The 246,844-nt window shown below is 53.0% G+C and overlaps 7 protein-coding genes and 1 long non-coding RNA gene across 10 annotated transcripts; 4 read left to right on the top strand and 4 right to left on the bottom strand.

The window, feature by feature from the left end:
• Nucleotides 1-17,832: 17,832 nt before the first annotated feature.
• LOC116892078 lies at nt 17,833-18,488 on the bottom strand. The gene is made up of 2 exons (XR_004386911.1): nt 18,204-18,488; nt 17,833-18,103 (listed from the first exon to the last, which is right to left on the bottom strand). It is a non-coding gene; the product is annotated as an uncharacterized LOC116892078 (long non-coding RNA).
• Nucleotides 18,489-20,947: 2,459 nt separating this feature from the next.
• Nucleotides 20,948-28,256, bottom strand: Tnfrsf14 (TNF receptor superfamily member 14). The gene is made up of 9 exons (XM_032893543.1): nt 27,951-28,256; nt 27,374-27,516; nt 26,481-26,589; nt 25,898-26,023; nt 24,603-24,758; nt 23,742-23,832; nt 22,077-22,246; nt 21,308-21,339; nt 20,948-21,145 (listed from the first exon to the last, which is right to left on the bottom strand). The coding sequence occupies exons 2-9, from the start codon at nt 27,470-27,472 to the stop codon at nt 21,047-21,049; spliced, it is 882 nt and encodes a 293-aa protein (XP_032749434.1). The 5' UTR covers nt 27,473-27,516; nt 27,951-28,256; the 3' UTR covers nt 20,948-21,046.
• A 27,941-nt stretch (nt 28,257-56,197) lies between these two features.
• Nucleotides 56,198-57,625, top strand: Hes5 (hes family bHLH transcription factor 5). The gene is made up of 3 exons (XM_032887373.1): nt 56,198-56,297; nt 56,384-56,549; nt 56,640-57,625. Exons 1-3 carry the CDS (start codon nt 56,244-56,246, stop codon nt 56,918-56,920), a joined length of 501 nt encoding a protein of 166 aa, XP_032743264.1. The 5' UTR covers nt 56,198-56,243; the 3' UTR covers nt 56,921-57,625.
• A 1,802-nt stretch (nt 57,626-59,427) lies between these two features.
• On the top strand, nt 59,428-76,101 carry Pank4 (pantothenate kinase 4 (inactive)). The gene is made up of 19 exons (XM_032893532.1): nt 59,428-59,572; nt 64,254-64,336; nt 64,715-64,929; nt 65,146-65,329; nt 65,540-65,632; nt 65,920-66,073; nt 66,418-66,599; nt 67,145-67,226; nt 67,493-67,593; nt 69,796-69,951; nt 71,498-71,610; nt 71,818-71,905; nt 72,445-72,596; nt 73,362-73,417; nt 73,593-73,642; nt 74,143-74,247; nt 74,716-74,816; nt 74,950-75,018; nt 75,640-76,101. Exons 1-19 carry the CDS (start codon nt 59,449-59,451, stop codon nt 75,851-75,853), a joined length of 2,322 nt encoding a protein of 773 aa, XP_032749423.1. The 5' UTR covers nt 59,428-59,448; the 3' UTR covers nt 75,854-76,101.
• A 1,910-nt stretch (nt 76,102-78,011) lies between these two features.
• Nucleotides 78,012-159,255, bottom strand: Plch2 (phospholipase C eta 2). Its single transcript, XM_032893524.1, is given in 24 exon segments — nt 78,012-79,786; nt 79,789-79,818; nt 81,578-81,875; nt 84,092-84,171; nt 84,397-84,543; nt 84,711-84,795; nt 84,874-84,998; nt 85,635-85,742; nt 85,965-86,147; nt 86,235-86,332; nt 87,466-87,548; nt 87,864-87,962; nt 91,869-92,027; nt 94,090-94,197; nt 94,553-94,724; nt 96,139-96,259; nt 96,457-96,660; nt 96,812-96,905; nt 98,992-99,162; nt 103,389-103,518; nt 103,705-103,948; nt 105,788-105,934; nt 148,517-148,781; nt 159,137-159,255. Coding segments are annotated over 23 exon segments (4,266 nt in total). The 5' UTR covers nt 148,626-148,781; nt 159,137-159,255; the 3' UTR covers nt 78,012-78,515.
• A 3,113-nt stretch (nt 159,256-162,368) lies between these two features.
• Nucleotides 162,369-168,568, top strand: Pex10 (peroxisomal biogenesis factor 10). Its single transcript, XM_032893512.1, is given in 6 exon segments — nt 162,369-162,532; nt 163,084-163,164; nt 163,943-164,353; nt 165,120-165,351; nt 165,447-165,582; nt 166,488-168,568. Coding segments are annotated over 6 exon segments (1,035 nt in total). The 5' UTR covers nt 162,369-162,426; the 3' UTR covers nt 166,557-168,568.
• On the bottom strand, nt 168,528-180,972 carry Rer1 (retention in endoplasmic reticulum sorting receptor 1). Its single transcript, XM_032893501.1, has 7 exons — nt 180,810-180,972; nt 177,368-177,455; nt 175,228-175,332; nt 173,056-173,155; nt 171,496-171,574; nt 170,063-170,198; nt 168,528-169,488 (listed from the first exon to the last, which is right to left on the bottom strand). The coding sequence occupies exons 2-7, from the start codon at nt 177,446-177,448 to the stop codon at nt 169,399-169,401; spliced, it is 591 nt and encodes a 196-aa protein (XP_032749392.1). The 5' UTR covers nt 177,449-177,455; nt 180,810-180,972; the 3' UTR covers nt 168,528-169,398.
• A 228-nt stretch (nt 180,973-181,200) lies between these two features.
• Morn1 (MORN repeat containing 1) lies at nt 181,201-240,127 on the top strand. 3 transcript variants are annotated; one of them, XM_032893489.1, is made up of 14 exons: nt 181,201-181,289; nt 182,055-182,126; nt 183,947-184,045; nt 185,294-185,404; nt 186,494-186,584; nt 187,284-187,371; nt 196,258-196,354; nt 197,029-197,139; nt 205,183-205,306; nt 205,773-205,945; nt 223,374-223,507; nt 223,616-223,695; nt 237,166-237,209; nt 239,829-240,127. In XM_032893489.1, exons 1-14 carry the CDS (start codon nt 181,214-181,216, stop codon nt 239,975-239,977), a joined length of 1,449 nt encoding a protein of 482 aa, XP_032749380.1. In that variant the 5' UTR covers nt 181,201-181,213; the 3' UTR covers nt 239,978-240,127. The 3 variants fall into 3 exon arrangements, with proteins under 3 accessions (XP_032749380.1, XP_032749376.1, XP_032749386.1); XM_032893485.1 differs by having other exon boundaries at nt 223,613-223,695; XM_032893495.1 differs by lacking the exon at nt 183,947-184,045 and having other exon boundaries at nt 223,613-223,695.
• Nucleotides 240,128-246,844: the final 6,717 nt, after the last annotated feature.

Raw genomic sequence — 246,844 nt, 5'->3', positions numbered from 1 at the left:
CCGAAATTCTATTAACTTCCTGCTTAAAGTACCATTTCCTGCCGAGTCGATGTCAGCTTTTAAACCACGGGCTCCAGTATAAAACAATCCAAAGGAGAGAAACAGAAGGTCACAGTGCTGTGTCTATAGGGAGAGGAGAGGGCTCAGGAATCCGCTTATCCAGTCCTCTGACAGATGCAGAGGCTGGGAAAGGAAGAGAGTCACCACAGAATACCCAGCTGAGGGTGAACAGCCAGGTAAGAAGCTAGGAACCATATCTCTAGGTCAAAAGGAGAAGTGAGCAGCTAGAGAGATGGCTAAGTGGTTAAGAGCACTGTCTTCCAAAAGATTTGGTTCCCAGCCACTCTACAGTGCCTCGCAACCCTCTGCAAATCCAGCTCCAGGGCATCTGATGCTCCCTTATGGCTTCTTCAGGCACCAGGCATGCACATTGTACCCAAACATATATGCAGGCAAGAATAGGGCTGGGGAGCTGACTCACTGAAGTTCCCAGAGCTAGGGAAGCAAATACATGAGATTCCTTGGGGCTCACTGGTCGGTCAGTGTAACTGACTCAGTGAGCTCCATGTTCAGCAATAGACCGTGTCTCAAGAAATAAGATGGAGAGGCACTGAGTAAAACACTCAACCACTGGAGTCCGAGGGCTGGCACAGGTGCACACAAACATACAAAAAACAAACAAACAAACAAACAAACAAACAAACAAAACAAAGAAAGAAAGAAAGAAAGAAAGAAAGAAAGAAAGAAAGAAGAAAGAAAGAAAAGAAAAGAAAAGAAAAGAAAAGAAAATCGCAGGGCCAAGAGGAGCTGGTTCTGTAGAGCCACTGGTTCCAACGGCACCGCCAGAAGAAATCCAGAGATGTGACTTCTTGCCTCCTGTTAAGTATTCAGGGTACAATGCAGAGGGTCCCAGGAGCATCGGAAGATGTCTGCAGAAAGTGCTGCATGCTGAGCAAGAGCCAATAGGCCCTTCCCTGAGGCAACTCACTCACATATACAGAACCCACCTCATCTTCATGGAGACCGAGACAGAGTTAATATGAGGTAAGACAGGTCATCAGAAGGAGAGCATCGTAGAGTCTTTGCGTTTTATAGGGTAGAGGTACCTAGCCCAAGGATATGGAACCCCGAAAACACTTGTGGCCATTTCTGTATTTCCAGAGTTCTTTCAGGAATGCAGATTTCCCATGCTTGGGGATAGGGTGGTTGCGTGTTTTTCCTCCGGTGCCTCTTTTGCCTGATATTTTAGCTTCTGCTTTTATTGGTTCTTATGCTAAAGACTGGCATAATCTTGACTCTCTCATATCAATGGCATGTGTGTAGTGGTTGGAATAGGTTTAGCCATCATATACTCCATGTGTTTGAATGTTTGGCCCACTGTAGCACTATTAGGAGGTGTGGCCTTGTTGGAGTAGGTGTGGCCTTGTTGGGGGAGGTGTGGCCTTGTTGGAGAGGTGTGGCCTTGTGGAGTAGGTGTGGCCTTGTTGGGGTAGGTGTGGCCTTGTTGGAGTAAGTGTGGCCTTGTTGAGGGAGGTGTGGCCTTGTTGAGGTGGGTGTGGCCTTTTGGGGTGGGTGTGGCCTTGTTGGGTGGGTGAGGCCTTGTTGGGTAGGTATGGCCTTGTTGAAGTAAGTGTATCTTTGTTCAGAGAGGTGTGGTCTTGTTGGAGGAAGTGTGATACTGTGGGTGTGGGCTTTGAGGTCGATTATGTTCAAGCTCTGCCCAGTGTGGAACACAGTCACCTTCACTGACTGCTGATCAAGATACACAACTCTCAGCTCCTTCTCCAGCACCATGTCTGCCAGGAGGCTGCCTTGCTTCCTGCCATGATGATATGGACTAAACCTCTGAAACTGTAAACCGGGGCCCCAACTAAATGTTTTCTTTAAAGAGTTGCCATGGTCATGTTGTCCCTTCATAACATTGTAACCCAATCTAAAACGCACCTGGAACTAAACATTGAAGCAGAGAAGTGCCAACCTCGGAGGACAGCTGGGTAATCCATCAACTTATGTGGGCTTTCTTTGGATTGTGCTACACAGTGACAACCTCAAACCTCAGCTGATCACTGCAACTAAGTTTTACCTCCCTTTCCTGTGTGTGTCCAAAGGGCAGGGATCTCTACTCCTGGTACTTGCTTATTCTGAGATTCAGGCTAAGGGGGAGCCATGGCTCTCTGGAATGTGCTTTCTCCTGGCAGAGCAGAACTGGGATACATTGTTATCTCACACATAATTGGCCAGAGCTTAGCAATGGCCAGGTGGATTTTGGGGACAGGGAAGTACATGTCTTCCACAAAGCATTTTCTAGCCTGGAACTGAGCAAACTAGCTATCACCCATCCCTGTTGTCCCAAAAAATGAGACTCTGGGTATAAATGCTAGACTGATTTCCTGGGGTGTAACTATGTGGGGACACAGCAGACTGGGGACCTGCATGTGTTGCCCATACACAGGATAATGTAGAGGGAAAACACAACTCTGAGCAATGTCTTTGAACAGTAGCTGGGTAGAAGGGAATTCCATCTATTTTAGTCACTGCTCTAAGGACGCCATGACTATCTTAGTTGGGGTCTCTATTGCTGTGAACAGACACCGTGACCAAGGTAACTCTTATAAAGACAACATTTAATAGGGGCCGGCTTACAGGTTCGGAGGTTCAGTCCATTATCATCATGGCAGGGAGCACGGCAGCATCCAGGCAGACATGGTCCTGAAAAGGAGCTGAGAGCTCTACATCTTGATACAAAGGCAGCTGGAAAGAGAATGTCCTTCACAGCCAGCTGGGAGGACGTACTGGGTGGAACTTGAGGATAGAGACCTCAAAGCCCACCCTCACGGTGACACACTTTCTCTAACAAGGCCACACCTCCTCAAATAATGCCACACCTCCTAATAGTGCCACTTCCTGTGGGCCAGGCATGTTCAAACCACAACGACCAAGACAGCTATTATGACAGAAAGCATTGGACGGAGGGCTTGTTTACAGCTTTAAAGGTTTAGTCCATTCTCATGATGGGGTAAGCATGGCAATGTGCAGGCAGGTACTGGAGCAGAATCTGAGAGCTGCTTCCTGGGTGTTAAGCAGGGAGAGAGGGAAAGAGATGGAGAGAGCCCATGCCTGGGATTGGCATGAGCTTTTGAAACCTCAAATCCCACCCCCAGTGATACACTTCCTCTAACAAGGCCACACATCCTAATCCTTCTAATCCGTTCAAATAGCACCACTCTCTGGTGACTAAGCATTCATATATTTGGTCCTATGGGGTCATTCTTACTGAAACCAACACACCATCCTTGGCACATGGTGCAGAGGGAGGGACCAATAGGAGTCTGGTTATCCTATCTGGAGGCCCTGAAGATGTAAGAGACCAAACAGGCTTCACAGGTGATCCCCCTAGGTCACTGTTCCAGAGTACCATTTCTGACTACATCCTGGTAGTATGGCTGATCTTTAGGAGTCCCGGCAGGCATCACAATCAGTAGCAAAACGATCTGCAAAGAGGTGAGTCAAACTTCGGAGCCTGTTCATTTCAAAAATATTTGAACAGTTTGGGAAAGTTTCCTGGTGTAATATAGTCCCCAGTGCCCAAGAAAATATCATTACAACAAAACAGATAGCATGAACACCAATTCCTCTGCATGGGAACCGCTCGAGACCAACTGGAACATGAGTGTCTCTACAGGGTCCTCAGGTCTTATCATGCCATCCATTCAAATGACATAGGTGAAATTTATATTACAGTCTGGTTATAACTCAAAGTACTTGTCATTTCTTCCAAGAAGATATGTTCTGGAGATGGGCTTTCTGTGTTAGTTTAAGACCCCAGGGAAGGATCTGGCATGGTCTTGGTCATACAAATAACACAGAGGTCATGTAGGCTAGAGTCCCCTCCAGCTCTGGCTGTGGGAGCTACGGGGAGGCCCTGGCTATTACGGACTATGTAAGGGTCATGTACACTGCTGGTTCTGGTTGTAGGAGCTTGATGTGGCCTGGCCCTGCAGATCACTAGGCTGTTAATCAAATCTCATCCCCACCCTTCTGGATGAAAAATCAAGTTATGTGAAAATATTTGACTTGTTGATGCTTTTTAGTTTAAAAGTAGATTCAGTAAACTACATTTTTATACTATTATTCCTATATTCCTTCCTTTCTTTTCATCCCTTCTCCACTCTTTTCCCCTAACATAAGAGAAAGATTTTAGAGGAAAGAAAAAGAAAAAGATAAACCTACGAATCTAACCTACTATACTTTGTTTCTCCCCTGATCAAGACCATTAACACATTGTAACCAATCCCCTTAAACGATGACAAACATCTGTCACTCACCAAATGACCAAAATCCACCCACCGTATCTCTTGGGAATGAGGTATCATTGTCTTAAAATTGCTTCCTGTTGTGTTGGAGTAACGTTCCGGGGCCCTAAGGAAATTGGAATATTGTTCAAGTCCTAGGAAAGCTCGCTGCAACATTTGCTGTCCGCCTCTGTGTGATGTGAACATGCGGACGTAACTGAAGAGTCCTGACTGAACAGTCTGCGAGGCTGGATCATCCTAGCTAGGTATTTTGTATGCAGATTTTTGAGGAAACAGCGTTTGAGGCAGTGAGGCTAGATCACCTGTGTAGAGGTGGGTCTGATGCTAAGGTCCTGTCTCCCAATTGGTTCTTTGTCTGTCATTAAAGAGGCCATGGGCCAATTGCTGGGCAGAAGAAATGGGCGGGACTTCCGAGTCCTAGAAGGCAAGGGAGAGATCCAAGGAGAAGAGAGACAGACTTTGCCAAGCCTCAGAGAGAAAATAAAAACCAAGCAGCCATGTGAGATCTCGGGAGGAGTGGAGTCCTGTGGCCGCTCCTATAGGCAGGAAGTTGAAAATGTTTAGCAGGGACTAGATGTAACTGAGCAACTAAAGTTTAGGGCAAGCAGAGAGGTGCGGAGATAAGAATATTGATAAGGGCACGGTTTTCCTGCAGAGATAGTAGTGCTAACTACTACAATTGTGTCAGAAGGCAAGTTGAAAATGAGCAACGTGTGTGTGTGTGTGTGTGTGTGTGTGTGTGTGTGTGTGTGTGTGTGTGTGTGTGTGTGTGTGTCTTTTATCCGTAGATTCATGGGAAGCTGGGCGGGGGCTGGTAGTACCTCCCATTCCCGGAGCTTAGGCTGGGTAGCAAAGCTACAGGCAACACACCTGGGCTCATCTGTTTTGGTGTCTGGTCCTCTTGCTCTGTAGATGTGTAAACTTTCAAAGATGATATACATTTGTGCATCAACATATATATAGAATATGCAGTGTTCACCATTCAGCTTCGTGATTCTCTGCTCTCTGTTTGAGCAGGTAAGGCATCTGTCCTTTTTGATAAGTCAGTTTGGATTGTATAACCAGAGCGTGAAAGATCCCCGAAGGGAGACCCTCACTCATCTCGGGAAGTTGAGGACCCCAGACACACAAGAGGTGAATCTTGATGCAATAAGCAGAGGTGAGGTTTATTATGGAGCTCCGGGTTGACACGTATCCCACGCAGGAGACAGAGGCATCGACCCTGAGTGGCTAGGAGAAGGGCTATTTAAAGGAAGAAGTCACAAGCCCCCAGGAGATGAGGGGATGTCAAAAGGAAATATCAAAAAATGTCACAAGGAGAAACTCTCAAAGTCACAGGATTGTTCTTAAGACTCTAGGGTTTAAATCAGGGGAAAGGTCAAGCCCTCATTCTCCTGAGAACAGATCTTGATTCCTGTCTTTTAGGGTAAATGTTTGTTAGAGTTGATGAAGCATCTGCATCTGATACACATCTGGTTAGGCTTCGGCCCCGGTTTCCTGGAATACTATCTGCAGGGCACAATGGCTGGAACATTATCTGTAGGGCACAATGGGGGCTTGAACAAACATCACAGGGGCAGAACAGAACCCGTTACTCATTTATTCACATCCGGTGACATCCGGAGGGTCAGTGAGTCTGCACCAGTCTTCCTGCATTTTTAACCATCTGTCTTCCTGAGTCAGATCTTGTTGCTGAGTTTTGAGCTAGTTTAAAACTCTATCTCTCAAGTGTAATATAAATTTCACTTATGCCATTTGAAAGCATGGCATGATAAGACCCGAGGTCTCTGCAGCCAACAGGATTTGTTGACTCTGCATAGCTGAAATCCTGCTGGAAAGCTTTCATGTCCCAGCCGGTCCCAGAGCAGTTCCCATGCGGAGGAATCCGCGTTCATGTTATGTGTTTTGTTGTTGTTCTTGGGTTTTTCCCCTTCATGTCTGCAGCCAAGATTTTCAGGAGGTCTCCCCTGGTCAAATCTAATCTTTATTAATTTTGATGGAATCCATAGCTTTTCTTCTCCCGATGAAACAAAGACAAAACCTCTTCCCCAATGCAACCTATTTCCTTCCGTCCATTCTGCAGTTAACACCTATGTGGACTGATTTAAGTCAGCAGTCCTTTCAAAACTCCGGGGCTTTTCAGCAACTGTGCTACCTGTCGTCTCGATATTTAGAAAATTTAAAATCAATAAAGCATTATTTAATCTATCTCTGGAGGAACCATATCCCCTTTTTGTTCTATGAGCATTTTCTTTAAGGTGTAGCTAGAACCTTTTACAATTGCCTGGCCTGTATTATTGCAAGATATATTTGTAACATAGTTTATGCCATAAGATCTAAAACGTTGTTGCATCCCAATGGATACACATGTCAGAGCATCATCTGCTCCAATCTGCAAAGACGTTTTCAAGATGGCCATTACGTCTATAAATGTGCAATCTCAGAATCATCCTCTTCAGAACTTAAGGCAGAAGCCCACTGGAATTCTGAACAGGTATCAATAGTATGATATATCAACATATGTACACATTTTGTTAAATTGGTGTTTAGCTTTCTTTTTTAAGATTTATTTATTTTATTATATACAAGTACACTGCCGCTGTCTTCAGACACACCAGAAGAGGCCATCGGATCTCATTACAGATGGTTGTGAGCCACTATGTGGTTGCTGGGATTTGAACTCAGGACCTTTGGAAGAGCAGTCGATGCTCTTAACTACCGAGCCATCTCTCCAGCCCCATGAGTACATATTTTAAACTTTCAAATTCTACAAAAATGGAACATGAAAGCTATTGTATGACATTGCTCTAAGGTGATTTTGTTAAACAGTCTGTATTTTTAACTTAGTACATTATATCTCTATGCCTTTCCATTCTACTTTCTCAAGCCTTTATGGATTTTTCTTATCAGAAACTACCTTCTTTGCTGCTGTTGTAGGTTCCGGATTGGATTCTTTTGAAGATTCTTTATCCTGACTGAAAAATCCTCTGTTCTCTGTTCTTTGATGTCCGTTCCAGCATCTAAGTTTTCAGTCTTCTCTTCTTTTAAGTCTGCTTTATTTTGATCTCTCTTAAAGAGAATTTATAAAATTGTAATTATTACTGAACGCATAATTATTTTCATGGTGACACTCAAAACAAAATTATATGGAGTCCAAACCATCTTCTACAGTGTTTTTCTGTTTTGTGATATGGAAAGTATTGTCTTCTTTAATCTAACTCCTTTCTTTGGAGACTTTATCTTTTATATTTTAACTCGGTATTCATGACTGTCTGTGTTCAGTTTCTTTAGCGTCTATGTACCTTTTTTTTTTTTTTTCTTTTTTTCGGAGCTGGGGACAGAACCCAGGGCCTTGTGCTTGCTAGGCAAGCGCTCTACCACTGAGCTAAATCCCCAACCCCGTCTATGTACCTTTTAAAACATTTCTATCTATTTCTTTTTCTCTTCCTCAAGGACTTTTATCCTTTATGTGTATTTGTTTATTTCTCTTACTGATTTCTAAACTTAATTATCCTTTTTGTATTTAATTTTTTCTAAACTCTTTCCAGCTTTACGTGGCTTCTTTTTAAATTTAAAAACTTCAACTTATTTATCTCTGCCTATGACGTTTTAATAACCAGTGTCCTATTTTCTTCAGCGTTTAAGCGTAATTCCAAGCATTTTTACCTGATCAGAAGTTCGTCTGTGCTCCCTGTCTCCCTCTGCTGTTCAGTTCACCACCTAGCTGTGGTTAGCCCCACCCAGCCCTTCTGCTCACAGCGAAGAGGCGGTTCCACCCTGGTGCAAGCTATTTGCTGGCTGGGTTCTGTGCATTCCAGGTACAGGCAAAAGCACAGCCTCCCCCATGGCACTGTGGGTCGAGCATGTAGCTGCATGCTCATGGGAGACTGTGGAAGCGCCCGCACCCACCGGCCACCCTCCTCTCTAGCACGTGCTTCATCCCTCCCCCAGAACCATGTAGTGCTTGGGAGAAGCTGCCCCTTCTGATCCCTGTTCATGCCAAGCCTGTTCACGCCAAGCCTCACGTTAGGGTATTGTATATTTCCTTGGCTCTTATGGCCACCACAGAGCCCGCCTTCCACCCGGGAGGTTTCAGACTCTAAGCCTGGTTCTTCGTAAGTTTGCGTTTCTGTCTAAGTTTGGATTCTGCGCCTAGCATGTTGGATATCAATATAAAAGTACGGGGCTTTTCTATGCCCGCCCTATCTCTGAAATAAGGACAGGGACACCTGGTATGTTTATTAAAAAGCTTCTTGCACTATTGCTGGGCAGGGTCCTCCTCGGTTCTAACCCGACCATGCTCGCCTGATTGCTTCCCAGCAACTTCCCAGCCACACAGCCTAGCTTAGCCATCTTAGTCTCTGGCTGCTCTTAGTCCATCTGTGCTCTCCTCGGGGAGACTTCTCTCCTCCTCCTGCCAGGACACCCGCACTGGATCGGAAAACCCTCTTCTTCTTCCGCCCAACTATTGGCTGATCAGATCTTTATTAACCAGCCAGAGATGACAAGAAAGAATTTTTTTTTCTTTTTTTCGGAGCTGGGGACCAAACCCAGGGCCTTGCGCTTGCTAGGCAAGCGCTCTACCACTGAGCTAAATCCCCAACCCCAACAGGAAAGAATTTTATACAACGCTGAGACAGGAGATGCTCGACAATGCCAATGTCTGTACTGCAACCAGATCTCTGGACACAGCAATCAGCATCTGAGTACACAGTGCACAAAACCATCCCCTAAAAGTAGACTTGAGCCTTTGTGGCTACTTAGGAAATATAGCTTCAGGTTTAAAAGGTGGGGTTTTTTGTTTGTTTGTTTTGGTTTGTTTTGTTTTTTGGTTTTTTTGGGGGGTTTTTTGTTTTGTTTTGTTTGGGTTTTTTTTGTTTTTGTTTTTTTGTTTTTTGTCTAGAAAGCCAGATATATAGATTTGACAGAGACGGAGATGTTTTAGCTTGATGAAAGACATCTCTAAGTCTATATTTAGAAGACAACCAAAGAAAATTCAAAAATTCTTGTGACTAAGTAGCAAACACTCAGAGCACCATCAAATCTTGAACCACCAAAAATCTCAGGTTGCTTAGAAGGTGAAAGAAGGGGCTGGAAAGATGGCTCAGCGGTTAAGAGCACTGACTGCTCTTCCAGTGGTCCTGAGTTCAATTCCCAGCAACCACAAGGTGGCTCACAACCATCTGTAATGGGATCCGATGCCAAGTCATAGCAGAGATGGCTGCCCTTAGTCAAGATGGCGATGAAACCACGACTCCATCTACTTCAGCCCAGAGCCAAGATGGTGACCAGCCATGTTTGATTTGTGTCCCAGGACAAAATTATTCCATATGGTTTAAGCTTATCTAAGCACAGACTTTTAATTACCAGCGGTGACTTACGAGTTTAAGTTAACCTTCTGTCATAGATATTATAGGGTTTTTTAACCATATCAAAAAAAAACAATAATCCCTTTCATTTCCAACCCCAGACATACCTGTGTCTGAGAAAGGGTGAACCATAACCCAAATTTCAGAGCCAGCAATAAAGTAACACAGCTTAAAATAACTTCAATGTTAACTGAATGACATTTCAATTTCTATTACATTACATCCAGAAAGCCCAGAGTTCAATTCTAAACCCAGACACCTGGCAGCAGGAGAAAGAACCATCACAGTAAGCTCACATCATCAAGACCAGCCAGAAATAAGCACGCAGTGTGGCCACGTCCATCGACACACGTGCAAAATAGACAGCAAGATTCACAGACGCAGAAGTCACAGGTTCTTCCATTTGTTGGAGCCACAGCTGCATAACAGTACTGTCAGGTCAGAGGTCAACACAGATCCCATGGCTCAGCCTTACCATCAGCTAGACCTGGCCAGGAAGTAAGACGTCACAGGCAACACCTGTCTTATAGGGACCATGTATGTGGCGGTGCAATACAGCCCCAAATCAGAACACATAGATGTAGACCAGATCCACGAGGCATAAAGTCAAAACAAAAACAAGATAACATTTAACAACCGGAGTTCTTTGCTTTAGCGGTCCGTCAATCCTTTTCGCTGGCCGCCAAAGTGCCTGGCATATCAGAGCATGAAACTTTCAAAGTTTTCAAAACTTCTGAAACTTCGTAATTCAGCTCCTGGTCCCATCAGGGGTTCCACATGACTCCAAACTCAATTAGCCAGAAATTAAAATAACCAGAAGTAACTAGAGGCCTGGGCGATACCTCCCTGTGCCCAAACTGGGGCAACGGGTCCTTCCCGTTCATCAGATATGACTGCTTCGAGCTTAACTGTGGACACCCTTCCGTAGCAACCCCTTTGTGTAACATTTTATCTATGAGATAATTTTCTAAAGAACTTTTGTCGAAGAAAATATAATAGAGGCTGAGAAGAGGAATAAGGTGTGTGATATTTGGGGCTCAGCCCCATCCACCAAATGTATATGTCTGACTCTCTATATGTATATACATACATGTGTACATACATACGTAGGTATATGTATGACGTATGCATGAACACTTATGGATTTGTTGAGACAGGTGGTCAGACCTGGCCAAAACGTGTGTCTGTGTGTGAGCATTTGTGTATGTGTATATGTCTGTGTCTATGTGTCTGTTGGTATATGTTTGTGTGTGTGTGTCTCTGTGTGTGTTTGTGTGTGTCTGTATGTGTATGTCTGTGTGTCTATCTGTGTGTGTATGTCTGTATGTCTATCTCTGTGTGTGTTTGTGTGTGTGTGCATGTGTGTTTGCATGTCTGTCTGTGTATGTGCATGCGTGTATGTGTTTGCATGTGTTTGTGTGTCCATCTCTGTTTGTATTTGTGTGTGTGCATATGTGTCTGTGTGTGCATGTGTGTGCATCTGTACGTGTGTGTGTGTGTGTGTGTGTGTGTGTGTCCTTGAATTCTCTTCCTTCTTTTTCTCTGACTCACAAAGATTTTACAAATTCCAAGTTTCTCCTCTAGCCAGCAGGGACCCTTGACCCAGAGAGAAACCACTGGGTCTTTTTTTTTTTCTTAAATCCCCTGCTGCTATCAGCTTGGAGTCAAATTACCAGAAGTCAGAGGCTTTTGACCACAGAATAGCAAAGAATTAAAGACAGAAAACTGCCAAAAAGTAAGCAGCCTTTGGTCATGCAATCACTGAGAGGAGAATCACCAAAGGTAAAGGAGCTTCGGCCCCGACCAACCCATCGCTGACTCCATACCTCTTCGCTGCCTCGGTGAACCCAGTACCAGATAAGCCACCAGGATAAGCCACGGGCAGCCTTGTTAACCCTGCAACCACAGGGCTGTTCTCCAAGAATTTGGACATGATGGAGCAATCCAAGGAAGGTGTGTGTACAGCAGAAAACAGTGTTCATATTTAAGGCAGCTGAGGCCAGGGGGATCTTAAAGTGAGCACTGTTACACCCGTGTCATGAAGCCATGATCTTTGCCCACAAGGATTACTAATGAAAGGAGCACTGGCTTGAGGCTGAACCCCGGGGTCTGGGTGGGCTTTCCACAGCCATGTTTTTTTTTTTTTTTTGTTCTTTTTTTTGGAGCTGGGGACCGAACCCAGGGCCTTGCGCTTCCTAGGCAAGGGCTCTACCACTGAGCTAAATCCCCAACCCCCACAGCCATGTTTTAAACACTGTGTGGTTGTGTGGTTCTAGCTAAGTGCTTGCGGTAGTTGCTCTGGGGCAATGCCCAGGGAGGGGTGAGCCACTCCCCTTTAACCTTCCATGGAGTAAAAGTCTCTGCACAGCTAGATTTTCTCTAGAGCTTTCTCAGGGCCTCCTGCACTGCCCTGTCCCTGAGGGAGAAGGGCTTGGGGAAGCCAGCCCCACTGAGAAGGCCCCTGCCATGGCCCTTGTTCAGGAACAGTGTTGGCAGCACCAGGATGGTTGTGGCTTCTGGCATCACGGAGCAGGACAAGGGACTGAGCACCTGCACCCCTCTCTGCTGATAAGGGTGTTTGTACAGTAGAGATGCAGTTGGGGTGGGGCTGGGTGGGACTAGGCACTGTGGTATCAGTAATGCCAGCCAGGGTAATGTTTCCATCTGCCCAGGCAGGAGCTACCAGCTGCTGGATCTCCTTTCAGGGGCACTTTGCCCCCTCTTCCCATGATGCCTGCTTAGCTGGTTTCTCTTCTTATCCTTAGCAGATGAGCCCTAGCTGTGACCACCCATCCTGGAGCCTCTGAAACGCCCAGAATCTTCCATGAGAGATGATCAGAGTCTGTGTGAAGGTTAGCCCTGGTGACGCCCAGCTCCCTGAAGTACTATAGCACCTCAGGAACACTAGAAGCCTCCTCGGGCTCTACACCCTGCTCCTGAGACTCCCAGCCATCCCAGAACAGGCACGGACAACCCTGGCCCTCCGTCCAACCTAGGTGCTAACACACTTTGGTCTTCTCACCTGCCAGTCAGGTCTGTGCACGCTGCCTCACAGAACCAGGGCTACACCAGACTGGACGTGAGTGTGGTGCTGAAAGACTTGCTTAGCTATTACGTTTGGCCCTTTTTCAGTCTTTTTCCCTATTTAAAAATTTTCCCTTACATTTATTTTGTGCATGAGTGTGTGGTCTGTGTACGTGTGAGCACAGGCCACAGCACACATGCAGAGATCACAGGACAACTTGCAGGAGTATTACATTTATATGAGTATGTGTACATGTGAACATGTGTGTCTGTGCACATGTGAGCATGTGTGTCTCTGTACATGTGAGTATCTATGTGTATACATGTGAGCATGTGTCTGTGTACATGTGTACAGGTAAGCTGTGTATCTGTGTACATGGGAGCATGTGAGTCTGTGTACAGGTGACCATGTGTCTGTGTACATGGGAACATGTATGTCTGTGTACATGTGAGTTTATGTGTCTGTGTATATGGGAGCATGTGTGTCTGTGTACATGGGAGCATGTGTGTCTGTGTATATGGGAGCATGTGTGTCTGTGTACATGGGAGCATGTGTCTGTGTACATAGGAGCATGTATATCTGTGTACACATGTACAGGTGAGCATGTGTGTCTGTGTACATGTGAGCACAGGCCACAGCACACATGCAGAGATCACAGGACAACTTGCAGGGGTTGGTTTTTGCCTTACATCATGTGGGTTCCAGGGATTAAGCTCAGGCCACCCGCTTGACAGCCAGAGTCTTTTCCCCACTGGGCCAGCTGGCCAGCCCTGCCCCTTTCCCTGTATTTTTTTTTTTAAAGATTTATTTGTTTATTGTATATAAGTACACTGTAACTGTCTTCAGATACACCAGAAGAGGGCATCAGATCTCTTTACAGATGGTTGTGAGCCACCATGTGGTTGCTGGGAATTGAACTCATGACCTCTGGAAGAGCAGTCGGGTGCTCTTGACCGCTGAGCCATCTCTCCAGCCCCTTTCCCTGTATTTATGACAAAATGAAGTCGGGAAAAGACACTTCAGGCTACAAACACCTTGCTTCTCACTCACTTATACCCTTCCTGGTCGTCCAAATTCTGATTTCTTTATGCCTGGGGAGGAGTAGCAAAAATTCTGGCCCCCTTTTCTAGCTAAGTTATCCATCCACTGCAGCAAAACCCTCTCTTCCTCCCAGTTCCTATTGCACTGCCTGGGGCACTTCCTGGCTGTCATTTAGCCTATTGTACCCAGTTTGCTTGTGAACCCTGTTTGTGTGTGTGTGTGTGTGTGTGTGTGTGTGTGTGTGTGTGTGTGTGTGTGTGTGTGTGAGCGTGCTTACTAGAAGCCCTGCTTCCTGCGCACAGTCTCTCATGTATAAATGTCCTCACATAGGATGATGAGGCTCCTTACGGGAGAATTACAAGGGAAACTCTGGAACGGAATGGGGAGCTTGAAACCCACAGCACCATCCCGAGTGTTTCCCCTTCAGCCTCGTGTACCCAACCATTTCCCCCTTGCTTTATAGTCCCCTAAATCCTCAGGGCTGGCGCTGAGCTACCACCGCCATGGTAATCACCTTGACTGAGTGGGCTGAGGTACTCTGCTGAGGTGCTGCCTAAACAGCCGAGTTGCTTGGTACAGGGGCTAGGAACAAACCGAGAGTCAGCCTCCTGCACAGGCACAGTCTCTGGAGCTGTTACCCATGGTGCTCTGCAGATGCTGCACGCACTTTGGTTAAGTCCTGCCCTCACCCATTCCCAGACCACTTTCCTTCCCTCCTGCCTCTGTGCTGCCCTTCTACACCGGGTGCCGGCGCCTCAACCCATTCCCACCAGCTTCTGTGGACCACACCACACCCCTAGAATGTTTCCAAGGCAGCCTCTTCAGAGGCCTCGCAACAGGGAGGACCTGAAGGGCACAGGAAGCAGGGGCTGCCTGGAGCGGAAACCTGGTACCAAGGGGCTTCAGCCTGGCCCCAACTGCTTCACACACAGCCCTGAGATCCAGGGTTAGGGATCCTAGCAGCTGAGAGGAGAGACTTCCATCTGCTTCTCTAAGCTAGACCCAGGTAGTATCAGGTTCATTTTGCTTTTTGTTTTATCTTCAGTGCCCTATCTGGGGTAACTAGACGTTTCCTCATGTTTTCTTTTCTTTTCTTTCTTTCTTTCTTTCTTTCTTTCTTTCTTTCTTTCTTTCTTTCTTTCTTTCTTTCTTTCCTTCTTTTTTTTTCCCCCGGAGCTGGGGACGGAACCCAGGGCTTTGCGCGTGCTAGGCAAGCGCTCTACCGCTGAGCCAAATCCCCTGTTTCACCCCTTTTTTTTTTTTTTTTTTTTTTTTTTTTAAGTAAAGCCTTTCACAAATAGAATCTGGCTTCCTTTTCTCCTCCTCTTCCTCCTCCTCCTCTTCCTCCTCTTCCTTCTCCTCTTCCTTCTCCTCTTCTTTTTCCTCCTCCTCTTCCTCCTCCTTCTCTTTTCAGATTTATTTATTTATTATATATGAGTACACAGTCACTGTCTTCTGACACATCAGAAGAGAACATCAGATCTCATTAGAGATGGTTGTGAGCCACCATGTGGTTGCTGGGAATTGAACTCAGGACCTCTGGAAGAGCAGTCAGTGCTCTTAACCACTGAGCCATCTCTCCAGCCCCTCACTCATGTTTTCTAAGCAAAAGCCACACAGTACATGAAGAAGAGCAGCTAGGCTGAAAACCCAGCCCTGTGGCCTAAGGTTGTTCTGTCTCTCTGGCCATCCACTGGACAGCCTTGTCCTGTGCCTGTCTCGCATTGCGGGCATTACCACGGTGCAGGCTGGCAAGGGTGCCGGTCAGGGAAACCACCACAGAGAAGCAGGCTTGTTACAGCTCCCCCCACCCCCGCCCCGCCCATGCCGCACAAGGCCACCCGGGGAAGTCCCAGGGCTGATCAGCGAGCAGAAGAAGCAGAGTCCCTACAGGTGAGAGCCTTCGTGTAGTTTCCATGGGAAAGGCCAGTCAAGGTCATTGAGCGGGCCTAGGCTTGGGCTGCACAGAGGACAGTTTCCCAGACTCTGAGGTACAGGGACCAATCTGGGTTGAGAGGCATGAACTCTGAGGGTCACAAACTGAAGACAGGATGAGGGTTGATTGATGGAGCTGGCTTTACAGACTCTGAGCTGTAAGGGCCAATCTTAGCTCTGGAGCCCTAGGGACCATTGGTCTGGGGTATAAAGGCCTCAGAGGACACCTCTAGGTGGTGTGACTAACCGGCAGGGAAGAAGATATTCTAAAGACTCGTATTGTTCCTCTCACCAACTCTCAGACTATTGAAGCAGTGGACCCCAGGGGACTGAAATCACCTCAGAATTCTCACCCCATGAGAGGAGAAAGCCTAAAGCATAGGCCAGCAAGAAGAGAAGCTGCTCTCCTGAAAAGAGACTTTCCATTCATCAGCCCACTTCACAGGAGAGGCGGTGGGTGATGGGTGGGACCACGCCTTACCCAGGACTGCTGGAATATGCATGCCTCTGCCTCTGTTTTAACCTCAACTTCTGCTCAGAAAGATGGACTTGCCGGGGTCACTAGATATCTGTCCTCTTTCCCAGTGTGGCCATCTGCAGACTCTGTTCTAGTGAGTCCAGCCCTTATCACTTCCTGGGCCTCAGATGAACCTTGGCGCTTTCCTTCAAACCCGCCACCACTTAGCCCATCCCTGCAGCTTCTGGGGCTGCACCTCATTCCCAGGACACTTCTGAAGTCCACACCTCAGAAGCCCCTGGGGTGGGACCTGGAGGGCAAAGGTCTTCAGCACCCAATATGGGGGCGATTAGGCATTCGCTTGCATCTCTGGGGGGTGGGGGAGGGGAATCACACAATACATGAAGCTGGTCTGGAAACCCAGCATGGCAGGCAGCCTAATGTTGCCCGGCTGCTCTAACCAACCCACTGAAGAGACAGTGCAGCCTTGTCCTGTGGCTCGTGATGCAGATTAACTGCCGTGATGCGAGCTGGCAGTTTCGCTTTTCAAAAATTAAAAATTAACCCTGTTATATTGCCTCCTCGGGGCCGGAGTCCAAACTGAGCTTATCGGGCACGGGCTGCGGCTCTAAGTCCAGCAGTGCAATGGTTAACACTGATTATTAACTCGATGAGATTTAGAATCACCCCCCAATGGAACTGGGTTGAGGTGGGTAGACCCAGCCTAAAGTGAGGGCGACCCTCCGAGGGCGAGGGTCTTGAACGAACAAAAGCGCAGAAAGGAAGCTGAGCATCCTCACCTAGCACTGAACTTCCTCGCCGTGGACGCAAGGTGACCCGGCCAACTCACACACCTGTCTTTCCCACCACGACGGACCTGAAACCAGGAACCAAAATAACCCCTTCTTCCTTACATGGTTTCCTGTCAGGTGTTTGAGCCAAGCACTGAGAACAGTAGCTCCCACTGCTGGGCTCCAGATTGGCTCGTCTGAATGTAAATTACAAACTCCCAGGTCACCAGTTCCTGGACCTAGGAGTTGGCTCCTCCCGGAAGGATTAAGAGAAGCTCCAGAGGTCAGACTGTCAGAATGAAACCACGTTCAGGACAGGCATCTATTGTGGGCAGCCGGCTACAAGGAACAGGATGCCCTCCGGGTCCCCCGCTGCACCTCTTGTGTAACTTGAGTCAGTGTGGCTTGAAGGTACTGGTTCTGGTGAGCCTTGGCTCCAGTGCTGATCCAGACTGGGCAGCCCCAGGGTCCTCTATACTCTTAGAGCCCTCTCAAGGAACAGTAGGAACACGGTGTCGTGCAGCTGGCCCCAGGCGTCCATTTATTTGGGTGGATGTGACCTCTGCCTGTACTTGGTTGAACATGTATGCCCTGTGCTGCTATAGGAGACCAGAATAGAGAGAAGAGGGTTCTGCACTGGCAGAGAAGGTGGCAGTGTCTCGGGCCCTGCTGTGTCTCTGCTCCTGAAATGCCCACCCATTCTGTGAGCACCAAGAAGAGCAGCTCTCAGGCCCACTGTGCCCAAATCTTGTTTAACAACCACTCCGCCATCTCCCAGTAATTCTAGCGTCTAATTTTAAATTCACAGCTCCGTTATCGGGCGCTCTTCCAAGGCAACCTGAGCCTTGTGTTTGAAGACTCGGCCCTAGATGTAATCAGAGCAAAGCCAGAGGCTGGCAGATCTAGAACAATACAATGGGCATTTTACTGGGGACTTACAGGCAAAGCATGGGGTTGGGTGGCAGAAAACTGACCCCTGCAATTTAATCAGAATGAAGGGCTTAGAAAGTAACCAGGAAAAAGTGATGTCAGTCAAGACTGGTTTGCCTGAATTGTCTCAAGCTGACACCAGGGGTATCAAGCACGTTCTGGGTGCTGATAGCAAAGAGTCTCCACATAATGTTTCATGCCACTCACTAATGGTTTTGCCTCTTGTAGTTTGCTAGGAGACTCTGTGAAGAAAACAGACCAGATAGGTCAGCAGCCGCTGTGTGGTTAAGACTCAGGAAGGCTGCATCAGGCCAAGCTGCATCCATTCATGTGAACGCATACCCAAAGTTGGTGTGGTTCCTTGGTGGTCAGAGCCCTCTGTGTTACTGGAGACCCTGTTCATGATGACAGCTTCATGTGCTGATGTCCTCTTTGTGAGTCGTGAATGCAGACTTGTTCCACAGTCTAATTATAATCTGCCGGAAACAGCAAACATCAAGCATGAGTACAACCTTCCCACCTCTGCCTCCTAACTCAACTTCCTCAACCACTAGCATTAACATACAAGTTTCTCTCCCTGTTCCATGGGCTAAAGAGTGGGTGAATAGCAAGGTTACATGGAGTAAAGAAGACAGACACGTGGAAGATAAGAAAAGACAGATGGTGAAGAGAGAAGACGGATGGATGATACAAACAGATGAGAAAGATAGAGATTATGGTGGTTTGAGTGAGAATGGCCCCATAAGGTCATCTGTTTGGATGCTTAGTCCCCAGTTAGTGGAACTGTTTGGGAAGGATTAGGAGGTGTGGCCTTACTGGAAGAGGTGTATCGCGGGGGGGTGAGGTTTCAAAAGCCCACATCGGGACCAGTTCTCCCTGCTCTGTGTGTGTGTGTGTGTGTGTGTGTGTGTGTGTGTGTGTGTGTTTGTGTGTGTGTGGTGTGTGGTGTGTGCATGAGAGAGAGAGAGAGAGAGAGAGAGAGAGAGAGAGACCACCACCTATCTGTAGATGAGAATATAAAGTTCTCAACTATTACTCCAGTACCACACCTGTCTGCTTCCTGTCAAGATGACAACCTCTGAAACTGTAAGCCAGCCCCCAATTAAGAGTGTGTGTGTGTGTGTGTGTGTGTGTGTGTGTGTGTGTGTGTGTAGTCTTGTTCATGGTATCTCTTCACAACAACACAACAGTGACTAAGATACACAGAGGTATAACGTGTAGCCTAATGAAGCTTTCCATTGCTGTGGCAAACACCTCAGGAGATCAGGGGAGCAATTCAAGGAGGAAGGCTGTGTTTCAGCTCACTGTTTCAGCAGTGTTTATGGCCACTGGCTTCACTGCTTCTGGGCCTGTGGTACGGCAGAAGCTTGTATAGATCTGTGTGGTAGAGCAGGGTTGCTCCGCTCACAGCAGCCAGGGAGCAGAAAGGGAATGTTGGTGTGCACATAGGAGAGCCTCTTTCCCGCTCTCCTTCCATCTGGGCATATCCCATGCTCAGGACGGGACTTTCCCCTCAGCCAACCATCCCTGGAGATGCTCCACAAGGGCACCTGAGCCTGCTCCCTCACGGGCACTTCTGAACTCAGCCAAGCTGACGATCAAAGTTGTCCGCTGCACGCCTCAGAGCGAGCGCAATTAGCCACCGTCTCGACCTCTGAACATTGTTCTTTATAAATGCAAACAGTTCTCGGGAGATGCCAGGACTCAGGCAGGGGGACAGATGAGCCTGGAACACAGCACCCGGCTTGCCTGGCAGTCACTCCTGTGAACCGATGCTCCGTGTTCAAAGGTTCCTATTGGAGAAGATGCCCATGGAAATGTGGGGGGCCAGAAAATATGGCAGCGATGAGATCGATCGCCAAGCAGGATGAAAAAACCCAGTGGTTGCCGACACATCAGCGAGGGTGACTACACCTTCCACCAGTGGAGAACCCTCGCCAAGTGACTAGGTGGCAAGAGAACATAGTCACCTTGGAGCAGCCACTGTTACTCTTACAGGACAGACAGGTGTTTGATAAGACACACGATAGAGACGGGGTGTGTAACAAAAATATTTATTTCCTATGACAAGTAGAAAATAACTTAGACATTCATTCTGAAGCCAAGGGAATGGTTTGGTCACTAAGAATGGTGTTCCACAGCATGAGGAAAGACCTGCGTTCTTGAAACTGGGCTCATCCCCAGAATCCACTTTAGAAGTTTGGCATAGTGCTCTGTGCCTTAAACCCAGCGCTGAGAAGACAGAGCCAAGGGGATGCCCAAGGCTCAGTGGTAGGCTGATCTAGCTGAATTGATGAGCCTCGGGCTGGCTCAAGATGGCTAGCTACTAAGGAACAAGTACTGAAGACCAGCTTTGACAGGTCAGGTACACTGAGGAGAGGTGTGGAGTCAGTGATTAATCAATCCCTCAGCAGACTTGTGTCTGAGGGAGTAAAACTTAGTTCTCTGGGGCCCGCAGAAAACTCTCTGGGGCTAGGTCCGGTGGGAAAAGGGGGTAACAGGTACGCGTGTGTGCATACACACACACACACACACACACACACACACACACACACACACACACACACAAAGAAAATAGAAGGCATTGACCCGCCCTGTCTGGAGGACCACGCAGGTCATCACAGTGTTACTTGAAGAGCAGAGGTAGAAGCGTCAAGTTTGAGGCTTGCCCAAGATACAGAAGGAGTCCATGGTTGGCCCAGACAATTCCGTGTGACTTTGCCTCAAGATAAAAAACGGAAAGAGTCTTGGGAATGTAGCTCAGGAATAAAACACTTGCCTGGTATGGGCAAGATTCCAGCCCCAGAAACTTCAAAATAAAATCCACCAATGCCGTATTCTTGTCTCATCGCAAGCACCCCGGCCCCAGAAGGCAGTGCTCAGCAGCCCTCTGGATGAGCAGCCTTTAACATTTCCAGGACGGTCAAAGGCCTAGGGTTTAGACAGGCTGTCTGGAAGATTTGGGAAGTAGGGCATGGGGTCTGTGGTAACTGTCATTGATACAGACTTTGGATCGTTTGCATGGGCGCAGATGATCCCATTTAACACTAAGAAGGACAAAGCAACTGCTACACCCTGGGCCATGGCAACATCTCCCCTTCCATGTGATGCTGTAGCAGCCCAGGGCATCTGCCGTGCCCCCCTGGCATATGGAAGCTTCCCGTCAGGGTCTCCAAGGTGTCTCATCACCCCGAATTCATGCAGTTGAAGGCTGCCTCCTCCTCAGTCACAGGAGGACCAACCTCGATGACTGGAAACCTGATGGTGTCCTCTTGTTGCTCCCGCTGCTAAAGAAACACAGGGTGAACTCCTGCCTCTCAGGCACCGAGCTGGGGACTGCATGGTTCTCGGGGACCTGTAAGGCTCAGATGTAGACCCTGGAGTTGGGTCCTTCAACCAGTTGGAACCTCCTCCCCAACCCAAACACCCCCCCCCAGCAATGATACCTGGAAAGCCTCCAGCTCACTAGCCACTGGGCCTGTAACACAAGGACATCAAGTCATGGGAGAGGCTGAAGCAAGAGGGAAGAGGGGCACACAGCAATGGAGAACCCACATTCTGGGCTTCCAGCTGTGGGATCTACCTCCAGAGTCTGACCGTCTCTAAGAGAAGAAGAAACGAGCTTTGGGCATGTGTCAAGACTCACAGGAGGCCCACTGGGTGAAAGAACAGATCCCTACCCACCTTCCTGGAGGCCAAAGTCAATCACTCACCCTCTTTGCAGAGTTGGGGGAACCTACTCACTCCCATGAGCGGGGACTTAACTTGGGCAGAAAGGGGGATAGGCTACCTGATCCACCTGCAATGGTGGCCTGGACTGGGAGCATGCAGGGGTGAGTGCACAATGGTATGCTTCCTCACTGTTGAGAGAGTGGCCTGCCTGACCATTTTTGTTTGTTTGTTTGTTTGTTTTTTGTATGTTTGTTCGTTTGTTTTTTGATTCCCTGAAGCATGACCCAGAGCTTCCCGGGCCTGATTTGGTCTACAAGCTGATCTCTAGAGCCCAGAACTGGACACAGCAGAGACTGGACAGTGGAAGGAAAGAAGAGAGAGCGAGGGAGGGAGGGAGGGGAGAACGGAGGGTCCTGGAGAGGCCACCTGACAGCTGGGCTCTGAGGAAGGGCTCTACCACTAGCCATTGTAGATCCAGATTCCACAAAGACCCTGGGACCACTCCTGGAGTCCTGAGCCCTGGAAGGGTGGGTCGTTGCTCACTGGTATGCCGCCGTCTTTGCTTGCAGAAGAATACAGCTGGCCCCACTATCACAACTCCCACTATCAGAAATCCCAAAAGGGTGAACACAACGATGTAGACGTCCTGGAAGGAGCAGGTGGTGTCTGTGCTGCTGGTCCCATGTTTTACTTCCCGTTGAAAGGTACCGCACCTAGGAGAGAGCAGCCATGGGACATGGTGGGAAACCTATGCTGTAGGGGATAGGTCGGCAGACTGGACAATGTCGGGGAACGAGGCAGGGTCCATGCAGCTCAGAGCCTTTCAGCTGGTACAACAGCTCTGAGATAGCACCCAGGTCTGTTACGGCTTTCAAGCCCTTTATGGGAAAACGGGGGGTGGGGGGAGAAGCAGGGTAGAAATGGAAGCAAAACAGAGGAGGAAGAGGAGGAGGGGGAAGAAGAGGAAGAGGAGGAAGAGGAGGAGGAGGAAGGAGGGGTGCTAGGGACAAAGCTGGGGACTGAACTGACCTCAGTGAAGAGAGATGGGGTAGAGAAGATAAACTGATGCCCTTCCCTAGGGAAGCCTAATGGGAAGATGCTCTTTCCTAGGCATCACCCAAGGAAGCCCAGCTATCGTCAGAGATCCCGAGTTCCCAGTTAGCTCTAGGGTCTGAGATCCACATTGAGAAGAATCCCGGCTCAGGTGGAGAAGGGTCCTCCCCTGAGAACATCATGGTGGCGGTTTGAATGAAAATGGCCCCCATAGGCTCATAGGGAGCCACACTGTTGGGAACGCCACCTCATCAGAGTAGGTGTGGGCTTTTGGAGGAAGTGGGTCCCAGGGCTTTGGGGTTTCAGATGCTCAAGCCAGACCCAGTGCCACTCTCTCCTTCTGCTGCCCGCTAACCCAGATGTAGAACTCCCAGCTGCATCTCTAAAACTATGTCTGCCTACATGCCACCACACTTCCCACCATGACAATAATGGGCTTATACTCTGAACTGTAAGCTAGCCCCCATTAAATGTCTTCCTCTATAAGAATTGCTGTGGTCACAGTGTCTCTTCACAGCCATGGAAACCCTGACTAAGACATCTTACAACCAGCACGCATGTACGTGTGCACACACACACACAGACACACAAACACACACTACACACACAGACATGCACACAAACACACACAGACACACACTACACACACAGACATGCACACAAACACACACAGACACACACTACACACACAGACACACACTACACACACACACAAACACACACACAAACACACACTACACACACACGAACACACAGAAACACGCTACACACACAGACACACACTACACACACAAACACACACACACAAACACACACACATAGACACACACTACACACACACACAAACATACACACATAGACACACACACAAACACACACACAAACATACACACATAGACACACACTATACACACAGACACAGACATACATACAAACACACACAGACACACAGACACACACTACACACGCACAATAGAAGTGCATGGAATTCCCACATTGATCCTACAATCATAGAGTGGGAACTGACCACAGCCTGTGGCGTCCTAGCTGAGGCTCCATATTGCTCTGCCCACCTGGGATGCAGCTCAGCTGGGTTTGGCTACTCATCTCCCAGGGGAAGAGAGTAGTTCCTTCTCCAGAGTGTTAGTCACCTACTTGGTCCAGGGCAGGCATTCCTCCTGAGTCCCGCCAAGTGAGAAGGTTCCTGACAGGCAGTCAGCACATACAGTGTCATGGCTGTAAGTACCTGGGAAGTGTAGAGGAGTACTGGGTTCAGGCTTGCAGAGACCTGGCCTTCCCTGGGGTGGGGCTTGGGAGCTGTCTGTTCTGGAACCTTCCAACACATAATGCCCTGTGGCTGCTAGGGGGAGCTGCAGCAGTAGATGGCACCAGGAGACTGTGACAAGGGGCTGGGTAGTTTTAGGACATCCTGGACATGGAAAGGGCCTGATGTAATAACCCAGGGGTCCTTTATCCCACAAACCCTTAGGGAAGCCCAGCCGGATGCCAGAGAGAAGGCGAAGGCAGCCCTCACAATCACATCTAGGTGAGTAGTGGGGTTGGGCACAGTTTACAAGTGGGGTTCCCTTCAAAGCATCTGAGCTGAGGCAGGATAGCCAAGGTTAGACCTGAGGCTGGATAGCCGAGGTTAGACCAGAAGTAGGAGCCAATGGTGCTGCTCCAGCTCCCCTTCCCTCCTCCGCCCTCTGTCCTCTTCCTGCCTCTCACCAGAAAACCTTTTCTTTCTGAATCTTCCAGATTCTCTGAGTCCTGCTTTTCCTTGTCCCCCTGTGTCCCCCTCTCCCCTCCCCAACCTTCTGCTGTCTCACCCTCCCTCCTGGGAACCTATAGCACTCTCCTCTCATGCCACTAGGACTGGTCTGGGGTGGGTGCCCTAGGGTTGGCCAAGATTTCTGTTCCATTCCTTCTGAAATCCTTAAACTGGAGGTTTTCTAGACCCCAGGTTCACTGGAACAAGGGTGGCCTCAGAAAAGAGCCTTCAGTCGGCCAGCTCACCTCTCTTCTGTACCCTCTGTCCTGGAGGGCAGGCAGCGTGAGGCAAGCATGTGTAACAGGCGCCCCCATCCTGGTTGTCACAGAAGTAACCTGAGATGCATCTGCACACAGTGTCCTTCCAGCTGGAGCACTCCTGCCAGGTCAGCAGGCCCATGTCTGCCGTCAGAGACAAGGCCATGGGAGCACCAGCGAGGGATTTGGGGAAGCACCCATCCTCCAGCCGTCCCAATGTACCTGGGTCCGATTCTGCACAGCTTCACTTGCCAGAAGCTACCCACCACCTGCACATGTGGTACCAGGTTTGTCCTACAGGGGGAGCCAGACATAGCTCAATGGCTCTGAGCAGGGGGCGTGGTCTAGGACCGATGGGATCACAGAGTAGTTCAAGGTTCAGAACCTGGGTTTTGACCAAGTCTGAATCGTCCTTGCCTCTGTTTTCTCCTACTCCGGGAAGTAGGACTCCCAATCCACGTGCCCACAACCCTGGAAGTGTGGAGTTGGTAAGGCTCTGCCACCCAGCAGAGTGCCGTGGTGACTTAAAATCCTCGTCAATGGAAATCGGCAGTCTTCTGCCTCTGGGTCTGAGCCGACTGTTTATGGGAATTGTGCGAATAGGTACAGAGTCACTCTGTAGGAGTGAGGCTGACCAGGTGAGGGTCTGTGTGTTGAGTACAGAGGTTCCTTCTATAAGGGTGAGGGCGTCTCCGTTTGCACACTGTGGTCATCCTCGGTAGGGGTGAGTTCAACCCTCTTCACGCACTACAAGTAAGCACGGGGTCATCCTTGTGGGGAGCGTGATGCCAACCGCATGCGCTATAATAAATCCAGAGTCAACAAAGGCTAGTGTCTGGAGACTGTAGGGCTGTGGTGGGAACAGAAGCACTGGCCTTACAGTTTCAAACATGCTGGGACCTGTGTCCCCATCTGAGTCTACCCCAGGTCCAGGCAGCCATCATTCTACAAGTGAGGCTTTCCTGGGTTTCTTCATATGAAGGGAAATATATATATATAATGACTACATCAATCCCCAGTGATGTCCCACCCCATGTAGGAGCTCTTTCATGGGCAGGGAAACTGAGGCAGGAAAGAGCCTCTCATCACCCACATGAACCAGACAGAAGGGGAGAGAAAGCAGCAGACAGTGGAGTCTCTGTGACAAGAGTGAGGGCAGACACCCTGAGGACCTGCTGACAATAGTAGGGAGGTCAGCCTGCAGCTCAGTAAGTTACCCCCTTCTAGAACCAAGGCCTGAGTTCAAGTCCTCCAGCGCGCCCCACCTCCTCAGGAGCTCCTACCTGGATCACAGACTCCGCAGGGCAGACACTTGCTCAGGCCATTCGCATGGGCGGTATAGGTCTGTGGGGGACAGGGGGCACACACTGTGCCTGTATGCTCACTGCAGACCTGCTTCACATGGTAACCTGCAGCCAGGACCCACAGTTCCTCAGCAGGGTTGGGGGGGGGTAACCTACAGAAGCCGTCCCTGAACCCTCATGTGGGTCCAACAAGTACAGCACCAGCCGCAACTAAGGTCCCACAGGACTTGTTGGCCCGTATGCCTTCTGTGCTCCCTCTATGAATAAGTAATTCAGAAGCTGGTGGTAGGGCCTTTTAAATCACTCGGAACTGGCTCTGACCCCAGCCCACTTTCAGTCTCAGCCTCTGGTTATACTGACACAGAACCTTCCCTATCCCCTAGGCCCACCCCGGGCAGTACAACTTCAAAGATCCCAGATGCTGCCGACTGACTGCAGGCTGCCAGGGACTGACTGTCCCTGAACTGGACCCTGTATAGCCATTGGACCGAGGACCCAGAGGCCCAGAGACTCAGGACAGGAGTTCCTCCCTGGTATAGCACTGCCTCCTGGGAGCTCCTACCTGGATTGCACATGGGGCAGCACTCATCCCCAACAGAAAACTCCTCCTGTCTGCACAAGGGCTGGGCAGAGATACACTGCAGCAAGTTCAAAAGGAAGACACACGGCACCTGGGAGAGCAGATGAGTGCTGCAGGAGAGGACTCCCTCCATCTCTGTGGCTCCCTCCCCCAGGCTGGCCCAGGCCCTCAGTTCACACTCTGCTGCTCTGCTCCTGGCAATGAGGAAGTATCAGCCTACAACTGCAGTGTCTCCGGAGGAGGGGCTGGGGCCCAGGTCTGCCTTCATTGTGTTCCTTCAGCCTGAGAGGCAGCAAGGTTAGCTGGGGCTGGGAACAGGCTCTTCAGAATCCTGAGGCAGGAGTGGGGTTGAGGGCTGGTTGGGGGGTGTGGGGTGGCTCACTGATAGTTAGTGTATCCTACTTGAGCAAACAGGTTAGACGCTCTGGCTAACCTGCTCCTGCTAGCTTACCCTGATCTCTAGCTCCACTGAATGAAGGTGCTTATCCTCAGGAACGGAGCTGCATAAGGTTGGCCTCTGGCTACAGGGCCTGTCCAAGACAGCCTAGGGTCTGCCAAGGGCTGTCCAGGGTCTACCAAGAGCTACTATCCCCATGGCACCACCACCTTCCCTTGAAAGAGAGCCATAGCTGATGTCTGTGAGTGGAGTCCAGTGGGGGGACAGTGGGAGCAGAGGCCCGGTCTGCCTGTAGCCTCCCAACCTCAGATTGCTCTGTTATCTCCAGAGATCTGTTGGAGATTCAGCAACAAACAGCCTCCATGAGCTAGCTACCCAGACAGAGCAGAGGGACAGGAAATGCTGGGGGGGGTGATCTGTGGCTGGAGTCAAGCTGGAAGGACAGAGCTAAGAGGCTGTAAAGGGCTCAAGAACTCACCAGCCTGAAGGTGTTGTCTGCCCAGCTCCAGGGTGACGACTCCCATCCCGGGAGAGGTTCCATTTTCTTAATCAAGACACTGCAGGCCAGGAGCCCCATGGACTTCGGACCTCCTCACACACTCTCATGAGCCCCAGCTAAAACTAAAAGTGAGAGAGAATGCAGTTTCTCTGACTGAGCAGATGGGGCATGTCAAATACACATGGGGTGTGGTGCTGGAAAGCACCAAAGTCCAGAGCCTCAGCTTCAGATAAGGAAACTAGCATGTTCTCCCAGCCGTGTGTGTGTGTGTGTGTGTGTGTGTGTGTGTGTGTGTGTGTGTGTGTGTGTGTGTGTGTGTATATATATATGGTATATATACCCTCTGGAAGTATTTCTGTCTCCCAGGTCACTGCCAACACCTTGGTGCTTACCTCGAGTTTTCTGATAGACAGTCTGAAATAGGAACCCCTCAGGGAACTGGGAACTTGATCTTTTGACCCACCTCCCAACACACCCCTCTCGCAGGACCCTCCCCTAGAAGGTTTAGTCACTTCCCAGACACCACGTCAGGGATAGCCCCACTACCACTGCTCACCGCGGTTCCTCAGCCTTTACGCTCCACACTCTTGAGCACCGAAGGCCCTAGGAACAGGAGCTTTATCTTCTAAGGGTGAAGCTGGGCTTCTTATCAACCTCGAGCAGGCCGTGGGCCTCTCTAACCGTCCCCTGAGAGGGACCAGGCAGAGCAGACTTATTTTCCATCTGCAGATGACGATGGGAGCTGCGAGGAGGACTACAGGGTGGTGTGTCGGGCTTTTAACCACAGCCACCGGCTGAGGTCATGGGCTCAGTATCAATAAGCCTTGGGCTGGGGGCCTACTATAGACCTAGGCTCCAAAGAGGACTAAGGAACTCCAGAGGAACACAGGAAATCAAGCTCCTCGAGATTCTTTGATCTGTGCTACTTCCTCCCCCGATCCCTGCCCACTGACCGTTAAAACTAACCACACATGACTGCTCCCATCCAGCTGAATTGATCGCCACCCTCCTAGGTTGGGCTGGCACCCCAGCCCTGGGCTGGTTTTCCTCATTGCCCTGTCCTGCCCACACCTGGAACACACCCTGTTCCAGTGAACTGTGTGGACCAGGCTAGAGAACACCTGGCCCCGAACACCTACCAACAGCTCTCTCTGGTTCTCGACTTAAGAGTTTGGATTACTGTTGTGGTGAAGAAACACCATGACCAAAAGCAACTCAAGGAAGTGAGGGTTGATTTGGGTTGCACTTCCACATTGTAGTCCATGGCCAGAGGAAGTCGGGACAGGAACTCAAGAAGGGCTGGTGCCTAGAGTCAGGAGCTGATGCAGAGGCTATGCAGGGGTGCTTTTTTTTTTTTTTTTTTTGGTTCTTTTTTTTCAGAGCTGGGGATCGAACCCAGGGCCTTGTGCTTCCTAGGCAAGCGCTCTACCACTGAGCTAAATTCCCAACCCCTCAGCCTGCTTTCTTATAAAAATCTAGGACCACCAGAGCCCAGGATGATACTATCCACAGTGAGCTGGACCCTCCCCCATCAGTCAATAACTAGGAAAATGTCTTACAGTCTGATCTTATGGAAGCATTTTTTTTTTCTCAATTGAGATTCCTCCTTTCAGACGAGTCTAGCTTGTGTCAAGTTACATGAAACTAGCCAGTGCTCTAGTCCACAGTCCTCCAGAATCCCACCCGAAAGGGACCCCTCCCCACACACACACACACTCTGCTCCATGTTACAGAGGCTGTCCCACACATCCATCTGTGTGCCTCTGTAGTAGACAACGTAGAGTGAACAGCCTCTGACAGTCCAACACAGTGATGTGGTGGTCTCCTAGTGAAGAGGCAGATCTTGTACCCCCACCCCACGGGTGAGCACTGGGAAACGGCCAAAGCCCCACAGCTCACAGGTACCTCAGAACACACAGAAGGCTCTGGACTGCAAGTGTATCTCCATGTCTGTGGGTTCTCCGAGACATGCCCCAGGGTGGGAAGCCAGAGGATTCAGATGAGGTAGGTGAGATTCCCTGAACCTGGTACGGCCACACAAAACCTCTACCAAGCTCCCAAACCACCATTCCCGGAGATAAACAATCCAAGATTGTCGTCCTCTTGGGAAACCAGGAGCGAGATACAGGATTTACGGGCACCATGTAGTGTCTGGGTGATCGAGGAGTGCCAGGTTGTTCATGCTCCACCACCGGACACCAGTATAAAAGCCTTGGGTCTGAGAAGGCTGGGCAGTGTCCCCTAGATGTTATCCGTGGTGAATCTGAACCCAAACATTTTGTCTTCATTGAGGTCTTCTCTGAGGCCCATTTCCACTCCTTATAACTCTTCAACCTCTGAAGGATTACTGTGTAGGACTACCTAATCGCCTCTTGAATAAAAACTAGGGGTGACCTGCTACTCCTTCAACCCAGGATGTCCCATGCCCATCACCAGATGGCTCTATTCCGGCCCCCAGTGACAAAACCAGACAGCAGAGACTGGCTCTGGGTCTTATCCACCACCAAAGCGTTCTCTCCTGGATATCACCTGCTACCTTCACCCCCTCATTTCCGCCACCTGACAGATGGAGGGATGCCATCATGTCTCCATTTTCTCTACAACCACCCTGATACCTTTGGCTGTTCCATCCAGACCCTGAGCCCAGAGGCCCTGAGGTCAACCACCTGATCCCAGGGGTTGTGGAGACCCCCCTGAGCACAGCTCTTCTCCCAGCTGCAGATGGGAAGCTACAACAGAGGAGATCTGATCACAGACACAGATGCCTATACAAAGCCTCTGACCTCCGCAGGAGCGGAAGACCCAGGCCACAGCTTCTCCCCAAATCCTACCCCAGTCACCCAGCCATTCTCTGGAGGACTTCTCCTAGTCCCGCTCTGATCTCTGTAGCGGTGCCAAGCCCTGATGTCACTCTGATGTGCTGACGCATCTGGAATTTCCCCCATGGCATTTCTTCTTTCTCTTGTAGTGAGTACGGGTAGTGAATTGGAAGAAAGTGAATTGGGAAAAACAAATTTGATCTCAGTCCTAGAAGGAGAAGGTGAGGTCCTAGTGTTCTCCTTACCTGAGTGTCCCCAGGGAGGAGACCCTCCTAAGAGCCAGATTGCCATAGTTGGGTGCTCAAGACTCCTGTGGGCCGTACATGACAAATGAGTTTCTGAAGGATGAAAAAGACAGAGGGGAGGGAATTCTCTGTTAAGGACACAAGTTGAACCGTCAGGTCCACTGTTGGTCAGCGTGCAGGGAGCCGTTAGTGCCAGCCATGAACACAGACATTCTGCACTGAGAGCTGTGTACTGTGTGGAGAGTGGACAGAGTGGCTCTGAGGAATAGACTCTAAGGTTATCCAGGAGGGAACTGTTGAGAGGTAAGAAGGAAGGAGGCTAACCACAGAGACAGAGCAGTGCTGGGATGGATGAGATCTGGGAGGGAACTGCCACTCCAGTTGTCCTGGTGAAGGTGGACTGGAAAGGGGGGGGGGAGCAGGATCTACAAACAAGACAGATCTACTGTCTGCCAGCTAGTCAGGTAGTTGTTGCAGAGATCAGCAGCCTGGGGCTTTCCAGGATTCAGAGGCTGAAGCAGAAGCGCGTGACAGCTGCCGCTCTGGATCTCTGGATCAGACTCTAGCTCCAAGCTCTAGGCTGCTGCCTCAGACAGACACCTTGCCACAGTCTGGTGAACACTCAGTTTGGTGTTCACAGTAGACCTCTTCTCTACTTTGTCCCTGTTTTCTTTTGGCCACTTTCCTCTGGGACTAGCTAGAGTCAGGAACCGGGACAGAAGCAGCTGTCCACGCTTGACCTTTCTGGCTACTTCCTATGAGCCCTGAGTTCCAGGAACCCACCTCGATAGAAGTGCTTGCATCCACTCTCTCCTGCCATACTGCCCCATCCTGGGCCCATAAATGCACCCTCTATCCACACCTGTGTCCAGGCAGTGCTTAGGGATACATTACAAGCGATAAGAACGCTGCAGCCTCCCACCTCACACAAAGGCACCCTGAGCCAAGACATGACGGCAGAGCTGAGCCTCTGCCCAACCCTAATTCTAGGACAGCTCAAGGAGAAGCCCTAGAAGAGGGACCAGTGGAGAGGATCCTCCTGCTCATGAATCATTGGATCCCCTGGCATTCTGGGGGTGAATTGGACCTAGAAAAGAGCCACTGGTCGTTGATACATGGAAATTTCTGGGAACTGCAAAAGACCCTGGGTTCTGAATTGGGCAGGCATGGGCAGCATCTGCCTTCTGCAGAGAGGGAAAGGCATCTGTGAAGACAGAGAGGAGGGAGGGAAGGGTGCTTGTCTTGGGAAGGAGAGGCAGAGCACTCCCTGGAAGGAGCAACCTGTAGGTCAACAATAAAGGCTAAGAGGACAGTGGATTGTAGCTCGGCAGACAGTCCTATTCTGTTGGAACTGCCCTGCAGGAAAACCTGTCTGGAAAATTATTTGTAAGTAGGTAAGTTGTATGTTCAAATCAGCTCCCGGTTTGATCCAGGAATAGACAGCCAAGCATGAGGAGTGTGAGTGTAGTGATCAGCATGGCTGCCCTGAGAGAGGTGGGGTTGCTAGAAACAACATGGCTACCCTGAGAGAGGTGGGGTTGCTAGAAACAACATGGCTACCCTGAGAGAGGTGGGGTTGCTAGAAACCACGCACCTGCTCATCAAAAGAGAACTGGCAGAGTCTGGTATGTTGGCATATACCCATCCCAGTACTCTGGGTACAGACAGGAAGATTTTTGAGTTCAGGGCCAGTCTGGACTGTATAGAGAAGCCACCAATCCCAACACAAGGGCATCCTGTCTCCAAAAAGAAAAGGAAGTAAGGGGAGGAGGGAAGGAAGGAGGAGGGGAGGAGGGGAGGAGAAGTGGTTTCTTTGAAACTGAAAATACATGAATCAACCGGGGTTTTTTATTGTTTTTTTTTTATTGAACAATATGAAAAAGCATGAACTTCAGAGGAAGTCTCAAGTCAAGAGCCAGGGTTAGTGTTAGTGGGGCCTCTTGTTCTCTCACAGGCTGGGCGCTGGGAAGAGCTAAACAGGTCATGATTCCTTGCTGGGTTGACAGGGCAGGACTCAGCGATGCTTGAATGATGCTCAGAAAGGAGGGAATGATAACACACAGGTAGTCAACTGTGTGCTGAGTGTAGCCCCTGAGCCTGGACAGCAGGCCACTGGGAAACCGCGGTATGCAGGTACACACAGAGCTTCCAAGAGCCAGTGTGGGACCTACTTTGGGAGTCACCTGGGAAGCTGGTGAGTCCTGGGAAGGCCACGGCTCAGTAGAGAGTCTTGGAGAAGCTCCTCCGGAGTACTGCTTTACCACAGAGGGCACAGTAGGGAGAGCAATGTGAACACCAAGCTGCTGACTGGGCTCCCTCACAAGGCACAGCATCCCTCAGAGGAGGCATCTCCTTACCCCACAAAAATCCAAGTCATCAAGTAGTCAACATGGTGTCTAGCATTTGGCTGGAGACTACTAGTCACCCCCCGAGCAGGAAAATGTGACTAGATTCAGAATGGTACACCTCATGCTGCCGGTCACACAAAGGCCCATGTGCAGAGACAGGAAGATAGATTTGATCCAGAGAGCTGGCTATCTGAGAAGGTGGTCTTCTAAGACTGGAAAGACGACTCGGCACTTGGGAGCACTTGCTGGTCCTGCAGCAGACCAGAGTTCAGTTCCCAGCACCCACACTGGACAGCTCGTACCACCTGTGAACTTCAGCTCCAGGGGAACTGATGCTCCCTTCTGGCTTCCATAGGCACTTGCACTTAGGTGCATGTGTGCACATGCACACACACACACACACACACACACACACACACACACACACACACGTACACGTACACGCACACACATAAATGATAAATCCCTTGAAAAATAGCAAACGGTGTTTATTATCGCACCATTTTGGGGAAGAACCTATCAAAGAAGGTTTTAGAGCTCCACAGTGGGACTTCATCTGAGAAATAATAGCAATAAAATAGTATTAAAAGCGTAGACATCTACAGCCTGTCCTGACATCTGCAGCTGCTGCGGTGAAATCCAGTAGGCGAACGGAACAGGGCTCTGCCTTTAAACGCCCAACCTTCAAAAGCCAGAGGCAACCCAGGAAAACATGTTTGTGACCTTGAGCTGGCAACGGTGTCTTTGAGTGGGTAGAAACCACAGAAGGGGGGAAGAAAACAAGAGCCCGCCGTGCTTTGTGAAGACAGAGGATGTCTGCAGTCCGCACTCGAGAGTGTGTTGCTAAGGCAATGAGAGCACAAGCCACACAGCAGGAAAAACTCCCACGGGGTGTAAAAGCTCACAGCCAAAACACCTTTTAACTCATGCCACTCAGTGAGGTGACAAATACGTTGTTCAGTTTTCTACGATGGATACCGGAGATGATCAACTTCTAAACATCAGCGTCGCCCCCTATGAGCCTGAGGGTCAAGGTTGAACCCTGTGATGGAGAAGGCTGCTCACCGGACGCCGATGAGAAGCAAAGAAAGAAGGAGAGGCTAGGGTTGTTCTGTTTTATAAAAAGAAAGAGAAAGCGGGGTTATGTTCGGTGGGGGTGCGGTATGGTGTGGGGGAGGGGGTGCCACTGTGCTTGAGGGACCAGCCACGTGACAGTATAGTATAGAATAGAGTTTATTCAGGGCACGGAGAGGGGGTTGAAAGAAAGGCGGAGGGGTTGGGGATTTAGCTCAGTGGTAGGGCGCTTGCCAGCAAGCGCAAGGCCCTGGGTTGGTCCCCAGCTCCGGGGGAAAGGAAAGAAAGGCAGAGAGAGAGAGAGGAGTAGAGGCCGCCTTGAGCAGAGGGGAGAGGATAATGGAGAGAGGGAAGATGGTAAGAGAGCAAGGGAAGAAGAGCAAGAGGAGCAGGAGAGTGAGGAGGGGACAAGCAGCCCCTTTTTAGCGGGTCAGGCACACCTGGCTGTTGCCAGGTAACTGTGGGGCGGAGCCTAGACGAAATGCCAATAGGGGTCTCATGCAGTGACCTCACTTCCTCCCACTAGGCCCCATCTTCTCCCGGTTCCGCCACTCCCCAGGACTGTCCTAAGCTGTGCCTTTGGGTGGCATTTAGACTCTAAACTGTAACAACAAACAACCTAGTTTTTCTTTCTTCTGCTGATGTTTTTTTTTAGGGTTTTTATTTTGAGATATTTTTATTTTATACGAATGGGTGTTTTGCCTGCATGCATGCATGTGTACCCCAAGAGGAATTGATTGCCCACAGAGGCAAGAAGAGGGCACCAATTCCCCTGGGACAATTACAGATGGTTGTGAGCCGTTACGTGGTTGCTGGGACTTGAACCCCAGTCCTCTGTAAGAGCAGCCAGTACTCTTTTAACAGTTTTAGTGGGGGCTGGAGAGATGGCTCAGCGGTTAAGAGCACCTGACTGTTCTCCCAGAGGTCCTGAGTTCAATTCCCAGCAACCACATGGTGGCTCACAACCATCTGTAAAGAGATCCGATGCCCTCTTCTGGTGTGTCTGAAGACAGCTACAGTGTACTTATATATAATAAATGAATAAATCTTAAAAAAAAAAGTTTTAGCGATATCTTCAGCCCCAATAACATAGTCTCTCTCTCTCTCTCTCTCTCTCTCTCTCTCTCTCTCTCTCTCTCCCTCTCCCTCTCCCTCTCCCTCTCTCACTCTTTCTTTTCTGTCTTGGAAATTGCTAGACCAGGCTAGCCTCACACCCAGAGACCTACTTGCCTCTGCTTCCCAAGCACTAGGATTAAGCTAATTTTTCTTAACGTAAAAAAGGGGGGGTGGGGATTTAGCTCAGTGGTAGAGCGCTTGCCTAGCAAGCGCAAGGCCCTGGGTTCGGTCCCCAGCCCCGAAAAAAAAAAAAAATCTAACTTCACCAAAGAATGCAAGAGACTCTATACATCATTAGTCATTAGGAAAATTCAAGTTAAAACCACAGCTGGGGCCTCCCCACCGTTAGAAGGCTGTCCCAGTCAAGCACTGTAAGGATGTGGAGTAATGAGAACTCTCACGAGACTGTAGATGGTGCAACCACTTTGGGCAATGGTGTGGTCGAATCTTACAGTTAATCACACACCATCCATGTAACCCAGCATTTCACTCCCCAGCTACAGAAACAACTCAAGCACAGGTCTGTACACAAATGTCTACAGAAGTCAGAAGCAGAGCTGGAGAGATGGCTCACTGGGTAAAGCGCTGGCTGGATCTGAGTTCAGATCACTGGTACGCATTTTAAAAACCGGCATGGTGGCATGTGTGTGTAATTCTTGTGCCAAAGGGCCAGAAATGAACAGATCCCGGGGCTCAATGGCCAGACCTTCTAGCTAAAACAGCAACCTCCAGGTTCAGGGAGACACCTTGTCTCAAAAAATAGGATAGAATGTGATCAAGGAAAACATTCAGGGTCAACCTCTGTCCTCCATAGGTAGGCACACGGGCATTTGCACGCACATGCGTGCTTATAACATGTGCAAAGTAAATAAATGTTTTAGAGAAATGTTGGTAGTGACTCAATTCAGACCACTTTAGAATGAGAAATCGTTTCAGAATCTTCCTCCCAGAGGATGGACAACAAACTGAGGAGGTCCTGCTTTGCCAAGAGGGCTGGATAAACTGTGGACACACATCACATGTTCTCTGAGCCCAGGCTTCATGGAGGAGCATGAATAACAAAACTACACGGTTGCCTCTATGTGAAGCAGAGCAACTGGGAGGGACAGAAAGATCCAGGAACTGTGTGACTGGGGTGTGGGCATCTGAGCTGGTCTGGAGGTCATGACCAGACAGCACAGACAGAACTTAACAAGTATTCAGGCTGGGTTGGGGCTATCCCAGCCCTTGTAGGTAGAGACAGAAGAATCAGAATTTCAAGGTCACCCTGGACGTAAAGGTAAGTAAATGTCTTTGAGTTAAGGCCAGCCTGGTCTCCATATGGAGTTCTAGGATAGCCAGGGTTACATAGTGAGACCCTGTCTCAAAAGAAAAAGAAATTGTTCAAAGTCATCTTTACCTACATGGCAAGGTTGAGGCCAGTATGGTCTACATAAGACTTTGATTCGATCAACTACTGCAATAGCAAAAAGAAGAAATAGTCACACCTTCGTGATCCTACAGTGTATGGACTTGACTCAAAGATGTGACGAGGCTAGCCCCTCCAAGACATTCTTCCTAGCCACAGATGGCACCTTCTGTATGTCCACTGGCATCCCCTGTGCCTCTGAGCATGTCTTCAAGGTCACTCTAATGACTTCACTTAACATTAGTCACCTAAAGTCCCATCTCCAGACAGTCTGGACATTGGGCTCAGAGTATGAACTCAGAAGCCCTGTCCCCAGGAGCTAGGGAGATAGCTCAGTCAGTGACAGTGAAGTGCTTGCTGCATAGGAATGAGTGCCTAAGTTTGATCACCCCCTCAAAACACCCACACCCATTCACCATCCATACACCAACACACACCACCACACACATACACACATGCACTCACACAAATACATATACAAACACGCACTCATACACACACAGAGACAGAGACAGTCACACACACAAACACACACATACACACATGCACTCACACAAATACATATACAAACACGCACTCATACACACAGAGACAGTCACACACACATACACACATGCACTTACACAAACACACACTCACACACAGTCTTTCTCACACACACACAAACACACAAACACCCTCCACACACACTCATATATACAATCTCTCTCTCTCTCTCTCTCTCTCACACACACACACACACACACACACACACACACACACACAAAAAACACACGGATGTGACACTCCATGTTTGACATCTGTGAGAGCAAATGTGTGTCTTCTCATCTGTGTTCTGAAAAATGCTAGACACGTCCCTCAGGAGTTGATGGACTGGGTGCTTCACAGATCATTGTTTCTACTTTCGCTTCTGGCTTGGGCTTGAATGTCTCTGCCAGATATTGCCCCTTTTACCAGAAAGGTATTTGCAAGCAATGGATGAATGCACCAGGCAGTACCAAGAGGCCATGCTTTTCCCAGGAAGGGTCCAGTCAGGCATTAGGACCAGTTGTGTAACCCACCTCCACAGACAGACAGACTTCTTCCCCCTCCTCACCCTTTAATCCCCGAACTTGGGGATTCAGGTCTAACCCTTACCCTCAGAGGCCACTTTAGTGCACATCCACGAATATTCATATCCCATGATTCCCAGCAGCTGAGAAGTGGAAGCAACTGAGTATCTGTCCTACTGTTCCTACTGTGAAATGTTACTTGCCCACCAAGAATCCATGGAGCACTGACATATGCTTACAACATGGATGAGCTTCGAGGATACTCTGCTGAGAGAGAGAAGCCAGACACGAACAACTGATACTGTGAGATCTGTGCAAAGGAAGACATGGGGACCCAGAAAAGGGTGTCCAAGAAGACAATGAAAATGTTCTGGGTGTGGACAGTGCTGATGGCTATACAAAAATGGGGGCCTGGAGAGAAGACTCAGAAGTTAAGAGCAGAAGGGGACCTGAGTGTCTCCTAGACCTGTGTGTGTGTGTGTGTATGTGTGTGTGTGTGTGTGTGTGTGTGTGTGTGTGTGTGTGTAGATACCTACATGTGAGTGTTGTGGCCTTAGAGGTCAGAAGAGGGCCTTAGATCTCCTAGAGTAGTCATGGGCTGCCAAGTGTGGTGTTGGTGAGCAGAGCTCAGGTCCCCTGCTGTAACAGTGCCAGTGCATACTCAGACTTCCTTCTCGAGAGTTTCCATACCGTCTCATGATTTACCGGAAAAGATGAAAGGGAGGGACAGGAAAGAGTGCCACAGCAAGAGCAGGAATTTGCACTTTGCCTACGAAGTTACTGAGCATAGCCCAAGGCCTGGGCCTTGGCCTCTAGCCCACAGGCTAGTTTCCACAGGCAGGAAAGGGAAACCAGGAGGTATGGTCGAAACCTCCAATGCCAGCACTTCCTGCTGCCTGCTAAACTAAGGTTTCTTCTTAAAGCAAAACATGAACTTATTTTCCACCAACTCATCACAGCGGAAAACAAGAGGTTCTCAATATGCCCCTCTTTTTTTTTTTTTTTTAACATAAAAGAGGATCGTGGGACGTAAATTTACAGGAAAAAAAATATGTAAAGTATTGATGTGTAGCAATCTAGCCGTGACTCTGTAAGGGGCTTTCCCGGGTCAGAGGAAACTATCCCCTCCTTAATCCACCACAACTCCTTTGGTCGTTCACTAGAACATTTTTCTCATGCGTGAATTCACTTCAACCCGCCCCTACTCATTCATCCTCCGTCCTCTCAAACAATCCATTGGCATTTATGGGGCAGTCGAGAGGTCGCCGGCTGAACCCTCACGGGGACATACCGTCCAGACCTCCCTGGTCTGGGAGCAGCAAAATCTAGGATCAGTGCCCTGATAGAAGAGTTTGGGGGCTAGGGCAATGCAGGGATAGAAGACAATCAGTGTCTCAGAAGAGGAGAATCCTAGGGCACAACAGACTGGGTCAGAGGTGGCCAAGGTCCCTCTGGCATGCACACTGCGGCTGAGCCTTCGGTCCAGCTGCAGGGCAGCCTCGATGTCTCTCAGCACTTGTCTGTCTGCAGAGCGGGCTCCAGTCTTCGAAATTGTCAAGATAAGCCATGCTGAGTCTATCTCCTAGGGACGGAGATAGTAGATCAAGAGAAACCTAGGAGTTCCTGGTGGGAGGCTATAGTTGTTCATCTGGGCCTGCCAGCTCTTTCCCCTGCCCACCTGCGCCCTGAGAAAATAAGTCCCACGCGTGTAGCCTGCACTTTCAGAACAAGGGACAGCAGCCCTTGTCAGGAGCACCTAAGGACTAAGGCCCCAGGAGAGGTGAACTTCACAAGAAAGGTCTGGGTGCCCAGGGGATGTAGCCTTCCTTCCTGGCCATCCCTCAGTGATCAATGATGGATTCCAGGCCTGAATCCTCTGACACCCAAAAGTCCTCAGATTGTGCCCAAACAAGAAATGCTGTCAAGCTTTTCATGCACACGCACGCACGCACGCGCACAGGAGCACCAGACTGACAGCCTCTGGGGACTGTGAACTAGCCATCCAGCCCACTGCCAAGTTATATGGAGACTGCTTTTCTATCTCTTTGCATAGCAAGGAAAGCCCCATCCCCACACAGAAGCCTCAGCTAGACCTGGGCAGGTCCCCTGTCCCCGGCATTACCTCTTATGAGGAAATGGCAGGACCTTGAGCCAGCTGGGCCTCACCTGAGTCCTGAACTCCTCAAGTACCAAGGTCCTCCTCTGTTTAAGAAGCACCTACAGGGGCTGGAGAGATGGCTCAGCGGTTAAGAGCACCCGACTGCTCTTCCAGAGGTCATGAGTTCAATTCCCAGCAACCACATGGTGGCTCACAACCATCTGTAAAGAGATCCGATGCCCTCTTCTAGTGTATCTGAAGACAGCTACAGTGTACTTATATATAATAAATAAATAAATCTTTAAAAAAAAAAAGAAAAAAAAAAGAAGCACCTACAGTATGCTAGGTAAGAGGGCACAGGAGGTCCTCAGGCTGGCCTCTCCCTGAACACAGACACGCTAATAGATGAAATAACTAGAATGTGGAAGTGAAGGGGAGGAACCCAGGGGAGCCGCTCAGACCACAGGAACACAGAAACTCCATTAACAAAACAGCCAGACACTGTTCAAGGTCTCTATGAGAAGTGATAAAGACTTCTTCCCTACTCAGCCTATGAGCCTCTGCCAGGTCATGCTGGGTCCTGCGGAAGTCTCCACAGGGACAGGAAATTCCCCAGAGCGATGACTTCCCATCCGGGAGTCTTTACCAGAACTTGGGAAAGAACCATTCAGGTCTCTTCCCTCCTCAACCTAGTGCTGAAGTGTGACCTCTGGTGGCAGCAGAGAACACCAAGATGTACACTTGGGGGCCTGGAGCCTAGCTCTTCTGTAGGAAACCCTACTTTCTTTCCTTCCTTTGCGCCACTAGAGGGCAGCAAAACCCAGGCCTGGCTGCTCTCTGTGCACCTCAGCCTCACAGCCAGGCATCCCTCCGCAGAAGGTTTAGGGCTGTGTTCATTTACAAACAATGACTTTTTTTCTTTTCTTTTCTTTTTCTCAGAGCTGGGGACCGAACCCAGGGCCTTGCGCTTGCTAGGCAAGCGCTCTACCACTGAGCTAAATCCCCAACCCCGGGGCTGTGTTTATTTAAGAATGCTACATCCGTAAGTGATCGCTGGTAGCACCTGGGAGGCAGACGGTGGCGGACCTCTGAGTTCTAGGCCAGTCTGGTCTACAGAGCAAACTCGAGGACAGTCAGGGGTGCACAAAGAAACCCTTTTTAGAAAAAGGGGAGGGGTTGGGGATTTGGCTCAGTGGTAGAGCCGCTTTGCCTAGGAAGCAAGGCCCTGGGTTCGGTCCCCAGCCTCGAGAAAAAAAAGAAAAAAAAAAGGGAAACACACACACACACACACACACACACACACACACACACACTAGGGGAGAAGGGAAAGTTCAAGGGCTCCCCACTCAAATACCAGTTTCCATGAACCATTGATGCTGGACAGAGTCCGGGAATTGAGAGAAATTTGCATTTACCAAGGAATAAAAAAAGAGAGGGAGGGAGGCAGAGACAGAGAGCCCATCACCAGTTCCACTTGACTTCCTAATGTCACATGGCCCCCACGGATGGATGGCTGTTCCTCTCTGCAACAGCTGTGGTAGGCTTTACCCCTGGGACTGTGCAGAGGGTGACTGCATGAGCAGCTAATACCGTGGCTGCCAGGGTGCTGGGTAAGTCAGCCTCCTCAACCCACGCCAGGGGGAAGAGCCAGCGTGGCTGAAAGCAGCCCTGAGGGTCTTTCCAGTCATTTGGACCCAAAGTGGACTGTGGCTTAACCACAGAAGCAGAGACAAAGCCAGCAGGACAGACAAGGGCCCAGTCCAGGAAGCCCTCGACATAGGGCCAGCCTGGGTGGTACCCAGTACCTCAGGGTTGCAATCAGCCTCAGGGTGGGTGACAGATTCAGACTCTGGAGACTGTTGATCAGGGCCTTCATTCAAAGCCTGTGCTGTTCCCTCTCTGAAGTACACACTGTGTGCTCTCTCACACATGCCTGCCATGCTCCAAGGGATACCCGAGCAGCCCTATACTGCTACATCGCTCTACGCACAGCATGGTGCACAGCATTTGTTCATTCCAGCCTTATTCCAATATAGAACATGGAGCCACCTCCCAGCATGGGAGGAACAGGATCCAGCTCTGGTCTGGCTAGAAAGATCCCTATACATCTACCCCCATGGTGTGTTGGTCCAGAACTCCCTGCCCTGCATAAGCCAAGCAGTGTGCAGCCTTTGCAATACACAAAGCCTGTGCCCCGGTACCCTCTCTCCAAAATGAAGACAGACAGTGGCTCCGGACCACTCTCAGGGCAGGTAACCCCTCACCTGTCCATAGCTCAGGCCCTGCTCTGGAGAAACGGAGAAGGGGGCACGGGAGTCCCATCTGCAGGACGAGCCACGCCAGCAACCCTGGCCTTTCCTCCTGTTTCCAAGAGCCTGGACCCATGGCCACCACGTCTCCATCCTGCCCCCTACAGGCAGGGGCTGCTCCAGCATGCCGCGCTTGCGCAGCAGTGTGGATCTCTTTGTCACCTAGGTTACCACTTGATGCAGAAAGAAGGCTGGAGGGGCTCTGACCTCTTCTTCCCAATTCCCTCTGCTATGTTTCTTTGCTGCAGAGAGTAAGGAGAAGAGGCCGTAGGAGTATGTATGAACCAAGTCAGGGCCATAAGCCAGGCACCATCTCCCACCAGGCCAAGGTTATCCAGGGATGCTGCCTCCTTGTTCCCAGCTTTGGCTGGGCTACTGCCCGCCCCACCCCACAAACCTCCAACAGGAGAGTCCAGGCTGCCACCAGGCCCCTGCTGGACCCACACTGCAAGTGCCAGACTCACTCTTCACTCCTAGAGCTAGGGACTCTGTGAATAGCAGACAGACCGGAGATTACCGTGCCTTTATGGCACCGGGGGTTAGGGGTGGGAATGGAAGGGTTGGAGTGGTCCCTAGCATTTTCCCACGCCCAGGAGCCGATGGAGAGATGGGATTGGACAACAGAGAATAAACCCTCCCACAGAGGGGCTGGGCTACTATCCATCTGGAGTGAGGGGTGGAGATTGATCCGATGCAGCCGCTTTCTGGGACACACCGGACTCTGGCTGGTAGGCTCCTTGTCCTTGGATCTTAACCTTCCAATCCCTGAGAATGCTGTCACTGCCTTGCACACTGCAGCCTGGATCCAGAGATCAGAGCTATTAGCAGCTTCTGCCCTGGCCCCAGCTTCCTACGTGAAAGGCACAGGACCGGTTGCCTTCCATCTAACCAATCGACTTGTCTGAGGGCCCGCGCTCAGCGCTCACACACCTGACTAATCTATCTTCCACCTGCAGGGTTCAGACCAGTTTAAGGACACACTGGAGCCTAGTGGTTTTAGGGAGTGACGAAAACTGGTCAGGGTCAGCAAGACGCCGGATAAAGATTCTTGCTGCCGAGCCTGATGATGACCAGAGTTCAATCCCAGAAATTCACAGTATAGAAAGAGAGAACCTGATCCTACAGGTTGTCCTCTATCCTCCACGTGTGTGCATGTGCCTGTGTGTGTACACGACTGATCAGTTTTTTAAAGATTTATTTATTTAGTATCTATAAGTACACTGTAGCTGTCTTCAGACACACCAGAAGAGGGCATCGGATCTCAATACAGATAGTTGTGAGCCACCATGTGGTTGCTGGGATTTGAACTCCGGACCTCTGGAAGAGCAGTTAGTGCTCTTAACCACTGAGCCATCTCTCCAGCCCAATCAGTATTTTTTTTTTTTAAATAACTTCAGGAGCAGCCCTAAAAATGTCAAGACCATCATTCCCAGAGGTCCCCAGATGCCTTCAACCCAAGACTCAAGGCTCCAATAGTCACCTTCCCTAAGAAGCCCCACATACCTCTCCCAGGCTAGTCCTTACCTCAGTGCTGGTTCGGGTAGCTAACTCCCAGGGGAGGAAGACCCCCCTTTATTCTTCCCCCAACATCTCTAAGACTTGGTAAGCTTGTTCGTTTTCTTTTTTGTTTGGGTTTTGCTTTTGGTTTTGGCCACATAAGCCAAGCTAGCTTTGAACTCGCTGTGTTGCCAAGGATAATGCTAGACTCCTGATGTCCCTGCCTCTGCCTGCCTCCCAAATGCTGGGGTTACAGGTGCACCACTCTGTCCAGCCTGTTATTTCTAAACGGTTAAACTTCAGAGTCTCTTCCAGTTGCCCAGAGATGGGGCACTGCAGCTCCTCACATCAAATAAGTGATGGTGTTCAGGGGAAGCCCCCCCCCCCCGTCCAGATATGTGATAGACACGCCCCTCCTTGTCCCTCAGGTTGAGTGGCAGGCTTGGTTGCTGGGAGGGTGGTGTGGAAGTGAATGCTGGGAGTGAGAGCATCGTGGGCTAGCCAGGGAGCAAGGACGTGTGCCAGCCAGTGTGACTCTGGGCAGGACGTGTGGCGGGAGGAAAGGAGACAGGGCGGCCCAACGGTGGCAGAGGCAGCAGCAGAGGCGCCGTGCCAGGCATAATGGCAAGAGCGTGCAGGGTCTTCCTGGGAGTCCTTTGCCCAGGCCCTGAGGCTAAATGATGGAGCCCAGGAATGGTGCCAGCCTTGGGCAAAAGGGAGGGGTAGCCACCCCTGGGGGAACTTCATAAAACCGCACCTTGATCTCCAGCTCTGTGGGTAACTTGGCCTCTCATTGGTCAACAGGGAGGAACCTCCATGTATTCTTAGTCTGGCTTGAGGGTGGCCAGGTAGGCTGTGGTAGCTGCTCTGCTGGCCCCGCCTGCCTGGAGGCCCTGAATGGCCTGGCGTCTTTTGTGGGAGAGCAGCTGGCGCCCGGCCCTTTATGTGGGGCTGTGGGAAAGTCCCCGGGCCAGCCTCTCACAGTCTCTCAAAAGCCGGGATTATCTCTCTGAGCCTGCAGGACACCCTCTCAAGGACCCCCTCCCCAGCAAAGTTGGGGGCAGGGACACCCCCGGAGAGGGTCTGTCCACCAGGAGCCCTTTGGCCAGGAAATATTCTTAAGTGGAAAGACCCTTGAACACTCTTGCTCCCGCCCTACCAGCCCAGCTGCCCAGCCTTAGAGATGCCCGATACGCAGGCAGGGCTGCCAGGGACAGCAAAAGGCCTTGCACCCATCTGAGTCCTCTCTCTTTTCTCTCCACCCCATGTGTTCTAGGCAGGCCCACAGCTAGAGGCTTGGCAGGGAGATGCACACCTATTTAACACCTACAGCACAGAAGCTGAGTAGACCGTTCCTCTCCTAGCTCAGAGCTGGGGGCATGGGAGGGTCACACCTAGCTGCCTGTCCATCACTTTGGACTCCCATTCATAAATCCGGAACATCCGTATAGGTTCTCCAGGAAACCAAATGAAGAGGCTGACTGCCTGGGATTGTATTCATTGGCAGCTTTGAGTCCAAGGTCACTCTGTTGTCTCCTCTGTCTACTGTGCTCCTCAGCGAACACCTGGACGGGACCACCCTCAGCCCCATTCCATAGATGGGAAAACTGAGACCCGGACAGCCGAGCTTCTATATGGTAGCAGCTCGTGGCTTTGAACCCTGTGCTCACAGTCCCTTTAGAGTCATGGGTAAAGCAGGAGGTAAACCTCCCCTACAGTGCCCACCCTTCTCGCACCTAGTGTAACACCAGAGATGGCAACTCCTGGGTGCGCGCGCGCTCCAGCGCTGGGGCCAGATGTGCTGACATCCAATGAGGTTGCCAGGGAGCTGCTGCCGCTGCCCAGGACCTCAAAGGCCGCCTAGGGGGAAGCCCCCACCCTGCCTGCTCTGAGGACTGCTCCCCAGATGGCCTCTGGGGCCAGGAACTTGGCTCACAAAGCACAGGCGGCCCCGTGGCGAATGAGTTTGTTGCCGCGCACGCGCCTTTTGTGGGGATGAATGTATAAGGCAGGGGGTGGGGTGTGGGAACCCACCCGGAGCAGGCCTCCCGCCCAAATTATTCATTCAACCTCTCTCTCTCTCTCTCTCTCTCTCTCTCTCTCTCTCTCTCTCTCTCTCTCTCTCTCTCTCTCTCTCTCCTCTCCCTCCTCTCTCTCCCCCTCTCTCCCTCACCCTCTCTAGCTTCTACTGCCTGGAAAGAAGGCAGAACCGCCTTGCCACCCTTAAGCCCCACCAAGACAGACATATGGGGCTCCATGCAATACAGAAATGTTTGGCTTCCTCCTCTCAGTCTCATGAAGAGAAGCAGGAGGTGGAAGTGGGGCTGGCAAGGGGGGCGGAATGGCTTTAGGGTGTCCAGGACACAGATAGAAAGAGTAGGGGACTCTGGGACCTACTAGAGCATCTCAAAGTAGAGTCTCAGTCCAGGGAGAGGGGTAGAAAGTTGAAATCCGTGACGATGCAAGTCACTGCCAGATCTGAGGAGCATCTAGGGGCCCCTCTTTTGCTCAATCCTTTTGTCCGCCCACTCCAGAGCCTGGTACACAGTGGGCACTCATCAAAGCATGCAGGTATTGGGAGGTGGGAGGTGGGCAGTTTGACCTGCCTCCTGCTAAGCTGGAAGCCGTAGGATCTGACAGAACCTCCCCGTAGTCTCTCTGTAGTCTCTCCACCTATGAAGAGTCCTAGGAGATAACCATTCACCCACTGCTGTAGGGGGTGCCAGATATGGTTAGGACCATAGTTATGGGTCCTCTCTGATGGTCATTGTGAGCCTCAATGGGAGACTCCACACTGGGCTAGAAGCATCCGTTGATCCTGGCTGGCCAATCGGTAGCAAGCCGATGAGGTGAACATGATATGCTGGCATTGGAGTTGGACACCAAGAAACGGACCAGAAGCCAATGATATCACACACCTTTAATCCCCGCACTCAGGAGGCAGAGGCAGGTGGGTCTTTGAGTTTGCAGCCAGCCTGGTCTACAGAGCAAGTTCCAGAACAGCCAGGGCTACACAAAGAAACCCTGTCTCAGAAGAAAAAAGAAAGACAGAAAGACAGAAAAAGACAGGAAGAAGGGATGGAAGGGGGAAAGACAGGAAGGAAGGAAGGAAGGAAGGAAGGAAGGAAGGAAGGAAGGAAGAAAGAAAGAAAAAGAGAGAGAGAGAAAGAAAGAAAGAAAGGAAGGAAGGAAGGAAGGAAGGAAGGAAGGAAGGAAGGAAGGAAGGAAGGGCGAGCAGGTATTAAGGGGTCACGGTAAAGTTTTCTCTGGGTTATGATCTGAACCCTATCTGTAATCTCTCTAAATGTTAGGGTCCCCTAGAGACGAGACATGGTCTGACTGTGCTGGCAGGCTTTGGTTCCTGCCTGTCTCAAGCACCAGCAGTGTGGGGTGGGGTGATCAATATTCTGCTAGCTGATATGGTAAGAGAAGGGACCTCCTGTCATAGCCCCGGGGTCCCCAATTTTGGGCATCTTGTGGAACTGATCTACTACAGAGTCCGTCCCAGGCATTGCCCAGGGACCTCAGTCCCTGACAGGGCCCTTGGCCTTCTCCCCATGTTCAGGTGCAACCAGCTGCCATCCCCCAAAGTTTCCCTTGCTTCACAGCTGCCGCTCACCCTGGATCTGTTCCTTTCAGGAAGCATGGTGTCCCACACTTTTTTTTTTTTAATATTTATTTATTTATTTCATGTATGAGTACACTGTAGCTGTCCTCAGACACACCAGAAGAGGGCATCAGATCCCATTACAGATGGTTGTGAGCCACCATGTGGTTGCTGGGAATTGAACTGAGGACCTAGGGAAGAGCAGTCAGTGCTCTTAACCACTGAGCCATCTCTCCAGCCGCCCCCCCCCCCATGCTTGTTTAGTGAGTCCCTATGACCCTGAAAATCTGAGTAGCTTCTTAAACACAAGCCAAGCCAACCACTACCCCCCATACTGCAGTGGAGAAGGTCAACAGGCACTTCAAACTCTGGAGACATAAGCAGACCCTGGGAGAAATACATGTGACTCATCAAGGGTTCAAGAACCACCTATGTCCTTTCTGACAGGGCCCAAAGCTTCCCCCTCCCTGCCTCAACCCCGGGCCCTTCCACTCTGACCTGAGCCACCATTTGCAACTTGGCCTTGAACTTTTCTGTGCCTTAGTTTGTTTACCTGTCCAATGGATATGATGAGGCTGCGTGTCTGGACGTAATTCTGCTTCCTGTAAACCAGCTTCTGATGTGACAGGGAAAAAGCGAGACTCACTTGGGATGGGCGTGGGGACAGCTGACTTCATGGTAACTATTCTAGTCTGGGTGGATGTCACTTCCCTGACCACCTCTGATACTGTATCAAGATAGGCATAGGTAAGGGATAGGTGCACACCAACAAGATTTCACCAGCTACCCTGACATTTCAATCTCATGCCCTGTCTCACACCATGGAACATTCTTGCTTGGATGTTGGTTGCTTTAGAATATCATTCTAAATATCATTCTTGGAGGGCAAGGAGGCCCTGGTGCCTCCATACTTGCCAGCTACCTGCCTCTGACCTCCTAAACCAATTGAGGGCCCCTACCATTGTCCCCACTTTGCAGATAAGAAAACTGAGGTAGAAATCGGTTTAAATGTGATGCCATGGGTCACACAGCTGGGGACACATGAGGATGGTGTCTGGGGATGGCTCTGTATCCCCTCTCAAGATTGAGAGCCAAGGATAAGGACAGCCAGCGTCTGCTTCGGGCTGGGACAGCCTCTGCTGTCCATGTCACCGTGATCCTCACTCTGGGCCACGGTTCCCACACTATGGTGGCGGCGGCAGCAGCGCGGGAAGCGTGCCCAGCCCCTCGGCATTAGTGCCGGGGCCTGCTTCTGAATGAATGAGGGCGGCGGTGGGGGGCATGAGGAGGGTAGCTCCCAAAAGACCATCTGGCTCCATGTTATAATAGAGCAATAAAGGGCTCGTCTGCTTTTCAGGGGTTGGGAAGGGGCTGCTCTCTGACACCACAGAGTTTTTAAGCAGCTTGGGACTGCGATCCCAGCACTACCCTGGCCCACTGGGGGCTGGTGGACAGAGCGTGGCCACGTGGGCTGGATCGACCTAATCCCTTCGCTGCCTTGAGAGCATCCCCGCCCCCAGTTTTCCCACCGCCCACCTCTCTGTTGTCCTGCGCCCTCCCCCGCCCTTTCCCCAACTAAGGCGGGCTGAGGAGCCCTGCCTGACCCTGCTGAGTTCCAGGAGCTCAGGAAGATGGTCCCCACCTCACAGCCACCCAAATGCCTCTCAAGCAGCGCGCCCACCCAGTGGAACCGTGGGACGGCGAAATATACCCCGCCAGACCTGAAGTCTCCAGGCCCAGAGGGAACAGAGGGCTAGGGTGTGGTCTTCCCTGTGTCTCCCAGTCCCAGGCCCCACCTCAATCAGATGAGAAAGGAGGTTTGGGAGATGGGACGTTTTTTTTTTTTTTTTTTTTTTCCTCCATCTTTATTAACTTGGGTATTTCTTATTTACATTTCAATTGTTATTCCCTTTCCCGGTTTCAGGCCAACATCCCCTAACCCCTCCCCACCCCTTCTATATGGGTGTTCCCCTCCCCATCCTCTCCCCATTACCGCCCTCCCCCCAACAATCACGTTCACTGGGGGTTCAGTCTTGGCAGGACCAAGGGCTTCCCCTTCCACTGGTGCTCTTACTAGGCTATTCATTGCTACCTATGAGGTTGGAGCCCAGGGTCAGTCCATGTATAGTCTTTGGGTAGTGGCTTAGTCCCTGGAGAGATGGGACATCTTCAGGCCCGCCACCATTACCAGAGCCCGGGGTGAGGGGAGGTGGGTGCAGGGGCGGGGCACTGGGTAAGCGCAAAGTACAGAGGACTTCCTTGAGCAGCCTTTAGTAGAGCCTGAGGTCAGGCTGTCTTGAGAGCAAGAGGGAGGTGCTGTCCCCTGATTTGGTGGCTCCATTTACAGTGCATGGCACCTGTTGTTTGGCACAGGAGGCAGGCAACCCCGGCTGCAGATGCTCCTTCTGGGCTGGGGCCAGTAGAGGTACATCTCAGCAAGGCCTTCCTTGTGTGTGGGGCGCGGCGGGGGGTGTCCTACAACCTGGAGTCAATTCCTCAAGACCCAGGTAAGACTTGGCCTATAAGCTCATCTTACAGACAGGTAAACTGAGTCTCTGGAAGGGTCAAGATGTGTTCACATGTGTGAGAAAGTCAAGGGCAGAGTCTGGCCTCGATGTGTCGGCCCTTGTCAGCCCATCTAGCCTGCTCTTTGGAGCTCCCCTGAAGTAATCCTGCTGTGGAGAAAGCTGACAGAGCATGTCTGTAAAGGCAAGGTTGGTGCAGACCCGGTGAACTATGAACCAGGATCAGACTGTGGGCTCTGACCTGACGGGCAGTGCATGTATCATATCCTCACATCCGCTGGAACAGGGTGGAGTTGCCTGTGCCCTGGAAGGTCAAGGCAGGTGCGGAAAGGAGAAGAAGATGCTCAGGAAATTAATCTCAGGGGCTGTCTGAGACCCATACCTGGAGAACAGCTAGTAGAGAGGCTGCCAGGCCCAAGCAGGGGAGCTGGCCCAGTAGCAGCCCCAGAAGTCACCCAGTCCCCATCCCTTCCTCTGTGCAATAGGTCTGAAGTTAACAAACCTTAGCCCACAGAACCAGTGCTGCAGCTGCAGGAACCTAACCCTTCCCTGTGCCCTACGTTCAGGAGACTCCCAGGCATGAAGAGGGTCTGCCCAGCGTCCACTGGGGATGAGGCTGTTCCCACTCAGAGAGAAGACCACTGCAAGTCAGAGGGACAGAGGACGGTCCGACTGTGCCTAGGATTGTCCATCCTCTCTCATGTCACCCTCTGTGGCTGGGGCAGCAGCATCTCAGGCAGAGTCTAAGGGACTGGCCCACAGGCAAACAGCTTCCTCCTGAGAGCCCCAGCTTCCTCATCTGCAACGAGGCAGGCATACGCTTTCCTGCTTCTGAGGGTTCCTGAGGGTCTGACCCAGCCTTGTGTTACAGGATGGAGGGCCGTGTTGGCCACACGGTTCCCCCCACTATCACAGCACCCAGGTATCTATTCCAAGGAAGGGTAGCAGAGAGAAGTGCTTGGCTGACTGGGGCCTTCTGAGAGGTGAGAGCAACAGACCAGGCTGGGGACAGTGACCCTGACAGCAACTAAATGTGGCACACACATATGACCATACAGGCATGGGCATCTGTGCGTGGACACACAGGCACCAGCACAACATGAATGTGCAGGTGTACATGACAGTGTGCTCCCCGGGCCTGCAGGAGCAGGAATGTGAGGCTGTGTGTGTGTGTGTGTGTGTGTGTGTGTGTGTGTGTGTGTATACTTATGTGCACATCTCTATATGTGTGGCTTGTGTAACAGGATGCTCATGTGTGAATGTGTGTGTACTTATGTGCACATCTCTATATGTGTGGCTTGTGTCACAGGGTGTGCGTGTGCGGGCCTTCACCTACTGAGCCATCTCTCCAGCCCTGTCAACATTTTCTCAGGGGGACATTAACCACTGTGTAATGTATAAGGAGCTTCTGCACACACACACATAAATAAATAAGTATAAAATGAAAGCTTCGATAAGAAAACCCATGCTCCAGTCATGCCAACACTTGGGGTTCTCTGCATGTTGTCCTGCCATGTCCCGTGGGCCTCCCGGCCAATAGTTACCTGTCTTCACTGCTAGACTCCATGCTAGACCCAGCCCACAACCCCTAGGTCACCTCCTACATGTTAGGGTCTCTTACCCCACTTTTGGAACTCCTCTACCCACAGTGCAAGGCCAAGTTTGCCCTCTGCTTAGCTCATATGCACTGGACTCTGCCAACCAAGGGAAGAGAAATGGTGGGCAGGGGGAAAGAACCCTGCCCTCTTGGATACAGCCATTCAGTCTAGTTCTTGGGCAAAGGGAAGATTCAGGACTTTGGCTGGCCAGGGAGCGCTCTAAGGCTTTCCTTCTAGCCCCATAGAGGACCCATAAGCCAAAGTACTTACAAAAGACATTGATTACCTGCCTTACTGGCAGCCTTTTGCAGTATAGCTAGCTACCCTTTGACCCTGCACCAGTTACCTGGTGACCTACCATCCGGAGCGCTGGTTCCAATTGATAGGTTTCTTACTTTCCTCTGACTCAGAGTAAGCACCCATAGGTCAGACTGGGGCACTACAGCCTCTCTTCACCCCACCCCCACACACCCATCCGTTCCTAGAGACGGTCCCACCACAGCCAACAGTCACTTTGGCATCCGACCCTCTCTGCTCTGTACACTTCTCTCCTGGAGCTATCCCCCCTGACCCCCGGTTCGATGACCTGGGAAAGCAAGCAAGTAAAGTTTGAGGGTCTTTGAATCCCAGCCTCAGCTAGGTGTGGTTGCACAAGTCTGTGATCTCCATGGAGGGTGAGGCAGGAGAATCTCCAGTTTGAGGCCAGCCGGGTCTACATGCTAGTCTGGGTCAAGAGAAAACAACCCCAGTCTGGGCATCCGTCTTGCTCTCTGTGTGTGCTGGTAAGTGTCCAAGTAGAAGAGGGTGGCTCGTGAGTGGGTGCCTTGGAGTCCAGTGCTAACTGAGAAGTCAGGACAAACTGAGAGTGTTTGATGCTTTGGACGTACAAGGTTAGCTGACCCGAGGTTCACGGCCTTTGGCAAGTCTCTTGACTTGCTGCTGGCCAGTGAACTGAAGACAGAGGTTCTCTACTCACTGCCTGACTAGGAAGTCACTGTTCTGTGTTCCATGCCCTGTGTTTTGCAAGTGTATCCTTAGTCATGGACCCCCCCACACACACACCCCCACTGCAGATCCTGCCTGCGAGACCTAAGAGAGCCTACCCCTCCTATCGCCCAAGGGCACTCAGTAGCCACTAAGTGTTCCTCTCTGCTGCAGGACAGAGAGACTCCTTCCATGGCCAGCTGTCCTTCCTGGTGGTCTGTCCAGGGAGAAGTAGGCATCTCCTTACTTGGGGATTGAAGGCTGGTTGGAGCCAGGATGGGGCTCGGCATAGGACAACCCTGCTATGGTCACGACTCTGGGAGACTCTGTCCCCACAATACCAAAGAAGGTCACTTCCTTGCCCCAAGTTCCCAGGAGGGGGTTGTTGAAGGCAGCAGCAGGCTGCCTCCTCCATTTCTCAGGTCCATCCTCATTCCAACCCCTCATTCCTCATCCACTGTAAATGTTCTGGAACCAGGGGACAGCGGGCAGGGGGTGCTGGCTGGGGCTTATAGGACCCGACAGCCCCCACAGTCGCACAAGCAGGATCATGTCTATGTCTCTTCTCTAGACAAACTCCAAATTGTGGCCAAATATACATAAAAATTCACCCACTTCTGTTCACACTTGTTAAATATACTCACGATGTGACACAGCTGTCACCACCACCCATGTTCATCTTCTCAAGCCAGAACTGTCCCCGTTAAACACTGCCACTCCATCTTCCTCCTGCCCCAGCTCTTGACAGTCGATGTTCCACTTTCTGCCCACAGATTTGACGACTCTAGGTCGCTCCCGTAACTGGTAACTGGACTCCTGCAGGATCTGTCCTCTCGGGGCTGGTTTGTCTCCTTAGCATAACGCCATGAGTTTCACCCATGCTGTGTGCAAATGAGCGATCTTCCACTCTATGGATGCTTCCTCTGTTCTTTATCTGTTAGTTGATCTGTGAACACTTGGGTGGCCCTGGCTCCTTGGCTACTGTGTACCGTGCAGCTGTGGGCGCCAGTACAGAAAAGCTTGAGTCTGCTTATAACTTCTATGAGCATAGACATGGAGGCAGAATTTCTGAGTTATAAAATAATTCCATTTAATTTTTGTCTGCCTTCCAAACTGTTTATCACAGTGCTGTACTCCCATCCAAAATGAGCCTTTCTTCAGAGACTGGGAGCAGAGTATCCTGCAGCTTCCCCTTTCTCATCCAAGGAACTCCTCAGCCAGCTTACTAAGGGAACGGGTCCAGACTTTCAGCATAACCTGGGCAGACTCAGTTTACAGGATCCCCACCGCTGCCCCAATGTACAAAATAGCGTGAAGCACTCCACTGAGGGGCCTTGCCAACTCCAGATCCTGACCAGCTTCACCTACTGTCCCTTCACCCAGACCTACTGAGCGCTCAGGTGGGATGCTCTGAAAGGTACAGGAAGGGCAAACTAGGGAAGGACCCGATTCCATGCGGCTGCGGTGGCTGAGGATCCCGATGCCCCTCCCCCACCTCGCAGTGCTTCTGCCGGGCAAAGCCCGCCAGCCAGAGGCAGCCTTTACCCATCCCCCTTTGCAGCTACTCAAGTCGGATGGTGTGAGCCAGGAGCCCAGAGAGTTTCCCACACTTTGGCCCCATTCACAGTGTTAAACGGCCCACAAAGGCCAGGCGTGTGCCTCAGAGGCCGCCTGGGCTGCCATCTGGCCCGCACTCGGGGAGGCAACCAGCCTTTCATCCGGCTGGGATTTAACACCATTCATTTCATATTTCCCACAACTGAAAATTGGATCAAAGCTGCTAGGGTTGAGGGGGGGGGGTGGCGGTGAGGAGGAGCGGGGGAGGGGGTGGCCCTCCCCGTGGCCCACCCACCACCCTCACCTCTGGAAGGCCAGCTCTCCTAACCCACCGCGGGTGGGCGGGCGGTTGGGGTGGGATGGAGGTTGGACCATATCTCCTGGCACGCGTCTCATTTGGGTGAGGATCTGGCTCGGGGGAGGGTACTGGAAGAACAGAACACAAGCCTTAGCCAACTGTCCTCACCAAAGTCTTGGGGAGCAAGTCTGTGCCTGGATGACCCTCATATCTGGGTACAGTTTTGGGTCCTTGCTGCCAGCAGCCAGGAGCAATGGTCAGGGCTCACATAGGCTCAGACCCTGGTTCCAGTTGGTGGGTTTCATGCCCTCCCTGGTCTGTTTGCATTCCCTTGGCCCTCTGAACATCTAATCAGGCTCCTGAGCCCTTCCTGCAGGGCATACGGGACAACCACACAGGTTTTCCTGCCCTCCCCACTCCCAGGGATCTGAGATCCACAGCATGGCTAAATTTGACTACCATGCGGTGGTGTAAACTTCTAGTTGGCTGCAAACAAGATTCCAATGGGCACCACCAGGACTCCTCTGCCTTGGAGTCTGAGGGGGCTGCTTGCCCACCACAAAGTTCCAGACACTGCTAGTCCTCAGGACTGTAGAAGCAGAGGCATACAGCCCCAAGCCTCCCTCCTGAACTTACAGAGTACCTCTGCCCTTCAACATTGAACAACCCCTCAGAGAGGAGCTCAGGGGGTGGGGTGGGGTGGGTGCGGGGAGCTCAGCGTCTAGGGGAGGTGAATTCTGTATCTATATCCTGCATCGGACAGACCATCACAGGGTGCCTCAAAGCCAAGGCTTCCCCTCTTGTCTCAGATGCTTCCATCCATGATAACCCAACAACCCCTTGTGCTAAGAGCTTCTGGAGCGAGGCCTGGTGAACAGACCACTTACAGCAGTGGGTCACTACCACAGCAGGAGGGGAGGGCACTATGAAGGCCCTTTGGCTCCTGAGCTCAGACATGGCTGATATCCATCCAGAGGACCTGGTTTCATTCTGCACTGGGTACTGTTCTCTGACACCAGCCTCCTGTTTTGGACCTGGCTAGGTCTGCGGTTGCTCCTAGGAGGAAGCACAGGCCTCATCTCCTCCTTCAGCCCCTGCAGAGTATTGGGGAAATAGTATGGGTTCCAGGTGGAGGGACACTCTCGCACAGCCATCCTCTAGGTAGGGTCAGCTGGCTAGGCATCAGTTACCCATTCTTCCAAAGGGGCCCATCCAGGCCAGCACAGCATTCACATGGGGGCTTCTTCTCAGGTCTGCCACCTTATACCCCCCCACACAAAATGCTGAGTGAAACCGGAAAACACACACACACACACACACACACACACACACGGGGGGGGGGGCAGGGAGGGCGGGAGTTTTGCCATGAGAGGAGTTAAGGGCAGCCAAGATTTCCTAGAAGCCACAGACAGCATGGTCCTCCTGTTTCAGAGATGCATTGTGGCACCTGGTGACTCGAGAGCAGTCTAGCTATCCTGTGGGTGCCGGGGTTCCTGCGGGCTTCATGCTAGCAGGCGCTATCCAGCAGATTCAGCTAGCCTGGAAGTATGCCTGGCAGGCTCCACACTTAAGTTAACATCTAGACATTTCTAGCTGTGGAGAAGTCACTCCTCCCAAGTGACAGTTTGGGGAACTGGCAATAGAGCGCCTGAGTCCTAAATCCTAAACACCGTTGTCCCTCTCTCATCCTGTACCTGTGAATGGCACGAAGGCAGCATCTGTTTGAGAGAGTGTGGCCCGCTTTAACCCACTGTGCCTGTGGGCAACAGGTCCCAGCTGGGGAGGGTGCCCACTCCTCTGGAAGCCGCTGTCTGTTCATTGTAAAACTCCCATTTCTCTGCGCCTGTGGCCTCTGCCAGCCAGCGGTGGGGAGCCTCTGGGGAGTGGGAGGGAAGAAGGGAGAGAAGGGGGGAGCACTCCTTCCTGCCCTCCCCACCTCCCCGCGGCCTGGGAAAAGGCAGCATATTGAGGCGCGGGGCTCTCAGCATCAGGCCCCGGGATGCTAATGAGGGCGAGCGCGTTCCCACAGCCCGGACATTGTGCCGCGCGGCCCACCTGCTCCTCGGGGAGCGACCATTGTGCCCGCGCCAATTCACAGGCAATTTAGCGTGCGCTAATGGGCCGGCGCCTTTGTGCGGCCGGCGCCGCCATTGGCCGCTGAGTGTGGGAACGGCCGCGGCGCCCGGACCCCAGGCGCCGGGCCGCTGCCCGCGCCTATATAAGGCTGGCGTGTGGGGGTTCGGGCCGCGCCAGCCCGGGACGCCTGGCTCTGCTCGCTCCGCTCCGCTCGCCAATCGCCTCCAGAGCTCCAGGCATGGCCCCAAGTACCGTGGCGGTGGAGATGCTCAGTCCCAAGGAGAAAAACCGAGTAAGTGCCACTCGCCCGGCGCACGCCGTCCCGTTCCCCCGGGGCCTCCGGCGTCCGCCGCCCACCTGACGCATCTCCTCCCGCAGCTGCGGAAGCCGGTGGTGGAGAAGATGCGTCGGGACCGCATCAACAGCAGCATTGAGCAGCTGAAACTCCTGCTGGAGCAGGAGTTCGCGCGGCACCAGCCCAACTCCAAACTGGAGAAGGCCGACATCCTGGAGATGGCCGTCAGCTACCTGAAGCACAGCAAAGGTGAGCTAGGCGCCTGCGCCCGTGTCCTGCTCCCCACCGGTGTGGCTCCCACCGCGCGCGCCCCACTCATGCCGCTCCGTCTCCCCACAGCCTTCGCCGCGGCCGCCGGCCCCAAGAGTCTGCACCAGGACTACAGCGAGGGTTACTCGTGGTGCCTGCAGGAGGCGGTGCAGTTCCTGACCCTGCATGCAGCCAGCGACACGCAGATGAAGCTGCTTTACCACTTCCAGCGGCCCCCAGCTCCCGCCGCGCCTGTCAAGGAGACCCCGACGCCCGGCGCTGCGCCCCAGCCGGCGCGCTCCTCCACTAAGGCAGCCGCCTCCGTCTCCACCTCGCGCCAACCTGCCTGCGGCCTCTGGCGGCCCTGGTGACCCAGAGGCCGAAGGGTGCCTGGAGCGGACCAGAGGACCAGCTCGTTCCTCTCCATGTGGGAAGACATTCCCCAGCCGCGTTTCAGCCCCAGGTTGGCCGCAACCTTCTACCGAAGGCTCCCTCCCCAGGCTGGCTGGCCAGCAAGGGGGGTCATTCTTAGAGAATGTGCGTGCAGAGTTGTTATTTGGGGATAATCAGGGTCCACCCTCTGCCGCCTGTCCGACCCCATGGGGTTGTTTTGTGTTTGCATTTCAGCAAGTGACTTCTGCGAAGTTCCCGGTCGGTCTCCACCGGGTGTTCTATGATATTTGTAGAGTTGGGGGTTGGCTCACCCCAGCCTGTAGAGTAGAGGACTTTCTTCAGGGCCCGTGGCTGCTGGGCAAGCGCCCTGCGGGCGGGCTGTGCCCTGGGCACATTTGCCTTTTGTGAAGGCGGAACTGCAGGTGTTTCCTCAGAGGAAAGCACTCAGCCTGCGTGGGTGTAGGACCCCTGGGACCTCACCTTAAGGTCCACATGACCTTGGCTGTCTGGTGCGCGCTCACAGTGGGCTGTCTGGGAGGGTGGGGTCTCCACGACGATCCTTAAAGGATTCATTTGTATGGGAGGGTGCGTGTGGGCACAATTTTGTACTTAGAATTTGAACTCTTGGTTATGTGGGAGAACACAAGCTGTTCTGAAGGCTTCTAATAAAATATCAAGCCCTATGCCATGTCTGTGCCTCTCTGTGCATGTCTGTCCTTGGCAGCCACAGGGGTGGCCTGCCTCCCTCGTAATCGGAGGTGGAACAGTGGGATCTACAATGTTTCCAAACCGGGATCAGGACCGGTGCTTGCTGGTGGTCCTCTGACAGAGAAAAAGAGAGGGCAGGAGGAGCATAAAGAGCTGTTGATGCTCTCACTGTGAACAAGACCTGGGTAGCTGCTGCGGTTCCCACTAGCTCTCAGGAGAGGGTCGGGGACGGGATCCTAACAACTGCAGACCCTCTGCTCTGTGCACTGAGAGGAAGCTGAAGGCCTGGGTGGATCTCTTGCTGCAGCAAGAGGCTTGGCTGTGCCAAACCTGAGAGAGTATCCGGTCCAGCTCCCGCTTCCCTTAGTGTACCTGCTTAGCTAATTCATAAACACCCTCCCTCCCACAAGGTGACTAGGGCCAGGGCTGACCCATTCCATTCAGCCATGAACCTGGTAGGTATGGTTCATTGTCTGAGACAGGGTGTCTGTCTGCTTTAAGGTAGGCTATAGGGCTGGGGATTTAGCTCAGCGGTAGAGCGCTTACCTAGGAAGCGCAAGGCCCTGGGTTCGATCCCCAGCTCCAAAAAAAAAAAAAGGTAGGCTATAGCAGGTCGGTCAAGTTCACAGCTTCCAGGTGTCCCAAAGGCAAAACCCACGGAGCAAAGAGTGGGGAGGATCTGGGTGTGTCTACATGTCTTCTGAGTGACAAAGCCACAGATGTGGCCCCTGCCCTGACTCTAACCTTTCCCACCCCACCCCCTTATTCCTTTCTATCTACTCTGCCAGTGACCACCTGAGGACCCTGCTGAGGCCCACACATAGCAAGCAAGGACAGACAGCCTCATCTGCATTCATTTAGCTTACCACAGGAGCAGCAGAGCATCTATGAACAGGGAAGGAGGCCACTGCCCTTGTGGAGTGTCCTTCTAAACACAGGCCTGAAGCTGCCGGGTCACCTCACTCTCAGGAGCCCTGCCACCCTGGAGCAGGCTCTCCCATCCAGAATATGTCCGCTCTGTTGGCAGGCACATACAAAGCTTCCTCCTCCCTGAATCAATCTAGATATATGGTGACTGAGCCTGTACATCGCCTCAAACCTGTGCTCCAGGAGCCGGGCAAGTCAGTCAGTGTCAGCCTGCAGACAGAACCTGAGAACAAGATATTAAGTTACGAGAAGGGCCTCTTGGAGGACACAGTGCTCTCTCTCAAGGGACCTAAGTCAACAGGCACTGCAGATCACCTCCACTTTGAAACCCTGCCCCCTCTTCCAGGCACCCCACACACACACTTTCTGCAGATTGTCATTGAAGTGCCGATCTTCCCAGTTTCAGACACATGTCTCTATCCCATATCCCTTCCCTATAGCTGGGCACTCCTCGAGAGTAGAGTCCTTAAAACTACTCCAGTTTACATGGGAGTTTTAGCACTGAAGGTCACGCGTCCTTGGGAAACCAGGATGATGGGGTGACCCTAGCAGAAACCACAGCAGCTTGCAGGGTCAACCTCACAGCAGGAGATCTGAAAGCAGGATCGCCAAGCTCAACCCAAGTTAGCATCTAGCCAGCTCAGTGAAATAATATTCCAGAAGCTTGATATTGGTAGTTTGGAGAATAACGGCCCTCTCTTCCGCAGTTCTGGTCCCTAGGACATTTGTATAGGATGGTCCGGTGGCCCGGCCTCTCGCACAGGCGGAGGGGGCGGAGATCATTAGCATAATTTATGCACGCGGTCGTTTAGCAGTCAATTATATGCGCATATATTTCCATGGCTGATGAGGCTGGCCGGGCACTTTCAAAATGGCGGAGCGTGGAGCGAGTGGCGGCGGGAGCGGCGGGGACAGTCTGGACAAGAGCATCACGCTGCCCCCCGACGAGATCTTCCGCAACCTGGAGAACGCCAAGCGCTTCGCCATTGATATAGGTAGACACGGACCCGGTACTCGAGAGGGTGGCCAGAGCAGTGGGCACGGGAGGCCAGCGGGGGCGGCGGGAAGGACGAAGGGCGGGGGTGCGGGCCATGCGCACAGCCTCACGGGTCGCCGCACAGCCTCTTGGGACTGATAGTGTGTGTGCAGCGTCTAGGTGCGGGATCGAGCTGGTGGTCGGACTCCAGCTCCCGGTAGGCGCTGCGCGGTTGGAGCGGGGCACGTCGGGCCTCGTAGTCCGCGCAGTGCGGGTGGATCGTGAGGGCTCGGTGGAGGGACGGGCGGGGCGGGTGGCCTCGAGGGTCTTGGTCTGCTCAGAATCCCCTGGGATGTGGTTGGCCTTGGCCCGGCGGCGCAGTCCGCCGGAGCTCCAGTTTCCCAGACTGCTATGGAGAGGTGGGGCCTGGACACTTGTCGAACGCTGGGTATAAAGCTCCCAGCATGGTCCGTGGCTTTGGGCTCCTGCACTACCTTTCCAAAGGCCGCTGCCTCCTGGGTGTCTGTCTGGGGGTTCACTTCCCTGCCGTTCCTCTACAGGCCCACCTAAGGTCTCCTTCCCGCATTGGGCTGCCCACTAACAAGTCCTCGGGGAGGTTCTGTCAACATGCCGGTGTGCAGATGTGGAGACCAAGGCACTGAAGAAGGCTAGCTTTCTCCGGGGTCTTTCGATTCGTAGATAGCAAATTCAGGATGGGAGCCGGCTAAGCGTCCCCCCTAGTCCCACCCCCAAGCACTCTGCTCTGCTTCCTGTTGTTGGAGAGCTTTGCACCCAACTGCTTGCAGGCATTTACCCGTGTGCCGCTTGATGCCAGCGTGGTCAGCGAGGCCCCACACAGCCAGGCAACATCCGCTGTCTTGGACTTAACTCTATGAATGAATGGGTGTGCTGCTGGCGCTTAGCCTCCTTGAAAAGCCTGAGTTGTTAAGAGACTGTGAAGATTCTCTTTACTTCTGGAATATTGAATATGTTCCCTGCCCTCTTGCTTTTGGGTTGTTTCTCTAACGTGCTCTTTCTTGGGAGGAATGAGGTGTGGATGAGAAAGCAAAGATGGCCTGCTGGCCTGGCCTGTGCTCCAACTTTATCAAGGGCTTAGGAGGGTGATGGGGGAGTAGGCACCAGCCAAGATTCTAATAATACCTGAGATAACTTGGTGACTGGCTGTATATTGGGCTAGAAGTGATGAGCTTGCAGCCCCAGCAGAGGGGACTGTCCACAAACCAGACCTCTCCAAAGGCCCCAAGGCAGCTGTCCCAGGATTCTGAGACCTTCACTCCAGGGCTAGGTTTTGTGCTTTGCCCTGTGGTCTTACACTTCGTTGGGAAGGAGGCAAAATTAAATATGTCTGGAAAGCAGTTGGAAATGAATTTAAAACATCACCAGGCAGTTGAGAAATTAGGGCCCACCTCGGATAATCTAGGTGGCACCCAGAGACCATCTAACCAACAGCCGTAAAGTATGAGCTGTAGTGGAGGCATGCCCTCAAGCTGAAAGCCCTGAGGTCAGACACGGGCTACCTTGACTGAAGGACATTGCAGGAGATGTTCACTGCAGGGAATGTTCAGTGTTGGGTTTTGCTGGGTCCTGGATCTGAGCCTGGAAGGACATGTGTTCCTGAGAGCAGACCTCTTTTCTTTTGTTCATTCTTTCTCCCCCCACACCCACCCCCTTTTCCTGCAACCGGTGGGAGATCCCAGCTCGGGATGGGGTTGACAACTCAGGCACCTACGAAACATGCTCGTCGAAGTGTTGTTTAAAAACAGACTTCTCCTGTTTCCTCTCTCCTCACTGTGTCCCTGGATCCAGGAAGCCTCAGCTGTTCTGTGTTCTTGGCGAGCCCTTTTCCTTTCTTGGATGGGGACACTGATATCAGCTGGGTTGACACTTCTGGAAACCCACGCAGTAGGAAGGGCACACAGGCAGGAAGAGACTCAGGGGTCATAAGCGTGAAGAGGCTAGCCTGCCCTTCCTGGTGCTGGGGGGGTACATGTGAAAGTCGGGGAACAACTTGGTGGGATTTTTCTCCTTCCACCATGTGGGTCCTGGGGAATCAAACTCCAGACAGCAAGCACCATTACACCCTGACCCATCTCAATGGCTTTCCTGTGGTTTCCGATGAACTGCTTAAAATACATCTCCGTCCATTTGCACAGTCTTGTCTTTTAGGAAACAATGCATCCTCAGAGTGGGTTATACGAGCATTTAGAATGAGACAAGCCAGAGGACAGGCTGGGATTGGGGGCAGGAAAGAGAGATCAGGAGGCTTAGGACTATGGCCAGGGATGAGATTAAGCTCATGATACACTCACCAAACCAAAAATGGGCCTCTCTGTGCGCTGCTCCGACAGGACACACTGCCTTGTGTCCGTTTCACTGAGGGGAGATCTCCAGCCTCTAGGCGCCCTGGTTCCCGAATGTCTGTAAATTTGAGTATCTGCTCTCTCCTGTAGTCCCTTAGTATCTCTTCAGAGCCAACACTTGCCGATAACCTAACGGTTTACTTTACCACTGAGAAGCCCTCGCCTGGTCAGGCCCCTGAGAGATGTGGCCGCAGTGGGGTGTGGACATCCCCATTTTCCCCACGTGTCACCTGGGGTCCCGTGAATCTGCAGTTGTTACTACAAACTGGAAGGTGTCTTTTCTGCAGGGCCTTGTCCTTGGCACTTCCCTCCTCTGCAACTCTGGGCAACTCTCCCTGGAGTACACACTCCAAGTGGCTCAAGTGGACAGAGGACTTGTGCTTTTTTTCTGGAGCCCAGAAGCTGGCACCCTGCAGTATTCCATGGGTGACAGGGTTCTGTGAAGATTTCCAGAGCCTACCTGACTCCAGGTGTGGCAATTGGCGCATACCTTGAGTCCCACCACTTGGGATGCAGAAGCAAATGGAGCTCCATAGGTTCGGGGCAGCTTGGTGTACATTAGCAGACCCTGCCTCACAAACTGAAGGAAATGGATGAGCAGTAAAAAACACCGACCATTCTTTACGAGGACTCTCATTCGATTTCCAGCATCTGTGTCGTGGCCAACAAACACCTGTAGCTCCTTTTACAAGGGGAACCAACGCCCTCTTCTGGCCTCCTCAGGCACTGTGTGGACATGGAGGTCAGGCATTTATCTAGGCAAGATATCCATGCACGGAGATAAAAATAAAACCTCAAAAAAAAAATTTAAAAAGATCTAGAAATGAAATCTTTAAAAACAGCAAACAACAGAGACTGGGGCCCGTGAAAGCTGTTGACTTACACTCCCTTGTGGGGTTTGGGCTGCTCCATCAGCTCAGAGTTCTGAAGGCTGCGGCCGCTCCTGACCCTAATCCCCTTAGGTAAGCCCTCCCCGATGACCCTGCACATCTCAAAGATGCTGTGAGTTACCCACCCTGATCTGTTAAGATGAGAGGTCAGATGTGGACGGGTTTGCTTAGCTGAGGCTCACATGTGCAGACACTGGTCCGCCACCGAGCTGCACTCCAGCCCTCTCTTTGCAGTGTTTTTTAACTCCTCATATGCGTATCTCGTATGCCGTCTTCTCCTCGTGTTCCTGCTTGTGCCCCTCCCTCCTCTCATTTTGTCCCCATAGACGTGTTCCTTCTCTCCTGTCACACACACACACGGTTTTACAGGCCAGTATAAAATCCAGGAAGCACAAATAAGAGGGATATGCATTCGCCTCTCTGAGACTGGCCCAGTTCACCGAATCACCTCCACTTGTTTCCCTCTTTCTGCGAATGGCACGAGGCCATTCTTTCTATGACTGGAAGGAAACATTCCATGTCCAGTAGACCACACTTCATCGTGTCCCCTGCCCTCAGCCTACTCTTTATGGTTTATTGTGAGACGGGATCTCACTAAGCTGCCTGGGCTGGCCTTGAACTTATGATGCCTCTGCCTCCTGACTCCCAGTTAGCTGGGATTACAGATCTGACTTTGGAGCTGAGTGTGTAGAGGGGGGTGGTCAGAGGCCCACCTCAGGCTCTTCCTCAGACCTTTTCCCTTTTTATCTCTGGCTGGCCAACGAGCCCTCGGTCTCTGTTGTTTCCTCCCATTTTGTGACTGCTGGGATTTTAAGCGTATAACCACCATCCTGTGGGTTCTGGGCATCTGAACTCAGCTCCTCATGGTGGCAAGGCTAATCAACGGAGCCTCTCCCCAGCTCTTGAAAACTAAATTTTTTTTAAAGCCGTCGACAGCCAAGTGCACTCTGAGGCAGAATGGCTCTGTCTCTGCTTTGGGGCTTTGTGAGCGTGGGAAGGAGAGCCTTGAACTCAGATTAAAGAACCTGAGGGGGCACAGGACCTTTAAAGAGAAAATGTTCCCGCGGTGATTGGTGCCCTCTCCTCTCATCTCTGACCTGGAGTTCACGAAGCACTAAGTACCTTATGCACAAGACTCGAGTGTCGAAGGAAGAGGCCATTGAAACATCAGAGTCCCGTGTGTGTGTGTGTGTGTGTGTGTGTGTGTGTGTGTGTGTGTGTGTGTGTCTCCCAGAGCTTAGAGGAAGGAGGTGGATCTCAGGGTCTTCTTTGCACTGTTCTGAAATTTGCGTGTTTTTTTTTTTTCTTTTCTTTTCTTTTTTTCAGAGCTGGGGACCGAACCCAGGGCCTTGCGCTTGCTAGGCAAGCGCTCTACCACTGAGCCAAATCTCCAACCCTAATTTGCGTGGTTTTTGTCTTCTCCTTGTAGGTGGATCATTGACGAAGTTGGCATACTATTCCACAGTACAGCACAAAGTGGCCAAAGTGAGGTCTTTTGACCACCCAGGAAAGGTAAGCCCCTATGGTGGTTAGGCAAGTGCATCAGTGGAGCTGGACAGGGTGGCTGCTTCCTGCCAGCCTTTGACTTCATATTGTCATTTTTGTTTGTTGTCCTCTGCTGTTTACATATGTTAACACTGTGGTCCAGGAGTTGATTGCTCTTCCCTGACTCCTTGTGAGGTGTCCTGTCCTACCCTTTGTGAGAATGCCTCCCCTTTCCCCGCTCCTTGTCCGAGGGTAAGCAGGCCTCTTTCCTCTCTCTGCTGTCTGTGCCTTGGCCCAAGCTAATGTCAGGTATTTTATGTATCACAGTTGAGTGAATGCCTAATGTGCTGGGGCAGGGTGCTGAGGGCTATCCTTGCCTCCTGAAGACTTCTCAACTCTTTCCAGGATGCAGAACAGGACCATGAGCCGCCCTATGAGATCTCAGTTCAGGAGGAGATCACAGCTCGTCTGCATTTCATCAAGTTTGAGAACACCTACATGGAAGCCTGCCTGGACTTCATCAGAGACCACCTTGTCAACACTGAGACCAAGGTCATCCAGGCCACAGGGGGCGGAGCCTACAAGTTCAAGGACCTCATCGAGGAGAAGCTGCGTCTGAAGTGAGTAGGGACCTTACCCGTGGTGCGTGCAGTGTGGTGAGGGGCCCCCGAACGAATGTCCATCCCGACTGTGGTGCTGTGTGCGGGTGCTGCCTTGGTGGCCTTGCCGGCTGCAAACCATGCCGGGGACTTCGTGGGCACAGCCTGGCTGCTGTGTGCTGCCTCCTGGCAAGGGCACCACGGTCCACTCTTGTGACTTGGCTCCTTCATTTCCAGGGTGGACAAAGAGGATGTGATGACCTGCTTGATTAAGGGGTGCAACTTCGTGCTGAAGAACATCCCACATGAGGCCTTCATGTACCAGAAAGACTCAGACCCAGAGTTTCGGTTTCAGACAAATCACCCGAACATCTTCCCCTACCTCCTAGTCAACATTGGCTCTGGAGTCTCCATCGTGAAGGTGAGAGTCCACTGAATGACAGCTGACTGGCCCAACGCCTGCCGGCTGTGTGTGAGTGCTGGACACAGGTTTGATCCTTCGTAGAGCTGTCATTGGGTGGTGGGAGCACCTGCCGTTTGCGTTGGTGCCACCCAGGCTTCATAGCCCTGACCCCAGCATCCTAGCAGCCTGTGTGGCCTGCAGCCCAGTGCGTGCCCTCCTTTTCCTCAGGTGGAGACAGAGGACCGGTTCGAGTGGATTGGTGGGAGCTCCATTGGAGGAGGCACCTTCTGGGGCCTTGGGGCTCTGCTCACCAAAACAAAGGTATTCCTGCAGAAGGTCCACCCTGTGGCCCTTAGGAGGTCCTTGGCACATGTCTGCAAGAGCCACTCCCAAGCCTCTGTCCTGGCTCTAGTAAGGTCTCGGATCCCCGTGACTAAGTTGTTTCCACTCTGAGGGCTCAGTGGCCGAGCCTCCAGCTTGCCCCATGTGCTGAGAGAGGGCCATTCACATCCGACTGTGCCAGCTCTTTGCTGTCCAGGGTGGTGGGCGTCCCCCAGCTGCTAGGCCCTCACTCCCCTGCTCCACCCTGCTCTGCTCTGCCTCCACAGAAGTTTGATGAGCTGCTGCAGCTGGCTTCCAGAGGCCGGCACGCCAATGTTGACATGCTGGTACAGGACATCTATGGTGGGGCCCACCAGACCCTGGGGCTGAGCGGCAATCTCATCGCAAGCAGTTTTGGGAAATCAGCCACTGCTGACAGAGGTACCTGCCAGGAGCTGCCCTTCACAGCGACCCAGCTGTAGCCTGCTTCAATGCCCGCTGGTGTGGAGACAAATCTCACAGGTCCCCCTGAGACAGTTCTTGTTGGGCCTCCAGGGCTCACCTTCCCAGAATCCTGCTCTAGCTAATTAGAATATGGCCAGATGGCTACCTCATCCTCTGTCTCCAGAAAAAATACAAGCTAGGAAAAGCAGTTAGAATATTTGTTTTCTCTTGAAAATGAAACCTCATTCATCCAGGGTCTGGCCTCATCTCCCGCCCAGGGCTGTCTGTTACCTGGTGACACTGACCTCACGGCCTGGGTTCTGTTTTCATCCCCCTCTCAGAGTTCTCCAAAGAAGACATGGCCAAGAGCCTGCTGCACATGATCAGCAATGACATTGGACAGCTCGCCTGTCTCTACGCCAAGCTTCATGGCCTAGACAGGGTCTACTTTGGGGGCTTCTTCATCCGGGGTCACCCTGTGACCATGCGCACCATCACCTACAGCATTAACTTCTTCTCCAAGGTGACTGCAACCAACGTCCTGTCCCTGTACTGGTGTGGGCTCAGCTCATCCTGGTTGTCCCACCCACTGTCCGTACCCCTGAAAGTCTCCCAAAATGGCAACATGGTGATCAGAACTCATTTCATACATAAGGGCCACGTGCAGTGCTCTGGGCTGTGGCACAGTTACAGTTCCTTGGGAAGATAAGTCCCCACAGACCTCCCGCCCACCCAGACCCGGTCAGCTGCACCTTCTTCCTGGCCAGTTGGGCAGTCTGTGCATTGAGTGTAAGCCTGTTGGGCTACCCTTTAGTGAGGGGGCCTCACGTGGGACTGGGGTATCTGGGCCACAGTGGTGCTCAGGAATAGGCAGTAGCAAGCTCAGGGCGGCCTTGTGGGGGTCTCTTCCCCGTAGGTTCCAGAGCCGGCAGGCTAGCCTGTGGCAAGGTACCATCTGTCTGCAGGGAATCTCTCAGGCAGCCTTGAAGCTGGTGCACTGTGTGGGGGTCCACAGTGGGTCTGACTGGACACTGACCAACCGTTATCTGTGGGCTTGGGCTGGGGCAGGGTGAAGTCCAGGCACTCTTCCTGAGACATGAAGGCTACCTGGGAGCCATCGGGGCATTTTTGAAAGGAGCTGAGCAAGACAGTGAGTAGAGTCACCACAGTGAGCCGTGGCTGGCTGCGGCTGGCTGCGTTGGATGTGGCCTGCGCAGGGCGTGGCCTGTGCTCCTGGCTGGGCATCTGGGTGGGAGAGCGGGGACCAGGGGGTGGGACATGAGGCTCGAGGAAGCCACAGAAAGGGGTAATCCGTAGCGTGTAAATAGACCAGTGATTTTATCCCTTTTCCTCCTCTACTTTCCCCTTTGGATCAAGGGCGAGGCTGACACGGTGACCGGCTTCTCGTTTTTCCAGATCCTAACCAGTACAGCTGGGGTGAGAACTACGCGGCCAGCTCCGGGCTGATGAGCACGGCGCCGGAGCTGTGCCCGACACAGCGGGCAAGGAGCGGCACAGTGAGTAGCAGGCCCTTCCAGACGGAGCAGCCTGCCCAGCCGTCTCCACTGTGGCCTCTCACCACACAGGCTGCTTTTAAGTTAGACTTGAGGGCAGGAGGCACGGGGGCTTCTAGAGCCCTCGGGAGCCTGAGAGGCCTGGTGTCTGTGCAGAGCACAGAGCTGGCAGCTGCTGCGTGCGCGTGCGAGCATGATGTTTGCAGCGAGGCGAAGAGCAGGCCTGCCTGTCTGAGCTCCTGGGACGCCTGCTGTCCCCGGATGCTGTAGACCATTCTCCACGTCTCCACATAGAGTGAAACCCACCCTGACTGCAGACATTGCGCTCACCTGGCCAGAGGCAGGCCGAGTACTGCAGAGCTGGTGGGTTGGGAGACTCCTTAGCACAGGCCTCGTTAGAGCCCTCTTGAGGGCCCCTGCCAGGTTGTGAGGTCAGATGCCACTGTGGTGAGGCAACCATTGTGCCAGCTGTTTGGCCGCCTGACAGTAGGTCACGGAGCTTTCGTAACTCAGACACCATATACGTCTAGGGTAGAGGCAGCTACTAGGAGCAGGAAGTAGGTCACCGCCCTCAGACAAGGTTTCTGGCACTGTGGCGGACCCAGCATCCCTTGGTGGTGAGCCCGGGACCTCTGCAGTGAGAGCACTCCACATACCCCGCCCCCACCCCCACCCCCCTGGGCATTTGTCTGTGGCCAGCCCAGGCTGGAATGGCTGCTCTGAAATGGGCATCTCCCACCTTGTTTTTTAATTCATCAAGAGGCTCTGCTGAGGCCCACCACATGGATCCCGAAATGAAGGGAGACAAGAGCAAGCCCATGATAAGAGGTGGCTCATGCCTCCCTCAGAACGCATGAGGGTGAGTGGCGCCTGCTCAGCCCTGTCCCACACCTTGGGGCCTGCAGAGCCTGTGCTGGAATAATGTGTCAGGAGACATAGCTGGCGTGCAGGTGCTGAGCCGTCATTTGAGGAGAATATTGCCAAGAGAGACAGCTGAGAGGCTGAAAATCTCTGCAGGAAAGCCAGCCGAGACCCTGACGTGGCAAGACCTGCCGAGTGGGAAACTTGGTAGCGCAGTAACTGGTGACATGAAGTACGTAGTCTCATGCACAGAGGGCGCTGAGGCTGGGGTGCTCAGTGGTTAGTGTAGGTAACCCCTGCCCATTTCTGGTCAGCTTGGGAGTTTCTCAGAACTATTCTTGCTAACCTTGCCCACCTGTATGCGTTCCCAGGGTTTGCAAGAATTTGCCCCTGTGGGGTTGGGGATTTAACTCAGTGGTGGGCTTGCCTAGGGCGCAAGGCCCTGGGTTCAGTCCCCAGCTCAAAAAAAAAGAACCAAAAAAAAAAAAAGAATTTGCCCCTGTAGCTCTGTCCAGTCCGTGAGTCTAGACCCAGAGTTCATGTTCAGTTATTGCAGTTGAAATCCCCTGGCTGAAGGGGCTTGAGTCCAGGAGTGTGGTGTGGCTGGTAGACTCTTGAGGTCAAAAAGAGGTGGCCTTGGAGCAGAGGTCATGCTTCTCTGGGCCGAGAGCTGCTGCTGGGCACAGATAGCACGGCTCACCTCACTGCTGTGCACATGCTGTTTCAGCCCCTCTCAACTTAAAATAGAAAGTGCCAGCAGGGCAAGGATGGCTCCAGAACCCTTGTGGGCTCAGCACCAGCGGCTTCTGCGGCACACATGGCCGCCTTAGTATCCGGCCTCCCTGATTGCGTCTCAGGGCCAGTGTATGAGGAGGAGCCCTGTGGTGCTGGACAAGACAGAGGCCAGGGCAGGTCCCAGCCTTGAGTCTGCCAGAACTCACGCAGATGAGGCTGAGAGCCAGAGGGCTGCTGGGCACTTAGCACTGGAGCCCAGCACTGTTAGAACCAGGGATAGAGCTCAAGTTCAGTGCCGGGGTGGGGGTGGGGTGGGAGTGCAGCATTAGCTGATGTCTGGCCGAGCAGCCAGGGCCAGCTTAGGAACTGCAGGCTGCTGTGGGATTAAGGGGACAGTCAAGGGGCAGTGGTGGTTCAGGTGGCACCAATCTGAAGCTTTTAAGAGTAGACCCACTCCTCAGCAAAGCCAGAGGCTGAATTCAGGAAACCTGTCTGGCGGCTGTAAGACAGGTGGAGCTCTTCCATTCATGTTGAAAGCCGAGCTTACATCATCAGCATTGTGACCTTTCTGACAGTGGCCTTTCCGCTGACCTCTTCTTGTCCTCCTAGTTTGACCTGCTGGAAATGGACCGACTGGAGAGGCCCCTGGTCAACCTGCCCCTCCTCCTGGACCCATCCTCCTATGTGCCCGACACGGTAGACCTCACTGACGACGCTCTGGCCCGACAGTACTGGCTCACATGCTTTGAGGAGGCTCTGGATGGGGTGAGGCTCCGACACACAGCAAGTGGAGGCCATGTGGTCTCCCAGCACCCGGGCTGCTCCTGGGCTCAGCCGGCTCCATCCCTATGAGGGTCAACGGGGGAAAGAAGGCAAAGAGGGCAGGGACAGTTTCCAGAAGTCACGTGGTCTTTTTTTTTTTTTTTTTTTTTTTTTTTCGGAGCTGGGGACCCGAACCCAGGGCCTTGCGCTTGCTAGGCAAGCACTCTACCACTGAGCTAAATCCCCAACCCTGTCACATGGTCTTAGTAAGGAGGCGTATATCTGTCTCAGCCTGTGTAGGGTGAGGGGCGTGGCGTAGGAATGGCCTCTTGAGACAGCCAGAACCTTCTCTGTTTACATCTTTCCAGCCATCACAGGGGCCTCCTTGCTTTTGGCCTTTTTTGGAGAAAGGGTTTTACTCTGTAGCCCAGGCTGGATGTAACCCAGGCTTGCCTCAAACTCAAGATCCTCCTGCTTCAGCCTGCTGAGTGCTGGAATTACAGCAGCCTGCACCACCAGGCCAGGCGCCTGTTGTGGGTCTGACGTGAATAGGATTGCATGTTGCTTTGTGGAGCTGTTTCTTTGTTCGTTTTTTTCTGTCTCTGTCAGAGTCTGACAGAAACAGTAGGAAGAGGCAGGACTCACTACAGCGAAGCTGCCCGCTTTGTGCCAACCAGGAGCAGAGAGGGAGAGATTGGAAGGGCCCAAAACAAGGTCACCCTTCAAGGCTGGTGGCGCAGCCCACGCCTTTGCTTCCGGTACTCAGGAGGCAGAGGCAGGCAAATCTCAGTGAGTCTGAGGCCAGTCTTGTCTACATAGGGAGTTCAAAGCCAACCAGGGCTACATATAGGATCCAATCTCAGGACAACGCCCGCCCCCTCCCGTGACTTTTTCCTCAGCCAGGCCTCACCTTCTATATTCTACTTCACAGTAGTCTTAACATTTTGAGTCCATCAGCAGAGAGATCGCTTTCCAAAGACCCAACTCTGAGTCCTGCTTGCACCAGGGACCAAGCATTCAAAAACATGGGCTTTTGTGGGAGCACTTCAAATTCAAACCATACGCCTCCTTGTGCGTTTTCTACCTTTCCTGTGCTGGCACTGTGTACAGTGGTAGTGTCAGCTCCTGGGAGGTGTTGGGACAGCCAGGGCTGCAGCAGCCAAACTTGAGGTCAGGCAGGCTCGGAGGCTGTGGCCACAGCAGGAATTCCCAACTGTCAGACATCTGGGTATGAAGGAGGGAGGGACAGCCCTGGATCCCAAGCAGCTCCCCTTGAGATACATCACAGCCCTGGTCTTTTTAGCTTCCAAGAAAGCCCCACAGTCTCTTTCTGTCTACAAAGCAGCGGCCGGATGCTAGGCGAGGGCGGTGTCTGAGAGCTGAAGCACCAGACAGGCAGCTCTCTCTTCATTACTGTGGCTGTAGCTGTGCAGGTGTGCCCAGTACAGCTGGGCAAGGCCCTGCCAGCCTGTGCCCGCCCTTGGGCCCCACCTGACCTCCTGCTGCTCCTGCCTCAGGCCCAGCTTATTTGACCTCCTGCTGTTGGCAGGTGGTGAAGCGAGCTGTGGCCAGCCAGCCAGAATCCATGGATGCAGCTGAGAGGGCAGAGAAGTTCCGTCAGAAGTACTGGGGCAAACTTCAGACTCTGAGGCACCAGCCCTTGTGAGTCCTGTGACCCCAGGGCAGCCCCTGCCTATGGCCACTGAGAAAGGGTTCCCTTCTTGGCACAGGGACCTTGACTGGCCTGGCGGGAGGGTGAAGCCCAGTGCAGCATGGTCTTTTCTGGCTGTGTGCAGGGTTCACTGGGCTTTCCTGGGCTCTGTGAGACCTGCCTGCTTCAGCCGTACTCCGTCCTGGTTTTGTCCCCAGTGCTTATGGGACGCTGACTGTGCGCAGCCTGTTGGACACAAGAGAGCACTGTTTGAATGAGTTCAACTTCCCAGACCCCTACTCCAAGGTGAGCAGTGTAGGCTTCAGGTAGGGTACAGAGGGCTCGGTCACATTCTGTGCCAACCTCAGGAGGTCTGCGCTCACACTGGCTAGTTTTCGGTGCACAGCTCTACTCCAGGAGCTGGGGTGCAGTCACTGTAGCCCCATGTATTAGCACCCCTCCATCCCTCTGGCTAGGAGCCGTGGGCCCCTTCTTTTCCTGCTGTCAGCCACCTTGTCCCTTCCTCACCTGCCCGTCGTGCACAGTGGCCTCTGGGGCTCCGTTCCTTGTTCCTAAGAGTCCACTTAGTCTTGTGGGCTAATGTGCCTCCCTGCTTCACCCAATACCATGCAGACCTGAGGACTGCCCTGCATCAGTAAGTAGCCTGATACAGCAGCCCTGAGCGGCACCTGTCGGGGACATGGCAGCAAGTGTCCCCTTCTCCCTGGTTAGTTAGTGTTTGCAGTCTTCAGTGAGTCCCCGTCATCTGCTGCCCTGCAGACATCCCTAAAGGGTACCTTCAGAGTGAGTACCAATAAACCAGTGCTTGTGTGGTTTTCCCACAGGTGAAGCAGAAAGAAAACGGCCTTGCGCTAAAGTGCTTTCAGAGCGTGACGCGCTCGCTGGACTCACTAGGCTGGGAGGAGCGGCAGCTGGCCCTGGTGAAGGGGCTGTTAGCTGGGAATGTCTTTGACTGGGGAGCCAAGGCTGTGTCTGAGTAGGTATCTGTCCCTCTCCCTCTGAGGTGGCTTAGAGCGGGTTATTTGTGACAGAAGTATGCCATTCTGCCACCAGGCTGTCTAGACTCAGAGCCAACTTGTTCTGGATCGCTTGGCCCTCCTTTACCGGTGATGGGGGAAGCACAGAGTCATGGTCTGTGCTGCCGGAGATCTGGGCAGCCACATATCATAGGTTGCTTTGTGCTGCCGGACAGGGCTGACATTCTCAGGGTAAAAGTCCAAGTTCATAGTCACTAGATACAGCAGGGATTGGTGATATTTGGTGTCTGGTGTAACCAAGGTGCTGGCACACGCTGAACCCTGGGACGAGTGTGTTTCTTAGGAGCATTGAGGGTCCACTCCTGGAGCAACTGTAGAGTTGCTGTCTCCATGGTGATTCACCCGAAGCCGAGCCTCACGGGTGGCCATGCTGTTTAACTGGTGTCAGAGCCCATAGCAGAGGGTTGTTCACTCTCCCGCCTCACCCTCATCCAGCTGCCCACTGGAGGTGCAGCCCCCAGGATGTGGTGGCAAGTCGTACAGGAGCCAGCTCCCTGCTCTGGGCAGGTGTGACTGTCACACTATACTGAAAGGATTTGCTCCTTGAGCAGCGCGCTCTGCTTTGAGCAGCGCCGGCTACTGAGTGGAGGTATGGCCAGTCCAGCGCAGTGCAGCGGGGAGATAACTCACCATGGTGGGGAGGAATGGTGAGGTTGGGCTTCGCTTGTGGTTTTTGCTTTGTTTCAATTTTCTCGTTTCTACAGCGTCCTGGAATCGGACCCCCAGTTTGGGTTTGAAGAAGCAAAGAGAAAATTGCAAGGTATGGACACCATGGGCTCTTTGGTGCTCTGTCTGGCTCTGCAGAAGTTAAGCAGCAGGACAGGGCAGTTCCTGGTTGCTGCATAACCGTGTGGACTCAGGATGAGAGCCTTGTTGTAACAAGCCCTTGACACTATGCCTCAGCCTCCCTGACTAGAGTTCCTGTCTCCTCACAGAACGGCCCTGGCTGGTGGATTCCTACACCAAGTGGCTCCAGAGGTTAAAGGTATGTAAGGTACCTCTGCTTCTGCCCTTGGGGGTTGGAGCACAGAGTCTGGACCTAGCCAAAGAGGGTGGCCACCAAAGGCATTGGGTGACATGGACGTAACACACACAACACACTCACAGTGGCCTGGGACACAGGTATAGCCTGTAGCCCACCACTTGGAACTTAGAAGCCACCAGCTGAGAATCTAATGTCAGAAATCCCCATCCCCAGGGTCAGGTGTGACTCATAAAAAGAACAGTTGCTTGGTGTATGAGGTTCTGGGTTCCATCCCCAGCACCACAGGCAAAAAGATGTCCCCAGCCCCTGCATGACCTGCAATGACCACTGGCTGGATCATCTGGCCATGGGACCAACTGCCCTGTCCCTGTTGCCTCCCATGCTCTGAGACCCTGTGGCTGGACTCAGCCCCACAGGGAGTTGGGGGTGTAGAGTACAGTGGAGTGTGAAACGCTTGAATGCACCTGTTCCCAACTGAACGTCCTGGTTTTGTCTTACAGGGGCCCCCTCATAAATGTGCCTTAATTTTCGCAGATAACAGTGGAATAGACATCATTTTGGGAGTCTTCCCCTTTGTCAGGGAGCTACTCTGTAGAGGGACAGAGGTGAGTGAAGAGGCTGGGTGGGCGGGACCCTTCCCCTGGGCTTCTTCGCTCTTGGTGGGGTTGGCGTTGCTGTGGGCTTCTGGCGGTGGTCAGAGCTCCTACATTTGTGGCAGGTGAGTGCAGGTGAGGCCAAGGAGCACCTGGGCCTGATGGGTGTGGGCTGTAGCTTAAGGCCTGGGTTCTCCGTTCCTGTTTCCTGGAAAGGCATTTACCAGAAGCTTGGGACTACATGAGAGGTTACCCTAATCCAGGAGGCAGGCTGAGGATGGGATGGATGGGAGGTGATAAAGCATCCTCTGAGCACAGCCCTGCTTCTCCCAGAAGCCACAGAGCCATGAGAGTCTCTGGGGCCCTGCTGCCCAGCAGTTGGCCACTGCTTGGAGCCTGTCAGGGACAACTATGGTGAGTTTGGGCCACATAGTAACAGCCCAGGTTCTAAAGAGCTGCTACTCCCTCCCCCCAACATAGGTCATCTTGGCATGCAACTCAGGCCCTGCCCTGAACGATGTGACCTACAGTGAGTCTCTCATTGTGGCAGAACGCATTGCAGCCATGGACCCCATCATCTGGTAGGTTCTGGCTACCCCTCTTGAGCCAAGAAGGGGGTAGGCCTCACAGGTACTGGGAGATACGCAAAGGGTTCCTGAGGAGGGTCAGTGTCTCAGGACCTTGACTGGGCCCTGACCACATGCTTCTCTACAGCACTGCACTCAGAGAAGACAGGCTACTGCTGGTGCAGACCGGTTCCAGTTCCCCATGCCTAGATCTCAGGTAACCCAGCTTTCCTTCCTCCTGCTCTGCAAGGCACCAAAAGCTGCTGCTTGCCCTAAATATGACATATGTAGGCACTTCTTGTGGCCTGTAGGGCCGAAGGGCAACTGACCCAGGCTCCAGGCCTCAGGACTATCCTGTAGCAGGGAGCTGTTCATTATCCCACAGGCAGTCATTGACTCACTTATCATTTATTCTGTGTGCGTGTGCGTGCGTGTGTGTGCGTGCGCGCACGTGCGCCACAGCTTGTGTAGAGCTCAGACAACAACTTGCAGGGGTCAGTTTTGCCTTTTACCATGTGGGTTCTATGGACCAATCAAGTCATCAGACTTGGTAGAAGAGGCCTAAGGCCATGGAGCCATCTTGCTTCAGTGCTTTCTGCAAAGAGATGCTCTGTGCTAGACAAAGGAAATGTCAGAAATGGAGCGTCAGGAAAACAGGAGGTGCTGGAAGTGGAGGCCCTGACCAGTAGGGGGAGGCCACTGCTGGGAGTCTGGGTGTGGATATGCCTCAGCCCCATGTTCTCGCTGGCTGCCACCTCCAAGGGAACATGTTGGTGTCCACCAAGGTGTGCTTAGTGCGGTCCCCTGCCCAACCTCCATGCTACTTTCTTCCCTGAAGCCGCCTAGACAAGGGACTGGCTGTGCTGGTGCGGGAGCGTGGTGCCGACCTGGTGGTCATCGAGGGAATGGGCCGTGCTGTCCACACCAACTACCATGCTTTGCTGCGGTGTGAGAGTCTCAAGCTGGCGGTGGTGAAGAACGCCTGGCTGGCTGAGCGTCTGGGCGGCCAGCTCTTCAGTGTCATCTTTAAATACGAGGTTCCCACCAAGTGAGACGCCCGCTCTGCCAGACGTGTCTGCCTGTCCCTCGGCAGGAATGTGATTTACTTCAAGGAACCTGTGTTCACACCGGAGTACTGATACAGTGCCTCTGTGACTGACTGTGTACCAGGACCACCCAACCCAGCATTGGTCCTGTGGGACACTAGTGTTGGAATGTATTTAACTGTTAAATAAGCTTTTATATATATATACATATATATATATAAATATATAAATACACATGTATTCATCAGGAGGTCTCCTAGAGGCCAGATCTGCTTTCTCTGCTGCTGAGATGCCCACAGCCCCAGGTGAACCATGGCTGCTCCAGCTAACTTTCCGAGTCACCTCTGGAGCTAGTCAGTGCTAAACTTCCAATCCCGTCGTGTTCCCTCCTTGGGCTCCAGTGTTTTCTCTCACCCCTCCTTCTTGACTCAGAAGGAGCAAACATCAGCACGTCTGTCTGCTGAGCCAGCTCCCCACCCCTGATGTTCCTAGGGACAGCACGAGCTACTAAACAACACTCCTGTTTCAAGAGCTGGAAGAGAGGGAGCTTTGTCATGGAGGACCTTCAAGAGCTCTTGGAGGCTGCTGGGCAGAGCCCAGCAACCTACATGGGTTTTGTTGCTGTGGCTTTGATTCCAGTCCCCAGGGCTTGGCATCTGTGCTATGTGCTGTGAGATGCCTCAGGTATACCCAGGCTTTTAGGTTCCTTCCTCAGCTGATGTGTCTCCCACGGATGGATGTGTATACACGTACAGCCATGCATTGAGAATGTGGTGGAACCACATAGGTAGGCATGGTTCATAGGACTGCACAGAGACCGGGTTCCCACAATAGGGCTTTGTTCTTGGTGCCTGAGTCCCACACCAGCTCAATTGGGTCCCTCTTAATGGTCAGCTTGGAGGCATAGCCAGATGCCTATCGCCCAGTAGTGTACCTTTCATAGCGGACCACCAGTAAGAAGTGCCTACAGACAGGTAGAATTGAAACCTGGTCCTCACACAGATAGGCACCAGGGGGCGGCAGGCACCACACTAAGCAGCAGTCTTTGAGTCCAGGACCCACTTACCCATCTTCCTGCCTAGCCTAGGCGCCCCATGCCAGGGATCTAATACCAGAAGTCCCCATCTGCAGACTGGGGCATACTCCCTGGTCCTCAGCTCAGATGAGGAAGCCCTCCCTGGTTGAGTAGGCATTCTGCCTTTCTGGAATTCCAGACAGGCAGGCATAGCTGGGTTTTGGAACTGTCCAAACTGGGAAGAAGAGCTAGTTCCCACCCTCAGCCTTGGTTTAGGGTGACTACAGGCCCACCCTGGGCAGGGTCACAAGAGCAGGGCCTTCAGTAGGGAAGAGATGAGCAGAAGGTGGTAAGTGCTAGGGCTCTGATCATAAGTTAATGTGTACCTAGCATATCCTTCCTCTGGGGGCCTGCCTTTGTCCCCACCTCAGCTACCTTTGTCACAGGGAGGGGACCAGCCTGCAGCCAAACATCTTTCACATCCACCAACAGTCCTAACCTGCAACTTCCATCCCTTTCTTAGCCAGAGCAGAAAGATTACTCCATTCTCTGAATGAGACCAGGCCCGTGACCCTGCCTTTGCCTGCAGCCCTGTCATACACATGGGATCTACCCCACTGTGAGACACTGGTCACCAAGCTGGCACAGCAATTCTTGAGGCTGAGCCCTCTCACTGGCCCCAGGCAGGAGGTCCATCCTCCATATGCTTCTGCTAAAGTGATGTACAACAGGTTAAAGAAGCAAGAGGTCTTGCTGGACTCCAGACAAGCAGTGCCCCTCCCTGGCCTTGCTGAGCTCAAATGGTTTGATACAAGCCCTGCCCATGCCAAGAGAACAGTAAGGGCAGGGTGGTCCCATTGCCCAGAGGCAATGCCTTTCTGCTGGTCTCTGTGGAGCTGCCTCAGTCCACAGAGGGTTTTAAGGTCCCAGGAGAACCTGACCTCACCCATAACAGAACCACAGCTTTCTGGGAGATGAGCAGGCCTGGAACTGTCCTCTAGCTCCCGGAGCACGGCACCCACAGTGGGGGCCATCAGCTGGGGACTCACACTATGTTCCTTTGAGGAGGAGTTACCTAGGCCTACTCTTGAAGACTGTCCTCTCCACCCTATGAGGACAGGATGACTACAACCACTGCCACAGAGCAGATCAGCCGCACAGAACAGGCCTGATGCATTTATTGGAGTTGTGTTCCCAAGTTTACACAATTGCTGGGCAGTTTGTGCACAGTGGAGTAGGGTGCAGGGACAAACATCCTAGCAGTTGTGGGTGTGTCAGAGGCATCCTGGGATACAAGCACACAGCTGGTGGAAGATAACACTCAGCACACACCAGGCAGACCAGTGGGAAAGGACGCAGAGTCATTTGTAAGTTTTTGGTTCTAAAAAGTTAAATATCTTAAAATGTGGAAACTGCCCAGTAGGACAGGCGGACAGTGCTGTTCCTCACTTCCCAGGATCAGAGACAAGAGGACAGCCAAAGGTTGAAGGGGGAGCTACTGGGTGCTCCAGAGGCGGCGAGTGGGGGCATAACAGCTTCGGGGACCCAGTGGCTTCATTTCCTGAGCAAAGGTCGGGTTGAGGCCAGCCCCACCCCCACCCACCCCCGCCAGCAGTCACAGGGAAGGTAGGGAGTTGGAGTCATCAGGCAGGGTCAGAGCCTGAGCAGCAGTTGGTCATCAGCAGCACCACACGCCTGCTCAGGGGCTCCCTTGGCAGGCATTGGCACATCCACACAGCCCTCGTGGCCTACAGAACAGGCACCCTCAGGGGTGCCCCGCTCCTCCTCTGGGGGACCCCGTGAGTCCAGGCCTCTCAGCCTCTGCTGGCGCTCCTGAGCTTGGCGGGCTCGGCTGGCAATAGCACGCACTCGGCTCTGGCTGCGCGAGGAGGAACGTCTCAGGAAGCTGGAGCCCCCTACAGAGCCATCCCCAGCTGGGCCCAAGCTGGTGGGTGATGTGATGTCCCCCGCCTGCTGGAAGCCGGTGAGCCAGCGTAGCTGCTCCGTGAGAGCATCTCGCCTCCTTCCCGGCTCCAGCACCTGATGCACCACACCCAGGGGGCTCAGGCCGCAGCTCAGGCTGCCCGTGCTGCCCTGAAAGCTGGGACCAAAGTCGTCAGCCGTCAGGTCTCCCAGACTCTTGGACTTAGCAGACACTGGGCAGTCCCTCAGGCCCACCAGGGTGAGGTGATGCCAGGGTGGCCGTGGGTGGAGCCCAGTCAGCCGTGGGGCAAGAGGCCGGGGCTGCAGCTCATCGGGTGCAAGAGGCAACCCACCCGCAACCCGCAGGTTGGGGTTGGATTTGCTCTTGGTCACAGGAGGCAGGTCAGGACGGGCAGCTGAGGCTAAGCAGGGCCGTGGGGTTAGGCGTCCAAGAGAGACCCCTGGAATGCTCTCTCGACTGCGGCAGAGGCCGAGGCTGGGCAATGAGAGGTCTATGACAGTGTCATTGGAGGACATGCTGGAGGATGAGGAGACACTGTCCCTGTGACTCCCAGGCTCCAGCCGCTGCCATAACCTGTCAGAGCCTGTAGCATCCGAGTATACTGCAGGTGTGGGAGAGAGCTCGGAGAGCACCTGGCCCTCACTCTTGGCCCTCCTAACCACTGGCAAGTGGCCTGGGGCCCAGGAGCGGCTCTTGCTGTCTGTCTGTCTTCCAGAGGTCCCCTCACGTGGCCCGTGGGGAATCCCACCGTTGTGTGGCCTGAGAGGTGGCTCTTCCTTTTCCCTATCGCCCCCAGTCCTGAGCTGGAGGGTTCCAGAAGCTCCCAGAGACGTCTGCTGGGGGCCAGTCACTTTGGCTCCCTGTCCTACAGGGCACTGGGGCCCTTCCTGAGATGGACCTGTGGGGACAGCTGCCTGTAACGGGAGGCCAGGGCCCAGGGCTGGTTCCTCAGCAATGGGTTCCAGGCTGCACAGGGGGAGATGGGCCGCTGCAGGGGGAAGAGGCGAGTGTCTGTGGGGAAAGAGGGACCGGAGATAAGAGGTAGAGAGGTAGACATAGGAGGGTCAGGCAGGTTAAAGGCAGAAGTGAGGAGAATCAAGAAGCAGAGAAGGGATGGAGAAAGAGAGGGAGAGAGGGGGTGGGGAGAGAGAGAGAGAGAGAGAGAGAGAGAGAGAGAGAGAGAGAGAGAGGAGAGAGAGAGATGAATCTCACCAATCAGCACTGGTTCCCAACCCCCTGAGCCAAGGGTAGGGACCAGCCCACCCCAGGATATCCCAACAATCAGACTTCTCCGTTTATACACCTGTACCGTGACACTCAAGAGTACCCCACCCCACTAAAGCTGGAGTCACGCCCAGGCCTCACACGGGCAACGGGAAGGCCAAGTCTAATCCTCATTGAACTGGGGCATTATAGGGACACATAGGGCTTGGGCCTGTTACCTGGCACTCGCAGGTCTCAATCCCTAACTATGGAAGCAGCACGGAGCAGGGACAGAAAGGAGAACACGGTCAGTGTGGGGGGGGGGCCGCTGGCAGATGGACAGATGGACAACAAGGCTGGGCAGGAGCGGGAGGAGTACAATGGAAGCAGGCAGACTCCAGGTGCCTCCCTCCCACCCAGACTAGAGCTGAGACCAGCTCAGACCAGTTCCCTCACACTCCTGCAGACCAGGTGTGGGCCAGGAACTGTCAGCTAGGATGGTGGGTGGTCACACAATGGCTAAGTGCCCTTTGGACAATGCAGGTCCCTGGGAGCTGCTCCTCTAAGCACTGGGTGCTCTGAGGCCCAGACCTCAGTTCTAAGCACCTTCTCCCCTGGTCTCTGAGGAACCTCCAAGGGATGTACCCTGTGGTGCCACCACCAATTGACAGCAGGCTCCTGAAGGACTGCAGGGCAGAGTCATTCTTGCATCTGGCCCTGGGGGGGGGGGGTTAGGCGGGGCTAAGAGCTGAGACCTTTCCAGACCTAGGAAGGTCATCAGAGCAGCCAGCCAGGGCAGCTAGCAAGGCACCAGGGAAGTCCTTGCTGAGGGCTGGCTGGATACCCCTGGGTTCCTCAGCAAGCAGCTCTCAGAAATGCCATGATGACTCAAGCTCCCCTCTTCCTCAATCTCCCCTAAAGCACAGGGCCATTAGGGCGGGGGAGGGGTCTGAGGCAGACAGGCTGACGGACAAATGAAGCAGGGCGCAGCAGGCACGGACGGACCGCCTAGGCATGCCAGGTGTAGAGAGAGCATGGGATGCAGCGGAATGGCAGGCCTTACCCGTGGAGAACATGGGGGAATGACTCCTGATCTCCTCCAGCTTTTGAACGAACAAGGCGTTCATCTCTCCCTGCAGCGCCCCCTGCTGCCTGTGAGCACCCTCTGGCTGGCAGGGGGCCACCTTGGGGCTGCCTGGGCTGTCTGGGCTGCTGGAGTCGGAGGACACAGAGCCGCCACCTGGACCCTGCCGCCGAGCCCTAGGACCCTTGGGGGCCTCTCTGCTTCTCCCTGGGGTGGTTCGAGGACTCAGGCTGCAGCAAGGGCCCCCCAGTGAATCTACCCGGGCCCTGGGCTGCTGGCTGATGGCCGTGCGGCTGCCTGCAGGCCCAGGACTGGGTTGCTGCTCCCTTCGAAGGCCCTCAACGTCCATACCGGTGCAGGAGCCCACCACACACTTCATGCATGTGGCGGCCATCCCTGCAGGTCCGGGGCCTTCGGGGGCACGCGGGGACCGCACCTGTGCCGGTGTTCTCTCTTCTGTTGCTTCTCCAGCTGGTGCCTTACCTCGGGGACTGCTGCTGCCTGACCTCTCTTGAGTAGGGGCCTCCAGAGCTGGGTTGGGGCTAGGGGGTGCCACGTCGTCAGCCGCCCCCTCGGAGCCTGCGTCCTGTGTGCCCAGGGCCAGCTCTGGGAAGCCCTTGCGACTTGGCTTCTGGCTCTTGGTTGGGGCACTGGCTGTGCGCCGCAGGAGCCTCTGGCTAACGGAGGGCCGGGGCAGGGGCTGCCCAGCAGCATGACTGTCCAGTGAGCCTGGCTTTGGGCCTCGGAGGAAGAGACCTTTTAGACCCAGAGTCTGCTTGACCTGCAAGAAAAGGAGCCCACATAGCCGGTGCCTGGCCCACCTGGTTCCGGGTGTGGCTTCAGAAGGGAAACTGGCTCTCCAGAGGGTGCTCTGAACCTGTAGTTTACCATGGACTGCCATAGAGCATATTGCAATACAGGGAACAGGGTTTCCTGGCAACTCTACCAAGGGCCACAGGACTTCACGCTTCAGACTAAACTTGAGATGGAAGCTAGAGAACCTTCCCGGTGTTATCTCAAGGGCAGAACTCAATCCCTACACCCTGGCCACCCACTTGTCCCAGCCTTGAGGAACTGAGGACTGTAGCCTTAGATCTGGGGAAAGGAAAAGTTGGGGTCGGCCATCACCATGGTTACACTCACCCTGCTCTGTAGCAGCCTGGAAGGCAGTGCTCTCTCTTGGTCTCTGCCTCCCTACTTCCCGGGAACCTCTCCTCCCTCCTAGAGGGCTGCCTTTCTAGGAAGCCTCGTTCAACTCCCCCAGGTAGACTCCCCCAGGCTAGCTTGTACTCTGGCCCCATGAGTTCCTGAAGCCCTCAACTGGCTCAACATGTGACCAGTGTCAGGCCACAGCCAAGTCCCCTCCTGCATTCCCCTCTGCATAGATCACCGCTGGAGATGGTCTGTGGCCACCTCTTAAGAGGGCAGAGGCCATAGGGGTCCTCACATGCCATACACCCCTGCATCCCACCAACAACACCCACCACTCCCCCATGATGGGCCGTGCTCGTGCGTTGGAGCAGCCCAGGGCCTGGCGGCCAGGGGCCCTTCTGCGGAGGCGATAAGAGTGGCCAGCACTTGAATCAGCTTCCTGATTCAAGATCCCAAATCCAGTGCAATTTGGTCAACGTAGTCGGAAAGCCATTTAGAAGGAGATCCAGGATTCCAGCTGGAGCACCCACTGGGTACCCCCACCCCCACCAACTCAGACCCTAGCGTAGACTGAGGAGAGAGCTAAAGGGGTCAGTAACTGACTGTGTAGGCAGGCGGAGGGAACAGGACAACAGAGGGGCCTGCAAGCCTGTGCAGAGAGACCTACAGCCATGGGGAAGGGCAGAAGGTGGGCAGGATGCGGACAGGTTAGGAGGATAGGATTGGCCTTGGCTAAATCCTGGATCTGCCTCATAAATGCCACTCTCTAGCTGAGGATGGCCCAAGGGACCCCAGAAACGTGTCATGATCCATGTCACATGAGCTGACAGTCTCCAAAATGCTACCAAGAGTCACGGATGCTAATGGGCGCGGCCTGGCATGCAGGTGGGGCGGCGGGCTACACCGTCCCGCGGCGCCGGGTACCTTTGAGACTCCTAACAAGGCTGAGCTTCTAAAAGTAGACTTGGGACATAGAGAAGCCCACTGCAAGACCAAAGAGACAGAGTGAAGGCAGGTGAGGTGGCCGTGGTGGCCAGGGCAGGGCCTACCCAGCCATGGCCCTCAGAGACAGGCAGACACAGGATAGATGGGTGGGTAGTGGCAAGTAACAGGACACCTGCAGCACCTCTGGACCCATGGTGCTACCAGAGAGTTAGTGCTGGGCTCAGCAGGACCCAGGCACTGTGTGGTTACAGGCCCCGAAGGACTGGTTGTATCCCAGGGCCTCCCTTAGAGCCCTGGCAGTTGGACTCCACAGACTGAGAACACTTCCTGTTCTGGCCTGGGGCAGGGGTACGTGGGGTGGGGACCTGAGGTTCCAGGTAGTGGGCAGATGCATGTAGAGATCCCTTTTAGGAAATAGAAATTCAGAGGGATGTGACACTCAGGACAAGGAAAGCCACGGGAGGGATCATGGCGCTCTACCCTTGCCAAGAATCCAAGCAGTCAGTGCTCCCAGATGTACAGGACATCAGGGGCTACTGAGGAAAACTAAGACTGGGATTGGCAACAGACAGAGGGCAGGGAGACAGGTACTGGGGCATCCCATCCCAGGGCAGCAGGGAGGCAGATAACAGGGCATCCCATTCCAGGGCAGCAGGGAGGCAGGTAACAGGGCATCCCATCCCAGGACGCTTGGCATACTTGGATGCCCAAAACCCCTCTGGGACGTGGAGGGACCACTGGAAGCTCAGGGTCAGCATCCCCCAGTAGCCCATACCACAGATTAAGAAAGAGACCCAGAAAAGTGAATGCCAGGCACTAGCCCCAGAAGGGGACAGGGTGGGGCGAGGGGCTGGTCCTATCCTTCCCGTGGCTACATGAGGCCCGGGAGGCAATACTCACCTTACCACTAATGTCACTGACGGCCACATGTACAAAGATGGAGGCCTCCTCCATGCCTTCTAGGTACACGTGCCGGTAGCCTGGGGCAATAGGATCACCAGTCATCAAGGTTCCAACACCTCCTCACCCTGCCAACCCACACTTTCCTCAAAGGTCTCTAGGCCTCAAGTAGGACCAGGGAGCCTCCTACTCATAGGAGGAAGAGGCTGGGCCCCCTTCCTGTGTTCTAAGTTAGTTAGGAGCTCCAGGGGGGGAACACAGGCAGGGAGCACTGGCAGATGCTGAACCGCGTCCAGCCTCCTTACCTGGCATCATGCTGCTGAAGGCCAGTGTCCTCTGGCCGATGAAGTCCCGTCCAATCGGGTCGTGGTCCCAGACCAGGAAGCGCACAAGCGCAATCTCGGGCATGTGTACAGTGAACACCAGTGTCTCCTCCCACATGGGGTTGAACCCTGGAGATAGTGAAGAGAGATAAGATCAGCAGGTCTGGAGCTGGAGCTGGAGCCAACGACCGGCACCTGCAGTGCCCATATCTCACGGGGGGCCTATGGCTGCCTTGGGCACAGGCAGCTGTCTGATGACTTCACCCACTTTGGCGGTGGTGGGAGGGGGGGCTCACCATTGTCATCCACCACTCTGGTCTGCTCCTTGCTGCAGTCCACAGGGAGCCCGATGACCTCCACCTCCACGAAGGGGTCGATGATCTAGAGACAGGGTGAGGTGTGGCGCCAGGGCCCCGAGCCCTCCCGCCACCCACCTTGCCCATGTGGGCATGATCTTACCTCCCCACGGTCACCCAGCACCGAGTCCCGCGGCTTGGGCAGCTGCTGGCCACTAATGATCCTCAGGGCCAGCTGCTTCTTGAGCTGCCCTGGCAAGGGGTCCTCAGAGTTGGGGTTGAAGACACCTGGGAGGATGCGGGTGTGAGCTAAGTGCCGCAGCTCACACCCCACACCCGCCTGTTGGTCTGCGGGGCTCTGGGGAAAGAGAGCCCTAGGGAAGGCTCAGAAAGCTTCGACCTGGGATGGGATAGCTGCACTGGAGGGCATGGGCAGGAGACCCTGATCACAGGGTGGCTGGGCACTTGCTCAGGCTGCCAATGTCAAGGGTGCACCATGCAGGGAAACACAGCTCAGTGCAGCAGAGAGGTGTAATGAAAAGGCCCCGAGGACCCAGAGGCCTGTAAGGCACATTGGGAGAACCCCGTGGGACAGTAGATGGTTCCTGGGTGTGCCCTTCAGGGACTGAGGTCCAGCATCTGGGCCAGCATCTCCTGGAGCACACCAGAACCTCAGGCAAGTGCTTCTTCTGAATCTCATGCACCCTGGAGCCCAGGGCCCAACAGAGGAGCTCCCTAGCTCCCACCCTGGGGTCTTTAGCATAAAGCTCACTGCACCCACCCTCAGTAGGCAGGTACCCCACTCTAACCCTCCAGTGTCCTGGTAGCTCAGTCTCAGACTGGCCCTCCCCTCTGCTCTGTTCCCACCATCCCAGTATCCAGGGTAATCTCACAGGAGCCCACCCCAGCCTGGGTCTTACTTACCCTGGCACATGCATTGGGGTTTGAGCACGTAGCCACAGCCACCGTTGGCACTGAACTTTGCCCTGTTCAGCTGCAGCATCCGCCCCTCCGACTGGTAGTTCAGGGCAACTGAAGGGAAGACAGAAGCCCGTGCAGGTCAGTGACGGTCACACGCACACTCTCCTGTGTGAGTTCTGGGGCCGAAAGCCTAGAACACGTGCTAGCAGTGCAGGGGCAGACGGGGTGTCTCTCACCACAGCCTAGGGTCTGAAAGGCCCCTCCCCGGTTGCTAAAGGCCTTTGGAGACGGCCCTCCTCGCCATCCCACCCTGAACCGCATGACTGCACGCACCCATCTGGCAACCAGCATTCCAGAAGGGTTGTGGATTGTAGTTGCTGGAGTCCACCCGGTAGGAGGAGGGGTATATGCGGGAGAGCTGGTGCTGGTTAAAGCGCAGGTACTGGGCAGGCTTCTGCTGCAGGATCTGGTGGGCCTTGGTCTCGCTGAAGGACGACACTTGCCAGCTAGACACCACTGGGGCACAGACCAGCCAGGCATGAGCACACGCAGCCTGTACCCCACAGCCGACCTGCCTGGCCCCGCCCTCCACGCGGCCCTCACCCTCCATCTCCACGTCATGGGTTCCCACAGACTTGGTATATTTCACTAGGTCCGAGAGGGCTCGTGACAGCTTCATGGTCTTCTTTTGCCGGGCAGTCCTACGAGGGTGCAGCAGAGCTCCTCAGGACCCTGTGGCTACGCCCCTCCCATCCAGTCCCATCCAGCCTTCCTGTTCTTCGATTCAGGCTCCAGAGCCTGTACAGGTCCATCTGCGCCCCAAATCATATGTCCCAGGCCACCTGGGACTTGTAAACAATAGTTAAGGTTCATTGCACCCCCAGCAGACGGGTACCCTACTCTAACCTTCCAGTGTCCTGGGAGCTCAGGCCCAGCCTGACCCTCTGCTCTGTTCAGTGTACCTAACACCCCCATATCCACGGTAGTCTCACGGGAGGCTGGGACAGGTCAACCCTATCAGTGATGAGGTTATAGAGATGTGACTGCTTAGCCAAGGGCTGTTCTGAGGAACAGGAGTTTCTGAAGGACTCTGGGCAGGGGCAACAATAGAAAAACTAAGTCGTGGAGAAGAGGCAGGCCAGTGACAAAGAACGCCTTAGCAGTGTGGCAAGGCTGCAGACACGTAGGTGGGGAGAGACTGCGTGTGACACAGGTGGACAGACGTGAGCAAGGCATGGGGAGGAAGACGGGAGGGGGAGGACAGGAGTCGGGAACGGGGTCAGTGGGAACCTCCTGTGGGGAAGATGAGCTCCAAGCTGCACTAGCAGGTATGAGACCCCAGTGAACCCACAGAGGTGCTGTGGAAAGCAAGCAGACACAGTCAGACTGGTGCCATCCCAGAATAGCAGCCACTCTCGTAGGGTATAGGAGGCAGAGATAGACAGACAGACGCTACCCCTGGAGGAAATGTAAAACGGGGGGCAGAGGGAGGGCTTTGGAAGAGGAGGTGGGAGCTGAGGTCTGGTTAGTCAGCTAGTGCCTACATCCAGGAAACTGAGGGACCCTCAGGAGCCCTGCTGCCTGTAGCTGCTCAGAACCTGAGCACTGCTGGGCTCACCCTGTGCTTTCTGCTGCTGCCTGGACAGCTCCACTTTCCCATTACCAGCTTAAGTGTTCAGGGTAGGAGTGGGACCTGGATTCCCATACCAGTCACCCATGTCTGCTCAGCACTCAGAGACAGCTCCCTGGGACTGGGCAGGGGTCACACACACACACACACACACACACACACACACACACACACACACACACACACACAGGGCAGGGCACTGACCCTCGGCTCTGGCTTCCCGGGGAGTCCAGGCTCTCATCCCCCTCCTCCACGCTGGCCACCTTCTTTATCTTGCTGCCTTTTTTCTGTGTGGGGAAGTGGAATTGTGACCTGAGATCAAACTAGGACATGTAAAAGGCCAGGAGGTGCAGGGTAGGGGCTATCTGCCCAGGTTCCTGAGTTCCTACCCAATTGGCCCACAGAGGTATCGGCGGTGCCCTGGCCCTGGGCGACTCTCGGGACTCCCTGTGTCTGAATCTCAGACACTGGCCAGTGTGGGTCGAGGGAAGGCAGTAGCCAGAGCTCCTGCCTTGGGAACCTGACCCCAACCACAGATGGAGAATGGTACAGGGATGACGGCAGAACTGCATGGGACCCCTGAGCCCAGGACCTCTCCTCACCTTACGCTTGGAGAAGCTGCTCATGAGGAGACGGCTGTTCCGCCTGCTCACCCCGGTGTCCTCCCCGGACTCCACATCTTCCTCGGCCTTGCTCTGAGCCTGAGAGACAGACAGAAGTTGAATTCAACCTCCAACCAGGCAAGGAAGGCGGGACAGCTCCCTGGTGGCCCCAGAAGGCCTTTCTGCAGGAGGCAGATTTGACTAAGCCTGGACACAAGGCACTGATTTGGGGTAGGGGTATAGGGCGAGCACAGTTGCCGGGAAGAGGTCTGAAGAGCTGGACGAGAGACGGAGTGGCATATATTCATTCACATGCCCGCACCAGCCTCCCGTGGTGGGTGGTTTTAAACTCAAGTAATCAGTTCCAAATTTCTTTATCATGGACGGAGGCTGCATAATAAACGCAGCTTGCATCTGGAATATTCTTCAGCCGAGCCTACTTACGTAATCCTTTTTTGAAGCCCTGATGCCCCAGCCTGTTACTGTAGCACAAATAGAGTGAGTAATTCCAGATACAGCCAGCTGAGTCTGAGGAGCGCAGGACAGAACTACCTACGCCCTAGGCACAGGGCAGGCACACCCCAGGTCCTCCCGGGCCCTGGCCAGGATCCCATCCGGGTCTCTTGTCCACATGAAAGTCACTGAGGAACCGTACTGCACTCTGGCTTCTCCCAGACTGTTATGACATCACCACCCACTCCACAGGACTCCAGGACAGCTCTAGTCAGGGGTTCCCCACTTCATTTTGTTACCTAGCCTGGGTAGATGATGGTTTTTATTATACACACTAGATCCATGTACCTGTAGCTGGGTTCCCCCTGCTAGAGACGGGGGTGGGGGCGTCAGCAAGAACTGTCCACACACCATGGCGTGCATCCCCGTGTATGCACAGGCAGGATCTGCACACAGCACTGGTGTGATTGTGCACACCATGGACAGCCCTACACACTAGCCCGAGGGCACTCCTATACATGCATACGGGCACTTCTTCACACACCTGAGACACCTGCACACACCACAAGCACCTGCACCCTGTGAGCTCCCGCACACATTATAGACTCCTGTGTATACTGCACACGTATGTACATACACGATGGACACTTATACACACCCTTGCACATGTGTGTGGGCAATCTAGAGATGCTGTAAAGAGCCTACTTTGTGCTGTAAAGGGCCTACTTTGTGCTATAAAGAGCCTACTTTGGCACCTGACCACAGAGAACTCTCAATTCTCTACCACGGTCTCGGAAAACAGCTGATGTTTTCCCATGATCCCTTCTTGTGTAAGTCACTCTGCCTTGACGTCACCAAGCACCCCATTGCGGATCTTACTGATGTGATGATGGTGGTCAGATGTTCCTGCCAGCTGCCTTCACCCTGACTTCCTCCTCTACCCTCTTTGAGGGTCAGGACCAGATGTGCCTGGATGTTCCTAATTCCCAGTGTAGCCAGCCATGTTAACTAGGCTCTTTCAGTCCACAGACCGAACAGTCCAGAGGCAGATTCCCAGCATCGGAGGTACCAGGTTTCTCTGTGCCCTGCATGTATAAGCCCACGGCAATGGTAGTCTGTGTTCCTCTTTCTTTCTTTTTTTTTTTTTTTTTTTTCTCTTTTTTTCGGAGCTGGGGACCGAACCCAGGGCCTTGCGCTTGCTAGGCAAGTGCTCTACCGCTGAGCTAAATGCCCAACCCCCCGTGTTCCTCTTAATCTGGGGACATGTAGTGGGAGAGGCCCTAGAAGCTTCACCCATGTGTTGGGAATCCCACAAGGCTGACATGTTTCTAAATTATTTAAGTAATGTCCAAGTGTAAATTAAGAGAAGTGCACAGGAGCCATGTGGGGCTGCACTCACCAGGCCTGAGTTCTTATGGCAAGGCTAGAAGCTACCCTTAATCCAGAAGTACCGTGCAAGCGTAGCTTGACCTGGTTCCCTCAGGGGCAGTGAACAGCGGATTGTGAGGTAAGTTGGGGCAAAGTTGCATAGATAGCTTTGGGGTCGGGGAAGGGTTCCTCTCCAGAGACAAGGCCAGCAGTTAAGCCTCTGTCCTCGGCAGTAAAGATTCTGTTCTGGGGCCAACCTGAGGTATAGGGCTCCAAGGCCACTAGTCTGAACCCTCTGGAGCTATGTTTAACTATTAGTAGGGGGGTTTGTCTGTCCCCACCCCCTTGTATTCACATGCTGCTCCCTAGTTCTCCTGCTGTCTCCCAAGACCCCCTGAACTGGGCCTCGTGTCCTCAAGGTTCATACTCAGAGGGAATGACAGCTAGCCGTGTGTGTGTGTGTGTGTGTGTGTGTGTGTGTGTGTGTGTGTGTGTGTGTGTGTGTTGGCGAGGGCAGAGCGAGAGTTATGGTAGGACTTGTTATCTCATTGACAAACCAGCACAGATACTCTCTTCTCCACCTGGACGACGCCCCAGGAAGCTCCCCGGGTGACCAGTGCCCTCCTCCACAGTTCTGCCTCAGCAAACTTTATTACGCATTCCCTTTCTACGTGTCTCTTGCAGATTGTGCAGACAGCCTTGTGATACCATCAGGCTGGGGATACAAGCTTCTTCTCCAACCTAGGTATCTCAATACCGGAGCTCTTCCTCCTCTTCCTCCTCCTCCCTCTCCTCCTCCTCCTCCTCCTTCTCTTCCCCTCTTCCTCCTCCTCTTCCTCTCTTCCTTCAAGAAGCTTTCTCTGAGCACAGTTGTTCACACATTCGAGGACAGCAGGGGCCAAGCTGTGCTCCTAGCCCCAGGTGTCCCTCTTGTTGGCCAAGAAAAGCAGAGATCCTATTAACCTTCACCAGGGTTGGACCAGTGACAGGGCCCCACCTCCACTCAGCCCCCTACTAATGGAGGCTGGGCAAAGCGTCAGGCAGGTTTTACGCTCCTGCCCAAATGTCTGGGAGCTAAAAATAAAGAGGAGGCCGTGTGCACGGGACCCGAGTGAGGCACCTGTGTAGCTAACACATCAGCTGTGCTGAGCCTTCTAGAGTTGTGGGTGGGAACAAACACACCCCTAAAAACACAGCAGGGGCAGACCCTGTCCGTCACTCCGGAAGAAGTCCTCTTCCTGCCCCGCCAAGAGCCCTCCCAAGAGCCAGGGAAACAGCTAGAAGCCAGCCAGTGGTGAGGAAGGGCAGGGGAGTGGAGAGAAGGCTCTCCAGACATCTCACCCTGCAGATGCCTTGCTCAGCTGTGAGGTCAGCTGCCCAACCTGCCACAGCCAGCCGCTGTATGTCCCTTCCCTGGGTGCTGCTTGTCTGATGTGCCTGTCCTTCAAGCCTGGCTTGCTGCTCCCCAACAGAACACACCAACCGCAGAGTCTGGCCCAGCCTGTCTGGCACCTGGCTTCACCCCACCACACCTGCCCGGACAGTCTCTGAAGGCCATTTCCCCACATACCTGAGATGCTTCGGATAGCAGGCAGCTTCCAGGTCTGCCTAGGCCCTGAGATCCTGCTGTCTATTCCTCCATCAACCACGAAACCCTCACCAAGGTAGGACCGAGAGAAGCCTTAGCTCCCTAAGAGACTACTTGCCCACATACAAATCCTGTACTAGTGTACACGGGCGTGTACAGGCATGTGTGCAGGTGTGTGAATGTGTGAATGTGGTGTGGGTATGTGCAGAGGGGTGCGTGTGTGTACAGATACATGTGCAGCTGTGTGCACACGTGTGGGTTGCGTGGTGCGAGCACACAAGCATGCATATGTACATGTATGCCTGCAGGTGTGTGCAGAGGGATTACTTTCGTATGGTTGTGCATGCGGGTGTGTATCTGCATGTATAGGCACCGTGCACATGTGTGTTTAGGTGCGGGGCTGTGCGTGTGTGTGCTGGCATGTGCAAAGGTGTGTGTGTACTCACAGGTGTGTATATGGATGGCTTTATAGACGCACCTCTGCATACCAGTGCCTGTGTATGCATAGACATTATCTAATCCTACGTGTTCTGGGGCCCTTGCCCACCTCACAGACTAGCTGTTGGAAGAATAGATGTCAACAACAGACATCTCACCTTCTTGGCCTCTGCTTTGTGCCCAAGCTTCCCAGATGGGGACAGTGTGGAGACAGTGAAGTCATTGGGGTCTTCACAGTCACGGATCTTTGACTCCTTGATCAGAGAATCCAGCTTCTTCTTAGCGATGTTTTCCACACGCTTCCGATTGGTGGAGGCCTGCCACAGGTTAGCCTGTTAGTGTCTGTCCCCATCCCAGTGAGCAGCCATCACAGTCCCTATACATACCCTGTGATTTGCCCCAGGCAGCTTCAGGCTGAAAACCAGATACATGTAGTCCCTAAAATAGTATGGTTCTGCGTGAGGGGCCCCAGAGGAGGAGGTCAGGACATTCTGAAGATAACAAAGGACCTGAGACCCACACACTGGTCACCATAAATGTTGGGGACAGAAACCTCTAACCCTGGCTGGGTGCACTGAGGCACTGATGTAGTTGGAGCACTTGAGGGAGCACCTCAATCGGGACATCAGGAACCTCCCAACCCCTGGTGCACAGGATGGAGTGGCCCCCACTAAGGACGTCAGTCCTAGGTTCTGCCACCAGCCTGGGCCAGCCAGAGAAACATGCACAGGCATACCGGAAGCAGGAAGAATCTGCTGTCTCAGGGCTTTCTAAAACAATTAGGTAGCTCTGGCCCAGAGGCCTTCTGCACAACAATTATTTTCCCATCTGATGACTCCTCAGGGGAAAATAAAGTCTTCACTGCCTCATAGCGGTTGAGAGCAGTGGATGAGCAGCTCCCTCAGCACCAACCCTGACCAGCAGAGGCTCTTGCAGACTGCTCAGGCCCCCTCCACAGCCTTCAGCCCTGGGCCAGGCCAGTTGCCCTGTGGGATGTGAGTCTCGGCCTTGCAGCTGGCCCTTGGAGTTGGTACTGGTGCTGCGCATGGGGTAGATAAGCCTGACCACCGGCCACTGAGAGCAGTCACACAGCCCCTATCATGCGCCGTGACTCTCAGCACAGAGGTTGTGATTTGCCCAGGGCAGCTATGGACAGCACTAAAACCCATTTGGACACTGGGAAGATAACAGGATCCGAGACCCACACACTGGCTGTCATATATGTTGAGCAGACAACAGGGACAGGGCAGACTTTGGAGGGAGCTGGCCAAGCAGCTGGGGTGCTCTGAGTTGGGGGCAAGCATGGCAGGAACCAGTGTGGGTGCGGGTGGGAATGGTGCGGAGCCCAAGGTGCACCCCCTCGGTGCTGCCTCCACTCACTGATGGGCCAAGGAGTCTGTGTCAGCGTCATAGACAAAATCCAAGAACCCAGCTTAGCCACGGAAACCAGAATAGGATAACAGGAGGTGTGGGCTGTCCTAGAACTCACTTGTAGACCAGGCTGGCCTCAAACTCATAGAGATCCTCCTGCCTCTGCCTCCCTAGTGCCTTAAGCTTTGTACACCACAGAGTTTACCGCATTTCCATCTCTTCCTGCCGCCAGGCTTTCTAACTCATCCTGGCAACCAGGACAAGAGGCTGTTCCCGGGATCCACGGGCATCCCACCCGTGAAGGGACTCTGGCAGGCCTTGCCCTTCTCCCCAGTTCCCTCTGCCTCAATAAAAACTGTTAGATTACTTTCCTAAGGCTAGCACCCAAGGTCTATCCCCTTATTTGGCCATTTCTGCCTCCTGAGTCTGACCACCAAGGTTCAGCTCTCATGGAGTTAAAGTCCAGCAATCAAAAGCCCCCATTGGGGGCTGGAGAGATGGCTCAGTGGTTAAGAGCACTGGCTACTCTTCCAGAGGTCCTGAGTTCAAATCCCAGCAACCACATGGTGGCTCACAACCATCTGTAGTGGGATCTGATGTCCTCTTCCGGTGTGTCTGAAGACATCGACAGTGTACTCACAGACATAAAATAAATAAATCAAAAGCCCCCATTGACTCACATAATTAACACAGCCAATTAAAATCAAACATCTCATCCTAACACAGGGTTTCCCAGGGTGTTTGTTTGTTTGTTTTTGTCTTTTTTTTTTATATTTATAAACCACCATTTGCCTGTGGGCCACGTCTGTCTTCTCTCTATCCAGAGGCAGTCCTTTGTCATCCCCTGCCCCCAGGACAACTACCCTTCCCTCCTCCCTTGTTCCCTTCCCCTTCTCTCTCACCCTCCATCTCCTGTCTTTGTCTCTTATTCCCTGCCCTTAACCCTCTGGAGCAAATAAATCTCCTTTGTGCTGAGAACTTGGTCTTGGGGGTTTGGGGCCAACTCACGTCTCCGTTGAGGAGCTTGCAATCATCCTCAATCTCATCGGCACTGTCCTCATCAGACACTTCACCTTCTTCTGCATCCTCACTGATATTGGCAGGGAGCTTCTTCCCCTGGGGGAAGAGGTAGATAATGGGAGAAGCCCCAAAGGGAGAGCAGGTATCCAGTGACTGGTACCCTCCAGGAGCAGCTGCCACAGGGAGGGGGCCTTTGGTAAAGTTCCTCCTCGGAACTCCAGGCCACAGGTGGGTTGTAACTGTGCAACCAGTTGGTGCCGTGGCAGCAGCACACAAGGGAAGTGGCTCAAGGTGACACGTCCATCCTGAGGGTGAGTGTGCGCACACACACACACACACACACACACACACACACACACACACACACACACACAATCTGTCCATAGACACTGTAATTCTCCAGCTTGGCCCCAGGCCAGAGCTGTCTCGATGCTGGTCCCAGAAACCTCACCTTCACCAGGATCTTGCCCTTGAGCATCTGTGGAGAAGGAAGCATGGTGGCATCTTCGCCGCTCACTGAGGAGAGGTCCAGCTTGTCTCCAAGGATGTCAGTCAGATACTGGGCCATCTTTTTCTGCTGAACGACACTACAGTGGTTCTCAATGGACAGGATCACTGGGTACCTGTGGTCCCAAGACAAGAGGAGTGGGAGAAGGCCAGGACCCTAGAGACTGACTAGGCCCCACACCTGTAGGTATACAGGCCACCTGTACCATTGAATATGGTATAGGCAATTAAGTAATTAGGTAAAAGATCTGTCATCTGCTCTGAGAGGTAACCCACCAGTAACTCCGAAAATTAAATAAATGGGTAGGAAAGAAACTGAGAAATTTTAGGGATAAGTAATGAGAGAGAAAAGAAATCAAAGGCGATTACAAACTCCAGGAAAGTAAAAAGTCATGGTTTGAATATGGCATTATGAAATGCTACTGAATAGTGGATAAGCTGTAAGAAGCATGATCTCTTTGATCTGCACAATGGATGAGCCCAGGGTCCTGACCCAAGCCTTGAATGTACCACCAAGTAGAAGTCGCTACCTGCTCCGTGCAGAATGAAGAGCGCGGGTGGTGCTTGTAAAACACGTGTGCCTTGCTTACTTTTAAACTGTGTGTAATACCCACTTGACTTTGATTCTTTTTTTTTTTTTTTTTTTTTTTTTGTTTTTTTTTTTTAAGCTGGGGACCTAACCCAGGGCCCTTGCGCTTCCTAGGTAAGCGCCTACCGCTGAGCTAAATCCCCAGCCCCTTGACTTTGATTCTTACCAGAAGGAAATCGTGATCTGCTTAGAAAACCTAAGTGTCCGGAACAGGAAATGGGCAGTCATGTGATGTGGGAAGCACAGACAGACACCAGGGCAAAAGTATTTTTCTCCCCATTTTCCCAGACAAAAGACAGGTCCTTACGGGGAACACTATACCTGGAAAGATGATGCTGGCTCACAGAAGCAGCTCCCTGTCAGCTACAGGACATCTGTATATCCCAGCTGCCTCCGAGCTCCAACGTCTCCTCAGATGCAGCCCCAAGAGCCTTATTGCTACACCCCCTGAAACCATGTCTGTTTCCTAAGTCCATCTGTCTCTCCATTCCACTACTTCCTTTCCTCCTTCAGAGTCTTGTTTAGCCAAGGTAATGCCTTCTATTTCCAGAAACCAAATTGGATTTTTTTTTTTCAACAGCGTCCACAGACACAGCTGAGTGACAGCAAATTGAGTCTGGACACAGAGTAGCTTCCTGGGGGTAATTAGCGACAGAGCTGTCACTTCCATGAGTGGCTGAGACCAGAGATTGCCACAGTACACAACCATCCTGCCGTCCGTTCTCACCTGTAACCGTAAACCTCTCCTCCCACCCCTCATGGCTGAATTCCCTCCCTGCCACTCTCCTCGAAGAACAACCTCTAAACAAAACCTGCTGGTTGTATAATATGGTCACTGCCCACTGGGAAACAAGAGGAAGAGAAGAGAGACCCAGACCCTCCCGGATGCCTTTCCCCATCCTGCCTCTGGACCCCGCTCGCCAGGAGACCCGGTCACTCACTCATTCTTGATGAAGGCATATTTGTTGATGGTTTCGATGACATCTTTGAAAAGGATCTTGGAGGTCAGAGTGTAGCCATGGTGGACAATGGGTTCCCCATCAGGCCCATCCCAGCAGTCCACTGTAGACAAGTAGATGCTGGTTAGTGTGAGCCTGAGGAGGCCTAGTCCCTGGGCTCCAAGCATAGGGGTCTGTCCTCAGTGATGAACAAAAGGGACCCTGCCAGATACCCCTGTGGCATTATGTCCATCCCATTTCCTGAAGGAGGGGCCATCTACAGAGGGGAGGAGCCGGAGGGCAGAGTCCAGACGTGCTTACCCTCCACGCAGCGGCAGCCGGCCTGCAGGACCCAGGCATACATGTCCACCCGAGACTGGGACATGAGCTGGTCACCCACGAGGTAGGTGTTGTGGGAGGAGGTGATGAAGTAGTGACTCAGAGGCTGCGTCATGTCTTGGTGCACTCTGTGGTGCTCAGGGTTGAAGATGTCACCGGCGGGGCTCCGCGTGTAGTTGGTAAAGCCTGCGGTGTACGCAGGAGTGAGGCGGTGTATCTGTCACCGTTGCTCATGGCTATCTGCCCCACGGGTAGAGTCCCCTGTCCAAGCATGCAGCTGCCCCGCAGTTTCCCATGACCCCCTGGAACGGCCGAACTGAGGGAAACACCCACTCACCATCAATCCCCAACACCCCTTTGCTCTTATTCTCCAGACAAGGCTCAAATTGCTCGATGATGCTCTGACAGCTCTCGAGCGTCACGCCGTTCATCTAGGCCAAAGCAGAGGCACGAGCCCAGGGTAGTTTATTCACAGCAAGGACTGCCGTCCGGCAGGCCCCGCCCCCTTTCCTCCCACCAGCGTCACCATCTCTTGCCCTTCTCTCTGCTATAGGGTGGCGCCCGGCCATGACATAAGGATGGGAAAACCTGCAAGTGGGGGCCACCTCAAGGACAGTTTGGTAAAATAGTGAGCATTAACGGTTAACTTCACAAAATGCGGGATCATTTGGAAGAGACGTCTCCAGGAGACTTCTTGTCTAGATCGGGCTGGCCTTTGGGGACAAGAGTTGAGTACTGGGGTTGGGGATTTAGCTTAGTGGTAGAGCGCTTGCCTAGTAAGCTCAAGACCCTGGGTGGTAGAGCGCTTGCCTAGTAAGCTCAAGACCCTGGGTTCGGTCCTCAGCTCCGGGGAAAAAAAAGTTAAAAAAAAAAAAAAAGAGTCGAGTACTGACTTGATTATGTTAATTGAAGAGGAAACTCCATCTCGTGGATGGATCTTGTCACGATTTGAATAATCTTGGCCCAGGGAGCTGCAGTATTTGGAGGTGTGGCCTTGTTGGAGAAGGTGGGGCCTTGTTGGAGGAGGTGTGGCCTTGTTGTAGTGGGCGTAGCCTTGTTGGAGGAGGCGTGCCATTGTGGGCGTGTGCTTTAAGACCCTCACTCTAGCTGCCTGGAAGCCAGTCTTCCACTAGCAGCCTTCAGATGAAGATGTAGAACGCTCAGCTCTCCCTGCACCAAGTCTGCCTAGATGCTGCTATGCTCCCACCTTTGATAATGGACTGAACCTCTGAACCTGCAAGCTAATCCCAATTCAATGTTGTCCTTTTATAAGACTTGCCTTGGTCACAGTGTCTGTTCATGGCAGTAAAACCCTAACTAAGGCAGGTCTGTTCCCTCGGGAAGGGGATCCTGGACAGTACGATGGACAATACCATCTGAGCCGTGACACGCGTGTATTCCTTGCTCTCTGTTCACCATGTGAATGTAGAGACTCAGTTCCCTTGGGCTCCTGACTGACTCTCTGGCAACGGTGCACTATAACTTAAATTGTGAGCCAAATAACCCTTTCTCCCCTGGATTGCTTTTGCCGGTCTATTATTGCTATTATCACAGCAACAGAAAAGACACCAAGACACTTGGATTTGGGCCAGCCTTGTGGAGTGAGGAGGGGTCTGGCGATAACCCTGTAGGCCATGATGTTGTGGAAGTAATCCTGGGCAGAGCCAGGACCCAGACCTCAAATCCCAAACCCACAGCTGCTTCAGCTACCTGCTGTGGTGGGGCATGGTCCACCATTACAAGGGGAACTCTGAGCATGTAGCTGGGAAAAACTGTGGGCCTTGAGCAGGTCCCAGCCAGGAACTAATCCCCAAAGCATGCCCTCCTCCTGAGAAAAGATCCAGGAAGGACCTGGCAGATAAGTCCAAGAGGATGTTCCTCAAAGTGCCCCTGGCGGAGTCACATGCTACCCTATTGTCCATGGGACTGCTCTCTCCATAGGGCTGGGCCTCCCATGTCCCTGTCATCAGAGTGGGCAGTACCTTGTCCATGCCCAGACCTGTTTTAAGGTGAAGAAGGAGTGGCCTCTGTGGCTCTAGACATGAGTGGAGAAGGCAGCAGGCCAGTGCCTAGGGAGACGGTTTTGGTGTTGATTCCCTAAGGGTGGACTGGGTTCCTGGGGCCAAGATAAAAAGTCCTAGGGGTTTTTAAGTGATTGCTGAATGACTGGTAATTGCAGAAAGGCCACGTGTGGGGTCAGGCAGGACGCGTTGCTATTCCAGAAGAGTGCAGAAGGATGGTTCTCAAAGATGGGGCAATGCAACCCCAGCCCCTGAAATGCTCAGTATGAAATTTTGCCAAGGGGAGGGGTGACCCTCCGGAGGCTCTGGGTGGGGAGACCCAATGCCAGAATGGAGCTGACCAGAGGCCCCCCTCTGTCTGTGAAGAATCTGTAAGCTTCCTCACTTACCTGGCAGCGACAAGGACCCAATTCTACTCTGCTAGGAAGCTCTGAACACAAGGTGGCGGAAGCTGAGGCCACACCCACCAGCCACACAGCTTCTAGCAGGGCCTCACCTTCTGCTCCACCTCCAGAAAGCGCTGCAGGTCGGAGGCATCCAAGTGGTCCTTATGGTTGCTGTAGGTCAGCATGAGCAGGTAGAGGTCTCGGCGAGTGGACATCATCTTGTAGAAGGCGCAGAATTCCTCAAAGCCTAGTGTCCCCTGATGGTCATCTGTGTCTGCCTCCTGCAACACCCAACCTCAGGTCACCATCCATCCTCCAACCTTACTACTCCCAGTCTCAAGCCCGGATTCCCTTCCTCTGCCACGAACCCTCCACACCCTTCCAAGGGCCCCTCTCTCTTCTCCCACCCAGAAAAGCACTGTGGCCCTTGAAAGCACAGATGGGAGCCACCCCTCCCTTACGCCATGCCTTGCAGGGCCAACTTGTAACCAAACCCCACGGCTACCTACGCTGTAGTCACTAACACCCTGCCTTGTGAGCTGAAGCCTTCCACCAGAGCTCCTTCCACCGTGGGCTCTGTGCCTACACCTGCAGCTACAGTTGGCCACCTGCCCTATGACAAGAGACACTTGGGGCCCCAAAGGACCCAGCAGTGTCCTGGCTCAGATATCGAGAGAAGTGTTCCTGCTCAAAGCCTTCCTTTTGCAGAGAAAAGGACTCATAAGATCCCCTTTCCACAGGATGCCCAAGGATGCCATGACGATTTCCCAACCTTCACAGACACAAGGAACATCTACCAAGGGTGTCGTTACCTAGGATGTGGTGCACACCCCAGGCCCAGGCCAGGGGGAAGACCCCAAAAATAAGGGTACCAGGGCTTCATAGTGGCCCCAAGAGTCCAGGAGTGGCCCAGGAAGGACTCTGTAGGAGGGGTTGCTTCAGTTCTATGAGCTCTAAAGTCTGGGCTTTCGTTCTGTAAAGACCTGCTATGTGAGGTGGGTGAGCCCACATTTGCTTGGAGGTAACAGCCCTGAATTGGTATTCACTGTAAAGGGTTTATCCCAAAGGGACGGATGCTCACTGTTGAGTGCTAGTACTCAGAATTCGGATGCAGGGCTGGGGTGACCCAGATCACCATAGGGACCCAAGGGACCCAGGCCACAGCTTACACAGTGTAGCTGGCCTTTGACTACCTTGTGGGTTCTTTTTCCTTCCACCCTTTCGACCCCGTAACACTAGATAGGAGAGAGAGGAGGAGAGAGAGGAAAGGAAAGAGATCCCTGAATAAAGTCAGGAAAAGGGGGTAATGTTCGCATTAGACTCCTTTCTGATGGTTAGGGGCGTTTGAGTTTAGAGTTCCTTAGAGCAAGTTAGATCCCGGCTGTTGTGATATGTAATTTCTTCCTCTTAGCATACGACTACTTAATAAACCCTGACCAACAGCAGCCAATAACCAACCAACAGCCCACTAACAACCTCCCATCACGCCTCTCTCAGTCCTAGCATTTTCATGCCCTCTGAAAAGTCCCCAGAATTCTAAGCGTCACACAATCGCAGAAACTATCCACAGCAGGCAAAATCACGCCCCTGCTAGAGCACCAGGCAAATCATAGTCAGCTGCTGTGAACCAGTCCCATAACCCCACACCTGGGATTAAAACAAAAACATATTCTTACACGATTTCTGTTTTGTTTGTTTGCTTGTTTGTTTGTTTGTCTGTTTGTTTGTTTTTAAAGAAACCAGAACTCCAGCTTTCTCACACCGGACTCAGAGCTCATTCTCCACTGACCAAGGGCAAAGTCAGGTTCTATCCCGTGTCTTGTCATCCCAGACCTGGGCATGCAGGTGCTAGCTGGCAGCTGCCGCAGACACTGGCTGACTCCTCCTTGGGTCTCTATAGAAGTTCTAGATATGCCCTTTTGTAGTGTGGCACTAAATCTGTCACACCAAACTTGTAGGGCCTCATAGAGGCTCTGCATTTGGGGACTCATATTAGCCCACTGACTTCTCTCTCCCTGGCCAGTCCGTGGGCTGAACAGGGTCCCTAGGGAAGACAGGAGGGAGCCAGAATGACTATCTGACCGTTTAACCCAAGTGGAACCCAGGCAGCAAGGGAAACGCTGCCACCAAGGCCCCTGCTGAGTTGAGCCCCTGATTAGCTCTTGGGTCATTAAACCTGAGGACCAGGATGCCAACCAGCCCCCCACATTCCAATCTTATCTTAGAGTTAATGAAATTATGTTAAAGACACTGCATCTGTTATGTGGGTCTCTGCCTAATTACACAGTTCCAGACTACCCTGATACTGATGGTCAGATGGTCAGAGTGACCTGAGCTTCTCAGACGGCCACATTTTCTTTTTTTTTTTTTTTAAAGATTTATTTATTTATTACATATAAGTACACTGTAGCTGTCTTCAGATACACCAGAAGAGGGCATCAGATCTCTTTACAGATGGTTGTGAGCCACCATGTGGTTGCTGGGAATTGAACTCATGACCTCTGGAAGAGCAGTCGGGTGCTCTTAACCGCTGAGCCATCTCTCCAGCCCATGACAGCCACATTTTCATCCTGGGGCTCCATCCTGGAGGTTTCTGTGAGGCCTTGGCCTAAATTGACTCTGCTTGGGCCAGGCCAGGAGATCAGGCTTTTAGGGTTTGAATACTCTGTAAAGACCACTGGGTCTGAAACGTGTGAGCTCAGGGGCAAGGCCCATGTCTCCAGGACATAACCCCTTAACTTCCTTTCCATACCAACCTCTAAGTCCATCCCACCTACACTCACCGCCTGCTAGCCTCTCAGCTCACGGTCTTTCATATCTCTCTAGGGCTTCCTATAGGCAATCTGAAGGAGCTAGGCCTGGGACCACCCAGAGGGACCCCAGGAACTGTTCAGAAACCACAAATTCTGAGAACTGCCATACAGAGTAGCTCCAAGCCAAGGTCTGGAGGTTAAACCCTCCAATCATGCTGTGAGTGTTTTCCTTCTCTTTCCTCTCAGGCTGCTCTGAGAGCCCTGAGTCCTGTTCTGCCCGCTGCCTGGCCCTTAGTGCATCCTCACCCTGAGCAAAGCATGCTCATCCCAGAGCTGTCCTGGAAGGGTTAAGGGTTAAAGCCCCAGTGTAGGTAATAGGGGATGGATCAGATGCAAGCCATCTGCCAAACCCCGCTGCTCAGCTGCTGACCCAACAGGAGCCTTCAGGAGGGCAGTGAACACTCCCACAGCCTTCAGTGGGCAGTCTGGGGGTGAACTGTTCACTGCTGTCACTCACACAGAGACCCAGCTCGTACCTGTCACTGTTCCACCTGAGCGTGACTGCCTGTCTAGCACGAGTGCACATGCAAGGACCTCTGAGGGCCAGACACAGCAGAGCTGTCAGGCCTTGAGCATTTGTGGATGTGTATACATGTGTATGAGTGGGGGAAGCAGATACAGCTGAGCTATCAGGCCATGAGCGTGTTTGTTTATGTGTGCAAGTGTATGCAGCTGTGTGTATGCATATGGGGGGACAGACACAGCAGAGCTGTCAGGCTATGAGTGTATGTGCATTTGTACATGTGTGCGTGTGTGCCTGTGTGTATGTGTGTGTGTGAGTCAGACACAGGAGAGTTGCCAGGCCATGAGCATGTGTGTGCATATGGGGGGAGGGCGATACAACAGAGCTGTCAGGCCATGAGTATGTGTGCATATGTGTATGTATGTGTATGTGTGCATGCGTGTGTGCGGGAGGACAGAAACAGCAGAGCTGTCAGCCATGAGTATGTATGCACCTGTGGATGTGCATGTGTGTATGTGCGTGCATGTAAGAGCAAACAGAGCAGAGCTGTCAGGCCTTGAGCATATGTGTGCATGTGTGGACACACATGCACGTGTTAGGGGCAAGCCTGGCACCCATGCTCACAGAAACCCCTATCCAGGCTACAGCAAGGAAATGAGGTCAAAGATCTGGGTTTGCTGGCTCAGCCCATCCCTGCCCCAGACCAGGACCTGCTAACGTAAGAATTTCCCTTGCACAGAGGTTCCCCAAAGACAGAACTAATTACAGACAATAAAGGCCATGTTTGGCTGAAGGATGCATTTTCATAACTCCTAACAGCAGGGTGTTTGTCGGGGGGGGTCATTGCAAAGTGGGGTGGCTAAGGAAATTGCTGCATGCCAGCCCAGCTCCTCGGTGGACCGTGTGTGCCTTTAAGGCTGGGGATTATAGGAGACCAGCAAGTGACTGGCTGCATTTGAGTGCCTTCTCTATGTCCCCACTCTACGTAGGTATGGCCTATGCACAGTGCCCAGTGCCCTGCCCCACAATCAACAGAGCAGAACGCAGCACAGTCACCAAGAGGTGACATCCCGAAGTCCCTGGCTACCTACCCTGTGAGGCGGCCATGCCCCTGTGGTGACCTCCCACAGCTCAGGTCTGGATAGCCCCTCCCTGCTACCCATCTGCAGCCCGTAGTAGCCCCCTGAAGGTGTTCCCATGGGGCACACAAGCTGCCACGCTCAGCACTCACCCTGAACATCTGCTTCACCCTCTGCCGGGGCAGGTTCACGTTGAGTTTATGGAGCAGCTGCAGGACCTCGCTGATGCTCAGGCTACCGTCGCCGTTCTTGTCAGCTTCATCAAACGTCTGCTTCAGCCACTTTGGGGCTGAGTTAGGGGCCAACACGGTTCATAGGCCTGACCTGGCCTGCTCCTACCTCCAGCCTAGGAGGTAAGGAGCAAGAGTCCCCAGCCCAAGCACCCCTTCTTATCATCCCTTCATCGGGAAACCCTACCCAGGCGGATAGTGGAGGGGGTCTGTCCCCACCCCTGGAGCCCAAGGATATTGGTCCCTGGTACGCTGGCGACGGGCTAGGCTGTCTTCGTCGCTGATGCCAGCCATGAGGTAGCGAAGGCCGGTGACCCAGGTACGTGCCTCTTCACCGCTTGGTGAGACCAAGTCCAGCGACTCTCGGTGGCTGCCGTAGTAGATGCTGAAGCAACAGTTGGGGTCAAAGCTGCTGTCCGGGTAGCGCTGGAAGATTTCAGACTGCCGGCCCTCACTCACCTCCTGGATGGAGTCGATGGAAACTGCAGGCAAGTCGGAGGATTCCGGGTCACCAGTGACCCAAGTGTCCCCTGACTCCTTAGGCCCAGAGCGGCACCCTGAGTTGAGCAGATTGAAGCCTTGCTCTCGATGGATGGCACCCTAATTTAACACCTTCTCACTGAGCCCGTGCTCAGAGCGGCCCCCGATGCCTCTCTGTCCTTCAATGTACTTGGCTAAACCCCTCACCAGGCTCTGCTGACTATAGGCCTTTTCTTCTTCCCCCACCCCTTAGAAAGAAAACACACATATGTGCACACATGCACGCATTCATATATACCAAAGAAAATAAGAGAGGGGTACTTGTCCCCAACTAGCAGTCCAGGCACCTGGCTACCCCAGGACTGAGATTCTTTTAGAGGTGCACACTGAGGCGTCAAGAGCAACCCACCCTACCTGTCAAACTCTAGCCAGCTCATCTCTCCATTCCGAAAAGCACCTGCACCAGGTATGGCTAGATCCTGCAACTGCTTCACTGACAAGTCCAGCGCTGCAGGCGAGAAGCCGGGTGTACGTAGCCGGCAGCTGCACCTGAACTCTCAGGTGTGCTGGCTGGCAGGTGTACCAGCATGCCCTGCTGAAGTCTCCTCCTCAGCCCCGCTCGGGGGACCCTCTGCTCAGATCAGTCTCTGAGATGAGTCGGTTGCTGCCTTTAGACTCTGTCCCTGTGTCTTGGCAGGAACCCCTCGCAGATATGCAACCCACAGGTGGCCAGTGTCCCCTCCTGCTCTGTCTTTCTCCTTTCTCAAGCTCCCTGACATGAGTGTGGCAGTCAAAGAGATGGGCTCCAGCTTAGTCCAGGGACCAGTATCCACCTACTCCTCTCCGCACTGAGTTCCAAGTACTCAAAGTTCCTGTTCCTCACTTCATTCTTCCAGTTACTTTGGGGACCGTACGGGGGTGGGGTGTCACTCCCTGGCTCTATCAGTGCTCAGCTACCAGGAAACAGACTGCCAGCTCCTTGTCAGGGTTCTCCCTGGATGCTCAAATTCCAGGAACACTTCGGGACCGGAGCTCCTGGCTAGGCACCAGGCTCTGCCTGGGTAACGTAGAGGCAAGTCCACTGCCCTCAGGCCCAAGGCAGAGCCGGTCTACACTGGCTTCTGGAGCCAGCAGAAGCCACCTGGTTCAGGATGACTTCACCTTGGGGCTCTTTTTCACATGGGTCCTCCAGGGTCCTATCAGAGCAACTGTCTCCTGGGACTCCATAGCGGTACCCTTGGTAACTGCTGGGCTGAAGCCTACCCTGGCATACCTGGCGCTGCCTTTGGCAGAGCCAGAGGGACCTTAGGACTTAGTTTCTCACCGTGTACAAGACTCTGGTGTCTCTCCCTGAGAGGGGCCCCCAACTCATCTCCAATTCTGACTCCCTGCTCCGCAAGAGCTGTGCAAACCCAAGTGACCCCCACAAACCACGCCAAGTACTCAGACTCACACTGCCTTGGGCTCCCAGCCTGCCTTCTGTGATCCTGACTATGTAGGCTCCTGTGGTTTAGGGACAGACTCATCTCCTTGGCTGCTCTGATAGCCCTTTGTCCCTCTCTGCCCTCTGCATTTAATATGGGGCAATGCACTAAACCATTCTGTCTCCATGGAGTCCCAGAGGCTCGCCTGGAGACAGCTGGGCAAGGGCCATCTGACCTTGTTCCAGAGCCCACTGCAGAAACCCCAGACCAACAAAGTCTAGGGATGAGCAGCACAGCATCTCAGCAGGGTCTTAACCCGGGTCTTAACCCCATTTCATTGTCTACTGGAGAGGCCTACCTGCCTTGTGCTTCCCAGGCTTGGGCCTAGCCATCCCCTTCCCTGGGCTGCTGACTTACTCTTGGCTTTCTCGTTCTTGCGTGAGGGCCGCCAGCGGAGGCAGGAACGGTGCTCATCCAGGTAGTAGAAGCGGACCAAGCCCTTGGAGCTGCCACGGAGCTTCACCATCTGGGTCCCCTCCTGCATGGCACTCATACATCGTTCCACTAGACACGGGTGGACAGAGGACAGAGACAGAAGCTATGAGAGCCCTGGTGATTTCCCCTCTCTCCAAAGGGCCTGTGTGGTCCTATCCAAGCATGAGACAGACTGGTTACCACCTCTTCTCTGTAGGACCAGAGCCCACTGGAGGTGGATTAAGGCACCAGGGAAGACATTCAGCACTGGCCAGCCCCTGACACCCACCCGGGGCCAGCTGAAGAAACCACTGAGATCCTAAGTGGCCTTCGCTCAGACTGTCAAGCAGTCAGAGATGGAGACCAAAGGCCAGACCAGTCACCAAAGCCACTGCACATGGTGCTCCCAGACTGGGCACAAGGTGGACGAAGGCACCATGCACCAAGCCTGGCAGTTAGCTCCTGCCGTGGGCCACTCCTGACAGCCGACTGCCCCTTCTTGTGGCACCACTGGACCACCACATGTGTCATGGGCAGCCAAGTCAGCGGGAAGCCATGTAGGAAGGCACAGAGCTGAGTTCAAGTCTGTAACCTACTCTCCCCTTGAGCCACCCGCCTCCCCTGTCAACTAAGCCTCCCGTCCCAGGGAAAGATCCACAGGTTCCGAAGAGTCCAGGCCAGACCCAAGCCTATCTATATACACAGGGAACCCAGGAGACAGAGGGTACTAAATCTCTTGAGTGCCAACAGTGAAACGTCGGCAGATGGGAGGTGCAGAAAACCATGGGTCAGATGACTTTCTAGAGGACGTTCTTAGGGGGAACTGTAGGCATGGGGTGGATAGTCAAGGTAGGTAGGGCTCTCTAGGGGACACAGCCCTTACCCTTACGGGGGACGGGTGTGGCTGCTCAGTGCATTTGAGGCAGGGTCTAGGGACGGAGACAGCTCTCGAACCCTGGTGTAGTTCTAGAATAAGGCAACTGAACGTGCACCTTTTGCTGCTGGAGCAAAGAGTAGCAGGGAACCAAGCATTCCCGACCAGGGCCTCCAACGGCTCCTGACACACACTGGATCTTTCCACTGGTCACCTACCAGCCCCTTCCTTCTGCCCAGTGCTTCAAAGTACAGGGCCTCTCTCACACCGTCTAGAGACCGTGGCGTCTATGTTTGCATGCCTCTGTAACTATGCTGAAAGTATCATTGTCCCCACAAAATCCCAAGGACATCCTTCAGAAAGAGCTCTGAAGCCACCTGGGCTCCCCACACCCCCAGCACATACATCCAGGGCTTCTGGCTCCAGCTCTGCCTTGCCTCCTGCCCCCTTGGAGTTCAGCCTCCAAGCTCTGGTAAGGAGGGGGAGAGGGTCTCCGGCTGGGGTCAAGGTAGTGATGTTTCTGGGCCTGGACATCCCAGAGGAAGATGCAAAGGGATAGGGATGTTGGTGTAGAGGAGGGATCCCAGGCCTTTTGCAACCCCTCCCCCAACCCCCACCCCTGCCTCAGAGGCAACCCTAACTTCCCTAGGAAGCCATGCATCCTGTGGCCCCCACAGGGCTTGGCCAGTCCCCAGCAGAGACCTGGTTTTTGCCCTTTCTTACCTAGAAGGCTGAGCTGCCATCGTGGTGACACTACCACGCTCCCTCCAACCCAGAGGAGCACCTCTGCCAGGCAGGCCACAGCTCCTGTGGTCCGGATGGCAGCAGGCAGCTGGGAACCAGGCATATCCAAATGGTAGCTGGAGGCTTGCTCCCCAGAGCCAGAAAGGGCCCTCAATGACAGGCCAAGCTGAGGCGGCAGCTGGCACGGGGGCTCCTCAGGGATCTCCTTCTCTCCTCTATCTCTTTGTCTTCCTCCTTGGAGCCCACGGAAGCCCCACCCCAAGGACTGTTCCCAGGCTCCACTGGCATTGACCCAACTGCTACCTGCAGCCCTGGATGGACCCCAGGCCAGTCCACCCATCCTCTAGAACACCCGGGATCTATTTGAAGATGAATCCCAAAGGTGGGGGGGACTGCCAACATCGCCCTGCCATCCTTGGCCAATCCGCACAGTAATCCTGCTGGATTCAGCCCAGCTAGACAAAGGATTTAGGCCAGGGGAGTGCCCAGCTGCCGGCTCAGAGCAGGCTGCCACCAGACTCATGTTTGAGGCTGAGGCAAGGTAACAGGTCAGACATGGGACCCTCCTAGGACATAAAACAGTGGCTACAAGATGAGGAGTAGTGGCCTCTGTGAGACACCCTCCCCCCACCCCAGGAGGGTCTGTCTGTCCATAGGTCCTACACGGGGCTGTCTTTCTAACCCTGCCCAACCAGAGCTGGTATCTGTGGGTCCCTGTTTCAAGCTCTCACTTCTTCCTGCTTGAAATCCTTGTACATGTAAGGGCCTCCATCTTGATCCCCACAGCGTGGCAGTGGGCTCAGTCACAGGAAGGACAAAACAGCATGATGTCCCAAAGCCTGGGGCCAAGAACCCAGTCTCTTTGGCTAGGGCCACTTGCCTAGACCTTTCTACTTTGACCTCCAGCATGGGAAGGAGCCTCATGCAGATTCTGTTGCAAATCCAGGCCCTTCCCTACCCCCAGCCGTCCTCTCCCCATGCCCACCAGAGAAGCAAAGCTGTGAAGATATCCCATTGCTCAGGGTACATTATCGCTGTATTCTGCACCCAGGAATGGGAACATCTGGGTGCCCAGATGTCTCATGACAGTCTCCCGACAGGGAAGGCGGCCCAGGACCCAGGGAGGACCTGATCATCTGCCAGGACACTGGCCACCACCCCACACCAGCCATAAGCAACCTTATGGGGCCACCAAGCACCTAAGATTCTCCCAGCACTGTATTCAACTTTGCTTGGCTTACTTGGGGCAGCCGGAGGCGGGAGAGATCATAGGAATGGGAGGTGTGGTTTCATATCAACCGCTGCCCCCCAGGACCCACCGACTTCATCCCTAACCAGGCTTCTGTTTCTGGCAAGGGACAGAGCATCTTGGGAGTCCTTGCCAGGGGGTTCCACATCCCACAGCCATATCACCCCACCTCACAAAGTAGCCTGGGTGCTCCTGCCCAGCCTACCCTCTTGACCCTGGCCTGCCTGCTCATGTGTCCTGGACAACAGGAAGCTCAGCCACAAGGAATTAGGACCCACTGGGCCAGATCCAATGTAATCAACTCACAGCCAAACCCAGGACCCAATTAGGAGCCTTGGCCAGAGGCCTTGCCTTGTTTGCTGGCTGGAGGTCGGCAGGCAGCCTGCCCTTTCTGCCACAAATTAGCTTAAGGAACCGTTTACCGCCCAGACAGGAAGGAGCACAGCCCTGGCACTCCCCAGGGAGACAGGCCACAGGAGGTCCTGATGGTCACCTGTGTAGGTGAAGCCCAGGATCCCCAGTGAGTAGTGGGACAAAAGCTGGGGTTTTTTACAAAAAAAAAAAAAAAAAATCCAAGTGGGCTGCTAAGGCAAGATGGGACAGGTGTTCTGAGTGCTTCTGGACCACCCTGGATGATATTTGTGCTGTCCACATTTCAACAGCCCCCTCTATGTCTCCAGGGACCTGGACACACACACACCATTGTATGCCAGGTTCTCTCTAGGTTTCTTACCTTTGACGCATCTTCCCTTGCCTGGGCCTAGCCCAGTCTAGGGACACTCGTGCTCCCCAAATCTCTCCAGAACTGGCTACCTCTGCCCTCCCCCACCCTCTGCTTTTAGCCACCCACCAGTCTCCCACCATCAGCCCAGATGGCTCCAGGAGGGGCACAGACCCAGTGGCACCAGCACTCCCAGTGGAGGACCCAGGCCACTGCACTCCAGACTCCCTGACCCTCCTAGTGGCCCCAACCTATAATCCTCTGCAGACAAGGCTGGCAGAGGTCCAGCTAATCCCCCCTCACACCCGGCTCTGGCATTAAGGCCTCTTCCACTGCCCTGAGGACCAAGGTAACCCTGCCCACATCTGATACTGCAAAAGACAGGTGGACGTGGCACACTTTAGCCACTGAGCAAACCAGGACCCTAGCTGCGGGACACTGCAGAGGACAAGCTACCACAGGGTGGTCAAGCAGAGCAAGATCCCAAGTAACTGGCCACACAGGACTCAAGTCCACTAACGGCTGGACTGAACTTGACCACCTGGCCACCAAGCCGGATGGGAAGCTCAGACGTACACCCCCCCAGCCTCTGGCACAGAAGGAAGGGCAGCCATTCCAAAAGAGCTAACTGCAATGGATAAAGAGTATCCTGCTCTTTCCGATGCCCCCAAGACCCCACATCTATACCGGGTCACCCAATAGCCCCTAGCCACGCTTAGGACCCAGGTCCAGGGCTGGGTAAAACTCCCACCTGCTGTCTGGGGGTTGACTAGGACCACCCTTAGAGGCCAGAGGTAGTCAGCCCCCATATTAAAGTCACAGAGGTTTCACAAAGGAACCCCAGGGTACCTTTCATAGTTAGGCTATGCTTAGCCACACCTACCGTCCTTCACAACCAGGTTCTAGAGCACCCTGACTGACGCCCCCCCCAGAAGTTCTGGGGGACCCTAGGGAGCCAAAGATGTGCAGATTCCAGAAAGTTGAAGCCATCTACCATGGTCCTCACCAGGTGACTCAGGCAGGAGTCGCCTGTCAACTTGACGCCATGTCATGTGGAAAAGGATCGGGTGCTTTTGATTATCTACCAAAAAAAGGCACACCTCCCCCAACTGCCCACCCCCAGGACAGGAGACTCCCAAACTCCTCTGTCCTAACTTCCCCTGCCTCACGTCGACCAACACAGCTCCCCCAGAGTGCTGTCTGCTCCCGAGGGTCTCCTCTCTGCTCTGTCCAACATCACCCAGAACCAGGCAAATAAGAGACAAGGATGGATGGGTCTGACCAAGAAGAGCCATGGCCACTTATTTTGCTCTGGGAGCTGTGGGCAACTATGCACCCAGGCCGTACCAGCGCCAGTGGGTTAGCCTCTCTGGAGTCCAGCCAGCTGCAGCCCAGGCCCAGAAGTTCTGGGTCTCAGATACTCAGAATATAAATACAGGTGGAGAGGGGAGCCCTGAAGATGACCAAGGATCCTTGGCTCTTTGGCCCCACACAGCTAGAAGACATCACGACTCTCCTCAGCTTGGCCTCACAGATGCTGACCCTGGTGGCCTGGCCAGACAGCTGCTGGCACACAGGTGCTCCTCTAGCTTGGGTGTCCTTGTCAGCTCTGTGCTCCAGTTCCCCTGATGATGAAAGGCATGTCCCTGTAGCCCCAACTCCTGCTGCCTGGAGCCCGCTGACACTGGCAGCTGCCGAAGGAGAACGGTCTAGTGCTGTCCAGAGCACTGGTACCATCCACTTCTGTGAGGGAGATCAATCTTGTCCTCACACCGCGGGTAACGCAACTTGATGGCTGCTGTGAGCAAGGCACCAGCAGCCGTTCAATGGACTCGCCTCTCCCTGGGGAGAGCTGGAAAATCAATTTACTCTCCCAGTAAACCTACAGATAATACCCACAGGCCTTGCCAAGCATGTACACAGCGCGGCGGGGAGTGGGGGGGGGACACCTTTGGGTACAAGGGCCCTTATCCCACAGGTAGGATGGGACTTGTGACTGTAAGCAGGGCTCTATAAAGATCAGCAGCATGGGACATTAGAGAACGAAGCTCCCCCACAGCCTTTCCTCTGCAGCCTTGATCCTCTTCCCAGGCTGCTTCCCAACCTGCAGGCCATCCCAGCCAACACTTGGATGGTGCCCGGGGAGGAGTGGAAGAAGGAAGAAGCCGTCCTGCCCCCAGCTCCGCAGTGCCCACCAGAGTCAGCCTGGCCCCTGGTCCCGTGCCACTCGGGAGGGAGGGACAGGCCCACACACATATGGCCAAGTTTATTTAAACGTCTGAGAACAGCAACGCGTCCCCCCCGCACGTCTGGGCACCTCCTCCCCAACTATTTTTACTGTGTCAGGGAGTGTGAGCCGGCTCGTTCCTGCCCCTCCCCCTCCCCAAGTCAGACCCAAGGGGCTGCGCTTGCTCCTGGGGACACTTGAGCCAAGGCAGGGACCAGGGAATCCCTCTACAGCAGTAGAAACAATAACCCTTGCTGAGGCCATCTGACCAGGTCTGGGGATGTCCTGGGGATGGAACCCTGCCTAGCCTGAGGCTGTCTGACCAGGTCTGAGGCTGTCCGGCGGGTGGAACAGCAGGTTTGCTCTGCTGGGTGAATGTGCCCTTTTCCTCCAGCAGTGCCTGCCCCATGATATGAGCTCTGGCTTCTAGCAGGAGGAGGCAAGTTCTGTGGGGGGAGGAGGGGGGTCTGACCTATCACATCGCCCTGACCCTGGCTGAGCAGTGGGATTGTATGGAGAGGGACTGAGGCTGACCACTCAGACCTTGTTCTGCCCCATGTTCAGATGCCTGGGGCAGCCAGTGGTATGGGCAACCTAGAGGGTAGATACGGGCTCTGCCTGGCCATCCACTGTCCACTCGTGACACTGATTTACTGGCCTCTCCATGAGCTGACCTGAGCTGCCACCTTCTCTCAGAAGTCTCCACAGCTCGGGGTCCTGGCCCTGGATGGCAGAGGCTGGGAAGCAGCCTGGCCCATCCTCTGCTGGTGGTACCAGCTTCAAGATCTAACCCCGACCCAATCCAGAGGGTGAACTCACAGGGCCTTATTGCTGATCCATTAGTCAATGGGAGTGATGAACTCAGCTTCAAAGCCATTAATGGGCCCGGGATCAAGATCTCACCTTTACGGCCACAGTAGTAGCAAATGAACGGCATTCTCAAAGGTCAGCAGTATCCACCACCCGGTGCCTCCACTTAGAGGTATTCACACACGTTCAGGTCTAGACGGAGTCCCTCCAATCCTGCCTCCAAAGGTGCCTGAAGTAGCCATGGGGGCCTGGCTCCTTTATCCCACAGAGGTCTCAACATTGACTTTCCCCAGTATTCGGGAGAGCTGGGACCTCCTCTGGGCTCCAAGGCCACAATCAGGGTCCCTCCAGAACAGAGCAGGCACCTTTTGACTCTTTTAGTATCCCTGGGTATCGCTAGCTGGTAACAGCTCAGCTCACAGCAGTGGCTTCAATCACATTCGACAGCCCCGCTAGGAAGAGGACTCTATTAATAACCCATCTCTCAGTCTTCCGCTCTCTCATGTGGTCCTCATTCCTGTGTCCCCGGGGGTTCCTGTCTTTGCTACCAGCCACTCATTTCCCTGAGGCCACAGCTGCCCTCTCTTCCTCCAGCAGGGCCTGATCAACAACCATGCATCCTTGGGCTGGGCTCCTGAAGGCAAGTGACCAACCATCGTCAGGGACAGATCCTGACCCCAAGTCACTGCCCATGACACCTTTGTAGGAGCTGTCACGGGAATCAGACTGTAGCCACCACTGTGAGGCCCCTTCTGAAAAGCCAGACCCAGGCAGAGAAGTCCCTCGAGAGCACAAGCAATAATTAGAGCCACGCCTGCCCTGCTGCTTCCCCTGGAGCCCAGACCAGGCAAGGAGAGATAGCAGTTGTCAGGGTGGGTGGCCTCTGGGTATGGATTCAAGCAGGGGCCAGAGACGAGAAACAAGAGGTCTGAGCTCCTGAGTAAGTACCCAGCACTGAGGGACAAGGGCCCCATGGCGCCAGAGAACCGCCAGTGAGCCCCAGAGGAAAGCACTTTTCTGCATACGGAGCGGATTCTCCTAGTGTGACTTCCTACAGTGTATGTGTCTCCTGAGGGTGAAGACACCTGTCCCGACCCTTGCCGGACTGGACAGTTCTCTACCAACTGCTTCTTCCCCACCTTGTATTTGTTGAGGATGGGTGAGGCTCTTCCCTGATTCTGGCCCTCCTTCGATGTTTCCGGTGGACACCCCTGGTGACCCAAAACAGCATGGGCTGCTTCTGAGAACTGGGCTGCTAAGACCTAAGTCAGCTCAATCAAGGGCCAGAAGCCAGAGTCCTGAAGAGCTTCATCAGGAAAAGGAGCCATGATGACACAGGGCTGTGGCCTGACCAGCCTGGAGTATAGATACCGCCAGCCCTCTGGGAACCTGGGGCTGCTGAGTCTGAGCAAGCTGAGGGCCTCCTCCCAGAACAGACTGTCCAGTTGCTTCCCAGTCAGGATTCCACTCAGACCCAAAGGATTACCTGACTGTCCTCCCGGGAAGAGCTGGAAAGGTTCTCAAGGCTACCCCCCCCCTTGAGCTGTCCCATCAACTTGCCTCATTCACCTGAGGCCATCCCTCACAGCTCAGGGATGCCACCCAGTCAGTAAAGTGCTCCTGTACCCAGGGGGTGGCTTCCCAAAAATCTAAGAAAACATCACCTCCCTCACCTTCCCCTTCCCATCCCCACACGGGAAGTCTGTCCAGCCAGCCGTGAGCCCACATGCTCCGCTGAAAGCACACACCCAGGAATACACACGCTCATTCCTGTCATTACCTGCTCTTCTCCCAGCCCTCCCCCAGCCAACTCTCTTTGAGATGGAGCCACAGACCCTGGCCTAGGACAAGCCCCTGTACCCACACCTGCCCTGAGAGAGAGAGAGAGAGAGAGAGAGAGAGAGAGAGAGAGAGAGAGAGAGAGAGAGAGTTTTTTTGCTGGGCAGGGGCTTTCTGTCTCTCTAGGGAAGGTGCCAGGAGCTGGGCAACCTTCCTCATCAGCTCATTAGCGGTGCAGATGGAGGCCCAGACCCAGGACAGCGACCCATCTGCTCCTTCTTCAGCTGCATCCTGAAACTGCGAGGATTCTGCTGTTGCACACCTCCCCTGGGGCCACCAGAAGACGGAGATGGGCTTGTTCCCCCCCCCCCCCCCCTCCTCCTAAGACCAGGGCTCTTCCTTCAGGCAGCTGAAAACCACATGTGTGTCCAGTCCCCTAGACCCTGGGGCCTCAGGGCTATGAGGCAGCATCTCTCCCCTGGCCCTTTAACAAAGCAGGTATCCTAAGCCCAGAAGCCATCCAGGGTAAAGACTCCATGGGCACCCTGCAGGCCAGCCCGGTTTCCTTCAGGACAACCAACCCCACCACCACACTAGGGTAGGGATTGAGGTCAGGAAGGTGGATATCTGAACGCTATGCCATTGGGTCCCACAGGGGCCCAGCAGAGGGTGCCCCCTTAGCCCTACCACACTGACCATGATGTCCCCAGCTCATAAAGGGCACCTTAGGCTGGGAGGAAAGAAGGGACGGGAGTGAAAGAACAGGCATTCATGTGCGGAGGGCAGCCACACAGGCCAGGTGTGGCACGGCACGGCACGGCACTCTGCAGAGTTTCTCAGTGCTTGCAAGCTGCCCTATTAGGTGGCCCCCACACTGTTTCCTCCCTTCCCAGCTTGGGGTGGAGGTTCTCAATGTGGGGGTCACACAGCCCTTCAAGCTTAACATCCATGTCAATCAAGGGTAGATAAGACCAGTCCCACCTGGATAAGCCAGCTAAACAAATCAAGAAGGTACACCCTACTCTCCTTGGAGCTTGGGGCCTTCATCAGGAACTTTGTTCCTGCTGCCCAGCTCAGATCACTCCTGTTGCCACCATAGCATTGGGTCCCTTTCCCTCTCAGTCTCTCCCACCCCAGCCCAGACCAGGGGCAGACAGAGACTCGGCTCTGGAGAAGCGCTCTCCCACACCTGCTGCTGAAGATACCTGCTCAGAAAACTCAAGAGAATGGCTTCTCCTCACACCCGACCTCCATGCTCTGCTCTTGCGGGCAGCCTGGAGGACTCAGGCACCCCTGCTGGTCCGTGCTGTCTGCCCAGGGCAATGCCAGTTCCCCCACACAAGAAAGTGGGGCAGATCTAAGCAAGGGAGTTTAATTCCAGGGAACCTCAGGGCAACTGGGAGGGGAAAGGAAGGAGGTGATGGTTCTGTCCGTGGTGCTGACCAGACTTCAGAACGTTACCCCTTCTTCCCCACTAGCCCACAGCCCCTCATAGCTCCGGACCTCTCCTGCAGACATACCCCGGGTTCCAGGGAGCAGTAGCTGCAGGATAGGAGCACCTCACCCTGCAGAACAGGACCTCAGAACCTTCTTGCAAGGTAACATCTACTTGCAAGATGCTAGCGGGGGTGCTGCACTGTGCTGGCAGGGAACGGGGTCACCAACTACTCTCCCAGAAACCCTAAGATGAAGAATAGCACAGCGCTTGCCCTGAGGTCTGAGGTGAGCAAGGAGAGTCACAACCCTCTTCCAGATACCCTCCTACATGCCCTTACCTTGGTCCTGGCTAAGCCCACCAGGGGGCCCAGGCTCTTCCATGGCCCACAGGCACCAGACCCACTGTTACCGGCAAGGCCCCAGGGGGCCGGGACCCTGTGCTGGTCCCCAGTGTCCCCAAAGTTGTAGCCTGATCCAAGGCGCCCCGCGCACAGCGCCCATACCGGTTCAAAGCCTGCTGAGGCTAGCTAGCTGTTACTGCTGCTTGCTGGCAAAGAAAGACAGGAGAGGGGAGGGGCAGGATGAGGCCTCGCTGCCACTGGGACCGCCCCTCCCAGGGGAGCCCCGCCTGCCCTTAACTCTTGGCTATCCGGTTCCTGGCCCACCTTGGCTGCTATTCAGAAGCATCGGTTTGAATCGGGGAGGGAGTTTCGGATGGGCACTGAGCCAGCACTGTTCAGAGGCCAGAAGGGGAGGCGGTCCTGACCACTTTAAATTCCCACAGCGGCTTCAAGGAACACTCAGTATACCCACCTTTCTTTCCAAGCTGGTCCCTCCTACCAGAAGGGTAGATATACACCTTCAAGGAACAGAAGCCAGATGTGCCTGGCTGTCAGTTCAAAATGACCACAGGGCCCTTTTGATCACCACGCCCCCAACTCCTCCAAAATGGGATAAGGTGCCCTCCCATCAGCTTTCCTTGGCTTGAGGTGTCTAGCCTAGGGGAGGCTGAGCCCAGGGTTAGTTCTCTAAAAGCTTTGCCCACCCAGGTTTCCTCTTTCTTCCTCCACTGCTACTTGGCTGTGCAGGTTTGCCAGGTCTGGGGGACAATGGTGGCTGTCGGTATGGCAGGGAGAAGCCCCTGTGTCACCTGACCTGGGATACAGAGTGCAGAAGAACTGACATAGTCTGGACCAGCCTGGGTTCATCTCTCCTGGACCTGTTTGATCTGTGTATAGCATCTGGGTAAAGCTCTGTTCTCCAGCCTACTCACTCCAGCTCAGGAGAAGTGGCAAAAGGAGTGACCTCTGCCCCCAGAACGTGTGGTAGGGATTTAAGCCAGCATCCGGCATCGGCATCCCGAGAGGGGGCCTGGGACAGTCAGTGGGAATCCAGGGGAAGGAGCCATTGGCAATCACAGGTCCAAGTGGGAGGATGTGGGGCCACTTCTGGGCTCTCTGAACTACCACCTCCAAGGTGTGACAGCCTCCAGAGGTGCAGGGCCCCAGGTGTGAAGGGGGGAGGAGAGCCTCAGTCAGTGATACCAGCTGGGTCCTGCCTGGAAAGGCCCTTGGCCCTGCTGCCTGGTGCCCTTAAAGGGGCAGCCTCCTCTGCTAACTCATATGCTCTGGCATTTTGACCAAAAGTAGCCCTCTCCTAGACTATAGTAGATGCCCTCTGGGTAGATACTATGTCTCCCATTGCCACACAGCCTAAGCACAACTCCGGGCCTATGTCTATCTCACCGGGAGATCCAAGGCAAGAAAGGTGCCTTTCCTCTGGGTACGCACTGCCTGATGGATGATGTCATATTAAAGCAGAGGTGGGCTGCCCGGACAAGAAGAAGGGGGCACAGCCAATCAGGGGCACCAGAGGCTGGGGCACCTTAAAGGAAAAACCTCAGGGAAGTGCTCACAGCTAGGCTTCATGTGTTTCCTCCAGGAACTGGTGGTCAACCTCTCAGAAAAACAGAAACTGAGGCAGGGAGAGGGAGAAAAAAAGGACAAGGAGGCAGAAGCCAAACACCACAGGGGGGTGGGAGTGGTGTGATACATTATGAGCCAGGCAGGTGACAAGGTCCCTGGAGAGCAGCTACATCCTCCCTGGTGGACACGAGGCCCCTGAGTCTAGAGAGGCCATGAAACCCAAGTTCACGTCGTAATGAATAATCCATCACACAGCCAGCTCTCACCCTCCCCCCCCCGGCCCCCTCCCCTGACGCAGCCTGGAGATGATTTCCAGCTCTGAGACCGCGATTAAAAGCGGTGATTAAAATCCACTAGGCACATGTTAATTTGCTCAGATTCTGATCTCTTTTCTGGGCATTTAAGCAGAATTCCACTCTGAAAGCGTGTGGCCTGGCTGGTCGCAAGCAGGGGGACTTCCTTGCAAAGAAAGAGCCTGCGGGTCCCGAAAGGAGTCAGGGCACTCAAGTTTAGTCTTCTCCTTTGAAGAGGATCAACAAATAGACCGGTAAGAGGTACACACCGGGGCCCCTGCTATGGCTGTTACTCCAGAGGAGCCCCAGGTGCTCCGATAAGGCAGGGCTTCCGCAGCTCACAGGCCACAGGGTTCTGCAGAATCTGAGCTCCTACTGTAAGGGGACTCTGCTCCCTGGGGACCAGTTCTCACCCTCTGGATCTAAGCACCTGCTTCTCTCCTTCCCTTGACTTTTACCTTAGAAGCATTGTTAGAGAGGGGCTGGACGGTGCCACACCCTGAGGCAGGCCTTTGGAAGGACAGAACCTGTTCCTTTCTGTGCCTCAGTCTCCCTCAGCGGTTAAAGAAAAGGCCGCATGTATGTGCACACATGCCCTGGGTCTGTCCCTTGCTGAGGAGCGTGTGTGTGCCAGGAGCTCATCCCAGCCCAGATGTATTACACACCTTTCCCAGGCCACTGCAGGAGCCAAAGGGCCTGCTTCCAGCCTCTCAGCTGGTATGCATTTTTGCCTTACAGGTTTGACAGAGGTCAGAGAGGCCACAGTGGATGGCAGCAGTCTGGGAAAAGCCAGGCCCCGCCCCGGCCCATGCTGCTTTTCTCTTAGGTTCATAGTTTACCTGGAGGGTATGAAGTAGCCCCTCTAAGTCCTGCACAGGGGTACTTCTACCCTCCAGTGCCATAGGAAGCCTGTAGGCGGTTCAAGGCATGACTTAGCCTGGCCAACTTGGTTGTGTGCAGTACAACACTAAGCAGGGAACCACTCTGAAAGTGGGCCAAAGGTAGAGATGTGGCAATCGAGGAGGTAGCATTAGAGAGCAGAGAGGAGAGCTTGAAGGACCAGAGACAGGGCCCCTGAGGACTTTTACTTGGGCATCCCCAGAATACCAGGGGCAGCACCTAGGAGCAGAGGCCAGTACCATGAACCTAGCACTGGGTCCTTGGGCTGAGGGCCATAGGGAGAATGGAGGCTGGGCATATCCTAGGAAGTATCAGAGAGCTGCCAATGCTACCATAGACAGAGTTGAACTCAGCCTGGAAGCAGTTCTTTGGCCCGGAAACATCACAGTTCAAGTCCTAGCTGTAACCTCTGAGCAATCAATTGGAATACACTGCCCCTCAGGTCTGCTTCCCCATGGAGCAGTTACAGAGGATCTGGGAGAGCAGGGTGTGTGTGTGTGTGTGTGTGTGTGTGTGTGTGTGTGTGTGTGTGTGTGTGTGTGTGTGTGTGTGTGTGTGTGTGGTGTTGGGGGTTGGGGTATGGACCCTTGAGCTGAGGTTCCAGGTGGGCACCAGGCCAAAGGCAGAAGGGCCAAGTCCCTCTTAATGACCGCCACTACAAGAAGGGGACCTGAGAGCATTCGCTCCATGGCTCTGGGGTCATAAGCTCTGCCTGTAGATGGGCAGCAGCATCCACTTTCCAACAATCCCCAGGAACCAGTGGCCAGGAGAAAGCCGCATCCCCAAACTCGGCAAAGTGATTCACACCTCAGAAGCCTTTGTGGGGCACCTCAGATCCGGACTTCCAACTTCTGTCCTACATAAATCTCCAAGGAAACGCTTCTTCCAGTGAGCAGCTGCGCTGTGCCCAGCTCAGTGTATCTTGGTGGTCACGGCACAGCAGCCTGGCCACCGCACAGGGGTTGGGGGACAGGCACAGTATAGGGGTCCTAATGTGACCCAATTCCATTCCCGTGGAGCCGTCTCAGAATGCCCAAAACAGGAGGGCTCCGGAAGCCACTGACTTCAATCTGTTTTCTAGAACGGGAAGCCTTCTGGGATGGACTGGTCCACACAGTCACTCTGACCCTGATGAACCCTGAGGTGGGAACGCAAGGGTCCACTGCTGGATGATGATGTGGTAGGCCCCTCGGGTGTTAAGTCCGTTCTGACTGCCTTGCTGCTGGAAGAGAGAGACAAAGGCCCAGCAGCAACCCATGCCTAAGACATTTTATTAACTATTCAGCACCAAATCCAATTTAGTCCTGTGCCTACGCTTGTTTGAGAGTTAGGTCAATGTTACCACCTCTAGTGAGGGACCCAAAGCTACTCCAGAGGATTCTGTAGGAGGCCCCAACCATCTCACAACCCTGACACATCCTAGACACCAGTACCTAGATACACAACCTCCTGACCTGCATGGCCGGTGACAGAATGTAGAATCCAGCGTGGAAAAGCAGGGACACTGTTCTTTCGGTCTTTGGGTCCAACACTGAGTTGAGTCCAGGTCACCGTTCTCAGGATGAACGCTTTAGACAGGCATGTGGCCTCAAGAAGACCAGCCAATAAGGAACTGGCCTTATTGGGTTGGGGATTTAGCTCAGTGGTAGAGCGCTTGCCTAGCAAGCGCAAGGCCCTGGGTTCAGTCCCCAGCTCGAAAAAAAAAAAAAAAAAAAAAAAAGGAACTGGCCTTATTATTCCAATGACCATAGCTGCCCTAAAATGATTACAGTTGCTTTAGAAGGACCACAACCTCACCAATGACCACGGATACCTCAAAGTGACCACAGCTGTCTCATGAACACAACTCCAGGTGTCACCACAGCTATCCCAGTGACCCCGGCTATCTAGGCTGACCATACCTGCCATGGTGACCACCAATGCCTCAGGCAATGACCACAGCTGCTTCAGACTAACCAAGAAGGAGACTACCATTCTAGGTCTGGCATGACCACCTACCCGCCCTACCCCCAAACCTAGCAGAGTCGGGTTCAAAAGAAACATCACTTGGTTCCAACAGAGCAGAAGCAGCCGGAGGAGGGACGCTTGGAGGAGGGAGACAGCAGAAGGGGATGGAATGCTCCAGCCATGTTGTCACCCTCCCCACAGCAACCCTGCATTGCCAGGACAGCAGCTGAGGCCCTCAGGCTGGTACCCAGTCTCAATCCCAGAGCACACGGTCTGGGTCAAAATGGCAGAGGGCAGAGGCCTGGGTAGCTGGAGGTTCACAGAGTTTTACAAAGGCTTTGGCCTAAATTGTCACAGCCACAGGTGCTGACATCCCGGTGCCCAGAGGCCTGGCTGTGTAGACAAAGACCTGGCCCCTGTAGACAAATGGCCGCAGCACACACCTATTGTCTGGCTTCTTGCTCACTCCCCAGGAGGGCCTTCAGGCACCAGAGGGAGGGGTCTGGCCTAGGTCAATGGGTCAGAGTCCTGCCGGGAGCTACAATAGCCTACATAGAGGCAAAGTGAGCAGACACTGCCCTGGCAGCTCACCCTGCCTCCCTGCACCAGCCTGACCTAGATTCCGTCCCCGTGTGCAGCAGCTATGCAGAGCTGCGGCCAGCCTGGCACTGAGACAGGTGAGCAGAAGCCAGAGCCAGTGCAACCACATGGCCACTAGCATGAGGCCCCAAGATACACTTTCTGTGCAGTGCTGTTCCATGTGAGCTGCCCACCCTTCTTAACCCCTCCCCGTGTGGGGCCTGAGAAGCTCTGAGGAGCCCTAAGGCTCCACTCTCTGGTCTGGATCCTACCCCAGGGCCTGCTGGAGGAAGAGAAGACAGGAGGAGGTTGAACCCACTGTGACACCTCCCTCCCGCTCTAGAAGCCCTGTGGTTAGACCGAGGTGTTCAGGATTCTGTGAAGCCACAAGGCCTGCTCCGATCACTCCTCAGCTCACTCCAATAGCACCAGATGCTGTCCAAAGACCTACGCCTCTGTCCACAGTCAGGTCAGCTGAGCTCCACAGGACTGGCAGCCTCCAATCTCCCAGCCTACACTGCAGGACCATATGGCCAATCCAATCTGGTCTTTGCTGCCCAATACCCCCCTGGATTCTTACATGAATGAAAAATCCTTGAAAACCGAGGGGTGTGTACCGAGAATGCAAATGTATGCAAATGTATCCTTCCTCTCCTTCTTAGGCCAGAGGGGCCCTTCAGGCCACACAGTACCCTATCTCCAGAATTGGCCAGCTCAGTGCCTCTTCTTGCTCCTCTCTCCTCTGCCTAATCCCCAGCAGTTAGCATTTATTTAAGAACCTGCTGTTTTCCAGCCATCGCTTGAGGCTAGGAAGTCAGTAACGAGTTCATCAGAAGTAGCACAGGCCCTAGGAAACCCCTGGTCTGGGAGGGCAGGGCTGTGGCAGCGGTCCCAACTCCTTGAGGAAGTTTCGAACAGTTCCTTGGAGGTCAGGGGGTGCTGGAGGACTGGCACACAGGGGATGGAATACAGACCGAGGTATGGGTTGTGTACCTCAGACCAGACGGAAAGCCAGAGGTGAGGAAACAGAGGGTGTGGCGCAGTCACCACCGGTGCAGAAGAACTCTTGGCGGAGGACTTACCCACACTCAGAGCACAAACAGACCAGAGGAAAGTGCACAGCAAGAGGCCATGGATGGATGCTGCTCTTGGCCATCAGCACCTACCCCTCATGGGGTTCACCTACCCTCATGGGGTTCACCTGAAAGTATTCTCTTGTGCTTGCTGCCCAAGCCTCCCATGCTATTCTCAGCTAAAACCTCAACACTTCCTGTGGAAACGGTTCACCAGTATCCAGAGGTAGAGTTTAAGATACTGGGTGGCAGCTCACAGGCTCGAAACGAAAACTATGGTAATACAGAAGCCACAGCAAACCCGTGATCAGTATGAAACTGGCTGCCACATCCTGCGAGGCCACAGATGCTAGAGCTCCAGGTATCTGTACCAGATGGGCTGGCTGACTTCTACGAGTCAGCTACCTACCTGAGTCCCAACCCCAGGGTGACTGCAGAGAGAGGGGATTCGCCTTCAAAGGGTGACTGGGTCCTATGAGCCAGCAGTCCAATGATACCGAGGACATGTAAGGCTGTCAGATTATGCTCGGTGCTACCCAAGAGGCATCCCCAGCCCAAGGACAGCCACATATCCTGGCATACACTGTGCCATCCCCACACCCCCACCTATTTATATAACAATGGCTTTGTGAGGAAGCAGAGACTAAAGGCCCCGAGGGTGCGAGAAGGGAATTAAACTTAGCCATAGACCTGTTTCTAGAGAGGCGTCTTTGAAGAGGCTGTCTGTGTCCATGTGGTATGGGGGTCTGTTTGGATCTTCCCTGGAAGGCAGAGCCAGTTTCCACACTACATGCGACCTTACATGCAACCAGCTCTTTCACATTGTTTGTGGGGTGACCTCCCCAAATTCAGACCCGCACAGCATGTTGGCAGGAGGCAAACCTACAGATCTTTCAAGAGAAGCTAGAAGGAAACTGTCTTACTAGGTGAGCAGAGTTTGTCAATAGACCTGTGGACAGCACCAACACAGTGTGAATGTCCTTGGGAGGTATGAACACACCGCTCGGGCAAGGAGTGTGAACACACAGCTGAGGGCAGGAGTGTGAACACACAGCTGAGGAAAAGAGTGTGAACACACAGCTCACAGAAGGAATTTAAGCAAATAGGTTAGGAGAAATGGGAAAACAGAGGTGACGAAGATCTGTGAATGCACAGTTCAGGGAGGGAGTATGAGCACACAGCTCAGGGAGGGAGTGTGAACACAGATGAAAAAGGGAGTGTGAGCACACAGCTCAGGGAGGGAGTGTGAACTCAGATGAGGAAGGGAGTGTGAACACACAGCTCAGGGAGGGAGTGTGAACTCAGATGAGGAAGGGAGTGTGAACACACAGCTCAGGGAGGGAGTGTGAACTCAGATGAGGAAGGGAGTGTGAACACACAGCTCAGGGAGGGAGTGTGAACTCAGATGAGGAAGGGAGAGTGAACACACAGCTCAGGGAGGGAGTGTGAACTCAGATGAGGAAGGGAGTATGAACACACAGCTCAGGGAGGGAGTGTGAACACAATTCAAGAAGGAGTGCGAGCACACAGCTCAGGGAAGGAGTGTGAACACAACTCAGGGAGGGAATATGAGCACACAGCTGAGGAAAAGAGTGTGAACACACAGCTGAGGACAGGAGTGTGAACACACAGTTGAGGAAAAGAGTGTGAACACACAACTCACAGAAGGAGTTTAAGCAAACAGGTTAGGAGAAATGGGAAAACAGAGCTGAGGAAGGATCTGTGAATGCACAGCTCAGGGAGGGAGTGTGAACTCAGATGAGGAAGGGAATGTGAGCAACAGCTCAGGGAGGGAGTGTGAACTCAGATGAGGAAGGGAGTATGAACACACAGCTCAGGGAGGGAGTGTGAACTCAGATGAGGAAGGGAGTGTGAACACACAGCTCAGGGAGGGAGTGTGAGCACACAGATGAGGAAAAGAGTGTGAACACACAGCTGAGGACAGGAGTGTGAACACAGAGTTGAGGAAAAGAGTGTGAACACACAACTCACAGAAGGAGTTTAAGCAAACAGGTTAGGAGAAATGGGAAAACAGAGCTGAGGAAGGATCTGTGAATGCACAGCTCAGGGAGGGAGTATGAACTCAGATGAGGAAGGAAGTGTGAGCACACAGCTCAGGGAGGGAGTGTGAACTCAGATGAGGAAGAGCGTGTGAACACACAGCTCAGGGAGACGGTGGCTTACATTCCCAGCACCTTCCTAGAAGTCCATGCACCATTGCTGAGGTGCTCACCATTCCTAGCCAACAGGACCTGATCCTTCCCTCATTCCCCAGCAGCCAAAGGCCTGGGTAAAGCTGCTGTTGCCCACAAACACATATGTTCTCAGCCCCACTAGGGCCAGGTATTTAGCAGGAAGTAGCAGGGCTCTATCTGCCTCCTGGGAAGCCCGGTGCCCTGGTCTAAACCTTCAACCACAGCATCGTCTGCCGTTTGCTGTGTGGGTAGTGGGTCTGGGTGAGATATGACTGTCACCACATATCCACAGACACTCACCCACAGCTGATGAGGACTCCCCACTGGGGCACTCTGACCTTGGTCTGCCTGCCCCAGGGCCAGCCCCTCTCCTTGCCCTCTGTGTCCCCAGCTATGAGCCGCCTGCACACGGTGTGGGCTCAGCAGCCACCCAGTGACACACAGGAAGATGTTTATTTTTTTTTCCTTTAGTGAAAAAAAGAAAGAAAGAAAAAAAGAAACCCTGTGAGTCACCGAGAGTGTTCAAGTAGAAGGCTGAAGCCGGCAGCCCCGGCAGCCGCGGGCAGAAGCAGAACGGTTCTCACCCCAACTCCACCCTGAGGCTGCAGATGTCTGGCTGTGGCAGCCACTCAATGTAAACTTGTCATTCCCCCATGGCTAGACATTCTAAGAAAGCTGCCACCTTTGGGGACACTTGTCTGACTGCCACAGGCTCCAAGAGTATTAGGGGATGGCAGGAGAGCCTACATGGATCCAACAGGGCACTGAGAGAAGACACGCTGGGTGGCTAAGGCAGAGGGGCTCATACCCTGTTATCATGGCTTTTGAAGCGTTTGGGCCACTCCCTCTGATCCCACCTCAAGCACAAGAGCAGGAGGCACCACATGATGGGGGGTGTCCATGAGGAGGCACCCCACGGCGTCCACAAGGAGAATAGCTCCTTGTGCCCACAAAAGGAAGTCCTTCCTATTTCTGCTGCTGGTTGTGATGGGGCACAAGGTATCAGCCAGTCCAGCCTGGCTCCCTGGTAGCCCTGGGTACTTCTGATCCCAGATTACCTTAGACCATAGCAGGGCCCTGCAGCCATACCTCAGTGCCTGAGGCTTGGCTATACCGGGCAGATTTTAGGCCCAGCCCTGTCTTTTAAGAAAGGAAGCATCAGGCTGGGACTCCGGCTGGACAGAAAGCCTGACCAAGGGTTATGGGAGAGGTACAGCCATTCCTCATCGCTCTGGAACCAAGACACCGAAGTCTCTTGCAAGTGAGGGTCTCTTATAGCCTCTTTTCTTTCCCTGGGAAGGGCGGGAGGATTGTCGTACTCACAGTGGGGGCTAGCCCTGCACCAAGACTCCTACGGGAGCCCCATTCAGGGAAAGGCCTAGGGGAAATGGAGGTTCAGAGATAGAGGTCTGCTTGAGGTCACTAGCCACAGTAAAAACGTATAGTATCTAGGTGTCCACCCTGATCCATCGCCTTGTCCATATTACCTTTGACCTGAAGGGGTCAAGGGTCATCTAAGGTCCACAGCTCAGCTTGACTTGTGCTGACAGGAGGAACCACCTCTGTGACCTCACGTGTTCCCAGGGCAGAGGCAGCAGTGACGTCTGAATCATGACTGCAGCTTTTTAAGGCTCAGCTGACTGCAGGGGTAATTTAGGTTTTTTTGAGGAGACGCAGGAACTCACGGCAGAGAACATGGTATGGAGACGCCAACCACAGTGCAGTGCTTTTGTGCCCTGCCCCCTGTCCAGAAGCCTGACCTTTGATCTTACAGGGGTCACACAAGAAGCTGGCCCCCCGGGGGGTGGTGTGCTTGCATTCTGGCAGCAGGTGAGGTAACTCAGGCCTTGCTGGGTGGCTGGGAGTGTCCTTGAGAAAGGGCCAGCCTCCAGATATTTCCAAAGAGGGAAATCTGGTAACTCCCCCTCTGCTCCTCTATCATCTGGTGACAGTGAGGGGTGGCTCAAACCAGAGGAAGCCCTGCAAGAGACATCTGAGGTGGGGGGTCAAGTGCAGGCGTAAAACCTAGTTCTGATAACCAGGAGAGACATGGGTGAATTCATTCTGGATTCCACTTCCTGACTCCCATCGAGTCCCCGATCCCCAGCCCGATGATCCCCGAGTTTCATTGTCTCCTTCCTAACGGAATATAATAATTCCCAATAATACCAAGCCCAAAATAACACCCCAGTGTGCAGCCTGCAGAGCTCGAGGGGAGAATAGGACTGACTCAAACACAGCTGCAAGTCGCTTTAAAAATACACCGAAATACACACAAACACGGGCGTGTGCGTGAGAGCTGCCTGCGAGGATGTTTGCCTCCACCCACAGGCCCTGTTCAACAGGTATGCAAGGTGAGGTTAGGGACATGAGGGAGGGAGGGAGAGGGAGGAGGGAGGTGAGGCGGGAAGGAGGGAGGGAAGAAGGGAGGACCATATACCTCACTCCTTGGGGCCTGGACCCACGGAGGCTGTGGGAAGGGACCAAGCGATATGTGACCTCCCTCTCTTACCCTTGGTTTCCCTACTTGAAACCCCACACAACGGTGCACTCCAGCCTGAAGAGCAGGCTCCCGGAGCACTGCTCCTATTGATCACAAGGACAGATAGCTCCCAGGAGCCTAAAGCCACTCTGTCGTGCCAACATTGCCAATAAGCCCGGATCCAAATTAGGCACAGGGACAAGCCAGCGATCTTCAAAGATGGGCCCCTGCCTAGAATTACTGAGCAAGAGTCAGGATGCTGAAGAGGCTGGGCCAGCGTAGTAGCCTGCAAGAGACAAGTCCGCTTCTCCTGAGACCTGGGAGCTGTTGGGGAAGCTCATTAGAGCCATTCCCCAGACTCAGGTACCTGTCTGCAAGGAAGCAAGGCCCAGCAGGGCCCTATCAGGAAAGTTCAGGGTTAATCCTCAGACCATCCTTCCCCAGTAAAGAGGGGTGTCCACTTAGGGTATGCTGCCTCAGCCCTGGGAAAGTGGAGAGTCTGTGGCCTCAATCCTTTACAACCAACTCCAGAGGGCAGGCAGCCACCACAGCACATGAGGCCACCCGGCTACCTTCTGAGTAAGTGCCTGAGGGGGCTGGGGCAGGGGGACAACACAGTTGTCCCCCAGAGGCTTTATATAGACCATAGGGCTCTCCGTTGCAGCCACTGGGGGATCCTGAATGCCAATCTAACAGCAGATGGGAGAGAGGTCTGGGCACCAGAGCCTGAGTCTCCTGCTGGGTTTTGTTAACAGCTCTGAAAGGTAAGAAGGAACAGCCCAGCTCTGCTTCTGGCCTCTGACAGCAGCTAGAGAAGCTCATGCTTGGCTGGGTCTGTAGAGGGGCTCTATAGCCAAGACAGCTCCTTCCACAGCCTCGTCTGTGGTCTGTGGCAATGGCAGTCTATGAACAGGACACCTAGACTGGCGATCAGGTCTACTGCTGCTCACCAAGTCTCCGAAACCCACTGAGGACCTGGCAGACGGCAGCCTTCGTCAGCAGGTATCAGCCAGAAGGACTGCTAGCCCATGAGGACTGTCGAGAAAAAAAAATTAAAGGACACGAGTGTACCACTCGGGCCTGGGGAGCACAGGCCCTTTACCTTTGGAAAGGCTGACCTTCCAGAATTGTTCCCGCCCCAGGTGAGGCCAAAGGGCACTTATGCCAACAGGGCAATTAACACTTGCCCCTCACCTTCCCAGGCCATAGTTACCTCTGCTGCTCTGAAATTCTGCTGTGGCACGAGAAGTGAGCCACGGGCCTGACCTGAAAACTGTTACTCGGAAACGGGCGGATCACGAGATACGCTTCATAGCGGGTGTCTTGTCTGACCTGCAGCTGCAGAGTGTGAGGCTTGGCCTTTGAGCCTCTGATCACGCAGCTGACAGCCCTCCTGCTGAGGGCTCCGGGTACCCCCAGACTCTCTCTTCAAACCTGGAGAATAAAACAAGGGCTTCACAGCGGCCGCTGCCCTGCTGTTGGCCACCATCTTGAAGCATCAGAACTCACAGCCATCCACTCCAACACGGGGTATGCAGGGGACATAGTCCTAGGTCAGGACCCCTTGGCCTTAACTGAACTGTACCAGTTGGGCCCACTGATAGTCTGCTGCAGGGAGACACGGTGACCAAGGGCTACCAAGCACTTCAAGGACCCCGGGAAAAGGACAGCAAGACCGAGAAGCCGTGCGTGGCTCGTCTCTCCTTGAAGAATAGAGCTCTGGGAATAGAGCAGACAGGAGCGGTGGTAGAAGAAGGAAATCCACATTCCTCCACAGGGGCTGGCTTTGACACTGTGGGAGGACACCCTTGACAGAATCATGTGCTTTTCAGCATGCCCAATCCCCTCAGCTCCCCTCGGCACAAAGGGAAGCACATAGAAAGCGCCTTTTCCACACCGATAACCTTGTTCAACCCTCCACACGCTTCTTGGGACCCCAGAGAGTCCTACTCCCTTCGGTTTCAAGTTTCTCATCATCAAGATGGGGACCAGCTGTAAACACATATGTCAGAGGGTCTCTGTCTCCTGTGCCTCTTGAGGAAGGGGTGTGTGCCATCAGGGGAGTGCGGTGACCCCAGATCATGCCCCTGAGGAGAGGGAGCTCTGGTGCTGTGAGGTTTGAGGGGTGCTCCGTCATACTTTGTTTTGACAGATTGTCTCAGCTGTCTTTCTGAATGGAGGCCAGCAGGAGGCTGTGAGATGGGAGTGGACTCCAAGGCAGGACGGAGTGGCCAGCTATGAAGCACTTGCTCAGCTGTGATCTAAGGGAGGGATTGGGAGGGGATGAGAAATACTAACGGGAGGTTCCTCCTGATTATGTTTCTGCCTCTGCCCTTGGGCAGCACAGCTCAGACAGCCCCCCCCAGTGAAGCCCCTCTCAGGGCTAGCCAAGGAACCATTTTTTTTGCTGTGCATTGCTATGAATGAGACTGGGGTCCAAGAAAGACCACCTGAGGAACCCTGGAGTTCTGCTGAGTAAGGGAGCTGCCAAGGATCCTCCCTCCCAGAACAAATATGGACTAGCAGGCGTTGGATGGGTCAAGCACCAGCCAAGAAACTTATGTCTAACCCCCTTTTGGGGAGCTCCAACCAATGGATCTTTTGTCCCTGTGAATTACTAAAGCATCTCCCTCAGTTCGCCTGTGGAGACCTGACCTAGCTGCCTGACGTAGTCTAGCCTTGTGCAGTAGCCCAGACCCCAGTCCCTTAGCCAGCCCTAGCCTCTCTCTCTCTGGCTTTAGTCCTACCTCCAACCTCAGGGTACAGCCCCAGCTCCCTCTCTGCTAACAGTACCATTCCTAAAGATCTTCTGAGAACCGGGGGCAGGCAGGGCGGGCCAGGCAGGAAGAAGCAGGATCAAGGACTCCAAGTCTCCACCACCCAGCCCTTTCCCACGGGCTCACTCCGAGATAACAGCTGCTGCCTTTGAAATGAGATGAGATACTTCCGCAGCGCTGCTCACCCACTGGGCGAGGCACAGTGGAGGGACGGGGCCTCCTCAGCTCCTAGGGAGACTCCAGGTGCTCCCTGAGGGTCCACAGCCCTCAGTCCAGCAGCGCACCTCGGTTGAATGTCTGTGAGGCTCCTTGTGACTTTGAAGGACAGTGGAGCAATATTCCAACTAGTTTGGCAACACAGCCAGAGCTGCCCACCACACCCCCACCTCCGCACAACGAGAGGATCAGGAGGCTAGGGGAAGCACCCCCTTCATTTGCCACCCTGTGAGGGGATTACCATGGAGCAGGTGAGCCACCAGGCTGGGCGCCCAGACAGCAGGCTCTGTTCATCTCCCACCCCATCAGCCTGTGACAGAACACAGCCCCTCACTTAACAGGCATGGCATTTCTAAAAGATGACAAAGATCCCAGGCTCAGAATGTGTGTGTGTGTGTGTGTATGGTTTTTTTTTTTTTTATATGAACAGACACTTCCGCACCAGCATGCGGACGACGGTGCCTCCCCTGCAGTTCGAGGCTGAATCATCAGCCAAGATGAGGCCAAGAGCACATTGTGGTCCGGCCACCGTGGGGCTCTGGGCGATACAGCCCATCCCCTTTGCCCCTCGGAAGGGCTGGCATTAGTATGGCCGGTCACAGGTATCAGGTTCTGGGATGGTCCACACCACATTCAGGCTACATTCCTTGCCCAGGGCTGTGATCTACCGTGATGGGTAAGGATGAGCAGGGACTTCTTGGGGCTGAGAAAGAGAAGGGGCAGGAAGAAGAGCCTCTCTCTGAAATCAGGGGTCTATGGAAGTCACCTCCAGCTTCTGAGAGCTAACCAGGCTTCCCAAGGTCCAGCCTGGATTGGCACAGCCCTGGGATTCATCTTCATTAACCATGCTCTTGGCTGCAATCTTTCACCTGTCTCTGAAAGTCTTACTCCTTGAGGAGGAGGAGGATGCATATCCCTGTATCGGTTAGAGAAGACACAGACAGACAGGATTCCCTCAGCTAGGACCTAGAGCAAAACCCCCAGAATCTTGCCAGCTGGTCAGGATGGAGGCATTGGATGGTCTCTTGGCATCTTGGCATCATTAAGTTGACCAGAGTCTATTCCCAGGACAGGGGACAGGGGGTTGATAGCATATGCTAAATATCCAAGCAGTGGGCCTCAGAGGAAAGGCTCAAGTGAAGGCTGTCTTTTTAGAGCTAATTTCTCCTCCAAGGAATCAGGAAACCCAGACCGTCTAGCAGGTCCCTCACCTTCTCTACGGGCAACTAATCCCCCCTCACAGACAGCACCATTCCTTTTTTTTTTTTTTTTTTTACAGATGAGAGAACTGGGTCTTAGGAACTGGCCCCTGCAGGAAGAACAGAAATTATGTTGTAGACCTGGCCCTTGGACCACCTCACCTACCTCATCTGACCTCCGTGGGGGCAGCCCTATGGAGCTCCCAGAGGCCCACTGGAACACATACTTCCGCTGAAATGGCGAAAGGAGCTGGGATAGACTGCCCTGCACTTTCCTTGCTTCCTGGCAGCTACAGCCTGAAGCAGCGCTGGAGTCCGGCCTCCCAGAGGAACACAGGTCCAGCCTGTGCCTCCTTAGAAACATTGTGGAGCCCCAGGGGCCTGTCAAAGCCACTTGGAACAGCCTAGAGAGGCAATATGTTCCTACACCTACTCTGTCAAAGGGGAAGGCTACTGGAGGCTTTGCTTACGAACCCCCAGCTCAGAGAACGGCAGGCAGTGGCGGCAGACAACTTGAGCCCAGGCTGGCAGCTCTGGACCTTGAACTTGGTCTCAGAAGACCCAGCCAGGCTGAGAGAGCCTGAGAGAGGAACCGTATGTTATATCTGTGGATTCTGAAGCAAGAAGAGACGCCAGAGGGATGGGCGTGGCGGCTGGCCCCTTTCATGTCTGTTCTGCATCTTCCCGGTTGTGCACCAGTGGATCAGAGCTCTTAGAAAAGTGGAGCATCTCATGATCTGTTAATGAGGAGCCCAGAGGACTGACACCCCATAGGGGAGGGCCACCAGCAAGAGAGAGAACCACTTGAAAAAAAAAATCTCAGGAAGAAAGAACTGGAATCTCAGGCCACCACTTCAGACTAAATCCACCCACTCCTCCAGTGTCTGTCACGACCATGGGAAAACACCAGAAGAACCATCTCCGCTTCAGTCAGTCTACCTGGACAAACCTTGGGGACACAGTTCAGCTGGGCAGGTACCCCTGGCTTTCTAGGGCATTTCAGAAAAGCCCAGGGGAGCTGCTGAGACGCTGTGTACGAAGCAACAGCCCTACTCCTCCCAATAAGTGCCAGGACATCAAGGCTGGGTTCAAGGAGACCAAGGTCCAGTGAGCCAGGATCCATTCTGGTTCAATGCCACTCTCCTATCCACATGTTCATGGGTCTCAGTCAACTGCATCGTCTCATCAGCCATCTAACACCACACAGGAAAGATTTGAGTTTGGGGGAGAATCAAGGATCACAGCGGTGGGGCAGGACAGGGTAGGAGGCTCAAGTTCCTCAGCCACTGCCCTCCCCCATGCTCAAGATGTAGGCTTCTCCGTGACAAGAGAAGAGGCTAGGCTAGAGGGACTGGTATGGAGCTCATGTGGAGCTAGCTGGGCCCTCCTTAACCAAGCAGGGAAACATCTCAGAAGTTTGTCCTTCACTATCCCCCAGGGTTCCCTGCGTTCCAGGTTCTCCAAGGTCAGCAAATCAGTCAGGACCACGGGTCATAAACAACTCAGCAACCCTGCCCAGCTCTGTACTCTCACACCCTTTACACACAGCAGAGTCTCAGGAAAGAAAATGGGTCTCAAGGATGTCAGCCAGCTAGAGCCAGCATGTGTGGTGGCACATGCCTGCAACCCCTGTGTTTGGGAGACTGAGGCAGGAAGACTGTCTGGAGTTCAAGGCTAGCCCGAGCTACAGAGCGATACCCCGTCTTGATTTAAAAGACAAAAGAAAACACCAGCCAGTCCACTTCTTCCCCAGGCAGACAGGGTGCCTCTGCCTTGGAAGTGGATCTGTGTAACTGTGTACATTATGCATGTGTGTGTGTAGGTTATATATACATACATACTCATGTCTGTGTGTGTGTTCATGCATGTGCATGCATCCTGGAGGATCTAGCAAAGAGGAAAGATGAGGTAATGCAGGCCATAAGCCCACAGGGTGCAGATGAACTGGGATCTATGAGACCCTCCCCAGCAGTCTCTGATGGCGCAATGCAGCCACTCGACAGTCTAATCTGCCTGTCGGTCTCTCCAAAGTCCCTCTTATTTGTCATAAGACATGACTCCTCCTAGCATGCCCTGCCCGCTGGGATCTGATACCCAGCAGGAGCTTGGAAAACGGGCATGCGGAGCCTGCTCCAATGTGTTGGGGTAGGGACCCCAGAATTTAGTTGGAAAGCTGCAGGGAGAACAGAACAGATGGGTAAGGAAGATAGGAACAAGAGCAAGGGGCAAGAAGCTCTGGGACTCGGTGGGCACTGCTACTCCTTCCTCAGACCCCCACTCCAGCACTGGCCTGGGAAGAGGGGATAACACATACATAAAAGCACACAGATACACACAGACACACACGCATAAACACATACACACACACATGCACATACACACACATACAGACACTCATGAACACAGACACACACACATAAACACACAGACACACACATAAACACAAACATCCACACACAGACATACACAGAGAGGCACATGCACACAGACACGTGCACACACAGACACACATGCACACACACAAACACACACACATACAGACATATGCACATTCACAGACACACAGACAGGCACACAGAGAGAGACACATGTACACAGATACATGCACACACACGGACACACACTTATAGACACAGGCACATGCACAGAAACACATGCACACACAGAGACATACACACAGACAGACACAAACACATACACACATACACACAGACACCCACACACAGACACATGCACACACAGAGACACATAGACAGACACAGACACATACGAATGCGCACAGGCAGACACACACACATGCATATACACAGATACACACACATGCATATACCCAGACACTACAGACATACACACATAGACACACACATGCACATACACAGACACACACACACACACACACACACACACACACATTTGCACATAAGGCTACAGAAGCAGGAGTCTAGAAAATCACTTAGTCAGGTTCATCCTTAACCCAGAGAACCCTGGGAGGCCAAGGGGCACTGAAACCCTGTGCCTCTGAGCCCCTCTCCACTGTCCAGCATGGCCAGCCCTTGGCAGGACTGGGTGGCAGAACCCGCCTCCTTTGTCCTTTTGTGTTGGGCAGGCAGAAAGGACAAAAGCTCACTCCCGGCTGGCTAGCTGCTGCCACTGGAGACGTCTCCAGGAGCCCTTCCTCCGTCTGCCTGCGATGCTGCCTGTTACACAACAGACCTAAGAATAATCTAAAGGGCGGTCGCAGATGAGCGCTTCGCCCTGGGACCCCTCCAGCTGGGGAGGTGGGAGGAACCGCTGGGAGAGGGCCGTTCGTCTATTGAAAACTCAGTCTGTGTGGAGGTCATGTGCCCCCTGCCTAGTGGCTCCCCCATCTCCAGCACCTGGGAGACCTGCTGCAGTCCTGGTTCCCATTCACATCCGAGCGCAGGGTGACTGCGGGGAGTCCAGAGGATGCACAGCCTCCTGTGCCTGCTGATCTTGGGGTCAGAGAGTCCTGACCGAGATGATCTTGGGGTCAGAGAGAGAGAAGGCAGCTGCAGTTTTGGTTGGACATATTGATGCCTGGGCCCTAGAGGACAGACAGGGGCAGACAGAGCCCACGAAGCTGGGAGCTACAGTGGTACGGGAAGAGGGGTAGGCAGCACTGGTCTCCAGCCCACTCTGAGGTATGGGAGGCGGCCCATTCCCTCGGCCGTCCCTCCGCTGCAGCAGGTGGCAGACAGCCTTCAGGTTACTGGCACATGCTATGGGCCAGGCTCATCACCCCCCTCCCAGGAGCAGGAGGCAGGGTGGGTGCCATGCTTGGCAGATAATGAAGTAGTCCTGTTAGGTGCGGAGTAACTGAGTCTATACAAATTGGCCCATCGCTCTTCATCTATTGCAGGCATTAAAAATTAAAATCCAATTACAACTCATATTGTCGAACCTGGCTGCTGCCGATTACAGCAAGCCTTGTGTGGGGTGGGGGATTATGTAACCTGAACTATCGGTGGTAGCGCTGAGAACCTCAGGCACCAGGGTTTCCTATCTCTCAGAGGGCCTGCAGGAAGGCTCTCTCACTCGTGAGTAGCAAGACTTGCAGGGGTCCCAGGACACACAGACCTGGCCTAAGCATCAAGTGTGTGTGGGGGGGGACTCCTACCTAGTTACTCACTGGAGAACCCACCCACTCTGGACACCACACTTGGCTGTTACCTAATGGCAGTGTATTGGTCCTGAGGAGCACTACAGGGGGCAGGCCTGCCTCGGTCTCAAGCTGACTCAGACTCCTAGATGGGCAAGGTTGCAGGGTTCCGAGGCTACCAAATCAACCCCCGGAGCTCCAGACGGGGCACACTGTCCAGCTTCTATCAGCCGACTCCAACCTCTCCTGTTCCAAGAGTGTGTCATCCATTGGACAAGAACCCCGAAAGGCTGGGCCTTAGGGAATCGGGACCTCGGGAGTCCCCCAGGTAAGTTGATGGCACACAGAAACTGCCACGCAAGTCTCTCTCGTTCTACCTAGAATCCAGCCCTTCCAATGGGGACTTGTGGAGAGTGTGGCTGTGGAATGAGTGCAGAGGTAATGTGTTGGAGTAACTGGGGGCCCCTGGGAAGGGAAGGATATACTGGTTCCCGACCCACTAACAGGTCAGAAGGCAGGCTTGACCTCTGACCCTCTCCTACCCATGGAGCCCAGACTCCACTCTACAGCTCTTAAGTTGGGACTTTGTTCAGGAATCCTGGTAGAACATCAGTGGGCACTCCTAGATTGGTGCTTTGGGTACTGCGGGCCAGGCGTGTGAATAGCTAGGCATTGCCCCAGGAATCCAGGGCGTTAGGGAGCAAAGAGGCACACTGATACCTTTTCATGGTGAGGCACAGGAGAAGATCACAGGAGAAAGGCCTGATTTGGTATGGAGTCTAAGATCACTTCATATGCCTCAACTGTCACCAGCCAGCATAGAGAGGGACTGGAAATGAAGGAAGAGGAGGAGAAAGGAGGGCAGGGGAAGACCTCCTATTTCTTTGGCCTCTCCCATTTGATAGTTCCATAAGTACCCCATCCCCTACAGGATGCCCCATAAGGGCTTAGAGGCCCAGGACCCCAGGAATCACCTTACAGGGTGGATAGTTGAACTCTCCCCCCAAAACACCCTACAGTGCCCAGTGGTTCCCACCTGGCCCCACAGTGTCCGAGGCTGGGGACTGGGCAGGTGTATCCCATGCGAGCCCAGGCAGATGTGTTCACTGTGCTGCAGCTGTCCACCCAGCACTTCTGGCCGACTCACATGGCAGTGGTCCTGCTGCACCACCTAAGTAAGGGTGTCCCCACCCCCACCCCAGCAGGGGTTAGTCTCCACACAGAATTACAGCCCCAGGAAGTCATCCTGAAACCTGGGGAGGAAAGTTTGCAGGGGGTGGCTCTTTGATCCCTCATCAAGTACCTGGGGCCACCTAGAGAGCCTAGGACCTCTCTGCCTGTCCTGCTGCGATTCCACATGCGCACCCGTGCCCAAAGGGAGAAGATAAGCAGCTGGGCCCCGCATGCGGCTCTGGAACCGCAAGTGCCCCCTCCCTGGACACAGCCCCGACCCGGGCCAGGAGCAGCGGCGCCCCCGCGCGTCTACCCGCCCCAGCCCTGCGTCTGCAGCAACAGGAGCGGCACCTACTGTGCTTCTGCGGGGCGGCTCCCGCGTCCATTGTCTCCGCGTTGACAGCAGCGAGGTGGCCACGAGGGCGCGGACTCGGGTGGTCAGTGGCCTGGCTCTGACTGAGGCTAAGGCTCCGAGGACATCGCTTTGCCAGGGCTGGCGACCCGCGGCGGACTGTGCGCGCAGCGCGTTCGGCGCTGTGACACTGAGCCCCGTGGAGGCGCCGCGCGAGGAGCGCGCTGTCACTCGTGCCGCCCGCACCACACCCCCTGCCCGCCCCGCGCTGGGAGGGGGCCGGGGGGCCCGGCTGCGCTGCGCGTAGAGCGGGACGCGACGTGGAACCGCGGGCAAGCGCAACGCGCAGAGACTGGGAGCCAGGAGGACAGCGGGGCCAACACCCGCCCCGCGCCCCGCCGCAACCAAAGTACTCTTTCTGCAAAGATGCACCCGCAGCCTCCCCCCTCGCCTCTGCGTGGCCGGAGCCTTGGACCAGGAGGGGGCGGGGCTGAGAGCGCTTCCCACATCTCGAGGCTGCTCCACGCAGCCAAAGCAGAGCTGAGAGGGAGGTCATTGCTCTCCGCCCGCAGGTGCTTGAAGAGGAGGGTCTGGGTCACATCTCCCCAGAACCCAGAGGTCAGGCAGCACATGCAGAGCGCTAAAAGTCCCAAGACCAGTGGAAAAGGGTAATAGCCCAGCCCTAAGAGCTGGATAGGAACATCCCTTAGTTCCCTCCGGGAGAAGTGTTTCTGGGTCAGAGTGGGATGGGGCTTGGTGCTGCTGTCTTGGAAACCGCCATTCGGGCTTGAAGAGAGGACCAGGGTAGGAGCTGCAAGTAGAGTCCTGGCCTCTCCCTGACCAGCGGCCCCTGGCTTCCCACAGAGCCCCTTCCTGCTCTTCCAGGTCCTGACGGGTGCCCCAACTGTAGACATAGACAGACCCTGGATCCTGGGGACTATCTTGGCAACTCCTTGCCAAATTAGGCTTCTTAGCAGCCCCTAGCTCTGTTCCCATCCCCTGTCTGCAGCAGGAAGGGTTGGAGAGGCAGAGGGGGAAAGGCAGGAGAGAATGTCTCACACCATAGAGTCCTCGGCCCCTTCCTGAGTATGCTTTGCCTCGGGGCTGAGAAGCAATTTTCTCTTCAGTCCACCTTAACACCTATGGCCCAGATAGGGTCCCATCGTGCCAGCCAGCCACTCCAACCTCAGACCGCTGAGCAGCCAAACACTTATCTGTACTGTGTGGTTCCACACCAAGCGGGTTTCTAACTGTATTGCTTTGTGGTCTGACCTGGGGAGTTCAGAATGGGATGGGAAATCTTAGCCAGACCGAAGAAGGGGTTATGACCAATGAGGAGACTGGAACCCTGAATGCCACCCAGCAGAAGGAAAGACTGAATCTGAGATGAGGCCCCTCTCAGCATACTGGGAGCAGATGTCTAAGCCAAGACGAGGCAAAACGCCTCAGATACGGAAGGGTGTGTCCTTTGAGACAAATGCTGCCTCCTTTTTTTTTTTTTTTGTCCCAGGGCATACATATCCTCTCCACTCACAAGCCTTGGTCTAATGACTTACAAGTTCATGTCCCACAGACCCATGAGACCTCAGTACCCCCTCTCCAGCCTTAGTATCCCCCGATGTAGACTCACTGGTCTCTACAGATCCTTGACTTTCCTCAAGCCACTCATTGATCTCTTTAGCTCTGCTGTAAATCCTGTGACCAAAGCTGACTCACGAGAGATGACACATCACACCTTTGGGGCAGCTGAACTCCAAGTCACTCTGCTCTCTAGGCAGGCACCACACACCCACACACCCCCACAAACACACCCACAAACACACACACACACACACCACACACACACATACACACATACACACACACAAACACACACACACACACACACACACACACACACATACACACACACACACACACACACACACACACACACACACAAACACACACACAGGGAACTGTTGAAGCTCTATCAAACATACTTTCTGGGATGCCTCATCTGGCTAAGGCTGCCTGTGCTCAGACTGCCCAGGGTAAGTAGCACCAGGCAGTCCTACCACAGCCACAACCCCTCCCCACCCACAGCCACAACCCCCGACGACATCATCATTATCATCGTCACCATTACCACCACCACCATCATCATCACCACCACCACCATCATCACCACCACCACCACCACCATCATCATCACCACCACCATCATCATCATCATCATCTATATCATCGCCGTCATCATGAAACAGCAGATCAGAGCTATGGTCCATGACTTTCTGAGCCATGATCAGAACTCCTTCCCAGGGGCCTGCCACGGCCACACAGGCACACATAATTCCCCCAGACTTCGCCTGGCTTTCTTTTGTGGAATGCTAGCTCTAGGAACTTCTCTGTGTTCCCACTTCCCAGCCCGGAAGCACACCTTCTGCTCCCACCCTGACTGCATGAGCTTTCCCAGGACACCAGGAGAGCATAAGGGAGAAACAAAGCCTGCATGAAGAGCTGGACAGAGGGCTCGGTGGGTAAGCATACGTGTTGCTCCTTTAAAGGATTGAGTTCGATTCCCAGACCCACGTCAGACAGCTCAGAAAGGCCTGTATCAGTGCCTCCAGGGAATCGTACATCTTCTTCTGTCCCCTTTAGGCACTTGCACTCATGTGAGCGCACGCACGACTGAAAATAAAATCCTTAAAGTAAAATAAAGTTTGGGTGAGTGAGAAGAAACCAGGGGCTTTTGGAGCTGTGCGGCTACCTGAGTCCCAGCCTCTTGCCCAAGCAGATCCTTCTGGTATATGCCAGGTGCTGACAGGAGCCAGACAGAGGCCAGGATGAGATTCCTGCAGGGAAACCATGGAGCATTCTGTGGGCACACCTGTGGTGCCAATGTTTCTTGGCTTCTGCAACTTTGCAACAGGGCACTGGCCAAGCAACCACTGGCACTGAGGTTTACCACTTCTCTTTGTGTTTTGTAGAGTGGTCCCCCAGGCACTCCAAGGACTCTTTTCGGTGCCATTGTCCCAGAGCTGGGTGCAGACCAACTCCCTTTATTTTTGGACGTGGAGTGGCAGCACATTTCAGATCATGCCTTTACCGGATAGTGATGACTTTGTCTGAGGTGAGGCAAGGTCTCTCCTAGACTGAGGTGGTTGCTAGAAGCAGGATCCCTGGCACACAGGTGTGTATACACACACATACACACACACATACTCACACACACATGTACACACACACACTCACACACATGTGTACACACACACTCACACACTCACACACTCACACACTCACACACTCACACACACTCACACATACTCACACACCCACACGCTCACACACACACTCACACACTCACACACACATCAGACACACACACACTCACACACACATCACACACTCACACACACTCACACACACTCACACACACTCACACATGTATACACACACGTATACACACACAGTCACACACACTCACACACACACACCACACACACACACACACACACACACGCAGAGGGTGTGCCAGGTGCATGCACCTCCAGTGATGGCAAGGTGCTCTGCATGCAATTCTAGCAGCCAGAGTAGATGAACAGCCTGCCACCTAGACCACCACTGTCTGAAGACCTAGTGTCCCAGTAAGCCTTCTTGCCTGAGGTCTCTAACATGGCCTTCACTCTCATCCCCACCAGGCCTGCTGGCCTCTCTGAGATACCCACTGGGCTGCTGGGACACCGAATCCATCACACACCCTTTCTCTTCAAGCTGTGCCAGGGACTTCCTCCTCCTTCTTCTTGTGCCCCTCCTTTCTGTCTCTTCCCCAAACCTTAGGAAGTCTCTCTGGTTACTTGTCCTTTTGTGGTGACCCAGAACATGGCCTTGCCGTTATTTTGAGTCACCTTTCCTTACACAAGCGTGAGTTCCTCGTAAGTGGCGAGCCATAGGCCCGTTTTCTCCATGCACACAGAGCAGGCCTAGCTTTGGAGGAAAAGAATCCACCTAGACCTGGCCTCACCACCCCTCACCCTGAGTCACTCCCCTGCTGACAGCAGGGCCCAGCGCTAGATGAAGACAGATGGCTCAGGGCAGGAGCACAGCTTAGAGACTTGATTGCAGCCAGGGTTACCACCGTGGACACACGGGGCCCGCAGGGATGCTCACAGAGAGGCAGCGAGAGGCGCAGCCGGGGCACCGCGGAGAGAGCAAGCACGAGCTCGCCAAATCAATACGTCTAATTGGGTAAATGTGCAATTCTCAACTGGCTAAATTTAGAAAGTGTGTGTTTCGTTCTCTACCAGCATCTGGTCTTAAGACGTCCCGTTCTCAATCAGAAATCAAGATAACGTGCGGAGTCGGCTCTCTGCCCCACTGGCGGAGACACAAGTCCTGAGGTCTGGCACCCAGGAAAGGAAGTCCAGGCTTGGCCAGCACCGTGGAGATGGGGAGGAGACCTGGCTTCTAGTTAAGGGCAAGGCCTCCAGACACTTTTCTGGGTTGCCCTGGTGCCAAGGAGGAAGGGTGAGGACACTCTGAGAGGGTCAGAGGTATCTCCATGGATGTGACTGGCCCTTCTGCGTCTCGATGGCTCCTGACACCACCGTTTCCTGTAAGAGGGAAACTGAGGCACCTAGAACCTGGGGACCTGTCCCAAACAGCCCCTTCCTTTGGTAGGCTGCAATACTTATGTCTAGGTCTTCTGGGAGCTTGGGCAGGGCTCTCTGTGTGCCAGAGTCTTACCCCCTTCTGTGACATCCTAGACCCCTGACTGGGACATTCCTCATAACCAGGACTAAGCAAGGAACAGCCCCAGGCTAGACAGGCAGACGGAATACTATGTCGGGTGTCTCCAAGGCAACCCCCCTGAGCTCCTCTAACCCCTGGGATCTACAGAGAGCTGCTCATGTGACTAGCTTTTTCAGCTCAAGTGGGAGATGGGAGGGTCGTGGGTAGATGGCAGAGAGAGATGGACTTCTCCCAATCTGCACGACCCTAGGACAATTGGTGAAAAAAAGATGGTGGGCTGGTATGCTATGGCTGATGGTTCACTATGGTGTTCAGTACAATAGGGACCACCGTGCCAGCGGAGGAGAAGTATGGATCATGCTGGGGCTACCCTAGGCCCAGGGTGAGGGTGGGTCTTCAGTTGCCTAAGAAAGGGTCCCTTTCCTGAACACTCGGTAAGAATACCCTGGGCCCTAGTTGGGACCTAGGGGTGTACATGGAAGAATCGGCCTCCTCCCCCTTCTTGCCTTCCCTCTGTACCCCTCACCCAGAATGCCAGACCTGCACACATCCCTGCTTGCCTAGGTGGAGCTGGGAGCAAGAGGGAGCACAAGAGAAGCTCTCTGGAAAGGCCCTTCTCACAAGGCCCCTCGGTCCCCCAACCTCACAGAGCTGTTCCCAGGAGCCACCAGTGACCACAGTGTTGGTAACCAGAACACGGTCTCTGTTCCTTTCATCTCACCCTGGACCAGGTCCAGGTCTACTGTGTGTACCTCCATCCCTGTAGCCCCCTCTGCTAGGCCAGTCACTCGTTCACAGGATCACTCTTCTGCTCTTCAACTGGCCACAAGAATACTCTGGGCATGCCCAGGGCACCTGGTTGATGCTCACTGGGATCCTGCCTAAAAGAGGCCTCTGCCCAGTGGTTAAGTAAATATGCAACCGAGTTGGCGGTAGTTTCTAGGGGACCTGGAGGCCCAGCGGGAGGCGGGAGGGGGGGTTGAGATAGGCAGGGTATGGTTACTTAGTGCGGGTGCTGGAGCAGAGCAGGGCTAGGAGGAGTCTGGAGAGGCAGAGAGAAGCTAGAGCAGCGAGATCTTTAGTTACCCAGGTGAGGAAGGAGATGTTGGCAGGTGAGCTCCAAGACGGATGGATGGATAGCCATGCACATGTGTGTGTAACATGCTTCATGTGTGTTCATGTGTAATTCTTTGTTTGTTTGTGGGTTGGGGGGGGCAAGCAGGCTATATGATCACAACCCCACCCCCACCCCCACGGCTTGGCTAGGGGGCATGACCTGAGGGTTGTTCAGATGGGGCAGGAACCAAAGAGGCAGGAAATACTGACAGAACCCGGGGTACAGAGAAGCATTCCAGGAGTGGGGTGGGTATCACGGTTGAACAGTTGCTTCGGATTTAGAGCTCAAAACCTCTGATGGAGTAAGTGCCTTCTGCTGACAGAAAAGGCTGAAGTCGAGCTTGGCGTTCGGGCGGATCCATGGCCACACTCGGTTGGCAGCGGGCTGAAATTGAAGCTAGGCAAGTGGGGAAATATTCGGGGAAGGGACGAGCCCCAGTCTCCGAAACAGAATTTCGTGTTTGGGGAAAAAAGGAGGCTGCAACCCAGCAGGGCTCTGAACCAGACGTGGTGGTGGTCCCAGACACTGCCTGACTACTCCTCGGGAGGCTGGAAAGAAGAAAGCAGGGCCCACAGGTTCCTGACCCAGAGGTTAAGCTTTTCTCACTGCCCACATTCCCTGCCTGCTGGGGTCAGCTGTTTTTGTGCTTAAGAGGTCTATCCCGACACCCATTCAGTATCGGCTGAGTACCAGACCCACAGAGCCATCTCGGCAGAAAGACCAAGAGCCCAGCCGAGCGATGTCCCCACTCTTGAGGACAGAGCTGAAGTAGGCTAAGCAGGACTTCACGTCCCTTGCTCCCTCCCTGCCCAAAGAGTTACATTTTCCCCACCAGGGACTCCCCCAATACCTTCTGGTGACCGCCTAGGAAAGCCCTCCTCAGAGATCTCTTGGATCCAGACATTCTAGCTTGACCGCTCTGCCTACACCTCCCTCTCTCCGCAGGTGCCCACCTCCCTCTGAAAGCCAACCCGGTATCCTGAGTAGACATCAGGAGAAACAGTGCTGAGAGGGTGTCTCTTGCGTCCACTCAGCCCAGTGCCCAAAGACGGGGAGACAAGACAGAACCAGCACTTGGCCACAGCTGCCAACGCAGCATGCTGCATATCCTCCTTCTTCTTCCCAAGCACAAGCTCAACCCTGGGATAAGCCCTGAGAGAAAGGAGCACGCTGTGTCCAGCCATAGGGAGAGACTCTGAAAATGCAAATCTCAGGCAGCAAGCTAATAAATACTCAACACCCATCAAGTCCACCCAGGGTTGGAGCCTTGTCAGGATGCCATAGGCTCTCTGGCCTCTGAGCCTCAGCTCCTACGGCTTAGAGTCTCCTCTGCCAGCCAATCCTCCTCATTCAGCAGCTTCCCCTGAACCCCAGCCTCCCCTCCTTAGAAGGATTCCACAGCAGCTCCAGGTTCTCCTGCCGAGAGTTTCCACTTCCACCACCCCGTCTCACACACACCTCCAACCTCAGGGAGCCCTACACGGAGCCGCTATTGGGCCACTTTCCTAGTCACGGGCTTCCCAGAGGAGAGTTCATGCATCCTACTTGCTTCTAGAAAAGGCTCTGGAGCCGGCGAGATGGTTCTGGAGCTAAAGGTGTTTGCTGCCAATCCTGACAGACTGAGTTCAACTCCTAGGATCTACATGGCGGAAGGAGAGAACTGACTCCTGAATGTTGTCCCCTGACACCACACACACACACACACACACACACACACACACACACACACACACACACACACACACACACATCCATGCTACATGCTCTCACACACATAGATTAGACAGACAGACAAAAGTAATTTTTTTTTCAAAGACTGTTTCTGCACCAGGCAGAGCTAACGCAGGGAAGCCAATGGGTGGCCCACAGGCTGCAGGCTGGGCCAGGCTGCCACCTCAATTCATTGGAACTTACACGGGCAGGCCCCTCCCTTGGTTGCACAGAAGCTGAAGATAGAAACTTCAAAGAGCCTGGAGGACATCAAATGCTACCTCACAACCGCAGTCTTCTGGAAATCAGAGTTTCCGGGCTGCACAAGCTACACACACACACACACACACACAACCCCTGCAGCAACACTGGCAGAAGCTTCACTTCCAAATGTGCCAGACACTAGGTGACAACCGCAGTGTCCCACCCGTGGGTGCAGGAGGCAGCCATTAAAACTCAAGGTCCCGGAATTCAGAAGACTGAGGCAGAAGGATCCAGCACTCGAGACCTGCTTAGACTGCAGGCAGCATTTAAGGACAGCCTGGGAAACTCAGTGAGATTCTGTCTCACAACAAAAATAATTAAAAATTAAATTAAATTAAAAAATAAAAATAAAAAGCTTTTCTAGTGACTGATTCTTCAATCTGACGCCAAAGCCAATCCCTGGCCTACACACACACACACACACACACACACACACACACACACACACACACACACACACACATGCACATATGTGCACACATGAACACATACACACAACACAGAAAAACACAGAATCAGGCTCCAGAAGTAAGCTCTAAGATTCAAAAAAATGAAGGGTGTATCCTGAGTCAGAATGAGTCCACACTGAAAACACAGTTGGACTGATGTGGGAGAAATGGGCAGCCTTAAAACTCTACCAGGCCATACTCAGAAACCCGCATGCGAAAACTGAAGGGAGATACGGCTCTCGCTGGCTTCTCTATAGTTTACATTGCACTTTCCAGAGCAGCTCTCTGAGCCAGACTTGCTTTCATAGCCAGGAAAAAAAAAACCTCCGCACACATGCACACTCACACTCCCCACGCACATGCATGTGCACTCACACATGTATACATGTGACCATGTACACACATGCACATGTGACCATGCATACACAGATACACATACATGCACACACTCACACATGTGCACATGTGCGTGTCACACATATTCTTGCACACACATACAAATGTACATAACACACACATACATACAAACTCATGCACACACATGCACACACGAACATACATGTATGCACACACATATGCACAGTGCATGTCTCTCTTAACACACATGCACATGCACACACTCCCACACACATGCACACACACACATGAGAGGCTGGTGTAGCAGTGGAAAAGCCATGCGGGTGTGAAGGAGGCAGGATCTGAGCACCCTTTGAAGTAGGAAATCCCCCTGGGGACATGTGTGTTCTGCTCTTGTCTCTCACTCCTAACCCCCTGGGGTATACATCCTGTGTGCAAACACTTGTGCTTCTCCCTGACCCTAGCCTCACAGCCCAGGCTCAACCAACAACAGGGAGACAGAAGGACACAGGGACACATGCTCCAGCTAGCCTGCATCCCTGATGGCTGGGGTCTCATTCCCCTGGCACCTTCCCGTGACAGGATTGAACTGGCAAACATTCCTGGGACACACACACACACACACACACACACACACACACACACACACACACACACACCATCTATCCCGGAGAGCATCCCAATTTCAACCATCTTGTAAGATAGCTCCCTTTCTGAATCAGATGAGCTTTCTCTCCTCAAAGGAAGTAGAAACCTAGCTGTGTGCACCTGAGTTAGCAGCGGACAGGCTGTCTCTGTGGGCTCCTCTGCTCCATCAGCACCTGAGCCCATGAACACCTGTGGTTGGGCTCTAGGTGAGAACAGGAGCTCCCTCAACATCACTGACTCGGTATTGAGGGTCACTCCGAGTACTCCCTCCCATACCTCAGACCTCAGTGGTCCTGTCTACTGGAGAGCTACAAGGCTGGCCACGGATGGGCAGGTGAATAACAGACACTTGAGACTCCCATCTCAACCCCATCTGCACTGCGAGGCAAAGGAGATTTTGCCTGAAGCCCAAAATAAAGGCGGCTGCCACTACAACCTGATGGTTCAGTCTATAGGACTGTGAGGACTGCATCCGGCTGGCTGCCAAGACAATTTCATAGGCAGGTGATCCAGGAACTCTTTTTCCCTTCTAGGAGTGCCTCTGTGTCCTTCTTACCAAGTTCTGATTTTCACCCTGACCCCAGTGACATAGGAGGAAGAAAGGGTACAGGAAGCAGATGCCCCAGAGCTCCTGGCTGGACCCATGCGTTGGGGCTCCAGACATGAGAGGCTGATGTCACACCCCAACATTGCAGCCTCTGCCCTGACTTACAAGCCAGTAAGTAGTTCTTGGGCACCCCTACCCCTACCCCTCAGCCTGTGGATTAGATTGAATTGCCCTGAATGAAACCCGCTACCACGGATACATCTGAAGTGGGATAGGACAGACTGAATGGGAGAAATACTGACCATGAAGGGCACCCAGTATTGTCCCACTGTTCACAGCCCTGAGCTTGGGTCTTAACACTGTCCCTGGCCCCACCTCCAGCATCTTGGAGGTGTTACTGCTTTGTCAGAAAATGAGGTCTAATCCCTGTGGGCTGCAAAAGCCAAGAGACCAAGATGCAGCAAAGTGTGATAATAGTGACTATGGCTAGGTCTTGTGCAAGCTACCTAAGCCTGGACCCAAAACACAAGGGGCCAGGACCAGCTACAAAGCAGACCCTAAGCACACTTAGCTGCTGCAAAGCTGCAAATGGTTAACACTGACTCACTCTCTCTCTCTCTCTCTCTCTCTCTCTCTCTCTCTCTCTCTCTCTCTCTCTCTCTCTCTCTCTCTCTCTCTCCCCCCCCCCACACACACACACACACACAAAAGCTGAACTGGCATCAGCCAGAACAGGTGCTAGTCCAAATATCAGAGACACACTTTAGTTAAACTAAGAAAAGAACACACATGCTAATATTCTAAGTACCTACCATTCATGCCCTACCCATTCAGCTCGACAACTTCCCATTGCTCTGTGGAGCTGCTTCAGGAAAAGACCTTCAGACCAGACTAGGTTCCCCTGCCTGCAGATTCAGTCTAGACTCAGCTGCAAACCAGGCATGGGGAGGACTGTGGGGCAGTCAGTGACAAGGGGCACAAGCATAGGGCGGGGACAAGAAAGAGATACAGAAATCAGGGTCATGCTTCCTGGAATTGTCACCCATGGATCCACCCGCATCATCTAGGAACCCTGGCCGGTGTCAGGACCCCGGGAGCAGCTCTTGGGCCTGGAACGATTGCATTCATCTCTCTTCCTTCAACGAGCCACCCCCTTTCCTGGTGTCCATTCCAGACAGAGCAGAACTCGGGGCCAAACCCATCAGGGACTTTGCACAGCTGAGCAGACAAATCCCCACCCTCAGGTGGGGAAGACCTGTCCAGGCGTATCTGGAGAATGTGGGATTAACAAGCTAGAGCTGGCTCCATGGGCAAAAGGGTGTGTGTGGTGTGGACACATAAGGCACACATGGGCACATGCACACCCACAGCTGGAGGCAGACCCGGTCTTTGACAGAGCGTCTAGCAAACCAGAAATTCAGGAGCAGAGAGGTCCCTACACTCCTTCAGAACTGGACACTTGACCTGGAAGCCTCCCCATGTCAGATGCCTATGCTGTTCTGACAGCTGCCACCCAGGAGTTAATGCAGTCTCTGTTCCAGGTAGGTCATACAATTCACGGTGTCCAGCCAGCCAGTTTACTTTTATGTAAGGTCAGCATACGTTGACTGCCTTTCAGCTGTGTGCTGAGCTCCTCCAGATAAAAGGAGCACCCTGTTTTGGGGAAGTTGGCAATCTCTTCTCCCCAAGTGACATCATAGGATTCACATCATCCCTTGGGTCTCGAGAACAGTCACTCAGCAGGAAAAGTACCAGGCATGAGTGAGGCTTTACTCACCCACAGGCAAAACGTTGGCACTCAGGAAAAGCCATCTGCTGTCCAGATCCGGCCCTGGGTCCTCAGGCAATGAAGCGGGACCAGTGGAGCTATCCATAGGGGGATTCATCCTTGGGGGATGGGCACTCTGGGATTTGGGCGCAGAATGCCTGGAGTAGTGGAGGGGTCTAGTCACCAGCAAGAGACTGATGTGAGGTCCCACCGCTCCCAGAGGCCCCAGTGTCGCTTGCTGAGATGAAGTCTAAGCCTGTGGTTCATCACACACCTAGAGAAAGCAAAAGGAGTAGAAAATATGAATGTGTGTGTTTCGGGGTGGGGGGGTCAGGGGGGTTCTTTCCAGCTACCTGCACTGTGGGAAGGCACTATGCATCACAGCTCCCCCTGCTGGAAGATGCTGGATTGTCGCCAGCACCACAGTGACTCTAGATAAATAGACCGGGTAAATGAAGAGGTGGAACAAGAAGGGCCCAAGGGTGTCTGCAGAGCCTCACACCTTTGGTGAGGCGCAGGTGGAGGCAGAGTATCATGACCAAGCTGCCAGCTTCCTTGGGAGGGTACAGAGTGCTTGCCTGTTGTGAAGACTTTCTGCAAGGCTCCGTCAGAGTCAAGAGAGCCACTTCACAAAAACCAGCCAGCCCCGTGGGAACAAACTTCGCCAAGACAAAGTACCCGTGACCTCTCAAAACATGTAGCCCTGTGGCTGTGCCAAGATTCTCACCAGCCCTTAGGCACACTGGGGCCTGGGAAGACTTAGTGAGGCTGTATGAGCATCCTTCATCCCTGCTCCTTCATCCCTATTCCTCCATCCCTGCTCCCCCATCCCCGCTCCTCCATCATCCCCGCTCCTCCATCCCCGCTCCTCCATCCCCACTCCTCCATCCCTGCTCCTCCATCCCTGCTCCTCCACCCCTGCTCCTCCCATCCCCTCCCTCCTCCATCCCCTGCTCCCTCCCCATCCCTCCCCCTCCCCCATCCCCCTCCCCTCCCCATCCCCCATCCCCCCCTGCCCTCCCCATCCTCCTCCATCCCCTGCTCCCCCCATCCCCCATCCCCTCCCCTCCCCATCCCCCTCCTCCATCCCCCCTCCTCTCCTTCATCCCTGCTCCCCTCCTCCATCCCTGCTCCCCTCCTCCATCCCTGCTCCCCTCCTCCCTCCCGCCTCCCTTCCCCCATCCCTCCCCCCCTCCTCCATCCCTCCCCATCCCTGCTCCCTCCTCCATCCCCCCCTCCCCCATCCCCCCCTCCATCCCCATCCCCCCTCCCTCCATCCCCTGCTCCCCTCCTCCATCCCCTGCTCCCCCCTCCATCCCTCCTCCTCCCTCCTCCTCCTCCATCCCCTCCCCCCCCATCCCCCGTTCCTCCATCCCTGCTCCATCCCTCCATCCCCATCCCCCATCCCTGCTCCCCCCATCCCCTGCTCCCTCCTCCATCCCTGCTCCCTCCTTCATCCCTCTCCCCTCCTTCATCCCCGCTCCCCTCCTTCATCCCTGCTCCCCTCCTCCATCCCTGCTCCCCTCCTCCATCCCTGCTCCCCTCCTTCATCCCTGCTCCCCTCCTTCATCCCTGCTCCCCTCCTTCATCCCTGCTCCCCTCCTTCATCCCTGCTCTCCTCCTCCATCCCTGCTCCCTCCTCCATCCCTGCTCCCCTCCTCCATCCCTGCTCCCCTCCTCCATCCCTGCTCCCCTCCTCCATCCCTGCTCCCCTCCTCCATCCCTGCTCCCCTCCTCCATCCCTGCTCCCCTCCTCCATCCCTGCTCCCCTCCTCCATCCCTGCTCCCCTCCTCCATCCCTGCTCCCCCCCCCCCTCCTCCCCCCTCCCCTCCTCCATCCCCTGCCCTCCCCATCCCTGCTCCCCCTCCCATCCCCCTCCCCTCCTCCATCCCCCCCTCCTCCATCCCCCCCTCCTCCATCCCCTCCTCCATCCCCCCCTCCATCCCTGCTCCCTCCTCCATCCCTGCTCCTCCCTCCTCCATCCCTGGCTCCCTCCTCCATACCAGTCTAGGTCCAGAGTCTCGAGCTCTTTCATCACCCACTCTGTGATGCACTGGATGAGGGCCCCTGTGGTCTTCCCTGAGCTCCAAGCCCCTGATTTTCCAGGTACCCCAGGATCTGACAAACCTTGTCCTGCCCTGGCAACAAGGCTATGCTCTGTCTGGGTAGGAAGATAGGCAGGGAAAGAAAGGCCCCTGGAGTCCTGGCCGGGAAGGCTCCTGCCTCTACCTTAGCCCTTCCTTGAGTCAGAGCTCTTGGTTCCCTCCAGGCCTCTGCGAATTCTCTCTCACACATGCCCAGACTCCAGGCCCTCCAGCCTGATCCGCCTCCAGATCAGCAAAGATTGGTCGGCCAGGGTTCCTAGGGTCCCAGGCTCAGAGCAGTGTAGGCACTGGGCAGCAGACGGTTCACTAGCCCTGGGATCACCCTCAGCCCCCCTTTTCCTGGGCACACCTCACCTCTGGCCCCTGCTCCAGGTTCGCCCTCCGATATAGGGTCTCCCGGGTCCTCCTAAAGCTGACGGATGGCTGTAGCCCCTCAGTCACCAGCCCATGAAGCTAGCACCAGCTCTAGTTCCTATCCCAGCCGGCGCCCTCTGGGAGTCAGCTTCCTGTTGCAGTGGGAGCTGAGCTGTGCCTCAACATGCCTGCTGGAGCGCGGGCCAGGCGTGGGGCTCCACTAGACTGGCATTGTGGAGCCTAATTAGGCAACAGTACCATGCCGACTGCCTGAGGCCAAGGCGTAGCCACAGAGGACCATGAGGTTGGCTACTGGCAGGGCCCTCCCCCCCCTATATCTGGAGCCAGGACCCCTCCCACACACCCACCCCTGCCCTGCCCATTGTGTCTACCCTCTATGTCACCCCTTCCCCACTCCCCCTTCCCCCCCTCCAGCTATGCAGGCCCTTCATAGCAATTCAGTTCTGGAGGCAACAGGATAGGCAGGGAACCAGGGCTGACAGGTCGGGTAATTTTGTTGCAAGGCTATCCTGACCAGGCTGCTCCACTTCACAAGACCTGGCTAGGCCTCAGGCCAAGGTCCCTAGGCTAAGGGTGGAATACTTCTCACTTCAGGCCCCTGGCTTCTGCTGAGACCCTGGCCTATATACCAACCTCAGTCCCTTGGGAAATGCCTGCTGCTATGGTGACTGCTCATTGGTGGCCTCATGTAGAGCCAGGCTGCACACAAAGAAAGTCTATACAACCTTGTCCCTGCTTAGTCAAAGAGGGCAGGTCCAAGCCCCTAGAGGCTGTCCAGTACCAAGGGTGTGATATCCACTAGGGCTAGCAGATCTTTCTGTGTGAGGTGATCAACCTCTGTTTCCAGAGCCTCCAAGGACCAAGTTGCTCCTACTTAGCAGGCTTTCACAGTACCAGGCTGCTCCCATGGTTCTCTGGGAGCATCCAGAGAACCCGCTCAGGGCTGTTTCTCGTCTTCTGGGATTGCCGGCTGCTTCTATTTCTGATATCTATGGTAACCCTTGAGAATCCTGAACAGTGCTAGCCTGCCTGCAGACTTGAGGGAGGCCCCCCGCAAGCCCCAGCCTGTCCTCTGCATCCTCCACCTTGTGCCTCCCACCTTTGTCAGAGCCCAAGGAATGGAGAGACCACACCCCTGCCTTGTACACGCTGGCTCCGGAAGCCCCTGTAGGGGAGAACAGACGCTCTTCCCCTGAACCGTATCTGAGATGAGAAGCCCTCTGGGATGTCAGAACCCATCTTTCCAGAACGCTAGACATTTTTCCAGCTTTCTAAAGGCGATAGTGAGGCCTGTTCCCTCCCTGTGTGAGAAAAGACCCTGAGAAAGAAAGACCTCTTATCTGCTCCTGCACAACACCCAGTTTACCCTGCTGCCCCAACCCCTCCAAAACTGACCATCTCCAGTTCCTAGACAGTAAAAGGGCTGTCCACCTGCCTCGGCGTCTCTCCTAGCCTCAGCCCTGGTAGCCAATACCTCTGCTACAGCAACTCAAAGGTCTAGAGTCTGCTCATTCCCGTGCTGCTCTGTCCTGCCTGTACCCTGTTGAGACTAGGAGTTGGTCTCAAAGCGAGGAGACAGCGGCCTAAAAATGTTGTTGACAGGAGGCAGGTCAGGGCCTCACAGCACAGCAGGTGAATCTAAAGCTAGGTCCTTTGGGGGGCCGTTCCTGCCCTTTCTGGTCTGAGGCCTTTCAATGAGTTTCTGCTGCCTGCTGCCTACCGTTGGACTCACTGAGTAGAGAGAACGAAACCCGGGGCTTGCCACAGTAAGGCCGCAGGCCCAGGCAAGCTCAGTTCACAACAGAGCCGGTCTAGCCAGCACAGCGATGGCCAGCAAAGAGCTAAGCACCCTGCCCCCGCTCTCGAAGGATTGGGAAGGGGGCAGGTTCAGGGGTTGGCTTCACACAGAAAACAGAGCCTTCCTTCTCAGTAAGGCTCCAGAGACAGAGGGAGTACACTTGTCAAGGGAAGCAAGTCCTGGGAGGTTAGGTCACTGGGCTGAACGTTTTATACAGCTCTGGGAACAGGCCCTCTGCAGGAGAGAAGCTCCAGTCTCCATAGGAATATATTCACTGCAGCCCTGGCAAGGGCATACATAGGGTATTGGAAGCAAGAATGGAGGGGGGCATTTTGAAAAGGAGAAAAGGAGTCCAATCTTGAGGGCACAGTTCTGAGCAAACACAGATTGGGACCAAGCGTGCCGTAGGGTGCCAGCTTCAGAGTGCTGCTTCACAAAAGCCTGGGGTCCCCAGAATCCTTAGGAACCCAAGACCCTGATAAGCCTCTTACGAGTATCCTTTGCCCTGTAATGAGATTGGTACGGAAGTTAGTGGCACTGTGGGCCTTAGCACTGCGCGCTTCACCATCTTGAACTCAGAATGTAAACAAGTAGCCCTTTCCCTTAGGTATCCGATGAAGCAGGATCGAGGGCTTGTGCCGATCTCAACCACCACACACTCAGGACTCCCACTGGGCCAAAGCGGGTGGGGCGTCCCAGAAAAGGACAGGGGCTCTGAGATAAAATACTCCTGCTTCTTGGAACATGGCTGTATCTGAAAGGCAGCTGGCAGGGTGAGTCAAGTGGGGGCATCCGACAGATGTTTTCTCAAAAGAGAAGGAAGGGTTGGAAACAGACCTGAGCCGGGAAATTAAGGCCAGCCTGGGTAAACATAACAGAAGCGCATCTAAAAATAAAGAACAAAGTAAGCTTGCCACTTAAAAAAAAAAAAAAAAAAAGGAATCCGCAGGCTCTCTCACCAATAATAGAATTCAAAATTAAGTGAAAATTAGTGCTTTGTACAACCTGTATCTACCGCTGTGAGCCAGTCAGTGCCCTAAACACCGCCGGGGCGGCAGCGATGACACTATCAAGAGCTTTGTAACATCACGAAATGTGTCAGCAGTGGGGGAGGTGGCCATAATTCAGTGAGCTGGAGTCTTCCAGGGGACCAGACATACATCCCGATACGTGCATGGAAAAAGGCCCAGTCAACGTACACAACACGGGGGCGGGACGGTGTAGTGACACACACACCCACAGCCCCCATGGGCTTCAGCTCCACACTTCGGCCACCTCTAAGAAGCCGTGGGGTGTTCTGAGCACAGCATCTAGGCAGAACACCCGTAGATACGAGGGAGGAAGCATGTCTCTGTGAGGCCAGGCTTCTTCTGCTCCGTCGACCGAAACAACACATTGTGGCAGATGGGATGCAGAATCGGATAGGCAGATCCAACCGTCCTTCGCACGACGGACAGATTTACGGAGCCGCAAAACATGTCACTCTCTGGGTGGTTTTGCTTTTTGCTTGCCTTTTTTTTTTTTTTTTTTTTTTGCCTTGAACAAGTAGAATTTGTCATAAAACGTTCTTCGTACTTGCATATAGTGAGCTTGCCATTGTTATTTTCGACAAGACTTTATAAACAGATATTCTTAAACGATCGTTTTGCCGGTTGTTTTGAGACGCAGGGTTTCACTGGGTAGCCCTGGCTGCCTTGGAACTTTTTATGCAGACCAGATTGGCCTCCAACCCGTAAATTTCCGTCTGTCTTTGCCTCCTCCTAAGTGTTGGGATTAAAGGAGTGTGGCACTGTACTTGTCCACTTTGGGGTGTGTGTGTGCATGTTTGTGTGTGTGTCACAATGTGGGTACATAGGGGCCAATGTATGCATGTAGATGTCAGAGAACAATCTTTGGTAGGTTCTTTCCCTCTTCTGTGGGATCTAGAGCTAAAACTACATCGTGAGGTTTCTGCATCAAGTGTTTTTACCCTCAGAGCCATGTTGCTAACCCCTTTGAGACAGGGTTAGACATATATAGACCAGCTAGCCGTGAAATGGAGATTTTTCCTGCCTCACCTTCCCTACTGCTGGGATTATAGGCATGTGGCACCAGGCCTGAAGCATATATATATTAAAATCATATGTATATAATGTAAAATTATATATATATATATATAAAATATAGTTTGTATCAAAGGCAAAACTAAAATATGCTGGCCAATATTTAGCAACAAATCCCAGGAAGTGTGACATCTGACCATTTCCATAATGGAATTACTTCTACCGGAGTTGCTTCTGGTTACTGATGAGTGCCATCACCGGACATGAGGTCGGGAGAGATGAACACGTTGTAGCGTCGTAGCACCCCCCACTACGTTAGACACCCTCAAACCCCGTCTAGACAAGAGCGGAGATAACGGCGGGGCGTAATTAGGAAGCGATATGCTTTAAGTGTTTATTACCTTTGTTTTTATGTAATTTATACGTCTTACATGTGTAATTAGTTTAATTTGATTTTAATAGTGGTTGTGTTCAACATCTGGCTCACAGAAGTACTGGAGATTTAACAGCTGAATCGTACAAGCTGGTCCTCGCAGGCTCCAACACACCCCTCGACGTAAACCCTTCTAAGCAAATGCCCTCTGGGATCGTCAGCAATTAACGCAAAGGGGTCCAAAGATGAAAACCTTTGTACCCCGATAATATTTATGTAAAACAGTCACAACAGAACAACAACTTGGATTTTTTTTTTTTTTTTGGTTCTTTTTTTTGGAGCTGGGGACCGAACCAACAACTTGGATTTTGAGGGGGAAAAAAAAGCAAAAGATGCCTACTGAAGGCTGGCTCTCCAGACAGGTCCTGGGGGAAGAGGGCAGGGCGCCAATGTGCTAAGCGGCTACAGTACTCAATCTATTGGCCTGAGTCAGGCAGGAGAGGAACCCCAGTAGTGCTTTGCTGGCTCCCGCAGCCCTCCTAGCTGCAGCCTGAAGAACAGACATGGAGAGGTGCAGTCCCTGAGTCAGAGCTCAGCCTGAAGCCTGCCCTGTTGTGGTTAAGAAAATCCCAGGGCCTAGATCTTCCCACCTTTAAAGTAGGGTGCAGAACATGCCTTCCACAGGAGGTCACAGGTGGTGCCCTTCCTCCCTGGGACGCAATGAAGCCAGGCCTGATGACTGACACAGAGCCTTTCCGTGTAGTCACACTCTGGAATCTTATTCAGGTCTTTCCCCGGCCCCCAGGGCACTTCTTTTAGAATGTGTCGGAAACACATACAAGGACGAGGTGTCGAGATCTTGTACATTCCTGAAACAGAAGCCCACACCTCCGGGGTGGCGGTGGGGGCGGCGGCAAATCCAGTCCCTGGGCCTCGGCATGGGATGGAGACATAGAGTCATACACTTCAACCCCGTCTCCGAGTTGCAAGACAGACCTAAATAAACCAGATCAAAGATTCTCAGAGGAAGAGCGGAAAGGGCTACGTTCAGCCCTTGAAGTCCCTGCTGGACTTTGGCTCCTTGCTTCTTGGAAGCCTACATGGAATCCCAAGTGTACAGTCAGAAGGGTAGCAAAGATGGAGTCCAAACCCGTCCAGTGTCCTTAGGACCGGCTAAGCTCTTCTTTCTCAGTATCCAGAGTCTGCCTGCTCCCACCATGGAGCAGGACCTAGGCTTGTAGGGAGATGGCAACAGCTCAGGGGAGAGCGTGAAGGGATCCTGAGGGGACTTGGGACTTCCAGGGCTTGGCCTTCATCCAAGGAGTTCTTGGGAGAAGGCGTGTTCCAAGTACGGGGGTCAGAGCTCAAGCAAGGAAGACCGGAGTCCACAATAACCGGAGCCAGCAGCCGCGTACCCAAGAGTCGTCTGGGGGAACCGCGGCCTATGGAGGCCTACAGAGCCCTTTATCTACCTCTTTCTCTCTTTCCTTTCTCCCTTCTTTCCTCCTTCCCTTTCTTCTTGTCACCAGCACAAAAACTAGCTGTGCCACCTCGGACTCCATGGCTGGGTGGGCTTCTTAGCCATTAATAAATGGGAAGTCCCATGTCCCGAGGGGGCTCTGCTGCAAATATGGACCACAGGCAGCTGGCAGCTGAGCATCTCAGGCCCTGAGGAGCAGCTGTTCCAGGGAGGGAGTGCTCCAGAGCCTGCCCTTGGATGCTAATGGCTGATTGTTGATCTTTCGCTTGTTGGTCAACACAATGTCTGAAAAGCACCCCCACCCCCAGGAAACAGACCAAGCCCCTCGAGACATACACAAGGGTACGCCTTGCAAAGATGTGGCAGGGGAGCTGATGTTTTAACAGTGTCTAAGAACAATCCTAAGGCCACAGAAAGTCCAGCTTTAGGAAAACCCATCATGCAGCTCCTGAGAACTGGAGCAATGTTTATTTTACTGAGAGCCTAGCCCCTGAACAACAACTTCTCAGGTCCCTTGACTGCCCATAGGGGCATCAGCAGAGCTGAGGATCCCCTGAAAGCTCCATCACAGAACAGCAGGGGTTGACAAGCCCAAGTGTCGTACAGAACGGCTCCAAGAACGGGGAACGCCAGCAAGGGATATGGACAGAGACACGGTGTTGAGGCTGTGACCTCAAAAGCCCTCTTACTCCAGCCCACCATGGACATAAAGGCCCTGGAGCCACTTCGAGGCACAGGCTCACATTAATAAGCTTTGCCGGTGATTCTGACCTCTGACAGACCCAAGGAGACAGCTTCTGCCTGCGTTGGGTCCAAGCCACTCTGCTCTCAGAGGAATCCCCGTGGCTAACCTCAACTGCACTCTGTGGACCTAAACCAGAGTCTCTTATCTGTCTGGAAAGAGCTCCGTCAAGGCCATCACATCCCACAGACAGTGACTGCCCACCAGCCTTGGCCATTTTTGACCCTTATATCTAAGACCAGGAAAGCCTTCCACAGCATGTCTCTGGAGGTTCGGGGATCATCAGAGAGCTAAGTTCTCTCCCCCTCATCCAACCACAAGCCTTCACACTGCCATCTTGCATCCCGCATGTGCCAAGCTCTCAGATAGGCCCTGGCTTGGAGCTGAGGTGGACACAGAGGTATCCTGGGTCCCAGTCCTACCTTGTAGGATCCATGCCAATAAAGGCTGGTAGATCCCCGCCTGCTGTTAAGGCTGCTACTGCTCAACCACCATCTCCCAGCAAACCCTGAGTCAGGAGGGGACCTGTGCTCATTCTCCTGAATGGCCCAATGCAGGCGGTAGAACCTCCATCCTCCTGTTTGACAGATGATAGAGGTGAGGCTTAGGAGACGTGGAGACAGAAGCCACACCTGAAGTGCAGGTGCCTGCCCTACCCATTCCCCACAATGCCTCCTGCTCCAGATTCCACTCTCTATGTCAGGGGGCTGATGGGTAAGGCAATGGAACTTCATGATGGTCTCTAGCCCTCCGGCCCCCGACAGCTAGTTACACTGTCCCTAGCCCTGTCCAGGAAAAGCCTAAGAGGCCCTGACCTTCCCGGCTCATTCCACCCCCAGCCTAAATTCCCTCAGGCCTCACTAGCCAGAGATCACTCTTTAGTGTATATCCTATAGTGTCTTAGAGTGACCAGCCCTCCTGGTCTCCATCCTACAGGTGGAACTAGAAAGCCAGCCCATTACATCCCTGCTCAGTTACAACTTGTCCACCAACCTTATGCTACATGTGCCCATGTCCTCCAGGACAGGGAACCCCTCCTCTTCTGGAAAACATTTCCAGATCTCCACTCCCTGGGGACCATTGTGCCTGCCAATTATTATCTGGCCACCATTCAGGACGATGGCTGCAGTGTGAAGACCCCCTCGTTCTGCCAATAAGGTCTTGGGGCCCAATTCGAGACCACCCATTCCATCAGCAGGGGAAGAGCTGTGAGTGAGTGGGACCAGACAGATCTGGATTCAAACACTACACCGAACAACCTCTAACCTGAGCTAATGCCACCAGGACTGAACTCCTTCTTTCCCAGCCCCAGGGCTCTGTTTCAGTCCCAGCTCCAAATTCTGAGAATGGAGAAAGGCCCAGACCTCACAGTGGCTCAGCACTGGGAATCCAATTCTTTTTTCTTTTCTTTTTTCTTTTTTTTTTTCTTTTGTCTCCAGGGTCAACACAGAAACACAACACCTCCTACTCTGGGTCCTGGCTAAGGGCCCACCTACCTGTGCCCCCAGAACAGCTCAGAGTTCCTTCCCAGGGTACACAGCCTCCAAGAAAGGTTTAGCTTCCCTGTCCCAGCCCTACCCTCACTAGCAAACCTACAGGGAAGAGGAGGAGGCTCCCAGAGATCTCTGCTTACCAGACAGAGCCTCCCAGGCTCAGTTCTGGGACCTCATACTCCCTCCCAGTACCCCCACCCTTTCTTGGTGCCCACAGTACCTCCAGGGCTCCAATCTGCAGCAACCAGAGCAGCTGGCTGTGGGGTGCTCTGAGCTTCCAGTCTGCCTGCCCTGGGTGGAGGAACCTGTTTTCCGGGTTTGTGGCTCCTGTAGAGGGGCCTCCTGCCTAGGGCAGGCCCCACCCTAACAGTCACGTCCCTGTAAGTGAGTTACTCCTGGGCGGGTTGTTGCCCAGTCCCTCTATCCCTCTGCAGTTAAAGGGTGCAACAGGAAACATAAGGAAGCCTAGCTCTCAACCCTGCTCCATGCCCCGGGTGGTGGTGCAGGCCTCCCAGAACCCATCAGACTTAGGTTGCAGTCCTAGTCCTCTCCCTGTTCCTGCACAGAAAGCATTGACTTGTCCCTCCTCTGGTTCCCAGGAGACCAGATGACAGGTGAGGGTGGGGGCTCTACAGGATCACCTGGTAACACCCTTGCCTCGAGGCAGGTGTGGCCCCACTGTACAACCCCAGGGCCAGATCCAAGGAAGAGAAATGGAGTTTTCTTGTTTGGCAGCTGCGTAGCAAGCCCCATTATGGGTGTGATGTATACAGCAACCACCAGAATGGTAAATCCCTGCTAGGGGCAGAGGGAAGATTTGCAAGGAATCAAAGACACTCGGGCAAAGGGAAGTCTAAGTGTGCCTTCATTGATCAGTCAGCTAGTTGGTGCTAGAAGGTTTAACCTGGGGTGCAGGGGTGGGGTGGTGGGCACAGAGCAGATGCAGAGGAGCCACCTGCTCGGCATCCCCTCCATGTTCACAGGCCTCTCCCAAGTTCTGGCTTACTCTGTCTCTGGCCTCCATAACAACAGAACTATATTAAAAATTCTCAGATAGGGCTGGCTATAGAGCTCAGTGGAAAAAAAAAATGCTTGTTGCACCAGTATGAAGAGCAGAGTCCAGATCCCTAGAGCCCACATAAATATCTGATGGATGAGGTGGCCCACCTGAAATTTCAACCTTTGCAGGTGGAGGATCCCAAAGTAAGTTAGCTAAGAGGACTAGCCATGTGGGTAAGTTCTGGGTTTGTTTCAAAGACCCTACTCCAATGAAGAAGGTGGAAGAGCAATCCAGGAGGATGCCAGATATCATCCCTGGGCCTACACACACACACACACACACACACACACACACACACACACACTCACATGCATGCACACACATGTGCACAGGTGCACACTCACATATGCACACACAAGCATACAGTCATATGCACATGCACACATGCACACACTCACACACATCCACTCACACAAGCACTCACATGTGCACATACTCACATACACCACACATCTACATATGCCCATACATATACAAACATGCATATACACACATACATATGACACACACAGTAAATATAATTTAATTAATAAAATCAGAAAACAGAGTGGCCATCCCTGGCCAAGGACATCAGGCAGGACAACAAAACTCCCAGTGTGTATGACTTTAGAAGCAGTTGTTGAGAGACAAAACTGTAAACGCTGCCTCAAGGGTGGCTGACCTTTGCTCCAGAAGCTTCTGTGTCAGAGACGCAGAATTCCTTCCTGTCCCAAATCCACTACCAACCTGCATCTCTATGTGTGCCCAGACAATCCCTGTAGTCAGCGCTGGCATAATGGGCTCTCAGTAGACACCAACTGGTTACCGCCATTATTTCTGGTCTATAACCAGAAACCTGAGGCTCACCAAGTGAAGGAATGTACAGACCATACCTTGTCCCTCACAGAGCTCGGGAGGGCCCCAAGGTGGGCAGTCAAAGCCCAGCCCAGAGATGCTCCAGTGAAGTGTCCCCAGGGAACGTCACTGCAATTGACAAGAGGGAATTATGGTTGTCTCACAGATTGGGGTGGCCCTCAAGCAGACCGGGAGGTGCATATGGGAGAGTCAGGGCCAGGACTAGAACTGTCAAGCACTCTGACACACCTCTGGTGCCTTCCCTAAAACCCTCAGGAGCCTGACCTTTCTGTCCTCCATCCTTGAAGCAGAGGGAAGAGTTTACAAGGAGCAAAGTCACAGGTGCAGGCTCAGGCCCTTTGGGCTTCAGGCAAGGGGTGGTCAAAGGGAGGTGGCAAGGGGCACATTTCTCTTCTGCAAACAAGAGCTCTCTTGTTTCTACCACCACCTTAGATATTCTGGAACCCTAAAACACTGAAGCAAAGGGGGACTCGAGGGCATATGGTCATCTGGGAACCCAGAGAGCTGATCTACAATGATGTCACTATTCTCAGGGCACTTGCCCTGCCACTTTCTCTCCTCACTGAAAGGCTTCTTGTTTTCCCAATCTCCGCAGAATCTCTTTGGGTTAATAATCTTTAGCTGCCCAAGCTGGTAGAAAAAAATGGGCTGATGGCTCCACCTGCTGGCCATCCTGGGTTTTGTCGCTTAGGAAGAATCCTTGAGAGGAGTGTTTTATATATACAGCCCACAAAGGAGGAACCTGAGGGTCAAGGCACTGGTAAACAGTTGAGACGAGGTCTGTGCCTAGGATTTGAGCCCCTGGAGAAGCACATTTAAGCCGAATCTCTGGAAACAACAGATACTTGAATGGTTTTTCTGGTCTTGTTCCCCATGACTGAGAGAATCCAAAAATGCAGTCGGGTGTAAGGATCAGTCCAGGAGGGGACACTTAATACAGGCCATATACCATGGTTATGCTAGAAGTGAGCTTCTGAGTTTGAAGAGAAAAGTCTTCCAGGGACACAAAGCAGCCTCGGGCCTTCAAAGAATCTGCATTTCGAACTGTCATATTTGATTTGGCCAGAAGCTTGTGCCTCTGCATGAGCTGTGACTGCCTCCTGGCAGTGGTCAAAGGTACTATCTGGAATTGCCCAACCCAAGCAGAGGAAACCAGGGCATGGGCAGCGGGAGGAACTCCAAACGGGAACTGGGGACTTTCGTAGTCCGTTGGGATCACTGGGCTATCCTAAAAGGTCCACTCCTGCAGTCCCAGAGACACGTACCTCCTGCCAGAAAACGGGACCTGAATCAGGCCAAAAATTCATCTGCGAGGCTGAGCTCTCTAGGGGTTCTACCCACATGTCCCTGTCAGTATACGCCACTTCACTGTGAGGCTCCACCCTCCAAGCACAGGCCACACCCCTCCCTGAGTGTCCCCGCCCCTCCTGCATGGTCCCGCCCCTATCCCCGCCTCCACGGATATCACGCCTAGGCCCCGCCTTCGCCCTCGTGGTCTTTGCGGCCTGCGCCCCACGACAGAGGTACGTCGAGCGTCACAGGCCCCGCCCACGAGGTGCGCCGGCGCGGTGCGAGCTCACCGACCGAGTCGAGCCATGGCGCAGGCGGGTCCTCCAGAAGTGATCCGGGCGGCGCAGAAGGACGAGTACTACCTGGGAGGCCTGCGGAGCGCGGCGGGTGGAGCGCTGCACAGCCTAGCGGGTGAGCGTTCCGGGCACCCAGACCGGCGGCAGCTCCAAAGCTCGTTAGGAAAGCGGGGATCAAAACAGACATACACACTGCTGAACACATTGCAGGTCTCTGCCTGGCAGTGCCAACTTTAAAAGTGTTTCTCAAGCATTTGCCCATTTACTCCCCAAACGCTCCTACAAGTTGGACCTAACATTATTACTCTCATAGGTAGATACGTGGATCTCATAGGCAGGGATTTGGGATTTCAGAGAGACGAGATTTGATACTAAACAGGTCGCCTCTGACTTATGTTCTTAGCGCTATCTAGACTTTCCTGGGGCCCTATGGCTAGAGCCTAACAGTTCCTAACTCGACAGTTACAGTAAGGGGTTCTTAAGAGGTGGTCTTCGTCTCGGAGTCATTCAGGTCAACCGGGGCAGCAGAGGTGGTGAAGGGAAAGAGTTGTTAAGGGTCGACCCAGAAGGGACTTGACATGGACTTTACCTGACCCCTGGGAACTGGGGGAGTGATCTTAAGTGAACCACTTCACCTCCCCAGAGCTAATTTTTTTCTCCTCTCAGGTGCAAAGAAATGGCTGGAATGGAGGAAAGAGATCGAGTTGCTCTCAGACATAGCCTACTTTGGCCTCACCACAATTGCAGGTAGCTGTGCTTGGCGGGTCCTTGGCACGGAGGGGCCCACAATCTACCCAGGTCTGCAGAGGATAGGGAAGGCTGCTAGGCAAACTGAGCAGCTCCTGGAAATCACCTGCATTAGTTTCAGGGAAGGAAGACAGTGGCCAGACGGGGTACTGCCCCAGATTCTTAAAGGCCTCTCAGCAGAATGGGACTTTCCTTTGTATGGGATGTGAGGCATTGCAAGATACAAAGCAAGACACTCACATGGGGGACAGAGGTTGCTATGGCCTATGAGCAGGCTCACGGTGAGACACATAGATAAAGAGCACAAGGTACACCACAGGTCTGGCTTCAGAGACAGGAGGTCAGGCTTCATCTTCTACAGGGTGAACTACAAGAAGCTTCAATCAGGGCAGGCGTAAGGGCTTTTTATCTCATTCCATGTGACAGTATCAGGTAAGCAGCTGTATGTATGTCTGATACTTAGGACTGAGCCAGATGCAGACTGAGCCAATCTGGAAGGTAGAAAAGCCACAAGATTAGATCCCATCACTTGGACAAGGGGATAAGGGTTTGACAGAGGAAGGACTGGGAAACAGTAAAGAAGGGAACTGACAGGGGAAACAAGACCTGTTCCAGAGTGGCAGTCTGTGTGACATCGTGAGTTCACAGCAAGGCCACAGTGGGTTTAACAAGTTGTGCTAGCCTTGGCTAGGTCTCGGGGTGACTGGTGAGGCTGGGGGGACACAAGCTGGCCTAGAAGCTTGTCCCTGGACCTTCACCACCGTACATTAATCCTCAGGCTACCAGACACTTGGAGAGGAGTACGTCGGGATCATCCAAGTGGACCCATCCCGGCAGCGTGTGCCCTCCAGGCTCCGACGTGGAGTGCTGGTTGCCCTGCATGCTGTCTTGCCCTACCTGTTAGACAAGGCACTGCTGCCCCTGGAGCAGGAGCTGCAAGCTGATGGCGACGGCACCCGGGCCTCACAGGGCAGTCTGCTACCCGGAGGACGCAGCCGGTCAGGGGCACGGCGCTGGGTGCGTCACCACGCAGCTACCCTGACTGAACAACAGAGGAGGGCCCTCCAGCGGGCAGTCTTTATCCTGAGACAAGGCTTCGCCTGCCTCCATCGGCTCCATGTGGCTTGGTTTTATATCCATGGTACCTTCTACCACCTAGCCAAGAGACTGGCAGGGATCACTTATGTAAGTAGCAGTGCCAAGGGGACTGGTGTGCAGGCTAGGGTCCTCTGAGCAGCTCATTTGGGACCCATGCTGACACGATCACAGCCAAGCACTCTGCTTCCAAGTTGCAACTGAAACTCTGTGCTTGGGAAATAGTGGGGTTTGTTCAGTTATATTTTCCTAAAAGGCCCAGGGAAGTCTAGTTTCCACAAACTAATAAAGATGGGACAGCAGATTTGGGCACGTGACTGAGTGCACTTAGGTCTGGCCTCAGCAGTTTCTTCACTGTGGACTCGTGGCTATGTCCATTTCACTGTCTGGGGACAAGCACCTATTCCAGAGGGTGTCAAGTTCAGGTTCTTGCCCAGAGTCTGGCCTGCTGGCAGAGGCTCCTGTCCTACCAGTGGGAAGGCGGGAAGTGAAGACCGCATGTTCTGTTGTGATGTGCATGGGAGTTACGCCTAGCTACAGCAGAGGCTTGGACAGCATCCTTGAGGGCCAGAGTGTCAGAGGAACAATACCTGCCTGCCCAGGTTTCCTTGCTCTTCTCCACCCTGCTCTTCCTTGGGCTCCTTCCCTTCCTCTGAAGTAGTCTCCAAACAGCTCTAGAATCTTCACCCATTTTCCTGGTCTAGACTCCTGGTTCAGTTTTTATCTATGCAGCTAGTACCTAAAGATTACCCTATAGCTAGCTAGGGTTCTCTATCACTTAAACCTATCACTCTGTTGGTCCTTGTTCTTGGGACACTGCCAGTGGCCGAGAGGAGGGCTGGCTGAACATACACCTCCAGCAGACAGAGGCCAGGTCCTACGGGATCCTTATGGCCAAGCTCACCTGTCTTAACAGCTCCGCACTCGCCGCCTGCCTGGAGAGGACCTGAGGGCTCGCACTAGCTACCGACTGCTGGGGCTCATCTCCCTGCTGCATCTGGCATTGTCACTGGGGCTGCAGTTGTACAGCTTCAGGCAGAAGCAGCGAGCCAGGAAGGAGTGGAGGCTGCACCGAAATCTGTCCCACCGCAGGTACGCGGGCAGGCGTCGGGGTAGGTGGGGGGAGCTGGGGTGCTGCGGCATGCCGATTTTGTGGAAGGTACTCACCTGTGTACTTACCCCCATAGGAGTTCCCTTGAGGACAGAGCAGTGTGCAGAGCCCCACTCTGCACCCTGTGCTTGGAGGAGCGAAGACACTCCACAGCCACACCTTGTGGCCATCTCTTCTGCTGGGAGTGCATTACCGAGTGGTGCAACACCAAGGTACGCACGCTCCCGGCCTGGGACTGTGGCAGTTCTGCTGCCCCGACCTCCTAAAGCTCCCTGATTGGGGGTAGGGAGGTGGGCATCTTGTTAACAGCTCTGTGGGATATGAGCCATGCTTGGCGTTGGAGTTCCCAGCCTTCCGCACTTGAAGCCTGACTAAGGGCAGGTGAATGGCACGTGTTGGGTGCACATATCTTGCTACACTTACCATCTTGCTTCACACATGTAGTATGCTAGTACATGTGCACACACCAAGTTATTCCTGTGCACCGCTGTTCAGAAGGACAGGTGTAAGCAGCTGGGCCCTGGCTGGCGTGTCTAGCCAGTGAGCTACTTTCACTGCCCTGGCCGGAAGCCTAGGCTGCAAGTGAGAGGGAACTCCGTGTGGCTGTGCCCTGCTGTTAAGAGGCTGGGTGTCCTGGGTGGCAGGACAGAAAAGACAAGCATTTGCACTGCTGAGTCAGCAGTCTGCGTAGTGGGCACTCTGTAACAGCATGTTTAAGTGTGGAATGTGTACCCTGCTTTCTCTTTGATGGTGGAGGAAGTCTTTTTCTCTTAAAGGAAGCACTAGGATTCATCTAGAGTTAGACCTAGTGGAAATTCTACAAGGGAGGGTCTAGGGTAGCATACACAGCCTGCTATCTTTTACTGGTTGTGGGTTGCTGGGAAGATATGGCAGAGGGTGTCAAAGGGTAAAGCCCAGGAGAGGCCCTAGAGAGCCAAGGTTCACAGTACTGAGGGTGGGCACAGCTACGCTGAGTCTGCAGTATCCCATGCCTATCCCCTCTAGCCTCATGTTTTGGGGCTGATTTAGAGCTGTGCATGTATGTAGAACAGGAGGTGATGCACTGGGGCCAGCTACAATACACAGCCTGTGTGACATGCATACCCTATCCCCACAGACAGAGTGTCCCCTATGCCGGGAGAAGTTCCCACCCCAGAAGCTGGTCTACCTGAGGCACTACCGCTGACGGCTCTAAGAAGTGAATGGAAGCCCATGGACAAGTTTCTCAGAACTGTGGCTGCACAGAAACATAAAACCTCCACACTGCTCTTTTGTCACATAAGCTACTACAGTTACCTGGAAAGAAAGGGTGTCAGGCGCAAGTGGGGAAAACTCAATTTGGGGGTAGGAGAGTTTGTTGCACGTAATCTATGGCTTCTTCAGTCTCTGGAGATAGTGGACTCCCCCTCCCTTCCCAAGCCACACAGCTGAGAACTGCTTCAGGTCCGGGTGTTTGACTCAGGTCTGTAAAGAGGCGGCCACCATTGGGCTGTGAGAGGCATAGCTCAGGTTAGGCTGGAAGCGAAGTGTAGAACTCTGGGCTTACCGCCGTCAGTACCCCTCCTAAAACACCACGTGCTTAATCCATGTTGCCAACTCCGTAAGGAAATGAAGGGCTGGGCTGGACAGATGGCTCAGAGGCTGAGCACTGGATGTTCTTCCAGAGGCCCTGAGTTCAATTCCCAGCAACCATCTATTCTGGAATCTGATGCCCTTTCTGACAGAACACTATAATATATAACAAATAAACCTTTACAAAAGGTACAACTTGAAGGTCTTCATCTCCCGAGCTGCACATTTTTACAACTGTATTAGGCTGCACACAGGCCACTGCACGTGTATGGAGATCAGAGAACTTGCAGGAGTCAGTTCTTTGTACCATGTATTTCAGGGATCAAATTCCGGTCGGGCTGGGCAGCAAGCAAGCAACTTTACTTGTTGAACATCTCGCCAACCAGGCAGAGTTGACTTGGGTGTTTTCTCCTGTAAACCAACATCCATGCATCCTCAGATAGCTGCTGCTCTCAGGGGAAGTTAAGTGAGCCATGTCTGCTTGAAGGCCAGATAAACAAGTGACCAGCCTACTCAATGTCACTGCCGAATCCAGCTCCCTCTTGGCTTGTCCCTAGCTTGTTTCTTGCCTCCATTTGACATTTCCAAGCCTTTAAAATCAATTCAGGTCAGAGACAGCCTAAGTAGAGACTAATTCCATAAAAAAGGCACATTAAGCACAGATGCTCTACCTGGGTGGTGGCCCACACCTTCGGTCTCAGCACATAGGAGGCAAAAAATGCAGATCTCAGGGAGTTGAGGCCAGAGGCCAGCCTGGTCTACAGAGTGAGTTTCAGCACAGCCAGGGTCACACAGAGAAACCCTGTCTTAAAAATTAAAAACAACAAACACAAAAAACCCCAGGAGATCTAGATCTAGACTTCGTAAGACAGTGTGAAGACAACTTGACAGAACCTTTGGTCTACAAGCAGTGAGTAGGACTGAAGCCCAGCCACCAGTGCTATCTGATGCCACCAGGTTCCTTGTGAAGGTCCCCTTACCAAGAGCAGGACCCATTCCTCTAGGTGGGACAGGGGACCAGAACTGACAAAAGGTAGCTTCAGGGAGCCTATGGGAAGACAAAGTCTTTGGGAACCTGGAACACAGCTACAGATATCCGGCAGTACCCCGATTGGGACTCACTCTGCTCTGACCAGGTAGAGCCAACTTAATTTTCCAGCACACCGGGAGTCTAGTCAGCGATGAGGAAAACAGTGTAGGGAATGTAAACAAAACATCCAGCGTGTGAGCTCCAAGTGCTCACATGGTTAAAAACAAACTCACTTAGAACATTAGAAAATGACAGGTTGGGGTTTCAAAATGTGACATCTAAAAGGAGCATCAGAGTGTCCACAAAAGGAAACCCAGGCAGCTGACTTACTCAGTCTAACACCATAGGACGGATGAGAAACACTTGAGTGGGGTTCTGAATAGGTCACAACCTGGGATTGAAGAGCCTGTTTGTACTTGACAGCCTCTGTCCTTCCTGTACCTGTGGTGTCTGCTGCCCTGGTGCTAACTGGCCCAGTGGTTCCCTTGCAATAGTTGTGGAAAGCAAGCTGTGCTTCAGTGAAGTGACTCGTGGTGTAGACGAAGACTACACAAGCAAGGGACACTTTCTTTAATAAAGTTGGGATTTAAAAGTCACTTAGTAAAATGTTTAAAGAGTATTATTTTTATCACATCAAAAAGTTTGACACGTGGTAGATTCTGTTTTCCCCATAGAAAGTAAAAAGGCCATGCAATAAACCCCAGACTTGGTACGCTCTGGCCCGTTCTGTTTCCGTAAAGAGGTTGTTGCATGAGAACGAGTTTAAATTAATCAAAAGCAAAATACGTTATGTATCAAAGGAAGTGTCAAAATAGTCTCAAACAATTAAAATATAATATATATTTATAATTCCAGGCCCTCAAAAGCAATCATGGTAGTTAAGAACAGAGTTTTGAGTCATTATGGTAAGAGGCCAATTTGAGAAACATCTCTAGTGAGATGAGATTCAGACACTGGCATGAGAACCCCACAGAGCTCTGTGAAATCACCCTCAAAGCAGCACATTCCTTCTCACAGCAGGAAGCAGGCTGGCTTGTCCCTCTGGCACAGAGGAGTGGCCTCAGCGGGGTCAGGAAGGCAGCTCTGCAGGGCCGCACTCCCATCCTCCCTTCCGCTCTTGGGCTGCCACCCACCTGGCCCCCAAGCCCATGGCTCACTACCATCATCCATTCCAAACACTGAACAAGCCCATGGCTCACTACCATCTGCCCATTCCAAACACTGAGCATCACTGAAGAAGAAGTCAATGCAATGTGGTTTAAATGCCAGTTTCTTCAAGAACCTGATATTTCAGATACAAATCATTGAGGCTCCTCTTAAAAAGAAAATTCAACTTCCTCATAATCAACTACTTTATGTGAAGAAAAAGGCATTGTTACAATGGCTCAAAACCGTTCTTGAGTCCGTGTGACAGTCAGTCCAGCTTCTAACTAGCAAATGTCTTGCCCACGTCCTCCTTCCCTTTGTATCTCCTCTTCCCGTGTGTGAATGGTATGTACCGGTATTTAATCATGTGCTGGGAAAACAAACACACAAACAAACTTGAGTTACTTCAAAACAGTTTCCTGCTTTACCCTTTTCCCTAGGCCTGAATAGCCAAAGGTACCCCTCAATTGTTTCAGTCTGGTGCAACTGAAATCAAGAGGCCAACAGTGTGGTTCGTACATTCTAACCCACTGAAATGCCAACATTTGGGAAACATCTCATGATCCTCTGTGAGCAAAGAGCTAGGGAGAGTACAGAAGGGGGTGCAGCCACAACTTCATCACCAGTGTGAGGATGTGCCTTGGGCTCTAGCAGGGCTACCATAGGACCTCAAGCTATGAGCTAAAAGGAGCCACTGAGGCACTGCAGACCCAAGCCCACCTAGCCCTACCCAGGGCTCTCCTACTCGGCTTCCAGCCACCTTCAAGGAAGGCTCTGTTCTCACAGAGGGCTTGCAGTTTGGGACTCTCGGGCAGAAGCTGAGTGTAAGTTGGTCATCACACACAGAAGGCGATGCCAGCACTAAATGCCAGCATGCTTTTCCAGGGGTACTGCAGCCTCGGGCTGGTCACTGTCAGCTTGCACAGCAGCACTGTTATCTTTACCTTTATTTGCCTCTTCATTGTGATACAGAAAAGCATGATGAAGTACATCACCAGGATCGGCCAGAATACGGGGACGTTGAAAGCCTCAAAGAAGGTACAGATCATAGCCACAAGAATGCCTTTTGTAGCCGCATGCCTTAGAACAAAGGGAGAAATTAGTGTGGTGTGCTCTGCGGACAACACCAGGCAAGTGTCAGACCCCTCTGGTCTTTACAGCCACCACAGTGTAGTGTGAGGTCAGTTCGTGTACTACACTGAACCACACAAGTCCTCTCAGCCTTTTGAAAACTAAGTCTTCTTAAGCTTACACAAAGTGTAAAGTACCCCCAGCTAAAGCCAAGTGCACCTCATGTTTGCTCCCTGAAACTGCCATTTTGAGCAGTAACCTAGGCTCAGGATGGACTCGGGAAGCCTGCTGCAAGGGAGTGCTCTCCCACCCTAGCACACAGCCCTGCTGCCACCACCTCACTGGTTAGGTGCTGTGCGATTGAAACCAGCACAAGCTCTTCTTTCCTACAGAACAAAGACCAGGTTCCTCAAGGGCTTCTACCTACCTTCTGCGTCCTCTCCCAAATCATATCCCACACTCTTAACAATTCCTGTCCTACATACAGCATCAGAGCTGCCAAGTTAAAACACTCACAGAACTCAGTTTGCTTATTCAATTTATTGAGCCAACAAAGACTTTGGCTCCTTTGGGCTCCAGGGGACATTTGGTTCAAAAACCATCCAGGAGGCCACAGCCTCGACCTTTGACAGAAGGTCCTCGGAGGAGCTACCCTACACTGCACCGACCTATGTTCTCAGCCCTCTCCCTAGTCTCCCAACTCCCAGGATGTCTGTCTATGGAAGGTTCAGGGTGGCCTTGAACCAAAGCAGTGCCCACAGGAGGTACAGGGCCTGGAAAACAGCTGTTAGAGCCCTTCATTCTGGGACCAGCCTGATCTATTAACTCTAGATGACTGTGCCAACCCAAGACAGAACACTGTCTTTCCCCTGGAAAGCCCTGTGACCTTTTAGATTAATGCACACCACATGCAAACAAAGCACAACAAAATCCCCATTTTGTTAAGAAACCAGTAACTAAGACAAAAACTGATCTTCATCTTCCACAAAAACCTTAAAGACATAACAGCAGGACTGCTCAGGAGAAAGGATTTCCGCTGTGTAGACAAGAAGAAGAGCAGTGGAAAATAATGCTGCACTTCCTTCAAAATACCTTAAGTAGGACGTCTGGTGTTCAAACTCGAAGCGGTCAGTGCCTGTGGTGATTGTGCCAAGCACTTGACCTGACTATCACATGACCATCACCTAGTGCATGTGAACCAAAATGGCCCCACATCCCCCACATGTGGGCAATTACAACGTTTGCAAAAGTAAGACATTTATGGATTTAAATATCTTATTGTTCAACAGAAAAAAAATTAACTCACCAAAATTTGAATTCTGGAAGCCTTCGAATGAAGGGGCGAAACTCCTCATTTTGTTTGGTTGGTAATGAAGGGCCATCATCTGAAAGGTAGAACATCGGCTAGAGATGAAACATCTGCCTCTTACCTTTGGAGTCCCCCCAACCCCACACACGTCACACACATGTTCTCCTTAAATGCTTCTGAACTAGAACGCCTCACACATGGCAACAGATTTCACTCAACTAAAGTGTGGGGTTCATAGTCAACTGACAAAGCATAATTTACAAAGTAATTTGTCGCTTTAGAAACTCAATGAGACCTTTTCCCCCTTTTTTTAAAGATTTTTTTTTTAAATGTTTGCGAGTACACTGTAGCTGTCTTCAGACACACCAGAAGAGGACATCAGTTCCCATAACAGATGGTTGTGAGCCACCATGTGGTTGCTGGGAATTGAACTCAGGACCTCTGGAAAAGCAGCCAGTGCTCTTAACCACTGAGCCATCTCTCCAGGTCCGAAACTTTTTTTCTTTTTTTTTTTTTTAAAAAAAAAAAAAAAAAAAAAAAAAGACTTAATGCACTTTTTAAAGGCATTAAAGATTTTGGGGCTGGAGAGATGGCTCAGTGGTTAAAAGCACTCACTACTCTTCGAGAGCACCCAGGTTCTATTCCGAGCACCTACACAGCAGCTCACAACTGTCTGTAATACCTGTTTCAGGGGATCCAGCACCCTCACACAAACATACATGCGGTCAAAACACTAATGCACATAAAACAGTAATTTAAAAAATTTCAGTTTCACACAGAGTTTTCATCTGTTGTACTATAGTTATGTAAATAAGGACAAACTAATGTTTCCATAACAGGTAAACAGAATGCAGGCCACATAGTAGTACAATCCTAGCACTTGAGAGGTAGAAGCAGGATGAGTTTATGGCTAGTATGGAACACACAGAATTCCATTATCACAATAAAATACAAAGTGCCAATGAAATACTTCAGCAGTTCAAGACACCTGTTGCCAAGCCTGACAATCTGAGTTTAATTCTTGGAACCCACATGGCAGGAGAGACCCAAGACAAGAGGCAGAGGCAGAGGCAGGTGGATCTCTGTGTTTGAGGGGAGCCCAGTATCCAGAGTGAGTTCCAGTACAGCCAGAACTACACAGAGAAACCCTGTGTCAACAACAACAAAAACCCACACCCAAGAACATTTCAACTCAGAAACCAGGGCACACCCAATGCCCCAGCCTGTATTAACCCCTGGCAACCAGGGTCCTCCTGGTCTGAGCTGTGTCTCTGCTATTTACTGCTCCTGTATTTTTCTGGTCATTCGCCTAACATGAATTCTGAGGCAGGAAACAGAGGAGCAGACCCCTGCATCCTGCTTGTTCTCCCATGTGTCTCTGGATGTGTTATTAAACCGAGTGCTTCCCTTCTCTCCTGAGCAAAGTGGAGATAAAGAACGACCCTTTCCACAGTGGCACAGGGTTTAGTGAGTCATCCTGACACAGACATCACGATCGCAAGCCCAGGTCCAAATGTTCCCAGCTCTGACAGCAGCACCCCAACGGCCCCGCTGTACCTGAGTCTTCCATCAAGGAAGGGTCCACTTTGGGAGAAAGGAACGCTATGAAAAGGTTTAGGTGGTAAATTCCCAAGGCGTAGGTCACAATGTACCAACCCTGGAAGAGAAGGAAAGGCATCATCAATGAGCAGCCCAGCCAGCTGGAACCAGTTCACTGAGCCCATGCCCATGAAGCTCTGTTGCACCACAAACATGATTCCTTCAAGGTGCAGTGATAAGCAATGACTGCTCCACAGTAACCATTTACCTCAACTTACTTGTGAGTTTGACAAGATCATGACAACCTAGGGCCCAGACAACAATCATCTTTAAGGGTGTCATCAAGGGTGCAGGACAGTCAGCCATAGTCCCGACCAGGACTGTCTGCAGCAGAAAAGCTAGCTCTCCTCAGCAGACACACTGCCCTGCCCATAGGGCTAATGTGAGATGGGTGTCTGAGTAACATTCAGGGTCCTCCTGGTCTCAAAACTTGCTGTGAACAAGCTTGCTCACATGAAGTCTACAACAGAATGTCAGCTATTACTGTGCACACGACAGCCAGCAGTCCTCTGTAGACAACTTGCAGCATTAGAAACACATCACTTGGAATAGTAACCTCACTTGAGAGATCTAGAACCAGAACCAGGAAATCAAGAGAGAAGGGTTTTCTGTCTTTTTTTTTTTTCCTTCCCTTTGTTTTGTTTTTAAGACAGGATCTCTCTGTGTAGCCCTGACTATCCTGGAACTCACTCTGTTAGCCTTGAACTCAGAGAGCCACCTGCCTCTGCTTCCATAGTGCTGAGATTAAAGGCACGTGCCACAACCAGACCCTACCTCTTCTCATCCCATCTCACCCCTGGCCAAAGTCCAAAGTTTTCAAACCCAGCTTTCCAGAGAAGACAATGAACTGGAACCCCTGCAGTCCTTACATTAACTAAAGGATCGAGCTTACCCAGTTCACTTCCAGAACTGCATCATAATCCTTGGAGGCCTGTACTTTTCATATAAAGGAAATCTTTCTGCCTAAAAACTTTTCAAGTCAAACTACTAGAAACTAGGTATAAAAGTCAATTTTATGCACATATGCTATCATGTTGCAAAGCCAAGCCTTGAGGAATGCCAGGTCTGATTCAGAGCAGAGTACAACCAGTCTGTGTGCTCTGCTCCACCCCCACCCCAAGGCTGCCAGTCCAGTCTTTCCACTAGTGAATCCACCAAGTTTCAATGAACTCAACAATAATTTCAGGCATGCAGTACTGATCAAGTCCTTCTAGTATAAACTAGAGAGTAGCCTACCACCATCATGCTAAACCAGCACCGTGTCTACTCCTAGGAATAAATTCATAAATGAAAACAATAAAGGGCAACTGTCTACATTTACTTTAAGAATTTTACAGCAATGAATCAATAAATTTAGTGAATGCATCAATAAATCCAGCAAATCAATGAGTTCTCATGTCCTAATGTCCTCCTAAATATTGGATGGATGGATGGATGGATGGATAGACAGACAGACAGATGGAACTTTAAATAAGGGAATACCTTTCATGAACGCAGAGGAGAAAATGTGCTAGCTGAAATCTTTAAGCTGCCTTCCTTTGGACTAACAGACATTGAAAAGCCTCCAACTGAGGTGTACAGGAATTCTTGGAAACCAAGTATCTAACTAGGGACCAACAAACTAAGGAGCAACAAGCTCCAAACGAAAACCTAAGTAGATGCCACCTGTCCACGGCGTCCACGGACAGCCCAGGGGCCTGCAGAACTGCCTTAAGCCACGCATCTCTTACCCTCTAAAATGTTTCGTCCTCACTCCCCTTTTTAGCCACACAGAAATAGCTTAGACCCAGTTGAGTGCAAGTCACTCATGCACCTTAAGTCTGTACACTCCATTCAAGAAAGCAGGGATCGGCTTGTGCCCCCAGAGACATACAAGGTCTGAGGGATACCACAGAGTCTGCTATCCAGAAGACCTGCTTGGGCACACCGGGAACTCTAGGTAAGGAACATAATAAAGTCAGGACAAACTGTTACCAATTCCCTTTAAACAGGTGGTCACACTGAAACTTCTTACATTTGGCACTAACCTAAAAGTAATTATTATAGACCATGTCCTCTAAAATACATACACTCAACATTCCAGCCAACAGCACATTTAGACAATGTGAAGACAGCTGAGACCACACTTACTTGTAACAGGTAAACTCTAATCATGTAGACAAAACTCAGGCCCAGTGTCACGACCCACCGGACAGCTGTGTAGGGGGTAGACTTGTCCAGCCAGGACTGATAAATCTGTAAGGCAGAATAAATCGTTTATCAGCCCACAACTCCCGTGTACTACAAAGTGCATTTTCGGAAATATCTGGGCTTCGATTTTAAAGAGATACATAAAAAAACAAAGAGGTTATACTATATATATAATATATACATATATATGTGTGTGTGTATAACATACACATACAATGTATGTACAATATATATGTAAATATGGTATGAAACACTGACTACAATTAATCCAAGATTTATCTGCAATAATTCCTGAAACAGATCCAATTCTTAAGCCAAAGCATTATAAAATAACCAGGCATAAAAGACTATGCTACAGCATTAACCAGAAACCTCATTATAGGGAAAATCAACCTCACCCAAAGGGAGGACACAAGCTACAGAGGAGGAAGTCCACCCTTTAAACCCACCGTCCCATGCTGTATTACGTATACCCTAACACACATACTGTAACATACTGTAACATGCATCCTATAACATACTGTAACACACATATAGTATAGCCCATACTGTAACCCACACCATGACATACATACTATGACACACATACTGTAACCCATACTGAACACCCATACTCTAACACACATACTGAGACACACATACTGTAACATGCATCCTATAACATACTGTAACACACATATATATAGCCCATACTGTAACCCACACTGTGACATACATACTATGACACACATACTGTAACCCATTCCGAACATGCATACTCTAACACATATACTGTAACATACTGTAACATGCATCCTCTAACACATGCTGTAACACATACTGCAACCCATAGTGTAACCCATACTGAACATGCATACTCTAACACATACTGAAACACACATACTGTAACATGTATCCTATAACAAACTGCAACCCATACTGTTACAGACATATAGTTCATACTGTAACCCATACTGTAACATGCACAATATAGCCCATACTGTAACCCATACTCTAACACACATACTATGACATACTGTAACCCATGCTGTAATTCACATACTGTGACACGATACTGTAACACTCATACTGTAACCCATACTGTAGCAAACATACTCTAACATGTATACTGTAACCCATGCTGTAACACACATGGGTCAAATCCTACCCAAAACCTATTTTCCCAAAGGGTCTCTCTGAGCCCCAGATGTGGCTCTTAAGCCTCCAGGACCTTGCACTTCCCCAGTCGGCGCACGCTGACCTTGCCTGCCTTCACTGGAAAGTGGCTGGTCACAGCTTGACGGCTGGCAGCCAAAGTGTGCATTCACACATACCAAAGCAGCTACAGTCATTACTATGGAAGCTCTTGGTTTTTCTATAAACATGCATTTCATGTACACATAGATATGTTTTACATCTTAATTCTGAACTGTAACTCTAAGTTTTAATTATAAGCATTTTTAAACATTCGCAATTATGTAAATATACCTATCCACCAAGCAGCTTCAATAATTAGCAACAGATTGCCGTATGATACTTTCTTAAAAGCGTGGTAAGTTTTTAACTGAACCATAATATCAGCTCACTGAATCAGACTTGTAGACAGTGAGTGTGTGAGGCAGCCTCAAGCAGCCATACATCGTGACCTACATCTACCTGGGCCAGCATGAAAGGCTCACACTCTCAGGCAGCAACACCCAACAGACACCTGAGGGCAAAGGAAGGCTGAGGTTTGCTAGAATGTGGGTGGCAGGTTGAAGAAAAGGAGTGGAAAGAGAAGATCAAGGACCATTGTTGTCCTACACCACTGAGAGGAGGATTTTAGTATTTTTAAAGGAGGAGAAGCAGCAACAGCAAAACAGGAACAGGAACAAGTAGTCCCCACTGTCCAGACCCTGCTACCTGACCTTTTTCTGGAACATGTGTACAGGCTCTCATGGCAAAGAAAGGAGCCAAACCCTGAAAACAAAAGCTTCTGCCCAGGGCAAGCTGTAGGTTAGCGTCTTTTGTGAAACAGCAAACTCACCCTTCAGGAGAAATCTGTCAGGAGTCACAGCTTCCCTTTCAATTATTTCTACTAATAATCTACAAATCTACTCACCTGTCCAAGCCGCGAGAAAAATCTGTACACCACTGCGGGCTTCCCATGGACAGAGTCTCCAACACTGTCCCCTTCAGACATTCTGTAACTGAGATAAATATAAAATATTTTTAAAATAAATAAAAAACATTCAGGGATATGAAAATGTTCCCCTCTACTGACCAGTCTGACAAGACCTGACATTTCATCCAAAGCATTTCTTTGGATTTTCACCAAATACCCAGTCTTCTCCACGTTCTGCCCTGGGCCTGGGTCTATACCCCAGAGCCAGGCCTTCTCCCCATCAACAGGCCTAGCAGATAGCGCATGTAGCTTACCTGGCAGCTGAAGGCAACCCTACCTACCCCTGGCCACTTTGAACACTGCTGGGATCTCACTATAGTGTGGGAATTCACTATAAAACCCAGACAGCCAAGAAAACCATCACTGCCCTTGATTTCATAGAGGACACACCCCCAGCAGCCCTGGGCCTGGAAGCAGCTCAGGCCCAGCTGGATATCCAGCTCCTCAGATACAGACTCAGGGAAACTGCTAAGTGATGGAGTCTTTGTCATCAGTCCTACTCGAAAAGCAGGAAGGGAGAATCGTCTGGTCCTTTCATATGAGTAGCACCTGTCCCACGTCCCTCTGCTACCCACGAGGTGAAAAGGGGAAACAAACTATAGTTCAATATGACTTAAATCTACCTGTGCTCAACAGCTGAGAGGCCCTCAACACCCTCTCTAGCTACAGTCACCCTCAGGTTCACCATGTGCAAAACGATGCTCTTCTAAAGACTGGACATACAGGCAGACTTCAATCTACAGTCCTGAGCTTGGTCTCAATGCTCCCAAAGTGGATGAGAAACCAGGCTCACAAGTGCTACAGTGGGGTGGCAGGACGAGAAGTCCAACATCTGCAGCCTACCCCGTGTCAACCTCAGGGAGTCCTTCGGAACCAGATGTCAGTGGCCACATAGCGTGACTTCGACGGCAAACAGGCTGCCTTCTCAGCAGCCCCACAGATCAGTGTGTTAAGACTGCAGTAAGAGTTGTGAGTGGGCTGCCACTTCCTGGACCCACTGAGTATGGTGCTCAGAGCTGCCCAAGAGACTGGGAACGCCCTTTGCTCTCAGGTGTGTGCATAAACTAAATGCACACATTTAACTGAAGAACCTAGATGTGGCTCTCCCTTTCCGGGGGATTCCACATTTAAATAGAGACCACATTAGAATGTACTACCTAGAATGGCCATTCCACTTCGGCCAAAGCCCCGCTTATAGAAAGCTATGTTAGTCACATTCAATACCCTATGGTATATGAAAATGCTCCCTTATTTTACAGTGTTTACCACTAAAACACTTTTGCTTAAACTGAGACATAATATTAAAAAGAAAATACTAGGCCTGGTAGCACGCACCTTTAAATCCAGTTTAGGAGGCAGAGGCAGAGAGTTGAGGTCAGCCTGTCTATATAGTGAGTTCCAGACCAACCTATCTACACAGGGAGGCCATTTTAAAGAAAAAAGACAGAGCTACTCCTCTAAAGAATGTACGCTAAGCTGAGCTAACTGTTTAAAACTCTGGTTTAGATGATGTGTAGAAAACCTTCCAAAAACATATTAGTCGAGTTCTGATTATTAGACAAACCTATTAGTCGAGTTCTGATTATCAGACAACACTGCTCTACATCTTGATTAAACTCCCTGCCAATAACAACCTGAGAGGCGGCACAGTGAGATTAAGAATGTGAACTTTGGAGTCCCACTGCCTGCTTCAAATCCCAGCACTGCACTTCCGAGCAGTGTGATCTGGGACAGCCTTGAGCTTGGACCTGGAATATGGGATGAGCGCCTCACTGCCTTCCTCAAAGGGCTCTTATGAAGGCCTAGTGGCAGCCTGTGGTAGAACAAGTGCCAGTCCTGAATGTCTCAGACTCGTTCCTGGATTAGGGCAGCCCTCATACCAGCTGTTCCAACTGCAATTCTCTTCTCTCCACTCAGACTAAAGGTCAAAGAGGCCCTTCATGCTGTCCACAATGACCACCGATTCCTCGTCACATCACTGCTGTTTCTACTTCCTGTAACAACTGTTTTCCAATCCCTTTCTAGTAATCTCTCAATTCCCTCTCACCAGAATGCAAGCTCCTTCTTGAGGGACCTTGTCTGGTTTTAGGGTGGGCCTCACACCTACAGTGCTTGCCACATACCTACTGAAATTGCTCTATGTTCCGTCACAAAAAAAGCAAGAGAAAAACTGTTCTAAGGGGGACACAAGTACTACACACAGAGCTTGCGCCCCATGCCTTGTTCTGGAGCCCATCATTTGGTTAGTTTCTGCAATACATCACTCCTAAATTAGGAATACAGAAGAGAGGAGAAAGCTCTCTGCACAGCATATGGGGTGGGGGTAGGGGTGCCCATCACTGCCTCCTGGTCAAGGAATAGCACGTGCATGCTTCAAGAGTTGTTCCCTTTCTGCCAACCCTTCCAGACCCTGTCCCTGAGTCCTTCCCTCTCTGGCCCCTCCCACCTTTAGGGGGTGGGTGGAGTGGGGATGATCAACTCAGATTTTCCCCAGTTCTTTCTTTACATTCTACCTCCACTGCAACCAGTTCCCCAACACACAACCTGGATCTAAGGGACAGAGTATGGGTTTCCTGATGCTCTTTTGAGCACTTATGAGGGATTTCCACATATTGTGAGTTTAAAAAAAAACTCACATCAAAAAAAAAAAAAAGTTGCAAGACATATAACTAGTCTCTAGTCCTTCTTTTTTTCCCCAGACAGGGTTCCTCCATGTAGACCGGGCTGTCCTGGAACTTGCTCTGTAGACCAGGCTGGCCTCAAACTCACAGCCTTTGCCTCACGTAAAGGCGTGCACCACCACCACCTGGGTAGTATCTATTATTAAGAGTCAGGAAAGAAAAGCCACTGGGTGTTCTCAATGTTAAGGTAGGTAGCCCTCTTGCACCGAAACCTTGCTAAGGAAGACAATCTGCACGACGCTGGAGGTACAGCCTAGAGGGCTGGGGATTTTACTGCCTTACTGTCACCGTATAATCTAGACCCATTTAACCAGCAACCCTTCAATCCATTCAGTAACGTCTTCGCTCTCTGGCTTAATTCCTACACGTGTGCCCCGAAACCGAACACGGTAGTGGGGTAGCAAGAGGACACCTAACACATGCCGCCCGGATCTGTGAGGACGACAACAGGCCACCTTCTTCCGAAGCCAGGACCCGGGGGGTTTGGGGGGAGCGAGCAGCGGCCGGATCGGGCAGCGCTTAGCAGTCCCCTCGCGTACCCCTCTCGGATATCGGCCGGCCCCTGGCAACCCCTCGCCAGTATCAAAGGCGCTGCCTGGCCCCGCCCGCCTGCCCGCCCGCCCATGGCCTTGACAGTCCAGAGGAAGGCGGCGGTGTGCCGCCCGGCCAGGTCCGCGCCACCAGCCCACCCCCAGCACCTCGCAGCTCCGGTGCAGCCGAGCCGCGGTCTCCCTCACGGCTGCGGAAGGAGGATGGCGGGCAGGGCGGCCGCCAGAGCTCGGCTCCGGATCCGGGAAGCTGCACAGGCACTTCCGTTCCGTCCCGCGGCGCCGCCTCCAGCCGCCAAGATGGCCGCGGGGCGGGGCCCAAGCTCCAACCATTTCCGCTTCCGGTATGGACGCCGAGGCCGTTGGCGGGAGTGCTTCCCGGCGGAAGAATGGAGTTGGCGGAAATGCGCCGTACTGCACAGGCGCATTGCCGTCCTCAGGCTCCGGATACGACGCGGTTGCTTCGAATATTACGGTCACCTGGCCACGCCCCATAGCAACCGGAGGCCAATGGCAGGCAGCTTTGTGGTTGCCAGGGAAACTTTGGCGGCAAGATGGCGGCAGCTGGGGATCAGAACCCGGCTTCGCTCCAACCTCTCCGGCACTCGCCGAGACTGCGGCCGCGAAACGGTACGGGCTGGGTATCCCCGCTGGAGCTCGGTTGCGTTAGCGTTCTCCACAGGCGTGGTTCAGGTTGCAGTCTCACGGCCAGGCGGCCCTGTGTCAGGGGGGCCGATAGAGTGGAGGTCAGACTGGCCTGGGTGAGCACACAAGGACTGGGATTGCGGGCCCGCCCAATGCAGTCTGATAGAAAATTGTCCTAAAATCGGAGAAACAGGTCGATATGAGGCCAGAGTCCACGGCAGTGCCACTGTCTTCCCGTTCCAGGCTGAGACTTGCTGGCAAGGAAGCAGTGGGGTTGCTTATGAGGAACAGAGATGGGTGTTGGGTGTGATGTCTCAGAGCTGCATGATAAAAGATGAGGCTAGCTAGGAGTTCTTAGGAGTAAATGTGGATTTTTGTCCCGTGGGGACAGGAGGATGGTGAAGGTCTTGGCAGGGTAGGCTCTTCGCTGTATCCCAAGTGAGCTTGTTCACTGCTTCTGTGGCCTCACCACCTCCATTTGAATCCTTCCCCTTAAAAGCCTACAATCAGCTTTGGTCCTAGCCCTCTTCTGGCCAAGCCTGACTTTTCCTCGCTACTTATCCATGTAGCAAAACCGAAGGGAGGGAGAGGGAGCATACATCTTGGTCGATTAACCAAGATGAAGCATCCTGTCACGTTAAAAAGATTGATGAGAAGTGACCTGAAGACTACTCCAGACCCTGAAATTCCTTATCTCTGTGTCTACTGATGTCAAAACATCACGATGTTCACCTTCTTTTCTGTACACAGGCTATGGCGTATATGTATACCCAAATTCTTTCTTCCGCTATGAAGGAGAATGGAAGGGAGGCAAGAAACATGGTAAGAGGCCTCTGGTCATTCTAGAGCCCATACCAGAGACAGATTCCTGAGCAGTGTGGGAGGCAGTTAGTCTTGTACCAAACATAGCCCAGTACTGTGCCTGCACACTGGTACCACTTGGCCCCAGTTATGGCGGAACCAATGGAAGACTTGTAGGCTTGGAGCTCATTACATGCTGGTGGGTGGTGGAACTATTGGTGGAAAGGAAAGAGTGGCGCAGTGGACCATGGCGTACTGTCTGCTTGTTATTGGACACCCAGGGCTCTAATCCTCAGAGTTAGTGTCTCTGTGTTCCAAACAAAAAAACAAAAAACAAAAGCAAAAAATGGTAAAACATGAGAAAGAAAGAACCCTGCTCTGTGCATCATGTCTGTGAGCATTGCAGTTTATAGAAAACCACCAGACAACGGCCAGAAGAGATGGAGATTTTGCTATAAGACATTGGATCTGTTGATTCCTGGGGAAAGGCAGCTGCGTTCTCAGCAGTCTGCCTCCTGTTGCCTCTCTTAGAAGCACGGAGGGTCTGCTGTATTTTCCCACTTGGGAGGCAGAGGCTGGTAGATCTCAAGTTCAAGGCCAGCCTTACTGCACAGCCTTACCGTGAATTTCAAGACAGCCAGAACCACATACAGAAATCTTGTTTCAGAAAACCAAAAAGAAGAAAGGAAGGAAGAGAGAGAGAAAGAAGGGACCATATTTTTAGAAAACCTGAGCAATAGAGGGAAGAAGTACAAAATGAGCATACCCTGGAATGACCCGCTCACACATGTACACGCATATCAGAGAAGTACTGAGTCTAGACTTTCCAGTGTCTAGACTTAATGGCTTTTTTTCCATTTTTAGACCCTGCCTGCCCCATAAGCAAGAAGGCTTGTCACATCTGCTGGCTACCAGAGTTCCTCTTCATTTTCTTTTCTTTATCTTTTTGTTGTTTTTTGTGTTTGAGACACGACCTTGCTATATTATATAGCCCAGGCTGGCCTTGAACCCACAATCCTTTGGCTTCAGCCTCCCAAGTGCACCACTGCACCCAGTCTCTACAAATATTGTCTTTATTATTTATTTTTTGCTTTCTTGCGACCCCAGGACCTGTAGGAATGAGGCGAGTGACCCACCGGCAGGCTGTGTCCTTCGCACCATTCAGCTTTTGCTTAGTGTTCTCACCACACAGGTGTTTCTCATGCCTCCACCACCCACCATTAAGGATTATCTTACCGTAAGCAGGCACCAAGGCTCATGTCTACAGCTATTGTCAGAGCTGCCTGAAGAGTCGCCCACTTTTAAAGAATATTCTCCAGGGGCCAGAAAGATGGCTCAGAAGAGTGCTTGCTGCACTGCACTTGCAGAAGACCAGAGTTCAGTTCCTAGCACCTATATCAGGTAGCTCATAACAGTCTATAACCCTAGCTCTGGGGAACCTGACACCAACTTCCAGTCTTCATGGGCACTGGAGACTGGACACAGACACACGTGCACCACACACACACACACACACACACACACACACACACACACACACACACACACACACACACACACACGTCCTTTGTCCCCATGTGGATGGAGGACAAACAAGGTCTCATGTGCACAGCTCACGCCTCTGTGGTCACTTCAACGAGAGCTGGCGGTCAGGAATGTGTTGCTTTGTTTATATGAGTTTCCGCTATGTTGCCCAGATTAGCCCAGCCTCCCGAGTAGCTAGATGACAGACATGCACCACCACAGCAACTGAGGTTTTCACTTGGAAAAGGGAGCCCTACCCACATGGGTTGGGCTGTGGCCACTCCCACGAGCCGATTGCACTTTGTTTCTCTCACCAGGTCATGGGAAGCTATTGTTTAAAGATGGAAGTTATTATGAAGGCGAATTTGTGAATGGAGAAATCACTGGGGAAGGCTACCAGCACTGGGCCTGCTCAGGTTAGCATCGGACAGAGGGGGGCTGCTGACTCTGTTCCCATAAACCCTCCCAGAGTTTATGGCCACACAAAATGCTGTGTGTAAACAGGGAGAGCTTCAGGCTCCAGTAAGAGAGGATAGCATTCAGGCTGGGGCTAGGCAGTGTGAGGCCCACAGCCTGGACTGCCTTTATGCCTGCAGAAGGCCTAGTCTAGTAAAAGGGTGCCCTGGGGCTCCTAGGTAAGGGTTGGCCCTCACCTGTGTAGACAACTTGGTCTTCTCTATAACACCCGTTTGAAATAAAGTTTTATCATCCCAAAGTTACAGTTTTCTTCTACATTAAAAGTATGTTAGGAGCTGGAGAGATGGTCCAGTGGTTAAGAACACCGGCTGCTTTTCCCGAGGGCTTGAGATCAATTCCCAGCAACTACATGGTGGCTCGCAACCATCTATATAACATGATCTGATGCCTTCTCCTGGTATGAAGGTGTACATGCAGATAGAGACTCATACATAAAATAAATAAATCTTTAAAGAAATTTTTTAGACCAGAGGTGGTCACGCATGCCTTTAATGCCAGCACTTAAAATAAGCAAAGATATTTCAGTCATACTGCATCCCTGGATGGGCAGACTGCTCTGTGGCTTCCATGCCAGTGGCCATGGGTGTTTCCTGGAGCTTCGGGCTGCGTAGTTAGTCGGTTGTTAGCCCTGGGGGAACTTTTCTCTTGGACTTAGTGTCCAACTGTTTTTAAAAAGCCAGGGAATTCCTTCGCGGCAGTGCCACAGGCAGTGACTTCCTAGGCGGTCTGCCATCCCAGCCAGGGTATGGACACAGGTCCAAAGCATGTTCTCTTGCTCACTGTCCACACAAAGGGTAAGGTAAAGAGACAGATGCCAGCCAAGTGTAGTAGCACACACCTTTACTCCCAGCATTCAGAAGACAAAGCAAGACTGATCTCTGTGAGTCTGAAGCCGTCCTAGTCTACAGAGACAGAGACCTCCATCTGAAAATACCTCAAGCCAGGAGGTGGTGATACACACCTTTACACCTAACCTTTGGAATGCAGAGGCAGGTGGATCTGTGAGTTTGAGACCACCTTGTCTATAGATTGAGTTTCATGACAGCCAGAGCTATACAGAAAAGCCCTGTCTCAGAAAAAGTAAAAGTAAAGGAGAGAGAGAGAGAGAAGAAAATGAAAGTGGCTGGCGTCATCTCCACTACCATTGGCTGGGGCACAGCCTGATTCTTCCCTCTTATCTATCCCAGGAAACACCTACTCTGGACAGTTTGTTTTAGGAGAGCCTCAAGGACACGGCATCATGAAGTACAAAGCCGGAGGTCACTATGAAGGGGAGCTCTCCCAAGGCCTGAGGGAAGGTGTGGTACCCAGGGACTTGTGGGTCTGTGTGTGCTCAGGTGGTCAAACCACTAACCTAGCCTGTCTGACTTTGGATGCTGGAAAGAGGCAGGAATTGATACCCCCGTTTTCTGCCCACAGCGCAGATGAGCCCATCAGAGCCCATATACAGAGAGCCTTCCATGTCCTGGGACGTGTGTCACGCCCATGTCTGCTCTCTGTACTGTCTGTGCTTAGAGGTTAAAACAGTACACAGTTCTCTGTTGATAAGCATGGCTCCTACAGGCTGGCCTGAGGCAGGTCTGCAGTTTCAGAGTGAGTCACTCCTGCTGCTACAGCCGTGCTTCGACTAGATCCACTCTCTCAAGATCCCAGTGACACTGGGCTATCAGGCCCCTAAGGCCTGAGTCACTCACTTTATGTATAGTCTGCAGGCCAAAGAGGAGAAGGGGATGATTGAAGTTTCCCCTGTCCCTCTGGACACTGGGAAAACTACCTAACGCTGTAAATGAACCCAGCAGCTTCTAGTGTGTATGAACGTAGCGGGAACAGCCCTTTCCTTCCCCGAGTTTACTTGAGCTAGGGAACAGAAATACCCTTGAGTCTCTGAACTGTCCAGAAGCTGAGGTTGTCGACAGTTCAGCAAGGCCCCATCTTTATTCACATTTCCCCAGCCTTTCAGGTTGACAAGCCTTGCAGGGGAACGCAGGCAGCGCACTTACCGTGCTTACGGTACACAGAGTAATTCTGAGACAGAAACATTCAAGTGGACTGTAAGCCTCCCTCCATGCCGTCCACCAAAACCCAGTGCTTGTGGAGGGCCTTCTGTGAAGCCCCCATTGAGAACCTGTGGTAGCTAGTCTGGATCAATTTTATCAGCCCTGCCTGCTGACCTGGGCAGTGGCAGCTTCCCTAAATACATCCACCATTCTCGTCTGAACAGAGCTATCCAGCAAGCCTAGGAGGCCAGCAGGTCAACCTTCCAAATCCACCTCTGCCAGAATTAGGTGCAGGCCGGCCTCCTCCAGAAAGCTAAGGGAGGAGAGAGGAAGGGTCGTCACTGACAGGAGATGTGGAGTCAAGTTGGTGTGTTCTGGTTCCTTCGCCAGGGCAAGGGTTTCTGGAGGACCAGGATGGACAGGTGTACCAGGGTTCCTTCCATGACAATAAGAGACATGGCCGTGGGCAGATGGTCTTTAAGTGAGTACGGGTTTTGGAGGTGTAAACTGCTACTCAGGAACAAGAGTGGTCCCTTACCTCCTGGAATGCTGGTGGGCGTAGGGGTCTGTGTAGGTAGATTTTGTAGAAAGCACCAACTAGTACCCAAGCCTTAAATATGTTTTGAGCCTTTGCTGCTTTTCTCTGTATATATGTCTGTGTGTATGTATGTCTGTCTCTGCCTCCTACCACACTTGTTGAAGCCAGGGTGTCACAGCCAAGAATGGACCCCAAGGACCTGGTTTGAGTAAGGATGCTGCTCAGCGAAGCTGCCGTCTTTCAGGCAGAGGGTTAGAGACCTTAAGCCCGTGCTCAGATTCCAGGTGGATTATTACCCAGCACCTGCCCTTGAAACAGGCAGAGTCACCTCTCCCATTTCCTCCTCTCTGTCAACTCCCATTCTGAGTGGCGGAAGCCAAACATGTCCTGCACAGGGCCCAGCATGCTCTAGAAAATGGGTCCTGCCATAGGGGGTTGGGGGGCGGGCATGCAGACATGTCCCCGCCTGTCACCAGCCCTCCTGAGCCGGCTCTGGCAAGGCAGGAGCTCGCAGACCATCTGTTCAGGGCCTATTTTTGCCTTGGCCCCGGTGTGCTTGCTGTGCCTGGTCAGAGGAGTCAGTCTGAGTCACTGCCACCACCTGGTTCGTATCCTCATGAGGGTCCTGTGCTGTGCCCTCAGGAATGGTGACAAGTACGAAGGTGACTGGGTTCGAGACCAGCGTCAGGGACATGGGGTGCTGTTCTGTGCTGATGGCTCCACATACAAGGTACAGTGGAAAGGCGGGACCGTTGGAGGCCTGGGAATCTTGATGGTGTTTGCCCACACTTCATCTGGCAGTGCCCTGGACGAAATAGACTCACATTCAACTCCTCCTCACACCCCACCAGCACCCTAGCGGCTGCCCTTCCTTATACTTACTACATCCTCAAGTAGAATGAACCCTGGGCCACAAGGGAAACCCAGGTCTGTCCAAATGCTTTATCTTGTCCACATGGGGGGCATGAGAAACTGTGGATTTTGTGGGCAAGAGACAAGACTATACCAAGGCTCTTATGAGAAATGTGAAGCTATCGGCCAGGAAAACTAGCTACCTACCAGGAGGGGCACAAGAAGAAACAGATTGCAATTGGGCCTGTCCTGGGACAGGGCTGGGGCTGGTTCCACCGCCCCTGGGCTGAAGGCAGGCCCAATCCTAGTAGGAAGTAAAAGTGTGAGGCCCTTACAGGATCCAAGGCTGGACCTCAAGTGTTGCTGCTTGCTATGACAGTGATGCGAGTTCTGCCGGGGGTTCCAGCAGGAAGGAAGGACAGGCTTAGACCTCCAGACTCCCAAGAGTCAGACTTCCTCGGCTGTTCCTTTCGTGTGTCACGGTAACCAGGATGATGTGATCATATTTTCCCAGATTTCTCAAACGGCAGAGTAACCGCTGGAAGGAGCTGGCCCCTGGAAGCAGGAAGAGGCCAGCCCAGTTCATGCAGAACTGGGAAGAAGGGTAGCCACAGCTCTACTGTGGGACTCCTATAGGAAATGCCCAGATGCAAGAGTGGTCCCTGTGGCCTCAGAGAACAAAGCCTACTTCTGCAGAGCCTTCAGCTCTCCCTGCTGAGCGCTGGCATTGTATGCACTGGCTAGGGAGGAAGGTTCAGGGCCTGGCTCCTTAACAGAAGTGGAGTGATGTATGGCAGCTCCCAAAGATCTGTAGGGCTACAGAGAACCCAGCATGGGTGCATGGGTGCCCAGACCTGTGCGCAAAACACAAGAGTTACGTTTGGGTAGATCTCAGCCGATGCCTGGGTACAGTCCCCGTGCTGTGATAAAACACCGTTACCAAGAGCAGCTTGGGAAGGAAGGGGCTTTTTTCATGTTACACTTCCTAGTAAAGGTCATCACAGGAAAGTCAGGACAGGAACCCAAGGTAGGAACCGGGGGGCAGGAACTGAATCAAGGCCTCAGGAGAGCACTACTTACCGGCTCCCCAGGGCTCACTCAGCTTTCCTACAGCACCCAGTACCACCAGCCAGCCGAGGGGTGATACTTCCCACAGTAAGCTGGGCCTCCCACATCAGTCACCTGGGGAACACCCTACAGACCTGTCTTCAGGCTAATCCTACGGCAGCATTTTCTTAATTAGGATCTGCTCTTCTCTGTTGTGTCAAGTTAACATAAAAACTAGCCTGCAGGACTGTTCTGGTCAGGGCTGGTGGGGGTCTGTGTGGACACTGTCCCCCTGCTGGCCGAGAAGATGCCTCTGATCTGTGCCTGAGACGGTCTGTATACCATCTGTACCTGCTGTTGTGACCACTCAGCAGTGCTTCTGCCTCCTCCCCATCTTGGGGCTCGTCTTCAGAGGACCTGCCTTGACAGCATGTCCAAAGCAGGATCAGATCCAAGGCGTGCGCAATGGGAGAGCACAAGGTAAAGAGGACCCAAAGGAGTCACTTACTTCCTGCCTGTCCTGCAACCTGACAGAGTCCGCCATGACCCTAGCCACATGTCACACAAGTGTCTTGTTTCCAGTGAACAAGGCCAGGGCTGTCAGTTACCTCTTCCCTGCTAGCCACTTCCAGTCCCTCCACTCACGGACTCATGAGTCACCTCTGTGAAAAGACCGTTTGCCACGTTTTATAGGTAGGAAAACTGAGGGCCGGACATAGCTTCCCGGTCCACAAAGGGGCAGAAGAGCTTGTAGCCTCGGCACCCGAGCTTAATCCAGTACCCGACCCTCTTTCCCTGGGATTTGGGAGAGGCCTTGCCCCACTGGGTCCCTCCAGAACCCATCGTATCAATGGATAATCTGCCATTGACAGCCTAGAAAGAGACCATCACCACCACCACTTAGGCAGGAAGAATAATGAGAGGTTTTGACCAGTTCCCGGAGGCGGTTCTGTTTCACATGTCTTCAGACCTCCAGTAGGGCTTCTTCACTGCTGGCCACTAACCATCAGTGGCTGGGGTTTGGGGCTCTGCCCAGGCCTTCCTTTCTGAAACTTGAAATTTGTGGTGTGCCTCACTTTCACCTGCAACAGCCTGCAGTGTGTCCACCAGGGGGCAGTCTAGACCTGCTCACCGGCAGCATGCCCAGCCTTGGATCCTTGCTCCAAGTTAGAGTGGAAATGCACTGGGCTCTAAGCAGGGAGGTCTTGAATGCCTAAGCAGTGAACACAAGCCGTGAGACTGCCACATAGGCTAAAACTGCTCAAGTTGCCATGGCTTTTCCTCCTGTAGCCGGAACCTTGAACTCCACAAGACTCACAAAGGTTTCCTCCCTTAGAAGTGGGACTGAGGATTATGTACCCTTCAGCTCAATTCTCAACAGCCCAGTCCCCAGCATCCTGTGCTGGTCAGCAGGAGCAGTGTTGAGGGGAAGGGACATGTTGGCCTCTGGCTTAGAGGTGCAGGGCACCACAAAACCAACAGCATGAGCTGAAGCAGCCACCGAGGAGTGACCAGAGGATGCACTTGTAGACAGAAAGGTCACTTGTTTTTTCAATGGCCTTGGGAAGGCTGAGGAACTTTCTTCCAGGGTCTTTTGGACACTAAACAGAAAAGGGCACCTAGGGCCATGAGGCCAGGCGACACCACCTGGGAATCCACAGTGGGCCTCCACAGTGGCCAGCCTGACACAGCTCCCACTGACCTGCACTGCAAAGGCAGCAAGAGGGCTCACTTGCCCCCAAGTGAGAAAAGATGATCGCCAGGCCGTCACTCAGCCCTCATTAGCCAAGGGAGGCTCTCTAGCTCAGCTGATGACCATCTTCACTGAGCTCTCTCACATATGGACCACTACCTGTGTAGAGTGGAGACGTCAGCCAAAAGAGGCCATGAGGTGGCAACACTCATGAAACCCGCTCCCTCGGGACACCACTGTTCTTTATGTTGTCCTTAGTCACACACACAGACCAAAGTGTGCCCTCTTGTCCAGTTTTAAGTGTCCAGTCCGGTGGCATTAAATGCTTAAATTACTGTGTGACTATTACCACCGTCTGTCCACAAAGTCATCCGTGTTAATAGACTCTGGCCCCTTCAACCCAAATTTCCCATTCCCCAGGATTTCCTAGCACCCACCCTTCTGTCTTAATTACTCTGAATCCTCTGGGGACCCCATGGATGGACTTGGTCCTTAGAGGCTGGCTGTTCTCACTGAAACACATGCAGGAGGCTCCTGACAACCGTGTGTCACATCTGTATACATGTCCCATTTCCCTCATTCATGCTTTTCAGTGGGCACTTGGACTGTTCCCCTCTGGGCCACTGGGGTCAGTGCTCTGAGCATACACGTGCAGGTCTTTGGGTATATAGACCCAGTGATGGAATGGCTACACCGTGTGATAATTGTATTTTTAACTTTTCCACAGTGGCTGCACTATCGAAGTTCCCAACAGGGGAACCAACGGGTTTTTATTTCTACAGCCCCGATCCACACTTATTTTCTGTTTTTAAAGCTACCATACTAAGGAGAGGGAGCCGTTTGATAGCTGAACCCCATGCACTGCCTTTGCTGTCATCACACAGAGCTGGCTTTTGTTCCTGCTTGACATTGCTGCAGCGGCTCTCAGTGCTCTGTCCCTCCCAGCTCGTACTGTCCTGTCACCTGTATATGCCTGTTACCATAGGTTCATGCAGGGAAACATCTCACCCTTTCCTTTGGACCCTCAGGCAGGTGAGGTAGGTAGCTGTCAGCTCTTCAGTCCTCAGTGTCTCTAGAGAGCAAGCCCCACACGCAGAGCAACCCTCACCCCTTAGACCCATCAGCATCAGCTTCTTATGCCAAGGCTGGTTTTGCATCCTGAGAAGACTGCAGGGTGGCCAGCTTTTGTCGGTCAGCTTTGCTTTTCTGATCTTGACCCTAGCGTCCATCAGAGTTCCCCATCAGCCACCTGTAACTTCAGCCAGTGTTCCCAGGTTGTGAGAAAGAAATCGATCCAGACCCTGAGCAGACGTTCTAGGTGAATCTGCAGCTCCCCAAGGCAGCTGGCATGGCGGGCATAGTGATGTGGCTCCATCTGCATCTTCGGTGGGCGCCTAGAGTGGCACATTGAGCAAGTTGATGTGGTGAGGCCTCGCCCACGGCCAGGGCATGTCTGTCACCCAAAGCTCTGGTTTCCTGAAAATCAACATTTCCCGTGTTGGTTTTCCCAGAGGGCAGCCTGCTGTCTGGCACACCTGTGCACACATGGAGCAGGTGGCTAGCCTTATGGGTTCCTTCACCTGCTGCAGTTCCCAGCTTCCCCTTACCTGGCATGTCTGGAGAGCCCCTGCATGTCAGCAGGCAGGTGCAGAAAGGCTCTGTGGTGTCCCCGCCTCCCTATCACTTGTCTGTGCCACTGAAGACCATCAGAGGAGTGGAACAATGGAGCACCCATGTCCAGCACAGGTCAGCTGCCCCCCAGAAGACCATCAGAGGAGTGGAACAATGGAGCACCCATGTCCAGCACAGGTCAGCTGCCCCCCAGAAGACCATCAGAGGAGTGGAACAGTGGAGCACCCATGTCCAGCACAGGTCAGCTGCCCACCAGAAGACCATCAGAGGAGTGGAACAGTGGAGCACCCATGTCCAGCACAGGTCAGCTGCCCACCAGAAGACCATCAGAGGAGTGGAACAGTGGAGCACCCATGTCCAGCACAGGTCAGCTGCGCCCCAGAAGACCATCAGAGGAGTGGAACAATGGAGCACCCATGTCCAGCACAGGTCAGCTGCGCCCCAGAAGACCATCAGAGGAGTGGAACAGTGGAGCACCCATGTCCAGCACAGGTCAGCTGCGCCCCAGAAGACCATCAGAGGAGTGGAACAGTGGAGCACCCATGTCCAGCACAGGTCAGCTGCTCCCCAGAAGACCATCAGAGGAGTGGAACAGTGGAGCACCCATGTCCAGCACAGGTCAGCTGCCCACCAGAAGACCATCAGAGGAGTGGAACAGTGGAGCACGCATGTCCAGCACAGGTCAGCTGCCCCCCAGAAGACCATCAGAGGAGTGGAACAGTGGAGCACCCATGTCCAGCACAGGTCAGCTGCCCCCCAGAAGACCATCAGAGGAGTGGAACAGTGGAGCACCCATGTCCAGCACAGGTCAGCTGCCCCCCAGAAGACCATCAGAGGAGTGGAACAGTGGAGCACCCATGTCCAGCACAGGTCAGCTGCTCCCCAGAAGACCATCAGAGGAGTGGAACAGTGGAGCACGCATGTCCAGCACAGGTCAGCTGCCCCCCACCATGGCCCCCTCAGGAACCGTCTTAGCAACAGTTAGTGCTACACTGGTGCCTGCTGCACGTCCACATCCCACAAAATATGCCCATTCCACACCTGACTCCTTCCTAGGAAGACGGTCAAGACCAGTCGAATCCAGCACCCTGCAGGCCTACCATTACTGGGATGCAGACGAAGCTGCCCACCGTCCCTGCAAGCTGGAAACGAAACTCCATAACAGCTGCAACCCCAGGAGAGCCCAGATAACCCCCTCACAGGCATCACCCAAGAGCACCAGAGGGTCCAAGGCTTGGCCGCTAGTCGGTGATAACCGCCTCCTCCATACCATAACACCATGGAGGCTGACTCAGAAGCACCCCAGGGCTTTTTCATCCCAGGAAGGACCAAGATGTGCAAGAGCAAAGAGGCGAACGCATACTCGGGATGGACTTGCACCCAAACCCACATCTATGGCATGACCACCACAGAGCCATTACTAATCCAAGTACTGGGAAGAAGACAGCATGGGTTAACTGGGAAATGCTTCCCACAATGAGGGGGGCCGAGGGCTTCTTTCCTGCAGTGTATCACACTTAGTGTGCTCACTGTCACAGATGTGGGGTGCACCTGTGGCAGGGCAGGAATGGGACTGCGCTTCACCCTCTGGGATCACTGTAACAGTCACAGAGCAGACACCCTCTTATCCTGGGTGTCCTTTTCCTGACACCTCTTCCTGACTGGCTCCTTGTTTGCTGTGTGTTTGCTTGGTTTGGGGCGCACATCTGAGCCCTAAGTGACTCTTCATCATCTCCATCATCCTCGTCTATCCCGTGACACACATCCACCCTCCCATGGGTGTCAGGCAGCAACTGGGCAGAGGAGGAGAGCCGGTGTCTCTATACCCTGGGGCTTTGTGGTGGTAGCGTGGTGCCCTCCTCCTCCTCCCCATGACTGAGACTCCCAGACTGGTTCCACACCGAGGATTGCCTGACAGCCCTCAAGTTTCTCTGGAGATTCAGAGTGGGAGACCTGGGTGGAGGCTAGCAGACCAGGACCTGTCAAGCTGCCTCCTTGGGCTGTTTGACAAGGACACCATGAGAGGGTGTGCAGGACCCCGCCTGACACTCCAGGAATTAAGATGTTAACATTTTAAAAGTTAACATTTTAACAGTGTGTATCGTATCGCCAAATACAGAATTTATGATACCAATCAGGCAAGTCCATAGGTGAGTGTCTTGAGTCTCCTGCACACCTCTGTGTCATCCAAGTGCTGTTTTGAAGCCAGCAACACCAAGCAAGCTCCAGCGCTTATCATTTGGGCTCTGATTGTAGCGTGCAGTCCACTGGCCACCTACCTCGGGGACTGTGTGGGATGTTGGATGTGGTGAGCTCAGCTGGCTGGGTTAAGAGGCTCCTGGGCAGGCTAATGCCATCCGTGGCTCTTCACCCACCACTCCCCGGGCCAGCAGGCACCTCCAAAACACTGCTTGTCACTGTCTAGGTCCTCCTTTCTGGCCACATCCTTCCATGGTAACTTCCATGGCAACTATCCCATGAACAGACACACCTGGCCACATACCCTGTCCTGCCCACGTCCCTTCTTTCTGAAAGCCCACACTGGCACTTTCCAGAAGCCCAAGTGAGCACAAGAGAAGGACAAACTGCCATTCTTTATCCTCCAGACCAAGAGCCTGGGACACAATTGAGAGTCCACCAACCAGAGCCACGGTGGCCCCTCCCGTAGCGTTCACTCAGAATGCTCGTCACCAGCCGTCTGTGTGCTGCTATCACCCTTGAGAGAGTTGGAACAGAAAAGAAAGAGATTGGATTCAGGGAGGATGTAATCATAGGAGGGGCTGGGAATGAATGCTGCTCCTAGGGAGAAGCCAGGAAGCTGAGGCTGGCCTGCTCTGTGACACACATGAATTCTCATGCAGAGAACGCCCGTGCTGGGGGAGGGTCACCCCACAAGCTTGGAGCCAGGCTACCAAGGCCTCACTGTATTTGGTGTAGCCTGTGATCTCTAGAGCCAGCCTGAGAGCTGCCCTCCTAACCAGCTCCATCCACATCTGCAGCGACCAGAAAGGCCAAGTGGGATACTCTGAGCATGAGACTGAGGGATCAAGCAAATGGTGGGGTGGCTACCATGTGCTGGGATGCTCACTGTCCGCTGAGCATGCACCATCCAGGAATGCAGCTGGTACAGAGGCTTGGCAATAAGGATGGGTCTCCCTGCACTCTGGGGTTTCAGTGTGGAGGAACGGAGCCATGCCCAAAGCACCTTGGAGGCCTCACTCGGGTGACTTGGCAACTCTCAGGATGAAAACCCATCCACATCCCAGAGGGGCTTATACATGGCTGAGCAACCATGCCCCTGCCCACGTGCTCCACAGCTGGCTGCTGACCTCTCTTGAACTGAGAGGGGCCCCTGGGGCTGCCTGTTGTTTGTGAATGAGGTTTAGAGGAGTGAGATTTTCAAGGACAGCATCTGAGACTTTCAGGGATAGCATCTGTGAGTACCTACTCTCCTCACCTAGCCAGAGGCCTCTCTGCATTCCTCTCTTTAGATCCAGCTGTTCTGTGGTGGCTGAGCTCTCAGCAGCCCATGAGAAGCTTCTTCCCAGGTTGTGGGACTCTCAACTCCCTAGGGAGGGCTTCGACCTTCTCACCGTCTTTGCAACCACGGCCCCTCAGCGCCTCTTGACTTGTGTGAACTCCACCACCCCACCCACTTCCCTACCTTGTTTGCATTCTCAGAGACTGGCTAGTGCTCCTTCCATCACTGACTGTGTGGGAGCCTGGGCTCCCTGCAGAGGGAGGTCCTGGACAGGGTAGGGCAGCTGGTGCCCAATTAACTTCAGCAGGAGAGTGAATTGAACCAAGCCTGATGTTGGCTCATTTCCCCCATACAAGTAATTCATAATCAAAACTCCATTTGATCTTGAAGTTTTCTGTGGCGCCAACCCTCCTGCTGTTACTATTGCTTGTGAACCCAGGAGTACTACAGAAGAGGCAGAGTGGGGAGCGTGGCAAGCAGCACCCCACTCCCACCCCGAGGTATATGTGTGTGCTCAAGTTGCGTGTTTTAATTGCCTTTTCATTAAAAGCTCTGGGCATCAGAACAACCCACCTTGGCCCTACCCCACTGTAGTCACAGGTTCAGGTCCCCTCGTGATCAGCTAAGTGCCACATCTTTGTGCTAGGAGGCCTTTGTGTGCAGCGTGCCCGAGCAGTGGTGCTTTGTTCGAGTGGTGTGCACTGTGCTTTTGTTCCTCTCTTTCCCGGTATCATTAAATCCCAAGGGGAGAACACTTAGCAAGGCAAGCCGGACCCTTCCTAACAAGATGCAGTGCCTCCCCCTCCCCCTAAAGAAAGGCACAGTAACCCCACAGCCTCGGGGGCTCCTGTAGTAAAGGGTCCCGGAGCCCCTTGGAGCCACCCTCTGAGGCTACCTTGTTCTCCCGGCAGGGACAGTGGCACAATGATGTCTTCAGCGGGCTTGGCAGCTTGGTCCACTGCTCAGGAGTCACCTACTGTGGGATGTTCATTAATGGCCACCCAGCAGGTAGGCACTCCCAGCCCTCCGTGGGTTGATTGTGTTTGAACCTGGCCTCATTATATCTCAGGTGGCCTTGGGCAGCCACGGGGAAGGACCAAGTTGGGGTGGAGTGCAACATACAACCCAGCCCTTTTCAGGGAAAGCGTATTCGAGTTGATTCGGCAGACCTTGGACCCGAGGGGCTTTGCCACAAGCAGGGTCTCAGACCTGTGGGCTCTCCCAGCTACAGCACCAGCGCCACAGCTCCCCCCGAAACGCAGTACCTCAGCCGTAGATACCTCCTACTCACGGGACCTCTCAGCCCAGGATTGGGTTACGGAACAACCCCACCCCGCAGCCACTGCTGCTGCCTGTGCAGCCTCCTCTAGGCTTTCTTGAGATCTCTACACTCAGACATGACTGCAAAGTGGTCCATGTCTACCTTGGCTTGGAATTCCTGGCCGGTCACTGCTCCCATGCTGTTCCTAGTGGCCTCTCCTCACACTTAGGACAGAGGTGCCATCGCAGGGGTGGGCCTAGCCAGGGACACAAGTGCTCCAGCCAACCAAACTGCCTAGCAGGTCGGTTCCTTGGGGTCTTGGCCCCAGCTGTGTCATCTTAGCCCCTTTAACAGGGTGAGAAAGGACTGGGACTCTCAATGGCAGCTGCTGCGACCGCTAAGCCTCTTGTTATGCCCCCAGCACAAGCTAAGAAGATTGTGGTTCTTGGTCCAGAGTTACTGGAAGTGGTCCAAGGATCTCCCTTCACGTTGAGTGTACAGCTACAGCAAGATGACGGGGAAGTTGCCAAAAGTAAGTGTCTTCAAGGTGTCGACCCTGTTCTTCCAGAGGAAGTGGGCTGCAGGCTCTCAAGCAGAGCAAATTGGGTAAGGTGGCTGGCTCACAGAAGTCCCTGCGGCCTGGTAACTGCAGAAGGCTCAGGAGGCCTCTAAGACAGCAGGGTGGATGCAGTCTTGTGAGTACATGAGCACACACGTGTGTGTGTGTGTGTGTGTGTGTGTGTGTGTGTGTGTGTGTGCGCGCACGCACATGCACACATGAACATGTGTTTTGACACATGCAAACCCTCACTTAGTGACTACTATGTCTTGTACAGACCACAAAAGATAAAAAGATAGTCAGATGGTGGTGGCACATGCCTTAGTCATAGCACTCGGGAGGCTGAGGCAGGGGGATCTCTGAGTTTGAGGTCAGCCTGGTCTACTGAGTGAGTTCCAGGACAACCAAGACTACACAGAGAAACCCTGTCTCAGACAGACAGGCAGACAGGCAGGCAGACAGGCAGACAGGCAGACAGGCAGACAGACAGCTTGGCTAAGCAAGTCAGCTAGACCAAGAGCAGTCTCTCACTCCTCTTTGGTATAGTCATTCCTGTTTAGATAAATGAACCTCATACCAAGACAAGGTATGGACCACCAACTTCATAAGCCCTGCCCACCATATCAACCCCCACTATCTGTTAATTTGTTCAATGCTTCCGTGAGAGACTCATAGCATACACGTGGCCTGGAGATGATGCTTCACTAGTTGATACAGACTGCTTCTGCAAAGGACCCAAGTTTAGTTCCAGGTACCCACATCAGGCGATTCAGAACCATCTGTAACCTAGCTTGGGGGCAGGGATGGGGTCTGACACCTCTGGCTCCCAGGAGCACTTGTACTTATGTGCACACAGACACACATATGTGTACATAATTAAAAATAAAATATTGGGCTGGAAGGCGGCTCAGTGGTTAAGAGCACTGACTGCTCTTCCACAGGTCCTGAGTTCAATTCCCAGTAACCAGATGGTGGCTCACAACCATCTGTAATGGGATCTGATGCCCTCTTCTGGTGTGTATGAAGATAGATTCAATGTACTCATACATAAAATAAATAATTTTTAAAAAAATAAATAAATAAAAATAAAATATTTAATATATGTATTGAGTAAGCTTAGTAACTTTATTAAGGTATCATTCACATACCATTCATCTCAGTATTAAATGATTCCATGATCTCCTTTTTTAAAAATAAGTGTTTGTGTCTCTGTGTGGTCTGCATATATGCATGCAGGTCCCACAGAGGCCAGAAGAGAGCATCAGGTTGCCTGAAACTTGAGTTCCACATGGTTACGAACCACCAAGAGTGGGCACTGTGAGCGGAACTCGGGTCTTCTGTAAGGGCAGTGTATGCCGTAACCATCGAGCCATCTCTCCAGCCATTCAGTTTTCTGTTTTTCAAGACAAGGTCTCATTTAGTCCAGCTGGCCTCAAACTGAAGAATGTAGCTGAGGCAGGCCTTGAGCTGATCCTCCTGTCTCTGCCTCTCCAGAGCTGAGATTACAGGCATGCGCCATTATGTCCAGCTAGATTCCATGATCTCTAGTAACTCTGTAGATATGGGCAGGCAGCGGCCACTACCACATCACAGTGCCCTCTCAGAACAGTCGCAGAGCTCTAGACAGATCCCTTGGTCTCATTTCCAGCCGTGTGCCTGCCCCAGTGCCTAGCTGACTTCCTGCCTCTGTAGAGTTGGCTCTGGGACATTTCGTGCAGGGGGAGCCATACCCTATGTGGCCTTTGCTTGCTGCCCTTTTGCATGGCGTTTGGAGATACTTCTGCATTGCAGTGTATGCTCACCCATCCTCCTTACGGATCAGCAGCAGCCTGTACCCCTGACAGGCCACACCTGATTGCCTCGCATTGGGACTAACATTGGGGGCATCATTGCTGTGAATACCACTCAGGTTTTGTGCTCACAGATCCTCATTTCCCTTGCGTATGTCTGCAGCATCAAATGAGCGATGTGCTCAAACTTCCGCAGGAGGTACTGGGCCTTTGGGGTAGCTCAGCATGTGAGAAGCTGGCTGCCAAAGCTGACAACCAGGGTTCAATGCTCAGGACCCTCATGAGGAGGGGGAGAGCTGACTCCCATAAGTTGTCCTCTGATTGTACATCTGTGGTGTGTACATGTATGTGTGCATATGTGTTTGTGTGCATGCACACATACACTAAATAAGTAAATAAAAAAACAAATAAATATTTAAAATACATATAGTAAGTGTCACTTTCCCAAATAGTAGCACCCGTTTGCAGTCCCCCAGCAGACTACACAGTCCTGATTATCCTTCTCCTGACAGACTGCACTCCACCCGTCGCTCTGGGGCCTATTCCCTGCTGTGTGGGAGCAGTGCTGCTGTTTTGCAGTTAAAGCAGTTTTTTTGTTTGTTTGTTTTTTGTTATTTTGTTTTGTTTTGTTTCTCTTCAAGACAAGGTTTCCCTGTATCCCTGGCTGCCCTGGAACTTTCTCTGTAGACCAGGCTGGTCTTGAACTCAGAGATCCCCCTGCCTCTACCTCCCCAGTGCTGGGATTAAAGATGCTCCTCTTGGCTACCCTGCTGGCCTTTCATTGCTCACCACACTTCTTTAGCCTAGCTGCTTCTGGTTTCCTTTAAATACTGTTTTAAGAGTGTACTTGTCTGTGTGTTTATTGTGTGTAGATGTTGTGTCTGCATGTCTGTACGCTGTATCACATGAATGCCTGATGCCTGTAGAGTTCAGAAGAGAGCCTGGGAGCCTCCAGAGCTGCAGCCATAAAAGGTTATGAGCTGCCATGTGGGTGCTGGGGACCAAACTCCAGTCCTCGGTAAGCGAGCACTCCTAGCCGCCGGCCTTCTCTCCAGCCCACATTTTTTTTTTTCATTTTTAAAAAGCTTTTATAAATTTTAAATTATAAATTTTGACAAAGTTCATCTTGCTCACGTTCAATGGGTCAGTTTTGGTTCTGTATCTAAGAATTCCCTGCCTAACTGAAGGAAGTCCACATAGACTATTTTCCTGTAGAAGTCTTATGTTATTTTAGCTTTCATATTTAACTTGGTGTCCCATTTTGAGATAACTTTTGTGGATAAGACAAATGTCTGATCCATTCCCTAGCCATGACTATTAGACACGTGACTGCTGGACACGTGACTGCTAGACACATGACTACTGGACACGTGCCCGCTAGACACGTGACTATTGGACACGTGACTATTGGAAAGACACACCCTTTCTCCATTGAGCTGCCTTGCTCAGTATCCCCCATCCCTGAGTCAAGGCTTCTGTCTGGTCTCTCAGTTCTGCACACTGGCCTGTGTGACCACTTTTACCAGGTAAATTTCTATGCCAAACCATGCCATTTTAACATCATTCTTCGGGGCTGGGGATTTAGCTCAGTGGTAGAGCGCTTACCTAGGAAGCACAAGGCCCTGGGTTGGTCCCCAGCTCGAAAAAAAAAAGAACCAAAAAAAAAAAAAAAAAAAAACATCATTCTTCAGTATGCCTCAAAAACGGGGCACCCTATGGCCGTCCTCTCTCTAACTGTTGGACTCTTTGGGAGTCTTTTACATTTCTTCATAAATTTAGAATTAGCTTGTCAATTTCTCCAACAACAAACGCCCACTGGGGTTTTGATGGGCTCGCAATGAGTCTTCCAGGGGAAGATAGTCATCTCTTAGCAATGAGCCTGTAGTTCATAGACGTAAAACTCTGTCTAATTAACACTCTGATCTGTCTCACCTCTCCAACACGCGTTTTCCGTGCACATATCTGCAGTGGTTTTTTTTTTTAATATTTATTTATTTTATGTATATGAGTACACTGTAGCTGTCTTCAGACACACCAGAAGAGGGCATCGGATCCCATTAGAGATGGTTGTGAGCCACCATGTGGTTGCTGGGAATTGAACTCAGGACCTCTGGAAGAGCAGTCAGTGCTCCTAACCACTGAGCCATTGTTCCAGCCCTCTGCAGTGGTTTTTAAATCTACTAATAAATTACTATTTCCCATGATATATTTGATTACAATTGTTTTGTTAATATGATTACTGCTGATTTTGGTATATCTTTTGGAGGTGTTTTTTTTTGGGGGGGGATTAACATAGTCTGATGTAGCCCAGACTGTCCTCAAACTCCATGTGAAACTGAGGGTGACCTTGAGCTCCTGAAACCCTTTCTCCACCTCCCGGTGCTCAGTGCAATTGTGCACCGACCACACCGCTGTATGAGATACTGGGTGAAGAACTTTACAGTTTTAGCTATGTTTAGTCTGTGACCTATTTGAAGTTAATCTTTGTGGAATAGAGGTCTGATCCTTTGAATGTGGCTTCTAGTTGTCCCAGGGCCCATTTCTTAAAGACTTTTCTTTAATGAATTGTCTTGGGATTTAATTTGCCACAAATTTTTAAATAATTTCCCCTCCATGTCTATGAAGGGTATTGGTCTGGGAATTTCTTTTCTCCGCCCACTTCCTATCCTTTGATTCTTAGAAGAATTCGTGTTGGACTGGTGTCTTTTACTTTAAACCATCTCTTCAGACTCCCTGCTTATTTTTAAAATGGAACCGTCTTGGCCAGGCACAGTGGCCGATGCCTTTAATCCCAGCACTTAGGAGGCAGAGACAGATGGACCTTTCTGTTCAAAGTCAGCCTGGTCTACGTAGTGAGTTCCAGGACAGCCAGAGCTACACACTGAGATCCTGTCTTGTGTGGTCCTAAATAGGAGCCAGTAAGTGTCCTGTTCAGTCTGGAGTCAGGTGCCATATCAGGCCCGTGAGGTGTTCAGTTTGTGGCCTGGCTTGCGGTTTCTCAGAACTCAAAGGTCCATGTTGATGAAACCCACTCCATCGAAGCCCCAGAGCACCAACAGAAAGGCACTACTGCTGTACTGGCCATATCTGAGAACTTTGCCTAACCAGAGTGTCTTAGTTAACGTCCTGTTGATGTAAAGAGACACCATGGCCACAGCAACTCTCATGAAGGAAAGCATTTGATCGGAACTGGCGCACAGTCTGGAGGCTTGGTCCCAGGGCCTCCAACATGGCCAGAGCATGTGGGTCAGGTGAGGGTAGCTAGGAGCTCTGTATCCCAATCTACAGGCAACAGGCAGAGAGGGAGGGAGGGAGGGAAGAAAAGAGGGAGGGAGAGCGCCATTTGTCCTGGCTTGGGCATTTGGAACTCCAAAGCCCACCCCTCAGTGATACTCTTCCTCCAGCAAGGCCACACATACCTAATACTACTCCCTAAGTTCAAGTATGAGTCTGTGGGGGCCATTCTTACTCAAACCACCACACAGGGCCATGAGGATTCATAACCATGCAGCCCAGGCTGGACTCAGACTCGCCATTCTCCTGTCTCTGCTTTGCAAGTATCGGATTCTAGATGTGCTTGACTTCCCCTCTCTAACTGATCCACATTAAGCACAGTTATTAATACAGTAGATGAAGACTTTTCTTCTCTTTTTTCTTTTCTTTTTTGGCCTCAGCAGTTTCCTTTCATCAGGCTGGGCAGCAAGCCCCTTTACCCTTTACCTGCTGGGCCATCTTGCTGACCCATTGCCTCATTAGTTATGACCCCATCGATTCTCTCCTGGCTTTCCTTCCCTCCTACAGATGGAGGTCTCCATCTAGTATCATCGCTCCTGGCTACCGTCTGTAATGAAGGCTGATTGTTGATGTCTGGCGGCACCTAGATTTGCTTCCCCTTGCGGGATTCCTTGGGGTGTCCTCCCCAACTGCAGGCTTCGGTTCTTCTTCCGTGATGAAGGGCGGCTGCTCCGTCATCGCCACTGGACTGAGCTTCTTGTATCCATGGACTTAGGAAAAACTTCTCAGTTTTCTCTGTTTTATTTCCCATGTGTGAGATAGCAGAAATCATCCCACTGTTTGCAGAAGCTCCTTCTCCTCTTTGCTCTTGTATTCCTTCCTTCCTTCTTCCTCCCTTCCTTCCCTCCCTCCTTCCTTTTTCCTTCCTCCTTTCCTTTCTTCCTTTCCCTCCTCCTCCCTCCCTCCTCCCTCCCTCCCTCCCTTCCTTTCTTGTTTGATTTGTTTGGATGACTTCTCCAGCTCTATTTTAGGCTCACAAACCTTTTCTTCTGCATCAGTTAATTTGTCGTGAATCTCATCACTGCATTTTTCAACCTCACTCGTTGTAATTTGCAGACTCTCTTTGCAGCCCTGGCTGGCCTTGACTCTGCAGCAGCCCCTCCTGCCTGGACCTCGTGGTGCTGGGGTTGCAGAAGTGAGCCTCCATGCCCAGCTGCACTGCACTGCACTTTCCCCCTCTTGTGTCCCTTTCTTACCTCCAGTGCTTCTGCTTCCACTGGCGAGCGTAAGAGCACAGCTACCATACTCCATCCTCCGCTCTCAGTTTTGAGACAGGGTCTCAAACTCAGCCTGTGGTTGAGGGTGCCACTGAGCTCCTGCTCGTCCCAACCCACTGCTCTAAGTGCTGGGATTACAGCCTGGATCGCAATAAATTTCCTTTTGTCCCCGATTGTTAATTCTAGCACCCTGGGTCAGTTGCAACTAATTTATTTTTTCTCCTCATTACACACCACACTTTCCCACATTCTTTGCATGCCTGGTAATCTTTGATTTAATGCCAGACATTGTAAATTTTACTTTGTTGGACGCCAGATATTTTTGTATTCCTATAAATATTCTTGAGCTTTTGTCCTGAGGCAGAAGGAAGTTATGTGGAGAAGGCGCAGTCTGAAGGAGAGAGCAAGGCCCTCAGAGCACCTAGCCAGTTTCCTGGGACTTGAGAGTCTCTCCATTTAGGCTCGTAGGAGCAAGCATGCCAGCCCCTTCAGTCCCTCGCCCGAGTTTCCTTTAGTTCTTTCTTAGCCCCATGCAGTTTCCTTTCATGGGTGCCCTAAGCTGTGCTCTGATATCCCTAGACACTGCGTAACTCCTTCCCCATATTTCTAGCTCTTTTTCTTCAGCTGAGAGAGTTTACTGGGAAGCACCAGGGTCTAAGCTGACCCTCTCCACTGCTACCTCAAGTCACCGGGGTCTGCCACTTTGTCTAAGCCTTTTCTCAGTTTGTGGAACCTGGCCACTTCCTAAGTCCTCTGTGAAGCTGGAGATTCATATCAGAGCTGTGTCAGGTCTGGGAGCTCAGGACCATCCCTCCACTCCATCACACCCCTGCCCATCACTGCCATAGCCATCCTGACCCACCCACAACAATCACGATGTCCCCATGTTAACCAGCACTTCTCTCTGCTGGGTCCTTCAGGTGTGGCCATGTGCCCGGCTCCACCAGCTCTATCTGCCCCAGAAAGGGCACAATGTGGAGAGCCAGGCCTGTCGGCATGTGCGCCCAATCAGAAATTGCTTTTAGGGCTGGAGAGATGGCTCAGTGGTTAAGAGCACTGACTGCTCTTCTAGAGGTCCTGAGTTTAAATCCCAGCAACCACATGGTGGCTCACAACCATCTGTAATGGGACTGATGCCCTCTTCTGGTGTGTCTGAAGACAGCTACAGGGTACTTATATATAAGAAATAAATAAATCTTAGGAAGGAAGGAAGGAAGGAAGGAAGGAAGGAAGGAAGGAAGGAAGGAAGGAAGGAAAGAAAAATTGCTTTTAGGGATTGGTTGTACATATGGGCCTGTATTAGTGACTGGGGAAGAGGAGGAGTGAGGCTGAGCCGTCAGCCAATGGCCAGCTTGTAGATGAGCAGGAAGAGCAGCTGACCAACCTTGGGCAAGGCGTAGCACACTGACCCATGAGCTGCCCAGGAAGAGACACCCCCTCCCCCAGAGCATGAAGGCAACTGGCCAGGGCAAATAGCCCTCGGGGACCCAAGGCCCAGAGCTGAAGAGTCAGTGTCTAGGACTCGAGGTGGAGGAATAAGGACGACGGGAAAGATAAAACCGCAGGAGACTACTTCCGCCAGGCACTCATCCGAGGAGGGCACAGACAGTTATCAGTGGGGCAGCACAGACTCCCTTCACCTCACCACCCCCAGCCTGGCCCTTCCACCACACAGTTAAAGGACACGTCTGTCTCTTGATTCCTTCCTTTGGAAGGTGAGAGCGGCCGGGTCCTGAAGATCTCAGCAGGAGTCAGATACGTGCAACTCCCGGAGTACTCTGAGGTCAGCTTTTTCAAGATGGATGACGCTCACATGGAGACACCCATCCAGACCCCATTGTAAGGATGATACACCCTCCCTGGGGCACTGAGGAGATTGGGCTGGAGAGAGGTCCCTGTGTCCTTCTTGCCCACATGTCCCGTGTACTATGACTAGGGCAGGCCTGGGATGCAGTGTCAACCAGCCAGACTTTGAAAGGTAGAAGCAGAAGCAGGTAGACTGACAGGGAGTCGGGGGTGAGGGAGAGGTGTTGAGGGAGCCATATGCCTCATAATCAGCAGACACAGGACATAGAAGAGAAGCCACTCACTGGTTCTTCTCTGGCCTTGGTTGGACCCAGCTTAGCAAGCATTTCAGGGTGAGCCACACAGCCCTCTGAGGACGACTAAATACTATTCTCCGACTAGCCTAAGTCCTAGGGCCAGGGCCAGGGCATATACAGAGCGCAGGCTGCCTCATCCCTGTCCCCCTGCCTGCCCCTTGCTCCCTTGAGCCTCAGTGCAGTATTTGATGTCTCCTTCCTAGCGGGTTCCAGTGCATTCCCTACCCTCTGTCTGTGTCAACGTCCTGGGGTCTGGAGCCCGGGTCCACTGTGGAAAGCGCCAGAGCTGACCTGCTACTCTCCAAGAAAGACTCAGAGCCAGTGCTGGACTCGGAAGCCTTCCATGGCCAGGGAGACACCCTCAGCATCCTGCCAGGTGAGTGGGTCGTAGCAGCCATCAGGGGTATCCAAGGTAACAGAGCCCTCAGAACCTGAGTGCATCAGTGACAAGGCACAGTGAACCTAGGTGAAACAGGATGCTCGGGCTATGCCCAGGCCTGAGCTGCCATAGCTGAGAGCAAGCATAGCTGCCCTTAGAGGGCCAGGGAGAGACAGGGCTTCCTCTCCTGGGTGATCCTGTAGCCCACATCCTTACCACACAAAACCAGCAGCTATGGAGGACAGCCTGTGGTCCTAGGCTGGTCAAAGCCGTAGGACCCAACCTAAGCTCAGCAGCACATTCAGTTGTGGGTCCGTGGCCCTGTCTGGTCACAGGCTGCCTGGCTTTCCAGTCCATGTCACTGCGTGTGTGTTGGTTGACCGTTCGCAGAGACGTGTGTCCTACTTCCAGGTCAGGCAGGACCCGCGCCCTGGCCAGGTCCCCCAGTTCAAAGCCAGATTTCCTCTTGAGTTGTTTGAGAATTATCCATGCAGCGAAGTGTTATCATTGCAGTCTGTTGTGCTGGTGGCATTAGGTGCTCTATACGCTGACACAATACAAACACTGCTTGTATCTTACCGTGTAGACCAGGCTGGCCAGAAACTCACAGATCCACTGCCTCTGCCTCCTAAATGATGAGTTTAAAGGCATGAGCCACCACTGTCTGACCTCTTCTGGGCTCTTAACAGAAGAGAGGAGGTTCTGTAAGAGGGTATATTCCAGGCAAAATCACACACCTTGTGTTTAGGATCCTTTGTGGACTCTGTGACTCGGGATTGACAGCCAGGATCCCCAGCCCCCGGCACTGGGATCCTAGGTCTGTGGCTCTCAGGCAGAGTGCAGGCTATAGGTCAGTGTTTCTCAACCTTCCTAAGGCTGTGACCCTTTACTACGGTTCCTCACATTGGGCTGACCCCAGCCATAAAGTTATTTTCATTGCAACTTCATAACTGCCATTTTGTCACTCATGAATCATAATATGATATCTGGATGTATAATAACATATAAATATCTGATATGCAGGATATCTAATATGTGACCCCTTTGAGAGGGTCATTTAACCCTCAAAGGGGTCACAAGCCACATGTTAAGAACTACTTCCCTGGGTAATCAAAAAGGCAAAACCAAGCGTTAAAAAACTGTAGCACATCCCAGACCTGAAATCAAGGGTAGACGTGGCATGGAGCCTCGTAATTCCACACGATTGTGTATAATCCTGGAGTAGTTGATGGTGGCTGGTTGATTTGCCAGTTAATTTTGAGACAGGGTCTTGCTTTGTATGCCACACAGACATCTTCCTCCTGCCTCAGCTTTGCTAGTTCTAGAATTATAGGTGTATGCCACCCATAATTCCTGGCAAAAGCCAGGGTTTGACCGACAATTATGGTCATGGCAAGCATGCCTTGGACATAGCTTTCCCACCTGCCTGTTGCTTCACTGTGGCTGCCAGTGGGAGCCAGAGTCCTACCTTGACCCCTTTGTCCTCTACACACAGCCCTTAATCAAGTCTCTCTGTTAGTACATAGATGCAATCACCAGGTGGCTGTCCAGTCACGTGAATACCCTGAAGATTCCACTTAGGCATGCTCCCACTCCTGACACAACTCCCTCATAGAGCACTCCTGCCCCCAAGTCTGTTCTTGCCTTTTGCCTGCTTTTCAGCCCAGGAACCTCCACATTGGCGTTGGGCAGGGACGACCCCTCCCTTACCCCTGCCCTTGCTCCTCTCTTGTGATGGCTTAGCCCTTTGCAGGCCAGAGCCCCCTGTACCCGGGCTCTGCCCATCTGCTCTCCTGGCTGTACAGCCTCACTCACCCTCTTGCCAGGTCTCTCCTGACCACAGGGCAGGCTTGTCACAGGCTATCCCACCTGTTGTGCTGCCTAAGCTCTCCTGCGCCTCCTCAGGTTCATCCTGAGGCCCAACACAGCCCTCCTGACAGTGGCTGACGGCTTGTACTCTCTGCAGTTTTGATAGTCACAGGGTAGAGGAGGGACACAAAGGACAGTGGTGAGGTGGGAGGCTGAGGTCTCAGCAGCACAGACTTGGGGTATTCCCCCAGAAGTCCTGCCGGCTGGCTGGTGGGTAGAGGTCTTTCCAGGGCAGCAGCATCTCTGAAAAGAGGATCGTCCAGACAGCCATCTTGAGAAGCAGCAGAGGCTGCAGATCCTGCCACAGAAACACAAAGGCTGGGCTGAGGGCCCATATTCTTCCCTTACACGCAAGCAACAGGCTCCAGAGACCACGCAGACCCTGCATGCCCATGAACGGAAGCCATGCTGATCTGGCCTGCGGGCCGGCAGATCCAGTGAGCCCCAGGAGGCAGCGTGGTGCATCTCCCCCTGCGTCTGTCCCCACCTCAGTCACAGGGGCAATTTCATGCTGCATTGGCAGAATAGTTCTCCTATTTCTGCATAAAAATACTCACTGGGCGCCACGCCTTCTGCTCCGAGAGATTTTCAGAGCCAAGTACTGCTGTCTCAATGAAAACCAGGCCCCAGAATTCAGAGTTTGCTCTGTGCTGCTGAAAAGTGCCTGCCCTGTCTCCTGCAGGCAGCTCCCCGGTGTGGCTCAGAGTCTGTGTGATGTTATCATAGGAAGGACAATCTAAGAAGAGGCCACCCAGGGGCACAGGGCCCCAAGGGCCCCAGAACACTCAGGGTTAACACAGGAGCCAAGCCCATGTTCAGTGTAAGACCAGTGAGGTGTTTGTCACCTTGGGGTCTCAGGCACGCAGAAGCCACAAAGAGCATGGGTCTCCTTTCAGAAGAACCACAAAGCTTGAATCTGACATGTGAAGTCTGATATTGACCTTGGTCATTCTAGCAAACACTCTGACTACATCCCAGGTCACTGTTCCCTTGAGGGCTGACCAGCACCCCTGGACTTGGCTGTGAGAGCCTGGAGGCCTTTTCCCTGTTTGTCTAACTGGATTCTACTTATTCTGTAAAATGAGGTCACCAACCTCCACAGGCCACGTGTACAACCACCCCTCCCCCATCATGTGTAGGAGGGCTAGATGAGGTAGACCTGCTTAAATCCAGACCAAACCAAGGTGGCAGACCAGGGGTCTGGGAAATGGCTTTCTATCTATTTCTACCTTTCTTAAAACTTTCCTGCCCAAGAGTCTCATGGAATGGGTAAATCTTTGCACTTTGCTCTGTCTGCCCATCTGTCACAAAAGGTAGGGTAAAGGGTCCAGGGATGGCCCAAAGGGTCCAGGGGTGGCCCAGTTTCAGGCCCTTGGATCCCATGGGAACTGAGCTGTTTTCCAAGCAAGGGAATTCCCACCCTTGTTCAGGAGTCTGTCAGCCTCCAGGGCTCCAGCACCAGGCAGGGACTGCCATGCCCCAGCACCAGGCAGCTCCTGCCATTCTTCTGTCACCATTTGCTGCACGGAAGTCCAGGTCTCTGGCAGGAAAAGTGCAAAGGCCCAAGCCAAAAGGAATAGGAGCCCAGGAGAGGCGGTTCTGTTCTCCGGCCTGTGGTGACAACGGAGAGCACACCCTTCTCGCTCAATCCTTCAGGCTTACCTTCTTTTCTGCGATTCATTTAGACAAATTTATTGTACTATTAATTTTCAAACTACGATCTGGTTAAGCTAGTTTTCCCGCTATCAACATAACATCCAAAGCTGCCCTTTCTTCCCAGTTACTGACACCCGACTGCTCTGCCTCTGTGATCCCAGCAGTGCTTTCAGGGTTCCCACCCAGCACCTCCAGTTTCCTATTGTGGCCTCGAGCTCTTTGGAGAATGGAGGAGCCCTCTGACCATTTGCGTCTCCTCCCTAGGCATTTGCAAAGTCTTTAAGTCACTCCAGAAGTTTAACTGCCCTGGGCAAGAGCAAGGTATGAAAAAGAAACCCTCCACCCTCATGGTGAGTGCCCCTGTGGCCAGAAAGCCTGAATGTCACAGCTTAGAACAGAGCCTGTGGGGGGAAAAAAAAAAAAAAAAAAAGAACAGAGCCTGTGCTGCCAGGGACCTGGCACAGGCTTCTCCCACATCTGGGGCTGCTTCTAGAGCCCCTTTCCGGGTTGGCAGGAAGGAGGCATCAGGAGAGGCACGTCTCAACCTGTGACAAGGAGCTAGAAGGCAAACCCTACACAGAAGTGCCAAGCTGTGCCTAGAGACTCCAGCCAAAGCAGTCTCATTGTACGCAGGAAAAGTGGACCAGGGACTGTGTCCTTAGAGTGGACCTCAGTACTTAAAAACTAACAAACAAACAGAAACTGATTATCTTTCTCTTGTCCCCGGCATGGTCCCTTTGCTCTCTCGCTGGGTCCCTGGTGCCAACATTCTCCCTTCTAGACGGATCCTTGCCAAGGGCCTGTGAGGCCACCTCAGGCCCTGTGGTTCAGTGCTATGTGAAGGACTGAGGGACAGCATTGCAGCAATAGCTTAGAGCTGCTTCCTATGCTGCACTGGAAGGAGCCAGGCACCATGGGCCCTGTGGGCAGGATGTCCTGACTGTGTTTGGTTGTCTCAGAAAGTGTCCGCTTACCTCACCAGCCACCTAGATAAGTCACGAAGGAGCAAGGCAGAGACAAGAGCCCACAGAGCTCAGTCAGTAGACATTAGCTCGGCAGAAGGCCTGAGATGGAGAGGACAGGGAACTGCACGGTTCTTGTTCCTGCTAGATGCCCTAGGATGATGCTTCAGTGTGGGGCACATAAGACACCACCTCATGCACAGCTGGAGACAAGGATGGTTCTCCTCCCACTCCTTCCCTCCACACTCTAGCTGATGGGCAGATATGGGACTGACCTTTGTTCCCAACAAATACTGCTTCACTGTGAGCCGGATGAGTGGTCAGGATGAGATATGACTGCTCTCACGGAACCACACAGCACTAACTTCCACTCCACTGGTGTTTGCTCCTTCCTCATACAGAAGCCAGGGGCAGGTCCATCAGCAGCCATGCAGCCCCACTTCTCTCTTTTATTCTGCTCTATGTCGTTTTGTTTACCATGGCATGATCCTAGAAGCTTCTGTCATCATACTAAATCTTACTAAGCAGGAAGTAGAACATATGATGGGCAGAACTCGATCAGACAGCCATGTATCCGTCACATGGAAATAAGCATGACAAAGGTTAGGCTCCATTGTTAGAGAAGGAGGAGAAGCTGGACACTGGGCATCTCTGCCAAACAGAGATTCCATCGAGGTGCCCCATCCACGCTGCATACACGGATGGGTGTCAGAGAGGCTCCCCAGCACCACCAGGCACAGACCATGCATCCACTCTGCATCTGTGGCAAAGGCTGTCCCACTGTGACTCCCAAAGCCCCGCAGCCCAGCCTCTAACACCCCAGACCACTGGGCTGTGATGACGGGGCTTGCAGCTATAATAGCACTGGCAGTGAGCAGGCCAGGCAGCTGCTTCTCCCAGACCAGCAGGGAGCATGGAAAGGGTCACAATGGCCTCAGCTGACTTCACATTGCATGAGTTTTCCAGGTTGACCAGTAGTCTCTGCTTAGGGTCATTCATGTGAGAGTGAGGGGACAAGTTACCTACCCCACTCCCACCATGTACTCCCTAGAGGACAGCATGTTCAATCTGCCATTTTCCACCTTTGGGTGTAGAGGGGTTTCTCTTTGGAGTAAACCAGCCCAGAGGTCAGGCTGCCCTGAGCAGGCAGAGGAGGAGGAGGGGGAGGAGGAGGAGGGAGGAAGAGGAGGAGGGAGGAAGAGGAGGAGAGGGGAGGAGGAGGAAGAAGGAGGAGGGAGAGGAGGAGGAAGAGGAGGGGGAGGAATAAGAAGAGGAGGAGGGAGAGGAGAGGGAGGAGGAGGGGGAGGAGGAAGATGAGGAGGAGGAAGAAGAGGAGGAGAGGAGGGGGGAAGGAGACTGTGGGTGAAATATAGAGCACACATGAGTCAGACCTGAAATTAAAGCAGAGCAGGAGGCAGCACACACTTTAAAGCAATTATCAGTGTTTCAACGTGTTCCCAAAGCCCGAGGCCAACAGCCATTGGTAGAGGGAGTCCCATCTCCCAAGGTAGAAACAGACCTGCCCCTCTGCAGACAAGTGGCTCCCCCAGCCTACCCTCAATTCCTCTGGCTTGCATGTGACACAATGGTCTAGTGAGAGGGAACTAGGCACCACTGGCAGGAGGGGCCTCAGGAGGCATTGTCCCTGAGTGGAGGCTACTGATCCCCCAGATAGCCTGCCACCCACAGCAGACTAGAGTCAGACCAGCCCCTCCACCCCCACATGTAGGTAGACTTCTTGAGGTTTGCTAAGAAGCACCAGCCACCAGGTCATCGAGGCCACTCTAGATGCTGCGCCTCCTCTGGGCCATCCCTGGCCTTGGCCTACTGTGCCTCCAACTGGGACTCAGGGTCTCTGGCTTCCTTGGTCTGGGATTCCAGACAATTCATGAAACAAACCCTCTGAAAACTTGTGTTTCCACTTTCACAAATAATCAAACGAAGAGAGACAATACACTCTGTGCCGGGAGCCTGAATGTCAGTAATAGGTAATTGCAAAATGTGGTATTTCATTATTCTGTTGGTATGAAATATTTCAGTTGTTTTAATTGTTTTTAAGTTTCCAGTAGACTATTTGCATTTCGATGAGCAGAACCGACAATTCCTAGGCGTGGATTATTGCCAGATATTGCAAGTCCTATTTTGGATAAATTACAGCACCCAGATTTTAGCAACAAAGCACATTGATTTTATATTCAAAGGGCTTTTTATATTTAGTCTCTTAACCTTTTGTAATTCCCACCCACAGCTTGAAGCGCAGAGCCCTTTGTGTTCCTTGTTCTCGGTGGGGCGTCTGCCGCGCCCCGCAATTTGGGCCCATTGACTCATGCGGCAGGTGCGGGTGATTGCGCGTGGACGCTGTGGGTGCCGGCTGCTGACTGCAGAATGGATGAGGTGGGCTCTGGGCCCTGTGGCTCAGACAATCCCTTGCAGATTAGCTTTGGGAACCTAGAAGAGCCAAGGCAGTAAGAGAAGGTCAGGTTCATTCTCTCTCTCTCTCTCTCTCTCTCTCTCTCTCTCTCTCTCTCTCTCTCTCTCTCTCTCTCATGCATAAACCATCCTGCTGCACGTTTCCAGTTGGTCTGCATGTTCTCTCTTTTCCATGTGTTGGATAAATGACTTTGAGTAATCATTGAATTTGATCTATGAAGAATCAACTGTTACTGTACGACAATTTTAAGAACCAAGGTGCCCTTGGCTGCTAATTCAGTCTTGCCAATAAAGTGGCGGAATGTTTAGCAGAGAATTTCTGGAAATTTTCATCACCTCACCGGGTGATACTACATTTTAATATTAATTGTCTGTGGTTAATTACGGCAGAATAGCCCGGGAGAGCCATAATTCTAAAGTGAAATTTGTACTATAAATTCTTTTGTAACAAATTATTATATATAGAGAGGGAAAATCCCAGAAAAATATAGCATGAAAAGATGTATTGCTTCCCATACCAAGGCAGCGATGAGAATGGAAGTTTGCTCAGATGTCAGTCTATGCAGATATACAAAGGGCTTGTGGGGTGTGTGGGGTCCCCACATGTTAACCGTGAGCAAATTCAGCCTGCAGTTTGACATGTCCCTTTAGCATTACTGAATTCTGTTTTTTCTCTTGAGTAAAGTTGAATCTCTCACTCACTGCTTCCCTCCCCTAGGGCTTCTTAATTCTGACAGGTTCTCTCTTTTCACATATAAAAAAAAATAAGGTTTAATTTTATTTTTGTTTTTATTTACGGGAGGAAGACATGTCCGTGCCATGGCATGTATATGGAAGTCAGAGCCCAATCATCCCGAGTCAGTTCTCTCCTTGCACTCTATGGTTCCCGGTTTATCAAACTCAGGTCAGGGTTAGCAGCAAGCCTCTCTACCTGCTGAGCTATCTCACCAGCCCCTGAGCTCTTGTTGTTTGTCTGGTGGTTTTTTTTGTTTGTTTGTTTGTTTTTTGTTTTTGTTTTTTTTTCTCTCTCTTTTCCTGTCCTAAGCGAATATATCCTAAAATTATTAAGTCTTAAGAATGAAGACGTACCTGGGGCCCATGTGAGCATGAAAGACGGAGCTTAAGTGGCATGAAGAAGGCTCATGCATGGAGTGGTCTGAGTTGGAGATTGGAGGAGGACCATGGTGGTTAGAGTCAGGACAGCAGAGTAGCTCCAGGGAGCCCCTGCCTTGACAGCCCTGAGGCAAGAGGTCAGATAAGGAAAATGAGTCCTCAGAAGCCCAAGGACATTTGAGTTCAGCACCTGTGTTATAGGCAAATGTAAACCTGATGCAGATGTGGACCTGTGCACCTCTGTGCACACAGCTGGGCCTGTGAGCAGCCCCCACCGCCAGCAGCAGAGAGAGCAGGCACACACAGCACCTACTGGTTCACGCTGCCTTCATGAGAACCTGAGTGTAGAGGCGAAGCCCCTCAGCTGATGGGAGGCAGTAAGAGTGTCTGCCAGAGGTGGGCGCTCCAGCCACATGGGGCAGGCACTGCAGGCCAGCCTCAGACCACTGGGCATTTAAATGAGGGGTGACCCTGAATCAGAGGCCACTGAGTACTGTGTGCCTGAATCTCGAAGAAACATGTCTCGGACGTCATGTACGGCTAACACCATGTGGCGTTTTATGTGGCCTTGAAGCCCCACAAAACCCTGCCAGAGTCCAAGGGGAAGAGATGGTGCCCAGTGGAGCCTGGAAGCTCTCACCAAGCCCCAGAGTGGACCCATAGGAATTTCACAGAATGTCTGTTCCACCAGGCATGGGAGCAGACTCGAGGCTACTTTTGCCAAAAGCTCGCAGTCTGCTTCTAACTAGAGTAGGACTTATGACAAACAGAGAGACTCTCCCTAGAGGGCGTAACCTGGAACTTTCTTAAGTCCCAGGGTCCCAGCGGTCAGGAAAAGGCCACGGTCTGGCCTTGAGCTCCTGTCGTGGACAGGTGCTTTGTGAGTTGCAGTAGAAGAGAGACTGGTTGGGAGGAAAGCCTTAGGCTAACTGCAGGCCTGATATCTGCTGTGTCTACAGCTGTCTGCAGAATTGAGACATTTTATCTGATGGACTTTTCCTGTACTAGGGATGGAAGCCAGGGCCTTGCAAATACCAGCACACAAATACCACTGAGCCACACCCCTAGTTCCCCAAGAGCTTTTATGACTAAAGAAAGAAAAGACCTTCCTCCCCTCCTACCTGCAGTTTCCTAAGAGAGTTCAAAGTTGCTGGACAGGTTTGAGCAGCACCTTGGTGTCAAGATGGAGCCTGCAGCCCTTGCAGCCCTGTGCCCATCCTCCCAAGCACGAGAACCCCACTGGCCTCTGTAGCTGTGGTCCACAGTGGGCTTGCCCTGGCGGTCTTAAAGGAGCCTGCTCTCCCCACCTGCCTCCGACCCCACTGTTCTATTTTGAGCTGGACATCTGAGTGCTCCTACCTCTCAGAACCAGGAGGCCTCCCCACCACTGCTGGAAAGGAGGTGGTGATGTACTCTTCTGTGGTATGAGTCTCTCGAGAAGCAAGTCAAGGCAGATGGCATGGAGCAGTGGCCCTCTCAGGGGATTCCAGCTGCACTGGAAGCATTGCATCTTAAATGGTGGATGGCCACGTGTACTGTCACCGAGATGTCCATTGTCATCTTCTGCTGACAGTGCCGACTCAGAAACCATTCTGGAGCAGAAATCGAGTGGACCTTCGTAGAGGTAGCAGGGACTCCATGGGAACACTAGCTCCCGACCACCCCAGGCCTTAAGGTCTCAGGCCTGCTGTCTCAGGTGATCCTCGGGGCTGAGGTCACCCTCTCCTGTGACTCTGGGCCATTCTAAAGGCCTCCCACCAGACAGAGAGCAAGGTTGCTTGCATCCTGACCAGCCTCGAGGACAGTTTTGTTGTTTCATTTTGGTTTTTTTGTTTGTTTGTTTGTTTTTTAAACAGGGTCTAGGAGCCAGATGGTAGTGGTGCACACCTTTAATCCCAGCACTCAGTGGCAGAGGCAGGTGGGTCTCTGAGTTCGAAGCCACTCTGGTCTACAGAGCGAGTTCCAGGCCAGGCAGAGCTACACAGAGAAATCCTGTCTCAAAAATCCAAGCCCAAACAAAACAAAACAGAGTCTGCAAAGTCCTGGCTGTCCTGAACTCACTTATGTAGACCAGGCTGGCCTAAAACCCACAAGAGATTCCCCTGCTTCAGCCTCCTGGGCTGTATGCTATCACACCTGGTTCAGGAGCAGCGGTGAGGGAAGTGAGAGAGAAGCCAGGTCAGCCACCAACAGCAGCCGCAACACAACCTATCTGCCTCCCTTGCCGGCTACTCCCCTGTACCCAGGCCCCCTTGTTAGCTAGCCTTTCTACCTGCTCCGTGCGTGCTGGCATGAGGTTGGCCGGAGTAGGAATCCCAGCTTTTGCTGGTTGACTGGGCCCTAATCTTGAGGACTGTACGCACCCATCCTGCCTAGGGGCAAAAGGGTCCAGGCTACAGCCACTTAGGTCGGGCAGAGTTTCAGGAGAGCTAAGGGCTCGGTGGACACACAAACTTGTATCGGACCGGCTTTGCCGTGTGCTTTTCTGCTCTTGCTACCCAGCTGTCCAGCAGCCACCACTTCTGAGCAGAGCTACCTACAGATGAAATACGACCAGGAACCCCACATAAGCAGGCACCTGGGAACCCCATAGTAGCTCCTCCTGGCCTGGGGCCCTTCCAGCATCCCCACAGGGCCTGCTGCTGTCCCAGTGGCCCAGCCTTGCTGTTTGGCTGTATACAAACAGCTTGGCTGGGGAGAGCCTCCCGAAGGCGAGGAGTGGGCGGGGGTGTCAGAAACAGATTCAGAAAGAACCTTGAATTAGCCCAAGTCTTGGAAGCTTGCCAGCAGTAGCACGCTGGCTTCCCTGTTCCAAGGCAGTTCTGACACGGAGCTCCAGAGGCAGGCATGGAGCAGCCGCGTGCCTGAGGCTGTGAGTTTCACAAAGGAGTTTCCAACCCGCTTAGGCGTGGCACAGAGCGTGGGCTCTTCAGGAAAAAGAAAAGTCACATGGGCAGGCAGAGGCTCATGCCTTTTACCTCAGCACTTGGGAGGCTGAAATAGTACTGCCGTGAGTTCAAGGCTGGCTGGGGCTCCATAGCTCTAGACCAGCCTGAGCTATATAATGAAACCCCAAGCAGAAATGTCACTCCACTGTTCACACTCTGGATCCCGAGGCAAGCTCTGGTAAAACATTCAGAGTGGGGAAAAGGGGCCGTGACTTCAGATAAGTTCCACTCTCTGTGTTTCAGGAAAGCAGGGAAGATTACACTGGGCCCCTCCTGGCAATTGAGTGTGGGGTGCAGTAAGGATGATGCGCTTTGCATAGCCACAGCACCTCCTGGCTCTACGGAGCAGCCATGATGTTGCCTGGGGCCCCAGCGCCACCACTGACCGCCAAGAGCCTGGCTCAGAAAACAGATAGAGGGCAGCAGACACCATTGTCACCAGGCTACGTACCACCATGTCCAGGGTTCTAGAGATCAACATTTGTTCTGTTGTTTGTTTTTTTAATTTTAGTTTTTTGGCAGGCTCCTGTAGCTTGGGCTGGCTGGCTTCGTGTTATGCAGTCAGGGACAACCCTAAACTTCTGATCCTCCTACCTGCACTTCCGAGAGCTGTGATCACAGGGGTGTACCCCCATGCCCAGTCCGAAGTTTTTGATAAAAGAATAAATCAAAACTGTCTGGTCAGGAGAGGAGAACTGTCTGGAGGAATAGCTCAGCAGTTTAGAGCCACGGCTGCTTCCCAGTGGACTCAGGTTCAACATCCAGCACCCACAGGGCAGCCCACAACTATCTCTGACTCTACTTCCAAGGAATTGGATGCCCTCTCCTGCCCCCCTCAAGCACCAGACATGCACATGGTGCACAGACATGCAGGCAGGCAAACAGCACAACCCACAAAATAATAACAAAGTGTCAAAAAGGAAAAGAAACACCAAAAACTGGCGGGTTGGGAGCGGGAGCAGGGCAGGGATGAAGCCAGAGACTGGCCTGTATTTTCTTACACCATAAACATCCATTTACACAGCTGATTCTCCTTCTAGGCCCTGACCCCAGGGCAAAAGGTATAGCCTCAGGAGGGGCCATGTGGCATGTGGACACAGACATTGGTCCTCCATAACTGAGACAGTTCCACCTTAGTGACCAGGCAGATGACCTGTAGTAGTTACCTGCAGGTCGCTCTGACACAGTGTCCAGCACAGGCAACTCAGAGGAACACGAGTTTATTTTGGTTGATGGTTTTCAGGGTTTCCATCCATGGCCACTTGGTATTGTGCACTTAGGCAAAATGTCCCATCAGCAGAAACATATGCTGGAAGAGAGTGGTCTTCACACAGATGTGTGTGGCGGCAGATGGGGCCAGAGGCTTTTGTACACAGCTTTTGGGTGTGCATTGGGAACCCAAACCCAGGTCCTCAGGCTTCTTCAGTAAGTACTTTACCCACTGAGCCAGCTCACCCGCCTCCCTCTTCATTTCTTGGTGGACAGAAACCACTGAGAGTAGATCAGAGGCCGGATATAACCTGCACATCTACACATCTATACTCCAGTGACCTGAGATAACCTTCACATCTATGCCCCAGTGACCTGATTCCCTTCAGAGTTTCCTCAGCTTCCCAAAACAGTGCCACCAGCTGGAGACCAAGAACTGAGCACAGGAGGCTATGAAAGACATTTCAAACCATTCCTGAACCCAAAAGGAAGCAAGTGCAGCCCATAGGGCAGGTCACCTGTAGAGCAGTGGGGCACTTGGACCTGCCTGCCTGGGCCTGATCCCCCCCCACTCATAAAGGGAGCAGTGGGTGATCCATGGGTGTGTGCAAACTGTGTGAGCGCCTAGTCAGGCTCTGGTCCTGGAAGCCCAGGGGGTGGGGGTGGGGGTGGGGGGGGGGGGGGGGGGGGTGCTACCGTGATTGCTGGCTTAGCAAGCAGGCTAAGGAATCTGAGAGCTGGAGGGTTGCATGCTGGGGAGACCCATGCAGAGACCGGATAGAAATCAGGCACTGTTGCCCATAGCTGTAGGGGCAGAACCTCTGGCGGGGGGGTTGAGGGGGGGTGGCAGACCCTCCAGGTTCACTCCAGCCACAGCAGGGCCAAAAGAACAGGAGCAACCCTGGAGGACCAGGGTAGCCATACTGAAGCACAGACACCCTCGCCGGGACACCTGGCCGCTAACTTATCCAGGCCCTGAGCTGCTTTTTTCCTTGGCTAATGGAATGCACACGAAGACTAATGCTCTGTGTCTGGTCACCTCCAGGTGAATCCACTCCATCCCCTCAGGGCTAGTAACATTTGAGTTTTTGAATTCACTTAAACAAAGAAAATATTCCAACCTCCGGTTTGCGCTCCTCCTGGCGAGTCCCGGGCCCAGGGCAGCTGTTTCACGGTGAGGCCTGTCCTCTCGGTCCTGTTTATTCCTGCAGTTTCTCTGCCTCCTGCCTCCGTGTCCTACACAGGTGATTAGGGAGTCTAATTGGTTTGCCTGTAAAAAAGATAATTAATTGGTATTTCCTTCACGGAGAGGTCAGGTTGCCCGCTCTGATCCCTAGCAGATCCTCTCCCCCACTCCAGAGCCCCCTCCCTGGCGGTGACCGAGCAACCTTTATCTTGCTGATAAAGACATAATTGCCACCAGCACTTGCAGGCCTTAGGGTGGGTTCCCAGAGATTAAGAATCCCATCTCTGGGCCCCTTGGTTGGGAGAGGTAGCAGATGTAGCTCCCGGGCAGGAGAGCCTCCAAAACGTAGCAGAAATATCCTCTGCAGAGCACTTTGTATCTAACAGGTACAAAGTATCTGCTGCAAAGCCCTTGCCCAAGAACTGGTGAAAGTGAGAACCCCACCCCCACAGTCAAGGGTGGTTCCCCGCTGCAGGGATGGGATGGAGTAATGAGCAGTGTTAGAATACCTCTTCCTGGTGTCTCCTCAGCACTGCAAGTGACTGACTCCTCCCCCACCCGCCCACCCCCAGCAGCTGTCCGTGGCTAGAAGGCAGACACTCCTATTGTTGACAGCACTCGTCCCCTATCTGATAGCAGCTCTGTGGCTTATCGCTCCTCTGCAGTAAGATCTTAAGCCTTTAGGAGGCTCTTATCTCTCTTACGGTTCTGCCTGATAGGACCACGTCTGCAGACGGGGTGGACACAGGTGAAGTGACTGCCCCGAGGTGAACTGAGCAAACCAAGGAGAGATTCCCGGCAGCAGGCGCAAAACTGTTCAGGACATCCCCGGGTGTTACCTGCAACAGTCCATGTAGCATGATGGGAAGGGAACAGCGAGCCCTGGGGACACAAGAAGTGGTGAGAGAGCCTCTAGGGCTATCTGAAGAATGGGTAGCCTCAGGGTGCAGAAGGTTAGAGGATGGGGGAGGAAGTTGCCCTCTGGCACCCCGGCAGAGCTGAGGGCACCAGACAGTTGGAGGATGAAACCCAGTCTGTGTCCTCTGCCAGAGCTTGACTCGTACCCCACAGGACAGACAAAGCCCTTGGAAGCTCAGGGCAACCACCTTAGTGTCCCAACAGAGGTCTGAACCAGTCTTATGCTGGGGTGGGGGTGGGGTGTGAGAAATGAGTTACATGGCAGACTGGGGACAGAGAGCCCAGGCAGGATCATCACAGCCAGGGCTTAAACATGGCGCTGGAGTCACCTGGGGAGCAGAATATCGAGAAGAGTGGGGACATGGGGCCGGAGAAAGGTTGTTTGTCTGTCAAAGGGGGGGGGGACTGGATTTATGTCTGGGGGCCCAAGTGCTTGTGGCTGCACTACATGGATATCCCAGGACAGTGTGTGGCTACTGCAGGAAGCTGTGTATCTCTTCTCCCCGGAATCAGGAGTTGGGACACTCACCTACCTCCACGAGAAGTGAGAGGGTCTGCTCAGAACAGAGGTCAGCTTAAGTGAGGGGCACCCATATCAGGGCCTGGTGTGCTGTGGACCTGGGCAGTAGCCAGTGACAACAGGGTAGAACAGGTGACAGTTCCCCTGAAGCCTGGGTGCAGAGGGGCAGGTGACAGTCCCTCCCCAAGCCTGGGTGGAGAGGGTACTCACTCTTCTCATGAAACCTGGGTCTTCATCTGCCATGGACAAGCCATGGACAGAAGCACCCCTGTTCCTGGGCAGTGGAACTGTCAGTCAGCTTCACTTCACGTTTCTTTCTTTTTTTTTTTTTTTAAGATTTATTTATAGTATTTATTATACAGAAGTACACTGTAGCTGTCTTCAGACACCAGAAGAGTGCATCAGATCTTATTACAGATGGATGGTTATGAGCCACCATGTGGTTGCTGGGATTTGAACTCAGGACGTCTAGAAGAGCAGTCAATGCTCTTAACCACTGAGCCATCTCTCCAGCCCTCACCTCATATTTCTAAGAGCAGTCAGCAAGGCCTCCATTTGGCAAGCCTTCCAAGTGGCCCCTTTCCTCCGGGGGAACCACATACTTGTGGGTGCCTCTTGCCCCTTTCCTCGGCTGTGAGTCTCCCCTCCCCTAAGAGCTCTGACCAGATACTCACAGGGTTAGTATAGGAGGAACAGCTGAGGACCTTGTGTGGCTTATCTGGACACCATCCCTGCAGAGCCAAGGTCGGCTGAGTGAACAGTCTGTTACACCCCAGGGATCAAAGAGGCAGAGGTGGGAAGCAAAGGCCTCTCTCACTTGCAATGACTGAGCACTGTGGCCAACCAGGCAGCCTCATTCTTGGGATAGGGTGAGGTCTGCCACATATCCAGATGGTCTCAAGTACCAACCTTGTGTAGACTGAGAAGCTGGGCTTCCAGGTCCCCACCAATCCATGTCATCTTCCCACAAAGCAACCCGTTTAGCATCAGTAATGTGAATGTCACGTCGTCATCATAGCTTCTGTTCACCTTGTCCGAACCTCTAGTTTCCAGCAACAACATGATAGCAGGGAGGTCATCAGATACAGCACAGATGTACCAGCCACAGTGACTTCTGGAGAAGTCCTTTAGCAGTGCGGCCTGAACCACCTAGCCCAAGGGAGGCAGACCCTCACAGCCTTGGTCCAGATACATTCATCTGCCCGTCAAAGATCCTCGCTGGGTCTGTAACCTACTCCACTCCCTAGAATCAGTACATGGCCCATTAGAGCCTGATGTACTGTTAACGAGCAGACCTACAGTCAGTGTCCCCACAGGGCCACCCAGCAGTCACCCTAACTGGGCACAATCCTCTGAGATATGAGGACAGAGCTTGCATCTTAATGCAAAAGTTGTTCCTCCTCTTGTTCTTTGGTTTTGTTTTCTCCCGAGACCTGGTTCCTCTGTGTAACCCTGGCTGTCCTGGAACTCGCTCTGTGGGAGGTGGCAGAGCACAGTCCACATGGCCCTCCAGTGTGCAGAGAGCTGGAAACCATGTTGTCAGCATTGCGGTTCCCAGTCATTGCCCAGGACATCGGCAGTGCAAGGCACAGAGCTGCGGGGAAGGACATTAGCTAAGGAATGTCCTTGCATAAGAAAAAGGTTTTTATTAATGCGCCATAAGACAAAATTAATACACCTCTGAGAGAAGTAATTCTCCCACCTGCAATTCGGAGATATTTCAGAGGCCCAGCTCCTGCAAACCTGGACTCCGGGGAAGGGACATTAATGTCTCTGGCCCCAGGGCCCTGTCTAATACATAGATGAAAGATGCTCCCCCCACTCAGCCCATTCCCACCAAGGAGCCAGCCCGAGCATGAGCATGGGGGTCCTATCTGAAGACCCCTTTCTTTAAAGAGACATCGTTCTGGAGCATCTCAGCACCCCTAATGATGCCGACCCAAACTGTATCCCCTCTTCCAGGACCGCCACCTAGGAACTGCCCTCTGCTCTACCCTTGTTTTCCTGCCTTTGCTGTGTAAGACTTTCATGAAACACTCCCACTTCCCCCGTAGCTCATAATCTGAGGCTCCTGCTCTAGCCAGAGCTCCCACCCCCATTACAACTTCTTGGCTCTCTGGCTCTTAGGGGGCTATGTCTCTTCCCCAATAAGGAACCCTCAGGAAAAGGGCCATTGGAAGGACCCTGGAGCTTGGTCCTACAAGAAGGTGGGCTTGTGGTATGCACATGTGTGTGGGAGGGACCACCCGGCCAGCCACTCTAACCTGGCCACACCACTGTGCTGCCCCACCCACACTGCCTGCTCTATAGCCCCCCTCCTGAGCTCCCTTCCACACACTGTCCTATCCACCTGCCCCGTCCATGCTTCTAATCCAAACTCCTCCTGTCTGCCCTACATGTCCACAGTTAGCTCCTAGTATCCACACTTCCCTGTCTACCCTCCTCTCAGACCGGCTCAGAGAAATACCTGAGCCGGACAAAGGTTCATCCCCAGCAAGGCTCCATCCACTTCTTGTCCCCTGCCCACTCCCATGATGACAACGAACCTCTCCCTTTGCTCAGGGTTCACAGGGCCTCCCTTTGCTTTATTTTTCTGGTCAAACCTTCTCCCCAGCCAGGAGACACGAACCCTGCTGTTCTGCTGCCTATCAGCGAGTGGACCAAGGCTGTGCTGAGTTTGTGGACATTTACCTCGGAGCCCCTCCGCCTGGGATGCAGCCCTATCTGTTCCTGCCCAGCATGCTTGAGGTGGGCCCGAGGCCATAGTGTGTGTGTGTGGTGGGGGTGGGGGTGTTCTGATTCACCATTACCACGCTCCTCTGAACCTTTTCTCTCCTCCTGCCTGACCCATAGAAGGCTGGCAACAGGCCTAAAGGTGACCAGAGTCCCCCGGAGGTGTTGTCCACTGCCCAGGAACCTCTAAGAGGCACCAACAGGTAAGATACGCACTAGCCGGGGTCTGCCACAGCCAAACCCTGGCCTTAGCCTGCCTCTCCAAGGGCGCCATGGTGAAGGGGTCTGCGAGGTGATGGCCAGAAGGAGTTGTAGGGTGTCTAGGAAGACAGAGCAGGTGCCCAGAGCCTGTCGCCAGAGAATGAGCCTCTGGATGAGCACAGCACCCATGTCTCTGAGTGGCTCACCCAGTAAAGGCCCACGGAGAGGAAGAGGGCGTGCTACTGCCTTCTTACTGCAAACCCTACACCCCAGCACCAGGTGGAGCCCCACGAGGTCTGGTAGCAGGGCTAGGGAAAAGGCTACAGGCCCCTCAGAGGTAGATAGCAGCCAACAGTGGATGCACAGAGAGACCATCCATGTTAGGTAGGGATCACTGGGGCAGGTGGGGCACTCATAGAATGGACATGTTTTCCCAACCTCCCAGGCCAGGGTACGCTGTGGGCACACCCAGTGAGGCGCTGCAAAACTAGCCCTGGCTCACGGGAGAGGAAACTGAGGAATGAGGACTTACCCTTCAGTAGTGGCCCTCTTAAATCAGGTCTGGGTTTCTGTCTGACAAGTCAGAGGGCTGCTTGTCACAGTGAGAGGTGAGACAGCATGTCTGCTGACTCAGGAGGATGTGGCAGCCAGCTCCACCCCCAGTCTTCCAGCACCTATGAGCCATGGCACGGTAGGTACCTTGTAGAACAGCCAGCACCCACATGCCAGGTGCTCCGATAGTGGAACATGTGGGGTGTGGGCCTTATTGGACCTAATGGAGCAGGAAGTCCCAGCAGTTCTTGAGAGACTGGCCAGCAGGGCAGACAAGGGCCAGGGGAGCCATGGACTAGAGATAGCTTCTGCTCTCTGTCGGTGCCTCTTAGAGGTTCCTGGGCAGTGGGCGACACCTCCAGGGGACTCCGGCCACCTTTAGGCCTCTGCCAGCCTTCTATGGGTCGGGCAGGAGAGAAAAGGTTCAGAGGAGCGTGGTAATGGTAAATCAGAACACTGCTCCTGAGACAGCCAGGAGAGAGCTTAAGAGATAGTCACTAGCCAGATCTCTCGGGAGTTTGTGGAAGCCTTTGTCCCCATGCCAGAGGGCAGGAGCCCAAGAGTGCCCTGGGAGCACTGCCTCAGTGTGGGGCTCACATGAAATGCCCAGCGCAGGGCCAGAGCAGACTGACCCAACAGCAAGGCTACCAGAGAAGAGATGCGGTGGGGCTGGACGGCAGGGCCTGCGGCCTGCCAGAGCTGAGCTGCCTGCTGGCTCCTGCAGCTGGGTTGCTCATCGGTGACGCAGTGGGTGTAGGACGAGCCAGGAACTCTGGAGGCTGGCAAAGAGCTGGCGAACTGACAAGCCTTTGATGCCCCTCAAACGGCGGTACTGGGACAGAGCCTCATCCAGCAGGAGATGTGTCCCGTGCGGCTCTGAGTCAGGGTCTGTGAATCGACCACGGAGTGTGTTTGTACGACAGCCAAAGCTGATTTAAAAATACAACCAAGATCTGGCTAGAGCAGAGCTACCATGGGCCCAGCATTTCCTCCCCGAGAGGATGTGAGAGCGGACAGTGAGCACCAGGGTCATTGACGCTGGTCACCTCAAGGCCCAGGATGCTCCGTCTGACCCTGTGGGGGTTCATCGCCAAGGCTGCCGTGAACAGGTTTCTTCCTTCAACTGAAGGCTTTTGCTGCGTCCTCCAGAAAAGATGGAAGGTAGCCAGTCCGCTTCCCACCACCACTGCCCACTAAGGAACTCCAAGGTGTCTGCAATTAAATGACACAGAAATAAGATTCTAGGACCCCAAGAAGCTGCTGAGTCAGCGTGCAAACTCAAAACGGCCCACGTGTTCAGCGTGTGCCTGTGACCCTGCTTTTGCTGCTTCCTGCGTTTCGGCCAGCATCAGAGTGTTCCTGGCTACGGGCAGCCATCAGACTCCACCTTCCACCACTGAGATTAAGGTCATTCTCCTGGGAGCCTTGCCTCGAAACAGCTGGTCTCCTGTTTCCAGAACATAGAAACACCAGGGAGAACTTTAAAATTTTTTTCTTGTTTATTTTTTGAGATAGGAGCTGATGTAGCCCAGGCTGGCCAAAGGCTGCTGACGGTGGCCTTGGACTTCCAATCCCCCTGCCTCCCACTGCTAAGTGTTTAGGATTACAGGCCCATATTACCACACCTGGTTTATACAGTGCCGGGCATGGAACCCTGTGTTTGTGCATAGTAGGCAAGGAGTCTACCAAGTGAGCTACACCCCAGAGAGGCAATGTGGCTAGGGCAGTGACTGTCACCTATGCACAAACCCTGCTCCCCAGCCTCCTCAGTGCCACGTTCTCAGGGCCATGAGGTCTTTTGTCTCTTCTGACTCGGCCACCCTCACCATGCAAATGCTGCCCTCCAGGAATGCCCACCTCAAGACATTGTCCAGGGCTTCTCAGTTCTGCCTCCCAGAACTGAGTGAGTGACCCTTTGTGGGAGCCTTGGGCAGGGTCTGTCCCCACTTTGTTCCAGGCACCTGTGGCAATCAAAGGGTTTTGTCACCTCCTGCTGCTGTTTGGGTATCAGATCCTTAAGTCCCTTAACCAAAAGACCTGACCCTCCAGGATTCTAGGACAGCTGTCTTCCAGAGGCATTGCCCAGCCCTGCAAACCAGGAGTGCTTCAGTGTCTTGGTTTGCACTTAAGATCCCAGAGCATCGTGGGAGTGGACTTCTGGCCTGAACCCCTCACCTGGGCAGGGCATCCTTAAGAGGCTCAGGATGGGTAAGGGGAAGAGCGAAGGCCACTAGCAGCCCCTCTGGATGCGGATCCTGGCTCTTGAGCCTTTGTTGGACCATAGAAGAAGGTTGGACTCTTGAGATCTGAGCTTGGAGTCATGAAAACTCAGACCTTTCTAACAAAAGCCAGATCTGGAGTGCTTCCCCATCCCCAGCACTCAGAGAGGTCCAGTTCAGGTGCTGCGCAGCCCCCAAGTCTTCTGTCACATTGGCACCATATCACCTCTGACCTCAGAGTGTGGATCATACACTAGACTGCTCAGACCTATCATGGGGCCCCAACCCCACCAGGTTCTGCCTGTTGGCCTACTACTGCCCAGCTACTGGGTACACCTTGAGTATCTGTGACCCGGCATTTGCCACCTCTGTGCCAGACTCTTCTTACCACTCCCAACCACACAGAGACAAAGCCACTGAGTCACAACCGTCCTGAGGAAACCCTTGGTCTGGCTCTTCCAGAGGGCTCCAAGAGGGTCTAGCTGTGCTCATTTGGGGCCCTTGCTTTCTAGTTGGTCTCTGGAGAGATAAGGCCACAAGCCTGCATCCCCTGTCCCTGCCTAACCCAGCCGGGCTGGCTGCCACACCTGGGTCATAGTTCATAACCTTCCTCTCTTCTGGCAAAGATGGGGTGGGGGGTTGGAGGCCAAGATGCCAAGGAGGGAACAATTTCAGTCAGCTCATGTAATCACGTAAGATCATTACAGCTTTCAGACACTACCACCGCACACTACCTCAGCCTGTCAGGCACGAGGAGAGAAAAGCCCCCACACTTAGTGGAAAATGATCAAACTGGAAGCCACTATGGCACCCTGGGAACCACTCTAGCCCACCCCACCCCCAGCATAGAAGCATGGATCCCAGTGGCTCAACTGAGGGTATAAGCCAGCTGGTCAGGGCTCGTCGTACCTTGTGTATCAGTCAGTGCTGGACAGAAGTTATGGGGGTAATGTGGCAGGGATGACGGATCGTAGCCTCTGGGTGATTAGCAGAACACCCAAGAGGCCCACAGTTGAGGCTTATAGGTGGGGAACCTGAGAAGTTCAGATAGCTGCCATCCCACTAAGAGTGGTCCTCCTGATGGCATCGGGGTGGACCCAGGACAGGCTGGGACTGAATCTTTAAGGAAACACCAGTCCCTCAAACCACAGTCTCCTAGTTAGGGTTTCTGTTGCTGCGGTAAAACATCACGACCCCAGGGAGGAAAGGGTTTATTCAGCTTATACTTCCATACTACATCACTATTCATCACTGAAGGAAGTCAGGGCAGGAGCCTGGAGGCAGGAGCTGATGCAGAGACTATGGAGGGGGGCTGCTGACTGGCTTGCTCATCTTGGCTCACTCAGCCTGCTTTGTTTGTTCTGTTCTTGTTTTGTTTTTCAAGGCAAGAGTTTCTCTGTGTATCCCTGGCTGACCCGGAACTCACTCAGTAGACCAGGCTAGCCACAAACCCAGAGATCCGCCTGCCTCTGCCTCCCGAGTGCTAGGGACTAATGGCGTACGCCACTGTGCCCGGCCTCAGTCTGCTTTCTTATAGAACCGAGGACCATCAGCTCAAGGGTGGTACCACCCACAGTGAGCCCTCTCCCGCCCCCCTCCCCTGCCATCACCAATTAAGAAAGTGACCTACAGCTGGGTCTTATGGCGGCACCTTCTCAGGTGAGGTTCGACCCTCAGATGACTCTAGCTTGTGTCAAGCTGACATTAAACCAGCCAGCTTGTATCCGTATCCCTTTGGCCTGCACAAAATGCTCTACCTGGGCTTCTGGGGAGAGACTGGCCCTGGGCACCCGCCGGTGACTCTTGAGACCTGGGACAGTCTCACCGACTAGATTTGCCTGAGTCAGACTCAGCAGTCACTGCTGTTGTCATCCGAAGGCTTCAGACAAAGGGAAGGGCGAGGAAGGAGCTCCCCCCTGCAGAGATGGAGAGCGACAGCCACCCCGTAATTTCAGCACAGGGCAGGGGACCCAGGGGTCTGACTTACATAAGACAGCGCTCGGAGAGCCTGCTTACCTCTTACAACTCAGGCCTCCTTCTGGAACATCTCATCTGGATACAGAAACGCCCCTTTGTGCTCCCCCAAAACAAGCGCTTTGGTGGGGACGCGAGGCCTAAGATCTCAACAATAGCAGGCTTAGCGTGAGCAAGACCTGTGGGCACAGGTTGGTACCTGCCTCTCTACTCTGCCTCCAGCAGTCACAGTGGCTGTGGACGCTCACCAGGCCTGTCACCTGTGTACACAGCAGTGAGGGAGACCAGCAAGTACAGAGCCTGGTCCCCGAGTGCAAGGAGCTCTTGGCCTCCAGACTCCACTGACGGTGATGTCACTGCTGAGGTTGGCGCTAGGCTTGGAAGGGCTGGATGACCAGGAGAAGTGGGGTCCTAGGTAGGGTTCCTGGGCTCTGGGAAAAGTAGGTTTTTCATGCTCTCAAAATCTGGTCTCTGCCTTAATACACAGACACCCAAAGCCAGGCCAACACTATTACGAAGAAGGAAAGGGATTGTGGGTGGGTGGGCACACCCAGCCCAGCCCTAGGGTCATGCCGGCAGTAGAGGCACTTGCTGCAGGCTTTCCTGGGAGGGAGCATGTTTCCGTTCAGGGCCCCTTGCCGCATTCCTGCAGAGACATTCCAGGCATGTTCTGGGATTTCATGACATGACAAAGGACCCTGTCAGTCCCTGCACGATATGAAGTTGTGTCAGCTGCAAAGGATGGACTTGATTTAATAAGTGTGGCTGCGAATTTGTCCAGCCACACATGAGCATTCCGCAGAATAGGGAAAGGGCTCCGGTTACACTTCCCCCCAGAAACTCTAATTGCATGCCTTGTGATGGAAAGAATGCATCTGCCTGAGACTCCACCAGCGAGGGGGTTGAGACACACATCCAGTCGCTCAGTAACGTGTAAGGGAAGTTGTGGCAGACGACCTTGGGCCTGACTGCACACTGGGTCTCTCACCTGCTCACCCAATGCCCGACACATGCTGGGGACCGTCAGAGCCCCTCCTCCCTCCTCAGCACCAAGGGAAATGGTTCTAATTAAGACTTCCATGATTAGTCATTTAATCAGTCATTAGGCCAACACAGATGGAGTCAATTAATTTTTTTATATACTTGAAAAGATAGTTGATGACAGGCAGCCCTCTGAGCTGGCCGTAGGTGGCCACTGCATACCTAACGCTGGACTCTTGTCCCCCTCGAGGAAGCAGCAAACACTCATGGTAGGGAGATGCTGGAATCCTAGGCTCCGACCTGCCCTGAACCTGGGGCTTCCGATGGTGCCACAGGCAAGGCTGCCTCCTGTCATAGCACAACAGCACCAGGACCTTTGGGCAAGAACCCACTGGCTCGAAGCCTGAGACAGTATGGTGCAGAGGTGGCACTGAGTCCTGGCCATACTCTAACACCCTAAGGCAGCCATGCATCCCACAGCCAACAGAGACAGAGCACACCCAGGCCCATAGCCCAACACACACCCAGCCAGTGTATATGCGACTCAGTGAAGGAGTCCACCGGGCTGCTGGGTGGGGAGGAAACACAGAGAAGTGGTCTCATAGCTCTTTCCTGGTTCCCTTCAGTCCCTACTTCAGATCACCCGGCCTATTGATGCCTTAACACCACACCACAGGCCTGGCTCACCCTGGGGCTTATTCTGAATACACTTTCGGGCACCTTGCTCCCCTCCACTCCCCAAACAAGCCATGCTGGGGGAACTCCCGGGAAAATGCTTTCTAATGATCTCTACTAGACCCAGACACTCACGATGTGGCTGTGACAACACAGACACCCACTTGGTCCCTTCCCCAGCTCTTTGTGGCTCACCTGTGCCCTCCTACCTGGAGGCTGAGCCCCCCCACTTCTGTCTTCAGGGCGTATGCTTCATGGCTGAGACAGAGCAATGGACCTCACCTTAGCCCTGGATTGAGGTCCCCATAGCATAGCTGCAGGGGACATGGGGGTGGCATGACCAGGTCCGTCCCAGAAGGAAGAACACCAGAGATGAACTGGGCATTCCTGTGTGGTGAGGCCCTTGTGTAGGCACCAAGATGAGGTAGGAGTTACGTTGTGTGATTCTGAGGCTCTTGCTGCCTGGGCCCGTATGGCCCCTCTGTCACCCAGCTGCCTACCTGACCAGTGGGTGTCTCACACTGCAGAAAGCCCCGAGGAAGCAAGGAGAGATGAAGGGATTCCCCGGTTCCTCCTTTCTTTAGGACATTTATCTTTTTTTTTTTTTTTTTTTTTTCGAGCTGGGGACCGAACCCAGGGCCTTGTGCTTGCTAGGCAAGCGCTCTACCACTGAGCTAAATCCCCAACCTGACATTTATCTTTTTAAACTGTGTGCGTGCGGGCATGCATGTAAACGTGTGAAGTCGCTGGCACAGCCCAAAAGAGGGTGTCAGATCCTCTGGAGCTGGAGTTAGTCAATGGTTGAGAGGCACCTGACATGGATGCTGGGAACCAAAACTCTGGCCCTCTTGGAGAGCAGCAGGTGCATTTAACTGTTGAGCCATCTTTCCAGCTTCCGCTAAAAAGTTTTAAGGACTGAAAAATGAGCCGGGTCCTGTCCAAGGAGGAGTAACAAACTGAAGCAGGTGAGGGCTGAGCAGGAGCAGCTGGCCCTCGGATGTGCCTTCACCCTGGCTCCCGCGCCCTAATCCCCCTGCACAGCAGGCTGTTTCCTGCTGGTGCTGGTGCTGGGATAATGACCCCGGCAGAATGAGACGGAGGACAGCAACCTTAACCCCTCACGTGCCACTGTCAGGGGCCTCCTTCCCAGCCAAACAGGTATCGCCCTCCAAATTAAGTGAACTGGGCTTCCCGCCCAGGATAGAGCTCAGGAGGGTGAAGTCATTAAGCCCTGTTCTATGGCCTGGGAAACATGCATAACCATCCATGGCTGTCCATCCAGAGTCTTGGATGAGCCCTTGGTCTGGGGCCTCACAGGAGTGGCTTGTGGCCAGCATTGCCTGTGTGCTGAGGTCTTGCCCTGGCCTGTGTCCAGGAGAAGGGATGTCACTGACCAAGCACTCAAACCTCCATCCCTCTCCGTAAGAACACAGTGACAGCAGCTTCGGCGTGTGTGCGCGTGCGTGCGCGTGTGTGTGTGCGCGTGTGTGTGCACGTGTGCGCATGCGTGCGTGTGTGTGTGCGCGTGCGTGTGTGTGCATGTGTGTATGTGCATGTGTGCATGTGCGTGTGTGTGCGTGTGTGTGCATGTGTGTGTGCGTGTGTGTGTGACACACAACTCTAACTCATGGTTCTAATTTTGGAGCTTTGGTGTGGAGTCCAAGGGGGTTATAGAAGACCTGGGGCTCATACCCACTGTAGCCTGGGCTGCACCTGCCTTTATACCATCGGGGCCTGTTAGTGTAGGCTGCATTCAGCCGCCAAGGACCCTAGGACAGAAACATCTACTCAGGCTCCTGGCCTTGACCAGGAGGTTCAGATGGGTTATTCAGAGACCTAGAACTTGTACCTTTCACCCCTGTGGGAACCTCTAGCCTGGAACCTCGGGCTCACTGGGCTCACTCCTTACTTCAGATCCCCTACCTAGGCCAGGCCAGACTAGGCACAGGGAGGGTTGGCTGGCGGGTATCTGTTTTTATAAACTGGACTACCACATGCAAGCTGGGCAAGGCAAGACCCACTTTAGCACCCCAGAGCTCCTGCAGGGCCTGTGAAACCTGATCTGTAGCTAAGCCCACGAAGCAGTGGGTAGAAAGGCATAGCCTCTGTGTCTGGGGCTCGGGCTGAAGCTCTGTCACCCATACCCCATTTTGCTGTTTCCACCTCTCTCTGAGATCTGACCATCAAGGCCCACTATACAAGGCCACGTCTCCTTAGCTCTCCAGTGAACCACAGAGCCACACAATGCCCTTCACAAACACACTCTGGTACTGAGGCTGAAAGAGGCTGCAGGAAGCAGGAGTGTGTGTCCCTGCCAACCTGACAGTAGCTAGGACTGAGGACCTTCGTGAGCCCCTCCCCCGCCATGTACCTCAGGTTGCTGGGACTGGGGACAGTCGGGCACAGAGGAGGCTCTGTTGTGTGTCTAGTCAGTTTGAGACCAGCCTCCGGCCATGCCAACTTCCTGCCATGCCTCAGGCCGACAGCCTCCATGTGCCTCTGATACCTGTGTTCTCCCGCAGAGCCCATGCGGTCTTGAAGGGAAAGACAGAGGCCTCCTGCCCAGAGGAATACTACTTAGTGGTCACCCTGCTCCATAGAGGCCCCGTAGTTCCTGGATCTGTGACCTTCTGTAGCTTGGAACAGGCTTCTCCGAAGCTGGGCCTGTCTGGATGATGGTAGAATTCTGGGCAAGCATGAGCGTGCCCATTCAGTGACCTCTGGGGGTGGGGGTGAGCATCAGAGCTTTTCTCTTTACTGAGAAGCATCTGCCCTCAGACTTGTACCCTTGGACCATGTCAGGTGATGGGGCAGTGCCTGTGCCTGGACTTCACTGAGATCTGGCACCTGTCCCATCTGCTGGATTCTTAGAAGGTGAATTGGTATCAGCTGGGCTCCCTCATCCGGTGTCCGGCTGTAGTGATGGGAACATATTTTTGCTTCCAGCAAAGACAGAATATGTGGGATTGGACCTGTCCCCTCAAAAATAAAGAAGCAGCAGTTAAAAACCAGAGAGAGAGAGAGAGAGAGAGAGAGAGAGGGGGGGGGAGGAGATGGAAGTAGGAGCCTGCGAAAAGGCAAAGGGTGAGAGAGGGTGAGAGAGCCCCATGGCTGGCCATGGCGGCACCCACCTTTTAATCCCAGCACAAGGGAGTCAGAGGCAGGCATATCTCTGAGTCCGAGGCCAGCTTGTCCTATGGAGAGAGTTCCAAGACAGCCAGGACAGAGCCACTTGTGTACAGGGTGCAAACACCCAGCTGGAGGCCTGGAAATACACAGGGTGCTGGCTGAACGTAGTTCAGAACAATTAACCTGAACTTAAACGACACCCAACAAGCCCAGGAAGCAAAACCAAGATGGAAGGCACCATCTTGAGGCAACGGAACATCAAGACCATTTCAGTGGACACAGAAGGATCTCAATCTGTACTGGGTATAGACTGGAAAAGGCGGAGGTGCAGCTCAACAAGGAGTAATAGCTTAGCATCCTGGAGGCCCTAGGCTCTATCACCACAAGATCAGCAAGCAAGCAAGGAATACAGAGAAATACAGCCCAGGAGTCCATCAAAACCTAAGACGTGACGCGAGAGAGATGAGCCACTGAGGAGCACGGGGACAGCCGCAGCTGGACTCCGTGCTCACCAGGAAAGCTGAGGGGCAGGCAGAAACCCCAAGCCAAACTAGCAGGAGCCTGTGGAGCTCAGTTCAGTCAAGAACACGGACCAACATGTGTGAGCTGGGCCTGAATACCACACTCGCTCACAAAATAATCCAGAAGCTGGCAGGGATGAAACAGACCCATTTGGAGCGAGGCCCTTCCTGAGGAATGGCTGTGCTGACCTGAAGGTGGTCTCCAAATCATTCCAGGAGCTGAGAGGGAGACGAAACAGGCAGAACACACGGGGAAGGGAAGGGGAGGGAACAGAAAAAAACGCTAGGGTGAAATGATGGCCAAGTGTGTTTTGTTGGCCTACTTTTAAAACGTTTATATCATTTTTATATCTTATTTTGTACATCAATATGATTGTGAGACTGGGCACACACCACAGTGAGTGAGGAGGTCAAAGGACAAGTTTGAGGAGTCAGTCTTCTCTTTCATCATGGGGTCAAAGGGTCACCTGGCCTAGGCAGCAAATGCCCTCACCCCCCACCAGCCTTGCTTCTTACGAGATTCAGATTGCCTAGGCTGGCTTTGAACTCCCAATCCTCCTGCCTCCACCTCACGAATGCTGGGATTCAAGCGTTCGAATCAGGGCAAACTTCTAAAAAAAAAAACTTTCTAGTGGCAATGAAATTTCATACCACGGGTCCCGGTCCTAACACAGCAAGCATTCCTGAGGTCCCAGCGCTCGGCATTCCAGGCCGGGGTGGGCGACACAGACCTCACTTCAAAACAGAGCTCGGTCCGCAGTGTGCCGGCCTAGCACAGACATAGGCTTAATGCTCAGCACCCCACAAACTGGCCATGCTGGTGTACACATGCAATCTCAGCAGCCTGGAGGTGGGAACCCAGGCAGAGGGCAGCGGGAATCCAGAACCATCCTTGGCTATACAACCAGTTCAAAGCCAACCTGGGGTATATGAGACCCTGGCCCCTGTCTCAAAAAGAATGAGGGTGAAAATTTAGTGTGTGTGTGTGTGTGTGTGTGTGTGTGTGTGTGTGTGTGTGTGTGTACGCATGTGTAATGAGAAAGAGAGAAAAGGTCCTGTAGCATTCCAAGCTTACTCAAGGATACCAGCCCAGTTTGTGGGCCCCTCCCTGCCCAGTGCTGGCAACTGCCTCCTCAGCTGGGCTGCTAGAAATGTTTCTCAGATTCTCGGTTCCGATCCCCCTGCCGAGCCCCATGATGTGCATACCGTTCCTACCTGAAGCTCTCCCTCACACGGCTACCAGGCACCACAGAATGGCCTTCTTCTCTCAAACTATCTCTTGGGTCTCCTGGAGACCTGGCCTCAGGCCTGACCACATTGCCTCCCTCTACTGCCCAGTTAACCGCCAGCTCTGAGGGCCCCTTACTCCAGACGCCAGCTCCTGCCTGCCTCTGTCTGGCCTCCTCAAAGCCCTAGGGGTCTCTAAAAACTCTCAGAACTCTCAGGGTTCTTGTAACCCCCTTTATTTCTCTTAAAGCTGGCAGCCTGACAGGCTCTAGTTATTCCTGCTGCTAAATTATTTATCTCTTCCCCTTTAAGGTGACTCCTGGGGCCCAGCCGAAGCCCGTTTTCCCTACTTAAAATGAAGTCATTTAAAAATCTTTTGTCTTTAATTTTTTATCACCCAAACCAGGCATGTGGTCTTTTTAAGTTTGTCAAGGGATCAGAACCTGCTGATACTTAAGCCCCACCTGGACAGGGGCCCTTTGCACTGTCCCTAGCTCTGCACTGGCTGGAGGCCACCTTGAGCCTCTAGTGACAGGAAATCAGCTGTCCCAGATGGAGGGCCAGGGTCAGGGAGGAGGCCCAACGGCTGTAGTTTTGAGGCTCCTCCCTGTCCGTAGGGATCCATAGTTCAGCACGCAGCTCAGCCCGACCATCTGGGACTGAGGCCAGGTGTCTACACGGAGCCAGCACCCTAATCCCCCACCCCCAACCCCACTCCCCTCCCAGTCAGGAAACAGGAGAGGCTCTACAAACTTGATTCAGAGACCTAAACCCAGGATGTGCCAGAGGGCCCCATATTGCCACGTGTACTGGCCACATTCAGCAGGGCCTTGCCAGGTCCTCCTCAGATGACCCAACCCCGGGCAGCTGGTCCTTCTTCAGGGTGTGTCTCCAAAGCTGGACCAGCCCTCATTGGCTGTTTTCAAAGCCCAAGGGTGTGTGGGGCTCCGGCTTCAGTCTGAAGAATGTGTCAGACAGGGTTTGCACCTACCTTGGGAATCCTGCGGGATTCTCGTGGATCCTGTGGGCAGCAGTGAGGGTCCATCTTTCAGACACAGGAGCCAAAGGAGAGCGCCTGGATAGGAGTTCCAGAGTCAGGCCTCTCTCCTCTACTCCTCCCAGGCGACACTTATTGGAAGGCTCACATGGGTGCCTCATCCTCAAGTCCCGTCTTTTTAGTGTGTGTGTGTGTGTGTGTGTGTGTGTGTGTGTGTGTGTGTGTGTGTGTGCATGTGTGTGTGAATCAAAGGACCTCCTTGGATGCTGTCCCCAGGAACATTACCCACTCCCCCTGAGACAAGGTTTCTCATTGGCCTGGAGCTCAGCAATTAGGCCAGACTGGTTGGCCCGGAAGCTCCAGAGGTGCTCTTGTCTCTTCCTCCTCAGTGCTGGAGTTACAGACACACACGACCGTGTCTGGCATTTTTACATGGGGATTGAACTCCGGGTCCTCTTGCTCACAAAACAACAGCTTTACTGACTGTGCCGTCTCCCCTGCCCATTGAGTCACTTTTTTTTTTTTTTTTTTTTTTTTTTCGGAGCTGGGGACCGAACCCAGGGGCCTTGCGCTCGCTGGGCAAGCGCTCTACCACTGAGCTAAATCCCCCAACCCCTGAGTCACTTCTTTCTGAAAGATAATTTATTCCTCAGCAACCTCCAAGCAGGGTCTAGACCTCGGATCTGTTGTCAGACCAGCTCCCAGCTCCTCTCTCAATCACCCTAGTCTGGGTGTGAGAGACCCTAGCATCCCAGAAGCCATACCTGGGTTCTGAGGGAGCAGGACTAGCCAGAATCGTAGGGTGGTTGTTACACACCTGCCCAGCAACGCCGAGACTGTGAGGCCCGGAGGTGGGGCTTTGAGAGAGGCAGGAACAAGGAATGGGTTGCTTGTACAGAGCTCTCAAGAGGAGACACAGGGGGTTGGGGATTTAGCTCAGTGGTGGTAGAGCGCTTGCCTAGGGGCGCAAGGCCCTGGGTTCGGTCCCCAGCTCCAAAAAAAAAAAAAAAAAAAAAAAAAAAAAAAAGAGGAGACACAGAGAAGGTGACACACACACACACACACACACACACACACACACACACACACACACACACACACACGTGTAGACACCAGAACCGTTGGCCTCAGTTTGGGTGGAATCAATACCCAAAGAGGATTGCCAGAGTACTCAGGTCCCTCCGTTGCTCTCCACAGGTCTGATGGGACCACAGCAGAGCCATCGACAGCTGCATATCTAGGTGGGTATTTAGATGTGAAGGACCCCGTCCGTCACTGTGGTTACAAAGGCAGAGGCAAACTGTCCTGGGGGATGGGCCTGTGGGTGGCGACGGTGGTCCAGGCAAGGCATGTGCTCAAGCATCCCAGAGGTAGATGGAGGTGTGTGGGTTATGGGTAGGGGGAACATCGCAAGCTACCCCCAGACCTATACGAAAGGGGCCTGAGGCCATGAGGAAGATTCACAGATGAGAATGTTCCAGAAAGGACAGAGCTGAGTGGTGTAGTGACAGAAGGCTTGGGTAACTAAGCGCGTGTGGGGAGGCATGGACTCTCCTTACCACCTCAGGAAAGCAGCAGCCAAGGTAGCGGCTGAATTAACAAAGGACAAGATAACAGCGAGTTCATCGGCAGCTGAACCTGAAGGGTGCGGGAAACACAACGTGGCCATGAGTCTCTGATCCTCAGACCCTCATGTGCTCCAACACAGCATCCCTGCATACTGGTATACCTGACCCTCCTCTGGACAGTAAGCAATCTGTGGGCTCTCAGGTCTCGGCCAGCAGAGCCCACAGTTTGGGGACAGGATCCTTGGTCCAGGGCGTTTTTCAGAGCTGCTGTACTCCTAGGAACTGGGCAGTGCCTAAGCTGGGCCTAGGTGGGCAGCCTTTGGGCTTAGGCCCCTATTGTGAAGTTATCAAGCCAAGCCTGGGTCCTCCCCACCAAGCTAGAGAGGCCCCAGTCCCAGAGAGCCAGGGAGGCCAAGGCTTTGACCTCATCAGAGCACAGAACAGAAATGACTTCTCCAGACTCAGTTCCCTCCTCTAGAAGGGCCCAGGCCCGGGCAGCTGATACAGGTTCAACAAAGGGTAGACACTTGTCTGCCTAGCCCCCAAAATTCAGCTTTGCTCCAGCACCTCCAGAATCCTGGTGAGAGGCCTGCGAGACCCATCTCACATAGGGTCATGGGAAGCAGAAACCAGCCACTCACAGCTCTGTCGGGGCCTCGAGGTCAGGGTGAGCCTGGGCCTGCTGCTCTGCTGGTGGGCTCTACTAGAAAGAGCCTGGAACAGGGGGACAGGGTGGGATGCAACATTCCCACCCACACCTACTGCTGAGTCTTTAGATTGGCCCTGGGCAAAGTCCCTGTCACCTCTGGACAGTGAGAAGAATCTTTCAGTTCCAGGACTGAAGCTGCCACACAGGGTAAAGCCAGGTGACAGCCAAACCCCTCAGCTGAGAGCTGGCCTGGGGGACAGGATTAGGGACCAGGACTGAACAATGTGGTGTCCGGGCCTCCAGTGCAAGCCACCAGCCAGAGCATCTGATGGGGGATAGGCCCCAGCAACAGGGTCAGATCAGGCCTGTGGCCTGGTTCAGCGGCCATGGCCGTGAGCTCACACTGGCTCCCCAGGCCAGCACCCTTGGCCCAGCCTGGTGCAGCTGCATGTTCCTGGGAACGCCTAGAGATGGGCTGCTTGGGAACACTGTGGCTGCGTCGCTATGCAGGGCTTCCCTCCAGCTGCCAGAGAGGCTGGCCTGTTGCCGGTGCTTTACTGATACAGTGTGTCCCCTGCCCCAAGTACCCCAGTCCCAGTTCATGGGCCCCCTAGAACCAGTTTCTTGGAAGAAAATTCTGAAGGCCAAGCAAATTCCTCCAGCCCCCAGGCCCACTCTCATCCCATCCAGGAAGGCACAGCCCTTAGCTTAGCGGGGAATGGAGGGTAACCACTTGCTCAGTGGCTGGAATGTCACTCGGCTGGGCTCTGCTGCGCTTGGTGGTGGGAGCCTGCCTCAACCCAGTTTCAGCGGCTGCCACATTCCTGGTGTGAGCCTGGGCCAGCCAAGGGGCTTTTTCCACACTCTGGTGCCAGCCCCAGCGGGCTCAGGGGAGGGAGAGAGGGCTGTTTCTATGGCAACTTCCCTTTTTGTTATTTCTTATTTTCTTTTTTATGGTTTCTCCAACTTTGAAGCTCTCCAGACAGTTTACAGACTGTGGAAAGGAAAAGTGCTTTTCCTCCTCTGCCCCCCCACCAGGCTTTCTCTCCCCCCAGACCCCCAGGCCTTCCCTCCTCCCAGGCCCCCAGGCCTTCCCTCCCCACAGTCCCCCAAGCCTTCCCTCCTCCCAGGCCCCCAGGCCTTCCCTCCCCACAGCCCCCCCAGGCCTTCCCTCCCCCCCCCAGACTCCCAGGCCTTCCTTCCCCCAGTTCCCCCCAGGCCTTCCCTCCCTACCCCCCCAGCCCCCTCCAGGGTCTCAGGACCCCACCAGACACTTCAAGCCTTGAGAGGCCCAGCTATTTCTTAAACATTTAGAGAAACGAATGTGTTTTCTCCAACAACAATGTAGTCAAGTATTTACAAAAAAAAGACTCAGCCACGTGGCCTAATTAGCAGTTGGGAGCAGGGGTCTCTGTGGCTTGGTGTAGTTGACCCTGAGGGCTGTCTGTACATCTGTCCCCTCCCCACACCTGCCTCCTTCATTCCCAGACCTGATCTGAGAAGCTGGTTGCTTTGGCCAAACGCTTGCTAATGAAGCACCCAGCCTCAGGATGGCAGACATGGCTGAGATACCCAAGGGAGGGTGGAGAGCCTGGGCTCTAGTGGTCACACTCACCTGAGGACACCCTGCCTGTCCCTCACAGGGGAGTATGTGCTCATGGTCTGTGACGTCACCAGCCCTCCATTCCTGGGCCACAGGCTGCCCACCACCTTCAAACACCTGCGGATCCTGGCAAGGGGGGACATCCACTGGCCCCATGTCCCTGAAGATCACCCAGAAGCTCTAAGCTAGAGGCCACTCCTGGCCGTTGGACATAAGGGAACCAGCAATATCCTCAAGGGAAGGTCAGGGACCAAATCCTCTATTCCTAAACAATCTGAGAGCTGGGGACGGCCTGTGAGCCCCACAGCTACTGACTTCAATAAAACTCTAAAATACCAACCCTGAGTAGCACCCCCATGGGGCGCCTTCTAATAGACTCTTCCTTGGCCTTAGCACTGAATTGATTCGGAGTCCTATGGGACACGGGTAGGGGCTCAGTGTCCCAGTGCCCTCTTGAGGACCCTCATATCTGCCCCACCAACAACACTGTTCCTGGGCCCATGAAGGTCTAAATTAGATTTCCATGAAGGCAAGGACTGGGGGCAACTAGGCCACCCAGCATGAGCAGCCTCAAGTTCAGGTCCCCTGGCACTGCAAAGTGAAGAGGGTCTTCTTACCTGGTCATCCCCAGCATTGCTAAGGTAGGGTCATTGGAAGGAATCTCATAACTGCCACTGAAGGGCACACTGGCTGCTGGGGAGGCCCAGGTCTGACTTTGTCCCAACCCCCTGGGTCAGCCACAAGCATCTTTTCACCAGGTCACAGGAGGTCTCTGGACCCGCCCTCTACCCTTATCTCCTACACTACTTCTGAGCATCACTTCCCAAGTCTGCCCTTCAGACAAGTACAGCATTCTGTAGCTTCCTCCTCCTCCTCAAGATGAAACCACATTTCTGTCAAAAGAAAACAAAGAAAATCATGTTTCAATTTAGGAAGGAAAATGGCTGGGAGTGAGCAGCCGCAGCTGCCGTTTTCCAGCCCATCCTCAGGCAGCCTCTGGTATTTAACTCCCCAAAAGCATGCTGAGCTTTTAATGTCAGGAAACTTGTAGTCACTACTCCATGAGGCTATGGCAGGCGGGGCTTGCGCTACAGAGGCTTCTCAGCTGACATCAGGTCTGTCCAGGCAAGCGGGGCCAGGTGGGGCTGCTTTCAATCACAGAACCTCTGCAAACAGACAGCTCTGGGCTAGCCATCTACACAGTCACCAGCAAACCTACCAGCTGATCAGGGTCTAGTGGTCCAGGCAAGACCCCAGCTTCCTGCTCTAGCTTCCCGACACAGCCACTGAGTTTCTGAGATGACACTGGTCTTTTCTCCTCGTCTCAGGACATTAGGGGTAGCCACAGCACCCAGACAGACACTGCCTCTTCCGGCCAAGTGTATCTGCACCAGTAACTGCTGGTCTTCTGAGAACTGTGGTCACTGGGACTGGTCTGGCCCTCCATGTGGCCAGGACAGGAACAGGTGCAGATGCTCTTGTCTGTATAACTCCTCCCCCTCCCAATGCCCTGCTGCCAAGTGGTCCAAGCATCTGAAATTTGAACACCCAGGAAGAGTTCTAGAGCCAGGCCTGGTAATGTGTAATCCCAGCACTTGAGAGGATCATTGTCCATTCAAGTCCAGTCTTGGTTATATAGACAGATCCTATCTTAAAACAAGAAGAGCAGAGACTAAACTCAGGATAAAGGAGATAGTTCAGTTGGTAACGCACTTGTCTTGCAAGCAGAAGGACCCGAGTTCATTCTCCAGAGCTCACATAAAAAAATAAAAAGCCCCTGCTGGGCTGTGGTGGCACACACCTTTAATCCCAGCACTCAGAGCACAGAGGCAGGGGGATCTCTTGAGTTTGGCCAGCCTGGTCTACAGAACGAGTTCTAGGACAGCCCAGGACTACACAGAGAAGTCCTGTCTCAATAAATAGCCCCCCCAAAGGAAAAGAAATGGGTGCTGTGGTGGTGCACACACATGCACATATGCATACATGCATATATCTGCACACACACACACTCAAGTATAACTGCACATGCATGCACATATGTGTAGCATATATAGCCACAGGATGTGCATATGTATAGCTGCACATATACATGCACACATGTATGCCCACACACACACGCACACATACACACACACACATATACACATGCATGTATCTGTACATACACTCACACAGGTATATCTGCACATACATACACATATGTATAGGCACACATACATGCACCTATGTATACCTGCACATATATGCATACATACAAAGTTCAGTGGGGCAGGTCTTGGATATAATTTGCTTGAGGTGAAGAGGTTGGGCATCCAAGCTAACCCAGTGCAAGAACTGCAGAGTGCACAGCCTATGACCACAGAAGTGATTGGCCTCCAGCCCACAGGCCAGTTAGGCCCCAGGGCCTCATTAGGCAGCAACATGGTCAGGCTGACCTCTTGGGCAGTACCGAAGCCTGGGGATCCCACCCTGGGGTTCCCTCACTATCCTGGGATTGGGTGGGCTCATTTCAAAGGTGACTAAAGGTACAGTTTCCAGGACTCAGGCTTCGACAACCAAGAACCCCCACTCCAGGTTTGTCCATCCCCTGTGGGATCCCCTCTTCTATGATGGCCAGAATTAGGATGGAGACCCAACAGGAGCACATGCCCAGGGGGTAACTTCACCCCAGCTACCCTCTCGAGGTCTTGGTCTGAGTACCAAGTTTCCACTGGGAAACTTGAGCCTGTGACCAAGATGAATGAATACAGGTCTGGCCACAGCTCCCAGAATGAGGTGGCCTCACTTCCATCCAGAGGCCCAGTGCCTAGCACAATAACAACCATGGCTTCCGTCCTGCCTGGGTAGGCTCCCTTCTGTGGGTGGGAGGGACTAAGGGGTGGGACTCCATAACTTTAGATCTACAGCACTGCCTGACAGAAACTGTTAGGAGTCAGCCAGAGGCTTACGCAGGTGAATATAGCAAAAAATCTCTGGACTGCCTTGAGACCTGGTGACAGTGTGAATGACAGAGCCTCCGGGTACCTCCTCTGGGAGCTGGTAGCCCTCAGTTCTCAAACCACCACTCCAAATATGCTGACCCCACTTGGGGATTGCAGGGGCAAGAAAGAGAAGAAGGTTGGGCAAGTTAGAGGGTGTGGACCACCCTCCCCACTCCAGCCCAGAGTGAAGAAGCTGTGAAGCTGACTCCAGACAAAGCCTTTCTCTCTCCTGTGCTACATTCTAACCACGGACCCCTCCAGGGAGGAGACTACTGGTCTGCCTGTCATTTACTTAACAGATAATAAGATACTGAATGTCAAGACAGGGCGCTGTCAGGTTTGCTTGTGTGAGATACAAAGATAGAGAGAATGGGATGGGAGGTGGGAGAGACATTCAAAGAAGGAAAGACAGAAGGAGTCAAGGAGACAGGAATGGAGAGAAATGAAGGAAAAAGACCCAAAGGAAGACCTGCCTGCCCATCAAGGTCTAGGCATGCAGAGGTGCCTCAGAGAGCTGGTTCATCAGGCCACCTGGGACACATGTGGGGTCAACAGAGGACAGCATGACCAGGACACAGCCTGAAACCAGGCTGTACTGCCTGGTCCGTGCCACCCTCTCCCTGGGCCTGTTTGGCACAGGTGGCCATAGCTCCTCCCAGCCTCTCCCACTGGTCAGGCTGGTCACTCAGGATACTCTGGGGGAGGCCTCCCCAAGCCCTGTCTACAGCCTGGGCAAGTTGCCTGGTCTTGGTGCCAGGCGGATGTGAGGCCAGCTGTGCTCCGCCTGGGCCCCTCCCAGCCAGGGCTTCCTGGAGGTTCCAGGGCCAAGCCTGCCAGACCGGTTCCTACAGCCTGGCCAGTTCACTGGGAGCCCTGGATCCTAGATAGTATAGGGCAGGCCACAGGCCTATCCCAGCAAGACCACTATGGAGGAGACAATTTTCAGTGGTGGCTGGCAGACCTGCCCCTTTCTGCTCAGGTTTCCTCAGGGAAAGAACAGCCTCAAACAGCCTCTCACAGCCAGAGGGAAGGGGGAGGTTCAGGTGGAGTCTGGAGGTCAGGTGAGGAAGGGACTGACTGCCCATGGCTGAGGAACCACTGGTCCTGTGTAGGTCTTCAGGAGCCAGACAAAAGAACAGGGGACAGCAGTGTATGGGCAACCCACGCACATACACAGTGGCTCTGTCCAAGCTCCTCTTGGCATAAAATGAAACCTAAGGAGCAGACAGGCTGCCCTGTCGCAATGGCCAGACACCTGAAGACTATCACCAGGCTGTCCATGCCCACCATGTGTTAGACCTCAGTCACAGGCTCTGTTGCCTCTTGTATTCATCCCCCATGGCATTGGGGATGGTGCCGCTCTCCCACCTTTGTTCTGTAAACAATCAGGACACAAAGATCTCAGGTTTGCAGCTGGAGCCCCAGTAGAAACAGGGGGCCTCCCTCCTTGACTTAGTACAATGCAGGCTAGGAGACACAGGAGGGCAGACCCACCCCAGGCTCCTAAACCACGGCTTCTGAGTCAAGTACACCAGCGAGGAGCCCAGGATTAGAGTTGCAGCACCCCCTTACTGGAAGGGGATCTTGGGCTATGTCCCAACGGCCCAGTGTCTTTAATGTTGGGGTGAAGGTGGGGGGTGGGAGTGGGACTGGACCAACTCAGGGCATCCTGTTCCCAGCTGTCAGCCAGAAGCATTCCCAGGCTAAACTTCAGGAATCACACCTTAACTCAGTCCTTGTCCCGCACTCCTGTCCAAGGACCTTGGGCCACCTCCCAGGACCCCAGCAAACTTCCCTAGGGACCTCAGCAACCAGAGGCACATCTGGTCCTCCAAGAGTTTCATGATTCATGAGACAATTATTTGTGAGTACCTGTAGAGGACCAATTTCTGTGGGGCTAGTCAGGTGCTGAGGGAAAAAAAAAAGCCCTGCAGGTTTGGCCTGGAGTCTCAGAGCCTGCTTCCAACACGTAGTCTCTGGCCCTGGGATGGGGACAGGGACTTGGCTATGGGTTGGGTAGAGCTCTACACACCCCGATCCCAGTGTGGGGGTGTTATACACACTGCTCAGGTGACAGGTGGAACTTCATATTCGCCGGTCCCGTGGGTTGTGCCAGGCTGAATTCTGATGGCAGAGGCAATAGCTTCTGCAACTGCGGGTTCCAGTCGTGGGATCCTGTTAGCTTGGATGGTGGCTTTGGGAAGGGCATCCACTGGGGCGTCAGTGAAGCGACTAGGGACCGCAGCAGAAAGTTGCTTAAGGCGACCGGATCCCTTTTCAGATAACATATGGGCTGCACCCCGTGGCAGGGCTGGCGAGAACCTTCCAAAAAGGGTGAGACCCTTCCACGCAGACCACGAACGCACGCTCTGAGACCGATCCCGATCCCGAGGACTCTGGCCCGGAGTCCCTGGGGCCCGACGCCGGAGGAAGTCGGGTTGCGCGCCGGGCGGCGCCGGGCTGGTCCGGCCGGGCCGAGCTCCCTCCTCGCAGCCGGAAGCCCCGGGCCCAGCCCGTCGGAATCCGCGGCGGGCGGGGGAAGGGAAGCGCACGCGGGCAGCAGGGCGAGGCGGAGGCCGCGCGGCCCGTGGGCGGGGCATGCCCCGCGGGAGCCGCGAGCCCCAGGCTTTGGGAGCTGGCCGGACTTGGGGTCCAGGAATGATTCCGCAGGCTGGGACCGCGGTCGGACCGCAGGAAGGCCAGCGCGGTCGCGCTTCCCCACAGCAGTCGCCTCCGGGGTCCGCTCATCCCGGGCCTGCAGGAGCCTAGCAGAGCTTCGGACCACTGCCGCCCCCGCCCGTCGGAAGGAGCGGGAATGTGGGAAGTTGAAGGGCGCGGCGGTTCCAGGGCGTCTCTCTGCCGCGCCCTTCCCTCCTCCTGGAGGAGTGCTGCGGGCGGCCGCACAAAGCCAGAAGCCTGTTTGGTGGGTGAACACCGTACTGGAGAGGCCGTGGATCCAACCGGGCTTTCTGTCCTTGATGTCCGGGTGGAGGACAACTCTTTGTCTGTCAGACCTTGGGCTGCCAGCTCTGGCCTTAGTGCAGGCTGTATCCTGACCCGAGGCCACCAAGCACGATTAATGGGGGATTCTAGCCATACTCATCCTTTGGGAGCCTCCATAACCTGGGCTACAGGGGAACCGTGTGGGGAAGGCCGACGGTGGGCAACCCCTTCCTATAGCAGATCTCCACCTCCACTACTTGATGGGGCAACTTCCTCAACAACCACCAGAGTCTCTCACTAAAGTGGTTACTCTGTAGAAAAAGGAAACAGAGATGTGGACTACTTGTCCATCCCGAGTAGTGGCAGCATGAGATTGGACTCCAAGATTTTGCCATAGTGACCCATGAACCCTGGCTCAGGCAGAAGCCCCATCCTGCGTCCAAGATCAGAGCAGAGCACAACACACAGGACCTTCGAGTCCCAAGTCCTGGCCTTCCCCGATGCTCTACACCCTGCCTGACGCAGGTCAAATTCATCTGGCTCTGGGCTTCTCCCCAAGGGTAGGGGGTGGATACAAAGGACTGCCCCAGGGCCAGCACCTGCCTCTGCTCCTGTCTCCGATATACAGCCTTTTACATGCACATAGTGCATGCACACATATACACGTGCTAGAACAGATATACAGGTGTCTCAAGGACAAGAGACCTTTGTGTACCACCACAGATAAGGTACCTAGATTTGGCTGTCCCCTCAGCCGTGCCCCTGGCCCATCTCATTTTGGTAGCATCAGTGGTAGGCAGGGCTAGGGTGAAGGTGCCCCTTGTCTCCCCTTTCTGGTGGGACTCACCACTTCCTCTCCCTGGTTCCTCAAGAGCTAGGACAGCTAGCAACCACCCCACCCCAACCCCCACCCTCTAGCTCACCAGGCATCTGGAGACATACATTTTTCTTTGAGTAGCCAGTGTGAACCAGTCCCCACTGAGGAGTAGTTGCTGCATTAGGGACCACTTGTAGGGGAAGCCAGAAATCTCTCTGGGAGACAGCTGAGGATAATAAACTCACGTGTTGGGGACAGACCATCAGCTGGCCATGGATACTTGAAGCCCCCTGGGCTTCAGGACTGGGTTGACAG

This window comes from Rattus rattus, chromosome 1, assembly GCF_011064425.1.
Source record: "Rattus rattus isolate New Zealand chromosome 1, Rrattus_CSIRO_v1, whole genome shotgun sequence".
Lineage (NCBI taxonomy): Eukaryota > Metazoa > Chordata > Mammalia > Rodentia > Muridae > Rattus > Rattus rattus.
The sequence above is the reverse complement of the archived record's forward strand: the minus strand, read 5'-3'. Positions and strand labels throughout refer to the sequence as shown.

Excerpts from the sequence above, each read along its gene's own strand:
- Pank4 (XM_032893532.1), top strand. The coding sequence starts at position 59,449 with ATGGCGGAGCGTGGAGCGAGTGGCGGCGGGAGCGGCGGGGACAGTCTG. Across the intron at positions 59,573-64,253 it reads GCGCTTCGCCATTGATATAG|GTGGATCATTGACGAAGTTG; the intron begins GTAGACACGGAC and ends TTCTCCTTGTAG. Across the intron at positions 65,633-65,919 it reads CTCTGCTCACCAAAACAAAG|AAGTTTGATGAGCTGCTGCA; the intron begins GTATTCCTGCAG and ends CTGCCTCCACAG.
- Tnfrsf14 (XM_032893543.1), bottom strand. The coding sequence starts at position 27,472 with ATGGGGCTCCTGGCCTGCAGTGTCTTGATTAAGAAAATGGAACCTCTC. Across the intron at positions 24,759-25,897 it reads CTGCGGAGTCTGTGATCCAG|ACATGGGCCTGCTGACCTGG; the intron begins GTAGGAGCTCCT and ends CTCTGACGGCAG. Across the intron at positions 23,833-24,602 it reads ACAGAGGGTACAGAAGAGAG|GTACTTACAGCCATGACACT; the intron begins GTGAGCTGGCCG and ends TACACTTCCCAG.
- Hes5 (XM_032887373.1), top strand. The coding sequence starts at position 56,244 with ATGGCCCCAAGTACCGTGGCGGTGGAGATGCTCAGTCCCAAGGAGAAA. Across the intron at positions 56,298-56,383 it reads GTCCCAAGGAGAAAAACCGA|CTGCGGAAGCCGGTGGTGGA; the intron begins GTAAGTGCCACT and ends CTCCTCCCGCAG. Across the intron at positions 56,550-56,639 it reads CTACCTGAAGCACAGCAAAG|CCTTCGCCGCGGCCGCCGGC; the intron begins GTGAGCTAGGCG and ends GTCTCCCCACAG.
- Morn1 (XM_032893485.1), top strand. The coding sequence starts at position 181,214 with ATGGCGGCAGCTGGGGATCAGAACCCGGCTTCGCTCCAACCTCTCCGG. Across the intron at positions 196,355-197,028 it reads CATTAATGGCCACCCAGCAG|CACAAGCTAAGAAGATTGTG; the intron begins GTAGGCACTCCC and ends TTATGCCCCCAG. Across the intron at positions 205,946-223,373 it reads CACCCTCAGCATCCTGCCAG|CCAGGAGACACGAACCCTGC; the intron begins GTGAGTGGGTCG and ends CCTTCTCCCCAG.
- Rer1 (XM_032893501.1), bottom strand. The coding sequence starts at position 177,448 with ATGTCTGAAGGGGACAGTGTTGGAGACTCTGTCCATGGGAAGCCCGCA. Across the intron at positions 171,575-173,055 it reads TTCCTTGATGGAAGACTCAG|ATGATGGCCCTTCATTACCA; the intron begins GTACAGCGGGGC and ends TCTACCTTTCAG. Across the intron at positions 169,489-170,062 it reads CAATGAAGAGGCAAATAAAG|CACATGATTAAATACCGGTA; the intron begins GTAAAGATAACA and ends TTGTTTTCCCAG.